This window comes from Phocoena sinus, chromosome 9 (genome assembly GCF_008692025.1).
Source record: "Phocoena sinus isolate mPhoSin1 chromosome 9, mPhoSin1.pri, whole genome shotgun sequence".
Classification (NCBI taxonomy): domain Eukaryota; kingdom Metazoa; phylum Chordata; class Mammalia; order Artiodactyla; family Phocoenidae; genus Phocoena; species Phocoena sinus.
The window spans coordinates 17,661,753-17,864,874 of NC_045771.1; the positions used below are offsets into that span (position 1 = coordinate 17,661,753).

The window sequence follows — 203,122 nt, forward strand, 5'->3', positions numbered from 1 at the left end:
CACACACTCTTTAAGCCCACACATTTCCCTCTTGGTAGATCACTTTCGATGAAGGAAATCTAACTTCCTGCAACTCCCCCTCACCCATCATCTCACATAACAGGCATGCTCTCGCTTGATTGAGGTTTACTCAATCCACAGCAATTGGGTTATTAGCTCCTCTAAAACGGCTCTCAGCATGGTCACCAGTGATCGATTGTCAAATCCCACAAGCACTTTTCCGAATACCTTAGAAATTCTTTTCTCCCTTGACTTATGGGGCACCACCCCTCCTAGTTTTCCTCCTGTCTTTATAGTTCTCCTTTTTAAGTTTCCTATATGGCCTTCTCTTTCTTTTAAATAAATTTATTTATTTTATCTATTTATTTTGGGCTGTGTTGGGTCTTCGTTGCTGCTTGTGGGCTTTCTCTGGTGGGGCTACTCTTCATTGCGGTGCGCGGGCTTCTCATTGCAGTGGCTTTTCTTGTTGTGGAGCACCGGCTCTAGGCGCGTGGGCTTCCGTACTTGCGGTATGCAGGCTCATGTAGTTGTGGCTCACGGGCTCTAGAGCACAGGCTCACTAGTTGTGGTGCACAGGCTTAGTTGCTCTGCAGCATGTGGGATCTTCCCAGACCAGGGATTGAACCCGTGTCCCCTGCATTGGCAAGCCGATTCTTAACAACTGCGCCACCAGGGAAGCACCTTCTCTTTCTCTTCTCATCATTAAATGTTGTTCTTCCCTTTTGGTCATTCCCAGCCTCTATTCTACCTTCTACATGCTTCTGGGATCTATGGCTTCTTACCACCACCTAGTTTGTTAATGAATTTTGTACTTGTATCTTTAATCCAGTCCTCTCTCCTAGGATTCAGATTTGTATATCCAACTTGTCTACCCACAACTTCTATTGACTGTCATACAGGCATCTCAAAATCAATTGATCCAAAGCTTAAATGAGCACTTTTCTCACAAAACTCAGTCCCCTGTATCTACTCAGTTGCCAAAGTTGGAAACTTGGGATTCACTCCATATTTTTCCTTCAATTGCCATATCCTATTCACCTTGCCTCATAAATATTTCTGGAGTCCTTTTTCTTTTCTCTGCTCTCTATGCCACTGTTCCATTGATGCCTCATCTTCTTATACCTGGTATTTTGCAATAGCTTTCTCAAGGGTCTTCCTGATTTCCATCTCACCCCTTCTCATGGTCTCCCAAAGTGATATTCAAATACACAAATCATATCATGTACGTGCCCTAATCAAAATTTTTCTCAGTGACCTAGTTCCTATGGGTAACATTTGAAACTTCTTAGGAAGCACTCATGCCACTTCCTGATCTGGTTCCGCCTCCTTCTTCAACCTCCTCACGCTTATTCTCCTCAAGTGCCCTTTACTCTAATCACTCTGAACTATTTGTTATTCCCCAGGTACAACATGCTTTCTGGTACGTACTTGTACATCTGCTTTCCTATCTGCCTGGAATACCTATCTTTCTTTCTATGTCCCTCTGTCAACCACCCACAAATTTACCACCACCCACGTCCCTGAATTCAAGCCATTATGTAATCATCTGCCACACTGAATCTGGGTGGGCCTTCTGACTTGCTTGGACCAAAACAGTACAGTGGAAGTGGCGTTGGGTGAGTTCCAAGCCTGGCATTTGAGAGGCCTTGCTGCTTCCACTTTTGCTTTTTACTGCCCTGAGATATCATGAAAGGAAACCCCAGCCAGCCTCCCTGAGAATGAAAGACCAGGAGGAGAGAAGCCTAGCCAGCCTCCAGCCGTTCCAGCTGAACCAGCTGAGATGCTAGACATGAGTGAGGCCATCTCGGATGCTCTAGTCCTAGTTGAGTCATCACTTGACTGCAGTGGGTAAGTGAGTCCAGCCCAGAGTTCGGAATTGCGAGCAAGTAAAAGGCTGCTGTTTTAGACCACAGTTTTGTGGTTTGTTATGTTCAATAAACAATTGATTTACTCCCAGAGAGCAACAGCTATGTCTTTTTACATTTGTATTCCCTGCTGCTGCCACATCCCTGGCTTACAGTCACAATTCAGGAAAAAACAAGTAGCACACCTTGGTGCTTGCAAGATCTACGGGCGGAGAGAGAGGCCACTTGTATGCGATTGTGGCTAAGAGCACAGACCCTAAAGCTAGGCTTCCTGTATTCAAATTCTGTGTCCCTTACTTATTAGCTGTGAAACCCTCCTTAGTGGCTCAGTTTTCTCATCTCGAAAGGCGGGTGATAATATTAGTATCTACACTGTAGAGTCATTAAGAGGCTTATTCATAAAGTGCTTAGACTGTGCCTGACATTTAGTGCTCTGTGAGTGCTGTTTAAACAAAAATAAACTTTTTCTAAGGCAAAATAAGTGCTAAGTGGAGGTATACTCAATTAATTAGGAGGAGTTTAACCAAGTTGTGAGAGTGCACTGCAAACATGGAAGTAATAGCAATTAACCAATTTGTGATTTATCTGGGGTGAGGGGTAGAACTGTGCCCTAGTCTAATTGATCCATTGTTTGTAACTTCCTTCATTGCTCCAATTAATTGTTTTAACTGTATACACAAAATTCTTTGAAATCTTAAAATAAGAACAGTTAATTCTTTTTTCTTTCTTGAAAAAAATGAAGTATAATTACATACATTACATTATTTTCAGGTGTACAGCATAATGGCTCAACACTTGTGTGTACTGCAAAATGATCACCGTATAAGTCTAGTTAACATGGTCACCATACACAGTTATAGAATCCTTTTCTTGTGATGAGAGCTTTTAAGATTTACTGTCTTAACTTTCATATGTGCAATACAGTATTATTAACTATAGTCACCATGCTGTAATTCCATCCCAGTGGCTTATTGATTTTATAACTGGGAAGCTTGTATATTTTGACTCCCTTCACCCATTTCACTTATCCCCCAACTTCTGCCTCTGGTAACCACCAATCTGTTCTTTGTATCTATGACGTTTGGTTGATTTTTGTGTGTTTTTTTTGGCTGCACCACATGGCTTGCGGGATCTTAGTTCCTGGACTGGGGATTGAACCCTGGGCTCCCGGCAATGAAAGAGCTGAGTCTTAACCACTGGACCGCTAGGGAATTAATTCCCTGTTTGCTGTTTTTTTTTAAGACTCCACATATAAGTGAGATCATATAGTACTTATCTTTGTCTGTCTGACTTATTTCACTTAGCATAATGCCCTCAAGGTCCATCCATGTTGTTGCAAATGACAAGATGTCATTCTTTTTTTTGGGGGGGCACGTTGTTTCCATATCTTGGCTGTTGTAAATAAGACTGCAATGAACATGGGGATGTAGATATCTTTCCAGGACAGTTAACTCTTATTTGGAGTCCAGGAAATAAAAATTGGAAAATTACATGAAGGAAGTGGCACATGAATGGACAGATGCTAGAATTTTACATGGTCACGAGAGCGTATGGGGGCTGGGAGTGGGGGAACAGATCAGTGAAAAAGTGACAAAGTCCAAGGTTTCACATTTACAGAGCTGCCAGAATTCCTCTGGACAAGGCTTAGAAATTTAGGTGAGTTTCAAGTTCTGTGATTTTCCATATCCTGCTAGTGGAGGACTCCAGGCATGACAGATTCACCGTCATGTTTGCCCCCAGTCAGTGGCCAGCTGTGGGTTTGCAGTGGCAGAACTACTGGCCTTGGAACACTGGCAGTCTCTGGTGGAGTAGGAAACAAATTTTCCCCAGATTTTCCCTGAGAGAGTCGCAACCACAATGCAGCAAATGACTCTGTGTAAAAGCCTCCCTTCGAAGGCAGGATAATTCCAACAGCCCCCTAACTGGTCTTCCTGCCTCCAGTCCCACTCATTTCCAGTTTACCTTCCACAGTGTGACCAGAGGGTCCACTTCATCCTCCCCCTAAAACCCTTCAAGTTCTTGTCACTATCCTGAGGACAAGTCCACACTTCTTACAATGGAATAGAAGGCAGTTCTTGACCTGGTCCCTTCAGACCTCTTCAATTATACTTACACCTACTCCCCTTAGGCGCTTTAGTGATTACTGGGTTACTTAGATACACACTCTGAGCCTCTTCAGCTCCTGGAGCCCTTTACCAGGGCAGCTCCCCTCTTCATGGGGTATTCCCTCTAGCTGCTGGAGCCACACCTTCTTCCCTCCAAATCTTTGTTGGCACTATCTTCTCGTTCAGGAATAACTTTAGCCCCTTCATCTGGTTACTCTTCTCAGGCATCACTTCCGCCCCGCCCCTCCTACCTCAGCCTGGACTACACACCATCCTGTGCTCTCCAATAATGTACTATAATTTCCCAAAAGTTTGTCTGTCCTTCTGGACTGAAAGCTGCACGCAGAAGAGTAGAGGCAGCTAGTAGCCAACAAACGTTTGTTGAATGAATAAAGGTAAGGAAAGGTCAAGCTGCTGCCTTCTACCCATTGCCAGACTATACCGTGGGCTCCTTGAAAACGGCTTCATATACCACCATCTCTCTTGCAAGTGCCTGAAAACTCTTGGAAAAGAAGGCTGGTCCCTCTTTTCCTCATGCATGGATTGCCAATATGGACCTGAAGGGGATAGGGTATTCCATACTTCACTATATGAAAAACACCAGGGCTCCAGCTAAGGAATTAGCTGGTTGAATCCTCTTGAGAGGTTTTCCTATACATACATGTGAGAACTTGTGTCCTGACAGGAGGCATGTGCCACAGAGATGTGTGACATAGAACAGGAAAACGAGCAGGAGCAAAGGAGTGTAAAAGTGCTGGTGCAAAGTCAATTTACCGATCAAAAAAGAGTCTGGGTTGTATTCTGGAATTAGCATGAATACTTGGCTCCAGTCTTGCGGCAGCAGTGTGTGAAGGACAGTGGGAGTTACTGAGGAAAGCAGAGCTCTGTCTGAGTGTTGATGAAAAAGCAGAGCATTTCATCCTATCAGAAGAATACTCAAATGAAACTATGTACAAGGAACAAGAAAGCATTAATTGAAATAAACTACCATACTGTTCAGGACATGATGTAAACTCAGAAGACAAGGAAATAGGAAACATTCCCAAGTGCAAACAAAATGCAAAATAAATAAATTAGAGAAAGAAGATTTTAAGACACCAGATTACCGTGAAGCTGTTGTGTGGGTCATATCTCTGCTTCCATTTGGCTAGGGCCATTCTTCAGGTGATGTGTATTGTGTATCTTCTCTTCCTGCTTCATGGAAGAGCTGAGATTTTAGGAAGGAACTAATCAGCAGTGTAAGGTTTACATGCTGGTGGAGTTGAGGAGAGACTTTTGAGACAGGTTGCCCTGAATCTAAATTTCTACCTTGGCTTCCCTGATGGCGCAGTGGTAAGAATCCTCCTGCCAATGCAAGGGACACAGGTTCGAGCCCTGGTCCGGGAAGATTCCACATGCCGTGGAGCAACTAAGCCCATGCACCACAACTACTGAGTCTGCGCTCTAGAGCCCAGAAGCGACAACTACTGCGCCTCAACTACTGAAGCCCATGCGCCTAGAGCCCGTGCTCTGCAGCAAGAGAAGCCACCTCAATGAGAAGCCCACACACCACAACAAAGAGTAGCCCCCACTTGCTGCAACTAGAGAAAGCCCGTGTGCAGCAACAAAGACCCAATGCAGCCAATAAATAAATAAATTTACTTAAAAAAAATAAATCTTAAATTTCTACCTTGCCAGTGACTCACTGTGTGATAGTAAGCAAGTTTTTCAACCTCTCTGAGTTTCCTCATCCATTAAAATAGAAATAATACTTTCCCTGAATTGCTGTGAGGATTCAGTAAAATAACATATGAATTTAATATAAAACACTTAGAAGATATTCCGCTGTTGTCATAGGACAATCAGTATAAAGAACAATGAGGGTAAAATATGGCGATTAAATAAAGAAAAAAGGAGCCATTGAATGAGTGTCTGATAAAGATACATTGTATTAATTGCAGTCAGCCCTCTGTATCCGTGGGTTCCACAACTAAGGATCTAACCAACAACAGATCAAAAATATTGGGGGAAAAAAAATTACAGAAAGTTCTAAAAAGCAAAACTTGTATTTGCCTTGTGCTGGCAACTATTTGGATAGTATTTACATTGTATTAGGTATTACAAGTAATTTTAGAGATGATTTAAAGTATGGTTGGGGGGAGGACATGTGTAGGTTATATGCAAATTCTATGCCATTTTATATAAGGGACTTGAGCATCCTCAGAATTTAGTATTGGTGGAGGGTCCTGGAACCAATCCCCTGTGAATACCCAGGGGTGACTGTGTTAATAATAGCATAGCATCAATGAACTCTTTTAATGAGGCTCTCATGGCAGCGTTAACTCAGCCATGTTGCATAACCTTATACATTTTAATTTACACATTTCATTTAATAAGCATATAAGTAGTAATCCGGCTAATTTAGATGCTTTTAAATTAGACAGAAAATTAATGTCGCTTCCTAGAACTTAGTTGAGTATATTGTGATTTTAAGATTTTTAAAGTATATTTATTTATTTTATTTTTTGGCTGTGTTGGGTCTCGTTGCTGCGCGCTGGCTTTCTCTAGTTGCACGCGAGCGGGGGCTACTCTTTGTTGCGGTGCGAAGGCTTCTCACTGCAGCGGCTTCTCTTGCTTCAGAGCACGGGCTCTAGGCACATGGGCTTCAGTAGTTGAGGCTCAGTAGTTGTCGCTTGTGGGCTCTAGAGCACAGGCTCAGTAGTTGTGGCTCACGGGCTTAGTTGCTCTGCGGCATGTGGAATCTTCCGCGGAGCAGGGCTCGAACCCATGTCACCTGCATTGGCAGGGGTTTCTTCTAACCACTGCACCAGGGAAGTCCTGATTTAAGATTTTTAATCTCCAGTCATAAGCGTGACAATGCCAAAGCAAGATAATCATTTTTTAAAATGTAGTTTTTTTTAAAAAAGGTACTTCTAGCATTAAAATATTGTGCTTCTTGGTTTCTAAAGTACACCTGCACAGCACCTAGACCAAGTCTGGGTATTCATTATTTTTAATTGTGATAAAATAAACATAACCTAAAATTATGACCATGTTTAGGTGTACAGTTCTGTGGCATTAAGTGCATTCACACTGTTCTCAAAGCATCACCACCATCCATCTCCAGAACTTTTTCATCTTTCCCATCCAAACTTTGTTACCCATTAAACAACTCCCCTATTCTCCCTTCTTCCCAGCCTATGGGCAACCACCATTCTTACTTTCTGATTCTATGAATTTGACTACTCTAGGTACCTCATATAAGACGAATCATACAATACTTGTCCTTTTGTTACTGGTTTATTTCACTTATCATAATGTCAGTGTTTCATCCATGTTGTAGCAGTTATCAGAACTTCCTTCTTTTTTTTTTTTTTTTTTTTATGCGTTACGCGGGCCTCTCACTGCCGTGGCCTCTCCCGTTGCGGAGGACAGGCTCCGGACGCGCAGGCTCAGCGGCCATGGCCCACGGGCCCAGCCGCTCCGCGGCACGTGGGATCCTCCCAGACCGGGGCACGAACCCGCGTCCCCTGCATCGGCAGGCGGACTCCCAACCACTGCGCCACCAGGGAAGCCCCCTTCTTTTTTAAGGTTAAATAATAGCCCCTTGTATGTGTAGACCACATTTTGTTTACCCATTCATCTGTTGGACACCTGGGTTGCTTCCACCTTTTGACTATGGTGAATAATGCTGCTATGAACATGGGTGTACAAATATTTCCAGTTCCTACATTCAATTATTCTGGAATTATACCCAGAAGTGGAATTGTTGGATCATATGGTAATTCTGTGTTTATTTTTTGAGGAATCACCATAACGTTTCCACAGCAGCTGCACCATTTTACATTCCCACCAAACAGTGCACAAGCTTTTCAATTTCCCCACATTCTCATCAATACTTGTTATTTTCATTTTTTTGATAATAGCCATTCTAATGGGTATGAAGTGGTAACTCATTTGGTTTTTATTTGCATTTCCATAGTGATTAATGATGTGAAACATCTTTTCATGTGCTTATTGGCTGTTTATATATTTTCTTTGGAAAAATGTCTATTCAAGTCCTTGGTCCATTTTTTAATTTGATTTTTTGTTGTTGTTGGATTTTTAAAGTTCTTTATATATTGTGGATATGAATCCCTTCTCAGCTATTCATGTTTTGGTTTCATTTTATATGTATTTGATTTTTTACTGCATTATTTTAAAAACTATCATCACTCCACAAGTGACCAGGAAAAGTTGTTAATTATGTTCACAGTTGTTGGAGAGTCTCCTTACTTTGTTCATTTTTCAAACAGTGAAAGTATAAAAGAGAAAGTTTAAATCAGCATAATCCCAGAATTTTTTTTGTTGACAATGTTAGGAAACCTTGGTTATGATTCAATCCTAAAGCTAGCCAATGCTTATGAAAATTCAGTCCATCTTCCTGAGTTCAGACAGAACAAGGCATAAATACGACAGAGAAGAACACATCTCCCAATAAATACCATCTCTCTCAAAAAGATGATTATAAATTTAGGAAATATATGCAGACAGGAGGTTTGAATCTACTGTTTAAGTATAATATAAATAAGAGGCATTAAGTACTTTTTAAATGTAAAAGTCACTGGTATCATTTCATAGTTGTAAATAAGTTCTGTAAAGTCAGAAGGAGATATAGGAAGGAAATAGTATGTCAAGACTTCAAAAGGAAGGTGACCCTTTGATAGGAGTAAATACAGGCCAAATCATAAAATAGTAACTCCTACTAAAATATATGTTCTGTGTGGTCAGGGATACTTATTTTATTCACTCTTGTCTCTGAAGTACCTAGAACAGTACCTAGCACCTCACAGCAGGCAATCAATAAATATTTGTTGAATGAATGAATATACAGTAGAAAAATGTTGGTGCACAAGGCAGAGTGAGATTGAGAGAGAAAAAACTACTGAGAAGGACCCAAGGAGAAAAAAATCACAAGCAAAATTAGAAGATACTTTAAACCGAATGAAAGTTAAGCATGTCTTACTCAATATTTTATAATAACCTACACTATTGGTGGGAATGTAAATTGCTGCAGCCACTATGGAGAGCAGTATGGAGGTTCCTCAAAAGACTGAAAATAGAGTTACCATATGATCCAGCAATCCCACTCTTGGGCATATTTCCCAACAAAACTATAATTCAAAAAGATACATGCACCCCTATGTTCATAGCAGCACTATTTACAATAGCCAAGACGTGGAAACAACCTAAATGTCCATTGACAGACGAATGGATAAAGAAGATGTGTTTTATATATATATATACAATGAATACTACTCAGCCATAAAAAGAATGAAATAATGCCATTTGCAGCAACATGGATGGACCTAGAGATTATATACTAAGTGAAGTAAGTCAGAAAAAGAAAGATGAATATCATATGATACTCTTATATGTGGCATCTAAAAATTGATACAAATGAACTTATATTTACAAAACAGAGAGAGACTCAAAGACATAGAAGACAAACTTATAGTTACTAAAGCAGGTAGTGGGAGGGTGGGGAGATAAATTAGGAGTTTGGGAGTAACATATACACACTTATATATAAAATAGATAAACAACAAGGTCCTACTGTATAGCATGGGGAATTATACTCAATATCTTGTAATAACCTATAATGAAAAAGAATCTGAAAATGAATATATACATGTATAACTGAATCATATTGCTGTACACTTGAAACTAACACATTGTAAATTAACTATACCTCACTAAAAAATAAAGAAAAAGAAAAGAAGAAAGAAAAAAAAGGAAAGGTATAAAATCCTTTCAACAACGAAAACCAGTCCAAGACCTGAACATAGATGTGAGTGGCAGTACTACCTACAATTATGCAGGGCGACATTTCTACTTAGGGCCAACCAAAAGAGATTAGAGTAACAACACCTGCATCTGGGCCTCCCCAGAGGTCACTCCTGCAACAGGCCTTCTTGGCCTTCTTGACCTCTAACTCATCTCAGCATTATCGCCCCTACCCCTAAACTGCTCACTGGTGGGTGACCTAACGGAGCTCTGGGAAGCATTTCCCTTTTTGCTGTTCTGGTAGGAAACTTGGATCAGTAGCAAGCGGAAAAATCTCCAGGGAGAAACCTCAATTGCAGGGGCTGCTGCTGGCCTCCTGGCTCCTGGGTGTTTCAGATCATGACTCTAATTTGCAGAATCCTCATTTCACCCGCAACCCAATCAGTCCTGGACATCTGCTGGAGGTGGAACTGCGTCCTTATAGCTAACCTTAATTTGCTGAATCTGAAATATGGAGCTGAGTAGCACAGTTAAACTTTGGGGCATAGGCTGTTAGCTGCACAGGTGACTCATTCTCTCATTTTGTCCTACCCGGAGTGAGAAAGACCACTGTTGCTCAACAGGGTAAAGGCAAGGTGAGGTTGAGGGCGGAGGCAGTTCAAGCAAGGTGCTACCCATCACCTAGGGCCTGAGCAGAGACCGGGAAAAAACTGCAGCAAGGGAAGGCCCCCAGCAGGGTTTGGAGGATAAAGGGAGACAGAGCCTGGGGCCATTGCCAGGAAATGTGAAAGCCAGGAAGTTGTTGCAGAGGGCAGCTGGCAGCCTAACCCTGAATCTAGAGGTGCTACCGATGCATCATCCCAAACTGGACCATCACAGTGTGATGCCAACTAGCATTAAGATGATTTGACTCTGATTTTGAAATTGCAAGCTGTCACACATTAGTAGATCTTGAAATCAATTTATTGGGCCTATGCCTCAATATTTTTTTACTGAAAAAAGATAGAATGCAACAAAGTATCAGTGTCTCATGAGTAATAAGGGTATGTTCTGATTTGTAAAAATTTTGTTTCAGCTCTATTTTGCGTGGTGTAAACTAGGTCTCCATGTAAAATGTACTTCCGACTAGGGGTCATGCCAGCAAAGTTTGCTAGCAATGGCTAATTCCCCTCGCTCTGATTTTTTGCAATCCCGTCAAATAATCTATTGACTTGAATTTAGCTACCCATGTAAAAAGATGACATTAATCAATAAACACAAGAATTCAGTTGCCTGACTGTTTTATTTTTCATTGTGAATTAATAAATGGCATTTTGATTCTACTATTATCACTCTCTTGTGAATTTTTCTAGCATGAGTCAACTCCTTACTGCCCACATTCCACTGCGTAACTAATAAAACAGATTTCTAAGTCAACCAATGCGAGGACTCTGTATCAGAACGGGGTTATTTCAAAGCAATCACATCCTTACTGATCTTTTCCCTGCCCTCTGACCTGCCTCCCATCTATCTTCCACCCAGCAGCCAGGGTGATTTTTTAAAACATAAATCCAGTCATTGCAGCCCCTGCTTAGAACTTTTAAAGGTGTTTAACTGCATTAAGTTGAACCAAGTGAAATAGAAATCTAGCAGGACTCTGTGGGGCTCCTGGGCTCAGAAGCCTTTCTGTGTCCCCTGTTACTTGTTTATAGGGAATAGAATCCAGCCTCCATGACCTTCCCTGAGTCCCAAAGGGCAGATTGGAAGGGTTGCTAATCAGAGAATGGAGGGGATGCAGAGACACAGCAAGAGCAGCCAGAAACAATAGTGCAGCCTTGGGACAGGGTCCTGGTTCAGCCTCAAGGGATACACGTAACAACATCTTTGAGCTCTTTACAGGACTAAAATCCCCAACAAATAGAAGATGTTATTATTCTTCATTCCAGAAGAAGACCACCTGAGGCCAGATTAAAGGAGTGCAGGCGCTGCATACACCCTAATCTTTATCAGCAATCCCGCCCTTGAACCATTGCTGTAAAACTGCTCACCAAATCTTCCCGGGTTGGGACACACAGTTTTGAGGGGCACGAGCCTGCTGTGTCCCCCTTTGCCTGACAAAGTAATAAAGCTATTCTTTTCTACTTCATCCAAAACTCTGTCTCCAAGATTCAGTAGGCACCGGTGCACAGAGGCTATGTTTTCAGCATCAAAATCACTGGTCAAAAGTGAAAATCAACAATTTTATGTTGATCAATCTAATAAAAATAAAACAGAGGGTTTCCCTCGTGGCGCAGTGGTTGAGAGTCCGCCTGCTGATGCAGGGGACATGGGTTCGTGCCCCGGTCTGGGAAGATCCCTCATGCCGCGGAGCGGCTGGGCCTGTGAGCCATGGCCGCTGAGCCTGCACGTCTGGAGCTTGCGCTCCGCAACGGGAGAGGCCACAATAGTGAGAGGCGCGCGTACCACAAAAAAACCCAAAAAACAGAAACTCCTCGCCTATAAGGACTTGTATGATCTGGATCCAATCTTGTCTCTTTGTTTTACACATGTTCATATCTTCATCATGCGATGGTTTTCCTTTTTTTTTTTTTTTCTTTTGACAACCCACAATAAGAAATACATTTACATCATCATCCAGGATCCACATGTATATAAATAAGAAAATGTAATGTGCTTCTGGCCTTGATTGCAACATTACTTCCTAAGAGAAGTTTTCTTTAACCAACTTATGTAAATGGATCCCACCCCACCCTTGATTCTCTATCATTGCATCCTATTAATTTTGTATAGTACTTAGCATAATCTGAAGTTCCACATTTACCTACTTACTTGTGAGAAAAAGTAGCCCCCTGATATCCAGGAGCTGGTCAGATATAATCACTTAGGCCTTGGTGTTGCTGTGAGTTGGCCCAGTGCTCATAACTAGGTCTTGATGTTTTCCCACTGAACATAAACAATGTCACACAATATCAACAGCAGATAAAGGCACTCTGTGACCATGATGAATCAAGACCAAACTAAGACCACTCTGTAATCACATCTGAATAGGAGAGAAAATGATAACATTTTCCAAGCTATAAAATGCCAAATATCCTCCCTCCAGCTAATGTGAGTGACTGTCACTTCTTTCCCAGCTACAGTTTTAGCCTTACTCCAGTCTGCCCTCCCTATAGATAAGACAGATTGATATGATGAATCATAGAATTATTCCTGCTTCCTGAAAGCACCCAATCCAGACCAAACCTCTGTTTCCTTGAACCCTCCCCCAAATTACCCAAACAAAATCCAAATCTTTTAAGTCCTTTCTAAAACCTTCTTACTGAAACGACCCTCGTTTCCCCATGGTGTTATTAACCCATTTGCAACAATAAGTTAATAAACTCAGCTTGTTCAGCGATACCTGTGTTCCTGGTATATTGTTCACCAATATATTCCCTGGACTTTTCACAGTGCCTGGTACTTATGAGGTGCTTAATAAATATCTTAAGTAAATAAATAAATGAGAATAATTTGTTAGTTTCCACCTTCCTGGGCAGAGGTGGGGGACCTGTCTGGGTGACTGGCTGACCTTCCCAGGACACTGTTCTGCATTGCTGTGTGACTTCATAGCTGTTAGCTTTTCCTAAACTATTGGTGCTCTCTTCTCTGATCCTCTGTCCTACATGACAGAGGGGTTTTCAATTCTTTTAAACATGTTCAAACCAAATTCTTCCATGATCTTGGCTTTCTGAGTTCTCAGTGCTTAAATATTCTCTGGATGGCAACAGGCAAAGCCCAGCTCTCACCTCTGGGTCTGCAGAGTGGTCCACTACAATGCTCTTTCCAAGCAAGAATTTTTTTGACAAACCTCTCCTGACTCCCTCACTCACCCAACCTGGTTTCTAGTATAATAGTTTATCTCTGTGTTGAGGTTCACTGTTATGCATCCATAATTTTAAATTATTTTTTTCTGATTGTAACAATAACACATGCTCATCGCTGAGCATTTAGAAAATACAAACTAGTTCAAGGAATAAAAACTGAAATTAGCTGTAATCCCATCGTTAGAGAGCTTGCTTTAACTCCAGCTGGACATATTGATATTAATATAAATTATTAATACTATGCATTTACATTGTTTCTTATGTGTAGTTTTTTTGAGGGGCTGAGCAGGATCCTAGTTCCCCAACCAGGGATCAAACCCAGGCCCCCTGCAATGGGAGTGTAGAGTCCTTAACCACTGAACTGCCACTGAAGTCCCTCTTATGTTCTTTATCATTAAATATTCTTCGAAATCATCATTTTCAACTTTGTCATTCTGCTCAGAGAACATTTATGTACTAAGAATTCAAAAGCCAGTGTATTAATCCAGTGCATGGATATACAGTCCTAAATTTATGTAGCTGAGCTTCTAATACTGAATATTTAGATTTCTTCTAATTTTTCATTGTTATAAATACTTTGATGAATATCTTTATGTATGAATCTTTGTCCATATTCTTTAGAAAGGTTTCCTAGCAGTAACATTATTAGTTTAACATGCATGAATTCTTTAATGCTCTCAATAGATATTGCAAAATTGTTTTAAAGAATTTACTTTCCGGGCTTCCCTGGTGGCGCAGTGGTTGAGAGTCTGCCTGCCGATGCAGGGGACGCGGGTTCGTGTCCCGGTCTGGGAAGATCCCACATGTCGCAGAGCGGCTGGGCCCGTGAGCCATGGCCGCTGAGCCTGCACGTCCGGAGCCTGTGCTCCACAACGGGAGAGGCCACAACAGTGAGAGGCCCGCGTATCGCAAAAAAAAAAAAAAAAAAAAAAAAGAATTTACTTTCCTTCCATAGAATGAACCTGATTCTCCAACCTTCACCCACACTAAGTATTATAACTTTTAAATGTATGTTATTAGGTAGTTTTTTTTTAAGTGATATCTAATTTTAACTTGCATTTTTTATTGCTGGTCAAGTTCGGTAATTTGTTGAAATATATTTCTTTAGGAATCCAAATAGTCTCCCTACCTTATGTTTAAAAACATAATTAAATAAATCATAATACCTTAAAAATAATGTCAGCTAGTCATTTTCTCACATAAACTATTTATTATAGGACCCCCGTAAATATAAAACAAAAAGGAAACAAGTCTGATACTGAGATAATATTTTAAATCAAAACTGTGGTGGAAAAGTCAGGATATGCAGTTGCCATATTTATATTCCATGTTGAATTCAGAATTATTGGTGGGGGAAGAAATTGCCAGGTCGTAATTTCAAGGGATGAGGATTTAGAAAAAGACTTCTATAAAATTTGCATATTTATTATGTGCTACTGGGTTAAGCTATGACTAAGATTAGAGACATGAGGGAAGAGAAGGAAGTGTATTCCAGACAGAAATACAACTCTGCCAAAGGTTCAAAAATACCCAGACATTTCCCCAGTGGTGTTTTGCAATTCTTCATATTTGCATTTTTCTCATTACAAAGACCCTAGCCTGCAGCAAGAGCTATTTTACCCCCTCAAAATTCTCTGAACAAAACTGCCTGGATCCAGATCTCTATTTTTACCCTCCCATGAAACTCTTTTTGAATAAATCACTTGATCTAAGTGTGTGAAATACGCTCTGAGCTCTGAATAGCTTCAATTATATTACACTCTATTCAGGTAAATTCAATCCAACAAACATTTATTGAGAACCCACCATGAAAAACAAACAAAAAAAGAGATCCGTTGGAATAACAGATATATCGACACATAACTTCAATACACCATGACTCTCTATGTGATACAGATGGAAATAAAGGACCATAGAAATACAGATAAGGGACAGAAAGAAAAACTCCTCTTACCTCTTTTCCTTTTGTCGAATGGGTGGTTCAAAGGTTTTTCAGGAAGTAAAGGAGAGAGAGAAGAAACAGAACAGGGTAAAAAGGAAGAAAACAATTTTAGTTTCTTTCCCATACCCACAAACCTACCCCTCTCACAATTTAAACCCTAGTTAGGCCTCTGAGATTGATCTGGAATTGACGTAAGTAGCCAAAGCTTTGGGGCAGATGGCTGAGGATTTATTGGGCAACATGAATGGGCCACAGGAGTGACCAGCTATGTGGAAAACTAGATCAGATATTCTAAGAGGTATATTCATGTGGTTGTATTTCTAATTTTCTTACCACTTGGTTGAGATATGATTCATATGTAAAAAGCTGTACATATTTAATGTATACAACTTGATGAGTTTGGGTTAAGTATATACCTGTGAAACCACCACCATCAAAGTCATAAATATATCCCACATTTTCCTCCCACCTCCCTCATTAGTATTATTATTGTTATTTGTGTGTGTATGTGTGTATGTGATAAGAACACTTAAGGATTATCCTCTTAGAAAAATATGGAGCTGGAGGAATCAGGCTCCCAGACTTCAGACTATACTACAAAGCTACAGTAATCAAGACAATATGGTACTGGCACAAAAACAGAAATATAGATCAATGAAACAGGATAGAAAGCCCAGAGAGAAACCCATACACCTATGGCCAACTAATCTATGACAAAGGAGACAAGGATATACAATGGAGAAAAGAGAGTTTCTTCAATAAGTGGTGCTGGAAAAACTGGACAGCTACATGTAAAAGAATGAAATTAGAACACTCCCTAACACCATGCACAAAAATAAACTCAAAATGGATAAGAGACCTAAATGTAAGACCAGATACTATAAAACTCTTAGAGGAAAACATAGGAAGAACACTCTTTGACATAAATCACAGCAAGGTCTTTTTTGATCCACCTCCTAGAGTAATGGAAATAAAACCAAAAATAAACAAATGGGACCTAATGAAACTTCAAAGCTTTTGCACAGCAAAGGAAATAATAAACAAGACGAAAAGACAACCTTCAGCATGGGTGAAAATATTTGCAAACAAATCAACGAACAAAGGATTAATCTCCAAAATATATAAACAGCTCATGCAGCTCAATATTAAAAAAAACAAACAACACAATCCAAAAATGGGCAGAAAACCTAAATAGACATTTCTCCAAAGAAGACAGACAGATGGCCAAGGAGCACATGAAAAGCTGCTCAACATCACTAATTATTAGAGAAATGCAAATCAAAACTACAGTGAGGTGCCACTTCACACCAGTTAGAATGAGCATCATCAGAAAATCTACAAACAACAAATGCTGGAGAGGGTGTGGAGAAAAGGGAACCCTCTTGCACTGTTGGTGGGAATGTAAATTGACACAGCCACTATGGAGAACAGTATGGAGGTTCCTTAAAAAACTAAGAATAGAATTACCATATGACCCAGCAATCCCACTACTGGGCATATACCCTGAGAAAACCCTAATTCAAAAAGACACATGCACCCCAATGTTCATTGCAGCACTTTTTACAATAGGCAGGTCATGGAAGCAACCTAAATGCCCATCAACAGACGAATGGATAAAGAAGGTGTGGTACATATATACAACGGAATATTACTCAGCCATAAAAAGGAATGAAATTGGGTCATTTGTAGAGACGTGGATGAATCTAGAGACTGTCATACAGAGTGAAGTAAGTCAGAAAGAGAAAAACAAATATCGTATATTAACGCATATATGTGGAACCTAGAAAAATGGTGCAGATGATCCGGTTTGCAGGGCAGCAATTGAGACACAGATGTAGAGAACAAACGTATGGACACCAAGGGGGGAATGCAGCGGGGCTGGTGGTGGTGATGGGACGAATTGGGAGACTGGGATTGACATATATACACTAATATGTATAAAATAGGTAACTAATAAGAACATGCTGTATAAAAAATAAACAAAACTAAATTTAAAAATTAAAAAAAAAGAATTACCCTCTTAGCAAATTTTAACTAATCAGTAGTTACCTATAGGCACTATTCTGTATAGCAGATCTCCAGAACTTAATTATCTCACATAATTGAAACTTCGTACCCTTCAACCATTACCTCCTCATCCCCCTCTCTCCCCGGCTCCCAGCAATCACTTCTACTCTCTGCTTCTATGAGCTTGACTATTTTAGATTCCACATATAAGGGAGATCAGCTGTATTTCTAATTGAATGGATCTTTACAGGTTACAAAGTCCTCCTTCCTTCCTATGTATTCTCATCTGTCCTCGTAACAACTCGGTAAATGAGGAGTTTTATTTATTTATTTATTTTATTTATTTATTTATTTTTGGCTGTGTTGGGTCTTTGTTGCTGCGCGTGGGCTTTCTCTAGTTGCAGTGAGTGGGGGCTACTCTTCGTTGCAGTGCGCGGGCTTCTCATTGCAGTGGCTTCTCTCGTTGCAGAGCACGGGCTCTAGGCCCGTGGGCTTCAGTAGTTGCTGCATGCGGGCTCAGTAGTTGTGGCACACGGGTTTAGTTGCTCTGCAGCATGTGGGATCTTCCCTGATCAGGGCTCAAACCCGCGTCCCCTGCATTGGCAGGCAGGCAGATTCTCAACCACTGCGCCACCAGGGAAGCCCAAATGAGGAGTTATTATTCTCCAGTTTTACAGGTGAGTAAACTGAAGATCAGACAAATTAGGTGACTTGCCCAAGACCAGAAAGTCTTGCCATCCAGAAAGTGGCACAGCCAGGCATGAAACCTAAGTCTTCTGACTGCAAGTTGAGTGCTCTTTCAAGAAGCGGAAAGCCAAAATACATTAGAAGTCATGCTGGTATTATCCATGCATGCAATGGCTCCAGCTTCTATCATTTTAAAGATCCCTTTTAAAACCTGTACTAAAAGCTGGACTTCGAGAACTTCCCTGGTAGTCCAGTGGTTAAGAGTTTGCTTTCCAATGCAGCAGGTGCGGGTTCGATCCCTGGCTGGGGAGCTGAGATCCCACATGCCTCAGGCAAAAAAAAAAAAAAAAAATGAAACTAACAAACGTAAAACAGAAGTAAAATTGTAACAAATTCAATAAAGACTTTGAAAATGGTCCACATCAAAAAAAAAAAAAAAACTTAAAAAAAAAGCTAGACTTCAAAGGGGAGGAAGTAAGGAGGAAGTTTTTAGTTATACCACGGATTTAGGCAAAAGATGCAGGAAAAACATAACACTCTAAAATGCTCTAAAATTTTCACCTGTCTCATAAAAGGAGAGGTAAAGCTGAAGAAGAGAGCTAGATAAGATCAACTACAACAGAGACTTCCCTGGTGGCACAGTAGTTAAGAATCTGCCTGCCACTGCAGGAGATACAGGTTCGAGCCCTGGTCCAGGAAGATCCCACATGCCACAGAGCAACTAAGCCCATGCTCTGCAACACGAGGAACCACTGCAATGAGAAGCCTGCCTGCAACTAGAGAAAAGAAAGCCCACGCACAGCAAGAAAGACCCAACGCAGCCAAAAATAAAGAAATGTATATTTTTAAAAAAACGATCAACTACGACAGTATTATCATATTATCATCCTACTTTCAATTATTACTTATTATTAAGTAATAATACTAATACTCAAGTAATACTCATTATTAAGGCTCTTAAAATGTACTTACAATATTCCAGGTACTGTTTAAGTAACTTAGATGTGTAAACTCATTGAATCCGCACTACGACTCTAAGAGGCAGGTACAATTATGATTCCCATTTTGTAGATGAGGAACCTGAGGTACAGAGAGGTTAAGTAAGTTGCTCAAGTTCACATAAGCAGTAAGCGACAGAGATCCATGATACAGACCCAGAAAGCTGGGCTTCTCAGGGCCACTTAACCACTATACTGTACTGCCCCTCTGGTGCCTGCAAAGCTCCTCCCAAGAACAGCCAGACTTCCATTTGACATAGGCTAGGGATGTTCCTCCACACTGTGCTCCCATAATGCCCTTATACATTCCTGGTCAAAATACTCCTCACATTTTCTGTTATCACGTGTTTAATTGTGTCTTTCTCCGTCGTCTTAAAGTTAAGGCGGCAGATTCTGTGACTCTCTTATTAACCACTGTAACCCAAGCATCAGGCTCAATGCCTGGACCATAGTAGTTGCTCAATGCATATTTGTTAAACTATTGAGTTAAATTAATCTAACAAGCACTTCTATAATGTTTACTATGGGCCAGGCTCTGTTCAAAGAGCAAATATTAACACCCTATGAAGCACTACGTACTATTTTACAGATAAGGAAACTGAGGCACAGAGAAGTTGAATGATTGGAACAAGGTCACACACTAGTAATAAGTAACAAAGTCAAGATTAAAAGTCAGGCAAAGGCACAGGGATATTAGCTCGGGGCTTTGGGACAGCCTGGAGGGTTGGGAGGGGGAGAGTGGGAGGGAGGGAGACGCAAGAGGGAAGACACATGGGAGCACATGTATATGTATAGCTGATTCACTTTGTTATAAAGCAGAAACTAACACACCATTGTAAAGCAATTATACCCCAATAAAGATGTTAAAAAAAAAAAAAAAAAAAAAGTCAGGCAGTCTGACTCCAGAGTCCACATTACTACTAAACTGAATAAATACATAAATGGATGAATGAAACATCTATCTGTATGCACTATGTAATCTGGGACTGCTGTTCCTTAGGCTTTTGTGGTCAATTAGCTTTCCTAGTGGCTTCTTGATGGCTCACACTTATTTTTCACTGGCTTCCCCCAGTGGAAAGATGATGAACATTACAATTGCAACTTGGCTGAGTAAAGTACCAGATATTTCTGTCTCAGTTACGCTGCTTTTTATTTAGTCTCTACAAATGTCCCAAGGTGGAAATAGTTGTCTAAATTTTTGGAAAAGAACTAAAGAACTGGATTTTCATAGCATTGCTAGATGTCAGTAGAGTGCCAAATGGGAAAAAAAGGCTAAAAGAATGATTTTATTTCCAAACATGCAGCATTATTTTGCTGAAATCCCTCAGGTCCCAAGTAAATTTTGTGATAAAATGTTGAAACAAAATTAAATATACATATTTAAAATATTCAAACAAACTTCTATGACATTTTCTGCAGTTTATTACTTACTTGATTTGTCCTACAAAAGCTTGTGCCATGAAAATAGGATCTGGGTTTCTTAAAAATTATTTAATACTTACTGGAATATTGGGAGGAATAAAAGCCATAGTTTGGAAGTAAATGTGCCTGAACATAAAAAAATTTTTTTTAATTCTTGAGTCTCTTTACTGGTATTTCAAGGACTTAGAATGAGAAAATCACACAGAACTGTGTTCTCAGTGATGGAGCAAGAGTTATTATAGTCAAGTTTATATTTTCTCCCACTTTATTCTCATCAGAATATGAAACCTGTTTGCAGCATATGGGTCACTTCAGTGTGTAGCACTGGCCCTGGTATCCCCACAGGTGTTCAATAAATACTTGTTGAAGAGAGAGTAACATAGAAGGTTAGATATCCAACTCCTGTGTTCTAGAATGGCTCTTCCAAAATGCAGATCAGCTTCTCCAAAGAGATAAAAGTGAAACCCCAAATCCTGTTTTCCCCAAAGTTTTTGTGGCAATCAAACCCAAATGAGAAATCAGAAACCATGAACCCAAAGTCTTTAAATGGAGTTGTTTCTCAAGGTCTTTCAGATGAATCATAAATTATTATGGTTTTTGTCTCTGTGTCTGAATTTCCCCCAAGTAGAAATAATTTATTTTATTTTGGTACCACATTGAGCATGAAATGAAAAGAATCTCTCCCTCTCACCTCTTTCCCCAGGCAACAGATTCCTTCTCCAGAGGGAATTACTATTACTAGTTTTTTATATATCCTTCTGAAGACATTCTTTGCACATACATAAAATGTTTTTTCACAAATGATAATATACCATACACATACTTCTTGTCTCTCTTTTTCACATACCAGGACATGATGGACATGGCTCCACACCAGCATATATGGATCTATATCATTCTTTACATGAACTACACAGAGTTCCACTATATGAATATACTATAATTTCTTTAGCCAGTCTACTATCATTGGACATTTAGAATTTTTATAAGCAATTACCAGCTATTATAAACAATACTGAAAAGAATGTACCTAAACATACAGACCACAGATGTTTCAGAGGGAAAATAATACTAGGTAAACACAGGAAAAAAAGGCTCTTTGAAATCCTTTTAGGGGTACTTATTTTCAAATTTTTAAAAAAAGGAAAAAAATTTAAATCTCTAGTAATTTAGTAGGACATTGAAGTATAATAGAAATTAGAGGTTTGTAACATGCAGAAGAAAACTGGATTTTTTTGGAATGAATGTTCTCTTTATGAATAGGTTGGTTTAAGAGTTAAGTGAAGGGCTTCCCCGGTGGCGCAGTGGTTGAGAGTCCGCCTGCCGATGCAGGGCACACGGGTTTGTGCCCCGGTCTGGGGAGACCCCACACGCCGCAGAGCGGCTGGGCCCGTGAGCCATGGCCGCTGAGCCTGCGCGTCCGGAGCCTGTGCTCTGCAACGGGAGAAGCCACAACAGTGAGAGGGCCGTGTACCGCGAAAAAAAAAAAAAAACAGTTAAGTGAAGTGTTTGGATAGCAGCACAAGACGGTTGAAGTGAAACAACTTTAGCTACATGTGTGCAGATTTTTCCATTGTACAAAAGCCTTAAAGCTGGAAAAGGTATAAAACGTGGGACTACAAGTTTGAAATGATTAAGGCTGGGAGAAGGGTCTTAGTCATGAAAACAAAGTAGAATGAACAGGTTCAAATAGTTTTGCAGAGAAGCATGGCAAAGGGAAAGGCAGAGAACAAGAGCAAAAGAGTTATAATGGAACTAAGGGCAAGTCTTGAGTTGAAAAGAAAGGCTAACTATCCAGAGGATGGCTATACAATGATCAGTCCAAATAGGGTCAGCATGAAATCCATGGAAGGCTCTTTGCCAAAGTGATTTTGCATCTCCATGACCGATCCTGATTCTTTCAACTTGGAGGAGTATCAGCCAGGGGAAGCCAGTGGCAACAAAGCAAAAATACCAATCAATATGCCACCAAGTTTTGCCTGAGTATCTGGACAGCTAAAGACCATGCATGTGACCTAGGGTCTGCAATTAGATGCTCTTTCTAGGACTCTGAGTGATGCAAGGAGGAAGGGTTAGTCAGATTTACTTGTGGCAGTATGCAACAGAGGCAACAGAGCAATGGTGATGGATGCGATGCCCGTGACATTTGTGTTCTTAACCAGACTGCTTCAGCTGCCAGCCCCCTGGTTCCTGCCTGTTTTCTGCATTTCCAAGCCAGCTGAGTGAGTCATCCAATGTTCTTCTAATACATTTATTTTCCACTTTTGTTAGCCAGGACCCATCACTGTTCTTTGTCTTCAAGAACCCCAACTGATACAGTGAACGTGAAATGATTGGGGCCAGCCTCTGAAAGAAATAAGGACAAGGGCAGAGATCCCCAGAAATGGGTCCTAAAAGGGAAAACCTCTGACACTGGGCTATAGACTTGGTCTCAACATGCAAGGCCAGAAAAGTAAAAAGCAGGGCAAAGGTACATAAGGGCTGCACTGGTCTCTGGGGATTAGATAACGCTCCTTCCTTCCGATGAGGTTATTAAGACTATTGGAGGATAAATGTCTGAATGCTCTTCTCTCCAGCAAATGGGAGCTGGTTGCATGCAGGAGAGGGGAAGGGCAGAGAGTGAAGAGGAAATTGATGAAGATATCCAGGGTAAAACTGCAGATTCCAAGTCCAATTGTTCAAGGGGAGCTTGGTGGAAGGCGGCAAAGGATCTCTAACTTGGAAACAGTAAGACGCTAAAAGCAGGCTGAGTGATTCTTTGTGAAACTAGTACAGAGGGAGTTGAGCCCTTGAACTCATTTGCTTTCCTCGCTGCCATATCCTCAGTGGTGCCTGGCACATTGTAGGTCCTCAATAAGTATTTGTTGAATGAATGAAAGAATCTTTAAAATTGGACACCCACCGTTAGTTGGCACTTCATCAGGGCACCTCATGTAGGTAGGATGGGATAATATTTGGGGTTTCAATCTAGACCTGTCTGATTCCAAAGTCCAAATTCTTAATCATTGGTATATATTATTTACTTCTTGGACTCCAGCAGCAGTAATTGCTCAGGGTTTTGCCACCTGCCAAGCCACGTGAAGGCTCCCATCATGGCTACTAGTACTCACCAAGCTGTCACTTGCCGTAGTTGCCATCGCCTCCCTCTCTGAGCATCATCATGGAAGATAGGCTGGATTATTCAAGGTGCCAAAGCTCCTCTGCATTCTGGGCAAATGTGCTTTGGATGTCATGCTTTATGAATGAGTATTAATGACATGATATGCTCGTATATCAATGTCTCACAGAGATTTTAGGGACACTGCTCTTTCAGAGTTGACTCAGCTCACACTTCCTCCTCTCCCTGGTACATACACCTGCACTTGGGTGCCCACATTACTCAGATATGAGTTTATGGAGGGGGCTGAACTGGGACACAAATCTGAGTAACACACATGAGTCAGTATCATCCCCTGTTCCTCCAATGACTAAGGCTCTGTTACAATCCTGTATACCAGGTTCTTCCCTGGAGACTCATGTCTCTCAGGAGATTTTTGGGGATCTTCTACAGGTAGAATTCTGGTGGCCATCCCTCGGTCTCCCAGAGGCATCATACTTGTATGAATCCTAGCAGTAGATACAAATGAGATTCTCCTTGGGGTCCTTCTTGGACAAAATTAGCAGTTTCAATCACATATAATAAATTCTCTTTAAACTTCCATGCAATAAAATCAATAAGATGAAAAAAATTTTAAATCAAGTTTCCATTTTATATGAAAATATGTAAAAAGCAAAATGATAGTTATAGAAAGCAGGTCTGCAGTTGTTTGAGAATTGCATAGGAGGAGAGGATTGACTGCAAAGGGGTAAGAGGAGACTTATTAGGGTGAGGGCACTGTCCTATATCATGATCCTGCTGGGGGTTATATGATTGTATATCTGTTGTATGAGTTTAGAGTCTTCAGAAGCGGACCCAGAGGTAAGAACTTGGGTGAAATTAGTCATGTGGGAGATGGTTCCAGGAAGTGCAGAAGTACAGGAGAAGTATAGAAAGTAAGAGAGGAAAGAGAGAAAAAGTGCACATTAATGATCAGTTTACCGTAGTGGGCAACTGGTGCTCAATCCTGCTTTGTTTTGACTTGAGGTATATTCCGTAATCTCTCAGTGTTTCTTAGACATTTTAATTTAAACATTACCTTTAGGATTAATTTAATTAATGTTAGTTTCCTCCAGAGGATTTTTGTTTTCTTCTACCAAGTACCTGATGGTACTAGAAGTCAAGGGCAAGACTGGGTTACTGAGATGACCCACTGAAGGGTACCTACCCTTTTTACCTACTTTTTGAAGTAGGGCATTTCAGGGCCCCAGCCAAGGGCAGAGAGTCTCCACCCTCAGATGTGTTGAATTCCAACCCCTGTTCCTTAAACCCCAGGTGTCCATGAAGCTACTCCACTTTTCAGCTGTTCCCCTCAGATTAGCAAATGGCACCAGGGTAAAATCAGTAGCTCTTTAGCATATTTAACAAGAGGGGGATCTTTTTTTAAAAATTTATTTAATTAATTTTTTTGGCTGCATCAGGTCTTAGTTACAAGCACGCGGGGTCTTTGCGGAGGCATGTGGGATCTTTCGTTGCGGTGTGTTGTGTGGGTCTTCTCTAGTTGCAGCACATGGGCTCCAGGGCGCATGGGCTCTGTAGTTTGCGGCACGTGGGCTCTCTCATTGAGGCGCATGGGCTCAGTAGTTGTGGCTCGTGGGCTTAGTTGACCGACGGCATGTGGGATCTTAGTTCCCCGACCAGGGATTGAACCCGCATCCCCTGTATTGGAAGGTGGATTCTTTACCCCTGGACCACCAGTTATGTCTTTGATGCTTTTTAGTAAATGCTTCTGGTATTTATCCAACTTTTTTTCAGTTGCCTTTAGTGAAGGGATAAAGGGAATCATATCTAATGAGGCCCCAAAAGCCGGGAAGTAGAGTGAAGAGAGGCAAATCTGGATGGTCCTAGAGGTTCATTCCTGTCCCTCTTGCAGTATTGTGGTAGATTAGATTACTGTTCAGCAAATATTCATTCCACCCAATAAGAGGAGTCTACTTCCCAGCCCTTTTTTGTTTTGTTTTTAGCAGAGCAGCATGTAGGACCTTAGTACCCAGACCAGGGATCCAACTTGCACCCCCTGTATTGGAAGGGTGGAGTCTTAACCACTGGACTGCCAGGAAAGTCCCTTTCCCAGCTCTTTTGATGTTGAACTTGGCTGTGTGACTTGCTTTGACTACCGAGATGTTGCCAAATGTGTTTGCACATTTGGACTTGCCCTCCTGCATCTATCTCCCCAATTGCCATGAGAGCTTTCCTCAGGAAGCTGCTGCCCCTTCAGCCTGGGCCCCAGAATGAACACACATGAAAGCAGTCCTGAGCCCAGCCTACAGAAGAGCCAGCCCCAAGTGGACTTGCAGCTGAAAGCAGAGCCACCCAGATGACCCCGGTTTAGATACATTGACCCCAAGCTGACCTATAGTTGTATGAGAGAAAACAAATGATAAGTCTTTTAAGTCACTGCATTTGTGGGTGGGGTTTGTTACACAGCACTTTTGCTGCAATAGATAATCATACAGGCAGCCTAACACGAAGCTGGCTCAGCAGATGCAAGTTATCGCAACAGATTAAAAAAAAGGCTATTATCGGAATCTGAGCTCCAGAAGCTTTACTTTTCTCACAGGTCATTCCCCAACCAGGAGGTTCTCATTGTTACATAATTGCCTAGATGCCCCCCATTTCCCATTTTGTATAAGTAGTTAAAACATCAGAGGAGTGTGGTCCCTCACCTGGAAAACTCCTTTTCGGGGTATACCCACTCTATTTATGCCAGGCTTAAGCATGCGCCCGTGCGGGATAATGAGGAATAATGCTCGCGCTGCATCTCCAGAATGTTTTCCCCACTAAATCTTATTTTGTATTTATACTACACAGAACTAGGAGTGTGTGTGGGCCTCTGCTCACTTTGCACAATAAGGGGAAAGGTTGGTCAGAATCGTCTTGTATGCTGTTACCAAAAACCAGAAATCCCAATCTCTCTGTTGAAAACCAATCACCCAAATTTAACAAATATCACGGTTTTGTCATGTGCGTTTTTTGCAGTTTCATATTGATATTGTTGATATATAGGAATGCTGCTGATTTTTGTATGTTGATATTGTATTCAACGACCTTGCTGAATCCTCTTTAGTTTTCATTGTTCATATATTCTCTTGAATTTTCTATGCTGACAATCATAATATTTGTATATAATGAGAGGGTTTTTTTTCCTTTTTCTTCCTAGTTCTTGTATCTCTTGTTTCATTTTGACGTCTTTTTGCATTGGCTAGATCCCCCAGTATGATGCTGGATGGTAACTATGATAACAGGACATCCTTGCTGTGTTTTAAAGAAAATGCTTTAAAAATTCCACTATTATGTGTAATGTTTGCCGGAGGTTTCTAGTGGATTAAGGAAGTTCTTTTTTATTCCTGTTTTGCTAAAGTATATATTTTAATAATTGAACATTGCCTTTTATTGAGAGCTTTTTCTGCAACTATTAGAATGATCATATATATTTTCTATTTTAATCTGTCGATGCGGTAAATAATACTGCATTTATCTCCATAAGTGAAGGAGTTGAATAAGAGAGGCATTATCGATTTCTTGAATGATTGGCAAAATAAGCCTGTAAAATTATTCAGACTTGGTGCCTTTCAGCAAGGGAAACCTGATTACTATTCAATTTTTTCATGAGTATGTCCCTGAATAATATAATTGTTTTCACCGTGAAAGAAATCACACAAAGGAGAGTACAAAATGCATTTGCATCTCTTAAAAATAATGGTAACATGAACACCTGTAGGTCTACAAGATAGATTAAGAAATAGCATCAGTTCTTTAGAAGTTCCCTGTGTAACCCTCCAAGGTCATGTCCCTTTTTCTCCGTGTAGGGATAACCATGTCCTGAATTTTGTATAAAATATATTCTTATTTTTCTTTGTAATTTTAACTCTACCTATGTATCCCTGGATAATATTATTTAGTTCTGCCTATTTTTGAACTTCATATAAAATGTATCATACTGTTATATATTCATCTGTGATTTTCTTCCTTTGCCCTATATCTTGTTTCTGAAATTCATTCTTTGAAATTGAAATGTATACCTGTAGTTATTCCTCTTTTTTTTGCTGTATAGTAATACACTGTATTAAATTACTCAATTTATCCATTTTACTATTGATTTACATTTGAGCTATTTCCAGTGTTCTTTAAAAAAATTAATTAATTTTATCTGATTATTTATTTTTGGCTGCTATTTTCAGCAAAGAACTTGCCAGCCAGCTACTTATCTTGGTAAAAAAACTTTTATTGGAACCAGGGCCAGAATTAGTGGGAGGAAAGGGAGGCAGGGTTGTGTAAAACTCAGGGTCAGATTTTGTCTTTATTTTACATTTTAATATTTTGTTCATCATGGATTTGTTTTGCATTAATGTTGATTTTTAAAAAGTGTTCTATCAAAATGTTATTTACCTTGATGACTGCATCTTTGAGTGCTTGCTTAAATTTTGTGCCCAAGGCAAGTGTCTCCCTCACCTCATCCTAGTTCCAGCCCTGCCATAGTCTAAACTACTTATTATCTCCAGGCGGTACTTTTGCAATCGCTTCCTAACTGGTCTCTCCACTTGTATATTTGCCACCCATCTTTGATCCATTCTCCGTGTGGCTGCCCCCCTTGATCTTTTGAAAAGACAAACTGATTATGTCACTTCTCTTTTTCAAACCATTCAGTTGTCTCTCTCTTTTTTTTTAAATTAATTAACTTATTTTTGGCTGCCTTGTCTCTTCGTTGCTGCTTGCGGGCTTTCTCTAGCTGCAGAGACCCGGGGCTACTCTTTGTTGTGGTGCGCGGGCTTCGCATTGCGGTGGCTTCTCTTTGCTGAGGAGCACGGGCTCAGGCGCGCGGGCTTCAGTAGTTGTGGTGCACGGAGTTGTAGTCGCTCCGTGGCATGTGGGATCTTCCTGCACCAGGGGTCGAACCCGTGTCCCCTGCATTGGCAGGCAGATTCTTTAACCCCTGTGCCACCAGGGAAGTCCCCAATTGTCTCTTTTTTTTTTTTTTTTATTAAACATCTTTATTGGGGTATAATTGCTTTACAATGGTGTGTTAGTTTCTGCTTTATAACAAAGTGAATCAGCTATACATATACATATGTTCCCATATGTCTTCCCTCTTGCGTCTCCCTCCCTCCCACTCCAATTGTCTCTTAATCTAGAACAAAATCCAAATTCCATGTAAAACCCTCCTTCGTCTGGATTTTACCTTCTTCCCTAACTTCATCTCCTACCACTCTTTTGCACAGGCTCCGGACGCGCAGGCTCAGCGGCCATGGCTCACAGGCCCAGCCGCGGATGTGGGATCTTCCCAGCCTGGGGCGCGAACCCGCATCCCCTGCATCGGCAGGCAGACTCTCAACCACCGCGCCACCAGAGAAGCCCCTCCTACCACTCTTTGAATGTTACAACTTCACTGGTTAACTTTCCATTCCTGGAATATGCTAAATTCCTTCCTGCATTGGGGTCTTAGCCCAGGCCATTCTTTAAATGGGTGATCCCTTCCAATTTCATATTGTCATCTCTTTAGAGAGGCTGTCTAAAGTAAATTCTTTCCTGATATATCTATTACTCTGTTCTTTTTCCTTCTTAATCCAACAAATAAGTAGAGTTTTACTTGCTTATTATTTAACTTATATTCTGTGTTTTCTCTTAAACCCTAAGATCTTTGAGGGAGCTTAGCGCTTTGCTCACTTACATATACCCAATATTTAGCACTCAAATACTAAATAATTAAAACTAGAAAAGATAAATAATAACAATAAAACTCCAAGCAAATGGATTTTTGGAAAAAAAGCCTCACATATAAAGTGGCATTAATATTCATTAATATTAAAGCAATCTGGTCATAACAAGGATCATAAAACTGATCATTTCCTTTGGCCCAGTAGGTCTACATTTGAGACTATATCCTAAGAATATAACTTGAAATTTTTATTTATTTAAAAATCCATATATTAATAATTTGTGAAGGTTGGAAAAATGGGAAACAACCTCTGTTTTCATTCTCCTTCTCCAGCCTAGATAAGCCAAACTGTAAGTTGTTTCTTTGGCAGAACCCAAGCAGAAAAGCATTATTAGAGAAAAACCACTAAGTTGGGCAAAATACAATCAGCATGAATTTAAGTTCACCAGTCTCAGATGGGCAATCATTATTTCCCTGAAATGCTGTTGTTTTTCTGATGAAGCTGTTCTTCTCTCTACAGATGCTATTTTAATAGTCACCATTCTCCTTGGACCAAAGAAGCCACCATCTACAAGGCCATTTAAGTCAGAAAACATGAGAGCTATTCATGGGAACGCCTCCTCCTTATCTATTACATCACCAAGTCCTATTGTTTCAACCTCACGAAATATCTCTTGAACTCATCACCTCTCTTCTATCTTCACTGCCGCCACAATCAGAACCAAGAATATTCTCTTAATTAGTTGCTCCATTTTCATTCTTGCTTTACTTCTATCCATTCACCACACAGCAGAGTGACCTATTTTTTAAATGTATAAAACTAATTCATACACATAATAGATCAATATAGCAATTCATATAGGCAAAGTTGTATACTCCCTCCACCCCTTTCCAACTGCAGTCCCCCCAAGTAAGCAATCACACACAAAATATTTGATGTGTTCGTATTCTCCCATTCTTTTTTCTGTGCTATACATAAACATTGATTGATTCTTTTTTATTTCTAAAAAAATGGGTAACATTATACACAATATATCATGTTATAATTTACTTATTTATTCTTTACCTAATAACATGTCATGGACATTCTTTCAGGTCAATATATAGTTCTTTCCCTTTCTCTTTTTCATATAGCTATGTATTATTCCAGAGAATGGAAATACAAAAATCAAGTTAATAACTTCCTCAGTGATGAACATTCAGTAGCATGTTCTTCTAAAAATGTAAATGAGATCATGCCTCTTTCTTCAAAGCCTTTCCTTTTCCCATGGAAGAAGATCCACATTTCCTACCATGGCCTGCAAGGCTCTGGAATGATAAGGCCCTTGCCTCTATTTAATCCACCTTACACCCCACCTCCGCTTGCTTGCCATAACTCACACTAACATTCTAGTAAGGTTTTTTCCACCTCATTCATAATCCCTGCATATTTTCTACTCTTAACCTGTAAAGATCTTCCCTGACTAGCCTCCTCTTGCTCACCAATCTAAATTAGGTTCCCCTCAAAATAATTCCATTTGCAGCAACAAGGATGCAACTAGAGATTATCATACTAAGTAAGTCAGAAAGACAGGGACAAATACCATATGATATCACTTATATGTGAATCTAGAACATGGCACAAATGAACCTATCTACAGGGCAGAGATAGACTCACAGACATGGAGATTGGACTTGTGGTTGTTGCAGGGTAGGGAGAGGGATGGACTGGGAGTTTGGAGTTGGGAGAGGCAAACTATAAAAAAAGAAAAAAGAAAACAAATTAGGTTCCCCTCTTAGACAGTCTCATAACATCTTGTAAACACCTTCACAGTACTCATCACCAGTTACAATAATCTATAAGAAATTATATGTATATACTTGTATTTACTTATTTATTTAAAATTTATTTATTTATTTATTTTTGGCTGCATTGGGTCTTCGTTGCTGCATGCAGGCTTCCTCTAGTTGCGGGAGCTACTCTTCGTTGTGGTGCGTGGGCTTCTCACTGTGGTGGCTTCTCCTGTTGTGGAGCTCGGGCTGTAGGTGCACGGGCTTCAGTAGTTATGGCTCGCGGGCTCTAGAGCGCAGGATCAGTAGTTGTGGCACACGGGCTTAGTTGCTCCGCGGCATGTGGGATCTTCCCGGACCAGGGCTTGAACCCACGTCCCCTGCATTGGCAGGCGGATTCTTAACCACTGCGCCACCAGGGAAGGCTCACTTGTATTTATTTAAATGTCTGATGATTTCATCTCTGCCTCCTCCACGAGGCACCCTGCTCTATGAGGACAGAGACAGTGTTTTGCTGTACCACCATCACCTAGCACAATACTCAAAGGTAAAAAACATTTATGGAGTGAATGAATGGTATGTCCTACACCGAGGAATCATTAGGCAGCTAGAATTGCATATTAATTAACCTTTTAAATGATATGTGTTACATGGATGTCTGTATGAAATTACACATACAACATACACACACATATATAGGAAAAATTTGTAAAACAGTGTAAAAGGAGCATTGGCCTGGGAGGATAGTGGCTCTGTCACTAATTAGGTGGTGACCTAGGAAATGTCACTTCCTTACTGTTAGTCTCCAGGAATAAATGACTGTCAGTAGGTATGGGATTGCCCCCTAGTGTTGGATACTCTGAGAGGTACTATTGACCTTTAGAGGGTAGGGGCCAGGTAAGCTAGACTTTCTGCAAAACAGGGGACTGTTCCTTACATGAAAAATTATTTTGTGTCCCTCATGACTTTTAAAGAGGGCTCTTTTTTTAAAATTAAATTAATTTATTTTTGGCTGCGTTGGGTCTTCATTGCTGTGTGCAGGTTTTCTCTAGTTGCGGTGAGTGGGGCTATTCTCTGTTGCGGTGCGCGGGCTTCTCATTGGAGTGGCTTCTCTTGTTACGGAGCACGGGCTCTAGGTGTGGGGGCTTCAGTAGTTGTGGCACGTGGGCTCAGTAGTTGTGGTTCGCGGGCTTAGTTGCTCTGGCATGTGGGATATTCCCGGACCAGGGCTCAAACCCGTGTCCTCTGCATTGGCAGGCAGATTCTTAACCACTGCGCCACCAGGGAAGCCCATCCCTCATGACTTTTAAATGCCCCCAGTGCAGGTGAGAAACCTGTATATATGATCCGTGCCTAAAACCTGACCTATTTTGCATATGAACACAAAGCTGTTTTAAATTATTACAGAACTCTAAAAGTGAGTGTTTTAGGAATGCATCTACACTGGACACTGAGGACAGATTAGTGTTGTCACCAGAGGTGGTCAATCACCATACTTGTGTCAGTTGGTATTTGGAGCTTTCACATTCATGGGGATTTATAAGTGCCAGCAAATGAAGATTTGATTATATTTTCTAGAATTGTCATGTCTGAGCATTTATATATTGAAATACAAAACATTGTATTATAAATTACTTTTATATCATATATAGGACATTATTTTGATTTAAAACAAGATCATGTATGTAGATGAAATTCATAAATTATCCATGAATTTCATTTTAGGCTAATACAAGAGATATTGTAAAGATACTGTTCTTAAAAAAAGGTGTGTAGGATAAGATGATGGATTAGATGATGATTAAGATCCTTTCCAGTCTTAATGTGGTGCTTCTTATCTTTAATAATGGTAAGGATTCTGTTTATTTTGTTCTTTTCGTTACTTGGTTTACATTTCACTGTAAAATTGGTAATATAAAAAACACACATTAAAATAATACATGTCTCCTATACTGAATGTTTAAATAGTTACCTAAAGGTGGTGAATCCAAATGATTTCCCAAGTTTCCTTGCTAGGTAATAATCTCATGATTCTACAATTTCAAATTTTTGGTGAATTGTGAGTTTATTACATATTTTAAGTTTTCACCAAATAATTGACTCTAGGCTTTATAGTAAAGCACAAAGAACTAATGTATTGTTAAAAAATGAAATGAAACTTCTCACTATGAGATTAAGTTCACAGATTTTATACTGAAACCTTCCCCTATTCTCCTTCTGTTTAGAATTTTTCATCAGTTACAATATACTATGCATTTCAATCATATGTTCTATAAATTGCCTCATCTCCCTTTTCTGTCACCCCAACACACACACTAGAATAGACACAGGAATTCCTAGAATAGGAACAGGGAATTTTTTCTATTTTGCTCACCGTCTCCTCCCCATGTATAGAACAGTGCCGGGCACACACGAGGAGCTCAATGAGTATTTGTTGTATGAATGGGTGAAGAATACACACAATAAGCAAAAACGACTGCGTCGAGCGCCACTTCCACCAGAATTCTAGGAGGCATGTGGGAGGGACCAGTAAATTGACTGATTTTTTTGTGTATGTGTGTGACTGATTTTTGAGATTGAGGATTCCTCGGCGCTCGTAGAAATTGCTAACGCGTTCTTATATTTGTTGGGATGTATTGATGTGTGAAGGGTTTGTGAACTCCGCGCGCAGAGCTGTGCGGGCTGGAAATCGAACTAACAATCTGCAAAGTCCGCATACTGTTCTCAAATTTATATCATTAGAAACACATTTTTGTAAACGCGTGGGTATTCCCTTCTCTTGTACTTCTGTAAAGGACAATTTAGGATATCTCTTCACTGGAGATTAATGGTGAGGACTGGATCAAGAGTGGTGACTCCAAAACGCGCAAACAGTGGCAACGAGTTAACACTTTTCTTAAACAAACGCCAATTCAGTATCCAATTCCCACTCTAGATCAAATCCCGCGCTCCTCCTACCTCCAACCTGACTGTACCCCGCCCTCTTTAATACCCATGGTGGGCAGAGCAGAGAACGGTCTCGGTTCCCCCAAAATTGGTTACGCCCGCCCCGAGTTTTGGTCTCCCATATTTGAGCAAACACCGAGGAAACGGAACCACTAACGACGGCCGCCGACCAAATGACAGCGGAGCAGCACACGCGGGTCAAGAAGGTAGCAAAACACGAAGAAAGGCAATAGTGTAACAGGCACGTTAGGTGGATGATGCCATCCGCCCTCGGAGTGAGAACACCAACTCCCGGCTTGCCTCTGGGCTGTTACCCTCCGAGGACTACAACTCCCAGGATGCTGCGGGAGCAGCACCCCCCCCCCGCCGCTCCTCCCGCCCCTCCCCCGCCCCTCCCTGTCGGATCGGCGTGCGCCTGCGCACCGGAGGCCGGAGGAGTCTTACCCTAATGTAAGATGGTGGCCCGTCTGGCTGTGGAACCCACCGAAAGCTGAGAGTCTCTCTCTCAGCCGTAAAGGTCGGACTCGCTGAAGCAATCAGGCCCGTTTCTGAAGAGTTTTTTCCCCGACACTCGTTCAGTGGTCTCTTGTGAGGACGCGGCAACGCGTGGAATCGGATAAGGGAAAAGCGAGGCAAGGCAGGCGGGTGAGTCTGTGTGGGGCTGGGCTTAGGGGAAACCCGGGGCTCACCGGCTACGAGAGAGCGGAGGCTTCGCTGGGACTGTGCAGGCCGCACCCCCCTTTCTCCCCACCCCCCGCCTCATCTTCAGCCGCCTTCTCGGTCTTCCTCCTCCTCCTCCTCTTCCTCCCTCTCCCCTCTACGCCACAGCAGTTACCGCCGGGAAAAGGGAGCGGGGCAGAAGGCTGCGCGGCGGCGAGCCTCGACTGCTTCAAAAATCTCTTCAATTGGGCAGCCGAGGCGGCTGCTCGTCTTCAGTGCTCTCCCCTACGTTTTTGTAGGGGCAGGAATCTTAGGTCTCAGGACTCCCTGTTTTCCCAACCCCCTTGCCCCTCTCTGATGTCCTTCTCCAGTGGCTCCCGTCTCCCAAGACCGAAGCCATCACTTCCACTGTGACCCGTGGTGCTCATTAATCCCACTGCTCGTTGCCCACTCGGTCCTGCCGCTTGTTTTTTGCTCCGCTGCTACCACTGTGGAGTTAGCCTTTGCTCCCCCCTGGTGCTTGCCATTAGTCCCCAGCCTATCTGCTACCCTAGAGCTTCTTCCGATTTGCAGTCTTTCCTTTAACCACATCTGTCATTTTAAAGCTGCCCCTTAAGTATCTAGATTATGCTGCTGCTCGTTCTGACCCACCTGTTTCACAGCGTTCTTGGGTATTGTCCGTTCCTTCCCTCTTTCCTATACAGATTCTTTCAGCATACACTTCCAGAAAAAAAGGGATGCCCCGTGTTGGCCCCTGAAAAGTCAAGGAAGTTGGGAAGTGAATGAAGTGAGGTAGGATACTGTTAAACATTTTGAGTGAAGCTCGTTTATTCAGGCTACTCCGGAGAGGAGCGTCTTCGTTTTGCTTTCAATGATCTATTTGTGGATTATTCGCTCTGTTGGGACGTGTTTTTTTTTTTTTTTCCATTTTGGACCGGTTTCTCCATGCTACCAAGCATTCTTCTGAATTGAGTCTCCCCAGGATACTTAATGTGGGCTCTGATTATACCAACAAATATTAGCCTGGGCATTTAAAAATAAGATAAATCTGGCACACAACCAAATTCATCTGTGAGCTCCACAAGCAAATATAAGTGGTGTTCTGATTATATGCAGGTTATATGTGGGTTACAGATTCCTTCCAAATTGAGAATTGATTATTGACTCAGTTTTATTGATGTTCAGCTTAATTGATGACATTTTATTTATAGTTTGAGTGGAAATTTCCTCTCCAGCTAATATCTGACTGACTTGATATTTTTGGATTTGGGAAGTTCTTTCTTTTAACATATCTAGAATGGTAGGTATCTGAATAAATTGTCTTCTCTTGAAAACCATTAGGTCTATAAGCAAAGGAAAAATCGATTTTTTTTTTCAAAACTAAATCTCATTTTTTCCATAGAAAAGAAGGGGGCTGGGAAAGAAATGACAAAGCTGTGCACATAAATGCATTTGGTAACACTCAGTGTCATTATTATTTACATTAAAAAGCAGAAAACTAGAAGCCAGTGGTGGCTTATGATGTCTGTTTTGTGAAGAAGGAGTTTTTGCTATAATCAGACTACTGTGAAGTAAAGAATTACCAGAAAAACGAACAGGATTACATAGATCAGATACATACATCTCAAATTTAAACGTAAATAAGACATTGTGTTCTTAAGATGTATGTAAAAATATTAAGTCGTAGTAGCAATCTCATGCAGCAGTATACCTCTTATTTGCAAAAGTAATAATACCTCAAGTGTAAATATAAATACATATAGTTGTCCATTAAATCACTTTTGGATATTACTGTATAATTGTGATTTTTTTTTTCATAATTGTGATTTTTTTACAGATTTTATCTGTAATACTTGATGGAATCTTACATTTGACATTATATTCACTTGATTGTGATAAATGGTCTGTTTCATCAAATGTAAACCGAGGTTAGGAAAGCTGTTTATAAAACTTCATTTTTCCTTTCAGCCACTTACTTAAGCCACAATTTGGGGAAACTAAATAAATCCCGACTTTTCTGAGAATTGGAAGCAATTTATATAGCAAACCTTGTCCTAAGTTATGACCTGAGATTTTTTTTAAAAAAGTATTACTTACTTTTAGTTTATCAGTAGGAATATATTTAATACAATTGATCTTCAACTCTAAGCAAAAAATATATTTCATTTTTCTTTGTAATACACTGGTGGAGAAGCTTTCCACTTTGAACAAGCCTAACACACGGGTTTAGAAACCCTTGGCAGTCATACTTGGCTGAATTGTAAGCAGTGTGTTCTAGGAGAGGACTGTTTGTCTGGCAGAAGAGGGTAAATGATTTTAATACATCTTTTCTTTTGTAAAGATATTTTGCTTCAATAAAAGCATTCTCAAGTAATTTTCTCCACTCTATAGTTTTTTTCCTGCCATCATCAAATTCTTAGTTTCAGCACTGTGAAGTCAAAATGAATTTACTTTGGGATCTTTAACAATGTGAAGAAGATATCTAAAGTTCTTTGATATTTTGATAGGAAATACAGAGCTGAGAGTTCAAAGTATTTTTGTATGGTTTAACTTTTTTTTATTTTTATATATTTATTTATCCTTGGCTGTGTTGGGTCTTCGTTGCTGCACGCGGGCTTTCTCTAGTTGCCGTGAGTGGGGGCTACTCTTAGTTGCGGTGCGCGGGCTTCTCATCGCAATGGCTTCTCTTGTTGCCGAGCACGGGGTCTAGGCGTACGGGCTTCAGTAGTTGTGGCTCGCGGGCCCTAGAGCGCAGGCTCAGTAGTTGCAGCGCACGGGCTTTGTTGCTCCGCGGCATGTGGGATCTTCCCGGACCAGGGCTCGAAACATATCCCCTGCATTGGCAGGCGGATTCTTAATCAGTGCGCTACCAGGGAAGCCCGTGTGATTTAACTTCTTAAATGTAACATTTTGAGTATTGTAGCTTCATAATTTCGTGGGGTTCTTTTTTTTGGATAGTTTGGAATACTTTCTGCCGGTTTCAGTAGTTGAATTCTTCAATTGAATAGATTATTTCTACAGAAGCGTTTTTGAACATGAGTTACTTGAGGTTGACTTGTTATGAAATTTGTTTTCATAAAGTTCCATAGACAAATCTTTAATTTTATTAGGATGAGACAGTTATAATCAAATGGCAATATACAGAAAAATTGTTTTGTAATGCCCTTCAACTTCAGTCTGATTGGAGCACTAGTGATAACTTGCAGTTTATTACTTTGTAGAAGAAAGAGGGCATTGCTTAAGGATGAACTCCTTGCATTAGGGGAGTTTTATTTTTAAAATGATGTTATATGTATCAATATAATGAAAACATATCTTCTCAGTTTAAGCAGTATGATTTTAGAAATCTTCCCTCTCTCTCCTTCGCTACTCCTGCTTTAAGGTTAAGCTACACTCTTCATTAGAAAAAAGTTTCTTTTTTTTTGGTGCCTGCAGATAGCACTTGATTGAATCTATTTCAACTCAATGTTATTATTATTTTTAAAAATTTTTTTTAAAGTTATTTATTTATTTGTTTATTTATTTATTTAGGCTGCATTGGGTCTCCGTTGCTGCATGCAGGCTTTCTCTAATTGAGGCAAGCGGGGGCTACTCTTCATTGCGGAGCGCGGGCCTCTCGTTGCCGTGGCTTCTCTTGTCGTGAAGCACGAGCTCCAGGCACGTGGGCTTCAGTAGTTGTGGCTCGCAGGCTCTAGAGCGCAGGCTCAGTAGCTGTGGTGTACAGGCTTTGCTGTTCCCCAGCATATGGGATCTTGCCGGACCAGGGCTCGAACCCGTGTACCCTGCATTGGCAGGCAGATTCTTAACCACTGTGCCACTAGGGAAGCCCAATGTTATTATTTTTATAGACCATTCAAATGAAATAGAAAGTTTTAGTTTATGAAAACTTAAACCTCTGCTGAAAATTCAGTTAGCTTTCTGTCATTAAGTATAGTACTGTCTTGACTTTTTGTGAAGGAAGTTACATTCATCTCAGTTAGTTCTAAAGAAAAACAGTAGGGAAATAGGTTATAGAGATTTTTAGTGCTCTAGAAATAGTGTAACTAGAATGTACTACATACTTTTCTCAAAGGATTTCTTAATCTAAGTGGAACTTGTAAATGGTTTTCATCCCACTGGAATAGCATGTATTGGATAAAACTTGTTAACACATTTTGAGATTTAAAATATTTTGTGTTACCTCAGAGATATTAGGAAAAATCTGCAAATGCCCATTCTTATATAAAATGTGGCAATACCACTGATATTTTAAAGAGAGTAATATTTTTTTCTCAAAAGTTGAGAGTACACAAATTATAAAGATGGCATAATTTACTCACTTACTTAGTGATGCAATGAAAGAAGATAGTGGGACTGTTAATCCTATATTTAGTGGTTTTCTGAAAAACCTTTTTTCAGAATTGTTTTTAATCTGATATTTATGTGGCCTTCTTTATTAGAAAAGATTGTGTAGTAAATGTCAACTTTTTCACGTGTAGTAATATTAATCCAATGGGTTTTGTCACATTTCTTTTTTGTAGCATGATTCTTTTATTTTTTAATCAGAAAGTAGTTTATAGAAGAGAAAATTTCAACACTATTTTGGCCCCTTAGATTAGCCTTACCGTAACTGTTTTTCTTTTACTAGAAGAGAGAAATTACATGCTACTAAAAAGAAGATGATTACTTTCACTTGCTAGGAAAATGAAACTTTAAAGATAGGGCAAGTACAAGGCAATTTGAGTATGAGTTTATTTTTCTCCTAAGGAGTTTATTTGTGAGGATGGTTTCATTCTTTCTAAACTCTGTTTATACAAGAGAGTTGTCCTGTTTTAAACTTTAATTGCATTGGGTGACGGGCAGATGATGTATTGCTATTGGGATAAAGCTTGCTATTTGTATACATCGGATATCTGTTCACAATCAAATATGTTATTTAGTTATGGTATCTAAAACCTCCCCTCTTGAGTATTTAGAGAAAATATGGAGAAGGGGAAATCAGAATAATCAGATTGGTTTGTATATATGCCTAAAACCAGTTTTGGGGAAAAAAAAGTCAAGGCAAAGAAGCAGTGTAATTAGAAGACTAAAATGCCAGCATTTAAAGATAGATGTTTGTATCACTGCTTTTGGAAGGAATTAGTGAACGATGATGTAGGGAAATAATGGTTGAATTTTGAAGAGTAGTTATAGACTGAAATATCAAAGGGGTGGAGCTATATGTTCTCATTAAGCCAAATATCTGGAATTTCTTAAGCATATTTTTCAGTTCTCAGAATAAAGAGGAAGTGCTAATTTTCCTGATTATTTAAGAACCTACTAAATCAATCCCAGTTAAGGGCAATTGGTGTCTTCAGATAGTGAATTTCTTGAAATAACATTGGCTGATTCGGGTTATTGAACATTGATTTTAGCAACTTTTTTTGTTTTTATTTTCTGCCTTTCATATTATGCTTTTTCTTTTTTTTTTTAACAGTGTTTTGTGATTTTCAGCTATTGTTTGGGTGGACCCTTTTGTGAATGCTGTAATTGAATGAAAACTTGAAATATAAGCAGTATTGCTTTTTTTTTTTAGCATCTTTATTGGAGTATAATTGCTTTACAATGGTGTGTTAGTTTCTGCTTTATAACAAAGTGAATCAGTTATACATATACATATGTTCCCGTATCTCTTCCCTCTTGCGTCTCCCTCCCTCCCACCCTCCCTATCCCACCCCTCTAGGTGGTCACAAACCACCTAGCTGATCTCCCTGTGCTATGCGGCTGCTTCCCACTAGCTATCTATTTTACGTTTGGTAGTGTATATATGTCCATGCCATTCTCTCACTTTGTCACAGCTTACCCTTCCCCCTCCCCATATCCTCAAGTTCATGCTCTAGTAGGTCTGTCTTTATTCCTGTCTTACCCCTAGGTACTTCATGACCTTTTTTTTTTTTCTTCCATATATATGTGTTAGCATACGGTATTTGTTTTTCTCTTTCTGACTTTCTTCACTCTGTATGACAGACTCTAGGTCCATCCACCTCACTACAAATAACTCAATTTCGTTTCTTTCTATGGCTGAGTAATATTCCATTGTATATATGTGCCACATCTTCTTTATCCATTCATCTGTTGATGGACACTTAGGTTGCTTCCGTGTCCTGGCTATTGTAAATAGAGCTGCAATGAACATTTTGGTACATGACTCTTTTTGAATTATGGTTTTCTCAGGGTATATGCCCAGTAGTGGGATTGCTGGGTCATCTGGTAGTTCTATTTTTAGTTTTTTAAGGAACCTCCATACTGTTCTCCATAGTGACTGTGTCAATTTACATTCCCACCAGCAGTGCAAGAGTGTTCCCTTTTCTCCACATCCTCTCCAGCATTTATTGTTTCCAGATTTTTTGATGATGGCCATTCAGACTGGTGTGAGGTGATATCTCATTGTAGTTTTGATTTGCATTTCTCCAATGATTAATGATGTTGAGCATTCTTTCATGTGTTTGTTGGCAATCTGTATATCTTCTTTGGAGAAATGTCTGTTTAGGTCTTCTGCCCATTTTTGGATTGGGTTGTTTGTTTTCTTGTTATTGAGCTACATGAGCTGCTTGTAAATTTTGGAGATTAATCCTTTGTCAGTTGCTTCATTTGCAAATATTTTCTCCCATTCTGAGGGTTGTCTTTTGGTCTTGTTTATGGTTTCCTTTGCTGTGCAAAAAGCTTTGAAGTTTCATTAGATCCCATTTGTTTATTTTTGTTTTTATTTCCATTTCTCTAGGAGGTGGGTCAAAAAGGATCTTGCTGTGATATATGTCATAGAGTGTTCTGCCTATGTTTTCCTCTAAGAGTTTGATAGTGTCTGGCCTTACATTTAGGTCTTTAATCCATTTTGAGTTTATTTTTGTCTATGGTGTTAGGGAGTGTTCTAATTTCAGCAGTATTGCTTTTGGTAGTAAGATTAATTTTTCTTTTGATGGAGATCCCCTCCATTTCGATTAGATTTTTTCCTTTAATTTTAAAATTAATTCTTAGTTGAGAATTAGCTCTTACAAGTTCCCTGTCAAATTAGATCTTTCCAGAATTCTTTTTCATACTTTAAATGGGGACTTAGGTATTTGTTGGGTAAAGAAAAGTGTTATGATATGCCTTGGTTTTGTCATTTAAAATGAAGTAAAGACATTATTAGTGTTAAAAAATTGACTTATTAACAAGAAAAATTTTAAACAAAAGTAGACACAAATCTCTATGTGTGTGTCACTTCAAAGATCATCAACTCATAGTCAATCTGGGTTTACCTATGCCCCCACTTAGTTTACCTATGCCCCCACTTAGTTTACTCTTTGACCTGGATTATTTTGAAGCAAATTCTCGTCATCACAATTATTTCATTTGTACTAGAACTCTTTTTGACATATAATATCCTTGATTTTTTAAAAAAATCAGGATTATTCAATCAATTTTTCAAATAGTCTTTAAGTACTTATTATAGACCTACTTCTTGGGAGATGGCCCAGCCTCTTCTAAGAGTTTATTATCTTGTTGGGTATACTTTCATAATAATATAACTAGCACTATCCAAAGCATTATACAACTAACGCTTTGATACATGGGTCTGAGTCCATTATGTTAGTATAGGGTTATCTAGGAGTAGGGCTTCCTTGAGAAAGTGGGACTTGTATAAAGAATATGTACTGTCTGCATAGGCAGATCATCTTCAGAAGGAGAACATTCCATACGTTCCATGTGGGGCTTGGAAGCAGGAGCAAACACTTGGTGGGAACCAGCATGATGTGAGAGAGGTGTAAGGAGTCTGATCTCAGTAGAATAAGGTGTTAATTTCTGAGAATGGTGTCAGAGAAATTAGTATGCTAGAGTAGGGCTAGATTATGAGGTGTATTCAGTGTCAGGTTGAATCTGATCAGCTACGGTAAGGAGCCAGTAGTTGGTTGGGGGCAGGAGATGACATGATGAAAGTACTCTTTAGAAAAAGATTCCTTCTTCAGTAGTGTGCAGCATATTTTGGGGTTGACAGTTGAATGTGAAAAATTAATGAGTAGGCCATGAGTAGAGATGTTGGTGTGGATATTCTACACGATTTGGCACCTAATTGATTCCATCTTCTCTTCAGTCCTTATATCCAGAAACGACAACAAGGTTTTGGAGAATAGAGGACTGAAGAAATGTCTATTTGTCTTTGGTAGTAAACTGCAATTTGTTATCCAAGCCCAGCTTTTGAAAAGGAAGTGATGCATGATTACTCAAATAACAATCTCAAGAAAATTCAGCAGAAAATAGCTAGTAGTGTTTTCAAATAATTTTAGATATGTATTCACTGGGAGTTTGGAAAATAAAGAAAATCTTTATTACATGATAATGAGATGGAACATATTTCATTTGTAAAAGGGAAATTGATGCCTCATCTGCTTCTTATGTGTGTAAGAGTTCAGAAGAAGTATTAGGAAATGTATATTTGAACAGCTTGTAACCAGTATATATTACTGGATAGCTTTAAAGTTTAATAATGACCTGATTAATGCAGAAGGAATGGCATAAAATTCTGATGAATAGGGCACTAATATTGTCAGCCCCAACCTCCTTTAAGGATGGATAAGGATAGGTCAGCAGGCCAAAGAGGAATGTAGGGACATTATTAAGTGAGAGTTTATTCTTTGATTTATTTTGATATACTTTGTTTTGCAAAGGTATTATTAAAAACAGATCTGGTTACACAAAAGCCATATTTATTTTATTTGAAAATGCTTTTTTAAGTTCTCAGACCCTTGAAGTTATTCTTTTCTTTGTTTTGGTTTGTTCACTCTTCATTAAACCAACTTCCTTCATCTATTGTGTATTTCTGGATAGCATGCTTGCTTTGTTTTGTGAAGGATAGTTTCATTTGTTATCTTAAAGCAGCAGGGGAAAAGTAGATTTCTTGTTTCTGGCTTTGTAAATATTAGATGAATAATACTGTATTGCCATTGTTCTCTTCCTGCTTCCCTCATTCCCTTTCTACAATATTTAGCATGTGGATCTCAAGAATTCTTATAGTTGAGTCTGAAAACATATCAAGCTTAGGTGCTTACAGCTTCAAAATTTAATTTACCTTAATTTACCAATCATTTTCTTTCCTATTATTATAAAAGGTATAACCTACAATAATGCCATGGACCTTTCGGGTACTTGGGAAATATTAATAAGGATAAAGATAATGATGCAATATAGTGCATTGTTGGGAAATATGTGTTTTTCATGGATGTTCCCTCCATCCTAAACCTCCTTAATCCTGGTGATGTGACAGAACTATTTTTCACATTTTTTTCCTTTATCTAGCGGGTTATGCGTACTATCTAATATGGTCACTGGAATAGAAAGCTATTGCCTTCTGCTTGGGTATGTTTTAACAGAGCCTTTAATATTTTAATTGTGGATTTAAGATTGAATTGCTGTCGCCTTTGTGCAGGAGAATCTTGAGGAGGATTATGCTTCTTTCTCATTACCACCCAGTGTATGTGGGAAGGAAGTAAATATCAAATATGCAGTATAGGAGAACCTTAGTATTTGAGAATATTTTCAGTGGTAGCTGCTAATCCATTCTTTTCCCCAAGAACTTTTAATTTAATGCCTTGAGTGTGGAGCCGCTTGAAAGTGTCACAGTGGCTCGTGGAGGGGAGAGGAGAAAATGGTTCCATGCTCCAAAAATCTCTCCCAGATTTTAACAACTTGAATTAATCTCAAATTATTAGTATTTTGCATAGTTTTATTCATGAAATTCTTGGGAGGGAGCCCTTTTGTGTGAGTGGCTTTGGGGTGTCTTGGGTAGCTGGGAGGGCAGGTGCATTTCAAACCTAGGAAAAGGGAGGAGAGGCAGAAAATACAGTGAAACACTTCAAATTCTAGTAATGACCACGGTGCATTTTTGCCTAAGGCATTGATGGCACTGGCTCCTTTGCTGCCTTTGGCTACATACTTTAGGTTTTCTTTTCTAAGTTAGGCTTCTAGTTGGGAAGGCTACAGACTTTAGCCTTTTCTAAGTCAGACTAGCATCCTTGTCCAGGCTTGTGCATTTTAACCTCTCTAGCTCAAAACCTGACCATTTTTGTGTCTTTTATCTGCCAGAAGGAAGGGGGAAATGGGAAAGAAAAGAAAATGATATGTGTGATACTCCTCATTTTGCTCATGTATTGGCGTAAGGTTATTCTAAGATTGTTTTATAGAAGAACCTCTTCCTTTCATTTTTAATTTTATGTAATCAGTTATAAAGTAGTTTCATGAATTTACTAAATTAATACTTAGAAATCTTTTAAAATGTCCTTTAGCAATAGAGTTGGTGATAGGTTGAAGAGTACTGATGTTAGATGCTTCGTGGTACTTTCTTGGAATTTCTTGCTTCTACTAAAATCTTTTCTGTTGTCCTGGACCTAGTCCTAGATGTGAACTTTGCTTCTAAAAAGTAAAGCTAGTAGTCTTTTTTAAGGTCGTTACCATCCCTGCACTGTATTCAAATCTGTTTGATCCTAATGAAAACAAGTATGACAGTAAGATACTTTAATATAGCTGTGCTAACAAAAGAACATTTGTTAGTCATGTGTCGCCCTCTATTTTTTTGTCATGCCTAGCAAGTTTTCAGCAGCTTTGGAGAACTCTGAATAATATATGATGTGTTTGTGTTTACAGATTGTGCTTTTTATTATATACTACTAAATTCTGTAGTTTTTAAAACTTGACATTATATTAAAGGAAATATTGCTCTTGGAGTAACGGGCTAACTTAAATGATTTTTTTTATAGTTGAACATAGTTTTCATTGGTCTATAGATTTGCTTGCCAGCCCTTTCAATTCCCCCTATTTTTATTTATGGCTTCTGCTGGGAGCATGCAGTTTAGTATGGAACCAGACTGCCTGAGCCTGAATCTTACTCCTACCACTTCTTGTCAGACCTAGGGCAAGTTACCTTATGCTGTCTGGACCTCAGCTTCCTCATTTGTAGAATGCAGCTATTAAGATTGTTGTGTGGAATAAATGAGTTAATGTATATAAAGTGCATGGAATAGCGTTTGGCATATAGTAAGCCCTGGATACGTGTTTGCTGTTTTTATGTTTGAAAGAATTTTTTAAAAATCTGTTTTTGAAGACTTATCTTTTATTCAGTGTACTTTTTAATGTCTGGGTAGTAGACATATGTTTTTAGTAGTTACTTGACCAGCTAGAAACACAGGTAATGTGTTTTAGGGGGTAATCAAAGGACTGACCTACCTGGAATTCTTTTGAATCAAAGAGTAATGGAAAATGAACCTGGACAGGTATGATAGAAAATAATTATGGAGTATTTTGAACTAAGGCAGAGAAATTTAGATGTGGTTGATAAGAGGGGAATCATTGCAATCACTGCAGGTTTGTTTGTTTTAAGTCAGGAGTGTGATGTGTTTAAAATAGTATTTAGGGGAAGATGGTTTTGAGTGTCCTTGGTAGCATAGAATTATTTGATTTTACGTGGATAAGAGGATTTTTTTTTTTGGTCTATTCTGTTCACTGATATATCCAAAGTGACCCAAATAGTGCCTGGTAGATAGTAGGTGCTCAATAAATACTTATTGGATGAATAAACCTTAAGGGGGACTGAGTTAACAGAGACAAGCACAAAGGAAAGTAAGCTTTTGGATACCTACCTTTAAAGGGGTAGAAGTGAAAAAGTTTGTTCTTTTAAAATATTTGTTTATTTATTTGGCTGCGTCGGGTCTTTGTTGCAGCACGCGGGATCTTCATTGCGGCACGCAGGCTTCTCTCTAGTTGTGGCGCACAGGCTCCAGAGTGTTCAGACTTAGTTGCTCCACGGCATGTGGGATATTAGTTTCCTTACCAGGGATCAAACCCATGTCCCCTGCATTGGAAGGTGGATTCTTAACCACTGAACCACCAGGGAAGTCCCTGAAAAAGGTATTATTAAAGGAACAATTAGAGAGGTAAAAGGAAGATGGAAAAGTTTGTCTCAGAAAACAAAGGAAGAGATTTTCTGGGAGAGAGAAGTCACGGGAATAGGAAGATCTAGGATGATACCACTTCAACTTCAAGAAGAAAAAAGGAATTTACATAGTTCAATGCAACATTCAAGCAAAATGAGAATAGAGAAAGCCCTTTGGCTTGTGTGTGACAATCACTAATCACATGAGAGCGCTTTCAGTAGACTGAGAATGTAAATCAGATTGGCGGGAAGTTAAGAAGGATGTTAAGTAGAGACTGTAGCTAAAGACTATTCAGTAGTAGGTAATGACTATAAAAATGGCAAGAAGACAAATTATAATAGCAGCTTTCACAGTTATTGAATGTGTAATATGAGAGATTCTATTTATTAGAAATGAGAAAACTTGAGGCAGTCTTTGTGCTGAATGTTCTTAAGTTTCACAGTACAGAAGACTTATTACACATGCTGCTTCAGGGCTCTGCTACTTGCTAACTCTGTAATCTTGAAGAAAGTTGCTTAATCTTTTGTGCCTCAGTTTTGTTCCTTGTGAATGATGGAGATCTATTTCATAGATCTGTTATGTTCATAGATCTATGTTATTTCATAGATCTGTTAGATTACTTAATCTTTTTAAAACTCTTAAAACAATGCTTGGTATATAGTAAATATTTGATAAATATTAGCTGTTATTATCATCCACTGCTGAAGTAACGTAGAGAGTAGGATTGGACAATAGAAGAGAAGAAATAGAAAAAAAAATAATAAAATTATTGCCAAGTAGTGGTAAGAACTAAATGGAAAAGCCTTAGAATCTTTGCTCTGACTGTCCCTCTGCCTGGAGAACACTTATCTAATTACTACATAGCTGTCTCAACTCCCTCAGAACTTTGTTCACATGATGTCCTTTTCACTAAGGCTTGCCCTATTTATTTACAGTTAGCATCCAGGCCCCTCTCCCCTAATATTAATATTTGCATTTTAAAGCTTTTTTTTCTATAATACTTATCTCCAAACATATCATATAATCCACTTAACTCATTATATATGCTGTTAGTTGTTGATCTCCATCTACTAGGATGGGGATGTTTGTTCTTTGATGTAGCCCAGGTTCTTGGAATAGTACTTGGTACATAGTAGGTGCTCAGTATATGCTCATTGAATGAGTAAATTATTTTACCATTGAAGTGGGGTGGATGGGGCAATCAGTTTAAGTGGTGGTGGGGATACATTTTTGGAGGAGAGCCAATTTTCTGAGATTGATGGACACTACATAGAAGTTGATCTCAGAGGCTTTGTCTTCTCCAATGGGTTTTCTGAGTCCATTTTGGTACTGGTTTTCCTGGAAATCACTTGGGATACTCATATAGCTGAGGAAAAAAAATGTAAGATGTATCTCTTTTTTTTCCCTATAATAATTATATTTTATATTTGATTAACTAATAAAAGCTTATATTTGTGTGCTTATTAGAATCTAGGAACTGTTCTAACTTCTTTATATTATTAATTTTTAAAAACTCTACAGCCTTACAAGTACATTACAGTTTCCTTGTAAGCTGTCATTAGGGGTGAAGGAAAAGCCCTTTGCACTGAGACAAAGGGCAGTGCTTCCCCAGATTTTTGTGTTCCACTGACAGGGAGCTTCTGATACCTCCCTCTAGTAGTCACAGCCTAGACACTACTGCTTGCCTAAAGTCCATCAGGACTAATCTCATTATATCTTTTATCCCTTTTTATGTCAGTTACTACCATCCTCCCAGGTGACAGTTCATGTCTCACACTTGAATCCTCACAATTTTCTGAATATTTCTTATCTTTTCACTCCTCTCCATCATCAGCAAAATTTCTTGTATCCTTGTTTTTTTTTCCTGAACACTTCCTCTACTTTCTACTTTTCTGAAGACACTGCCTTGTACGTGTTGGCTATAATGTTTTTCATTTTTTTCTTATATACTATCATCAGGGGTCAGTGAGGAGTCCTTGCACTGAGATTTAAGACTGCATTTCCCATTCTGACCTCTTCCATGGAATAGGAGTCAAAAAGTGAGCCTGGTTATATTGTTCAAAAACCCTTATGTTTGCTGGCATTTCTTGCATTCTGAGTTACTCATCTCTTCTTCACTTCTAGATCTTAACTTACTGTCATTCTTGCTAGTAACACTATCCCTTTTTTTTTTTTTTTTTTTTTTTTATGGTAAGCAGGCCTCGCACTGCTGTGGCCTCCCGTTGCGGAGCACAGGCTCCGGACGCGCAGGCTCAGCGGCCATGGCTCACGGGCCCAGCCGCTCTGCGGCATGCGGGATCCTCCCGGACCGGGGCACGAACCCGTGTCCCCTGCATCGGCAGGCGGACTCTCAACCACTGCGCCACCAGGGAAGCCCAACGCTATCCCTTTTTAAATTCTTGGTAATTTCAACATATACCATCTGTGTTGCTTCTATTACTGTGACCTCTTAAGTTCTAAAATTCTTTAATGATCTTGCTCTCCGCCCTATGTCAGTCACCACTCCATGGTCATATCTTTCTTTTTTTGGCCACACCTCATGGCATGTGGGATCCCAGTTGCCCAACCAGGGATCGAACACATGACCCCTGCAATGGTAGCACAGAGTGCTAACCACTGGCCCTCCAGGGAAGTCCCCATGATCATATCTTACACCTTGTTATTACCAATAACATGAACCCCCACCCCACCATGACTTGCAGTTCATGCAGCCCCTCTCTGACCACCATCCGTCTTTTCAGCTCCTTCCACGTACTTCGCAACTCAACAAGCTTACTATCATTAGGACCTCCAGTCCAGTTTCTATTCCCTTTGCACTGTCCTTTGCCACCCTTGATTTCCTTTCTTCCCTTCTTACCTAGTGTATTACATTCATTACCTAGGTATCAATCATTATATTCATTTGCTTTCATTGGCCTCACCTCTCTTGCTCCTTTCTTGCTTCTTCATACTTTCTTGGCGAAACCTTAACCCTAGTTAAATCAGATTCTCTGAGTTCTTCATGTCTGCACCTGTGCAGCCGACAGGGACTAAAGACTGAAAGTTACTGAAAAGCCCTTAATATTGTCTGGAAATTGTAGTCTATTTCCTTAGTCCATTTGGTTTCCCCTCTCCTAGATGACCTAGTTTATACCTTTGCCTTTCTCCTCAAACTTCCAACTGTCCTCATACTCACTCTCAGTTTTTGGACCTGCTTTCTACTTCATTGAGAAAATAGAAGCAGTCAGAAGAATATTTATAGACTCCACCACCTATGTACCTACTGATATGACATTGCCTGCCTTCTATTACTATGGATGAATTGTCTTTGGTTCTGTCTAATCCCAGTTCCTCTGACTAATGCATTAGATCCCATCCCCTTTCATTTACTTTAGACAGTACTCCAGCAATTCTCCTCCCTCTCTGTACATCCTCAGTTCTTCCTTCTCTTCTGGATCATTCCCATCAGTGTACAGGCATACTGTTTTTCTCATCATAAAAATATCTTCTCTTGATCACTATTCCTTGCTCTTTTTTATTTCCATTGCTATGGAACCTCTTAAAGCATTGTCTAAGTGCACTTGTTCTAATTGTTTTCTCATGTTCTTTCTTAAGCCTATTCCAATCAGGCTTTTGCCCCTACCACTATACTAACATTTTTTTGTTCAGGTCTCCCAACAATGACATTATTAAATCTAGTAGTCAGTTCTTTGTCTTATGCAATCAGTCTACATTTGACAAAGTTACTTTCTTCTTCCTCTTTGATACACTTGTTTCACATGCCTTTTAGGATACCACATTCTTTTGGTTTTCTTCAAAACTCATTGGCTGCTCCTTCTTAGTCTTTCTTGTAGATCCCAGGCAGGGCTTACTCCTTGATTATCTTTATCTGCTCTCACTCCCTTGGTGATCTCTGCTAGTTTCATGGCTTTGAATTCTAAATATTGATGAGACTCAAATTTATTTCTCTAGTCCAGACCACTCTCCTGAACTCCAGATTTGTATGCCCAGTTGCCTACTCACTATCTCCGTTTGAATAATTATTAAACATCTCAAACTCAACATGTGCAAAATGGAATTCTTGCTCTTCCCCCCACCAAGTCTGCCCTTTCATACCTGCATCACCCACAAAGCCTTCCTCATCTTAGTTGTTGGCAGCTTCAAGTTGCTCAGGATAGAAACCTTGGTAAAATCATTCTTGATTCTCTTGTTCTCACATCCCACATTCATTTCATCAGGAAGTTGTTGGCTCTACCTTTAAAACATACCCGGAATTCAACCAGTTTTTCCCATCTCCATAGCTGTCATCATCTCTTGCTGGGTAATTGCAACAACCTTTTAACCAACTTCCCTGCTTTTACCCTTTTCTTTATAGTCTGTTAACTAACAGCTGTCAGAATGATCCTTTGAAAACATAAATGAGATGGCAAGATTTGCTCTGAGTTTAAGAAATTTCATGAATTGATAAGATTAGAGATTATTCTAGTCTATCTTATCTTACTAAATCTTGAAGGCACATTTAATGTAGTCTTTGATTATGCCAATTTTTATGGCATAAAATTGGATGGGGAAGTTGTCATTGCTGGATCATGGCCTGCTGCTTTTCTCCTCACTAACCCTCCTCTCCTCTACCCTATACACAGAAAGACTTGACACCTATCTCCCAGAGGAAATTGGAAAGAGAAGCTATGAGTTGGTTGCTATTGCAGAAAGTTGCTTTGAGTAGAAGACTGGACCACCCTTTTAAAATAGAGATCTGTGGGGACTTCCCTGGTGGTCCAGTGGTTAATTCTCCATGCTCCCATTGCAGGGGGCACGGGTTTGATCCCTGGTTGGGGAACTAAGATCCCAGATGCCACGTAGCGTGGCCAAAAAAAAAAAAATAGAGATCTGTTGTTATTTCACTGCTACCTCTAACCTCCTTTAGCAATACTTGCTTTCTCCCCAACCCCTGCCAAATTAAGTGTCCACCCTCTACTCCTGCCCTTTCTGTTTTTCCCTACTTCCAGATGGATATATTGTATTTCTTAAGACTTTTGGCTCTATTTGAATTAGTATTTTATACTCTAAACTCTTTTCAGATATCTTGATAACCCATTCTTAAGTCTCTGATGTGAGTTGGTTTTACTTTTATTCATAAAGGTTCCAGCAGAATGATGCTGAACATGACAGTAAAAGGGAAATTGGTACAAATAGGTGAAGACATCATGTGTAAAATTGTGGGGAAAATGAAAGATATGTTTTTTGGGTACTCTGAATGCACTTGTCATAATGCTAATGATTTCTAGAGGAGTTACACTGTAATGCAACATATAAAGAAGCTTGGAGATTAGTTGAAAAAAGAACTTCACAGTTCATTTCCTTTATGTCTTTACTTCTGTTCTCTGAAGGCAAATGTTCTTTAATTAGTTTTCTTTTGATTTCCTTTCAGAGTGTTCTCTTATACTGGGATCAGCAATGATATTACAAGTTGTGATATTGTGTATACATTACTACTGATATCAGATCTTTTCTTATTATGGTGCATAGTACCATAGATTGGTACCAAGAGATTGGTCTGAAGGTAGATACATGCCTGTTTTCTCAAGCTGTTTCATAGACTTGTGTTGTTCAGTATGGTATTTACAAGCTACATGTTGGCTGTTGAGCACTTGAGATGTAGCTAGTCTGAATTAAGATGTGTACTCAGTGTAAAATAATGATTACATGTTGAGTTCATAATATTTTGGATATATTGGGTTAAATAAAATTAATTACTGATTCTTTTTTCTTAATGTGGCTGGTAGAAAATTTAAAATTCTGTGTATGGTTTACATTATATTTCTCTTTGACAATGCTGTCTTATACTTACCTTTCTTTTTGTCCTAACACTTTGAGTATTTTAACTCAGTTAATAATCTGTTATGTATTCACTAAAAATGATTTTGGTATTATGTATTATAAAGGATTTTTTCCTGAAGTTTAATACTTTTATGTTGCTATCCTTCTTAGTATTCACTTTCTTAAGCTCTGAGTTGTCTTTTTTTTTTTTCAACCTTTTGACTTTTGTCATACCCTTCTCATGGTACTACATAGGCATAAGTGATTCTTTCTGTATATTGCCTGGGAAAATTTTGGAGGAATTTAAAAGTTGATCTTTTATTTACTTCTTAAAATAATATTAGGACTACTAATAGTGTATTTTACAAATCATTCTGTTACTAATGTAAAATTTTAAAATTTAAAGTAAAGGCAGTTTGTATCTGGTAAAAAAGAAAATGGATTGAAAATTTCACATGTGAGGAAAGACTGATTGAACATACAAATAAATTTGTATGATTGAGCAAACAAATAAACAAGCAAAAAATACCTGCACTGACTTAGTCTGTTGTTACAGGTTTTTGTTTTTTTTTTTTTTTTTTTTGGCGGTACGCGGGCCTCTCACTGCTGTGGCCCCTCCCGTCGCGGAGCACAGGCTCTGGATGCGCAGGCTCAGTGGCCATGGCTCACGGGCCCAGCCGCTCCGCGGCATGTGGGATCTTCCCAGACCGGGGCACGAACCCGTGTCCGCTGCGCCGGCAGGCGGACTCTCAACCGCAGCCCCACCAGGGAAGCCCATGTTATAGGTTTTATACACTTTCATAAACTTGGACCTTAGCATCATTACTATTGTTTTTCCCTCCGTGTTATAGTCCTTTAAGGATTTAAGCTTATGATTTTATTACTCTTACCTTTTTTGATCTGTTGAAAAAAAGATTCATACTGGGTTCAGTGAATCCTTTATTTAGGGTTAAGCCTTGAACTGTGTTTAAACCCAAGTGGTGTATAGCTCAGATCTGGGTAGTTTTTAAGTGAAAAACTGATTTGGGTAGCTGTGGATTATTTAAAGGGGGATTTTGATTTCTGAGCTCCAAAATATATTTCAAAGTAATCCATGATATGTTGTTACCATAAAGGTATTAATAAAAATGGGTTTGTTAGGCATTTGAAAATAACTTATTTACTGGAGAGCTATTTTATTAGTTTCACCTACTCAGAGAGTCCACAGCACCTAGGTGTTGAAAATTATGTAAAAGCACATTCAGAAGAAAGTGTATAAGAAACAAGTTTGGGCCAAAGGCTTGAATTTTTTAAAAAATTTAATTTAATTTATGTATGCATCTATTTATTTTTTTGCGATACGTGGGCCTCTCACTGTTGTGGCCTCTCCCGTTGCGGAGCACAGGTTCCGGACGCGCAGGCTCAGTGGCCATGGCTCATGGGCCCAGCCGCTCTGCGGCATGTGGGATCCTCATGGACCGGGGCACGAACCCGTGTCCCCTGCATCAGCAGGCGGACTCTCAACCACCGCGCCACCAGGGAAGCCCCTAATTTTATTTTTTATACAGCAGGTTCTTTTTTTTAATAAATATATTTATTTTATTTATTTTATTTTTGACTGCATTGGGTCTTTGTTGCCGTTTGTGGGCTTTCTCAAGTTGTGGTGAGCGTGGGCTACTCTTCATTGCAGTGTGCAGGCTTCTCATCGTGGTGGCTTCTCTTGTTGCGGAGCACGGGCTCCAGGAGCGCTGGCTTCAGTAGTTGTGGCACGTGAGCTCAGTAGTTGCGGCACGTGAGCTCAGTAGTTGTGGCTCGCAGGCTCTAGGGCGCAGGCTCAGTAGTTGTGGCGCACAGGCTTAGTTGCTCTGCGGCATGTGGGATCTTTCTGCACCAGGGATAGAACCCGTGTCTGCTGCATTTGCAGATTCCTAACTACACTAATATGTATTTTATACATATTAGTGCATATATGTCAATCCCAATCTCCCAATTCATCCCACTACCACAAATCCCGCCCCCCCTTTTCCCCCTTGATGTCCATACGTTTGTTCTCTACATCTGTGTCTCTATTTCTGCCTTGCAAACTGGTTCATCTGTACCATTTTTCTAGATTCCACATATATGCGTTAATATATGATATTTGTTTTTCTCTTTCTGCCTTATTCACTCTGTATGACAGTCTCTAGGTCCTTTTTTTAATGACTGGAATTGATAAAAAGTAGGTTTGAAAATGACAATTAGGGGAGAAAAGATAAAAGATATCTAGGGAGAAAAGATAGAGAAATAGAGATAATAGGGATTGTGGGAAAGAAGAAGAAAAGTGAGCTCACTAAAGTTCACATTCTTAGATGCTCAGTGGAAGGATAATTTTGATAGACTCTTTGATAGAGTGAAACAAAGATTTTGCTACCTGTCAAGTTTCTGTATCTTAGAATACCCTATTAACCTGTTTGGTTCCTCCTAAGTTTTGAGGATAGGCCTGATTTCTGTTGGCTGTGCAGACTTAGATTTGGGTTGATCTATAAGAATAATTTGTGAATCCATCTGTGTTGTTTATATCAAATGTTTGTACTTTTTTATTGCTGAGTAGTATTTCATGGTGTGGATATATCACAGTTTATTCGGGTTTTCAGTGTTTTTGGCTTTTACTAATTGAGTTGTTATGAACGTTTGTGTACAGATTTTTGCGTTAATAGACGTTTCCATTTCTCTGGGATAAATGCCCAAGAGCACACTTATTGGATCATCAGGTAAGTGCATATTTAGTTTTAAAAGAAACTGTAAGACTATTTTCTAGAGTTGCTGTATGATTTTGCATTTCCACAAGCATTGTATTAGTGATTCAGTTTCTCTGCGTTCTAATCAAAGTGGGTGTGTGTTAGTCCTGTTTTTTATTGTAGTCATTCAGATAGATGTGTAATGATATCTCATTGTAGTTTTAATTTGCATTTCCTTACGGTTAAAGATGTAGAACATCTTTTCATGTGCTTATTGGTCATTTGTAATCCTCTTTGGTGAAATGTCTGTTGACGTCTTTTGCCCATTTTCTAATTTGAGGGCTTTTTTGGCCTTGAGTTGTGAGAGTTCTTTATATATTCTAGATACAAGTACTTTGTCAAGTATGTGGTTTGCAAATATTTTTTCTCAGTCTATAGCTTGTCTTTTCATCTTCTTCATAGGGCTGTTCACAGAGCAAAAGTTTTAAATTTTGATGGGGGCCAGTATGTTAGTTCTTTGTTTTATGTATTGTGCTTTTTGTGTCAAGTCTAAGAACTCTTTACCTAGTCCTAAGTCTTGAAGATTTTCTCTTAAGTTTTTTCCTAAAAGTTTTAGAATTTTACATTTTATGTTTAAGTGTATGATCCATTTTGAGCTACTTTATGTATAAGATATGAGGTTTAGGTTGAGGATTTTTTTTTTTTCTTTTTAGTCCATTTGTTGGAAAGGCTGTCTTTCCTCTATTGAATTGCTTGCATACTGTTGTCAACAATTAGTTGGGCATATTTGTGTGGGCCTATTTCTGGGTTTTCTGTTCTGTTCCATCCATCCATATGTCTATCTCTCCATCAGTACCACACTGTTTTGTTTTGTTTTAATTTATTTTTTTATACAGCAGGTTCTTATTAGTTATTTATTTTATACATACTAGGGTTATATGTCAATCCCGATCTCCCAATTCATCCCACCACCGCCCCCCTACCCTGAGTACCACAGTGTTTTGATTACTGTAGCTATATAGTAAGCCTCAATATCAGGAAAAGCGATTCCTCCCACTTAATTCTTATTTTTCAAAATTGCTTTAGGTCTTGTAGGATCTCCTCTCCATACAGATTTTAGAGTAAGCTTATTTATACCTATAAAAAATCTTTCTGTGACTTTGCTAAGAATTACATCTATATCAATTATGGAGTATTGTTCTTTACTATGTTGTGTCTTCTAGTCAGTGAACATGCTAAGTCTCCAGTTCTTTAGGTCTTCTTTGATTTTGTTTATCAGCATTTTGTAATTTTCAGTATACAGACCTTGCACATTTTGTTAGATTCATAGCTAAGTATTTCATTTTCTTTGGAGTGATTTTAAATGGCATTGTATTTGTAATTTAGGTTTTCACATGTTTATTATTAGTATATAGAAATGTGGTTGATTTTTATGTATTAATCTTGTATCCTCTGACCGTGCAGAACTCACTTATTAGTTCTAGGGCATTTTTTGGATAGATTCCTTGGTATTTTCTAGGTGGAAAGTCATGTCATCTGCAAACAGGGACATATTTTTTTCTTCTGTTCCAATCTGTTTGCCTTTCATTTCCTTTTCTTAACCTTATTTGCTAGCTGGAAATTCCATTAACTATGTTGAAAGAGATTGGTGAGAACAGCCATTCTTGCCTTGAACTTGAGCTTATGGGGGAAATACATAGTTTTCACTGTTAAGTTGTGATATTAGCTACGGGGGAAGCATGGAAACTATTAAGTTGTGATGTTAGCTATGGGTTTTTTAATATATATTCTTTACCAAGTTGAGGAAGTTCTCTATTCCTAGTTTACTGAGAATTTTTGTTTTGAATTTGGTTAAATGCTTTTCTCTCAATTGATATGATCATATAATTTTTCTTCTTTAGCCCTTTTATCTCGTGGATTACAGCGATTGATTTTCAAATGTTGAACCAGCCTTGCACCTAGAATAAATCCCAGTAGTCTTTTTATATGTTTCTGGATTTTATTTGCTAACATAGTGTTTAGGATATTTGCATCTAAGTTCATGAGGAATAGTGGTCTGAAGTGTTTATATTTTTTGGTACCGTGTCTGGTTTTGATGCCAGAGTAATATTGGCCTCATAAAATGAGTTGGGAAGTGTTCCTTCACTTTTCTGGAAGATGGTATAAAAATAGAACTAATTCTTTAAATTTTTGGTAAGATTCTCCAGTGAAGCCATCTGGACCAGGGGATTTCTTTTTCCTGAGCTTCTGAGCTATGGATTCAATTTTTTTTTTTTAATGCTTAAAGGATTATTCAGATTATCTGTTTCATCTGTATTGAGTTTTGGTGATGTGTGGTTTTTTAAAAAATTGTTTGTTTTTATCTTTTTTCTTTCCGTTTTATTGAGATATAATTGACATATAGCACTGTGTAAGGTTAAGGTGTACAGCATAATTTCACTTACATCAGAAATGATTATCACAATAAATTTAGTGAACATCCATCATCTCATGTAGGTACAAAATTAAAGAAATTAAAAAAATTTTTTCCCTGTGATGAGAACTCTTAGGATTTACTCTCTTAACAACTTTCATATATAACATACAGCAGTATTTTATTCATCATGTTGTACCTTACAACCCTAGTATTTATTTACCTTAAAACTGGAAATTTGTACCTTTTGACCACCTTCATCCAGTTTACCCTCCCCCCAACCTCCTGCCTCTAGTAACCACAGATCTCATCTCTTTTTTATGAGTTTGTTTGTTTTTGAAGTATAACTGACTTACAATACTACTTTAGTTCCTTTTATACAACGTAACGATTATATATTTCTATACACGTCAAAATAATCACCATGATGTCTAGTTATGATATGTCACCATACAAAGATATTTACATGGTTGTTTATTGTATTCCCCACATGATGTATGGTTTTTTTTTTTTTTTTTTTTTTTTTTTTTTTTTTTTATGCGTTACGCGGGCCTCTCACTGTTGCGGCCTCTCCCGTTGCGGAGGACAGGCTCCGGACGCGCAGGCCCAGCGGCCACGGCCCACGGGCCCAGCCGCTCCGCGGCACGTGGGATCCTCCCAGACCGGGGCACGAACCCGCGTCCCCTGCATCGGCAGGCGGACTCCCAACCACTGCGCCACCAGGGAAGCCCTGATGTATGGTTTTTTAAGAATTTTTCTAAGTTGTTGAATTTATGAGTATGAAGTTGTTCTCAGTATTTCCTTATTGTCCTTTTAGTGGCTGAGAGATCTGTAGTGATCCCCTGTTTCCTTCTGATATGCTTCCAGTCTTTCCTCTTTTTGTTAGTCTTGCTAGAGGTTTATCAGTTTATCTTCTGTTTTCAATCTTACTGATCTCTGCTCTTTATTTTCTTCCTTCTGCTTGCTTTAAGTTTATTTTCCTCTTCTTTTTGTAGTTTATTGCAATAGGAACTAAGATTATCGACTTATGGCCTTTTTTCCCTAGTGTAAACATTTAGCGCTATAAATTTTCCTCTGGGCACTGCTTTAGCTGTGTTTCACACATTTTGATATGTTGTATTTTCATTTTCACTTAGCTCTATGTATTTTTTAAATTTTCTTTGAGTCTTCCTCTTTGGCTCATGGATTATTCAGTAGTATCTTTGTTAAATTTCCAAGTGTATGGAGATTTATTGAATTCCAGTTGGATTCCATTATGGTCAGAGAACATAATCTGTATGATATCAGTTCTTTGAAATTTGTTGAGGTTTTATGGCCCAGGATATTATTTATCTAGATGAATGTTCAATGGGTCCTTGAAAAGAATATATGTTCTCCTACTTTTTTAAAAAAATAATAAATTTATTTAATTATTTATTTTTTGGCTGTGTTGGGTCTTTGTTGTGGCGAGTACGGGCTACTCTTTGTTGTGGTGTGCAGGCTTCTCATTGCAGTGGCTTCTCTTGTTGCGGAGCATGGGCTCTAGGTGCATGGGCTTCAGTAGTTGTGGAGCGCGGGCTTCAGTAGTTGTGGCTCGTGGGATCTAGAGCTCAGGCTCAGTAGTTGTGGCGCACAGGCTTAGTTGCTCTGCGGCATGTGGGATCTTCCTGGACCAGGGATTGAACCTATGTCCCCTGCGTTGGCAGGTGTATTCTTAACCACTGCACCACCAGGAAAGTCCCCTCCTACTTATTTTTGACTCTACATAGTCTTACTGGAATACCACCTACCTCTCCCTATGCAACTCTCTTCTTACTCCCTGCCGCATCCATTCTGTTTGGTTCATGTTCCTTATTATTGGTTTGTATAGCATCATTAACATTTATTCTTATTTTCTCCCTTTATAATTTTTTATTTCTCATAAATTCTTTATTTTTATGTACCATGTCTCATTTGATGTTTTCTGTAGTTTTAAACAAAATTTAATATTCTTTGTTCTAAATAGTCACTAGTTTTTATGTTGGCAATGTAATTTGTGCTTACACTAGTGGCAAATTGACCTTGAAATGTTACTACTTCAAGGTGAAATATGGTGTGTGTTTTTATTTTTCTTTAAAAAGGCAATCACAAAGTATGATTCTGTGGATAAACTTAGACTGAATAGGAATTATGTGCTAGGCATATTGCTCTGCATTAAATGGGAGGAAAATTTGTGTTCTCAAGGCACTTCATGGGGCACAAGATGAACACTTATGCAATGTTTCTAATAGTATAAGACAGCAGACACCAGCTGCTTAATGGAGAAGTACTATAGAAATTCAGAAAAGGAGTAATTAAAGAATGTGGGCAGGATTAATTTGTGTGGTCTTGTGAAAAGAATAATACGATTGACCCTTGAACAATGTGATGGTTAGGGACACCGACCTCCATGCAGTCGAAAATCCACATATAAAGAAAATTAAAAAAAAAGAAAATCGTGTATAATTTACAGTTGGCCCTCAATATATGCAGTTCTTCCATTTCTGAGATTTCTCTTTATCTGAGGTTTTGCGTTTGCGGGTTCAACCAACAGCAGATCATGTAGTACTGTAGCATTTACTGTTGAAAAAATTTGCATGTAAGTGGACCTGTGCAGTTCAAACCCATGTTGTTCAAGGGCCAACTGTATTTCAATGAGTGGTAGATGGAGTGGGAAAGGAAGTTGTAGTGAAACTGGGGAACATTATATAAGGGGACTGCTGAACAAAAATGAGTATGACCTGTGAGAGAGAGTGAGGGGGACGTTTTGTGAGGCAGTGGGTTATTCAGTAGTTGACCATTGAACAACTTGGGGGTTTGTGGTGCCTAACTTTACAGTTGGCCCTTCATATCCCCAGTTCCAAATCCGAGGATTCAACCAACTGCAGATTGTGTACTGTAGTATTTATTGGAAGAAAATCCATGTATAAGTGGATCCCCAGTTCAAACCCATGTTGATCAAGGGTCAGCTCTACTAACAAGTAGGGGGAGGGTTCCAAATACAAGAAAGAGCTTCAATTTGAGCAGGAGGCAATAGCAGATTTAAAGGTTCTCATTCTGAAGAGTGACTTGAAGAATGGAGTATAAAGCGTTGGCATAACTTGAGAGCTTGTTAGAAAAGCAAATTTTAATACCTTACCTCAGACCTACAGAATCAGAATCTACATTTTTAAAAAAAAATATTTATTTTGGCTGCACGGGGTCTTAGTTGCAGCATGCGGGATCCTTAGTTGCGGCATGCGGGATCTAGTTCTCTGAACAGGGATCAAACCCGGGCCCCCTGCATTGGGAGCACAGAGTCCCAACCACTAGACCACCAGGGAAGTCCCAGAATCTACATTTTTAATAAGATATTCAAGTGATTTGTATGCATGATCAAGTTTAATAAGCACTGGTCTGAAGGGAGGTTAATCAGACAGAACTGTGTGTGAATTGGATTCTAGAGGAGAGAGATTTCATGTAGATCCTATATTAGTTATCCAGTTGAAATGGCGACCAAAGGGCATATAAGAGAGTCTTATTAAAGGAATACAATCAGTAGAATTTAATGACCTTTTTAAAGGGTTTAGAGAATGGAGACTGCTAAATTGAAGATTATGATCAAGTTTTGGCACTGGGCAACTGAAAACTGGGTGGGCCATTGACAGGAAATAAAAAGCCTGGGTGGCATAAAAAACTGATTATTCTTTGGTCTCAGGCTACTAGAACTTTTTGTTAATGGAAAATCGGCATAATAAGTAACACTGGAGAAAATCTTGAAGAACGAATGGAAAAAACTTATAATTACAAAATCCTAAAATAAACAGCATTTTCATTATTTTTGCATGTTATCTTGATTTTTTATTAATATGTGAACTTGTTTTTGTATTGTTGTATACTTTATTTATTTATTTGTTTGTTTATTTATTTTAACTTTTGGCTGCGTTGGGTCTCTGTTGCTGCACGGGGCTTTCTCTAGTTGCGGTAAGCAGGGTCTACTCTTTGTTGCAGTGCGTGGGCTTCTCATTGCAGTGGCTTCTCTTGTTGCAGAGCACGGGCTCTAGGGCACGTGGGCTTTAGTAGTTGTGGCGCATGGGCTTAGTTGCTCCGCAGCATGTGGGATCTTCCCGGACCAGGGCTCGAACCTGTGTCCGCTGCATTGGCAGGCGGATTCTTAACCACTGCGCCACCAGGGAAGTCCCTGTTGTATACTTTAAATGTTTATTATATAAATGTTTTATATTTCTTCATAATTTAATTAATTTAAAGTACTTTTCCCATTATAAAATACATACTCTCACCCAAATTTTTAAAAATGCAAATTAAAAATAGCAATGATTCCAGTATTTACATTTTAGATTGGTAAGGATTAAAATGTTTGGTCCTAATAGGCTTTAGTGAGAATATAAATTGGTGCAACTTTTATATATACATACACACACACATTTACTTATTTATTTATTTTTGGCTGCATTGGGTCTTCACTGATGCGGGCAATCTGTCTCTAGTTGCGGCAAGCTGGGGCTACTCTTCGAAGCAGTGCACAGGCTTCTCATTGCGGTGGCTTCTCTTGTTGCGGAGCACAGGCTCTAGGCATAGGGGCTTCCGTAGTTGTGGCACATGGGCTCAGTAGTTATGGCTCGTGGGCTCTAGAGCGCCGGCTCAGTACTTGTGGTGCACAGACTTAGTTGGTCCATGGCATGTGGGATCTTCCCGGACCAAGGCTCGAACCCATCCATGTCCCCTGCATAGGCAGGCAGATTCTTAACCACTGCGCCACCAGGGAAGTACTGGTGCAACTTTTTTTTTTGCGGTACGCGGGGCTCTCACTGTTGTGGCCTCTCCCGTTGTGGAGCACAGGCTCCAGACGCGCAGGCTCAGCAGCCATGGCTCACGGGCCTAGCTGCTGCATGGCATGTGGGATCTTCCCAGACTGGGGCACGAACCCATGTCCCCTGCATCGGCAGGTGGACTCTCAACCACTGCATCACCAGGGAAGCCCCGGTGCAACTTTTTAAAGGGCAATTTGCCAGTGTTCGTCAAAATTAAAAATTGCACATACCATTCTTGATCTAGCAATTTCACGTCTAGGAATGTGTTCTGCAAATATACTGTGTCTAGTTCAGTTAATCTACAAGGCTGATTTGTCACATACACCAATTCTTTGTATCTATGTATTCAGGAAAATATTTTTCTAATGAATATAGACAAAATAGCATTTTTTATTTCATAGGAGAATTTTTCAGTTTACTCTGATTTCTTTCCAGTCCTTTGAAGAGTTATTTTATGTTTCTTTTCTAGCATTTTGATATTTTTAGGATTCTTTTGTCAGTTTCAAAAGGCATTTACCAGGCTTGGGTTTTATGTATTTGACTAAAATTTACAGTTATTTATATTGGATGGAATGATTTTAATAGCTTTCGAAGATTTTTGATGGGATTTGGTTTACAGTTTTTCCCCCATCATTTTAAGGAATATTGGAAGCTAAGGGTCATAGGTTAGTTGATTTTTATGAATACATTTAATATTCAGAAAAACATTTCACAATCGGTAATTATTACTTCACTGTAAATCTTACATGTATTTTTCAGATATCTGAAAAATATCTAGAGCAACCACATCAGTAAGAAATGCTAATATCTTGGTTATTAATCGCTATAAAAATTAAGATTGTCTTCATTGAGGCCTTGGGGAATAATAATAAAATTACCTAAAGACTGGAATAATGAAATATTTCATTCAAACAAGCGTGTGGAAGAACTTGAAAAAGTGGCCTAAATCTTGCCACAAAAGACAGATTAGTAAATTTAATGACTAGAAATACAAAACTAACAAATCTGTTTATTAATAAACATAAGATACTTATAGAAATATTTATAAATAAGTATGAGATATCTATATTTATTATATTAATAAATATACGTATTCTTACATATAGATAACTGTAAGTACAGATATATCTATTAAATTAAAAATAATTTATACATACAGGCTATACTATAAATACATATAACAATGTATTAGTCAACCAATATGGTATATATTAATATAAAATATAATCAGGATCATGTGTCTGATTTGTTCAGATCATTGAGATGAATATATAAATTTGGCAATTTCAGTGAATTTATTATTCAGCAGACTGAATTTTGGAGAATTGGTTGGTTTCTGATATACTAACATACTGGAACATATGTTCAAGGGTGTATATTGCAGTATTGTAATACCAAAAGACTGAAATTAATGTCAGTAGGGCTTGTTAAATTATGTGTGCATCTATATGATGGAATATGTTGTAGCCATGGAAAGGAAAGAAGTAGAGATATATGTATTAAGATAGAAAAATTTCTAGTGTCTGTTAAGTGAAAAGGGAAGGTTCAGAACAATGCACACAGTCCTTTTCATTTTCAGTTTAAAAAGGAGATGCATATGAGTATATGCTTATATATACATTGAATATATCTGGAAGAATACATAAGAATTATTTACAGTGGTTGCCACTAGGGCCCTAAAAGGTGGAAACAAAATTAATAGGTACCCTTATTGTGTTTTAATTTTGATCAGTTTTACTAACTAGTAAAAGTAAAATTAAACATTTACAGCATATATTCACTGTAGAAAATGTGAAAATGACATGTAGAAGTCTCCCAAAGCTGACGCTTGTTAAAAATTTTGTTTTACTGTGTTTCCTTTCAATCTTTTTATTTTCTCTCTATATATTTTTTGTATTAGTTTATTTACTGCAACATTAGTGTTTGTTGTATACACTTTACCATACTTTCTGAAATAAGATGGGGATGTAAAATAAACTTATAAGAGCCAGTATTAAACATAATATTCCATTATGTTTCTGATGGGAAGGCAGTATGGTTGTGTATGTTACCACATTGATTTCCTGGGTTGATGGCTGATCTTGGTGGGTTGGGTGCGTAATGTCTTCCACATGGTTGCATGTATGTCACTCTTAAAGCTCCCTAGTGGGTTGAAGACAGAGCCTCCCGGGGTAGGAAAACTTTCCCCTCATTGGACTTCTGGGTATTTCTGTTTTTGATGTTAGAGTGTACCCTTTTTTTTTTTATACAGAGGTTCTTATTAGTCATCAGTTTTATACACATCAGTGTGTACATGTCAATCCCAATTGCCCAATTCATCAAGAGTGTACCTTTTTAATTGAGTATCATTTTGACCCAGTGGACATACTGATCCTCCAAGGATACTGCAAATGCAAGCGTTTCAATCAGTTACACCAACATGAATGAATTTTAATTAGATTATTTTCTGTGGAAAACTGTATTAAATCATTTAAATTTATTGGCCAGTTTCTTACATAGTGACATTAAAATTTGTTTGACTTTCTTTTTCTAGGTTTTTTTTTTTACTCAAATTATTTTTACTGGGATTTATTCTTTTCCTTTTACACTTTAGAATGAACATACAATTTATTGATTAGATTTTTATTCTTAATTTTGAGGATTATAGCTTTGGTATTTGTTAGTTTTCATTTGAAGTTGCTTCTACCAAATTCACTTTTCCTACATTTTGTACACTGAAATTTAGTCAAGAAGAGTTGACCCATCAGTTTTTAGTAGGATGTTTTACCATGTGCAGTTTTTGTCATGGTCTGCTTAATTTTGTTTATTAACTCTGCCATTAATATTCTTTATGAATTGGGCAAAAAGCTGATGCTGTATTTCCTAGCTAATCAATGAAAAAGTTGTAAGCAACTTCTGTTTGATACTATAGGACTGCTAACTCTGTGATGTTCACTGAGTCTCAGAATTCTTTCAGTTCTTTTGTTATTTCAGCTCTTCTTCACCCTAAAAGCATTGGGCATGATTTTGACCTTTTATTTTGGAGGCTTCCTGTTCCAATGATAAGATTTTAAAATGTAGAATTCTGTCTGCATGTGACTTATTCATATCTTTGATAAAGTTTTGTTCCGTAGTTGCTATTGGTTATTCTACCACATAGATAAAGCCTTCGGAGTAGTGCAAGACAGTTTCGATCTTGGAAATACTGATCTTCACACTGACTGAAATCAGACTTCAGCTGGTTTAAATTGACTGCAAAATTATATTAACTGGACTCTCGAGTGCTAGGCAAGGTCGAAACAACTTATATTTCTTTTAGCTAAATTATTTGCCTAAGCTGTGTTTCCAGACATGAAAATACTGGAGCAGAGGACATCATTATATAAGGCTTTTGCATTGTCTTTGCATTGTATTCAATCCTATTTTCAAAAGGATTGAATCAATTTCTAATGCCATCAGCAGTGTATAAACACCTCAATTTCAATGTATTTTCTTTAGAATTAGTTATCATTATTTGAAAATATTAACTAGGAGTAAAATGGTCTTGTGGAGTTATATTTTCATTTGATTTGTGTAGAAATTCAATAGGAACAACAAATTAGAAGCGGCATGGGAAAATGTTAACTCCTAACTAGAGCATTTGGTTATGCAGCCTTCACTACATTATTGTTTTGAATCAAAACAGCTTTAAAAGTTAAGATTGGTTATTAGCATAATGAAAGAGAGTGTCCCTGGAATGAATGTCATGAAGAGTACTGTTGTACTGTTGGAACAGAGGAGTTCTTTTGTCTTATGTCCCTCTAGGCTCAGAATAGAATAATATGCTTCTTTTATCCAGGAGTTTGACAGTCACTGTGCTTAAATCTGTCTGTGTGTCTGCTTGGTTCAGTCAATTAAAAAATAACTGTTTGTTTCTTTGCCAAGTTAGTAATGCCATAATATAATTTGCAAGGAAGTGAATAAAAAACTATTTTTGTCATGTTTTAATAGCTTTTCTTGTTTATTCTTTTATATTTAACAAGAAAATTAGTGTACCCCCACTTTTATTGTTTTTGAATGTAGTTTTTAAAACTATAAGTAATTTAAGAGAAACTTAGAAATAATCTTTTAAATTCAGCACATCACTACTTCAGTTGTTAGAAGATAAGGAATACTTAAATAGGTTAAGTGAATACTTTTATTTACTTTCCCATTTATGACACTTTTAAGACTTATTCAGCCTCCAAGCCATCCAACAATTTTATTAAAACCTGATTCTAAGGCAGGTTAATCACTTTTTTTAATATTAGCAAGATAAGAAATTATAATTGCATCTTTTAAAAGATTTATTTTTAACTGTTGTTTAAAATTTCTTATAATTTGTGAGGTGGATACTTAAGTTTCTTTTTTTTTTTTTCTCTGTTTAATTTCTTGTGGAGCCAATCATTATCTTTAGAGCTAGTTTGAAAGGGTTGCTTAAGTGCTATTAGATGCTTTCTGCTATCACTTACTTGTAGTGAGGAACCTTTGATATGCTATATAACAAGAGCTCATTTGGCTACTAAGTGTGCCTTCCAGCTCTGTGCTAGGTGTAGGGACACTGCCTTCAAGGCACTGGCATGTAGGCTAGCTGAATTACAAGATTCACAGATATAACGTAAGAAAATTATGAGTAATACAAATCATTGTGTACATAGGAGCTGAATAAAGAGAAGGAAAAGAAAAATCAATAATTTACTTTCACGGCTATTTTCTACCTTTAACTTTGCTTATCCCTTGGTGATTTTGCTTCCCCAAACATAATTTTATCAGATCTCTTTAAAATTAGTCTTAACATGATTTTTTCGTAAGTACTTAACTTATTTACAATTTTAGTACCAGTTGTGAAGGTGCAGCTTCTAGGCCTGTGTCACTACTCTCATAATAATTCATAATTGCAAAGTATTCTATAGTTTAATAATTTTTTTGAGGAATCTCAAGTTTTATAAGATAGGTGTCTTATAAAGTCACTTACAATAGAAAAGTTTCTTTAAAATATCAAGTTTTTCCAGTAGTTTGAGTGGTCTCTGATTGGTCTTGCATGCATAGCGACTTTTTATCAACTAGAATCCCCTATCTCTATTCCAGTCCACAGACCAATGGTACGTGGGCCTCTCACTGTTGTGGCCTCTTCCATTGCGGGGCACAGGCTCCGGACGCGCAGGCTCAGCGGCCATGGCTCACGGGCCTAGCCGCTCCGCGGCATGTGAGATCTTCCCGGACCGGGGCACAAACCCGTGTCCCCTGTATCGGCAGGCGGACTCTCAACCACTGCGCCACCAGGGAAACCCCTAAGTGGAATAATTTCTTGTACTTAGCATAATGCTTCTGAGATTGTGCATGTCGTTATCTATCAGCAGTTCCTTTTTACTGCTGAGTAGTATTGTAGTATTCCATTGAATAAATATACCGCAGTTTGTTTATCCATTCATATATTGGTGGACATTTGGGTTGTTTTCAGTTTGGCAACTGTGAATAAAGCTGTTTATGAACATTCATGTATAAGCTCTTATGGACATGTGTTTTCATTTTTTCTTGGGTAAATATCTAGAATTGGAATTGCTAGGTTATATGGTAAGTGTCTGATTAAAAAATGTTTTCCCAAGGCCAGTGTTTAGAGGGGAATGGAAGTGAGAGACACCTTAAAAGGCCATACCATGGGGCTTCCCTGGTGGCGCAGTGGTTGGGAGTCCGCCTGCCAATGCAGGTGGCGCGGGTTCGTGTCCCGGTCCGGGAGGATCCCGCGTGCCGTGGAGCGGCTGGGCCCGTGAGCCGTGGCCGCTGGGCCTGCGAGTCCGACGCCTGTGCTCCGCAGCGGGAGGGGCTGCAGCGGTGAGAGGCCCGCGTACCGAAAAAAAAGTCTATACCATGAATGACCTTCTAGGTCATATTAAAGAAGATTTATCCCGAGTACAGTATAAAGCCATGGAAGGGTTTAAGAGGAGAGAGTAAAATTATCAAATATATAATTTTACTCTGACCGCTCTTTGAAGAGTGGATTAAAGGTGAGGCTGAAGAAGGAAGATCTTGTGAAGAGGACTCTTTTATTGCAAATGACATAAAACTTGACCCAAACTGGCTTAAACACAAGGAGAATATTTTGGGTCACATAAATGAGAAAGCCCAGGTAGTATCATCAAAACCTTAAATATTAAATATGTATCTGAGTTTAAAATTTATATTTTAATAGCCCTCATATCACTGAACTCTAGATAGGGTTATTCAAGTGACCCCCATGCTTAGGAAAGTGCATTGTGTATATTAGATGCTCAGTAAATATTTTAATGAATGAATAAATGTTCTTGGGCATCGCTGAGAGTCATACTGAGAGTCATTCTTAAAACCTCTTTCTCTTCCTTTCTCTAACATCTAGTCTATCCTCCTGCCAGAATATTTCTCAAACTTGTTCACTTTTCTCAGTCTCTACTGTAACTATGCTCTTTTTTCTCCTGCCTCTCTCTCGAGTATCTTCATGGTCTTTATATACATCCCTTTCTCCACTGCAGTCTCTATAAGGTTGGAATCACTCTGGTCTTGGTCCTGTGGCCTCATTTCTTTCTCTCTGCCCTTCCCTGGGTAAAAGGTAGATTTTTTAAAAAAGGAAGGTTAAAGGTGTGGTATTTGGAGTAAGGCATGGGGTTTTAAGTGATTGTGATATACAGTGAGCTACATACTGATTTGCTTTAAGGAGAAAGTAGAAAATATACCAGTGGTTATTATAAAACTTCAGGGAAGGAATAGATATGTAAAATTTGAAGGAAAATTTCTAGTAGAGTTCTTTCTGGTTTGCTTGAGAATTGGGAAAATATATTATTTCTTTGCTTTCAGTCTACAAATTAAATATCCAAAATATAATCTTAATGTACATATCAAGTAATCTGTAACCATTTTATTTTTCCAAGCCAATAAATGACTTTAAAATCTGTAAAGGAGATGAAGAAAAGAAATGTGTGCGGCCTAAATCAGTTAAAGTACCAGCATTTATACTTTCTTTTTGCTCTTGACTTCATCATTACCACTCCACCCTTTATTTTCCTCAGACATTCAGATTTTCTGGAAAGTTTACATCTTTACATCACAGACTGTTAACTAAAAAGGGTTGACTCATAGTGATGATGGGGAAAATCACAGCAGCATGGAGTAGACAGAATTGCACAGTAGTTTGCACAGCTATGTTTAGAACATAGCTGATTTATTTTTAAATCTGGAAGAACCTGAAATTTGCCTGTGTAAATAGAGTAAAGGTCATTGAGTGTATAATAAATTTATTAGTCATTACTTTTTCTCCCCCAAGCAACAACTTCATTATGATTATCAACATCATCATCATCTTCTTCAGTGCCTAGCACTGTATCTGACACATAGTAGGTACATAGGATTTGCTGCTCTAAAAGTGATGAACTTCAGTTCCCTGGAAAATTCACAGATGGTGAAAGATAAAGTAAACACTGCTAAAAATGCTCAGTCCTAGAAATGGAAATGTATTTTAGGGAGGAGTAAGAATTTGGTCTAAATATCTAGTCTATATAAAGTTCTTTTTTTTAAAATGTGAATTTATTTCTTGTCATTTATCTTTTTTCTAGACATTTAAATATAGCATGTAAACCTGCCCCAACCAGTGATCATTGTATTGTAGTAATACGACGTTTTTCAAGTGTATTTTTCTGAAAAACTTTGTACTTAAAAATTAAAAAATTTACCTTTAGTCACACAAGCTATGAATTTTTAGAAAAATTCAAACTGTGCAAATAAAGCAAAGTCCCTCTTAATTGAACCCCACTGCCCTCTGCCCATCCAGATCACTTAGATAGCTAACTCCTCTGGTCAGTTTGGCATTTATACTTCTGAGATTTTATACATACACACAAATACACACACTTAAAAAAGTGTTTAAAATTATAGTTTCCCTTATGTGAGTTTTAGGAAGCTTTCTGCACTTTCTCATCTGGTTTTATTACATATATGATACAGCACTCTTGGTTTATGTAACCAAGTCCTATCCTTTTATTTAAGATTAATTTACTAAAACTAGACAGCAGCAGCCTAGAAAATAAGCCAGACTTATCTAAGAATCTGCTTTAGTAGCCAAGCTGTCTTCCATATCACCTTTGGTAATTTATGCCATCAATAGCAATCCTAATGTATTAGATACAGTGTGTATACAAAGAAGTACTCTGCTAATTCAGACTCTCCTCCAGTCTAAATTAGGAAAACTGTTTGTATAGGAAAAACTTTTTTTATACAGTAACTTTTTAGATTTTTCTAGCTATTTAACACTAAAATTAAGAGCCATTTATTAACATTAAATGTCAAAACATTGGGCTTTATTAAATAAATCTTACAATTTTCTTGAGAATGGTGACAATTTTGAATTTTAGAATCACAAGATGCTGGATTATCAGTAAATGTTTCCTAAGTAACATTTTATTTTATTCCTATTTTTGGCCATTATATAATCCCCTTAAAATACTTTGTGCTTAATTGTAGGAGGTTTAATCAATTTGCATTTTTAGAATTTTTAGAACCAGGAGAGACCTCAGTGATTTATCTAATACAGTCCCTTTATAATACAGACAAAGAAGCCTTAGGCCCCTAGAAAGTCAATAACTTGATCAGTTTCCCAAAACTAGTTATTGTAAGAATCAGAACTGTAACCTAGATCTCCTGCTATATATACCTTATTTTCTGACCCTTTCTAACTTTGAGTTTAATTGAAATAGAGAATGAGCTCAGTATTTGCATGTTTGTTTCTTTAATTGGTAAGAAAATCTGCCAAAACCTATAACGGCCAAAAGTAGTTTGGGAAAGTGAAATTTCCTGTGAGAAAGAGTCTTAAGTCTTTGTCTTAGTGATATGTGGTTGATAATTATCCAGTCTTTTATTATTCCATCTCTTTTTTACTTCTCTCCCTTCTCCTTTCTCTCTTTGAGTGCAGATAGCAAGACTGTAAGTAGACCTATTATAGGGAGATTGGACCTAGGGAGACAGGGTCAAACTGGAGTAGGTTAATTATGTTTTGTAACTTTCCATACTGGTTCTGATGTTCCAGCCCAGTCACTAGAAACCAAAGGAACCAAAACCAGATTTTTAGAAGCATCCCCGACTTAACCAAAGTTGGCAGTGTTATAAACGTATTGAATTCTCTTTCCATTAGTTTTCCAGCCTACACCTGTAAAGTCTATCTTCTGTGTTTTCTTTTTTAAAAAACTCCTTTTATCCTTCTTCAAACATTGTTTGCTTAGTAATTTTTTTTTTACAAAGGAACATAAAATATAAAGTGAATATACTCATAAGGCAGATATTCTTTTAATTCTTTGAAAGGTCACTGGTAAACAACTTACTTTTTAATATCATCTTTATTGTATTTCTTCCACTTGTTTTTTATAAAGATTTTATAGGTAAAGCGAGGACACGCTATGGAATAAGATGGGTACAATTAGGTGACAATGTTTATTCTTATAGCTGTGAGTCATTATGTAGCCACGGTTGGGAGTACAGTGTTTGTTGGCAGTAGCCTTTCAAAGAGTATCTTCTGAATATTTGGTAAAAGTAGTTGAAGAGTTATGAACATTAGCAAAACCACTGATTCTGATATGCACCTTTAAAATTGTTCATCTGTGAACAAACTGTGGCCTGCAGACCAAATCCTGTCCACGGACTGTTTTTGTAAGGTCCATGAGCTAAGAATGGTTTTTTAACATTTTTTAAAGTTTGTAAAAACAAAACAAAACAAAAAAAGAATATGCAATAAAGATTGTACGTGGCCCTCAATGCCTAAAATATTTACTATCTGGCCTTTGAAGAAAACAGTTGTCGATAGCTGAACAGAATCATAGAGAAGGCTCTAAATGGTCATAAAGAACCATTTTAAGCCATTCAGATTTACAGTAAAAATAATAGAAATGAAGAAAATCGGGGCTTCCCTGGTGGCGCAGTGGTTGGGAGTCCGCCTGCCGATGCAGGGAACATGGGTTCGTACCTGGGTCTGGGAGGATCCCACATGCCGCGGAGCGGCTGGGCCCCGTGAGCCATGACCGCTGAGCCTGCGCATCCGGAGCCTCTGCTCCGCGGTGGGAGAGGCCGCAGCGATGAGAGGCCCGGTACCGCAAAAAAAAAAAAAGAAAGAAAGAAAGAAAGAAAATCAACACAGATGGACTGTTTGTTATAATATTGTTCACAGTAATAAAAAGTTGGAAACAAATTTTTAGTAACGGCACTAATTAAATTACAGGACATCTGTATAGAAAAATATTACACATTGAGTGACATCACCCATGACTTATGCAAGGGAAGATATGAATTGCATTAAGCAGGGGGCTAGATTCCAGAACAGTGTGCAGGATGATCCTCCCCCTTTCAAAACACACAGACATTTATAATATGTACTTCAGGTGTGTGGGTACAGAAAACTTTATATACTAGAATATTGGATTGTGGATGACTTACACATTTTTTTTTGAATTGTTGCAGTTTTGTAACTGCTAATTATTTTATAGTGAAATTAAATAATTGACTTTTTGGTATAGAAAAAAATTAAACTTGAATAGAGTTTTAAGTCACAAAGTTCTAGAAGAGATAATATATTAATATGTAACCTAGTATTAGAAGTATGGATACTCTGATGAAACTTAGAAGTCTTTGGACAAATGAAAGAAAATAGAACTGCTGTCAAAATCCTCTTAATATATTATCCTTGGACAGTCAGTAGGCTGAACATGTAACAATGGCATTTCAATGGGCTATTCAAAGAAAATAATACAATTTTGTATCATAGAGAACACTCCCACAAAAGAGTTGTTGGTGTCCCTAAATTTTGATTTAGACCATGAAATTTAGATTAAAATGGCACTTCTTTCCTTCACCTCCCTTTTCTTCTTTTCCTTTGCAGAGTGCATAATTGAGGGACAGTTCATATAAAAGTAAACATTTGACCTTTTACATATGTGTGCACACTTGTCTCCGACACCCAGATCAAGATATGGAACATTTACAGTCACTTTAGATAGTTCACTTTTGCCTCCTTCCAGTCAGTATCACCGTTCCCACTAAGAAGCAAGCATTCTGACTTTTGATTAGCTTTGCCTATTCTCAGACTTTCTGTAATGAAACCTTGTACCCCTTTGTGCTTGGCTCCTTCCTCTCGACATAATACTTTTGAGATTTATCAAAGTAGTTATTTGTATTAGTAGTATCTTTTCTGTTGAGAAGTAGTATTCCATTGTATGAATATAGCACAGTTTATCCACTCTTCTGTTGATGGACATTTGAATCATTTCCTTTTTTCGTGGGGGAAGGAGGGGAAGCTATTATGAATAATGCTATGAACATTCTTGTACAAATCTTTTTGTAGGCATATGCACTCATTTCACTTGAATATATATCTAGGAGAGGATTTTCTGGGTTATAGGGTAGGTGTGTGTTTAACTTTATTAAAAACTGCTAGTTTCCAGAAATAGTTGTCCCATTTTATGCTCTAATCAAAATATGGCAGTTTTTTTAAAAAATTAATTAATTTAAAAAAATTTTTGGCTGTGTTGGGTCTTTGCTGCACATGGGCTTTTCTCTAGTTGCGGCGAGCAGGGGCTACTCTTCGTTGTGGTGCGCGGGCTTCTCTTGTTGCAGAGCACGGGCTCTAGGCGCGCAAGCTTCAGTAGCTGTGGCACTTGGGCTCAGTAGTTGTGGCTCGCAGGCTCTAGAGCGCAGGCTCAGTAGTTGTGGTGCACGGGCTTAGTTGCTCTGCGGCACGTGGGAATCTTCCCGGACCAGGGCTCGAACCCGTGTCCCCTGCATTGGCAGGCGATTCTTGACCGCTGCGCCACCAGGGAAGCCCAAAATATGGCAGTTATAGTTGCTTCATGTCCTCACTAACACTTGGAATTGATTATAGCTATTCTGGTGATTGTGTAGTGATGTCTCAATGTAGTTTTAATTTGCTTTTCTCTGATGACCAGTGGTGTTGAACATATTAAGTGCTTATTGACCATTTGTGTAAATTGTACTGTCTTTTATTATTAATTTGTAGGAGTTCTTTATGTATTTTGGATATGGATTCTTTGTTAGATGTGTTGTGATTGTTTTCTTGCAATATTAGCTTGCCTTTTCACTTCATTATTGGCATCTTTTGATGTGCAGAAGGCTTTAATTTTGATGAAGTCTGTAATATCAATTAAAAAGTTTATGTTTATTGCCTTTTGTGTGCTGAGAAATCTTTTCCCTGCCCCAAAGTCATGAAGATATTCTCCTAAATATTCCTCTAAAAGCTTTATGTATATTCTCATTTACTTTTTAATTGAATTATTTGTTCCTTTATTTTTTGTAGGGATTTTTCATACAGTTGAGATACGAGTCTTATGTCAACAATATATATCAATAGCTTGGCACTCAAATTTAAATCTGTGATTCACCTGAAATTAATTATGTATATGATGTTAGGTAGAGGTTCACTTTTTCCCACATCGATATTCAGTTTCTTCAATATCATATATGGAAAGCACCTGTCTTTCTCTGAATTTTATTGGTGTCTGTCCAAAAATTAATTATCAAGAATGCCAGCACTGTTTTTACTTACTGTAACTTCACACTGAGTTTTGAAATCTGGTTGTGTAAGTTCTCCAACTTTGTTCTTCTTCAAGATTGCTTGAGTATTTTAATTCCTTTACATTTCCATGTAAATTTTAGAATCAGCTTGCCAATTTCTGTTTTTAAAAAGTCCATTTGGATTTTGATTTGGATTGCATTGAATATATACATTAATTTGAGGACAATTGATATCTTAAAAATATCATGTCTTCCAATTCATAAACATTGTGTATCTCTCCGTTTATTGAGGTCTTCTTTCATTTCTCTCTGTAGTATTTTGTGATTTAATGTAGATGTATTTCACATCTCTCGGTATATTTATTCCTAAGTAATGTTTTATTTAATTCTATTATAAGTGGTGTTGTGGTTTTACTTTATGTCTCTATTGTATGTTACTGGTATTTAGAAATACAATAGATGTTTGTGTATTCCTTTTGTATCCAGAGGTCTTGGTAAATTCACTTAGTAGTTCAAGTAATTTTTCTATTCCTTTGGATCTTCTACGTATGAAGTTACATCATTTGCAAATAAACAATGGTTTTAGTTTAACAATATTTGTTTGTTTACTTTTCTTGTCTTGCTGTACTGGCTAGGACTTCTAGTAAAATGTTTGAATAGGTAAGTTGAAAGCAGACTGTCTTGACTTGTTTTTGACTTCAGGGAAAGTGTTCAGTGTTTCACCATTAGGTATGATGTTAGCTGTAGGCTTTTTATAGATACTCTATCACATTGAGGAAGTTTCCTTTAATTTGCTGAGAATTCTTATCATGAATAGATGTTAAATTTTCTTACTTTTCTACATCTTTTGAGGTGATCATGATTCTTTTTTATTTGGTTAATGTGGTGAATTCCACTGACTTTTTGGTGTGTATGTGAACTCGTAATGTTTATTTCACAAGTATTGTTTGTAGTTTTTAAATACCTTTTTGTCTTATACTTTATAAGACATTTATAATATACATATGGATGAATAAATGAGGATGAATGTAATGGGTCATTAGAGCCCACTGATAATTCAAGGTTTATATCCAAGCAGCTTTATTCTGATTCCGTGTTCATCAAGCAACTTCATCTTCACATGAACTTGCTCACTGAGGCCGTGGGTTGTGCAGGCCAGTCTTCACACCTGGTCTGCTTGACATTATATTCTATTCTTCAGTGTCACTGGCATCCTGGTATACTCTCCTTGGCAGTTTGTACACTTATCCACTGACTAATTTTTGAATGTTAAATTAATTTTGCATCCCTGGGATAATCACAGTCATGATATATTTCCTTTAATATATTTGCTATATTTTATTTGTTAAGTTTTAAAGAAATTTTTTTTTTTGGTCTATGTTCATGAAGATTCTTGTTCAGTAATTTTCTTGTCATGATTTTGTCAGGTTATGATAACAGTGTGCTGCCTCACAAAATGCCTTGGGAAGTGTTTTCCTATTCCACTCTTCTCTAAAAGAGTTTGTCTAAGTTTGGTATTACTTATTTTTAAAATATTTTGAGGATTCACCCATGAAGCCATCTGGGAAGGTTTTAAAATATATATTAAATTACATTAGCCTTTAGAGGACAATCTAGATTTTCTATTTCCTCTTGAGTCCGTTTTATTTATTTATTTATTATTTTTTGGCCATGCCCCGTGGCTTGTGGGATCTTCATTCGCTGACCAGGGATCAAACCTGTGCCCCCTGCAGTGGAAGCGCGGGGTCTTAACCATCGGACTGCCAGGGTCAGTTTTAGAAACTTGCATTTTTACAGAATCTAGGCATTTCCTTTTATGCTTTTACTTCCTCTTATGGTATCTGTAATAATGTTCCCATTTCATTATGTTATTGGTAACACATGTTAGTCTTCTACATTTTGTTTTTAATTGTTCTTTACATATAATAATATTGCTTAATTTTAAATTTTTATATAGCATTGACTACAACTTCTGGAATAATGTTAATAGTAATGATAGCATCCTACCTTATTCCTGATTTTAGTGAGAATCCCTTTAACATTTCATCATTAGAATGTATTGGGGTAGATATCCATTATGACGTTATAGAATAATCTTTTTATTCCTATTAAGAGAGGTCATAAGGACAAGATAGTGAGTTTTATTAAGTGACTTTTTAGTATTTCTTGAGGTGGACAGTTTTTTTGTTTTGACCTTTTGAGGTGATAAATAATTCCCTATTATGAAGTCCTTGCACTGCTGGGAAAACTCTACTTAGTTTAATATTGTTGAATTTGCTAATATTACACTTAGGATTTTTGTATTTATGTTTTCATGAGAATGATCTGTTGTTTTCTTTACTCAGATTTTGATATTAAGCTTATGATATAGTTCCCTCTTGTGTGTTTTATCCTTTTCTCCTTCCCTCCCCATTTTATCGAACTTCATCCTTCTCTACAATTACACCTACAGAGCACTTTATACTTGTTCCTTACTGTAAGACTAATTTGCTTATTAGTTTTTGTTTAGGAGACATAATCTTATAAATCCAATTTTGCTACTTGAGCAATTTTTTTTCACCTAGTAGGTTGTAGTCTAGGTTGCTACTCAGAAGCTTCAAGCTAGTTCTTCTCTGATTCTTAGTTTGATGTAGATTTCTGCTTGGTTAATGTATTCTTATACATTTCTATTGCTTTAAAGCAGAATTTTCTTTTTTAAAAACAATTCTTATTTTGTGCATTAAAGCTTCTAGGAGCATTGTAGGTGTTCCAAACAGTTTACTGTAATTTGCCTCGTCCCACCAAATTGGTGGATAAGTGCTGAAGTTCTAGCCATTATCAAAAGTTAGACCCTTTCACAGGTTATAAGTGTAGTAACAGAGTTTACAGTTATGTACAGCAGTTTATTATGCATGCATATTATTGATATTACCAGCTTGATTCTTAAACTTTCCCCTTAATAGGTATACTGTGATTTTTACAATAATTGGAAGGTAATGGTTGCATACTTCTATATAATGACTACAACTCTGTTGCAAAAATGATTGGAGGTGGATTGTAACTAAATGGTGACTTAATTTTAATGTTCTATTTTGATTATTTTCTTTTTTATTCCCTATTTCTCCTTGCATCCCTCACCACCGTTATTCATATAAACTGTTTTCTCTTTAATAAAACCCAGCTGCTTCCTTTGTGATGCTAAGCTCAGTAGGCTACCTTTGGCTATTCTTCTTTCTTGTTAAAACATAACTTAGACTCTAATAATTTTTTAATCTCACTTCCATACCTTTACTTTCTTTGCTCTTGCATTTTTCGGTGTTCATATTTTATTTTCATTATTACTCCTTTTTGCACCCCCAACAGAATTTCTTCCTTCTATGAAATATGAAACTGTACCCAATTCTAAACTTCTAGATAACTTTCTCACTCTTTGTATTTTTATATACAGATAGTATGAGTTTTTAGAATTTTACTGGGGCCCTCAACATCAGGAACATTTTGTAAACGTTTAGTTAGTGCTGGTTAACATCACTAGGGACAGTTTTACTTAATGCTTCAACATGTATTATTGAGAATGATCTTGGTTTCATTGTAGTTGTCATGTGGTAGGTAAGTATTTCATGTCAGTATTTCTCAGTTACTGTATTTATTTCCTGAATTTTGTCTAATTGGAAAACAAGGCTGTGACCCCGAATTATTTCAAGTTTGTGAAATTTTATAGTTAAGAGTATGAAGATGCAGAAAGAAATGTTTTTTTTTTTGCCGTACGCGGGCCTCTCACTGTTGTGGACTCTCCCGTTGCGGAGCACAGGCTCCGGAAGCGCAGGCTCAGCGGCCATGGCTCACCGGCCCAGCTGCTCCGTGGCATGTGGGATCTTCCCAGACCAGGGCACGAACCCGCGTCCCCTGCATCGACAGGCGGACTCCCAACCACTGTACCACCAGGGAAGCCCCGATCATGAACTTTTAAAGTATGTGTATAGAGTGTACTTATATGTGCAAATTAATTAATTATATTTTATTTTTTGGCCGTGCTGTGCGGCTTGCGAGATCTTAGTTCCCCAACCAGGGATCGTACCCAGGCCCCAGCAGTGAAAGCGTCCTAACCACTGGACCACCAGCGAATTCCCTTATATGTGCAATTTAAAGATTACTAAAACAAGCACATTGGAAACACAGCCTTTGAGTTGGTTGAATGAGTTTCCATTTCTATGCAGATTTGAAGCCACTTTTTTTTACATAATTCTTTTCTTGGGGGGTAATGATGTGTGTTTTACTATTGTATTGGATCTAATGTCGTGTAACAATGGTCCTTTATTGTTTATAAAATGTTTTATTATTTAAAACATTCCAACACACACATTCTCTTTGAGACTTTCTCCAGAAATACAGTTTGCTTAACATTTTCTGTTTGAAGTAGGAATGAACTAGTTGTACATGTACAGAGGATTCTGAACTATGTACTATTTTTACTTGGCTTTATAGTGTAAAACTGTTACCATTCTGGATTTTACTGCGTCACAATAGAAGCAGGACACATGTCGAGATTAGGGAGGAAGAAAACAAATTGAAACATTGATTTTTGTCTTCTTTTTAAAGGAGAATTATTAGCTATTATTTCTATATCTTAGGCTCCTTAAATACCCTTATTATTAATCTTTTAATTTTATCCTGGGTGGGGTGCATGGTAATGTGTCTAGAAGTACATAATACTGACAATTCCGGGAGTATTCATATATAAGCTTGATTCCTGTATTTGTTTAGCATTAATGTTTAAAATTCATTTTTTCCATTTAAAAGGCACTTTTAAACCAGACTATCTCATATCTTTCCTGTCTACTGTACCCTTCTGTGTCTCACCCAGACAAAAAATTGAAAGGATGTACTTCCTTATTAGTCGGTGCATAACATGAAGTGGGAACACCAAAGTGCTGGCAGGATAAAAGAACTTAGGGATGGTTGAATTGGAAATGATCTCATGGTGGAAGAGGAGCATTTGATTGGCACCATGTGATCTGGGATCAGAATTGAGGAGATGGTAGAATCTAGATTTGGGTAAAGAAAAGGTCACACTTAACCATGCTAATAAACATTATTATTTATTTATTTTTTAATTCTGAGAGGATGATCCTGGCCCTTGCACTTCAGTTTAGTATTTCTCCTTGGATTAATTTTTTTCTATCTTATCTGTTACTACTGGTATATTGTAAATTGATATACAGAAGCCTCTCTAAAAGAAGTAATTTAATAGGTCCAGAGTGACTTGGAGGGTTTTAAGTTTTTGGTACCTGGATGCATTTGTTTCAGATAGTCTCTGGGTCAGTTCTTAAAAACTATAAAATAGGCATACACTTCTACTAGGCACCTTCCCCCAAATAGATCTGTTCTTTTTCCTGAATTGAAAATACGTTGATGTAGGCAACTACTTCTGTTAACAACCTGCCCAAGTATGACAGAGAACTAATTGGCACATTAATGAGTCTCTGCTTTGATTTTATACAGATTTGATTTTATCTTATTAATAAGACTTTCATCAGGCCTTTAATTTTTTATACTCCTAGCCTTCTTCTGAGAGAGCATTAAGTTAATAGGAAACACATTAATGCTAATTCTCTAATTATACATTTAAAAGTTTTTTCATCTCATCACTTTGTTTCTTTTTATTTGTCAATTGTACCTAGTTTTTAACTAATTTAAAATAGCTTTTCCCATTGTAAATATAAATGTTTATTTTCTAAAAATTGGGAAATAGAAGAAAATAAAAGGAAGAAAAGAAGCTACTTATAACTGCTCTACTAAGTGATAAAAGTCTGCTACTTTGGTATATTTCTTTTGAGTCACTCTTCCATATCTCCCTCCACCTCTCCCAGTTGTGGGAACCTATTATTTGCTATACATTTGCCCGTGGTACAGTGTTGAACACAATAGACACAATCTTTAAACGGAAAGAATTCAAAGTTTAATGTCCCTAAAGTTATTTTTAAAAATTAATTTGTTGTTATAGAGAAATGCATAAATATAATCTGTCTTTACAAAAATCATAGACAAGGCTCAAGTTTCCAATCCATCCCATTTTCTTCATTGTTTCATAGGTGTAGCCACTATTACCACCTTGTGTTTAATTTTTTTATGTGATTTTGCATATAAAATTATATATTTTCCTTGACTTATTATGGGATTATATTCCAGTAAATTGAATATCTTGTCAGTCAAAAGTGCATTTAGTACACCTAAGATGCTGAACATTATAGCATAGCCTAGCCTACCTTAAATGTGCTCAGAACACTTACATTAGCATACAGTTGGGCCAAAACACCTAACAAAACCTTTTTTATAATAAAGTGTTGAATATCTCATGTAATTTATTGAATACTGTACTGAAAGCGAGAAACAGAATGGTTATCTGGGTACAGAATGGTTTAAGTGTATCGGTTGTTTACCGTTCTGATGGTGTGGCTAACAGGGACATGTGGCTGACTGGGAGTTGCGGCTCACTGCCGCTACCCAGCATCACAGGAGAGTTTTGTACTGCATATCGCTAGCCTGGGATAAGATCAGAATTCAGAATTCGAAGTATGTTTTGTCTTCTCCGAACACACATCGCTTTTGCATAATGATAAAGTTGCAAGTTGAACAATCATAAGTTGAAGACCATCTGTATGTTTGTATATAAAGAAAACATATGGTTTCTTTTTAAATGTAAAAACTGTCATATAGTACCTGCAATTAGCTTTTTTCATTCAGTATGTTTGTATGTACAGATCTACCTTAGTCTTCTAAATTGCTGTAGTATTTCATTTTGTTGATATGCCATAAATTTGCCATTTCCTATTGATGGACTTCTTTTGTGTGTGTGGCCTCACTGTGGCATGCGGGATCTTAGTTCCCTGACAAGGGATCGAACCCATGCCCCATGCAGTGGAAGCGCGGAGTCCTAACCATTGGACCGCCAGGGAATTCCTTGACGGGCATTTAGATTTCCAGTTTTTTTGCTGTTACAAACAGTGCTGGAACTATTTGTACATGGTGCCTCATTAAAACGTGCACTGGTTTCTCTAAAAAAGATAAAAGGAAGTGCAATTAGTAGATCTTAGAGAATATGTGGTTATCCTTGAAATTTTACTATTTGTATTGCTCTCAAAGTTGGATCTTATAGCAGTTTATCTTATATCAGTCCCCTCTCAACTGCCATGTTGTTGTTTAATGTTTTATTTTATCCTTGTTAAATCCAACAAGTTATATTATTTTATACAGAAATAGAATATTCTATAGAAATATGATTCAATTTACATGTATTTTTACTATATTCTTTCCTGACCATCTTCTTTAATCTCTGACTGTTCTTCTGAGATCATTTTCCTTCTTCCTGAAGAGTATCTTCACAAATTCCTTTAATGGATGTCTCTTACTGGTAAACTGTCTCCATTTTTGTTTATTTGTTTTAATTTTAATTTAGCCTTATTTTAAAATCAGTTATTTTTATCATGGAAAATTTTAAGCATATGTGAAAGTAGACCAAATAGTGTGATGAAACCCAATTATTTCCATCCCTCAGTTTCTGTAGTTACAGACTTTGGCTATTCTCATTTCATCGCTTCCCCATTCTGTGCCTCCTTTCCTGCTAAGATATCATACCATGAAGTCTGTAAATACTTTAGAATGTATCTCCTCTAGAAGAGCTTTTTAACAAAATAAACACAATACTACTATCATATTTAACTAATGTCTTCTAATAATCAGTCCATGTGAACAGCTCGATTATCTCAAAAAATGTTGTTTTATCATTTACTTTCATTCTTAAGGGTTATTGTTTTCAAGGACCAGAACTGTAGGTTGACAGTATTTTCTCTCAGAATCTTGAATATTGTCTTTCCCTTCTGGCTTCACTTGTTGCTATTGAGAAATCTGCTGTAAAGTCTAATTATCATTTCATTGGGTGAACGGTTCTTTTTAAATGTTTGCTTTTGAGATTCTTGTTGCCTTTAGTGTTCTGCAGTTTTACTGTCTTGTGTCTGGGTGTGGATTTATTGATCTCACTTGGGTATGTTGCGCTTTCTGGGGCAGGGGGTTGTTTATAACCATTCTGGGAAAATTGCAGCTATTATCTTTTCCTTTTAAGACTTTGAAAAAAGTAAGAACTGTATATTCAGAAACATAAAACATATACATGTAAAACATGTAGACTTTAATTATATAGCAAACATCTTTGTAACCATTTCCCAGGTCTAAAATAGAATATTTCATTGAAGGTGAGTCAAAGAAGGTGAGCAAAGTCAAATCCCATGCTCTTGGATTGAAAGAATTAATATTGTTAAAATGGCCATACTACCCAAAGCAATCTAGAGATTTAATGTGATCCCTATCAAAAATATCCATGATGTTTTCCACAGAACTAGAACAAATAATCCTAAAATTTACATGCAGCCATAAAAGACTCAGAATTCCCCAAAGCAGGAGGCGTTACCCTCCCAGACTTGGGACATTACTACAAAGCTACAGTAATCAAAACAGTGTGGTATTAGCACAAAGACAGACATATGGATCAGTGGAACAGAATAGAGAGCCCAGAATAAACCCACACACCTATGGTCAATTAGTCTTCGACAAAGGAGGCAAGAATATACAATGGAAAAAGACAATCTCTTCAACAAGTTGCGTTGGAAAAGTTGGACAGCCACATGTAAATCAATGAAGTTAGAACACACCCTCACACCATACACAAAAATAAACTCAAAATGACCTAAAGACTTAAATATAAGGCATGACACCATAAAAATCCAAGAAGAAAACATAAGCAAAACATTCTCTGACATAAATCGTACCAATGTTTTCTTAGGTCAGTCTCCCAAGGCAATAGAAACAAAAGCAAAAATAAACAAATGGGACCTAATCAAAGTTACAAGCTTCTGTACAGCAAAAGAAAACATAAACAAAATAAAAAGACAACCTACAGACTGGGAGAAAATGTTTGCAACTGATGCGACTGACAGGGTTTAATTTCCAAAATATAAAAACAGCTCACATGTCTCAAAAACAACAACAACAAAACAACCCAATTGAAAAATGGGCACAAGCCCTAAATAGACATTTTTCCAAAGAAGACATACAGATGACCAACAGGCACATGAAAGGATCCTCAACATCGCTAATTATTAGAGAAACGCAAATCAGAACTACAATGAAGTACCACCTCACACTGGTCAGGATAGCCATCATTAAAAAGTCTACAAACAACAAGTGTTGGAGAGGGTTTAGAGAAAGGGAATCCTCCTACACCGTTGGTAGTAATGTAAGTTGGTGCAGCCACTATGGAAAACAGTATGGAGGTTCCTCAAGAAACGAAAAATAGAGTTGCCATATGGTCCAGCAGTCCCATTCCTGGGCATATATTTGGACAAAATTATAATTCAAAAAGATACACGCACCCCCTATGTTCACAAAAGCACTATTTACAATAGCCAAGACATGGAAACAACCTAAATGTCCATCAACAGATGAATGGATAAAGAAGGTGTGGTACATATATATACACAATGGAATATACTCAGGCATAACAAAGAATGAAATAATGCCATTTGCAGGAACATGGATGCAGCTAGAGGTTGTCATACTAAGTGAAGTAAGTCCGAAAGAGAAAGACAAATACCATATGATATCACTTGTATGTGGAATCTAAAATATGACACAAATGAGCCCATCTACAAAGCAAGTAGACTTGCAGACATAGAGAACAGCCTTGTGGTTGCTGAGGGAGAGGGGAGTGGGGGAGGGATGGATTGGGAGTTTGGGATTAGCAGATGCAAACTATTATATATAGAATGGATAAACAACAAGGTCCTTCTTTATAGCACAGGGAACTATATTCAATATCCTGTGATAAACCATAATGGGAAAGAATATAAAAAAGAATGTATACATATGTATAACTGAATCACTTTGCTGTACAGCAGAAACTAACAACATTGTAAACCAACTATACTTGAATTAAAAAAATAGAATATTTCAAGTACTTCAGAACACACACACCCCGCCCCCCCGCCAAGCATACACACGTCTTCCTGTTCATCTCTTCATAACCCTCTCCCTTTCACCCAGAGGCAATCGCTGTCCTGACTTTTTATCACCTTATGTGCATCTCTAAAAGTTTTCTTTTATCTGTTGAAATTTATATGAGCACAGTTATATTCTACTTCTTGCTTCCTTGTTCAATACTGTACTTCTGGGATTCATCTTTGTTGTGTAGCTATAGTTCTTCATTTTTATACCATTGTTTCTTCAAATATGTTTCTTCTTTTCCTTTTCTCTCCTTCTAGTATTCCCATGATGTGTATGTTGACGTGCTTAATGGTGTTTTACATTTCTCTGAAGCTCTGTTCATTTTTCTTCATTTTCCCCCCTCTGTTCTTTGGATTGCTTAATCTCTATTGATCTATCTTCTCTTTCACCAATTCATTCTTCTGCCAGTCTACATGTACAGGCTTTGAGTGACTTTTAAATTTCAGTCATTGTACTTATAACTCCAGAATTTCCATTAAAAAAAATAGCATCTATCTCTTTATTGAAATTCTCTATTTGATGTGACATTGTCATTATATATTACTTCTTTAATTATGGTTCCCTTTAGTTTTTTGAACATACTTAAAATGGCTCCTTTGAAGTCTTTGTCTGTTAAATCCAACATCTGGTGGCTCTCACAGGCAGTTTCTGTTGCCTGTTTTTTTCCTGGCGTATGGGTTATACTTTCTTGTTTCTTTGCACAGTTGTAATTTCTGGTTGGAAACTGGACATTTTATATAATATTATAGCAACTCTGGGTACTAGTCTCCTCCTACCCTTCCCAGGGTTTGTTATTGTTATTTGCTTCTTTGTTTAGTGCCTGGGTGGATTAATTTAGTGAAGTCTGTTTCCCTCTTGCAGTGTTAAGCATCTGTTGGTGTCCCTGGGGTGTGCAGATTTGGGTATGTCCACATGCATACTGGGATGACAGTGTTTCGGGCAGGACCCTCTTCCACTGTCTCTTTCATTGACCACACCCAGATGTTAAACTCCGCACTGACTGCTCAACAATGCCCTAGGACATAAATTGCTTCTCAGCCTGATTGAAAAAAAAATTGAGCTCACTTGAAGGCATAGTTCTTGAGGTCAGAGCTTGAAATTTGTTCTGACCCCAGAAGGGTTCATCCAGCAGTTAAGAACCTGATTCTCCTTATTCTTTCCTGCAAAGTAGCTGGTTTACAGTTCAGCCTGTGTCTGACTCTCCTCCCAGTTGTCTTTCACTACAGCCTTTGTGGTTTTGAGATTGTGCTTGGGTTTGGACTTCAGACACCATTACAAATGAAGTCAGTTTTTTGGGAAGAGATTCAGAGCTATCTGTTTTAAGACCTGCTTTACCTTCCTGTTAAAATCTGGCTAAGCTCTGGCATTGAGTAGGGGGGGCAGTGGTGCACTTTTTTCTCCGTGTGACACTCCCAGTTTAGTAACTGAGCACTCATTGGAGGGGTATACAGTAACCTCAAGTCTCTTGCGTTTCCTGGTGCAGGACCCCAGCTTTATGAAGTAGCTGGTTGGAGGGCAGTCTGGGGTCATAGTATTTTCAACATGCAGCAGCAACATAGGTCCTCTTTCCCATGAGTGGCAGTTGGGTGGAAGAGGGGAGCCTCCATCTATCGGCTGCACTTAACGTGGAACTTTAGCTTCAGCATCGGGTAGCTTTGGGCAGGATGAGAAATGCTAATATCCTGCCCCTCCTAGGAAGATGGTTCTCTGAGTGGTAACCCTGTGTTCTTGGCAGCGCCAGCCTGGAGTGAAGTTTGAGTCTCACTGAACTGAGATGGGGGAGGGAAGGAGAGAGGGAACAGTTTTTAGTCAGATACCACATAGTATTGTTGTTTTTCCTGAGTTTTAGTAGATTTTCTTGAATAAGCATTTCTTCATTTGCCTTATGCTCTTAGCATCATTTCTGGATAGTTTAAATGGTTGGTTTTAAATAGTTTTCAGCAGTTTTGCTGGGGAATGAGCTCATGGAGCTCCTTACGCTGTCACGTTGGAAGTGGAACCCAGAGAGATCTTTTGAAAATATAAGTCAAATCCATTGCCATTCCTCTTTCTAAAACTCTCGGGTCCTCTTCATGTATTTCGCAAAGAAAGCCAAAGCTATTCCAGTGGCCGATGATGAACCCTTGCCAGTTCCTGGACCTCCACATTGCTCTGACCTTATCTCAAATTGTTCTTCCCTCGCTTATTCTACTGTAACCACTCTGAATTTGCTGTTCTTCAAGCATTTCAGGCAGTTTCCCTTCTTGGGATCTCCCTACTGATTTTTTCCTTGCCTTGTCTGTTCTCAGTGTATGCATGGCTTACTCAGGTTCCTCTGTTAAATATTACCTTTTCAATGAAATCTACTCCAACTGGCCCACTTAAATTGCAGCCTGACTCTGGTACCTTCTCTCACCTTTTATCATACTTAATTTACTGACTTATTATGATTTTTGTTTAGATTTTGAATTAGAACAGGAAACAAAGGTGGAGATATTTGCCTGTTAGGGTCACTAAAGTATCCCAAAGACCTAGACTAGAATTTGAAACAAGGGCTTAATAACTATTTATTGAATCACTGAGTGAATGAAGGTAAAAACAAACTCTTAGATGGCAAAAACCTTCAGTGGCCAGCCATCTAAGTTTTCTAATAAAGTTAAAACTTTTTACCTAGAGAGAATAATAAGTAATGTTATTGGTATACTGGGTACAATTAGAATAATCAGCTTTCTTGATAAGAGAGCCTAAATGTGCTCTTTTTTTTTTTTAAAACTCTCTCCCCCTTTAAAAGACTAATCATTGTTAAGTTCTGTCTACTATGCTTTTCATGGTAGAGATCTTTACCAAATTGGCTTGAATTAGATATTTTTACTTGAACCATTTTAAATGTGTTTGAAAACTTTATTTAAAGGAAAGTTGCCACAAACCTTTTTTCTTTAAAATTGATTTTTCACAAAATGTTCATCTTCAATTTTTTTTTATACATTTATATTTTCATAGTGTTAAGTTTTTGAAAATATATTTGTATGCAGCAGTTGCATTTCTTTATGGCTTTGATTTAAATGGTTTGTCATCTCTGTTGTCTTTGTACAGCTGATAAATCGGTGGATTTTGGTGAACAACTCTCCCAAATCAACATCACATTGCTCTAACTATGCAAATGAATACTACATGCAAATTAGGAATTACTTTTTTTAGTAGTGTTACATCATAAGAAAATAGAAAAACCTTTGCCTTTTCAGTGAGGCATTCACAGAAGTCTGTTACTATGTCTAATGTGTATTTGCTACATGTAGACTTGTAAAGATTAGCACAGTTTTGTTCAGTGACTCTTACAATATGTGCTTGCACATTTATGGATGAATGAATAGGTACTTCCCTTTCCTTCACTCCCTTTCTTCCTCCATCCCTTCTTTCTTGTTTTCCTTCCATTTGACACATATTTGTTAAGTGTTTGCTATCTGCCAAGAACTCTTCTAGGATTTTTGGATACGCTAGCAAGTGAAACAGTCTCTGTCCTCATGGAGGTTGCTTTCTATTGGAAAAACATTTTTTGTCTCCTTCCACCCTTATCTATCTACCCCTTCTCCTGCAAAAGATACTTAGGGGACATGATATATTATGTGAGATGACTTGTATGCTGATTTTTATTTACATCTTAAGAATATAAAGTACAGGGAATTCCCTGGAGGTCCAGCTGTTAGGACTTGGTGCTTTCACTGCCTGGGACCAGGTTCAGTTCCTGGCTGGGGAACTAAGATCCCACAAGCCATGCAGCGGCCAAAAAAAAAAAAAAAGAATATAAAGTACAAATAAGTTAATAAATAAAGAACAAATTGGTGAGGAGGTAGAAAGCAGCCCCACATAATCGATTTTTTTTGTATAACTGCAACTTAACCTTTTATGAGAGAGACTTTAAATTCTTAGGTAGATTTTTTTTCTATGAGAAAATGTCTAAACGAGATGTTTATTTCTATGAGAAAATAAATACGCTTTCCTGCCTTCCTAACTTGGGTATAGGCAGTCTTAAGTTCCGTTGTAAATGTACATTCATGGTATATGTATATTGGTATTTTGGTATTTAATTTAAAAAGGCGAAGAGGTATTGGTGCTGATATTTAGTCAGTTGACTTACCTTGCTCTTTCACTTTCAAACTGTTCATAGCTACTGTTCAATCTGTTTTTGCCTTTGTGTAGTTTATATGAGTAACATGCTTTGTGAAGTATATGCCTAATACAGAAACAGTGAACAACCTGGAGCATTGTTTCCTACTTTTGAAGAGTGTTGTCAGCCAAAACTGACATATAACAAATAATTCTTTCCTCCTTTTATTTATTATTCATTCATCAAATGCGTGAGTGCTTACTATTTACCCCCAGTCATGTTGTAGCTGCCTGGTATACCATCGTAAATGTGATGCACCAGTTAACTTCTCTCCTGGAGCGTCCATTGTATTGAGAATGGACTGATAGTTAAAGAAACAAGAATTTCTAGTTATAAAACATTGGCTAAGTAAAATACAAGCTGTGTGGTATTGTACGTAAATTTATTATAGGTTTTTAAAAAATGTTAGTTTCTAGTTATATGTATATATTGAATTTATGGTTTTTATGGAAACTTAAGATGCTATTCTAGTTACCATTCAAAGTGTGTGTGTGTATATTTCATATCTATAAATAGCTTTTCTCTTATGTGTAATTATAATGTACATATAATTTGAGGTGTATAATGTATTCAGGAATGTAATTTCTATGTAACTATTCAGTGGAATTGCATCATACACACATTTATCACAAATTCACTGCCACATTGGCAGAAAATTAAAGGATTAATTAAATTAAGCAACCAAGTACTTAAGTTTTTACAAAAGTGCTGTTTATTACATATTGCATTTAAGTGTGTATATTTTCATTTAAAATTTTTATTGTAAAATATTTGTAACGTAAAACTTGTCATTTTAAGTTTTTTTTTTTCTTGTGATACGTGGGCCTCTCGCTGTTCTGGTATCTCCCGTTGCGGAGCACAGGCTCCGGACGCGCAGGCTCAGCGGCCATGGCTCACGGGCCCAGCTGCTCCACGGCATGTGGGATCTTCCCGGACCGGGGCACGAACCCGTGTTCCCTGCATCGGCAGGCGGACTTGCAACCACTGCGCCACCAGGGAAGCCCCCATTTTAAGTATTTTTAAGCGTACAATTCAGTGGCATTAAGTACATTCACAATGTTGTGTAACCATCACCACTTTCTATTTCTAAAATCCTTTTATCATCCCAAACAGAAACTCTGTACTTATTAAACAAAAACTTCCCATTCTCCCTCCCCCTCCCAGCCTCTGTTCTGCTTTCTGTGTCAATGAATTGCCTATTCTAGTTACCTCGTATCGGTGGAATCATACAGTTTTTGTTTTTTGTGACTGGCTTATTTTACTTAACATAATGGTTTTTTTTGTTTTTGTTTTTGTTTTTTTTATGGTATGCGGGCCTCTCACTGTTGTGGCCTCTCCCGTTGCGGAGCACAGGCTCCGGATGCGCAGGCTCAGTGGCCATGGCTCACGGGCCTAGCCACTCCGCGGCATGTGGGATCCTCCCGGACCGGGACACGAACCCGTGTCCCCTGCATTGGCAGGCGGACTCTCAACCACTGCGCCACCAGGGAAGCCCCTAACATGATGTTTTTAAGGTTCATCCACACTGTACCATGTATCAGAATTTCATTCTTTTTATGGCTGAATAACATTTCATTGTACGTATACACTGCATTTTGTTTATTCATTCATCTGTTGATGGACACGTAGGTTGTATTGTGAATAATTCTGCTATGAATATTTGTGTACAAGTTCTGTTCAAATCCTTCCTTTCAATTCTTTTGGTATATCCCCCAAAGTGGAATTGCTGGATCAGATGCTAATTCCATGTTTAACTTTTTGAGGAACCACCAAACTGTCTTCCATAGCAGCTGCAGTTCTTGACATTTTATAGTGTTTTTTTCTTTTCTTTTAATTTTTATTGGAGTTTAGTTGATTTACAATGTGTTAGTTTCAGGTGTATAGCAAAGTGAATCTGTTATACCTATACATATATCCATTCTTTTTTAGATGCTTTTCCCATATAGGCCATTACAGAGTAATGAGTAGCGTTTCCTATGCTATACAGTAGTGGCCCTATGTTTTGGTTTTTTTTTTTAACATCTTTATTGGAGTATAATTGCTTTACAATGTTGTGTTACTTTCTGCTGTATAACAAAGTAAATCAGCTATATGTATACATAGATCCCCATATCCCCTCCCTCTTGAGGCTCCCTCCCACCCTCCCTATCCCACTATAGTGTATTTTATACAAATCTTTTGAACAGGGTCCTAAGTACAAAACCATGTATACAGCACTTTATGAGTGATAAGGAACTTTTGAGCATGATTTTGAGTGTATGATTTTTATTTTGTACACTTACTACATGGGAGGTTTTTGGTGATGCAGGAGCATTTTTATGTATGTCAGAATTTGTACTGTGTTGTCTGTTTACAATAGCCAGGACATGGAACCAACCTAAATGTCCATCCACAGATGAATGGATAAAGAAGATGTGGCACATATATACAGTGGAATATTACTCAGCCATAAAAAGAAATGAAATTGAGTTATTTATAGTGAGGTGGATGGACCTAGAGTCTGTCATACAGAGTGAAGTAAGTCAGAAAGAGAAAAATAAATACCGTATGCTGACACATATATATGGAATCTAAAAAAAAAAAAAAATGGTACTGATGAACCTAGTGGCAGGGCAGGAATAAAGACATAGCCGTAGAGAATGCACTTGAGGATCTGGGGTGGGGGGAGGGGAAGCTGGGGCGAAGTGAGAGCACCATCGACATATATACACTACCAAATGTAGAACAGTTAGCTACTGGGAAGCAGCAGCATAGCACAGGGAGATCAGCTCGGTGCTTTGCAATGACCTAGAGGCATGGAATAGGGAGGCTCAAGAGGGAGGGGATATGGGGACATGTGTATGCATGTGGCTGATTCACTTTGTTGTGCAACAGAAACTAACACAGTATTGTGAAGCAATTATACTCCAATAAAGATCTATTAAAAAAAAAAAATGACCGCTTAGAGTTGAGCCCAAGAAAAGTCTGCCCCAACCAACACATGCTTGCTACCCTGTTCTCTGTCTCTGGCTCACTCTTAACCTGAAGTGGAGGACTGCCCTTCCCCCAGCTCAGTGTGGTCCCCCTGCGCGCCACCCCCCTCCATTTCTGGGATTTCTAAGTAATAAATCTTGTAACTTAAAAAAAAAAAAAAGAATTTATACTGTGTTGCGTTATTAGTTGCAGGTGATATAGAGAACAAGAACTTAAATAATGAAGTAGAGATTTCCTGTAGAATTTAAATTTTTGAAAGAGTAATGTCACTTTTACTTTGAGGACATTTGCACTATATACCGAAGAATATGCGACCGAGCCTTCAGTAATCATAACTTCTGTCTTACCATATTGGAAAGGACATGGGCTTTGAAGTTGGCAGTCTTACTTTTGCATTCTTTAACACTCCTCATTTTATTTATTTGTTTGTTTGTTTCTTTTTGAATTTTTATTGGAGTATAGTTGACTTACAGTGTTGTGTTTCTGCTGTACAGCAAAGTGAATCAGTTACTCAGTTATACATATACATATATCCACTCTTTTTTAGATTCTTTTCCCATATAGGTCATTACAGAGTATTGAGTAGAGTTCCCTGTGCTATACAGTAGGTCCTTATTAGTTATCTATTTTATACATAATAGTGTGTATATGTCAATTCCAATCTCCCAATTTATCCCTCTCCCCCTTTCCCCCCCTGGTAACCATAAGATTAAACCCCTCATTTTATATATGAGGAAACTGATAGTGGCAAAACTGTGTCTGCAGACCAGGATTCCTGAATTGTTTATAAATACATATACCATTTTTTTCTTTTTAAGAAGCTTATATTTTGAAATAATTATAGGTTCATAAAAAGATATTTCATTTTATTTTTCTTCTAATTATTAACAAAAGTCAGATTTAATTTTCCTAAAAGAGATGAAAATAATTTCTTTTTTTAAGTTTGGCCATTTGAATTGCAAAAATGTTTGTTGTAGCAATACAGATAATACAGATTTTCAAAATAAAATTAGTACCTCCATTTTGTCTTTTGTGATATGGATAACATTTTGGTGTATAACCTTCAATGTGCTTTATTTTCTTCGAGAAACAAATCAAATATATACGCATAGAGTTTTTATATTTACGTGGAAGTAGTTACATATTTACGTTATTCTCCAATTTACTTTTACAAATTAAAAAATCCTATATAATAGACATCTCCTGATTCAACACACATCAACCTTACGGCTATATCATTATTTACTTAATGATTTGCCAACTGATGGATAGTTAACATTGTTTGCAGTTTTCTACTCTTATGAACAATGCTGCAAAACATATAGCAAAGTACTTGGTGCACATGTGTGAGTATGTAGGATAGAGTCTAAGGTGGTTTAAGGGAGTGGTTAAAAGCACAGATGTGGGGCTAATTCCTGGAATGAATCCAGGCTGCACCACTTAATAGCTGTGCAATTTAAGGCAAGGTACTCTTTGTGCTCCCATTTCCCTTTGTAAAGAGGAACTTAGATCAGTGATAATCTCTGCTTTGCCGGGGGAGACTAACTTTGACAGGCTGGTGGGGGAAAAATGCTACCTCACTGTTTACTAACTAAAGAGGTTGATCATCTTTTCATATGTTGTAATCATTTGTAATTCTTTTGTGAACTACTCATCATACTCTGTTCTCATTTTTTCTTTTGACTTGTTTGCCTTTTAAAAATTGCTTGTAAGATTTCTATATATTCTGGATAGTGACTCTTGTATACAGTGAATATATCCTTTACTCTGTTGCTTGCTTTACTCTGTTGCTTTAATTTGTCTGTTTTTTTCTTTTCACATTGCTAAGTTGATCATATCTATCTTTTATGAATTTCTGTTTCTGCTTAGGAAGACTTTCTGTATCCCAAGATTTTTAAAAATTCTATTTTCTTCTAACTTTAATAGTTTATTTCAGTGTATAGCTCTTTAGACAGATCATACGGGATTTGTTTTGATTGCAGTGTGAGATAGCTATATACTGTTTCTTTCTTAAAATGGATAGACCAGGACCCTGTTACTGCTTTTAAATTGGGTCCATCCTCACCATATTGATTTGTTATGTCCCCCCACACCTTTTTAAAATAAATTCATTTATTTATTTTTGGCTGCGTTGGGTCTTCGTTGCTGTGCATGGGCTTTTTCTAGTTGTGATGAGCAGGGGCTACTCTTCATTGCGGTGCATGGGCTTCTCATTGCGGTGGCTTCACTTGTTGCAGAGCACAGGCTCTAGGCGCATAGGCTTCAGTAGTTGTGGCTCGTGGGCTCATTAGTTGTGGCTCACGGGCTCTAGAGCGCAGGCTCAGTAGCTGTGGCACACGGGCTTGGTTGCGGCATGTGAATCTTCTCAGACCAGGGCTCTAACCCATGTCCCCTGCATTGGCAGGTGGATTCTTAACCACTGCGCCACCAGGGAAGCCCTTGTTATGTCCCTTTTATCAAATATTAAAATCTCATTAGTTCATGGTTCTGTTTATAGATTCTCTATTTAATTTCTTTGATCTTTTGTCTGTTTTTGTACCGATATCAAATTATTTGTTACTGTAGCTTTGTAGTACAGTTCAGTATCTGATAGTGCAGATCCCCACATTTCTTCCACAAAAGTTTCAAAGCATGTCTCATGCATTTACTCTTTCATGTAAACTTTAGAATTAGTTTGTCAAATTATGTAAACAAACAAAATATCTCCGTTATTTTGACATAGCGTTTTAATTTAACAGTGACTTTAGCCTGAAAATTTTCAATTCTCCATAATCTAAAAAGATAAATTATTTAATTTTTAAAAAGACTTTGAGGCATGGATATCTATTTGTTCTCTTCCCCCTTTCTGTAGGCTTTTTGTAGCATTTCTATAATAAAAAGGAATATTTTAATTTTGTTTAATACGTGTGTATTTTCCCAGAAGTGAATTTTTCATTGGCATATTAATACATATTTAATTGTAAACAATTAGGTTCTATGGCATTTTTTTTTCAAGTCTTATGTTTTCTGTGGTAATGGTTTGATATTAACATGTAATTACAGGTAACTGAAACTGCTCTCCTTCATTAGTTTTATTTTGTAAATTAGGACACATTTTAGACTACCATAATACTCTTCTAGTTATGTGGCAGTATTACTACTAGCTTTTAGGTGAAAGATAAGACAGTGTAGAGTATGTTTTAAGGTGAAGATGTTTCTGCATAGTATTTATTCCCCTAAAATATGCTATGATTAGTACTGGTTAGTATTAAATGTTTTAGCTAAAAAAAGGAAGTTCTTTTGTGTTTCTGTTGAATCAAAAAATTTAACAACCTCATGCCTTTTATCTTGACATGAAGAATATACAGAATTCCATCTTCTGAGATAGCAAAAATTGATCTGTTTAATATTTTTCAAATTTTTTATGAAATTTGATTCTTGATCATTGAATATGCCATATTTTTTCAGTAGTAAGCAGTATATTTTGTTTTTTCTTATGCAGGTCTTCGAAGTTCTACAGTTTAGTTCCTAGCGCTGAACCTCCTTCTCCCTTAAATTATTATAAACTTTTGCTGCTGTTTAATAAACGTGAAGATGTCTCGCAGTCCTGATGTGAAGGAAGACCCTGTGGAATGTCCTCTTTGCATGGAGCCCTTGGAGATAGATGATATCAACTTTTTCCCTTGCACCTGTGGCTACCAGATTTGCCGATTTTGTTGGCATCGAATTCGCACTGATGAAAATGGGCTTTGTCCTGCATGCAGAAAGGTAAATACTCCAAAATAACTTTGTGTTTAGTTTTTTTCCCCATGCCTATGAGTAAGTAGATTTAAAAGAATCTACAAACCTCAGATGAGATAATGTGTAGCATTGTATTTTTAAGATTTAATGAAGTGGAAAGAACACTGCCCTGGGAGTCAGAGTCTCGCCTTTATTGTTAACTAAGTATATGACCTTGGTGAAGCCACATAACCTCTCTGGTTGGCCTTAGTTTTCTTATCTGAGGAGATTGACAAGGTTGGTGGTGCTGGCTGTTTAATTGGATTAGGAGTAGAGAGAGGCAGTAGATTTAGGTAGGATGGTGTGAAATTGGAAAAGCACTATCAGGATTACATCTGGGGGGAAATTTGCTTTAGTTTTCTAGTACAAAATAGTAGAGAAGTTTTGATGTTTACTAAAAAAGATCATGAGTTAAAATGAAAAGAGAAATCCTGGTTTAGAAGGTAATACTTAACTTCATTTGTTGGTCCTTATGGCAATCCTAGGCTGATAGTGCTATCCCTATTGTATGCTTAAGGAAACTAGGCCTTTTAAGTAACTTATCGAAGGCATCAACTAATGGGTAGTAGGTTTGGGGGTCAAATGCAAGTCCTTTGAATCCTTTCTAAATCTAAAGTATCTATGATTTTTAAAATAGTATTCTGGGTTTTGTTGTTTTTATAAGCAGATGCAGCAGTTACAGTGTAGTAAGTGACCTATTAGGGTGAGTAGGATTGCTGCATCTCTGTTTTGAAGGACTTTGTTACCACCTTAGGGATTAATGCAAATAGCTATTTTTTGCCTTATCTTTAATGTCTGTTTGTATGATTTAAACTTTCTTTTGTTTACCCATTCAAAGAGCTCTTGGTTCATTATTACCAAATTCTGAGAATTGGAAATGTGCTTTAGATACCTAGGTTATTAAAAAAAATAATATCTCAGAAGGCAATGCATTGTCCAGTATTTTTTTTAATCTAATGGGCAGTTAACGTAGATTATATGAATGAAAAAAGGTGAGCTCTACTTAAATGTTAATTAATGTAGTTTATATATATATATATATATATATATAAGTTATATAACAGGTGTTTATAATGTATATAATATCTTTTTATATAGTTCATATACTTTAAGAATGTGAATGGAAAGGTAAATGAAAACGATAACATTAGCTTTTTAAATTTGTGTTAATGAATTTTAAAACATTCAGTTGTATTTAAAAAATCAGTTTCCCATCATTCCATTAGAGGACAATTGTACTGAACTCTTATGTTGAAAGTGGTAACTTTCAGGATAACCTAAGACTATTTGATGAAATGGCAAAGAAATTCATTTCAGTTTTAAGGGATTACCTAGAATCACCTCAAATCCTTAGAAAGTGGAGCAAAAAATAGAAAAAAATTTAAGATTAAAAACTAAACAGAGTAACTTCAGCAAAGCTGGTTGTTAGTAAAAGGGTTCCTTTCTGGGAGGACTAGTGTGAGGAATCTGGAGGGCAGAAGGCCATTGGGATCAATTTAAAGAAAAAGTGTTAACTCAAAACATATTCAGGAGAAGACTTGAAAAAAGGTAATAATAGTGGTGCTTCAAGATCCTCGGAAAACTGTCAGTGTGGTTGGTTGAGTACAGAGGCATTGGAACAACAGTCCAACTATTATGCCAGGTAGCAGGTACAGATGCCCTCTGGGTGGAACACTGATTATAAATTTAGGTCAGAGCCTTAAAGGGGATAGAAATACCCTGGAGGAACTAGGACCTCCTATGCTCAGAAGATGAACTATTAGCCTACCCCTTTGAGCTGTTTTTCCTCTCTGTGGTCACAAAAAAACATCCTGCAAACAGAAATAGTATTTTATAGACTGGTTGACAGAGTTCTTACATGTGCAACAACCAAGAATCAATAGGTATTTCAGGAAAGCCAACATTATGGAAGAGAAGCACAAAAATCAGTATATAGAAGAATCTAACATAAGTAAGCAAACAGAAAGAAACTTTTTCAAGTGTCATTGGTACCTCTCATAGAGGTAAGAGAGAATGACATATTCATGTAGAAGGAACATTTTTTTTAAAAAAAACAGAGATCTTCAAAATAAACAATCCTATAGATACGTTGAAGAAAAGAATGAACACAGTTCAAGAGCAAATTAGCGAGTTGGAAGATTGTGCTGAGTATTTTTTTGCAGGATATAGTGCAGAAATTTAACAAATAGAAAGCATGAACGAAAAGTTAAAAGAGAGATCTACTGGTTCTAATCTCTGCTAAGAGAAGTTTTAGAAGCAGTGAGCTAAGAATGGATCAGAAGAAATAATGAAAGAACTAATAGAAGAAAATTACTCACTATGAAAAGCAGTTGTCCTCAGATTAGAAGGGTTCTGTAAGTATGAAGCAAGATGACTGAAAAATACCAACATCTGTTTACATAATTGTGAGATTTTAGAATATCTAGAATAAAGACAAAGTTCTGAAAGTCCATGAGAGAAAAATACATAGATCACAAAGGAACAAGAATAAAACTGACGTCAGTGTTTTTGTTTTACAACCATAGAAAAGAGAACACAAACGAAAAATTTGTTTTTCCAAATTTTTGAGTGAAAATAAGTTTTAATGAATTCTCAATTTCATTCAGATTTGAAAGCATAATAAAACATTTTACAGACATACAAAGATTAATCAGGTTTAATATCCACTATACAATACAAGTAGAAGAGTTGAAGATGACTGCAAGAATTTGAACTGAGCAACTAGAAGTAGAGAATGGCCATTAACTGAGATGGGGAAGACTGCTCTTCTAGGAATAGGGTTTTTGAGAAGATCAGGAACTCGGTTTTAAACATGTTAAGTTTGAGATTCCTGTTAGAGACTTAAATGGAGATATTGACTAGACAGGTGAATATTCAAGTTTGGTTTGGGCATGGAGATGTAAATTTGGGAGTTAATCAATATATAGAATATTTTTATAAATTAATGACACTGGATGAAATCACAGAGAGGGTCAGTGGAAAAAATGAGAGATTGTCTAAGGATGAATACCAAGGCTCTCCAACATTTATAGAAAGAAAAGAAAAAAAAATCCAGATTAAAGAAATATGAGACAACCTCCTTTTGAGTCTCCAAGTTAGAATCTTTAGCTGAGGCACTTATTGTTAATAGTCAGACCAGGAGGTTTTTTGTTTTTGTCTTTGTTTTTTAATTTCTTGTTGGCTTAATATCCACTTAATATCCACAACTCTTAGAACCTCTCCTTAGTCTCTTAACTACCAGACTTTGCTCATACCTGTCTCATGGCATGAGTCACGGAAGGCAGACAGTGCAGGACACACAAAGTCTTGGAATCTGGCTTAGCTTTGCTAGAGAGTGCTGAACACACATAATTATGAAGCTGCCCATCTCAGTCAGGGACCAGCAAATCTTTACATCTCTGGAGCCCAGCCTCAGTGGTTGTGTTAACATGGAAGGAAACCACAAGTGTTTCTGGAGAGGACCGTGAAGCTACAATTTAGATACAGCCCAACCCTGCAGGGAGAAGCCTGTAGAAGGCGTTCTGTGAGATGTCAAATTGAGATGATTTAAATAAACTTGGAGATGCAGGTGGCGCTAGTTGAAGCCAGCTCCTGATTTTGGCTCACAAGATGAAACCTGTCTGCAGAAAGGGCCTCTTTTGTTTTAATAGCTTTGAAAAGCAGAGAGAGAGGCAGGTTTTAAAAACATATGAAGTTGAATGTTTCTCTTTGGTCCTAGTTGCTGAGCCTAGTGGAGTCAAAAGGACCTTAGTGCTTCCCTAAACAGGTGCAGGTCATTCCTTAGACTGCCTTTGCATGTCCTTTTAGTGCAGCATGTCTGAGAAGAATATCTGGTGGAAACAGCAGATGTGGGAACATGAGTGGTTTACTGATATAGCACCATACAACATTGGCTCACATGGAAATTAGAGACTGGCCAAGGAAATGAAAACTTCAACAAGGGTATTATTTTCACCTCAGAAATAATAGAAGATATTGAATCCATGAAACAAGAACAGTATGGTATAAAAAATTCAGTGAATAAGAAACAGTTATTGAAAATTAAAATATGGTAGCAGAAATAACTCAGGCAAAGAGTTGGAAGATGAAGTTGAGATGATCTCTTAACAAGTAGTGCAAAAAGGCAAAGGAGAATGTATGAGAGAAGAGATAACTTTTATTTGAGGATCAGTCCAGGAGGTCACATAACAAATAAGTTAGTATTCTAGAAAGAGATCACAATGATACAGAGGAAAATTGTCTTCAATAGTATATGATTGAAGAATATTCCCAGAACCAAAGGACATATTTTCAGATTAAAAAGGCCCCAAAGAATACGAAAACATTAATTCAGAAAGATATATGCACTGTTATGTTCCTTGTGGTATTATTTACAGTAACAAGATATGAAAACAACCTAAGTGTCCATCAATGGATGAATGGATAAAGAAGATGTGTATTCCACACACTGGAATACTACTCAGCCATCAAAAGGTGGAATCTTGCCATTTGTGACAGCATGGATGGACCTTGAAGGGTCCATGCTAAGTGAACTAAGTCAGATGGAGAAAGACAAATACTGTATGATTTCAGTCATATGTGGAATATACAAACAAAACAAAATAAATGAACAAACCAAATAAAAACAAACACATAGATACAGAGAACAGAGTAGTGGTTACCAGAGGGGAAGGGGCGGAGGGGGAGGGTGAAATAGATAAAGGGCATCAACTGTTTGGTGACAGATAGAAACTAAATTTTTGGTGGTGAGCACACTGTAGAGTACATAGAAGTAGAAATATAACGTTGTACACATGAAACTTACAGGTTATAAACCAGTTACCGCAAAAAAAACAAAAACAAAATACAAACCACCAAAAAAGCAAAAATGCCCATCAAGTGCCAGGCACAAACTTTTATTTTTAAGTATCAAAATACCAAAGAGAAAGAAGTCCTACAAATTTCCAAAGAGGAAGAGGTAGGTTGCACATAAAAGATCAGGAATCAGTCATTTCAGACTTTTCTAAATCAAGTCTTAAAGCTAGAAGACACTTCTGAAGGAAATTTATTTTCATTTCAGAACTCTGTATCTGCTTGACTGTTAATTAAGTTTGAGGGAGTTATGAAAAGACATTTTCAGACCTGAAAGTTCTCAAAAATATTTTACCTTCTGTGCATTCTTTCTCAGAAATTTACTAGAGGGTATGCCCCATCAATATAAAGAAATGAAGAAGAGAAAAAAAAATACATGGGATAGAGGAAATAGGTAATTAAACATAGACAAGAAGCAGTGGGATTTCTTGGATGATGGGGAAGGATGAAAGATGTGACCTGTAGAGGGCAGTTAATCCAGAATGTGGCAAATCAGAAAGCTCCAAGGGGAATCTCTACAAAAAGATCAAAATGAAAGAATACTTGGTGTTTTTAAAGAGAAATGTCTTGTGAAACCATTTCAACAAGTGGAGGAAATTTGATGGTTGAATTAGTAATAAACACATAGAGATCTAATCAGACAAAACACAGTTATTAACTCTATGGGAAACAAAAACTTGTACAGAAAAAGTAATCATATTATGCTGCAATGGCTCAGATATGAAGTAGGAGTTGAGATTTATTTTTTTCCATACAGATATCCTGTTGTTACTGCATCTTTTGTAGAAAAGACTGCCCCTTTACTTTTGAATGGTTTTGGACTCTCATGAAAATCAGTTGCTGATAAATGTGTCAGTCTATTTCTAGAGTCTGTATCTCATCCACTGATGATTATGTCTATCTTTTTGTCAATACCATACTGTCTTGACTACTCTAAATCTTCAAATCTGTTATAATAAAAGCTTTCAAATTTGTTATTCTATTTAGAATTTATTCTGTGTATCTGAACCTTAGCCTTTCCACATAAATTTTTTAATTAGCTTGTTATTTTGTACAAAAAGACTACTGGAATTTTGGTTGAGATTGCATTGAATAAGCAGGTCAATTTGAGGAAAAACGACATCTTGAAAATGTTGACTCATATAGGTCATGAATAAGTTTTATCTTTCCATTTTTCTAGGTTTTAAACATTTCAGAAACAATGTTCTGTAGTTTTTATGTACAGAGTACAGCATATTTTGTTATATTTGCCTATAACTTTTTTTAGGGGGGGGGGAATTTTTTTTGTTTTTTGGGCCACACCACGTGGCATGTGGGATCCCAGCTCCCTCACCAGGGATCAAACCTGTGCCCCCTGTAGTGGAAGGGTGGTGTCCTAACCACTGGACCACCAGGGAGGTCCCTGTGATTTTGAGCTTTGGCACATGATACTGTTTTTAAAATTCCATTTTCCAGTTGTTCATTGTCATTATGTAGAATAATTGATTTTTGTTAAATAGATTCATTAGGACTTTCTTAATAGATGATCACATCTTCTGTGGATAAAGACAGTTTTATTTCTTTCCAACCTTTATTTCTTTAAATTGTTTTTCTTGCCTTATTGCAGTGGGTAAGCCCTACACTATAACCTTGGATAAAAGTGGAATGAACACATATCCTTGTTTGTTCCCAATCTTAGTGAGAAGACGTTGAGTATTTCACTATTAAGTATGTCACTGTTTTTTTGTAGGTGGTCCTTATCAGGTTGAGGAAGTTTGCTTTTATTCTTTGCCTACAGAGAGTTTTTATCGTGAGTGGGTGTTGCATTTTATCCAGTGCCTTTTCTGCTTCTATTGAGATGATCGTGTGTTATCTCCTTCGTTCTGTAGAAACAGTGATTTAGGTTGATTTTTTAAATCAACTTTCCCTCCCAAGGGTGAATCTCATTTGATCATGATGTATTATCCTTTTTATTTTCAATTTGCTAATATTTTCAGGAGGAGTTTTGCATCTGTGTCATGAGAGGTATTTATCTGTGGCTTTCTTTTATGTTGTTTTTAGATTTGGTACCAAAGAAATACTGGTTTCAGGGGATGTTTCCTCCTCTATATTCTGAAAGAGTACATGTGACTGGTGTTCTTTTTTATTTCCTCCCTAAATTCATTGTTTACGCTCACTGTATCAGGGTGTCTTCAGGAGGGCTGTTATGAAAACTGGCTACCACAGGATTCCTGTATGTAGATTTCTGGAATTCTTTTTGTACTAGTTCCCCCTGTGTGGTATCTTGCCCCATAAATTTCAGTTGCCTCAACGTCTTCAAATTTTGAACACTGTCCCCCTGTGCTCATTGAGACCGTTGGACCCAGTGCCAATGTCCAGTAAGTGCCAGAAGAGCAGAAAACTGGGACACTTGTGGTTTTCATCTGTCTTCTTTCTTTTCTCTCAGAGGTCATAGACCTGCTGTTCACTGTCTGTCGTTCAGTGTCTGAAAACAGTAATTTCATATATTTTGTCTAGTTTTCTAGTTGTTTATGCTGGTAGCCCTAGTCTGTTACCACCTAATCTGCCATGGCTGGAGGTTGAAGTGTATAAATAATATTTGAACTTCATAATAATGTAATTGTGACCCTTGACCTAACCAAAGGTTGGAAAGTGGGCTTGGAATGTATGGTTAGGCTGGCTGAAAGAAATCTGAGTCTTCAATTTGCATAATGTAATAATATTTAATACTGAAAAATCAGGAAGTAGCAATACAAGCATGTTATTTAATGATGTGATAGTAAATGACAAAAGAATCATCTGAAAGAATAAGCAGATTATTTTTAGGGAGAGGCAACTGTTGAGGGGGAGGAAGGATATGGGGGACTGCTCTTTTTCCTAATAAACCTTGTAGAACTGTTTGACTAGGAACACATATAAGAAAAATATCAGTGAAACTAGGGGAAAAACGATAGAGTGGGCAAATGGAAATCATAGGAAAGAAAATATAATAGTACTGATATTGGTTAGTCATAATCAAATTCAAGATCAAACACATTTTAAAAAGATAAAGAGGATATTTTTCTTACTGATGAAAGTCACAAAACTTTTATTTACTTAACAGAGCTAAGAAGTATATTGAGCTGATGTAAATACCAGGAGAAACTGCACCTACATGCGTAATGGAGAGACTTCTAATTTCTTTATTTTAGAAATATATGAAGTACACAATAAAAAGGAAATGGAAAATTTGATTAACACAATTAGCAAGCATGTGTGTGTTTGTGCATGCACACAACTCTGTACAAATAAATTTGTACAAAACTTTAAAATACAGATATAGTGGGTACAAAAATTGACTGTTAGGCCACAATGGATATATTAATCAGTTCCAGAAAGTAGAACTCACTTGTGTATTTCTATTTATTCTTCTTGGGGTTTGTAGGGCTTCTTGAATCTGTGGATTTGGTGAGTTTCATTAGTTCTGGAAAAAATTAAGCTGTTATCTCTTCAGCTGTTGCATTTATTCTCTCTCCTCTTTTTCTGAGACTCTGATTAAATATTTTCCAGGTCTTTTCACTATCTGCCATGTCTTTTAATCTCTTTTCTGTTTCTTTCTATTTCTTCCTTTCATGCATTAATGGATGATCTCTTCTGATCAATCAGAATTTTTTCTTTTGGGTCTAGTCTACTGAGTTTTTAAATTTTGCCATTGTGTTTTCCATTTCTAGAAGTAACGTTTGTTCTTTTTTGATACTTGATTTTTTAAAAAGCTTTTTATACCATGCAGATATTTTCAAGTTTGTCATATATTTGTTTAAACAGATTAGAATTATTGTTTTAAAATCTGTCCAGTAATTCCAGAAGCTGAAGTCTTGTGAGGGATGTTTCTGTTGGTTGTTGTTCATGTTTTTTTTTATTTCTTTATGTGATTTGTTGTCTGTATCTGCTTCATGGTTGTCATTGAATTATTTGTAAGGTTCTCCAAGGCCCAAGATGAATTTGCCCTCCGATAGAGAGGCTTTGATTTGGCTTCTGCTGGATCCTGTAAACATTGCCATTAGGGATGCCTTAAACGTAAAGGTCTTTTGTTCTCCTGGATGCACATCTTCCCTGGGATTGGTTTCAACTTCTCTAGGATGGTTTTCTTCACACCCTTTTCCTTTTTTCTTATCGTGTACTGACCTCTGTGTAGTTTGTACTTACCCTGAGACAAAATGAGTTCTTTGAGGGTGGGCTGGGTCTCACCTTAATGTGGGAGTGATCTCCCCCAAAATTCTTCACCTTGATTTGGCCTTGGACTTTTAATGCTGTCCCTCTTCCCCCATTTGTTCCTCTCTCCCATTTGTTGTTACTCAGACTTCCACTTATCTCTCTGGGTTTTGACTTTTATCCAAAAATTGTCTTGGGACTTCCCCACTGCAGATCATTATTGTTTTTAAGATGTTGGTTAGGAAAAAGTTTTATACAGTATTTTTCGTTGTCTTTAGCAAGAGGAAGAGATAAAGCTGTAAATGCATTAATTAGAAAATGAAGAACAAAAATAGATGAACTTATTTCCAGGTTAAGAAACCAGAAAAAGAATAAACATTGCGACAGTGGAAAGTAGGGATTAAGTAGAATTTAGTGAAATAGGAAAAAAGCAATATTTCAGTAACGGTTAGAGCTGGTTCTTTGAAACAACGAATAAAATAAAGTCCTGGTAAGTCTGATCAGAAAATAAAACAGAAGACACATGTAAATACACATGTAAATTAGGAATAAAAATGGAAACATAACTACACATATGAAAGGAATTAAATGATTACATTAGAGACTATAAACCATCTTAATTAGTAGTTTGGCAATTTGTTTGCAAATTAACACCATTAGAAATATTTTACACATTAAAAATGCTTCTCCACAGGTGTCCTATTTAACACTAGTTTGTAACATGCAGTAGTACCTTTAAAGAAAAATTTTTTACTTGTAATTTTTATTTGATCATATATTCCTAGAAAATTAGGTTTAACCTATCTGTTTCAGTCAAAAAGTAGACCAGATATATTTTTCTTTATATTCATTTTTAGTACTATTACTAGCTTTGTGGGTCACGGTCTCTTTCTGCAGCTATTCAAATTATGTGTTTTCATATCCCATCTTTAATCTACCTCCGTTCCTCATCTACTATATGAGCTTATTAACTTTCTATTATTGGATTTGTAGAGTAGGTTTTTATGGTGGTGTGTGTGTGGAGGAGGAACCATCATGGAATTCATGGTAAACTAATTTGTTCTCCTGTGTTGGTATCTTTCTGTATTGGTATGTGTAATGTATCACTATGTAGCAGTTATATTCCAATAAAATTGACTTTAAGTTGACTTTGAAGCCTTATGGAAGTATATTTCCAAAGAAAAAACTTGGAATAATATAGAAGAAGATTGGGGTAACCAGTGTTATATACTCAACATGGTGGTGCATCAGTAATATACTTGATAAGAAATGATACTGCAACCCGATTTTTGGTAATTGTCATTCTCCATTTTTGTGTGTGTATGTATTTTAATTTTTTTGGCATTTGTATTACTTTGCGTCATCTTTTATCAGGATTTTACAGTGTCAGAGATTGTTAGCAAAGAAAAAAACCAGAGTGTTTGTCAAATCCTTCATGTTTTCAGAAGAGTTGAAAGTTACATCAGTGTTTTTCAGACTATCTCTGATGCAGAACCAGATTTTTTGTAACCCACCCCCACCCCCAACCACAGTCTGTTGGTGACTGATACAGGGTCCTATTAAGCGTGCCTAGTACCCAGCTTGTGTCATGTGATTTACCACCTAAGTTCGATAACAACCACACCGATAACTATCTTATTCTTCAGAGCCCACTGATGAGGTACTTGAATGTTGTGGCAATGTTCAGTTGCTATAAAAGTTTCCAAATGCTTTTTCTCAATTTTTATACTTCTCTTATCATGGACTGGTAAGATCCAGTGCATGGATTAGACTTTGAAATGGAACTAGGAACAATCTATATGCTTGATCCACTCAGGGAGTAGACTATCACCACTATAGATGTTAATGAAGGGCAACAGCTTTCAAATAAACTTAATGATAAACGCTCGGAAAGGAGCTACCCAGAAATCCTGTGGTAGAAAATAGCTTTTCCATGTGCAAATGAAAATTTTAAATGATCTTCTGGAAAGATATTTTAATTGGTTTGTATGTAGTTCATTTTTATACTTGTGCCCATATAGCTTTGAATAGCTTCATGGGATTAAAATCATCCAGGCAGATAGATTAAGATTTGAAAGGAGATAATACAGGTACAGAAGGGTGAGTGGAGAGAGAGAAAAGATTTAAATTGGGAAAATTACATCATTGATTGAAGAATTGAATTTATTGTAATAGATCCTTAACCATTTGGTTCCTCAAATTAAAATGTAAGAACACTTTGAAATAAGTTTGTTTGTTTTTTTAAAGATGGTAGCCAATCCTTTTTATTTATTTATTTATTTTTGGTTGCGTTGGGTCTTTGTTGCTACTCACGGGCTTTCTCTAGTTGTGGTGAGCGGGGGGCGGGCTACTTTTCGTTGTGGTGCACGGGCTTCTCATTGCGGTGGCTTCTCTTGTTGCGGAGCATGGGCTCTAGGCATGTAGGCTTCAGTAGTTGTGGCACATGGGCTCAGTAGTTGTGGCTCACCGGCTCTAGAGTGCAGGCTCAGCAGTTGTGGGGCATGGGCTTAGTTACTCCACGGCATGTGGGATCTTCCTGGACCAGGGCTCAAACCTGTGTCCCCTGCATTGGCAGGTGGATTCCTAACCACTGCACCACCGTGGAAGCCCAACGTAAGGTTTTTTTTAAAAAAGAAAATTAGTAGTGCTAAATTTCCACTTCTAGAGAGTAGCTTGGTATTAAGGTGGCAAATATTTATTGAACCCCTAAAATGTGTGACATAAACTTTATATTTGATCCTGGAGAAAGCCCTCAGGTCATGCAAAAGTCAGGGAAATTACTGAGTCCTCTGTTTTCTGTGCCTCCCACTCACTAGTAAGTTGGAGTATGCCAAGTAGATTCAAATTTTTTTTTTTTTTTTGCGGTACGCGGGCCTCTCACTGCTGTGGCCTCTCCCATTGCGGAGCACAGGCTCCGGACGCGCAGGCTCAGTGGCCATGGCTCACGGGCCCAGCCGCTCTGCAGCATGTGGGATCTTCCCGGACCGGGGCACGAATCCGTGTTCCCTGCATCGGCAGGCAGACTCTCAACCACTGCGCCACCAGGGAAGCCCTATTTATTTATATTTTATTTTTGGCTGCATTGGGTCTTCGTTGCTGCATGCGGTCTTCCTCTAGTTGCGGCGAGCAGGGGCGACTCTTTGTTGCCGTGCGCAGACTTCTCATTGCGGTGGCTTCTCTTAACTGCGGAGCACGGGCTGTAGGCACACAGGCTTCAGTAGTTGTGGCACGTGGGCTCAGTAGTTATGGCTTGCAGGCTTTAGAGCACAGACTCAGTAGTTGTGGTGCATGGGCTTAGTTGCTCCGCAGCATCTGGGATCTTCCCGGACCAGGGCCAGAACCCCTGTCTCCTGCGTTGGCACACGGATTCTTAACCACTGCGCTACTAGGGAAGTCCCCCACTTTTTGTCTTGACGGCAAGATTTCTGTTAATCCCCACTTCTGATATTCTGATAGGCACAGTTTCCCATTTCTGGGATCTCTTCACATTCAGCTTTTAGATATTATTATTTAGTGTGTTCCATCTTCCATTTATTATTAACTGTTTTTTGTAGTAGTTCAGTTGTCCCTTGGTATCTGCACAGGATCGTTTCCAGGAACACCACACCCCACTCCCGCAGATACAAAAGTCCGTGGATGCTCAGGTCCCTTATATAAAACAGTGTAGTATTTGGGTATAACTTACGCACATCCTCCCATATACTTTATTTGTTTATTTTTTTTTTAAGCTGCTGCAAGTTTTTATTTTTTATTTTTATTTTTTTTACCAGAATCTGAAATTTTTTTTTTTTTAAACATCTTCATTGGGGTACAATTGCTCCACAACGGTGTGCCAGCTTCTGCTCTACAACAAAGTGAATCAGCTACACATGTACATATGTTCCCATATGTCTTCCCTCTTGCATCTCCCTCCCTCCCACTCTCCCCATCCCACCCCTCCAGGTTGTCACAAAGCCCCGAGCTAATACCCCTGTGCCTTGCGGCTGCTTCCCCCTAGCTATCTACCTTACTACGTTTGTTAGTGTGTATATGTCCATGACTCTCTCTCGCCCTGTCAAAACTCACCCTTCCCCCTCCCCATATCCTCAAGTCCGTTCTCCAGTAGGTCTGCGTCTTTATTCCTGTCTTACCCCTAGGTTCTTCTCCCATATACTTTAGATCATCTCTAGGTTACATATAATATCTAATACAATGTAAATGCTATGTAAACAGTTGCTGGGTGCTTGGCAAATTCAAGTTTTGTTTTTTTTGGAACTTTCTGGAATTTTTTACCTCAAAATATTTTCAGTCCATGTTAGTTGAATCTGAGGATGTGGAACCTGCAGATATGGAGGGCTCGCTGTTATAATAACTGACTTATTGAATGCTTCTGTGCAGGACACAATTTTAATTACTTTATAAGTGTGTTGTCTTTCTTAATTCTCACAGAAACCCTCTGAATAAAGTACTCTGATTCCCATTTTACAGAATAGAAGACTGAGGCAGACAGATTACATAACTTTGCCAAGGTCTCTTGGTAAAGAATGATCCAAGATTCAAAGCCAGGCAGTGTGAGCCCACAGCTCTTATTCAGGCCATCAGTAGTCTTGGCATTAGCAATAGGAATGAAAACAAAATTATAATGGTGAGAGAGGAAACCATTGTAAGAGTGTAATTACTAGTATTTATTGAGGGATTACTGTGTGCCAGTTACACATAATAATTGCTTTATGAGTGTTATTTTTACACCAGCCTTTAAGATTATTTTCATTTTACTTATGAGGATATGGAGGCATAGAGTTTAATTGACTTGTCTAAGACCACGTGGATAATAAGTGTTGAAGCTAAGTTCAAACTCCTGGGCCAGAGGATCTATGTATTGCTGTTTATTTGCTCATCTGTGTCCTTAGACTGGGAATGTATTAAGGAATAAGTACTTCATTAATCTCCAAGCACATAGTAAGTTTTCATTAAATATTTGTTGATTGTAATACATAAACCCATATTTAGATGAGAGAACTTATACTCTTTGCCTCTTACACAGTACCTTAGAAGCTTAATTTTCCTGTAAACTGTGTGCTAGGCATTGTAGGGAATACCAATATTGTTGTTTTAAATTTTAGAACCTTTGGTGATGTTTCAAATTTCAGCACAATAAGTGGTTTAAATAGTATTTTAAAACAATTCTATATAACATTTAACTTTTATTAAATAAAAACTGAAAAGATTCATAAAAAGGGAGTTGTAACAAAGGGAGATGTGATGTGCATACACATCATCCAGAATTTGATAATTGTTATTCATACAGTTTTCTGTTTATTTAATGCTAACTTCTATACTTGTTTTATGCCTACAGCCATATCCAGAAGACCCAGCAGTTTATAAACCACTCTCCCAGGAAGAACTGCAAAGGATAAAGAATGAGAAAAAACAGAAGCAAAATGAGAGAAAACAGAAAATATCAGAAAATCGCAAACATTTGGCTAGTGTACGTGTTGTACAAAAAAACCTCGTCTTTGTTGTAGGTCTGTCTCAGCGCCTAGCAGACCCAGAGGTAAGTCTTCTTCTCTTTTCTTTCTCAACTTGGCATTTTTTCTTTTTGTATATTTGGAAATAATAGCTGACTCTGCCCAACTGCAGGATTTACCTGAAAATATTAAAACTTAGGAGAAAATGGGAAATATTTTTTTAATAATCACTAAGAAACCAATGACCAGTTGTGATCTTAGGCAAACGTATTAATCTTCCTGCTCATTTTCTTCAGTTGTAAAACTAAGCAGTTGAACTAGATCTCTAAAGTCCCCTTTAGTGCTAATAACCTGTGAAAGTTGGATAATGGTTCTATTTTGCTCTTAAGGCTAATGTGACATGACTACTCTGTGTGTTTCCTCTTCTCTGTAGCTGTATTAAGGACCAACAGTGGAGATGCAGTTTCATGAACCCACCAAAGATCCATGTTTTTTTTTTTTAAATCGTGCCCAAGTAGTGAACCTCGGTTTTAGAACAGTGATAGAACTGTTGCTATACTGTATCATCATTCTTTACTCATTTATTTTAAGCCAGTTTTGGGGAAAGAGGGAGAATTTGATGAAGGGAAACTGTGGACCAGGTTCTTTGTCATTCGTTTGGAGGCAGGGGACGTCTTAACCCTTTTGTTTATTACTTAACTCTTTTCTCTCCTTCCTCCACCAGCCTTATTAGAATAATGTTGAACTCATAACTTTCCTTGATGCCCATGGATGCACATCTGCTAACTTTTAGTTTCTGATATACCAGGAGGTGCTGACTAGATTGTTGGGAAGGCAGATAGAAACTGATTGGCAACCAGAATGTTGGAGAGAGCCGAATTTGGGGGATCTGTCAAAAGTACTCCTTGAGAAGGGTTTGAAGTAATGCTCATGATGGTCGCAATCAGAGGGAGGATTGTAGTGAATATGATTAGGGAGGTGGGAATCTTTGAACTTGGCTAACCGGGCTAAAGGCCCCAGAAGGAGGAAATTTAAGGTGTCTATACATTGATTTTGTACAAATGAGTTTAGAGACAATAAAAAATATTTATTGCTGATAAGTTTACTGTGTATTGAGGCTGTGAAGGGCTTCATGATCAGTAGAGGAGAAAAATCAGGGTGACCTTACTAAGAAGGCTTTATCATTGGTAATAAATGTGGAGGCAGCTCAAGAATTACTAGGACCTGGGTCCAGAGATGCTGGCATTAGTGGGCTACATGATCTTCCGGAGACGTTCTTTCCAAAGTCAGAGGGTTCATACTGGAGAAGACTTTTTTAATAAGAGATGATAAGGAGAGAGCTCATTTTAGGCCTATGACTTAACCTCAGCAGCCACTTCTTCCTTTTTCCTAAATCTAATACTTAACTCCCCAGACAGGCAGAATCCCACTTCACTCTTGAACACTGCCACAACTTTGTCCCAACGCTTCTGTCTCCCTCTTTCAACACTACTTTTTTTCCAACCAGAGAGCATTTCTTGCCTCTGCAAATTTTTTATTTACCTACCTCTATTTATTCCTACTAATTTTTTTTTTTTTTTTTTTTTTTTTTGCTGCACCATGCAGCTTGTAGGATCTCAGCTCCTTGACCAGGGACTGAACCTGGGCCATGGCAGTGAAAGCGTGGAATCCTAACCACTAGGTGACCAGGGAATTTCCTGCTATTCCAGTAAATTAATGGAACTTTTATTTTGGTTTTATAACTCTTGGATATGGATGTACTTGCTTTTCTTAATACAAAATCCAGTCACCTGTGGTACTGGAGGCATACAGAGCTCCAGTACCATACTGGAGCATACCCAAAGGCTGGATAAAATTAAGCCATAGTCTCAGTCTGATGTTTGGATTATAGGTTTCCTACCTCTTCTTTAGAATCTGTGGTTTGTTTTTACTTATGTACAGAGATTTCTAATTTTCATTTCAAATAACATGATGTTAGTAAGATTAATCTGAAGAACTATTACACAGAAAGAAATTAATCTAGGGGTTGGCTAGTGAGAGAGAACATTTTATGATGAGTCTAAATATACTTAAAAATCACTGTCCTGGTTTTATACTTTTGAAATCATTGTGCTTGGTGAGAGGACAGTGAATTTTCTTTTTTTTTTTTTGCAGTACACGGGCCTCCCACTGTTGTGGCCTCTCCCGTTGCGGAGCACAGGCTCCGGACGCACAGGCTCAGCTGCCATGGCTCACGGGCCCAGCCGCTCCGCGGCGTGTGGGGTCTTCCCTGACCGGGGCACGAACCCGTGTCCCCTGCATCGGCAGGCGGACTCTCAACCACTGCGCCACCAGGGAAGCCCGTGAATTTTCTTAAACATTAGTTTTTCTCTCTTATTTCTCTTGAAAGCCTAGGAAGACCAGAGATTAGTGTTTTAGTTATTAAATCCTACTCCTTCTAAATATTATCTTTAAAATTTTTCTTAATGTAACTGTCTAACCCTTTCAGATTGGAAAAGTTAAAGTCAGCTTCATTAGAAAACTCGAAGTTTCAAATTGTTAGGGTAACTTTTGAGACAAAGAAGATCCCTGTGATTTACTTATTTTTGGATGATGACAGTTTGATATTTGACTGAATTCTGATTAGCAAAACAGGAACATTTAGGAAAATTTAAAGCTTGTTTTGAAAATAATTTTTGTACATCTGAAAACTTCATGCCAAGATTGATAGTCAAATGTATTTATTTATCGCTCAATAGAAAAAAAAAACTATCTTAGAAGATATGGTAATTAGAGGTAATGATTAGAGGTAATCATCTCCTAAATCCTAAAAATTTATATTGTCAGAACCTAATTCATTCATTCTATAAATTAACTCTTGAATACTTACAATCTGTTAGGTACTTTGATGTTGGAGATGAAGTGGTTTAGCAAGCAGACAGTCTCTACCCGTACAAGCTTACAGACAGTGGAGAAGACAGAATTAAGTCCTTGTAAGCATGCTGAGCATTTATAAACGGAAGTACAGGGCTTTTTGAGAACATGTAACAGTGGGGAATTTAGCTAGTACAGAGATCCACAAAAAGCCTCCCTGCGGAAAGGATGATTAAAAATGATTAGGAATTAGCTGGGCAGCGAATAAGGACAAGGATGTTTCAGGTTCGTGACTGCGTGAAAGAGCAGCTTGTTTGAGGAACTGAAAGACTTTAAAGACGCAAACATTTCATTTTACAAAAGGGAAACCGAGGCACAAGGAAGTTGAGTGACTTGCCTAGGATCACTCAGCTATTTCATAGCAGAGCCAGGGCTAGAAACCCACCCCCATCCTCCCCTCCCTGGTCTTAGAGCTCCTATTCCAATGTATTTTACACCAGTGAATGGTCTGTTGTTCCTCCATCTGTCCATTTATCCATCCATCCTTCCATCTGCTTACCACATTTTTTATTTTCTCTGTGGTGTTCATGAACACTTGACTGTGTTCTCAAAGAATATATAGGAAGACATTTTACACATTAGGTATGCCATTGGGAATTTATACTTCTATCATGTGGCCTTTTATATGGTAATGAGTACTAAAGTTAGCTCACTGTGAAGTAAATATAGGACATTAAATATATGGGTAATGTGGCGATATGCAGGGAGTTCTGCCTGCTACCCATACTCTTTACCTTTTTTATTTACTAGAGTATTGTTTTGCTCGTTGACTTATGTTCAGACAGAATCTGTAATGTGCAACTTAATATAGAGCGTCTAAATTATTTAAATTTCCCTTGCCTGGGCAAACCATTTCTTATCAGCCATAGGCCATTTTCTAATACATTAAGGCCCACTAGTGTTTTACATCCATGTTATTCTTTTTTTTTTTTTTAAGATTTAGATCTGTATTTATTTATTTATTTGGCTGTGTTGGGTCTTAGTTGCAGCGTGTGGGCTTAGTTGCCCTGCAGCATGTGGGATCTTAGTTCCCTGACCAGGGATCGAACCCTCATCCCCTGCATTGGAAGGCGGATTCTTAATCACTGGACCACAAGGGAAGTCCCCCATGTTACTCTTTTTGTTCAATACTAAGACAGTTTAATTTTTCAATAAGCATTTATTAAGTACCTACAGTGTGCCAGGCATTGTGTAAGACATTGAACATAAACCAATAAAAAGGTAGCCCCTGTTTATTTATAAAAGCAACAGTACACTATGAGGAGTGCTGTGTGCTGTGGAGGCACAAGAGATGGTACCTGACCTTGGGGGGAAGTTGTGTACTCTCCTGCTATCTCTGGGGTAAAGTGCTTCAGGTACAGGAATTATACAAATGCTTCTGGATGAGAAAGAGCTCAGTCTGCAAATGATTTGTTTGGCTGGAAAATTAGAGTGAAATGGTGAGAGGAGGCTGACAAGGTAAGTGGTAAGGGATAATGAAGGGCTTTTAAAACATGCTAACGAGTTTGCACTTTATCTTAAAGGCAATGGGAAGCTATTCACTATTCTTAAGAACAGAATGACATGGCTAGATTTGTGCTTTGAAAATATTATTCTGGCTGCTCAGTGTAATTATGTACAAATCTTATGTTGTTATGAAGGTGTTACTCAAATACTGGCCAGAATTTATTTCCATAAGCCAGCTTTTAACCTTTTCAGACCCACTTTTTTTTAAACTTATATTTTATAACACCCTTTAAGTTTCATGCAATGACTTCTTGATAATATCTGTCTGTGTAGATACATAATTTGAAAAAAATGAAGGAGAAATTAAAAATTATAAAAAGACTATTTCTGCATGTAAATACTTCGGTAGCTCTGCTCTAGAACCTTGCTACTCAAGGTGTGGCCGCTGGGCTGGTAGCATTAGTATCACCTGGGAGCTTAATTATGCGGACTCTCAGGGTCTGAAATATGTATTTTAACTAGATTCTCAAATGACTTGTATGCATATATAAGTTTGTAAAGTACTTTTTTTCCAGTATGTTATAAAATAGGTGCTTGCATCTGTTTGTAGAATCACTGTGAATATGACAACTACAAAGGCAGATTGTTACAGGTGTATGTATTGGCACCTCAGGTACCATGAAGTGCCAATGATGTGATTTTTCTGAAGCAATGCTTAGTAAAATTTCAAACAAAGCACTTGTGGTAGTCCCTTAATTACACACTATTTGCTTTTAAATTCAACATATGTCAAAACTGTGGGGAACTACTTTATGTTTATAATTTGTTTCTAGGTTCACTTAATTGTAAACAGGCCTCTCAGCTAGATGAATGTCTTGTAGAACATTCAAAAGTGGTGCAGGACAATTCTTTGTGGTACAGGGCTAGCCTGAGTGCTGTAAGCTTTCCCTGGCTCCCATCCACTGAACACGAATAGTGTCTCCCAGTTACTTTGACAACCTCCCCTAATAAAAGCTCCCACAGAGTTCCACAATGCTCCAGCTTCCCTTGATGCTGCCTTTATTGAGAACTACTGCCGTAAACTTGGATATGATATGAGCTGCTGATGCAGCACAACTTGTAACCAGCCTGAATCCTTTGAAGCAGGTATTTTGGCTGAGGCCTTTTGCTGAGTTGGTATGCATCAAGCTGGAATATTGAATACAGTTCTGTACTCCACTGGCCAGAAAGCTTTTCAAGGTATACTCTTCCCTAACCCTCTATTCTAAGACTTTTTTGTGAACAACCCAAGAGTCATTGCCTTTACCACACTTACCGCCATATCCCTTGGGGGATTTGGGTAGAAGAAAGATTGAAAGCCAATGTAGTCACTTCACCTTCTAATCCATTAAAATTGGCTGTAGAAAACATAAGGCCTAAACCCTATACTTATAAAGACCTAAAATAAAATAAGGTAAAAAATTTTAAATAAATCAAGTTGAAAACTGTTAAGAATTAATGACACCCCCAATCACAGACTGTTTCACAAAGCTTTGGTTCTGTCAGATGCAGAACATATTAGCTAAGGTGCAAGTATGTGAGAATATTATCAAGAGTGTAAGAGTATTTGAAAAGGATACTTTGCACACACTTGAACAGATATGTGCATAAAGCTTTCATTGAGTGGGAAGCAGCCTCATAGCACAGGGAGATCAGCTCGGTGCTTTGTGACTGCCTGGAGGGGTGGGATAGGGAGGGTGGGAAGGAGGGAGACGCAAGAGGGAAGAGATATGGGAACATATGTATATGTATAACTGATTCACTTTGTTATAAAGCAGAAACTAACACACCATTGTAAAGCAATTATACCCCAATAAAGATTTTTTAAAAAAATAGCTTTCATTGAGAGAGAGCTTGCTATTTGGAGAGATTGTAGGAACAGTAGGTCTATAGATGAATTCTAGGAAAAGAACAAATTTAATTTTGAGGTAGTTGCAAATCATGAGAGAGGTTTTTGTATCAGGTTAGCCAAGGTTAAGTAAGTTTTAGAAAAGCTAAGTGAATGCATATAGTGATCACATAATAAAGGAGATGACACAAGTATGAGGGAAAATGACCACAAAGAAGTAACCAGGTAGTAGAGAAAATATTGTATAAATTTGTTTCCCCAGTTTTTTTTTTTCATCCATAACCTCACATTTGTTATTTATTAGGAAAAAGAGAGAAAAAAAACAGGAGACAGTTGAGAAATGGTGAAATTGACATAAGGAAAATTTATTGACACACACAGAGTAATAAAGCATAGAAGTTTGAAGAACATTCTGTTACCATATTTGGAATGCATAACTTATAAACAATGCTTTAATATATATAAAATATTATATACAATAGATTTATGAGTAAAGACTGTCTCTACTGGTGTCTGTTCTTGAGTTTCTGTTTCTGTTTAATACATAATCTTGGTCATTGTTCTGAGAATTACTTTCTTATAATGATCATCTATTAATGAAAATGTGGTTAAGATATTTGATCTGTTTTGTGTTTAAGAATACTGTGAAGCTAAAATCCCTTAGATTATTGGTGTAGATATTAGAATGTAATAGATAATACTGAACTTAGTAAGTCTCAGTTTCTATTCAGTGGGTCAATAAAGAATAGCTTTTAGACTTTGTTGATGTTTTCCTGTAGGTTAACCACACAAATTGTAATTAGGAAGTAGTCACATTTACTAGAAAACTTTAAAAATTATTTTATTTTCACTGAAGAGGGATGGTATATGTCCCCATTGTAAGGATAAAGTTGATGAAATGGAGACAGTTTATACCTTATTTCTTCTTCTTTTATAGGTTTTAAAACGACCAGAATATTTTGGGAAGTTTGGTAAAATACATAAAGTTGTCATCAATAATAGCACATCATATGCAGGCTCACAGGTAACTAATTATAAAGGGATTTTTGCCTTTCCTCCCTATGGTCTGGGCTTGACCTGGGCTGCTCAGAAGGAAAACTTGCTTTCTGTGATTAGAAAGCTTAAGGGTCAAAGATTTAAGCAGTGTAGTGACCTCTGTTGGTGGGGTGGGGGAATTTTTGGTGCTTATTTGACCTTTTCAGGACTTAACTGTGAATTGATAGTAATAAGACGGAAATAGTAAAACATAGATCTAGTGGTGGTTTGAAGGGGAGGGGGAATTGAGTCTATTATCAGGCAGTTAAATTATATAATGATTTCTAATTAATAATGTTTTGAGATATTGTGAACTTAATACAGCATCTTTGTTATGCTGGTATTAGCAGATAGAATACGCTTACAGACTGCATTTATTTTGGGGAGAACATAGTTTGACACTGTCTTCAAATCTTATTTTTTTTTAATCTAACTTTCAAAGTATGTTTTATTGTAACCTTGACGAGCCTGTCAGATGACTTTTTAAAAAAATAGATGCCAAGCCAAAGATAATATTTTATTCATATTTATTTTAGTCTACTTAAAATCAGATAAAATTCATTAAGTATGATTATCTTAAGATGAACTAGTATATGGTTTAATCAAAGCTACTACTACTTCTAATCATTGTCATTATTATTAATGAAAGTAGTAGTAAAGGCCTTTAGAATTCCTTAGGCAGGTTGCAAGATAATTTTGTTGTTGTTAAGTTTTTGTTGAATTTGATACTAATAACAGTGGGTTTTCACTTTAGGGTCCAAGCGCCAGTGCTTACGTAACCTATATCCGGTCGGAAGATGCTCTCAGAGCCATACAGTGTGTCAACAATGTGGTGGTAGATGGCAGAACACTTAAGGTAATACGGTCCTCTTGATTTTTTTTTTTTTTTAAGGGGGAAGGGATAACATGTATTAACTAGAGAAGAGCGTAGCTTTTACATATTACATGAAGGGAGTCTAATTTGAAGATTGCTTCTTAGGCATCCATTCCAACCTATGACAGCTAATTTGTTTATAGCTGACCTATGTAGGGTCCTGTTTTACCAGCTAGGAGTAAACACATTCATTATTAAGGGATAATCTTTAAAAATCTCCTTATATTTACACATATTTTGTGAAAATGGATTTATTACTCTCCTTGTCAGAAATAGATAATTGTTCTGATTTGTTGTCCTTAAATATTTGGGCATTGATCAGTTCAGGTTTGCATGAAGGGTCCCCCCAAGCAATGCTTTTAAGTAAGTGGAAGAAGGATGGCATAATTAGAAAAAGGAATTTGCCTTATGTGCCTAACCACTTGAGACATGGAACAGTCTTTCTACTCTTCTGACCTCTAGGGGAATAATCTGGGTGCTCAAGCTCTGGAAACCATAGGCCGAGATTTTTTTTTTAGTTCTTTTAAATGATCATCATCTTTAATAAATCCTGCTAATAATAGTTTAGATCTCTAGTATTCACAGACATACTTTGTTTTGTTGTGCCTGTGCCTCATTTTAGGTGAAATGAAAACACTAAATACGGAAATTTTCATTGTGGTGTCAGTTCACATTTTGGGTCTTTTTCCCTTCCCCCCTCCGCTTTCCTCCTCTTGCTGCAGGCATCTCTAGGTACAACAAAATACTGCAGTTACTTCTTAAAGAATATGCAGTGTCCAAAGCCTGACTGCATGTACCTACATGAATTGGGGGACGAGGCGGCCAGCTTCACAAAAGAGGAAATGCAGGTAGTAAAGTAATGTGAATTATCAACTTTGCAGAAAAGGAAGTATTTTTCTTTATAAGTTAAAATTACAAAAGCAAAAACTAAGAATTTTCTTTTTCTTTAAACTGGTATTACTTTAAAGTAGCATTTTCCAAATACATAGTGTTCCATGGAATATCAGTTCTGCAGGATATTGTTACAATAAAAGTGGTTCTGTGGTCCACTAAGTTTGAAAATGCTTGATTAATGAAGATAAATAGATTCCCCCCACCAACCCCAGCAACACTTCTTAGAGTCTTTAATATGTTAATACATATCCCAGAGGGTTATGTACAACCAGGACTTAATTGACCAAGGAAAGCATTTTGGTAAATGCTACTTTAGGGGAAATGTCAGCAAAATGAAAGCTAAGTGGGATATTGTAATTATGAGGTCCCCCACCCCATCTCTACTCTTCACAGAGTATGCTAGAAAATAATACTCTATTAGATGCTGCTGAAAAGCTAACATTATTTTTATAAAATGATTCTTCCCATGAAAGTATCCAGTGAGTCAGTGTCCTGTAAAGGGTGAATTGAAGGCTTATTTTCCTGTGTTCTTTTTTACATTTCCTGTTCTCCTGTCTCCTTTCAATTTGTAGTATAAACATGCCTTTACAAGTAAAAATGTTGACCATACGGCATATTAAATGAGGATTATGCCAAAGCACAATACTGCACTTCCCTGTTATAGGTGAGGACTTCAGATTGTTGCTGTGGACTTTTGCAGGAATACTTCTCATTTAGAAGGTGGGGGGCATTGATTACTGCCTTTCATTCTCCAAGTCAAACTAGAGACAGTCTAGGAGGGGCTCCTTTCAGAGCAGATTGTTAAATGAAATGAAATATTACCTTTTTTGACTTGGAGTTACTACAGATTAAATCCCATTATAATAAATATATTGGGATTTCTTGACAGTATGTATTGTCTTTATGATCTAAAAACAGTGTTAAAATAAGTTCTCTGTGATATTTAACGGGGATGGATGACTTACTTATTTCTTGCTTATCCAATAAATGCATCTTGATTTTTTTCTTATTTTGGATGAAGTCTAAGGTTGAACCATTTCATGCTGAATTTTGACTAGTGGGAACTGTGCTTTACCTATGGGTACTATTACAATGAAAATCTCTGTCAAGGAATTTCTAAGCCCCAGTTGATCTCACTTAAGTATTATTGAAGAGTAAAAGGACATGGATGGACAGTCCCTTAGAATTTATTTGTAATGGGATTTAACTTGTCTCTATGAACTGCCCCTGTTAAATCATTTGAATACCAATTTGAGCTCTTTGTGGCTAACGAAAGCCATAATATCTCCTGAAGTATTGCTTGCAGAAAGAATTTTCAGGGCTTTTTATGTTTTAAAGATGTAAAATCCGCATCTAAACTGTGTTTTTTCTTAACAATTTAAAATTCATTTCATATTGTTGTCCTGAATTCATCTTGCTCTTCTTTATCTTAGTTCAGAATTACTTTGAAAAGGGGTTTCCTCGTTAAAACACTTTGTCAATGTAGAAAGGAAACTTGAGCAAATTATATCATGGCAAAAACCAGATCTTTCCTTGTTACTGCATAACTCAAAATTTAGTACCATATGAAATATTTATAGACCCAGGTGAACAGGCAAGAGCCCTCTCAGAACAGGGAGCAATGCATTGTGCAATATATATGATACAGTTGTGCTCAATTAGATGATACTGCCCTTGTTTTTATTGTTTTGTTTTTGCTTTGATCTGTTCTGTTCTGGTTTTGGTTTTCCCATAACATCTATTTAGACCACACTTTTAAAATAATTAACAACCCTGCAGGTAAGTAAAAAATGTCATTGCAGTCATAATATACATGCAGGTAGTAAAAAGTTATTCAGAGTAATTTCATTGTATTGTAATTTATTTTTTGTATGTGCCTAGTTTCCACAGTCAGTCTTTCTGATTTATTCCATCACATTTGTGACACTGCCTTCTGATAGACAGCTACCAACTCCAGTAAATACAGAGTTGTCTTTGTTGTGTATAGAGCAGGGATTCACAAACTTTTTATGTAAAGGGCCAGTTAGTGAATATTTTATGTTTTCTGGGAATATGATCTCTGCAGCAACTACTCAACTTTGCTGTTGTAGCACAAAAGAGGTCATAGATAACACATGAATGAATGAGCATGAGTGTTCCAGTAAAACTTTATTTATAAAAACAAAGTGGCTGGCTCTAAATTGCCATCCTCTGGTCTAAAGTTTAAAATATATTAACTTTTATGTAAAAACAAATTAATGTGCTAATTAGTGTTAGTATAATGAAAAATATAGTAAAACTCTTCATCTGTGTGTTACTTACCAATCTTCTAAAAAGAGAGACTAATTTTTCAGTGATTTTCAGAAAATTCTGTAATGACCTGTTAGAAGACTTAATTCTTATGTGAAAGATGGGGAAGTAAGTTTAAAAGGGCCCCTCTAGTTTTTTAAACTAGCAAAAATGTTGTCTGTTAATATTCTTTTCTCCACATAAAGTGGGTGATGAAATGCCTTAGTTAATGGAATATGTCTCCTGTAGTTTTGTTGCAAGAACTTTCATTGGTCTAGAAGTTCTGTGACATTTTCCTCACAGGTTTCTCTGACGCCATGACAAATCCTTATGTGTTTTATTTAGAATAGCTTTAGTAATTCATAAAGTACATCAGCATTTTATACCAGCCACTTTGTGAGTCCCACTGCAGTTTTAATTTCTTCTTCTACTAGGCGGGTAAACACCAAGAATATGAACAGAAGCTACTTCAAGAATTATATAAATTAAACCCCAATTTTCTTCAGCTGTCTACGGGTTCAGTTGATAAGAATAAGAACAAAGTGACACCACTGCAGAGGTATGATACGTAAGTACCGATATTAGTGTAATCAGATACCTTACCTTCACGTCTGTCAATCTTCTCTTTTCATTCTACATCTTTTACAGGCAGGATCCTTCTTGACAGTGTCTGTCATTTGTGCAGAATTGTTGTACTATATAGGAAATGTTGAGTCACAATTTCTGGGTTTGAATATTTGCTGCCTGCTGCTCCCTCGTAATACTGCAGATGAGCCTCTTGATGCTGCCCCTTTGCATTGATTTGCAGACTACCCTGAGCCCTGGGAACACTCTCCTTGATAAAAAGGAAATTAAGAGACGTGGGCTATTTAAAAGGCTCTTGTCACCTAATTGGGGTTTCCCTCCTGATGTAATGAGGGGGAAAACACTGTAAAAGGGACAGTGGGCGTTATCTGAAGCATTTTTTGTTGGGGATAGAAGTATTCATGGTTGTCTAGTCTCAGGAATCACCAAAGTCTTATGTCCTCTGAGTGAGGAGGGTATCCCATATTCAGATCTTATTCATCTTGGAGACAACTTATTTTTGCGTAGACCTATATTCTGTTGATGTTTAAACAAATTTATAATTTTATGTATTGAGTCTTATTCTGATATGGTGATCTTCACATCTTGGATTGTATTTGGTTATGGCCTGTGAGAAAATGGTATGATTAATAAAACGATAATTTGGGGGTTATACTTTATTCTGAATGTACCTTAAGTTTGATGTGTCAGGATCTTTTTTTTTTTTAATAAGTCTGACTTCTGTAAAGTGAATTCATTTAAAGTAAATAGCTGTAATTAATTTAAATAGGTCGATTTTCTTTTTAAAAAAATTTATTCCAAAGTTAAATTCGTTTAAGTGATGTTTTAAATGTCTGGTTATTACATAGTCCCATTGTAGTCCCATGTTTATTTAGCACTAAAATAATGTAAGGGCCATTTTTTAAACATAGCTAATAATAACTACATGAATCGTTATCAGAGTCAGTTTCTTCAAAACTTATTCTTGTATTTAAATTCTTGAAGTCCTTGTTAAGTTTATTCACTTTGATAGTAAAGATTATTTATAAAGGCAATTCAAATTTAAATACTTCCTATTTATTTGCACACACATATGTACATGTGTATATAAATATATGAGGCCATAGAGCAAAACATAAAATTACTATATAGTAAACTATGTGAAACTTGTTTTATCAAAGCTAAGGATAAAAGCTAAGTTTAAAATCTTTTTGGGTTGATAAGCTTTGACCCTTTCCGTTGATCTTTTTGTCCCCACCCTGTATGTTTATTTTATTACGAACCTATGCTATTATTTACCTCATTGGTTGCTAACTCTGTAGTGCATTATATAAGAATGAGGTTATTGTAGTAAAAATTTATTTCAGATGCTTTTAAATACACATCTTTATTCTCATTAAAAGTGTTGTCATTCTAATTAAAGTCATATTCTGGTTTAGAGCCCCTTGAGAATTCAGAGCAGAAACGTAAAATTTAGATGATCTCTTTGCTACATTTGTTATTCCCTGAATATAAAAGTCATGTTTCTATTGAAGGAAATCTGAAAAATATACAAAAGCATAAAGAAGAAAGTAAAAATTGCATGTGAGCTCAATACTCAGACGTTTTCACTGAAAATGATTTGATGTATCTTCCTTGCAGTGTATATTTCCTTGTAGTCCTTTTCCTTCCTGTGAATGTATATATACACAAAACACATTGGTTTGTTACATTTTAAAACTTAATACCCATTATTATGAATATTTTCCCATGTTATGAAAGCAATTTTTATGACTGTGTAGTATTCCATTATATGTGAGTATTTAAAATTTATTAAACCAGTCTCCTGCTGATGTATATTATCTTACTTTCATTTTGGTGCTATTATTTATAATACTGTGATGAACATTTTTTCATGTAAACATTTTGGTTATAGTTTTGATGCTCTTAGAACCTCTGAGTCAATGATTGTGAGTACCTGTTTACTTGAATTGAGTATTTTTTTTTGCACATTTACCAATTCGATAAACAAAAAATCTCATTTTGATTTATAGTTGATTAATATAGTGAACTTATGCATTGTGAATTCGTATCTCTTTGCCATGTTTTATTGGTATTTAAGTGTTTTCTGTGCGGTATATAGACTGGCTTCTCCCATTAGTTGACCAAGTCTGTTTGTTTCAAAATACTTGAATTTATAGATCAATTTTGGGAGAATTTATATTCTACAGTATAACATTGAATCCTCTCAACCATTAATGTGGTATATCTCTCTATTTAAGCCTTTTGTGTCTCTCAGGGAAGATTTTTTTTGGTCTTTTCCCTGCATTTTAAAATCGGATCTCCCACCATCATCTCTGCCTACTTGAGAATCCCTAGGCTAAAAATTAAAGAACAGTGTTAGAAAGTGGTGGTAACAGGCATCCTGTTGCATTACTTTTATAGAGATCTCTCCAGTGTTTTATTCACTCTTAAATATGATTTTAACCATTTATTTGAGATAAATTTTTAATCACAATGGGAAAATATCTTGCTATTTTTAATTTATTGAGCTTTTTTCTTTAGATTGGAAGTGAAAATTGGAATTTACAAATGTCTTTTTAGCGTTTTAACAGTAGTTAGCTTTCTTTATTTTTTGTGTGATCCCTTATTAATAGATTTACTAATATTTTATTGACTTTGCCTTCATATAAAGTGTAGTCAGAGCACATTTGTAACTGTTTCAGTAACAGGAGAGGAGTGTTATAGCAGCCACAAGTTGTAGAGGAAAAAAAGAAGAAAAAGGGGAATTTAAAACAGTATTCCCATTTGATAACTTTGCCCAAAACCAGTGCAACTGAACTTCAGCAGGGACCAGAATAAATTTTGACATAGTTACCTTTGCTTTTCATAAGTACATGATACAGGAAGGTTTTGGGGGGAGGGAGAAGGGTTGTTTTTTGTTTGTTTAATGCAAGTCCCCCAAATTTATTAAGGACAGTTAATGGCCCAGGTTACAGAGAGTTGTGGGTTTGTTGTTTTGGTTTTTTGGCAGCTCCTATAGTTTGTTTTCTTTCCATGCTAACCCCTGTAAGAGAGTAAGTTTGACTGTCAGTATTACTGAAAGTCTGCTTTGGTCTTCATTTCTACGTTGCCACCATACAAGGTACAGTGGTAGGGATGAATTTGTAGATAAGTTTGTATAAAGTTATATAAATTTGTAGATAAGTTTAGTCTGCCAAGTTAGAAAGATGAGCCGTACAACTCTTTCTATGGTCCTACCCTACAGAGAACATTTTTCTTATTCAAGATAAATTGAGAATTAGACTTTCCAGGGACACAAAGAAAAAGAATGGTTCCTTTTCCTCTTTTCTTGGCATTCCTGAGTAGTGAGTAGCAGTTTTAGAAGAATTGCAAGAAAGCAAAACTTGGAACTTTATAGATTGACATTAAACTTAAAATGTACTTTTTTCATTTGTAATTAATCCAGAGTACAAATATTAAAAGTATCATAGCTACTAATCGTCACTGAACCCTGACATGGTCCCATGATGCACATTAATATTAGTAAGTGAAATTTTCTATAATATGTCTTATTCCTGTCTCACTTGAATAATAAATTAGAGGATGTGTGTCATTTGTTCTTCACACACACATCCCCATTATTATGAGTTTGAGAGTGTATTAGTCAGATTGAGTATTGACTGTAGATATGCTGTTTTTCTATATTAGTAAGTTACTTTGAAATGATGACTACAAATGTAAAGAATGGGGAGTAAGGGAGCCATGCAGTAGTGATGCTTGTGGACTGGATATTTTGTTTTTAAGTTTGGGGCTTTGAGATACCTTTATTTACATTGAGGCACTATTTGTGCACCAACTGTGAAGACTGAGACAGGAATAGTAGTAGCTAGATGGCTGCTGTATGCCCAGGACAGTGCATAGGCCTACCTACAAGTATGTGGGGGACAGATTATGGGGTGTGCAGATCACTCAAGGTAAGTGGTTCTGACTTTATGTGGCTCAAAGAAGCCACCGTTGAAGGAATCAAGATGTTCAGCTTTAGATTTAGGTAGAAAGAGGGTTGAACAGAAATTTGGTGTCTTCTGTGTTCATTTAATCTCCTCAGTAGTCCTCTGTGGTAGCCATCATTGGTATTTTACTACTGGCAAGAATACTAAGTCTCAGAGAGTTTAGGTAATTTACCAGTATCCTACACAAATAAGTGATAGACCAGATTCTGACCTAAAGTCTCTGTCACTTTTAAGCCCAAGCTCATTCTCCCACTCTGCCATTTCTTAGTCTAGAATAGGTGAAATTTAAGACTCTAACATGAATTAAAAACTCTGACATGAATCAAACTAAATCAATTAAATGAAACTATGCCATAACTGTATGTAGTTTGACCTTAAAGGTCTCTGGTACTTAAGGCTTAAATATAGTGGATGTACTATAAATTCCAAGGAAGGTTAAGCAAAACCTTCCCTAAACCACAGATTGGTGGCAGTAGAGGATAAGCTAAAGAAAAGATGAATGGAAAACTTCTATAGAAATTTGTCAGTTTTTATCACATTGAAGGAAAATGTACATCTTTAAAAAATATATACAGCTATATTTTTATTGAAAGTCAAATATAAGCTCTGATAGACGGAAACCATAGCCAGAGTGCCTTATTTATTTAGCAGAATGGGGGTAGTCACTGCGTGAATCCTGTTCTTCTGTCCTAACATCATTTGGTAAATCCCTGAGATTTAGAAAGGATATGGTCCAGAAACTTGTACAAAATAGTCTCAGTAGAGCGTGTTAAATCACGCATAGGCTTCTGAGTATCTGTGAACTCTGAAATTTTATGTAAAATGTGTGTGTGTGTGTGTGTGTGTGTGTGTGTGTGTGTGTGTGTGTGTGTCTAAATTTTTCTGGAGGAGGAGCAGTGTAAAGCAGTAATTCTCAAAGTATGGCCAAGTGCCATGAAAGGTAGCCTACATTTTTTTTTGTAAAATGGATCCCCAGAAAGGCATTCCCATTTTTGAAATAGGTAAATGATTTGCATTTCCCTACTTTTATTTTTGTATAAAACTAAGGGCTGCTTACTAGTAAATTAAGTAGATAGTAAAGTTTGCTAAAATTGGATATTTACATTAAAATTCATGAATTATGAGATTTTTCTGAACTTATTTCTCAGTCTTACCTTATTTTTCTTAAATTTTATTCCCATGATGTATTTGGATATATAAAGTTACTGCACATGTACACATACATACTTGGAAAACTAGTAAGTCAACTCTGGTATCTTGCTCCACCTAAGTAGAATATTTTCAAAAAGGATAGAGAGCTACTGGTATTTTTTCCAGAGGGTGGGTGTAATGAGGGAGGGGAAGGGAGGGGAAGGGTTATGTTGGGAGGGATGGGAGGAAACAGTTAGAGATAGAGTTTTTGGTGCCCTTATTTCTTAGAATAGAAGAAAAGGCACATCAAATGAGCAATTGTGTGTTTAAATTCAACTTAGTATCTTTTTAAGATCAAACTTTATTACTGAAATACAAAATTATAATGAATAGATGGAAATTTTTCTGTTGTTTTTGAAAGCTTGCCACAGTCTTATGATACGTTTAGGATGGTGGATGTCCATCCTTCAGTTTTAATATTAATGATAATTAATTTTTTGTGCTTACTAGTAATCAGAACATTTATTTTCATTCATATTTAGTATGTCCTGGAGTTATGAGAAAATTCCAGTTAGAATCATATTTGCCACCTACAGTTAGTCTAGGTTTATTGAGGCATTTTTTTCTTGCCATGTTAATTGTGTCATGTTACTTAAGATGTGGCCATATTTTAGTAGCAAAGTGATATTTTCAATGTTAATGTATATTTGAAGCCCCTGTATCAAAATAAATTCTATAAAAGCAAGCTTCCTGTCTATAACTTAAATTCGTCCTTTGCAGTAGCAAATGTTTATCTCAGTTATTTAAGACTCTGGTGAGCATGAAAAATTAAAATGAATTATTCTCAATAAATATGGGAATATTTAGGAGCGGTGTGAATATGTACTTGGGTATATAGTAACATGACAGAAATTTGGAAATGTCCATTATATTGACATCTGGCTTAAATTTTACCTTATATTCAAATGCAACAAAAATTAGTACAACCATGACTACTATTTTTATCTTGTGAAAGTGAGAAACAAGGGAACTAGACTTCCTCAGTATTTTTCCTATCCCACTCCCAGTTCTTAAAAATGAATTTTTCTTTGATTCTTCTACTATGTGACTACTTGTTTTATGTTGCAAATTTTAGAAAGCAGCCAAGAAGACTATATTTAGGAATTTGGTGCTGTCGCCACCAAGGAAATAAAAGGAAATCAAACTCAAAACTGCCCAAAGGGCCAGTTAGAAGGTAGCAGAGTTGGCTGAGCATCTGAAGATCCAAACAGAGGCACAGCAGTGTCACACTACCTGCTTCAGATAGTTGCGAATTTTGGTTTCTTTATCTGTAAAACAGAGTATTTCAATTTGATATTAATGATTCCTTCTGGCTCTAAAGTCTAATAACTTCAGAGACTTTGAGGAGACTTGATGCCTTTTCACTGTGTTCCTTTTGCACTAGTGCAGTGATCATCAGACACCAGGTATCTCAATTTGGACTAACCGAATCAGAATCTCCAAGGACAGAATCTAGATATATATATATACTCTATACTTTCAATAGATAAATATAAATATTTATATTTTGAAAAGCTCCATAGCACCAGATTCCAACTGTTGGGTTAGTTGGAAAATATTTAATCCTGAGAAATCTGTAATTTCGCCATAGGTTTCAGAACTATTTAGGACTAGAACTTAAAAAAGATTTTTAATGAGACTGTATGAAAACACGTTTACAAATTTTTATCTGCAGGGATTTATACACACAGCATTACCTTCTGGAAATAATATCTTGATTGTTATGAACCCTAACTACCTATTAGAATTTCTCAATCCCACTTGAAGCCATTGCTTTTCAGTCAACTGTGTGGTTCAGGGGTCTCAATTTCTCTATCCCTTCATATTATTACTGGACAGCGATGATTCCAGGGCTAACATGCTATTCTTCCACTTCTTAAACCAACTGAACTATGAGTGTGGATGCAGCCAGGACCTTGCGTGTTTGTTACCACAGCACAACTTGCAAAAATTCTGTTGGGACATTCTGGCCTTTCCTCGGGGCCATACCTAATTGGCTGAGACAATCTTTGATCTCTTTAATTCTGATCCAGGCTCAGAGGGCTCATTCGGAGCAAGGAGAGGCAGACCTCGAAGCACCTGTGGAAAGCCAGCAGCATGAGATTGAATCCTGGACCCTAGAATTAAGGGCTATGATGGAGAAGCTGGTGAAATCCATCAGCCAACTGAAAGACCAGCAGGATGTCTTCTGCTTCCCATGTAAGACCCAGACCCCAGTGAGAATACCCTCTATGGGCGCCCGTCAGACCAGACAGCAGCAGCTTTTGCAGGAAATTCTCAGTGAACTGGACTAAAGGAGAAAGGAGGTGCTGGATGCCTCCAAAGCACTGCTAGGCCAATTAATCACCCTAATTAATGGAAGGTCCAGCAGCAAAACACCTGCATTGGAGCCCCCCTGGACGATGGGTTGAATCAGCTGGAGAAGTATTCACAGCTGGAGCAAAGTTGTTCTTTCACCTGAATCAGCTGCTGAAGGAACTCAGTTGCCTGGTTAGCTATCAGGATGACCTTCTGACTAAAGGGGTGGACCTGTGGAAGGCCCCATACACAGAGTTGCTTTTAGATCTGTTCCTAGCCTTTGTGGTAGAAACCCAGTGCTGTGTTTCCTAAACTCCCCATTGACCCCTCATCCTCAAGATGGGGAGGAAGTTCACTGTCCAGACGAGGCTGCTGATGAGATTCCAGGAAGACAGTGGGTCACTGACTGCAAAAGTCTCCACTGACTGTAAGCTTCATCAATTACAGTCATCCTTCAGTATTCACGGGAATCAGTCCCTTAGGATAACAAAATCCTCGTATGCTCAAGTCCCTTATATAAAATGGTGTAGTATTTGCACATAACCTACACACATCCTCCTGTGTACTTTAAATTATCTCTGGATTACTTATGATACCTAATACAATGTATATGCTAAGTAAATAGTTGCACAAGAGAAATTCAAGTTTGCTTTTTGGAACTTTCCAAAATGTTTTCTCCTCTGAATATTCTTGAATCTGAGGATGTGGAACCCATGGATATTGAGGGCCAACTGTACAAAGTTTCCAGAAGTTCAACATTCTGACTTCAAACCAGAAAACTTTGTACCCCAAGAAGGAGCAGAGTCAGGCTTTAATTTGGTACTCTGGCTGCCTGACTGGTGGAGCCGTGTTCAGGTGGTTCTGGAAAGGGCAACAATAGGGGACTGCTGGGTGCAACAGGAATCACACATTTATCAGCTTCATGGTCGGATACACCTACCAGGATCTGAAGCAGGAGCTGAAGACAGATACCCTCTGTGTGGTGATTATTTCTAACATGAACCTACTCTTGATTGCCTGGTCCTTAGTTCTCTGGTTCAGTCTGGTCAGCTCACATCCCTAGAATTGGCAGTTCTTTTCCAACACCGCCAGGAATGCCAGCTGCTGAAGACCATCTCTGATACCTTTCTGTTGCACTTAAGTGAATCATTGGGAGGGGGTATTACCTGTTCTTGGTTGAACGATGATGAAGTGCAGCCCTGCACCAGGGGGTACTGCAGTCATTCGTGCTAACTGAAGTCCACCACTACCAACCTCTTACTGAGGCGGACTTACCCGAGAACCTGCTGTACTTCCTCTACTCCTGAAGCCCCAGGGATGAGGCTTTTGGGTGCTACTACCAGGAGAGAGTTAATCTTCAGGAACAGAGGAAATAACCTGAAACATAGGCTCATTCTGGTCTCTAACAGACAAGTGGATGAACTAGAACAACCACTAGAGCCAGAACTTGAGTCATTAGAGGTGGAGCCCACACTGGTACAGGGGGCCAGAGCTAAGCCTGGAGTTAGAGCCACTGCTTGAGCAGGGCTGGATCTGGGACCAGCACTGGAGCCCACACTAGGCATGGTATCACAAAGAGTGCCAGAACCAAACCCAGGACCAGTACTAAAGCTGGAGCCTGTTCTAGAGCCATTCCCAGGGAACCCCAGGAAATAGGTTTCTATCTTCATTAGTAAATGTGATATTTATTAAAGTTTGCTTTCCTTTCTTAACCATCTTGGCATGATAATGGGTGGATGGATGTTGAATGTAAAACAACAAATTTGTTAGTATGACAGAGCTTAATGGAATTTGGACACCTGATGCCAGGAGAGTTGTGAGAACTCTGACCTGTTAGTGGTAGCTTTGAGATACGTGTTTTCTGTTCAGCCATCAGAGTGCAAGAAGTTCACATTTATTGCAATTAGACTTCAAAAATACACCTTTTCTTTCTTTTGGGTTTATACATTCATTTGCAGGGAGTCCCCCATCTTTATTTGCCATTTTTGCACTTATAGTTGCACTTACTATGGCAGGTTTAATTTTAATTGACCTTTTACCTAAAAAATAAAACTTTCTAGTTATATCCTTATTTCTAAAGCTCTCATTTATTATTCCTTGAATTTGTTAATTCTTAAAATAAATTGAAGAATATACTAAAACTGAATGGAACTTAAGCTTACTAATATCTTGCCCTGATCCTGATTTTTCAGCAGCTGTCTTTGGATTGATGACAGTGATCTAGAAATTTTGATCTAGAGATCTTTGATAAAACCTTCCCAGGTAAAGCGTTAAGTGTCAATGAATCACTGCTTATGAAACTGCAGGTGGCATGGTGGAAAAGATGATATAAGTTATCCTAATTAGTTGTAGTCCAGAAACAGTCTCAAGATTTAATTCTGAATGTCATAATATTTTCATATATTGCCCTTGACATTAGCAAGATTGACCTCATCTATACTGAAAATTATTATTTAGTGTGTTTTAATGGTGGCGACTGAGGAGGTGAACCAAGATCAAGACACTGAAGTTCTTCCTATGTAATAGCTTGATTTCATCCATCTGTTTCTATGACTACTCCTTCCTCTCAACTTGAAGCCTGTATTCCCTTATTATAAGAATAGTGCAAATTTGGGGAAGGTGGCAGAGTAGATAGCCCCAGGAATCACTCTCCACCTGGACAACAGTTGCACTTGCATAATCTGTCTGATGTAACTATTTTGGAACTCTGAGGTCTTTTGAAGGCTTGCAACTTCCAGGGAAAGACTTGGCAGTTAACTTCAGTCAGTATCAGCCTTAGCACAGTAGCAGCTACCCCTCCCCCACCCCCAGCCACATGGCAGGTGCTATGTACATGTTCCTGGAGCAGCCTGCATATAGCTTGCGGGAGACAGGGTGGAGAAAGAGGACCGTGTTCTCAAATATTGAGGATCTCTGCTCTGAATGCTGATTATTGCTTCCAATCACAGGTGCAGACGAAGAGGCAGGCAGTCATTGTTGCACCTTACCCAAGGTGCAAGTCCCTTCCTCTCTGAAGTGATTTCAGGGGATTTAAAGGACTGACACCCTCCTGCCATACTCCTTTAATTTTTGCTTTTTCCCCTTTTGGGAGCCAGACACTAAGACTTAGGACATTCAAAAACAACCACATATAATGGGGAAAATTAGAAAGTGACTGCATGTCCAGGGAAGGCTCAGAATAGACCTGAGAAGACCTTAAGTTTACACCTAAGACCGATTCTCAGCACAGAGACAGCCTACAACAATCAAAAAAAGAAAAAAACAAACAAAACAACAACCAGTAACAAAAAGAGCAAACACTGGAGAAGGGGAAGAATCTGATTTCCAGAGGTACCACGTTACTAGATAGATTTCAAATGGCCAGTGTTAAACAACAAATCAGACGGCATAAAAAGAAACAGAAAAGAATGGTCCATTCAAAAGAAAATAAAGCAACAGAAACCATCCCTGGAAAAGACCTAATGGCAGATATACTGGACAGAGTCTTTAAAACAACTCTCTTAAAGATTCTTAAAGAATTAAAGGAAAATGTGGAGAAAGTCAAGAAAGTGATGTGTGAACAAAAAAGGAAACATCAATAAAAGGTAGACTTCCCAGGTGGTCCAGTGGTTAAGAATCCACCTTCCAGTGCTGGGGCCATGGGTTTGATCCCTGGTCCGGGAGCTAAGATCCCACATGCCGCAGGGCAACTAAGCCCACATGCTCTAGAGCCTGCGTGCCACAACTAGAGAGCCTGCGTGCCACAACTAAGACCCGATGCAGTCAAATAAATAAATATTTAAAAAAATAAAAGGTAGAAATTTTTAAAAGAAACTAAAAAATTCTGGAGCTGAAAAGTGTAATAATTGAAATGAAAAATATTCTAGAGGAGTCATGCAGATTTGAGCAGGCAGGAGAAAGAATCAGCAAACTTGAAGATAGGGTGATGGAAATTATCTAGTCTGAGGAACACACACACACACACACACACACACACAAAGATTGAGGAAAGGTCAGCAGAGCCTAAGGGACCTGTAGGACTCCAAGTGGACCAGCAGATGCATTACTGGAGTTCCAGGGAGATGAGAGAGAGAAAGATGCAGAGAGAATATTTGAAGAGATAATGACTGAAAACCTCCCCAATTTGCTAAATATAAACATCCAAGAAGCTTAACAAATTCTAATTAAGGTGAATTCAGAGATCCACAGTGAGACACTGAGACATGATAATCAGGACAAAGGAGAGAATCTTGCAAGCAGCAGAAGAAAATCATCACATAGAAGGGGATCTTCAGTAAGATTATCAGCAGATTTCTCATTAGAAACTTTGGAGGCCCGAAGGCAGTGGGCTAATAGACTCAGAGTGCTAAAAGGAAAAAAATACATATATACACCAGCCAAGCATCTTCTGTACAGCAAAACTGTCCTCAAAGAGTGAGGGAGAAATTAAGACATTCCCAAATAAACAAAAGCTGAGGGAGTTCAGGACCTCTAGATCTGCCCTGCAAGAAATGCTCAAGGAGTCTTGCAAGATGAAATGAAAGGACACTGGATGGTAACCCAAAGCTGTATGGAGAAATAAAGATCTCAATAAAAGTAAATAAGTGAGCTGTTATGAAAGCTAGTGTTATTATAACAATGGTTTGTCACTATACTTTTTTCTTTCTTTATGACTTGAGGTTAGTACATTTAAGGTCCAGTACTTTAGTGTAAAAGCTGGTATTACTGAAACTTTGGTTTGTGACTTCAAATCTTGTTTTCTACATAATTTAAGAAATTGCATTTAAAAGAATTATTGGGGGCACACAATGTATGAAGGTGTAATTTTGTGACATCAGTAACCAAAAGGGATAGGGATGAAACTGTAAAAGAGCAGAAATTTTGTATATTATGAAACTTAAGTTAGTATAAATTTAAGGTAGACTGTTGTGACTTCAGAATATTAAATGTATTTCCCATGCTAACCACAAAGAAAGGAGCTCTAGAATATACACAAAAGGAAATGAGTAAGGAATTTAAACATTTCACTACAGAAAAATCAAACATAAAAGAAATGAGTGTGGAGGAAGCTATAAGGCATATAGAAAACAAATAGCATGATGACATAATAACTCCATATCACTAGTTATGTTAAATGTAAATGGGTTCAGTTCTCCAATCAAAAGACAGAGATTGGCAGAATGGATAAAAATACACTATCCAGCTATATGCTGTCTACAAGAGACTCACATTAGACCCCAGAACACAAACAGGTTGAAAGTGAAAGGATGGGAAAAGATAATTCCGTGCAAATAGGAACCAAAAAAGATCAGGGGTGGCTATACTAATATCAGACGTCATGGACTTTAAATAAAACAGGATTATATGAGACAAAGAAGGACATTATACATTAAGAAAAGTTTCATTACAGCAAGAAGATAGGACAGTGATAAACATTTACATACCCAATGACCACCAAAATATATGAAGGAAAAACTGACAGAATTGAAGGGAGAAATTGTTCTGCAGTCATAGCTGGAGACTTCAGTATCCCACTCACAATGATGGATAGAACAACCAGACAAAGCATAAGGAGAGGATTTAAACAATACAAACTAACTAGATCTAACAGACATATACAGAACACTGTACCCAACAACAGAATACACATTCTTCTCAAGCGCACGTGGGACACTTTCCAGGATAGACCATATGTTAGGCCACAAATTAAGATTCAGTAGATTTAAAAAGATAAACATACCAAGTATCTTTTCTGACCACAATAGGATGAAATTAGAAATCATTAACAAAAGGAAATCTAGAAAATTGTGGAAATTAAACAACACTTTTAAACAACTAATGGGTCAAACAAAGAAGAAATGACAAGGAAATTAGAAAATACTTAAATGAATGAAAATGAAAGCACAACATACCAAAACTTCTGGGAAGCAGCAAAAGTGGTGCTAAGGGGGAAATTTATAGCTATAAGTGCTATTATTACATTTAAAAAAATAAGAAAGATCCCAAGTCAACAATCTAACCTCACAATTTAAGGAGCTAGAAAAAGAACAAATAAGCCCAAAGCAAGCAGAAGCAAGGAAATAATAAAGATTCGAGCAGAGATAAATGAAATAGAGAATAGAAAAACAGTAGAGAAAATCAATGAAACCAAAAGTTGGTTCTTCAAAAATATCAACAAAACTGACAAAGCTTTAGCTAGGTGAACTAAGAAAAAAAAAAGAGACAGCTCAAATTACTAATATAAGAAATTAAAGGGGGAACATTACAGATTCTACAAAAAATAAAAAGGATTATAAGAGCGTACTGTGAACAGTTTTATGCCAACAAATTGGATCACCTAGATGAAAGAGACAGATTCCCAGAAACATAAAACCTACCAAGACTATGTTACAAAGAAATAAAATACATGAATAAATGTATAACCAGTTAGGAGATTGAATTAGTAATCAAATATCTCCCAACAAAGAAAGGTCCTGGATCTAATGGCTCCACTGGTGAATTCTACCAAATATTTAAAGGAGAACTAATACCAGTCCTTCTCAAGTTTTTCCCAAAAATTGAAGAGAAGGGAATGATTCCTAACTCATTCTTTGAGGCCAATATTCCCTGATAACGGAAGCCAGACAAAGACACTGTAAGAAAAGCAAACTTTGAACCCCTAATGAACGTTGATGCATATATCTTTAACAGAACATGAGCATACAGAATTCAGCACATTAAAAGGATTATGCACCAAGACCAAGTGTGGTTTATTCCTAGAACGCAAGGATGGTCTAACGTGTGAAACTTGAGCAGTTCAATATGCCACATCAACAGAATGTAGCATAAAAACCACAGGATCCTCTCAATAGATGCAGAAAAAGCATTTGACAAAATTAAACACTCTTTCATGACAAAAACAATTAACTTAGGAACAAAAGGAAGCTACTTCAGCATAGTAAGAGCCATATATGAAAAACCACAGTGGTTTTTCAATGGTGGAAGGACTGAAAGCTTCTCCTCTGAGGTGAGGAACAAGGTAGGGATGCCTGCTTTCACTACTTCTGTTCAACACAGTATTGTATTTTCTAGCCATAGCAATTAGCCAAGAAAAAGAAGAGGCATTTAAATTGGAAAAGAATAAGTAAAATTGGACTTCTCTGGTGGCACAGTGGTTGAGAGTCCACCTGCCGATGCAGGGGACACGGGTTTGTGCCCCGGTCCGGGAAGATCCCACATGCCGCGGAGCGGCTGGGCCCGTGAGCCATGGCCGCTGAGCCTGCGCTCCGCAACGGGAGAGGCCACAACAGTGAGGCCTGCGTACAGTAAAAAAAAAAAAAAAAAAAAAAAAAAGAATAAGTAAAATTATCTCTTTTTGCAGATGGTATGGTTTTATATGTAGAAAATCCTAGAATCATACACACACACACACACACACACACACACACACACACCTGTTAGAACTAATAAGTGAATTCAACAGTGTAGCAAGATACAGAGTCAACACACAAAAATCATTTGCATTTCTATACATGAACAGTGGACAATCTGAAAAGAAATTACAAAAGCAATTTCATTCACAGTAGGATCAAAAGAATAATCAAAATAACCAAGGAAGTGAAAGACTTGTAGAAGAAAACTATGAAACATTGCTGAAAGAAATTTAAAAAGCCACATAAATAAATGAAAACAACATCTCATGTTCATGGATTGGAATACTTAATATTAAAAAGTCAATTCTAGGGCTTCCCTGGTGGCGCAGTGGTTGAGAGTCCGCCTGCCGATGCAGGGGACACGGGTTCGTGCCCCGGTCTGGGAGGATCCCGCATGCCGCGGAGCGGCTGGGCCCGTGAGCCATGGCCGCTGAGCCTGCGCGTCCGGAGCCTGTCCTCCGCAACGGGAGAGGCCACAACAGTGAGAGGCCCGCGTAACGCATAAAAAAAAAAAAAAAAAAAAAAAAAAAAAAAAAAAGTCAATTCTACCCAAAGCAATCTACAGCTTCAATCCCAATCATGTCAGAAATCCCAGTGACATTTTTTGCAGATAAAAAATCCATCCTAAAATTCATATAGAATCTCAGAAGACTCCAAATAGCCAATATAATCTTGAACAAGAAGAATAAAACTGGAGGACCCACACTCCCTGATTTCAAAACTTATACAAAGCTGCAGTAATCAAAATAGTGTGGGATCTACATAAAGATAGACGTATAGACCAGTGAAATAGACAGCCCATAAATATTAACTCACAAATATGGCCAAATGACTTGACAAGGGTACCAAGGCCAGACTACTGGGGAAAGGACAGTCTTTTCAACAGATGATGCTGGGAAAACTGGGTATCTACATGCAGAAGAATGAAATTGGATCCTTACCTAACACTGTATTCGAAAATTAATTCAAAATGGATCAAGCACCTAAATTTAAGACCTAAAACATCCCCCCCCCCAAAAAAAACCTTAAGAGAAAGTATAGGACAAAAGCTTCATGACATTGAATTTGGCAGTGATTTCTTGGATATTACACCAAAGGCACAAAAGAAAAAATAGACAAATTGGACTTCATGAAAACTTAAAAATATTTGTAAGTCGAAAGACACTATCCACAAGCTACAGAATGGGAAAAAATATTTGCAAATTATATGTCTGATAATGATTATTAACCAGGATATGTAGAGAGCGCCTAAAACTCAACAACAAAAAAATCAAATAACCCAGTTCAGAAATGGGCAAAGGACTTGAATAGACATTTCTCCAAAGAAGATATGTAAATGGCCAATAAGCATATGAAAAGATGCACAACATCACTAATCATTAGGGATGTGCAGCTCAAAACTACAATGAGACATCTCCTCATACCCATTCTCCTCCCACCCGTTAGCATAGCCACTATCAAAAAAGCAGAAAACAAGTGTTAGAAAGAATGTGGGGATATTGGAGTCCTTGTGCACTGTTGGTGAGAATGTATAATGGTACAGCTGTAGTGGAAGACAGTATGGCAGTTCCTCAGAAAATTAAAAGTAAAATTACCATATGATCCACCAATTCCACTTCTTTATATACATGTAAAAGAATTGAAAGCAGTATATTAAAGTGATATTTGTACCCTTACATCATAGCCCCATTACTCACAGTAGCTTAAATGTAGAAGCAATCTCAGTGCTCATGGACAGATGAATGGATGGACAAGCAAAATGTGGTACATATATACAATGTAATATTCAGTTTTAAGAAGGAAGGAAATTCTGCAGTATGTTACAACATGGATGAACTTCGAGAACATTATTTATGGAATAAGCTAGTCACAAAAAAGACAAATACTCTGATTCCACTTATATACAAGGCATTTAGAATAGTCAAAGTCATCTAAATAGAAAGTATATGGTAGATGCTGGAAGGAGGGGAAGATGGGGAGTTGTTGTTTAGTGGGTATAGAATTTCATTTTCATAAGATTAAGAGTTATGCGGGTGGATGTTGGTGATAGTTGTACAACAAGGTGTGTGTATTTAATACCACTGAAATGTACACTTAAAAATGGTTAAGATGGTAAATTTTATATTAAGTGTATTTTACCACAGTAAATTTTTTAAAAATATTGCAAGTTTATCTCAGATTATCTGAATTATATTCCAGCCTGTTCTTCATGGTATCACCAAATTAATCTTTCTAAAACACTGCTTTATGTATTACATAACATTTCTGTGCTCAAAAAAATTTCCATTGGCCTCTGGTGTCTTACCTTTCTATCCTTACCTCCCATTGTTAAAATCATCCTATATGTTAGCTAAACTACTTACCTTTCTCTCAACCTTTTCTATGACCTTTTGATTCTTGAAACACTTGCTCTTCCTACCTTTAATGCCGTTTTCCCCCCTTTCCCTTCCTCCTCCCAATGTGCAAATCTTTTTAAGGACCTAGTTAAATTTGAACTTCCCTAGGAGACTTTTCCTAATTGCCCCACTTGGGGTGGCTTATCTTTCTTCTAAAGATTTATGGCATTTAATGTTTAAACAGTTCATTTAATAGTTGACACTGGCTGATATTTGTTGGTGTGTACCTGTTTTGTTTCCCCAACTGCCTCTAAATTAAGTGGGCTCAGTGCTGTATCTTAAAATTATTTATATTACCCACTTGACAATATTATGAATTGATTTATTGATATACTGTGAATAATAAGAAGTAAATATGCTCTTCAAGTAAATTTCAGACTTACCAATCAGATTCAATAGCATCTGGCAGTGTTTCTGCAGAAGATACACTTGGTATTCAGGTTGGGTTCTTGTTAAATTTTTCTAGAACAATTAAATATGGTACCAGTAAGTTGTCTATTTGTAAGGTGACTTTGTATATGTTTCCAGGCAATAAAATAATTTTGAGAAATTTGGAATCTTAAATTTTTTTGCTATAATATTGTATCAGAAATAAGTATTAGTGTATGGGTACTAATACTTATCTTTTGTTCATGTGCTGGGTTAAAGTTAGTTGTAGAAATGACTTGCTAGGTCAGTGTTATTATGTTTATAAAGATTTTTGTTTTTAAGTCAGATGAGTTAAAATGGACTTGAAGTTAGCAAATCTGTGTTACTTTACTGTGATACTGCATTTTCTCTTGTGGAAGTCAAGTTTTACTGTTTTAGTTTGAGGCAATAGTTTGCACAAAAGTTTCTTTCTGTTAGTCTCGTGTGTGTGTGTGTGTACACTTACATATGCCTTCTCTAGGGTTATGATTAGGATATTGAAGTATTAAAGAAAGGTATTGCCTTTAAGAAATGTAGATAGCATTTCAGTAACTTTTACGCCCTCCATTCAGCACCTAGAAAAATAGGTGAGTATTATTTCAAGAATTTTAATGGGGAATGTGTTTATCATGGGCACAAAACTAAATAATGGATTAGTATCCATTTTAAGCAGTACTTTTTTTTTCATAAGCTATTGTTTCACCCGTTGTTTTCTGAGAATCTAATTAGACTGTAAATTGCTCAAGGATAGAGATTTTATCTTATACTTCTTTGTGTCCCCAGCATCTAACCTAATGTCTTACATCAGAGTGCTTCAATAAATGTTAAGATGATAAAATGTCTATTTTTCTGGCTTTGGTTGTGGGGAGTAAATGTACTCTGATTTGATTTTATTTTTTCCAATTTACAGCCCCATTGACAAACCTTCCGATTCTCTCAGCATAGGGAATGGTGATAATTCCCAGCAGGTAAGATTTTGATACTGTATTCCTTCATTTATCTGCCATCTGCTGAAACAAGACATTCTATGCGAGTGAGTTTTCTAGATAGTGAAAAATACTTTAAATATTGAAACAATTTAAAAACACTTTTAGTGGGCATCTTTGTTAAATGTATTAGCCCTCTTTTTCTCCACAGAATAGAGCATAATTTAACCCTTTCTTGATGACTCAGAATTATCATTATGACCATATGTTATTGTACTGTGTGCCAATACATTAGTGTCCTTGGAGTCCCTGATATTCTTGGTCTTTCTGACCCTACGTGAAATGGTCCCAGACTAACATGCCTTCTGCATTCTTGATTTTGAGTTGTTTCTCTGCCCCATGCTCCCCTTGTCCCTTGCTGTCAACTTTAATTTTCTTTTCTTTTTTTTTAAAATTTTATTGAAGTATAGTTGATTTACAATGTTGTATTAATTTCTGCTGTACAGTACAGTGACTCAGTTATAAATACATACATTCTTTTTCATATTATTTTCTACTGTGGTTTATCACAGGATACTGAATATAGTTCCCTGTGCTATACAGTAGGACTTTGTTGTTTATCCATCCTATAGATAATAGTTTGCATCTGCTAATCCCAAACTAACTTTAATTTTCTATTTCTCTCGGTGAACTTGACCCCAAGTTTTACCCCTTCCCTCAAATGACTTTTGGCTTTGAAATGATGAACCAAATAGTTAAGTTCAAAGTTGCATCCACTATGATACAGAATGAGGTCCTGATCTTTAGAGCATGCCTTGTATCATCTTGTCTAGTTGCTAGCTTTTCACTACTTAAGTTTCTGTACACCTCTTCCTTTGGTTTAAAAAAAAAAAAAGTGTAGTTTCTAATCTCTTCCGTAAAGAACAGCCAGTTCCCCACAATGTGAGAAACTTAGAGATCTAAAATACATTGTTTTTCTAAACTTGTTGTTCACAGTTTCCATGAAAGAATTTGAAAATCTTTATATCCCCTTGTATATTTTAAGTTAACATGAAATTTTTTTCATAATAAGTTAAAAATAGCTGCAAAGGATGTAATTTCCAGCTTATTATAAATTTTGGTATTTTTAAATAAACATGCTACATTGGGTTTTAATAAGTATCTGAGAGATTTAAGTATCAGAATGTTTTGTTACTCCCTCATCCATTTACACAAGCTATTCTTTAGCAATCAGAAATTTTACATCATTACTTGAACTCATTTTTTAATTTTCACTGGCATTACAGAATTTTTTCTTAATGCAATATAGTTTATGCTTGGGACTTCCCTGGTGGCTCTGGTTAAGAATCACCTGCCAATGCAGGGGACACGGGTTCGAGCCCTGGTCCAGGAAGATCCCACATGCCACGGAGCAACTAAGCCCGTGAGCCACAACTACTGAGCCTGCGCTCTAGGGTCTGCAAGCCACAACTACTGAGCCTGCGTGCTGCAACTACTGAAGCCCATGTGCCTAGAGCCCGTGCTCCGCAACAAGAGAAGCCACTGCAATGAGAAGCCCGTGCACTGCAACGAAGAGTAGTCCCTGCTCACCGCAACTAGAGAAAGTCCATGCACAGCAACGAAGATACAACACAGCCAAAAATAAATTAAATTAGATTAAAAAATATATATATATATATATATATAGTTTATGCTTGATAGGCATTCTCTCAAATAAAAGTAGACATATAAATTTTGAATTGGAAATAAAAATATTTTGCTGACACAATGCCAAACTTCTTTCTTCTGAATTTATTTGTAGTATTGATTTGATCAAAGCAATATATATATAAGTATAGATTTTGATTAAAATATTAATCATTAAACATAAACACTAAAATTGTATTGGAAATTTACCTCTTAATGAAGTGGATAGGGCATTTTAAAATTAGTTTTTTTGTATGCATGGATGAATATTACCTATTGGTACAAGGAGATGTTTCAGCAGTAATCTAGCCATGTTTTCATTTTTCTAAATACAGGTGCTGAGACATCTTGTTCATATAAATAAGTAGGTGGAAGAAAGAGTTATTATATCAGTATCACTCAAATTTTTGAACTCCTTGTGAATTAAATACCTAAGAATCATATTAAGATTTCTTATAAAAACTATTTTTAATGATGCTTTTGGAAATAGCTTGATTAGATCTTCTTTCCATTTTGTTTAAAACTGAAGTATTGGGAATCATCTAGTTTGCCAAAGAATCTAGTCATTAGAGTCAGTCACTGTGTCATCACTAATCTTAATATTTCTAATAAAGTTTTGTTTGGCTCCCAGAAAGTTTTCACACTTGGGCAAAATACTATAGTTAGATCCCAGAGAGTGAGAAATAGTATTGTCTTTGTAAAGTAAGAGAAATTAGGTTGTAAAAGGAGAGGATACTGGCTGTGTCTTTTCAGGAGGGTCAGTTTTATAAAAGAGTACATATGTAAGTTGATGGAGTTTTTTGAAAATTTATGCTCTCATAAAAAAGTCTTTAAGTACCCCAGTTTTTGAAAATCACTATTCTAATACCTTTCATTGCAAGCCTTTTAAACTATGGCTTATTACATTGTATAAACTTATATTGATTATTCTTTTCTTTTTCCATTTTATTTAGATATCTAACAGTGATACACCTTCACCACCACCTGGTTTATCAAAATCCAATCCAGTCATCCCCATCAGTTCATCCAATCACAGTGCACGGTCTCCTTTTGAAGGGGCAGTAACTGAGTCACAGTCATTATTCTCAGACAATTTTCGCCATCCCAACCCTATCCCAAGTGGGCTTCCTCCTTTCCCCAGTTCCCCACAGGCATCCAGTGACTGGCCTACAGCACCAGAACCACAGAGCCTCTTCACATCAGGTATATAACAATACTATGTGTGTTAGTAATTATACTCAGACTAAAATGAGACCTTTGCTGGATGTGTTTTTATCCCTTTTTTGTCCACTCCCTTTTTCATAAAAATGTAAACTTTTAAATGGCAAGGAATTGGATGGTTAGGTAAGTAGTTCTGTGACCTAGAACTTACCATGTTAACAGACAAACTTCTCCAAAAATCAAGGGTTAGATCATTTTTCCAATAATCGAATGCTTATTCCTCTAGGAAGTATTAAGGGCTTACAATTTTTAATTAGATTTATGTTTGTGTAGTTATATTTTTTAAAATGTTTCCCCAGCTGACAAAGAAGTATGTTAGTTAATTTTTAAAGTTACATTTTGAGACATTTCCAATTTCATTCATTGTAAGTTCTCATTAATGTGAAGGATAACACAAAATCAAGACAATTTTTTAAGACAATTTAAAAATATACAGATTAAATGGATACTTTTTTCATTAAGTTATAGTAGTAGTATGTAAAGCATATATTCAAACTTATACTTCATCTTTGATAAATACATTTCAAAAATAAACTTTACTAATTGAATTCTATTATATTTATTACTTTATTTCATTTAAATGACTTACTTTGGGTTTTGATGATGAATAGTTGAGAGTATAATTTGGGTTTCAAGTAGTACTTTGTTTTCTTTGATCAGCAAAATCAGTCTATATCGTTCAGTTTTTGAAGTTAGTAACTTATGGATGAAATCATTGCTAGAAATATCTGAGGCCTTTTGTAATTTTACAATCGTAATGTTCTAAGAAATTATGTAGATTTTGCATATATTTGCCTTTGTGTTATAGTATGATGTTGCACTAGTGTGGAAGTGAGCTATATATTTTAAATTCATCACTCATTCTTTTTCCCACCAGAAACAATCCCAGTATCGTCTTCTACAGACTGGCAAGCAGCATTTGGCTTTGGTTCTTCTAAACAACCAGAGGATGACTTGGGTTTTGATCCCTTTGATGTCACTCGAAAAGCCTTAGCAGACCTGATTGAAAAGGAACTGTCAGTCCAAGACCAACCTTCCCTTTCGCCCACATCTCTTCAGAACTCCTCTTCACACACTACAACCGCCAAAGGTCTGGGCTCTGGATTCCTGCATCCTGCTGCACCTGCAAATGCCAACTCGAGTCTCAATAGTACCTTTTCAGTCTTGCCACAGAGGTTCCCTCAATTTCAGCAGCACCGAGCGGTTTATAATTCATTCAGTTTTCCAGGCCAGGCAGCCCGCTATCCTTGGATGGCCTTTCCACGCAATAGCATCATGCACTTGAACCACACAGCAAATCCCACCTCAAATAGTAATTTCTTGGACTTGAATCTCCCGCCACAGCACAACACAGGTCTGGGAGGGATCCCTATAGCAGGTAGGTTCATTTATAGCCTTTGAGAATTTGTGAATAACTCATGCCTTTAGGTTGTTGGGTGGGTAGGGAGGGAACTTTTGAATAACAGAAAGTATTTATCATCAGTCTTGGAAATTTCAATGGGAAAAACTATCATAATCTAAAAAAATTTTAATTGGATGGATGCCTTGTAATAGTGAGCTTTATAAGGATGGTGGAGTATTATACCTAGTTATTGCTTGGAAGCATTTTACTTAATAGAATAGTTACCAGACTTTCTTATGGCATATAAATGCAAAAAGACAAAGAAGAAAGAAGGGCTCTGAAATTATGGTGCCATAAAGTCCAACACCATGGTAAAAATTCTGATTATACATTCTAAAAGTAAACTGGTTCAAAAAAATTTTTTAGAGATGGTAATTAGTGAGAGCATGAGGGATAAAGCCACTCTCTTAACTCCTTTTGACAACTTACTTATTTTGACTGATAGACACGTACAAACACACACACACACACACACATCAAAACTGTGCTATATGTTAATAAAGGACTTAATATTTGAGAACTCTCATTATTAGTGTTTCACAGACATATGTGTATAAGTATACTTTCTGTGAAAAAGAAATTGTTCAAGGAGAGATATTTTTCCTTTTGGTCTGTCATGTTTTTATTTCTGGGGTAAATATTAGGTTCCTGTAAGTGATGCCAGAATACTTCTGGTTTTGTACTGCTACCCTTGAAGGTTTCAGAACTTTTGGCTTTTAAGGTCCCATATGATATTTATTAGATCAAGTGACCTCTATATCTAAAGGAATCTTTCTTATTAATAGTTTTTTAAAATTTAATTTGGGCTTTAGATATGACTGGTTAAAGAGTTTGTTCTCTCCTGATTCTCTCAAGTAGAATAGAATAGTCCTTCACTCTGTTACATAACTTATAAAATTTATTTTTATCCCTCTTCATGGCCTTTGTGATATGACATGGCACAGCATTATTGTAATAATGTGCTGTTACCAGCAAAGCGTTCGTTCTCTTGTTTTTAGCAAGGTTGATAGATAAATTTACAGAGATCCATCAAAATTCTTTGGCTCTATTCTCTTTGTGACCAACAACATTTCATTTTCAAGACAAGTAGTTGGGTTAAGAGAGTATGGTTTGTGGCTGTTGATACAGTGAAGTTAATTTACATATAAGCATGATAGCACCTAATGTAGTGGTTTGCACATTGGTGGGACTCATGTTATTTGTTCATCTGTTATGGTAGTTAGTAGGTAATCGAGAGTGACATTTTTCAGTCCTCTTCTACATGATATTCACTTGTGAAACGCTAAGTGTTCAGTTCCTGGTACTCTTTTTTTCATCCATTGTAGACAGCATATTAGAATGTAATTGTGTTTTGTTTTGCTTTGTTTCAACCATTTAGAAATGTGGCATTTAAATTACTAGTAGTGTATCTCATAACATTATAACACTAAAAGTTAAACTTAAGTTCCCCTAAATATTCTAAACATTTAACAATAAAATATTAAACCAATACTATAAATATTTGGGTATCTGTTTGCCCAACAATGAACTGGGCCATGTGGATAATACAGAACAAGTATAAAATATGGCTACTATTTCCAGGTACTGTACAGTATAGTTGACGAGATAAAATAAGACTGTGTATGAAAGTGGTAACCATATGATACTGGAATCCAAAACACATCAATGGAGCCTATAAATTGTTGGGGAGGCTTCATTGAAGAAATAGGAATTGATCTGTATCCTGGATTTGGGTTAGCAGGAGGGAAAGGAAAAAACCTTTTATGTTGATGGAAACTCCTGAATGAAGGCATAGAGGCAGGATTTAGTATGTCATTACATTAAGAAGCATTAGAACTGCCTTCTATACCAGGCGGTCCTTCATATATTTTATACATAGAATGGATGAGAGGACGGAGAGCTCTGATGGTGAGGCAAAACAGTATGGACTTGATCTGATAGGAAGGAGGATGCCTTTGTGGGACTAGTTCTTAGCTGTCTTCATTGTGTACTTTTATTTGACTTATTACATGACCATCTTCAAAAATTATCTGTTCTTCTGATTTCATAGTTATCATATTATCCATTAGTACAAAATGAGCAGTTTTAAACCAGATATTTCAAGCCAGTATATATTCTGGAGATGCCACAGGGGTGATGAGTAATCACTGATTTTTGAGTGTAGTTGTCCTCATGTTAGTCATTTGAAATCTTCATCTAAAGTAGGTGCTTTATGAAAAAAATGTGGCATTAAATTTTGGTCCTATCTTGCTGGGCTTTTCTTTTAGCATATACTCAACCATAGAGCATAAAATACATTTTTTTCCCAGAAATTCTAAGAATGAAGTCACCGACTATAGGTTCTGAATCATTGTTGTATTTTGTGGGAGGTGGGGAGAGTTTGTTATTTCAGATTTTCAGTTTTTGACTATGCATACTAGCTTGGTATTTAAATGGTGACTTATGATTAAGCTTATTGTTAGATTACTTTTAAGGCTCTCACGACTAGAGAAATTTTAGTTTTAATGTACCAAAATATTTTAAATTGTTATCAAGAGTTATAGAATCCTTCCATGGCTTATAAATATTTGGCAAATACCTCAGAAAGCTGAATGTGCTGAGCCTCAAAACAGAATAGTTTTATAATTGTAGCCAGATGATTGAGGATTTTCAGTAACAATTAGAAATGACAAAGTAAAATTATGAAAAACTGTGTACATCTTAACTGTGAATTATTTGAAGCAATTTAATAGGTAGGCAATATCTGCCTCCCACCCCTAGCTGTAAGTCAGTTGTACTTGAGTTGAACTATTGAAAAAGGCCTAACTCTGTATTCTGCAGTGAATATCATGGTATCTTACACAGGTAGCTGTCAAGTGCTTCATAGTGGAGAGTACATACTGTTTTAGTGAGGCCTGCCACTTTAAGATATACTTAGACAGTATTCAATACTAGAAAAGGCATGTATATTTATTCTTTAGATATGTAGAGCAAAATGAGGTTCCTGACCTTTAGGAGTAAATACTCAGAGGTGTCAGTCTTCTGTGTATCATACAGAAACTATGTCTATATTTATTATATATTTGTATTTAAATTTTAAGTTTTGGTTTGTTTCAGTTAATTATTAAAATTTGATACACTGAAACCTGTCATGGGAAGGACAGTTGCCAGAGGTTTGACAGAAACATGGTTTCCATTTCCTCTGCCAAATTGAAATCATTTTTGTGTTTAAAATTAGTTATTTCCTTAATTAAGTGAAATCTTTTTAGCAGCATTTTCTTGGCTGCATATTCAGTTTGCTAAATTTAGAAGGATTTTTGGAATAAATATTCTTGAGGGGAAACTTGGATCAGTGGGCAGTAATAGTGAAGTCCATTCAGACCTTTTTTATTATTGGAACCACGTGCTTTTGTTTTAAAAAGTGACTTTTCTAGTCCTAAAAATTGACCTACCTTGTTCAACTCCTTCATTTTAGGAATGACAAAGCTGTGTTCTGGAAAGGTTAAATAATTTGTTAAAAGTCACACATTCAATTAGTAGTAGAATTAGGATAAGAACCCAGATCTCAGATTTAATAACTAAAATGGTTTTTCATTACAACATTGATGTTCTCTTTCATAAATGAAACTTACTGGCATTTACTTTAACATGGCTTTCTTCCCATAGTAAGTAATTTTTGCTCTCACACAGTTGGGAGGTCCCTTTTTATCAACAGTATCTATTCATGCGACAATTGGCCCATCTCAGGAATATGACCTGTAGTTACAAAATAGAATGAATTTCATTGACTTGATGAAAATTAATCTCTTGCTTAGTTCTTCTAAGTACCACGTTCTCACCAAGAACTCTAGTCTAAAATTTCCTTTACACAGCCTCCTTCCTATGTATTTGGGATTTATAGAATCTTTGCCAATTTACTGAAACACTATGAAATAACCTGTTCTAAAGACTGAAAGTCTTTGTCTTCATGTTATCAGTTAAGCTGTCTTTCCAAGTGTAACTTTGCAGATTTGTTTTTCAAAGGACTCCCTGCCAAGATGTTTTTATTCCATAATGCTAAAAATTATCTGGAAGACAAATAATAGTCTAAGTCTGTAAACATTGTTGTTTCGGAATATACCTAGAAAAATATTTGAAACTGTTTAGGATTAGATTTTTGTTCGTGTTTTTGTTCATTTGAATTTTGCTTAAGAGAGGGCATTAAAAAAAATTCTTAGTTTCTGAATTAACTGTTTTAACAGTGACTTGATTGAATTTTGAGTCACGTGTGAAACAAGTCACTTGTAGTCATTATCAATTATAATTGGGAGAACTGATCTCATTTCATGTACAGTTCTCTGACCTAGAAGTAGTCATCTCACTTTCAGTCAATTGGATCATTGTATTGTTAGCATTTTACTATTTGCTGATTACTTCAAAAGTGCACATTGAATTTTCAGGTGCTGTATGGTAATTTGCCAAATTAATATTTACATCTTTTTATTTCTTTTTTCTAAACATAATTACTGCTTTTAAAACATGGATTTGTCATTTTTCCCTTTTAAAAAATCACATTTTCACTTCTGTGAATTTAGTTTTAATTTTTTCACAAAATACTGCTTACTATTAGGAGTGTCTAAATATATAAGGGGTCCAATTGGCTTGGAAAAGAATGGCTTTCCTGGTCTCTTTTTTTTTTTCTTTTTGTATATTTATAATTCTAAATCTATTATATTTGTTCTTAAATCTGACAGTGTTAAATTTAAGGGTGTGATTGGAGTATAACTATTTTCTAGGTACTTGATAAGTTTATATTTTAAAATTCATGTCTTGTTTCACACCCGCATTCCAGCCATTACGCATGTATTTTATATATGTATCAGTATTCCAAATATTGAAGTCATTTTTAAAGGGACTGTTAACAAATCTAGTCACCCATAACTAGACCATGACTGACTTTTCCACAGGGGAAGAAGAGGTGAAGGTTTCGACCATGCCACTGTCAGCCTCTTCCCATTCATTACAACAAGGACAGCAGCCTACAAGTCTCCACACTACTGTGGCCTGACAACAGAACTGAGAGGAGAGGATTAGACTCTGGGGTGCTTGCATGGGCAACCGGATTTTTGCATGATTCCTTTCTGATTTTGCATTTAATGTATACACCCAAAAGAGCCAATATAAACGTTCCTCATGCCTACAACTAGTGTGTTACCTCATAGTTGCTAAAGTATTTCTTCATTAGGCCTTTAACACAGTTTATTAGCATAATAATTTTGGCATTGTTTCTCATGAGTGATACTATTTTTTAACTCACACAAATAAACTTGTAGTACTATAATTAAGATCCCAGATGAGATTAGCTAGAATTGTTATTTTGGCTCTATTAATTGAAAATATTCAAAGATAATGGTAGTTCCTTGTTTTCTGATTTGTGAAAAAATGGTAATATCCTAATATATTCATGAAAATTTGAAAATTAAGAAGATAATGTCTTGCATTCTTTGAATACTTGAGAAGAAAGAATACATATAAAACAAAATTGGTGGTGTCATTTAATGCTCAGAAGAATGTTGTCAGCAATTGTTTGTAGTTGTATGGATTTATCCTATATTATGCATTACATGTTTAGAAACTGTCTTTGTTCTCTCTGATTTGCACATTTGCACTTTCTTTTTGAATGGTTGTTAATTATATAGAGACGCTTAAGAGATAATTATTATAGACTAAATGCAATATAATCTCTTTTCTAATGCACTGCCTAGTATACCGGGAAATTGCCTCAGAAACAGAATTTCAACTTACAGTTGATTTATCAGAAACTTGAATATGGGGTAAATATTGTATGTGAGAAGCAACCATAGTAGTGTAACATTTTTATTGGAAAAACGGTAGTTCTGTGGGATATTTGTTTGGAAATTTCATTGTTTCACAATTGAAGTGTGATAATAAAACTATATTACAAGTACCTGACCAGAATGAGACTAAGGTGGAAGAGAAGAGATTGGGGATCCTCTAAAATTAGGCCACGTAAGTTGTCATAGGTAATTTTAGTTAATCACAGAGAATAGTGGTGTACTTTATTAGGATATAATGTTGAAGTGATGTTTTTGGATAATAGACAATTTCTTGAAATAGTTCTAAAGCTGATAATGAAAGAAAATAAACTGAATTCAGTTCTAAGCATTAGACAAAAGCTGGTTCAGAAAACATGACTATGTTCTGCCTAAATTAAGCATCTGGGAAAAAAGGGGAAAGTCAGATCTCCTCTTGAGATTTAAAAAAAAAATTGTGATATAAAACATACGCCTTAATTTAAAAAAAATATTAAAAGAGTAGCATGAATACCAAAAAAGGAAGCCTAGAGATTTAAAATAATAATAATAATGAAATACCTTACTAGGAGTGATACTTAATATCATGTTGGAGTTGGAGTTTTCAGGGTTCCCTCTCTATGTAAAGTCTAATAACTTTCTATTAGATATAATACACAAGTTAAATGGGTTTGTCCTGAGGTATAGTGGGTAAACTAAAATCTATTCTTAGATATCCTTCAATTTGGTTAGCTGAGGGTGTAGAAACAACTAATTATCTAGCCATTTTAATTATTTTTGTAAAATTCTGCATAAATGATAATCTCTAACTTCTATCTAGAAGTGACTTTAAGACAGCGTTATGAGAAATTTAGAAAATACAAATAAAATATTGTAGATTTGTTAGCCTTTTAGCATGTGTTGAATATGAAGTCTTTTAGTATGTGTTGATTATGGTTTCATTTTTGCTGTGAGAGGCCAAGACATCCACTTAATGTCTCCTGTGGTGCTGAGGCTCCTTGGCTTTGTGAACAAACTTGGGCTCCCTGTAATAGGGCTTACTAGCGCATAGTTTTCTCCAGCCTTCAGTGCAAGCCTTTCATCACTCAGATCTTCTTACAAAAACATGAGGTGGTTAGCTCCCATTTACTTACTGTTTTGAGAGATATACTTGTTAAACAAGGCTTTTTTCCTGTGGTAGCTTTCTCTATCCTTTCTCATTCCTGGCCATTGCCATAAAACTGTCAGGTAGTTTACCAGACTTGCTAGAGCCCAGGACTGTCTTTCTGCCTGCTTCCCCTTCTGCCCCCACCCCCACTTTCCACATACACACCATAATGGGAAAAATGCTTTCTTGGGTAATTAGGCTTCAACTTAGATATTTTCACATATACTAGCTAAAGATTATCATTTAACTAACTGTAATTCCAAGACTTTGTGAGCCTAAACAAGTAAGCTTCGCTGTTTTGCTTACTTAATATATATATTATGGTTTTAAAAAGTGAAGTCTTAAAATCAGTCAGAATTAATTATACTAAAACACAGAAAAAGTTACACAACATGTGAAAGAAAGTACTGCTTCACTTAGCAAGTAAATTGATGAAACCAAATGACGGTAAAGAATGAGAAATTCTAAAAACTTCAAATTAGTTTTTGATAAATTCCTTCCTGATTGATCTGTCATACACAAGGGAAACTTTATATGCTTTTATATCCTTAACTTTTAAAAAAACATTTCAGGGCAGCAGTTCTTAGTGCCAGTGTGTAGGATATAGACCTGGGTTGAATGATTTTGATCTTATGATGAATGTCAAGTGCCTCTTTTTAATTTCTTAAAGATTCCATTAGAAAATATTTTCTGATTAATAATACTTTCCTTTTCATTCTGCTGTTGCATTTTGTTTTTACAGGTGGTGCTTTTGTATACTCTCCTCTTATTTCAACGAAGCATTAATATTTGAGTGCCTATTCTTTGTAGTGACTTGAGCTAGATCTTGAGGGATACAAGGCTGAATAAAGTATAGATCCTATTATCAAGGATAACAGTCTAGTGACAGTTTTATTTCAATTATTTCTATAGGGTCAGCTCTTGATATATTTTAACCACAGGAACAGCCAGAGCAGTCCAGACTCATTTCATTATTCATTGCTCTGACAGTGGCAACAAAGGGTATTGAATACTGATATTTGAAATTTTAAAATATATGATAATTTGGAGAGAGTGAAAAAAATTTTAACGGGAGAGACATACATTCATTATTCTAATTTAAGTATTTCTCAGTCGTGTGTGTGCTCATGTCTTACTCTTAGTGTTGTGGCGATTAAGTACAGCTTCCTCTATATATGTTCTTTTAAAGAAAACTTTAGGGCTTCCCTGGTGGCGCAGTGGTTGAGAGTCTGCCTGCCGATGCAGGGGACACGGGTTCGTGGCCTGGTCTGGGAAGATCCCACATGCCGCGGAACGGCTAGGCCCGTGCGCCATGGCCGCTGAGCCTGCGCGTCCAGAGCCTGTGCTCCACAACAGTGAGAGGCCCGCGTACAGCAAAAAAAAAAAAAAAAAAAAAAGAAAGAAAACTTTAATGCATTGTGTGCACATTTTTACTGACATGGCTCCTATTTGTACAGTATTCCAAGCACCTTCAAGACTGACAGAGCTCTCCTCTGCTGTGATACAGGTACATAGGGAGCTACTCCCACAGAGGCCTTACCTCAGAAAGCCAAGAGAAAGGAACGAATTACAGGTGCATTGAATGAAATCTTACGAAATGAAGACCACCATGTTATTTATGCATATATAAAAACGGGGGGACATTTTATCCTATATTGAGTTGTAAGGTTTTAGATTCTTTTGTTTATTTGATCATGAAGCTTTCCCATATTTGCTTAAGAGATGTATATCATACAATTGAGAGCACAATAACTTAAAAATGTTTTTTTCTTTTAAAGAGGTAATATCACAAAATGATGATATATATGTCTTTTTCTACAAAATATAACCAAGTCAATTACCTGGTTTCAAGCTAGTCCTTCTGCCATTAGTGCTATCTATGTCTCTTCTCTCAGTCTTTTTATTTGAATATCTACTACATTGTCTCCTTGTGCTGAATAAATGGTAGTAGTATATACAGGTATTCACACATGAAATGTTTAGTGAGCTAATCAGATACTTTGCTGATACAAAAGTAAAAATAGGAGTTAGAGAAGTTACTATGAGCAGATTCAGGGAAAACCTTCATAAAAAGTGTGGGGCCTTTTGCTTTTGAAGGATGGCTTGAAATTAAATGATGGAAGTGGAAAATACAGTAAAGGCAACATATTGAACAAAGAATCGGGAATGGAGATTAGCGTGGTCTGCTAAGGGTCAGGAGGGAAGGATAGTAAGGAGATGGACTCGTCTGAGGTATTACAGGTCATATAGGAAGGTGGGATAAGTGTGCAAAAGCCTTGAAAACTAGGAAGAATAGTTTAGTCTTGATGTGGATGTGGTCAGTGTTAGAGAACTACACGTTCTTTGGCAAAGATGTAACTTGATTGTAGCATTTTAAGAAGATTAATTCTGTAATACATTTGCTTGAAATTAGGACCAGTTAGAAAGCAATTCCAGTATGTCATTGCAAATAAGATGGCCTGGGCTGGAATAGTAATAACTAGTAGGATTGGAGAAGAAATTATGAATTAGAAGTCAGAAAGAATGAGATCTAGGAAACGGGCTTTGGGTTTGGCCAAGTCTCTAATGACCTTTAAAAATGTTACTTTCAGGGGCTTCCCTGGTGGCGCAGTGGTTGAGAGTCCGCCTGCCAATGCAGGGGACACGGGTTCGTGCCCCGGTCTGGGAAGATCCCACATGCCGCGGAGGGGCTAGGCCCGTGAGCCATGGCCGCTGAGCCTGTGCGTCCAGAGCTTGTGCTCCGCAACGGGAGAGGCCACAGCAGTGAGGGGCCCGCGTACCGCAAAAAAAAAAAAAAAAAAAGATGTTACTTTCATAAAAAGATACAGATGGAAAGCAGATTTCTAGGATTCATGAGGAAATGTCAAGGATATGGATACAGCAGTCATTGACTGAAGGCCTTTGGCAACAAAGGGGAAGAGAAAAACAAGATGCTAATTAGATGGGTGGTAGATCTTAGAAGGCATTGCTTTAAGATAAGGGAAATAGCTAAGTATTTAAAGGCAGAGCATATAGAGTCAATTGAGAGGACACCCTAGACAGTGCGGAAGAGAAGATAGGCTAACCAGTAGAGTAACACATTTCTGTAGGTGCTGGGAGGAGATAAACTCCTGAGACGGAGTTAGGTTATGGGTTTGACTTAAAAGAGATGGGATATATCTTCTTTTGCTATTTGTAAAAACAATCAGAAAATCTAGCAGAGAGAATGTGAGATTAGAGAAAATGAGAATAGATGAAGGTGCTCATATCAGTAATTATTGAATGCATATTGTGTGAGAAAATGGGGGTGAAAGAGTGGAGTTGGGAACCTATTAAAAAAAAAGAAAGAAAGAAAGTAAATAAGTCTGTGAGAATAAGCCTAGAAGTGCATCGGAAAGAAACTTAAGAATTGCTGGGACTTCCCTGGTGGTCCAGTGGCTAAGGCTCCGCACTCCTAATGCGGGGGGCCCGGGTTCATTCCCTGGTCAGGGAACTAGATCCCACACGCTGCAACTAAAGATTCCCACATGCTGCAACTAAAGATTCCCACATGCTGCGACTAAGACCCAATGCAGCCAAATAAATAAATAAAATAAATTTAAAAAAAAAGAATTGCTGAGTCAAGATAAGAATCAAATTTAAAATTTTAGTGTCCAGATATATATGGTTTTGTATGTTCCAGCGATTCAACACAAAGCATCAGGAGTGGACAAAGCAAATATGAGAGTTTGGTTAGAGGGTGAAGAAGGAAAGGACACAAAGATATTTAAGAAGACAAAACTGATATAACCTTGTGATCAGGAAGAGTCCAGTAAGGCAGGAAATATCCAGTGGTGTGAGTGTGTTGAAGGGAGTTCACTGATTTTAGGTTTTGATGAGGACAAAGAACAGGCATAGTATTGTTAAGGGAAGGACAAATTAGGAGACTGTGGTCAGTATGATAACCACTCAGTGCTAAATGATGAGTGAGAACCAGAGAAAGGATGGTAGATAGATGTCTAACATTAGGGCTAGAGGTTGGAAAGAAGGCAAGCTTTCGTTACCCCTGTGGTCTTTTCTCTCCCTGCTTTCCCTCCAGTCCTTTTTTGAGAGTAGGAAGTCAGACTGTGTGAGAGAGAATTGCAGAAAGCATGGTATTGCCTGGGGGAACCTGGATCACGTTTCCTGTAAGTTGAAGGTGATTCAAAGGAAAACGTCCCACAGTGGAGTAAACATTGCTTCCTCAAAGCACAGTAGGAGGATGTGAACGCAGAGTGCAAGGGAATGCCTGGGAAAAGCCAGAGATGAGATTGGACAGGTGTACGTATGCCCAGTGAGTGTGTTACTTATGACATGAAAGGTTTAGACAGAGGGGGTAGGTGTGCCATATGATGAGTCTGCTAGCTTGAGGAGCCCATATTACAGGTGTGAACTAGTTTCTCCGAAGCTTAAATGCAAACTGGAAAGAATCAGCTTTCCACCTACATAGGGAAAGCATCTCTTCTTAGTTGGACTAGGTCATTCTGCTTTAATTATATGACAAGTTGGTATTAAAAGCAGTAGATTGGTGAAAGTAGAGAGAACTTAAGAATTTTATTATAACAGGTTATAAAAATATTTTGACAACTTTCCCCAAAAGAGAATGTGCTTTGTAAATAGACACAAACCTACAAGTTATTGAACTCAGAGATGAAGATACAAATATATAATATATATTTTTTCTCATTCAATTAATAGCAAACATGCCTAGTTTGAAAGCATCCTTAATTTCCTGACTAAATTAAAATCCTGCCTGAAGTCCTACTAAAATATTTTTAAACTCACTGGACTTGTTCCGTATATGTCAGCTAAGATATCACCTGTGACATTTAAAAATGATAATGCTTCAAAGTACAAGTTATTGCTTAAGAATGCTAAGTTTGTGGAACCATGTTGATGGATTGAGAAGCCGCTGCTCCTTGGATCTCCTTACTGCCCTGTGATTTATTAGTCTTAGCGACCTTGTATTGCTAGGCATATTAGACCACAGCTTCTTTAACCAGGAGCTTTTTCTAAAAAAATCACTCTTGGGAATTCAAGATTAATTAAGGTGTATCTACTCTGTTCTGGTGCTTTGGGGAGTATACCCTGGGTTTGAGTTATATAAAAATCTAGTTTATACCTATCAGGTACCTAGAATTGAAGGCAAGCTTAAGTAATATAAGCTGCTTGAGAATTGGACAGAAGTACCTAGAAGTTCCATGAACCAGCTGATAATTATTGTACTTGAGAGCCAATCTATTTACTCCAGCTTCCTTCACACCAGCCTTCATAAGGCACTATTGACTTGACTTTGTTCTTAGCCTGCCTCACATTTTATGGTTATTTTTGAGGTTCCTGGAAGCTCCAACCCAACCCCTAAGAACATACTGTGCTTAGAACAGTTTTGTTGTTCCAGCTCCAGTTTGGTCCTAAGACCCACTATTGTGTAACACCCCAAAAGTTTTTTTTCCCCTCCATATAATTTATAAAGCCTTTAAAGCACCCAGTACCTTTTTTTTTTTTTTTTTTTGGTGAAATTCACATAACATACAATTAACTACTTTAAAGTGAACAATTTGGTGGCCCAGTAGGACTGTTCTTTAATTATCTTAATGTTAAAATTGAATAAATAACCCACTGTGGCTGTGAGAATTTTGGCCTGTCCTTGTTGGGGCTGTGTGGTAACAGCTGCATCTAGACTCGGGTAAAAACGTTTAAAGCAACTAACTATCTGAATAGTTCTTAAGTGGTAATAATAGTCCTTCTGTCTTCATGACATTTGATTAGCACATCACCTAAGAGAAAGCTTACTTAGCAAAGGAAATAAATAAGCGTGGCTCTGTGTCTGGGGGTGAGGTTGAGTGTTGTGTGTGTGCATGTACATTCGTTTATATATAGTAATTTTCATTTAAATCCTCCACTTAGTGAATGTGGCAGGTGAAAAAATCTCAGACCATCTCTCTGTGACTTTCTCTAAAGGTTTTTTTTTTAAAAAAGAAATTAAGACCCTGTTTAAATGCAGCAGGGTTACAGTACAGGTGCCCACTTCACCCCTGGTCATGCTTTTATCTGAACAAATATTTTCATAGCTTTTTCTCATCAGTTTTCACTTCCACTACTAAGCATATCCATCCCATGTCTTACTCTTTTGGAAAACCTAAGGAAAGGATAATAAGAAAAAGACGTTTTAGAATCATGAAATTTCAGAGCTATGAGACATACAGTCTTCAACAATCCACTTTTAAAGACCAAATAATAATAACGCTATTAATAAACAAGGCTCAGAAGGATTGTGATTGCCCATAATCACATTCTAACCACAGTTTTATGTTTTCCTAGCCCTCACCATGTGAATATGCTTTTGTATATGTAATTCAAGGAGAAAAAAACTTCAAGATTCAGAATATATCTCTTCTCTAAACTTTGTTGTGTCTTACAGTTTATTTTAGTAGTTCTCACAAGTCAAGGGCTTTCAACTGTGAATATCAGTGCAAGTAATGAATTGAAGACTTTCAGATTGTGTATCTGCTGGCAACTGTTATTACAGATCCTGTAAGTTGTTAAAACAGCCTTGTGTTAAATGTGGCCCAATGATCTTGGAGTAACTTTAGTGGGGGGAAATTGTAACCTTGCAGGTACTCTTAATGTAGACTTAAAGTACAAATGTCAGAACCAAAATAAACAGTAAAACAGGTGGAATTACATTTACCCAGCATTTTTCTGCAGTGCCAAAGAGCATTTAAGGATCAACATGCATGACCACTAGACTGGTGATATCTCTAATGTTACAAAATGAAAAAAATGCTTATAGTAATGGCACCAAGATGTACTACACCCACACTAAAGGGGTGATTTTAGATTCATCTTTGAAGAGCTACTATATGCTACACTATGTAAAATGATAGCATATCTGCTGATTTTTTTTCAATCAAGGAGGTTGTTGTTTTCAGCATAATGAAAAAGAGGGAAAGCTCCACAAGGATTTAAAGATGATAATACCATCATCATCTCCAAGAAGAAATGCAGGAATGCTGACTGCAATCAACTTTTGTAGCCTAGTGATGTTTCCTAATATGGTGAGATCTCTTCCCAAGGACTATACTAGCGTTTATACTCTGTTATCAGTCTTGCGTACTGAAATAATGTGTCTACGGAGCAGAACATAGTGATCTGGAACATTACTGGGATGTTTTTAAACATTGTCGTTTTATATGTTGGCATTTGCAAGAAGACTGACACCCTGAAACCATTCATTTTTTTCCTTTACTACATCTATAAATTGAGTATTCAGCTTAAGGTAAAAGGAGTTCCTGGGTTATGACTTCATCAACAAAGTAGGAAGGTTTATTATTGGCCTTAAGCTGAGTGTTGGGCTACATACCATTGTTGCACTTATGTTTTATTAAAATACATTTTTATAAAGTTTGTGATTATGGATTACTGATATATATATGCCCTATTTCCTCATCCCTCACTTAGGGTATGATTTGCTACCAGGTATGGGTTTTTTTGGTTTGTTTTTACATCTAAACTATTAGCATTCACTAATTAACCTAACAGTGGCCTTCCCCAGTCCCAGAGTCACAAATAAGAGCGACATTTCTTGAGTCTTAGTGTAGTCAATGCTGCAAAACCTCACCTGTATTTTAAATGGTAGGTGATTGGAATGAAGCTTATTACTAAAGTAAGCAAAGATCTTACATAATTTCCAAATAAATACCTACAGCCCTGCAACCTTTGTTTTAGAACATGCTTTCAGGTTTTAATTCCTGACTAGCTGGAGTCTTATTCTGATAGTTTGTACTCACCTCTCTATCCAGTTTCTTTTTCTTTCTTTGGACAAACAAGAAATTGTTTCTATCTCTGTGTAACTTAACCACAATTAGAGGGGGCGGTCTTGACTAGATCTTAATGTGCGCTACCTGTGTGATTACCCTACAGGATCCCTGACAGGCCTGAATTTTCCCATTTCAAAGGAGAAGAAAGTGCTCTGTCAGGCTGCTGTTTACTCAAGAGTTTCTGGTCATTTACCTCCCAATTTCCTTCTCAGTATCTGGTCTTATTTCCAAACTAGCTTTTGATTTTAAATGATCATATTATTTTTTTCTTCTCTCTTTTAAATCAAAACAGCACATTTAAGCAGAAAGCACAGTCTGGGTTTGGAGTAGATTGAGTAACAAGTGTCAAATTGGTAGACTTTTGACATTGTAAGATTGGTGTTATTCACTTTCTCCTACTTCTAAGTTATTCTAGCTCTTTAAAAATACATTCTAGACAATACTACTAAAATTCAGTGCTTCACAAATATGTGTGATTTTTAATAGAACTAATTTTTTTTTCAGTAAAATGTTCTAGTTCAGTATAAACCTGGATATGGTGAAATAGGAATTGTAGTTTCTTATTTATATTTAAGATTGTGTTCATATGATCTTCCTTCCCTCGTTCCTTCCTGCTTTCCTTTCTTCTACACTGATTGAGATTTGGTTCTGTCAAGACCATCTCTGGCATTCTTTTGCAACTGAACTATAATAAATCATAGCGAAGGATGAACACTTAAATAAGTATATTTCAAAAATGATTTTTAAACTAAGGCCCCTTAGTGAACTGATGGTAAGCATATAGCTCTTTAAATTCATCAGCATATAGGCCTTTTGAAATGCTTTCCTCCACAGGAGTATCGTCTTTTGTAGTTCTGGAAAGGATGCAGTCTTACGTTAAGTCTTTCTAAATTGAAGCATAATTTGAAAATTGGAGGCAAAAAGTTTCTGTATTTTCCCCCAGTATAAGAATAAATAGTAAGGAGGAAGAAGAAGCAAAATAGTCTTATTTTTTCTTAAATCATACATTTCACATAGCTAAAAAATAAGTAAATTTCAAATTTGCATTCTTGTTTTGAAAAATCAAATGTTTATTTATAAAACAACCTCAAAACAAACTTTAACAAATATCTCTGGTTTGTGAAAATAGTGAGGGAGAAAGATGTATGCTTGGTCAGTTGGGTTGGAAATGTTTATTACCATGACTATACCCATATCTATGTTATTTAGTTTCAGGATAATGAGGAATTTACTTCATTTCCTAAAAATAATCTTTTTTCTAAAATTAAGAAACAAAGCAAATGATTATTTTAATGCCTAAAAAGATACTTTCTAAAAATAAAGCTCAGAGTTGGGTTATGAAGAATTTGTCCATTAAAATCATGTTTCAGAGCATGGATAATTTTATCTTCTTTTGGGGGGATTTTTATGTCTTTGATATAAACCCTTAAGATAGGAGCCATCTTTCAGAAAAAGATGAGACTGATCTTCACTGTCAAAAGTGAGCTGTGTAATCAAATGGAGTAAAAACTGGCTGTATGTTTTTAAATAACTTTTAGAAAATTTAGAAATCTTTTAGTTTGGAAAATTATGACCATCAGAAACCTTAGGACTTTCAGTAGACATATAACCATATGGGGATTTGCTGCACAGGTAGCAAAATACTTTGGTCTTAGTGCAAGTTCCTCTTCAGCCTGGAGAGGAACTTATACTCGCATAAAAATATTTTATTGGCACTGAACGATCAAAAGCTATCACTGCTTTGTTCCGAATAGCCAAACTCCAGGGATCCGTTGAAGAAATACAAAACAAGCAGAGCAGCAAGACTTCTAGGAAGCTGCTGTAAAACGTTATAGCATCAAGCCCCAGAGAAAATAATAGAGTAGATATTCGATAAATGTTTGTTGAATGAAAACTCATGGTTGAGAGAGTAATGTTAGTGTCTGATTATTATTTCTGGAGGTCTGCAAAGCCTGGATCTAGATCTGCTTTGTGTTAAATCTGGACTTCTGGAGACCTTAATTAGATTCGTTTCCACATGAATTATCTCACCTCTTGGGTGAACTGTGGCCTTCAGTTCAGTGTTAAGATTCCCCTCACCATTCTATGATCAGTCCTTCTCTTCTGTCTTCTTTACCTCTGAACTCTGGAAATTCAGCTCTTGACTGATCCTTATTTTCCCAAGGATCACACACTGCTCCCTCCCTTCACACACACAAACTTTAAAAAATTTCACCTAACCAGTACTTTTCTTACCTCCAATTTCTCATTTGTGATACTCACAAATATATATATATATACACACACACACATATATACACATACATATACATACATATGTATACGCACAATTCAGAAAGTCTTTCTAAATAAATACCTTATTTTCCAGAACTCTCTGTGTGGGTAATGAAGAACTGTTTGGGGAACTTAATACTTTCCTAAGTAGGGAGCTCTCTTTAGGGAACTTACAATTGTTAAAGAATTTTTTCTCTTGGCTAAACCAAAGTCTTTTTCCCATTTACACTTCTTGTCAAATATGTGAAGGCAGTTTCCGCTTGTCTAGTAACTACTAGACCTCAGTGAAACAAACTTAGTCCTTTTAACCTTTTTAACTAGAAACATGGTTTCTAGTTCTCTCTGTAGCCCACTTCTCCTCTACACATATTTTGGCATGACAATGAATGCCTTTTTTAAAAAATTTTATTTATTTTATATGTTTATTTTTGGCTGCATTGGGTCTTCGTGGCTGCACGCGGGCTTCTACTAGTTGTGACCAGGGGCTACTCTTCGTTTAGATGCGCATGCTTCTCATTGCGGTGGCTTCTTGTTGCGGAGCACAGGCTCTAGGTGTGCGGGCTTCAGTAGTTGTGGTGCACGGGCTCAGTAGTTGTGGCACACAGGCTTAGTTGCTCCGCGGCATGTGGGATCTCCCCGGACCAGGGCTCAAACCCGTGTCCCCTGCAATGGCAGGCAGATTCTTAACCACTGCACAACCAGGGAAGTCCCTGAATGCCTTTCTTAAAATATGAAGCTCACACTTTAATAATCCAGACGTGATTAGATAATCTCCTTTTTCATTAACACTGTTCTTATTACTAAAGTTTGTATATTCCTTTAGAGGTTACAGAGTCTTTTTATAAAAATATCCTGTGGGGGGCTTCCCTGGTGGCGCAGTGGTTGAGAGTCCGCCTGCCGATGCAGGGGACACGGGTTCGTGCCCCGGTCTGGGAAGATCCCACATGGCGCAGAGCGGCTGGGCCCGTGAGCCATGGCCGCTGAGCCTGCGCATCCGGAGCCTGTGCTCTGCCGCAATGGGAGAGGCCACAACAGTGAGAGGCCCGCGTACCAAAAAAAAAAAAAAAAAAAAAAATCCTGTGGGGTTATTATCCCTATTTTGTAAATGAGAAAACTGAGGCTCAGAGTGGTTATCATTTGTGATTTGCTCAACGTCATACCATTGCTAATTTAGACACTTTAATGTTACCTATTTAGAAGATCCATTACCCAATTGTTATATCAAATGATATAAGTGAAACCACTAAACCTTTTTTCATAGACATGACTGGTTAGATCTCTTCCATCCTACACTTTGCTAATGAATTTTTAGAAATCTGAATGTATACATGTTAAATTTTATGTGTTTGGATTTGGTGTAGTTGGAGTGTATCCTGTTGTATATCACCATCTTACAAGTTTATCATATGAAAAACTACATGATTATAAAGTGATAGATAAATGTTATTAGTAACAGTAATAACATTTGTGTGAAGATTTTAAGAATTTTAATTTAAGAATAGGTATAATTTTAATTATTGATTCTGTCCTCTCTAGAATTAGTTTTCTGTTTGCATATTTAAATAAACTTTGTAGGTTTTGTTAAATATTATAAAAAGCATGGAGTCAAAGATAAGCCAAGCACTATCTCAGGAACTTTCAGGCTAACACACAGTATCTTAAATTCTGTGACAGTTCATCTAAACACTTCTGTCATCCATGCTGTACTTTACTATCATATACCAAAAGGTTACCACTAGAAAACTTTCCAAAAACTGCTGAATTCAACATCTGTAGTATGACATTGTAGTTATGACAATCCTAGAAAGCCTGTCCAAAGGATAAATTACTTTGATGTGGTTGGTTCTTTATGGAAATGCATTTTGGCTTTCATTGATCACTCTATTCCATTTGTTTTATGGGATTGATGTGTCAGTGGGTTGGAAGTGGAGTTTAGCTGCAAAGTTTTTGAGTTTGGGCAGGCAATAGAAGAAGAAAGGAAATGGACCATAGCATTTAGAAGGAGGACATTTCCAGTAGAAAACGATTGTCAGTAGAAGCTGCCTCCATGACTGCTGTTCCACCTCAAAGTTGAACTTCCTGTGTATTTCATTTGGAAAGGAGCTGAGGTTTTAGCCAAAATGCTACATATTATTTCTCACAAAAAATGCCTGCAAACGTAAGCTGTAGAGCAGTGCTTGCTAAACCTATCATATTCATTTCTAAAGAAATCCAGCTTCTAATCTGTTTCCGAATTTTCCCAAGAACTCATTTTATATTAATTATGTAGCTTCTAGAGTCTGCCTTTTCTTCCTTTCCCGGCACTTCTCTTTCTTTTTTTCTTGGCTGCGTCAGGTCTTCATTGCTGTGCAGGGGCTTTTTCTAGTTGCGGTGAGCAGGCTTCTCATTGTGGTGGCTTCTCTTGTTGCACAGCACAGGATCTAGGCACGCAGGCTCAGTAGTTGTGGCATGTGGGCCCTAGAGCGCTCAGGCTTCAGTAGTTGTGGCACAGGGGCTTAGGTGCTCCGCGGCATGTGGGATCTTCCAGGACCAGGGATCATACCCGTGTCCCCTGCGATGGCAGGTGGATTCTTAACCACTGCACCACCAGGGAAGTCCCGGAACTTCTCTTAACAGTGGTTTTGTGATGACATCTGTGAGGATTAACACCCTGGAATAGAATCCATTTTGCACCTGGAAATTTTAAACCTATTTAAATTGAATAGATGTTCTTTTACTGTCTTTGCATCTCTTCTGACTTACAGTTCTCTCTCCACATTGCTTAATCTGTCCTTTCTGGTTTGAGGATCATGCTGTTTTATAAAGAAGATGGAAGGAAGCAAAATGAAGATGGAACTACATAGTTCTGGCTTTTCTCAGGACTTAGCATTATGACAGGCTGAGCAGTGGCTTTTCCTAATTTTCTCCTTTTCCAAACTTAGCTTTTTTTTGCCTTCAGCATTTTTCACAAGCTTCAGATCATTATGGATTCTGATTTTAATCCTCAAGGATTATGATACTCTTATCTACAGGTAGGTTACATAACTATCCAGCTTTTCTAAGCTTTCTTTTCACATCTTATCCCATGAGATTCTCCCTGCACAAGAACTGGTTTCTTTAGATTTCACCCCAATTTCTTTTCCTTATTAGAATTATTTATTGCATAGTCAGAATGTTCATATTTTAGCATCCTCTGTGGCCTATGAATCACTGTCTCCTGTAACCAGGGGACCATCCTGACCTACCCTTCCTTTTTTTTTTTTTTTTAAACCTTCTTTGGAAAGACGTTTTCTCAAAAAAACCTGGAAGCAAATGTTCAGGGCTGTTCATTTAGGAAACATTAAATACCTCTTGAGGTTCAGGTTCAGTAACTATTCACTATATACATAGAGGATTAAATCAAGGCCCTTTCCTGGAGGAGCTCACAGTCTAGGCAAAAGAACTAATATATAAACCGGTGAATGCAGTACACTCTGGTGATTGCAAAAGTAGCCAGGATGCCAGCCATCCAAGAACTCAATCTAGTTAGTCTCATTCCTTGCTTCTTAAAGTCCTAAAATTACGTCACATACTCTTAGGGCTTCTGTTTTTTAAAAAATAAATTTATTTATTTATTTGGCTGCATTGGGTCTTCACTGCTATGCGCGGGCTTTCTCTAGTTGCGGTGAGCGGGGTCTACTCTTCGTTGTGGCATGTGAGCTCATTGTGGAGCATGGGCTCTAGGCACGTGGGCTTCAGTAGTTGTGGCATGCGGACTCAGCAGCTGTGACTTGCGGGTTCCAGAGTGCAGGCTCAACAGTTGTGGCACATGGGCTTAGTTGCTCTGCAGCATGTGGGATCTTCCCAGACCATGGCTCAAACCCGTGTCCCCTGCATTGGCAGACAGATTCCCAACCACTGTGCCACCAGGGAAGCCCTTAGGGCTTCTATTATTTTCACAATAGCCAGCCTGTTCTTTGTTGGTCAGAAGTCCAGAATAAAATTTTCCCTCCTTGTTTCCAACTTGGGAAAGAAGGGTGGTCAGGAGGTGAATTTTCTCAGGTTTATTTTCTTCTGGTAGATTTAGATCTCAGAGATGTCAGGGTGGTTGACATCCTCCATGTCTCTGCAGTTTTATAATTCAGTGAAATCATATTCTGGTGGATCTGTATATCTTCTCCTGGATGATAAGTTCCTTCAGTCATCCTTGAATGTCCTCATGGGGCTTTTGTTCATAGTTCTCAGTTTTGTGCTCACCTAAATGCTTTCCTCCAAGCTTCCAATTTCAGATTTTATAGATTTCTTATAATGGATTTTTGTCACTCCCCATCATTTAGTTCTGTTTCTTGCTTCCATCTAATCCAGATTATAATGCTTCTAAGAATGTATTTATCGGGGCTTCCCTGGTGGCGCAGTGGTTGAGAGTCCGCCTGCCGATGCAGGGGACACGGGTTCGTGCCCCGGTCCAGGAAGATCCCACATGCCGCGGAGCGGCTGGGCCCGTGAGCCATGGCCGCTGAGCCTGCGCGTCCGGAGCCTGTGCTCCGCAAAGGGAGAGGCCACAACAGTGAGAGGCCCGTGTACCGCAAAAAAAAAAAAAAAAAAAAAAAAAAAGAATGTATTTATCTTCTGCATTAACTTTTAAGTTTACTTTTTCTTCATTCGATGTACAGCTTTATATATAGACTTCTTTCCATAGGTATTTTTTCCTGTTTTTTTTTAAATAGATTTTACTTCCTTAGATCCTTCATAAAGCAAACATCTAGATGTTTTCCTGGTTCTCATTAGATGGTCTGATTCTTCCCCCAAAACAAACATAGATCCTCGTAGGAACATTCTAGAAGAGAAAAGTACACATTGTGTAAAACACATCTACGTATATCGTGCAGTGTTCCTACTGTATTTTGTGATTAGCTGCTTCTCCTGCTCTCTCTGTACGGAATGGCGTTTCCCTTTTCCATATCAGCTTCTCTTCCCTTGAGCTTCTCCAGTCATCATTTATCCTGCATGCAGAATGGCAGAATTGTTCATTTTCTTCTTTGTGCCCCGCAGGACTTTGTTCATACCAGAACAACACTTGGTGTAGTTGTTTAAATGTGTCTGACCTCCCCTTCTCTTGGCCCATGAGTCCTGCCAGGACACGGACTAGTTGGTAGTGTGCTCAGTGGTGAGAACAAACACTTTGGAGTCAGAATGGATATGATTACTGACTTCAGCACTTTTGAACTATATAACCTTTGGCAAATTCTTTAAACTACCAGAGTCTACTTAGTCTCCTCATTTGTAAAATGAAACTACTACTTACTTAGTTCATTGTATTGTTGGTACTAAGGTAATCAAGTACATCAAGTGCATAGTGAGTGAATGAATAGTGTCTAGAGTAGAAAAGTGGATAGAATGTAGCTAATAGGCCTGTTTACTATCCTGTACACATAATATTAGAATATCTTTTTTAAAAAGCATTCCTTATTTATTTTGGTGCATTGGATTTTAAAAATTATATTTGCTTGTGTTTTGGCATCTCAAGCAGTATTGAAAACAGCATTTTAGTGGCCTCTTTTTTCAGAGAGGCCTTTTGGGCCCCCAAATTTAGCTCATTCCTGCCGTCAGAAAGATTTGCATCTTTTTTGAGAGAACAGCTTGATTCGTAGCATTATACAGATGTGAAATAAATAGGCTTTTGGGGGGAAGGTGGTTTTTCAGCTCCTCTCAAGTTGGATCTTTGACTCAGCAGATATCTTGAAACACATCAAGTTTCTAAGACACTGAGCTGCATGCTCAAGTGTCTATAAAATAGCCTATTGCAGGCCTTTCATTAGAGTTGTGAGAGAAGATGTGAGTACACATAAAGGTGTACATACTGGATGTCACAGCGCAGTGTGTGCCACATGAGTGTGGTTCAGACCACAGTGCTGTCATCCAGAATGATCTGAGCGGAAGACTTGGACTTTTGGAAGATTGAGTAAAAATTAGTCAAAGAGATTGGGAAAGCATTCTAGACAAAGAGAAAGGCAGGAAGTAAAGACAGAGTCCAGAAAGCCTAAATCATATTTAGCTAATCCTCAAGGCCTCTCTTTTCCTGTTTATGTCATTTCTACTTCCTTCTGCTAGTGGGAATAAAATTTGTTTTTTGTTAATACATTGTTCAAGTTCTTCTGTTCTCAGAACTCTTTTTCATTGAGTTCTTAGAATTTTTCACATAGTTTAATCTCTACTTTCAGATCTATTAAATCCTTAAGATTTTGTGCCCCAGCAAATCTGCTCTGCAGTAGTGGTCTATCTTGCTTTTTATAATAAAGCATAATCTTAGAAATGTGAGGGTCAGTTCTTTTTAAGTAGAATAACATTTTTTCACAAACTGATTTTATAAATCTGTTTGAAAGAATTCATTCATATTTTAGTTAATAAGTTGAAATGATTTTTGTGACTGTCCTAAAGGACAACATGCCTATGTCATGTAGGGTTTAAGTTCTGATAGGAGAAATTTTGTGTGCTCTTTTAAAGTTTGGTTTTGCATATAGGACAAGCATAATTCATTTATATTTGAGTTGCTTAGAGATATGTTGAAGTTTGAGAAAGTTTAGGCTTTCTTGAAATCATATACTGGTGGAGATGGACTCTGTCCCCAAACTCACAGGAATTAGTATCTAACAGGGCTGGGGGCAGAGTGGGGAGTGTAGTGAGGGGTAGAGTGGCTGAGACAGGCTGTACTGTATGTCCTTCTAAAAATGCATGAATATTTGAGAGTCTAACTGGTAAGAACTAACCATAATGGGAACTAGATTTCTGATGGACCCCTTGTACCAAGAAAGATTTGTTTCACTAAGTAACCTACCTGTTGGAAGTAGCCTCTGGCTTCAAACTGTAAAGGACAGCGGTAAAGAAAAGGAAGATAAATCTTGTGAGAAAAAAAGATCAGATTGAAGACTGAGGCTTTGGTAAGTAGCTATGAGATAAGGATTAAAAACGGATGAACAGAAGAAACTCTTTCAAGAATATTTTGTGACTGGAACGCTCAGTGACTACTTCCCAGTTGGCGGAGACTGCTACCAGAAATATATAATAACTTGAAATAAGAGGTCTCTGGTCCTAGGGACTGCAGTCGGGAATGGAGTAGCCTAAGGATCAGGGCCGAATATGTGAGCCAGTTGTCCCTGCCCAAACATGAAAGTGGACAAATTGGTGGATTTGTGACTGTAGTTACATCTAGCTAGTTTAATTAATAAGGCCTATGTGTTTATAATAAAAAGACCATGTGGAGGAGATACCAAAAAGAAGGTAGAGGCAAAATTCCAAGCGGAGACAGAATCCCGACCTGGTGGTGTAAACTGTATTAGAGGAAGCAAAAACTTGGAATAGCCTTTTGTTTTAGGGTTCCCCCTTAAGTGTGCTTTATTTCACTGTGTTGTCATTATACATAGATCTTCTGTCTTCCCTCTTAGCAGATCTTGTTTTTCAAATGGAATCTTATTGCTACCCTAAAATGGAAATAGATGAAATCAGGAGGTGGGAAGGATGTGTTGTCCTACTACCCTGTCCCCTTCCTCCCCAGTGGCTCCTGAGGTGGTTTTGCAGTCCGTGAAACCAATTTGAAAATTGTTCTTTTAGGTGAAGATTTTATGCAAGCCAGAAAAACTCATTGGCTTGTCAGCAGTGACAATTTATCACAAGGAGCAGATTTTCCACAGTCTTGTTCTCTGTAGCAAAATTTTACATTTTATAACAATATATTGCAGTTAATCTGAGGAAATCCACTTGGCTGCTGTAATGTGTGCTCTTGCCTAAGCCATTCGTCTTTTCCTGCTTTATGATTTTCTGTGAAAGGCCTGATGTCAGACACAGCTTCATTTTATTTTGTAATATAATCATTGCTTATAAAATGTGTATGTATATTTCCTAGTAAGTAGTTAGACTAGTTTAGTGTTATGTAAAAATACCAAAGATAGTTTTAACCTGTCGTGGGGTTTTCAGGCTCAGGGCGTCTACGAATTTTAACTCCATGAACTTAACTCCATGAATGAAAGACTGCAACTCTTGTTCACCCACCAGCACATTTCCACACGTGTGCCTAACTAGCCTCTCTTTTTACTAAACTTTTATAGCCTTTATTAATCATGTACAACCCCGTGACATTTCTTCTGTTGGTTTTTCAGGTTGTGGTTATTGAGTTTTTCCCATATTTGCATTGTCTCACCATCTAGACTTTAAGCTCCTTGAAAACAGGAGTCATGGCTTAAGGGCTTTGTCCTCCTTAGACACTGTAGGCATTCAGTAAATAGTTGCTTTGACTTTTATCTTGGCAGCTTTAACACATACATTTTTTGTTGTTGCCACTGTTGCTAAAATGTAGACTTGTCAGCTGCTTTGTGAGCGATGATTGGCTTGTTACGGACTGGGTGTTAGGCTACCAGCAAACTGGCAGAATTTTAACCATAATTTCTTCTTTAATAAAATGTGTTCTGTGCTAGGTAAACTGAAGGATACTGGTACTTCTTACACAATGAAATATGAGAGTGTGGTATATGGCATCTTGAAAGTACTTTAAATTCTGTCTTTGAGTTCTACTCTGAAAAATAAAACTACTACAAACAACTTCACCTGCTCTCCTGCCCTCAAATTATTTAGAACCGAAAACAGTGGTTTTGTACATATTTGGAAATTATAAATTAAAATTAATTTTTTAACATCATAAAACATTTAAACATATTAGCAATCCTTTAAAAATATACAATCCTTCCCTAATGTATTACACTACTACTAATTAAATACTTTAAAAATAAAATTAGTATCATTTAGTATAAAGTGTGTTCAGTGACTTGATTTTCATTGTAGTTTGCTTATGGAAAGTTTAAAGGGCTTTCTATGTCTTCTTTGTCTTTGTACTGTGTTGGCGGTGAGAAGGCTTGTTAGTTAGATTGACTACACAGTACCTCTGTGAGAATATCGGGTATTATCCCTCCATTGCTAGGAGGAGACTGTTGTGCCCAGAGCTAGTTCCTGGCAAGTGAGAAATCTTCTTAGCTTGGCTTTTTGGAAACTACTATCTATTCAGTATTGAGTATTAGAAAAAAATTGTTGTTAGGCACCTATCAAGTAATAGATGGTCTTCAAATTGCTTTCCCTTCTCTTATTTTATCCTTACGAGAGAAGAAAGCAGATGTTATTCTTACTTATGAAGCATACTAAGAGACTTACTTACATGCTCAAGGTTATATTAATTACAAGACTTACTTACATGCTCCAGGTTATATTAATTACGGTTGCCTTATACAGCCCATCTGCAATTTTCAGCCCAGTGTTTTCTCCATTAAGACCTACGGACTTGTACATAGTGAATCGTATGCCAGTGTGAAGTCCTATATAAATAAAGGGAAATGAAGTTGCATCAGGTTGCATCCAGGTGTCCTGTCCTGGTACTATTTAAAAGGAAATGTGTATTCGAGTGGAATTATTTAGAGCCCTGGAAACAAAGGAATCAGCTTCCTTTGTGTCAGTGGTTATCAGCCAGGGATGATTTTGCGCCCGCCCCCCCAGTAGCCATTTGGCAATGTCGAGACATTTTTCATTGTCAGAACTGGGGGTGGGGGGGTAGTTGTGCGCACACTGCGGGCATCCAGCGGTGCTGCTAAACATCCTACCGTGCACAGAACAGCCCCCTCACGACGAGGACTGAATTACGTAGTCCAAAATGTCAGTAGTGCTGAGGTTAATCAACCCTGCTGTATGTATTGCAAGGAATGGAATTACCAGAAGCCCTCTCAGCCAAAACAAATTTGGGTCAGAGGTGGGGTGGGAGGGTGGGCAGGGAGGTAGAGGAGGTGATTTCAAGTGTGGCTGTTGAAATTTTCATGGGGTTAGGATTTATCTGATTTCCTTTTTCTTGCCCCTTCCTTGTGCCAACACTTGGCATAGCAGTAGTAGAGAAAACAGTGAAGAAAACTTCTTTTCTTCTTGTAAACTACTTAGAATAGTGGTCCCATTCCCAGAGCTAATGCGTCAGTCCAGTTCCTAGTGACACTCACAACTCCACTATAAACCAATCCTCCATGCTATCAGGCTCCCAAGATGTCTAGGCACATGACTTTGTTTTTGGCAAGATTGTGAGAATTATAAGCTAGCTAATTTATTCCCCAGGGTATCTTATAATCATAGTTCACCTGGGAGGATCTAAGTTTCTCACTGTTTCTATATCATGTGCCATCTGTGAATGTCTTTGGCTAACATACTCTTGCTTGATTTCATTAGCCTAAAACCAGAGAAACAAATATCTGTTTTTTAAATAGATGTTATTTTTTTAGAGCAGTGTTAAGTTCACAGCAAAATTGAGTGGAGAGTACAGAGAGTTCCCATATATCCCCTGCCTGTGAACAAATGTCTTTCGATTTTATTGTAATCTTGATTTTCAGATAAACTTTATATAAATGCAAATGTTATTCTGTTAATGCAAAGTTCCTTAGTTCCAGTTCTCACTAACTGTAAAGCAAAAGTAAGGAGAAAATGGGTTTTACTAAGTTACGGGTTTTTTTCTTTTTCCCTGTGCAGTGAAAGAGGGAACCTCAAATCATCCGCATAGGCTTCTTATTGACTTTGGCTACCTAAAGTTCAAGAGCATTAATCTTCCTTAAAATTTTCCCATGTAGTTGTACATCACCTTTTTATATCAGGGAGATTTTATTTCCCTCCTGTGACGTTTTCCTTGTTTAGAGTTCAGTTTTTGGTTAATTGAAAACAAGTTAAGTTATTCAGTCTGACAGTGTGACTACTTTAAAGGTTAGAATGTAGCCACCGAACCTTCCTGTAATTGGGGGTATTCTAGGACTTTATTAATGTCATCTTGTTAATGCCTCATGCAGCTGGAGTGGACTAGGGGGTGGGGGGAATTGATGATTCTCTTGTTGATTAGAATTTTTCTCCCCTGGCTGCAAATTCCAGTTTGTTCCTCTAGCGAAATATTTCTCCTACTAGTCATGGCTGATGGACATACTATAATGTTTCCGTGTTTCTTTTTTGCTTCCTTTTCATCATGGGTCTCACAAGCCCCTGGGATTTGCCTTAAACATTTAACCTATTAAAAAGCCAGTTAATTGTCTATACAAATATAAAGTAAATAGTCTATATAAGAGTGAGAGCTCGGTGTTACTAAAAAAAAAAAACAACTCAGGTTCTGGGTTTCAGGTCCTGATGGTACAAGTCATGTGACATGTGCAAATTATTCTAGAGTCTATTTCTTTATCTGTTAAATGCACACTATTCCCCCTGCTCTGCCTATCTCACAACATGAGGATCAAATGAAATAATAATGGACTATAAGAGTGCTTTGTGAATTGTACAACACAATGCAAAAGTCAGATAGGATGCAAATAGAAGGGTAAGCTTCAGGAAACTACACTGATTGTGAATTGGAATTCGGTTTGAAGAATTTATTTTCTTTTCTATTGACTAGTCTGTAGTATAGATTGTCTTTTCTTCATCTAAGTAAATTCAGAGATGACTTTTGTTGCATTTGGTTGTAGTTTTTTGTCTTTTTATAAATAACATCAATAGGGTCAAAAGCTTCACTTGCTGAAATGTTATAATTTGGCATAGGTTAGTGATTGGTGCAAAGGAAACATTATAAAAAGAAAACTGTGAATTCACCAAATAGCATAGACTGTACCTGATCGAATACCGTTGTCATCATCGTCATCATCATCATCATCATCAGTGGTGATTGCTCATCAATTCTGTAGAACCAGAAATAATTTTCTATGCTCTTCTCAAAAACCACAGTTAGTAGTTTGACCTACTGTCCTATTTTCAATAAAGCAGTTATTCTAAGTAGTAGTTACACTTTACGCTTCCCCTCCCCTCCCCCCAGCCGATTAGTTATATACCATGTGGATTCTGGATGGCAGTAGATCAAGTGAGTTTAGTCACATTTATGAAAGCCTTTTTATCTTGATAGTATTTTATCACATTTGATGCTGTTTGTAAATAGAACCAGAGAACTAACTGTAGTACTCCAGGACTTATGTTTTAAATGATGGGTAGAACTGTAAGAACAGAGTGGGCAGACTGCTGGAAATGATTCCATCTAAAAGGTAGCTTCGCCCTTGTCTCCTTGGCCTTTGTGACTAATGGAAAAATACTCTTTTCAAATTCAAAAGCCTATTCATTACTGCCTTTCTCCTCTGAAATACATGATCAGTTTTATAATCAGAAAGAACGTAATTATTTTTATTTTTCTATTGTCTTATGTTTATTCTTCATAAAATGACTTTTCTTGCACTTAATGGGCTCAGAATACACTCCTGTATTGAACTTTACAGCCTTGCTTTTTTTTATAGCGTAAATCAGCTCAGCTGGCTAAATGCCCCACTAACTGAAACTTTATAATGTAGCTGGAACTAAATTGTGCTCTGGAGCATTGAGTCTTTAAACTGGATTATTGACTTACAAGTGAAAATGGTAAAGAGTCTGTAAGAAGGACAAAGATCCCTCTCCTGATCCTTGAGCAATTTTTTCCTCACTTATCTCAGGGGCTCTGAGCTCATGAGCAAAATCCTAACCAAGTTTATCTTGCTAGGAAAACCCATTTTAAATGCTCAATAAAGAAAGAATAATTCTTCTCCCGCTTAACCACTAAAGAACAACATATGTTTCTAACGTCAGCTTTTTATTTTTTTTTTTTTTATCTTTCATTTTTTTGTTGGTAAATCTCCCAGACAACAGCAGTTCTGTAGAGAGTTTAAATATGAAGGAATGGCAGGACGGGCTAAGGGCACTTCTACCCAACATTAACATCAACTTTGGTGGACTGCCCAATTCTTCTTCCCCCTCCAACGCCAGCCACAGTGCACCAACGTCCAACACTGCCACCACCGACAGCCCGAGTTGGGACAGCCCTGGCAGCTGGACAGACCCAGCCATCATCACAGGTAACTTTCTCACTCCTTCAGCTCCACTGACTGCCATCAGTTTGGTTTTTAGCACAGATTAACTAAAAACAAGAGGTCTCTTCAACGTAATCTTCCCAAAGCCACAAGTGTGTGGTAGCTTGTTTCGTTCTCCGGGGGCACGTAGCCTCAGTTAACTCTGTTGGCCTAGTTGTGTAACAAGGCATTTCGTACCTAGGTTGCTTCTTTTGGTGTAAGTAGGTGCTAACATCTGACAGAATGTGTGTATTTTGTAGGTCTCAAAGTACAAAAGGATCTGACTTATCCTCTCAAAGGAACATACTCCACTTTAAAAAATAAAGCTCTCTATTATAAGGCTATCTTGTTTATGTATCCCTATTAGAGAAGGAGAAGCACAATTGGGAAATAACATCATGCAATCCTGGGGACTCATTTTGGCAACTCTGCCTCTGTGACACTGGGGGATGATGTCTGTATAGTTGAAGAGGAGGCATGGGTTTGTGTGACAATAAATCGTGGTCATTGTGGGTGGGGAATAAAAGGAACATAAGACTGAGACGGTATTATTTGGAAGGAGTTTAAAATTGTAATTCTTTGTTTCTTTTTGGAGAAACTAAGCGCCTTAAAATTTTTTGTTTGATGAAATTCTTATGCTTTCTGCACAAACTCACCATTTTCCTTCTTGTTTTCTTTTCTCTCCTTAGGTATTCCAGCATCTTCAGGAAACAGTTTAGACTCTCTTCAAGATGACAATCCTCCACACTGGCTAAAATCCCTTCAGGCCCTCACAGAGATGGACGGCCCCAATGCTGCTCCATCACAAACCCACCACAGCGCCCCCTTCAGCACACAGATCCCTTTGCACAGAGCCAGTTGGAATCCCTACCCTCCTCCTTCAAATCCTTCCAGCTTTCACTCGCCACCCCCAGGCTTTCAGACAGCCTTCAGACCCCCCAGCAAAACCCCCACAGATTTGTTACAGAGTTCAACACTGGACCGCCATTAGGGAAAGAGGAGAATTCATTAGAAAATGCAGGATTTGTCCCACCCTGTTTTCGCCCTCTCAGCCGACCCACAGCTCCCTTCTCATCTCTTATGTTCTGAAGAATCCAGCTCCTGATCAGTTTTGTTTCTCCCTACCCCCAGATGCAATGCGATCGCAGGGTCATTACCATCTTTTTTTTTATTGTAAAAGTTTCTGTTGATCCAGCATTTGAGTGACACTGTTGAATGTTTTCTAAAAATGCCTTTTTAAGGAGGAAAGAAAAGAAATCAAAGGGCAGTCTCGATACTTAGAAAATTACTGCTTGTCTGTTGCGCATAATAATGACATAATCTGCTTAGCAGAAAATGATGATTAATTTATAGGGAAGGTGAAGTAAATGCATTATCAACTGCAGAAGTTTGAAAACCAGGTTGATTGAAATGAGATGGCTAAATGCATGGGGGAAAGCAGTGATCCTGGCATCCATCTTGTATTCGACTTATCACTATTGCAGGGAAAATGCTTTTAATTTAATTTTTAATTCTTTTGGCAAGTTGATGGAGAGGACTCGATTGTGTTGTTAAGCAAAAGAATTTATCGGAAGTTGATGGAGAGACAAATTGATCTGCGGTAGTAACTGGCCTGTTGCTAAAGAGTTTATAAGGAGGGGAGAAGTGATTTTTTAAAGGAGAAAAAATTTTGGCTTTAGATTTAAAGTAAATTCAAATGTTTTAAAGAAAAGTATTCACAGATTTAATACCTATGCATAATATAAGTGCTGAAATATAAGTGATTTCTTCAATCTTTCTCCTCTGTCAGAATCTTTTTTTCTTTTTACCTTAAATTCACCTGACTAAGGGCACTCTGAGATAGCGTTGCTCTGGGGCCATCTGATCACCATCAGGAGCAAATCTCTGACGACCTCGCCTGCAGCTTTTACTTAACCCTGTGGTTTCTGGACATTTGTGCAGTATTGAAAAGACAGGAGAAAAGAAAACAGAAACCTGGTTATAACCTAATGCTAAAACTAAAAAAAGGAAATGTACCTCTTTCTTCAGAATTAAAACTAAAATCTTAAATAAAACAGAAAACTTGATGATGACCCTTGGGTTGTTCTTGTTTTTGTTTTTCCATTTTATTGCATGTGAATTTGAAACATTTTGTGGTGACAGTCGTCAGGTGTTTCCATTGATTTTGCATCTTCAGCAATAGGGAGGATGGGTTAGAAGAAGAAATCAGAAAAAAAATTCATTTTACTGTCGGTCGTTGCCATCTTTGAAGGTCAGCCCATCTTATCCTCAAGAATTCCTCTTCCGGTGGCTTTCAGTAGAAGATGCTTCTTTGTGCTGTTGTGTTGTGCAGACCAGAGCTTTCCAACTCAGAAGCTTCTCAGCTTCCCAACTGAGAAGCCTCATGGGCCACGAAGGAGCAGATAGGCTGGGTTGTGCTGAGATGTTGGTTGTCTCGGGGAGACCTGGCAGCCCCAGCAGTCAGGGTGCCGTACAATTAGCAACACGTGTGAGTGCCGCGACGGGAAAGAGATCAGGAAATACTGATAGAGGAAACCCACAGAGAATTCTTTCGTGACCAACCATTCATTCTAGGGAGTACCTAATGATGGAGAGATGGTCACACCACTAACCAAAAGAGGGTACAAGGTTGCTAGGAATCTGTATGATTTGGGTTACATTCAGAAGTCCAAAGCTGGAGTTGGCATATTTCCAGCTACATCCATGAAGGGAATCTTTGTAGGATGAACTAAGTAGATCTTTTAAATTTTACATTCTGTGCTTTCAGATTGATTTTCTCCTTCTTACATTTACTCTGTACTTCAATTTGCTACCAAAAACAAATTTTTAACATAGTTTTTGAAAAATGTAAAGCAGATTGTCTCAAATAAATGTCTCTACAGGCTAGGCTTTCTCTGGTCTGTAGGCTTTGCTTCAGTCACCTGAATCTTCACATTGTACTGGAAAGTGGTGGCCCAACACACAAGCAATATCAGGTAGTAGTGAATTGTAATCAAGGCTTTGGGGGATTGTAGGGGGCGGTTTGGATATTCCTGACATCGGTATATCAACAAAAATGTGAAGGGAGGGAAATTCTGTTTTGCATGGCTGTGCTGTGATTGTGTGTATGTTTAATGAATCATACAGAAGACTTTATAAAATACGTAAATATCATTCACAGAATAATAAAACAATAAAAATCAGTGTGCCTACCACCCAAGTTAAAAATAGAACCTATAATATCTTGAAAGACCTCCTATCTGTTCCTTTCCAATTTTATTTCCTTTTCTTTCCTTACCATCCACAAATCACCATTATCTTGATTTCTGTGCCTGATCTTTCTTTAGAGTTTTGCCACTTACATATGTACCCCTGGATAATGCATTGCTTTGTTTTAAAAAGCTAAGTAGCAAATCAAAACTTAGCTGTGTAAGTGAAGGGCAGTATTGTCACTATCAGATCAAGCCTTTTAGGAGAAGATAAATTGAACAGATTCTTTAGGTCATAGTTTGGCTTTAGTTTCTCTGATAATTTATAAAAGCCAATTCTGGGGAAGACAGTGTGCAAGGTCATGAATGAATCCTGGAAAAGAGGGTCCAGTGCAGTCAGGGCATCCAACAGGGCTGTTGTGAGCCCGATCCTGGATGTCTGGCAGAGTGGTCTGCTCTCTGTTTCCTGTGTCTAAGCTCTCCGTGGCTTCCCTCAGCCCTCTGGAGTTGATCAAAGCCCAACCCCTGGGAGTGGGGTGGTTTAAAATAAGCGTCAGCTGATCAGTTCACCAGGGCGTGGAGGGGAGAACAGAAATTTCATTAGGTTTGGTCAAAATCAGATAAGTACAGAAAAGAACCTGGACCAAACTGATTTAGGCAGTCTGCTGGTATTAACAGCAGTGGGAATCTTGGTCCTGACAACCCTCGATGTCTGTCTCGCTCACAGTACTCAGATCTGGTGCACAGCTGACGTTCCCAGTATTTCCTTTCACCTCTCTCCTTTCTTGGGTCTACTTTCCCCTGTATTTCTATATGCCATTTCTTAGTCTTTTTTTTTTCTTCTTCTTCTCTGATTTTGTTGAAGTGCATCCTCCAGTAACTTCTTGAGAAATGCATGTGGGAAATATTTTAGTAATTTGCATATACAAAAAATTCTGTTTCAGTTGATAGTTTGGTGGACAGACGATTCTAAGTTGTAGATATTTTTTCCTTTAGAATTTTGAAGGCATTACTCTATTGTCTTCCTGCTTCCAGTATTGCTGTTAAAAAGAAATCCAAAGCCACGCTGATCCTTTATATGTAATCCTTTTGTCTCCCTCTCTGGAAGCCTGTAGAAATTGTTTTCTGTGTTCCTTGGTGTGGGTCTATTTTAATTCATTGTGCTGAACACAGTGGATGCACACTAGGTTTTTAAAATCTGTTGGCTCCTGTCCTTCAATTCTGGGAAATTTTCTTGACTTTTTTCACCAGTGAATTTCTTGCAATTATTTTCACTGTTCTCCGTTTCTAAAAATCCCATTATTCTGGACTTTCTCCTATTCTTTTATCCAGTTTGCCATCTTTGTCTTTTGCTCTTCTTTCTATGAAGTTTTATCTCAACTTTGTTTATAGTTTTATTCTCCTTGCATTGTTTCTATTTCTTCAAGTTGGTTTTATCTGTTTGTTTTGCTTTGATCTCTATCTTCTATATTAAGAGACTTCTCAGGGGCTTCCCTGGTGGCGCAGTGGTTGAGAGTCCGCCTGCCGATGCAGGGGACAGGGGTTCGTGCCCCGGTCCGGGAAGCTCCCACATGCTGCGGAGCGGCTGGGCCCGTGAGCCATGGCCGCTGAGCCTGCGCGTCCGGAGCCTGTGCTCTGCAACGGGAGAGGCCACAACAGTGAGGGGGCCGCGTACTGCAAAAAAAAAAAAAAAAAAAGAGACTTCTCAGATCCCTGGTAGTCCTTGATACCTGCTCTTGAATAAGACTAAAAAGCTGATAGGAAGTTTTGTAAAACCTGAAGCCATGCCAACTTTGAACTTCACTGTTGGAAGATCTGGATGGGCTCTGTGTTGGGGAAGCCCTAATGTCAACGTCTTTGGGCTTTTTCTCCTGGGCTGGTCAGATTCCGGTCTGACTGCCGGAGCTGTCGCGGTGGTCTCGGTATTCAGTATGAATATATTTACTTCATCCCTGTTTTCAGTCCTTTTCTCTCCAGAGATTGTCTCCAAATATCTGCCCACTTAGAAGTGTGGTTGCACTATGGTGTGGAGTTGGGGAATGAATTTTGGGAACTAACTTCTTAAAACAGCTTTCTCAGTAATCTTTATTTTAGCCCCACCCTGCAGAGTTTATCCTTGGTTCTAGGGATACCTGGCACTGTCAGTTTATGTGCCCTTGAGGATTCTGTGGTGTGAATTGTGTTGCATCTCAGCTTTCCCCGCTGTTAGCTTGAAGCTTCTCAGATCAGCCAAGTGAAGCTCAACCCGCTGCTTTCTCGGTCACCGCATTTTGTTCTGTCGTCTGCTCTCAGGGTTTCCCTACTTTTTTCTTTATTCTAATTTTAAGTTAAGTATGTAGGTTTAAGCTACCACCTTAGTGCAGATTTGTGCTCTGGTTTTATAAGCTAATAGGCATAGTTTGTCGGGCAGTAGAGGGAACTTCTTGCTATTGACCTTGGTTTGAATAGCACCTGCCCACGTGTTTGTTTTGTTGAACTTGAAGTGGTTTCTCTCCTTTTAACATCGTCTTTTCCGATGAAGCTCTTTTGATTTACAATCAACAGTTTGTTTTCCAAAAGCTCATCATACAGGGTATTGTATTAATGGTTAAAATTTTAGTCGAGATGTTGAAGGCAACTTTTACTGCAGTCTTAGGGGAGGTTGCAAGTCAGATGGCTGTGGGTCATTTTCTAGGCGACATTGAGTTAGAGCAATTCCAGAAACTGCAGAGGAGGAAAGAATAGCCTATCCTTAACTCTATATGAATTGTATTTTGTGAACAGGTAATAAGTGTCAACAGTGTGTTTCCACCAGGATTATGCTATGATGACCAAGACAGAGCTGATCTCCACCAATGCTTGCCCAAATTTGAAGACATGGCATATACACTGCACTTGTTATTGGAGTTTTCTATCAAGTTTTTACCAACATCATTTGATTTAAGGTCCTTATTATATTTAGGGTGTGTAAACTTTCAAGAGCTGACAGCTTATGTACCTTAAACATAATCGTGAGACATATCCTTTGTCACATGTGGCTATTTCCGCTCAAGTGTTCTATCCAAGTGAAAGATGACCGAGGACATTAGCATGAATTCTTTAAAAAGCCAAATACTTACTTTGTCACAAAAATCAGTACTTAATTCTTTGTGCTGAACGCATTATTAACATAGTCTAGACATAGCCTTTAGACACACAGGCAATTTCCTACCAGGAAGAGCCGCCTTTGAAAATTCATTTCTAAAATTGTTTCTGAACAAACTGATTTAAAGAAATGAGTACATGATTAGAAAAATATCCCTTTAAAGGGTAAGATAACTGTTTCTATTGGTGGTAACCCAAATAATTTGGGAAAGAACATAAACATTGGCCCAAATGTTCAAGGCACATCTAATAAGAATTGGTCATTTTAAAGAATATATTCTGCATTTGATCCATCTCTGAGGGAAACTGGGTGTGTTAAGCAGCTGTTTGTAAGTGGAGTCCTTGCACTTCCTTCCACAGCTTCCCTTCAGAGTTGATGGAAGTAGGTGTATAAAACCAATAGAGGTTAATAGGCCATATAGAACTTTTTTTGTGTAGGCTGGGTGATTTTAAAACTCTAAGGCTCATAAATAACTCTTAAGAGAATTTAAAGAAACAATGATCTATGGCTTTTTTGTTTTCAGCTTTCGTATTTGCAAAACTGAAATACAATTGATAAAATGCCTAAGGTCCAGAAGATTACATATAGCCCAGAAGATTTTTTTTTTAATGTTGTTTCAGTGGTGTAAATTCCTCAGCTTTTATCAGTCTCCGTAATATGCAAAAAGTAGGTAAACAGGCCCCAAAAAGTTGGGTTTTGTCCTGGGTCACAGATTTAATAGCAGAGCTAAAGCTAGTTGTTAACCATTCTCAGTTACATTTATCCAGAACTTTGGTCATACTCCCTTTCTGTTCCAAAGCTCCAAGTGCTTTGCCACCTCTCTTGTGTACAAGAAATGACTAAGAAATGTTTACAAGAAATGACTAATTGTAAACAATTTCTTGTTTACAAGAAATGACCTAAATGACAGGGTGAGATGATTTGTTTCCCTCTTATTTTAGCTAAGTGGTGGTAGAAGAAAGGGTATGAAGAGATGCTGCTTGCCCCAAATCATAGAGTGTGAGTCGAAGGTTAGTTGGGAAATAGAACCCTTAGGGACTTCTTGACTATCTTGTGCTTATACTGACTGTTGTTGACATTGAATTAGATCACCAAGTTAGCCAGGATCTTCTGGATTTTGTGCAGATAGGGAAAAAGGGACAAGGTAATCGTCTTCAGATATTTGAAGGACAGTTATGTAGGAGAGGAAAAAGCATGAAGGACACAAGTGGGACTAAGATGTGAAAGGGAAATTTGAGTTTAATTTAGTCTAACATTTTTTCCAAACATCTGCTTTGGGCTGGGCATTATGCCAGGTGCTTCAGGAGGTACAAAGATAAGATGATTCCTACTCTCTTACTCTGAAAAAGTTTGGATAATCAACTCTAAAACTAAGACCGGATGTAAATGTCTGAAGTACAAAATGTCAAAGTAGCTCAAAGAAGTGAGAGCTTTGGATAAGCTGAGACTTGGGTGAGGGGACAGCCTGAGCAAAGAAAGCCCTCGTGATGAGCTTGCGTAGGGCGTATTTGGGGGTTGCATCTCAGTTTGGAAGGAACCTGGGTTTGTGCAGGGCACTTTTGAGAGAGAAGGCCTGAGGGTGTACTGGGCACTGCTTTTGTTGAAAATGGGCCACGGACAGTTTCTGTTTCAGGAGAGAGACATGATAGGATTGTGCTTTATAAAGACACAGCACTAGGCAGGAATGGTGAAGATGGGAGAGACACTGAGGTGGGGTTCTTTAGGTTAATGAGAAACCCCAAGAACCTGGAGTTTGGCCTCAAAGGGACTGTTGATGACCCCCTGAAATTTTCTGCAAAATACTGTATGTGCATGTGTGTTTCATCAAAACATAAAAAAGCCCATGATGCAATAAAAGGTCTAGCTAGTAAACTAGAGAAATAGTCCAGGTGAATGTTACTGGTTGATAAGGGGGGTGGGAAAGAGAAGGGGAAATAATTCAAAAGGTATTTCAGAATCTTGAATTTTTGCAAGTTACAGGTAAAGGATTTTTTTTTAAGGTATTTCAGAAATGTGTTTAGGTTTCTTCTAGATCCTCCACTGGACTTTAAGCTCTGAGAGCAGGGAACACATCTACCTGTTAACCATTCTAGTCCCAGCACTTAGCAAAGGGCCTGGCATATTGTAGCATCTCAATAAATGTTTACCTGAATGAGCGTGAAATGTAGTGTGCCTGTGGTTTTCAGCCAGATAACTGGAATAAATAACTGTATTGTGCTTAAAAGAACTGTGGACTCATGAAAAGGAAGTAGTTTAAAAGGAAGGCTATTCCTTTTTTTTTTTTTTTTTTTTTTAAATAAATTTATTTATTTATTATTTTTGGCTGTGTTGTGTCTTCGTTGCTGCATGCTGGTTTTCTCTAGTTGTGGCGAGTGGGGGCTACTCTTTGATGCAGTGTGCGGGCTTCTCGTTGCAGAGCACGGGCTCTAGGCGCGTGGGCTTCAGTAGTTGTGGCACGCAGGCTCAGTAGTTGTGGCTCGCAGGCTCTAGAGCGCAGGCTCAGTAGTTGTGGCCCATGGGCTTAGTTGCTCCATGACATGTGGGATCTTCCCGGACCAGAGATCGAACCCGTGTGCCCTGCATCGGCAGGCGGACTCTCAACCACTGCGCCACCAGGGAAGCCCTAAGGAAGGCGATTCTTATCGAATTTGTTGAGTTAGAGGTTTCAGCAGGTCATCCAGGTGGAGGTGTCCAGGAAATAATTGGAAATTTGGATGTGGAGCTTAGGAGAAAGGCTAAAAGTAAAAAAAAAAAAAAAATATATATATATATATATATAGTTTTGGAGTCATCTTTACAGTGGAGAGAAGTGAGATAGAAATCTTGGGAAAAATAGAGATTAGTGGTCTGACATGAAGGAGAACTGAGTATATGGTGTCGATGTAGGACCATTTCTAGGCAAGACTTATTCAAAATGGCATCCTGTATCAGGGTTTCATCAGGAAATCAGGGATGTTACAACCACTGGAAGGGCTGGGAGAGGAAAGATCAGGAGGACCTCGCTGGCTTTCAGGAGATATGGAAGCGCTGTGGCCCCAGGAAAGCCTTCGCCAAGGAGCTTTCCCTCAGCTGCCTGCAGCGCCAACTTGGTGATTCTCAGGAAGGCTCTGGAAAGTAGCTACCAAAACCCCACGTTTGCCAGTGGCCACCCACCGCCCACAGCTGCCAATTCTAGGAGTTAGACTTCTTCTTTCTCACCTTACAAATTTTACTTTTTTAATTAATTTATTTATTTTTGTTGTGTTGCGTCTTCGTTTCTGTGCGAGGGCTTTCTCTAGTTGTGGCAAGCGGGGGCCACTCTTCATCGCGGTGCGCGGGCCTCTCACTATGGCGGCCTCTCTTGTTGCGGAGCACAAGCTCCAGACGCGCAGGCTCAGCAGTTGTGGCTCACAGGCCTAGTTGCTCCGCGGCATGTGGGATCCTCCCAGACCAGGGCTCGAACCCGTGTCCCCTGCATTAGCAGGCAGATTCTCAACCACTGCGCCACCAGGGCAGCCCACAAATTTCACTTTTGTGCCTCTTATCTGCAGGGTCTAACCTGGGATCCTGTTGGAGGGAACCTGAGAACTGTGTTGTGGAAGGGAGGGTAGCAGGATGTAGGGTTGATGATTAATTGTCAGCAGACAAGCTAGCACCTGCGGTTTAGAGCATCTAAAATGGGTTATGTCACTTCCCTTCAAAACTCTCCAAAACCCCCCACCCCCAATACCTTCATAGTGAAGTTTAAGTTTTGCTAGTGTGGTACCCAGGGCCTTCTCTTGGACAGACAGTGATACTCTCTGTTTCATGTGACTGTCTATCTTTTCCACACATTTCTGTTCTCTCAACCTGGAATGGAGAACACCAGTCTTATCCTCACCCTGGTAATCTCCTTGAAGACGTCTCTCAAATTTAGGTGGTCCTACTCCTGTTGTACCTTTTGTATGAAGAAGGGATGTTTTGTTTCTTTCTGTCCGCGTGTTCCCAGGGCTTAGCATACTGCCTGCCATCCTGTTTGAATAAATGAGGCAAGGAAGGAAACTTTGGGTGGTGGGGTACTAGTAAATTCTACAGGTAGGCGATCAGTAATGATCTTCCAAGAACTGGTTTTAATCCAGAGGAGGTACTGAAAGCCTGTGGCAGTAGGTTGAAGAATGAAGGATGAATAGGAATTAAAGGATTAGAGATAATGTATGGCAAAGATGTTTGATGAAGAGATGGTGACAACACAATCTGAGAGGCAAAAGCAGAGTCAAGGCAGCTTCCTGCCCGCCCCCGCCCCGCCCCGCCCATCCCCAGGAAACCGTAAGCCTGTTAGAAGTCAGAGAAGACAAAACTATTGGGAAAAGTAAATTTGAACAAGAATGCCAAATTGACTCAAGAGCACACATGGAGGTTTACTCTTAGGAAGAGGGATACTTTTTCCTCCAAGATAGTAGCAAATAAGACAGAGCGTTTTGAGGTAAATACAAGAAATCTTAAGGGAATCCATAAACTCAGTATAATGAGGAGGCCAGAGGTAGAATCAGGATTTGGAGCTTAAGAACATACAAAACGTGCAACTAGCACTTTGGAAAATGTAGCAGGAAGGCAGGAGAATGCATAAAAAAAAAAGTGGTAAACAAGTAGCAAGGGCCTAGTTGAGGTTAGCATAGATCTGAAATAGACCCCATCAGAATAATTTGATGCCGCCCCAAAATACTTATCAGTCTTACAGCAAAGACAGGAAAGGAGGTGGTGGAGAGTACCAGGAGTTTTAATAAATAGACGTGGCAAAAAAATCCTGGGTTTGGGGCTTTGGGAGGGGTGAAGGTGTCAAAGTGCCCTCACCACCAGGTTTGGGCCCACAGAAGGCTGACAGTAGGGGGTGCTCTTGAACCATGCTTCAGTCTCCTGGGACAGGGCTTGGTGTTCATGAAGCTGTACACAAACTAAACAGCCTGTTCTCGGGGCAGAGCCGTATGGGGGAATGCCACACCAGCTCAGAAGTTGGACCTCTCTATGATCGCTAAAGGTTCTTCCAAAATTCAAGATCTTATCATTATTTTGGGATGGCTGTAGAAGTTGGCAATGTCCAGAATTCAAAATTAAGTGTGAGGGCTTCCCTGGTGGCGCAGTGGTTGAAAGTCCGCCTGCCGATGCAGGGGTCATGGGTTCGTGCCCCGGTCCGGGAAGATCCCACATGCCGCGGAGCAGCTAAGCCCGTGCACCACAACTGCTGAGCCTGCGCTCTAGAGCCCGTGAGCCACAACTACTGAGCCCGTGCTCCGCAACAAGAGAAGCCACCACAATGAGAAGCCCGCGCACCGCAACAAAGAGCAGCCCCCCCGCTCGCCACAACTAGAGGGAGCCCCGCGCGCAGCAACGAAGACCCAACGCAGCCAAAAATAAATAAATACAATTTTTAAAAAAAGAAGAAGGACCTTTCTTTTGACACAGTGAAGCCTGCTGACACGGGCGGAGCTTGCAGCCAGCGTCTCGGCTGGGGTCCTGTACTTTTCCAGCCATCCTAGAAGAGGTCTGGATTGGGCCCCCCGGGGGATGGAGAAGGCAGGACAGATGGCCGTGAGGGAGCGACAGTTCCCATCTCCGGCCTCACTCATCGCAGAACCCGGAGGAATGCCTCCATCCAAGGCGGCCGGCATCTTGCTGCTGCTCCTTCCGGCTCTCCCGGGGATCCCAGGCTCAGGGGCCCTCGTGGAGGTGTGTCTTCCGAGGTCTGAGCAGCAGGGCGGGCCGCTTGGCCCCTGAAGCAGGTGGCTGCGTGTCGGAGCTGCCGGTAGGGCCCCTGGTGCAGGCTCCATCAGGGGAGACTCTGGCCTGCCTCTTGGCCTGAGGAGACATCCCTGGCCCTGCAGAAAGCAGAAAGGAGAGAGAGAAAGAGACACGAGGGGCCCCAGACAGCATCGGCTGGGTCCTGCGGCAGGGTTGAGTGGGTGGCTCTCTGGCTTTGCGTCCGCCGCTCTCTTGCCCTGTAGACACAGGTGCTGCCTCTGCCCGTGGGGGAGTGTGAGCCTCCTTCCCTAGTCTTTGCTGCTGTAGGGGAGCGGCACTTTCTCCTGTGATGTGTCCCTTCACTGCTTTCTTCCTGCCTTTCCTCATAGATGGTAAAAGCCAACAAGGGCAGAGTCTGCTACCCATTCCAGCCATTTTCCAGTCACACACTCCCCCTCCCCACTACTACCATCACCACGGAGATATTTACCATCTAATGAGAGGCACTGATTGGCTATAGGAGTGAGGTCTGTTCCTGCTGTCTCCCTGGTGGCAAGGTGAGCGAAGTCCATGTAGCCCGTCATTGGGCATGAAGTGGGAGGAAGGGCATTTTCAGGGACAGGCTGTGGAGTGGGGCCTGCTGCTGGGCCCCCGCTCAAGGCCCAGGCGCCCGCTGAGAGCCCGGCTGCACAGGAGGAATCTGCGAGAATCCCGGGCAGGGCAGGAGGTGCTCCAGCAGGTGAACCCCACCTCTGTGGGAGGCTGAGTGTGTACTGGGCCTCTGACGAGGAAAAGCTGGGCTGGAGGACTCTAAGGCACTGGCAGAAATATGGGGGCAAGAAACAAGTTTCTGAGTCCACGGTCTGGACCACATTCAGCACCCTCATCCCGTCACTCCCCAGCCTGAAGCAACAATTCCAAGCTGGTGATGGGGCCTCAGTGTGACCCGGACCGCCCCCTTGGTGGGCTGCTCAGGCCTCCAGGCCCAGAGATCAGGGTGTGGTCCATCTGAGAAAGTACCTCTGAAAACCGCAGTTATCGGGGTGAAAAAGCTATCAGGGTAAAGGGCAGGAAGGTGACTCTGTGTCCCCAGGCCAACCTCGTCCATCAGCCCCACGTGCCTCCTCCCGTGTAGGGCCGCCTTCCTGGGTGGAGAGAAGTGGACTGGTCCTGGGAGAGGCACTTGGAGCCAGGTGTGGCTTCGTGGGCTTCCCTCGAGGCAGCAGAGGTCACATGTCAGGCCCTTCCGGCACCTTCCAGTCAGCTTGCCTTTCCTCCCACCCTGGGATGTCAGCACCACGGACAGGACTCAAGCCCAGTCCTGGGAAGGTGAGATCTGTTCAGGATTCGGGCCAAGCAGAAGGCAGGCCAATTCCCGTCTCCAGGAAGGAGAGAGATGGTGATGATTCCTCCACTGGGTGTCACTGCTCCCCTCGTTCTCTATCACACAGGCTCTGGCAGACTGCAAGGTGATAAAGCGAAGGAGGCCCCAAGTAGGGAACAGGGAAGGAATTGTCTGGGTCAGTCCAGAGAACGCTGGCTGGGAGCGCAGAGGTGGGTTTTAGTCTTCGAGTGCTACTTACCAGCGACCCCACTTGCCCTCAGTGGTAAAACTAGGGTCGGGGACACTCCCTGCTGGCACTCTGCTTGCAGCAGTTCCCTGCAGCCACGATGCCCCCAGCTCTACTGTCTTCCTATCATACCTACCACATCCCCTGCAAAATCTGAACAGGGAGACGGGCATGAACAAGGAGGAGTGTGGGAGACCTTGTTCCCCTGCTTCCTCGGGGCCATCCACCCACAGGGTCAGCACAGGCGAAGACAGCGGAGCCAGCCAGGTGAGCGCCCACGACCGAGGCACTCATTGCCCCGTGGAAGCCATCCTCAGAGGGCTCAGAAGTTCCACGAGAGCTGAGGGTCCTGGTGTGTCCCCCTTGCATGGAGAGAGTTCACAGTGTGCTGGTGTGCTGTGTGCTCACCCTCTGGAACTCCAGACTGCACCACTGTCCCCAGGGACAGGTCAGCACAGTGCAGCCTGTTAGCTGACAACCACCATTCAGCATCAGAGCCCAGAGAGTGGCCTGAGCCTGCCTTGATGATGTCCGGCTGAAAAGGAGAAGGGCAGCGGCCTGGGTCCTAGGAGTCCTTAGAGAGACTCCGAGGAGCTGCCCTGGAATTAAGAGAACTGATGCCAAGAGAGAGCGCCCCCCAGTCCCGCAGAAAACATATTTCGGGGCAGAAACCCCACATGGCATTTCTATCACAGAACATCCCAAATGATCTCCGTGAAGTCACCGACAGTTCCCCCGTCCCCAAGTTGGTATATGGATCTGTTTCATCTTCCGTTGGGCATCCTAGAGTCGAGTGAAGCAATTCCCTTATCTCTATGGCAGGAAGCAATTACGGAAGAAAGTGTGTTATCAAGTGTAAAATCAACCAAAGTGCCATCCACTGGAACCATGACATGGTTTCGCCCCACAGAACCATCCTGTGAATGGCAACGGGGGCCGCTTCAAGGGGATGCGGGGGGCGATGACAGAGAGGGCAGGCGTGTAACCTCTGCGCCTTCAGCACCAGCCCCTCCGGTTCTCCCGCAGCATCCCTCCCAGCCCAGCCTCCTTTACGAAGCCCTCCCTGACCGAACAAGATCCGGCACAAATGCAACCCGCCCCGCAGGACGTTTTTCTTTGTTCCCTCCCAAAACCATTTTGTTGGATTCGAATCATCTCCTTTGTTCTCTAAAGGGCTAAGTGCCCCATCTGGGTTCCCAGAGCGGTCATTGGTCTGGGAACACATTCTAGACTAATTATTGGAGGCATGGTGACAGTTCGGGGGGCCAGGCTGGTCACTTTTCAGTGTTGGGGAGCAGGGTGCTGTGTTGCATTAAAACAACTAACTTTGGGTTCAGGAAATAACGGGGTCAGGGCTTCACTGAGGGGAAGGATACCTTGTGAGGGCTGGTGGTTGCCATTTCTGAGACAGGAGGGAAGGTAAGACCTGAGCGACAGGTCCATCAAGAGGCTCTTATTACAAGGGCTGTCCTGGCCTGGGTCTAGGTTTATTCAAATGCTTCTGTCATGACTTGATCATTTTATGCCAAGACTATTACACTGTACTTCGGATTCGCCAGCTTCTGAGCCTCCACATACACTTATTTTAAGCCTAAAAAAATTTTTTTTCGGCCACACAGCATGTGGGATCTTAGTTTCCCGACCAGGGACTGAACCCACGTCCCCTGCAGTGGAAGCGCAGAGTCCTAACCACTGGACCGCCATGGAAGTCCCTGAGCCTAAAATATAACATGTCTGCCCCAAACAGCCACCGCTGAACCTACCATTACGGTGCCTTTCGATTTCTACCTGCCCTGCTCCACCATTTCAAGTTTATCATTCTTCCCCTGCCCCCATCCTCCAAACACACACCCACAGCACCCACCAGAGCCCTCTCTCTGGTCAATGAGGGTGTCCTGGCCACTGCAGTCACTTTTACAAGACTGCCTTAGAAGAAATATGCTTGACCTGGTGGCCCAGGGCCTCTTAGACCCCTTCTGGGGACTTCTGAGCCTACCCCCCAAATTCTTCTGAGTGTCAGCCCAGCGAGTGGAGGTGCTCAGGAAACTTATTCACATCCCCTGCAGCAACCGGAGCGACTTTTGGACTTTCCCAGGACACAAGACACAGGGCAGATAAAGGTCCAGCCCTTTCATGATCCTGGGAAAGAAAAAACCCCAAACCAAAACCAGACAGTATCAGGAGAAGTGTGTGTAGACTTATACAGGTGTGCGCAAGTTTCCTGCAAAGAAAATTCCGTGAGACACGGAACTGACTAGACCTCTGAGCTCAGCGTTGGGGGACTCACTCCTCAGTCGCCCTGACAGAAGGACCCCCTCCCACCCCCCCCTCCTGTTTATAGTTCTCAGAGCTGTTAACGCAATCCCTTAATATCTTCCTTCTCCACAAATCCAAGTCGCTAAGCCTCATTGTGCTGCTTTTTTTTCTTTTCTTTTTCCTGCAGGATCTTAGTTCCCTGACCTGAGACTGAACCCATGCCCTCGGCAGTAAGAACACCGCCAGGGAATTCCCTGTGCCTCTGCTTTGATAGCAGCTGTATCCGCCCCCCACTTCCCAGTTCTCTACACGCCTTGCTCCAGCCCAGAGCAGATCTGAGGGAGGGAAGGAGACAGACATCAGCAAGGACTGACCTTTGCGACTGTCCAGTTTGATCCCAGACCAAAAGCCAGGTGACTAAGGAGCAGGTGACTCAAGCCGCAGGGACCCTCCCGGGCTCTAAGCCGTCTTGTAGCCAATTTCTTCTGAGCTCTCTGGCACCTCTCTCCTTCTACCTCCACTCCAACATCAGTCTATTTTTTCTCACCAAACTGCAAATCTTGTTTAAAAAGGATGGCAAGGAAATGTTTTATTTAGGACTCACTCCTCTCTCCCAGAAGCCTTCCATGGTCCTTCTCCATGAGCCATTTTCATGGAAGAACAGACTTCTGGGGTCATTATAAAGGGGATGGGAGCAAAGGTAGCACCCCCGAGGAGCTGCTCTGGTGAGCGGTGAGACTGTGAAACACTTAAAACCTCTCCATCTAGTATTGTATTAACTATAGTTTCTTGTTTCCTGGCATTTGGGGCTCACTGGCCAGAGAAAGACTGCCCTTCTCAGGGCTAGCCAATTCTTAGAGATAGCAAATGACTCACCTGTGAGTGTGCCTTTCATATGCTAACCATCCAATCCAGAGCGTACCCTCAGCCACCTCCTTCATCTGGCCAAGCCACCATCCATCCCCCTGCCCTAATCCTCCCAGGGCAAGATACCACACGAGTGGTGACAGCACCTAGGCCCCAGAGCCCCCCAGAATTATTCACACTAACCCATCTTAAGCCTGTTCAGCTACTTACCCTGCCTCACTCATTCCTTCCTGCAAAAAACACAAGACAGGCCTTTGCCCAAGCTTTCCCCTCCCTTGTTCTGCTCCGTGACTGACACAGGTGCTTCTCTGTGTGGCCCTACATGGTGGGCCATGCCCCGCTTCTTGGGACCTGTGAGTAACAAGCTACCTTTTCAACGGCAGTCATCTCCTAATCTGTCAGCCTCATCTTACCTGAATGAAAGTAAAATCCCAGGTACATTTTAAAACCAGCATGGAGGCCAAAGACCTTGGTTAAGCTATGCCCCTTTCTGAGGGACGGGCTGTGTCATCCTCTGAAATGGAGATGAGATTTCTAAAGTTTTAGAGAAAACCCAGCCCAGTTCCTCCCCGCTGTGACAGCAGCATCTCATGCCCTGGGGGGCTCCTCGACCAGTAGTCCATCTCATGGTGTCAATCCTGGGCTCAGGTAGAGAAGACTGGAACCTGTGCTTCCAGGCATCCCCTATGGTTTTGTAGCCAGAACCTGTGGACTGTGGAAGGGGAGGTGTTGGAGTCCGCCTCTTTGTGGACAAGACCTGGCCCAAGAGTTCACAGCCACAAGTTATTGACTGAGACATAGTGAACAGGCCTGGATGATGGGATTCAATCCAACTGCTTTTCATGGAGGACCTACTACTGTGTGTGCCAGACACTCTGACAGGGAGCAATGGGGCTTGGAGGAGCCAATCCTGAAGGACATCATAGGCCAGGCTAAGTGTTCATTTGACTGTATCTGCGGGGCATGAGTGAGTAAGAGAGAGTTTTAAAAAGGAGAATGACACGACTAGACTTATGTTTGAAGAGTTGATGTAATGAAGTTGGCTTAGATGAAATTAATATACTTGCTACCATTGAAGAACTGGACACACATGCGATATATTTATTGTAGAAGATGAATTTGGTAGAACTTGGGAAGACTTGCAAATGGTGAACTGAGCTCTGGCTTGGGTATTGGTGGATGCTGGTGTCATTCACTGAGATGAGGTGTGTGGACCAAGCAGCTTCCCTCCTTCTCTGGACCTTAGTTTCTTCTATAGATCCTTTCAACTTTCGTAATCTAGAATTCTACTTCCCTGAAAGAAAAGAAGTTGGAGGCAAAAAAGGGAGAAGCAATGTTCACACTAGTAGGCCCTGAAATCAGCCTTTGAACTTCTTGCCAGGCTGGCATTCAGTGGAGGACTGAGTTCACGTGGGTCTTGGTCAGAGCTGGGCAGAAACCACCCATGACGGTCACCTTGTGTGCCTCTCAGGAGAAGCATCTTTAATGTGTAGCCCAAGCTCCACTGCTACTCAGACCCCTTAGAAATGATCGATGAGAAGACGGATACCACGCGCAAAAAGTATTTAGGTCAAACTCCTATTGAGAGAAATTGAACGAAGAAAAAAGCCCAGAGGCCAAAGCCACTCTCTCCTTGTAAACCCAATCACAAGGGAATTCCACACATACCAGATTGTCTTACTCTGTTTGGGCTGTAATAATAGAAATACCATAGACCAGGTGGCTTTAACAACAGTTCTGGAGGCTAAGTCCAAAATCAAGGCGATGGCAGTTGCAGTGTCTGGTGAGGACCCACTTCCTGGTTCATAGAAGGCCATCTTCTTGCTGTGTCCTCACATGGCAGAAGGGTCGAGGGAAGTCTCTGGTGTCTCTTTTATAAGGGCATTAATCCCATTTATGAGGGCTCCATCCCTATGACCTAATCACCTCCCAAAGGCCCCACTTCCAAATACCATCACATTGGGCATTAGGATTTAACATATGAATTTGGGGGGAGCACGAACATTCAGCGTATAGCACAGATCTTGGAAGGTCTCCGGCCCTGGGCTCCCACAGCTGCTGCAGCTGGTTCACAAAGAGGAGCCGGTGCCCACACTCGAGTGGGGAAGACATACAGGAGCTGGGTGGGGTCCTCAGACCTGGGCTCCCACCCCCTCTGCTGCCATCAACCCCTGGATAGCAGAGGAACTACGATGGAGCCCAGTGCCAGGACACCACTGTCTCCAGTACAACGCTGGGGATGGTGCAATGGAGGGCCAACCACGATTTGAGCACGGAGGTGGCGTGTGGGGAAGACAAACACTGACCCTGCTTTGCCCGTGGCCCACACAGCCACAGCTGCTACTGCTGGAGAAATGTTCTACTTATGCAGGGGCTCAGCCTTCCTTTCTCCTTACGGTGTCCGTAACAAGTATGAATTTCAATCAGAAAAATGCAGGTGGGCCCAAAGTAGAAAACACTCCTTTTTATTGTGCCCCTCCATTCTACTGGGATGGCAGAGGTTTAACCTTTGGATTGGGGTTTCCCCCTTTCCTGGAGTTCGTGGCTAAATTGGGGAGCACATTGGTAGTGCCAAGGCTTTAGGGAAGGCCCCATTTGGCCCAGGGTCACCTGTGCTCTCAGGTGTCCCCGGAGGTGTCTATTGTCTCTCTGGTCCATGTTCTTCAGTTCACGTAGGTCCCCACAAGAAGGCGCTTGTCATTTCAGGCCCATCAGCCATCATGATCACCTCTGATTCTCTGATTCTCTGGCTCGAGGATCCAGGAATCCTTCAGCTGCTTCAGTGACCTGGGAGGGTGGAGTGTGGGTCCCTGCCACTTGGACCCGTCATGCAGATGGTCCCTTCTGGGTCTTGCTGTCCTCTTGCTGAACTCTCCCTCAGGAAGTAGGGCTCAGCCACCTCTTGAAGGCGCCCCCCCAAGGCTCTGACTGTCTCCATTTCCCCTCATCATTGACCCCCTCAACTACCTGCAGGGGAAATCCTTCCCTTTATAAATAGTGATTTTTTTTTTTTTGTTTTGGCCTGAGGAATCTAGCACTATTATTAGTTCCAAAACATCATTCTTCCACAGCGTCTTCCTATAAGTCTTATGTCCCAACAAGAAGGGGGTAGGGGGAGCAGACACTGGTTCTGCCCTGCACAAACTGTGCCTGGCTCTGTGGGTGAGCCACTCCCCAGGGTCTCTCAGGACAGCTGGCTGAGACTGGATCCTGGGCAAAGAGCTCTCCCCTCTGTCCTGGCACCGTGCCCACCCCTCCTCCTCTCCTTCCCACCCAGGGGCCCAGCAGAACTTGTCTTGAATCTGGATAAGCCTCTGAGTGTCTCACCTGAAGGGGGTGCTTTATTCCCTGGGGTCTCGGCCTCAAAGGCAGCAAGTAAACACGGGCTGCTTCCTGCCCCCAGTCTCCAGCCGCATCTGCTTCTTCCAGTCATTTTCCCTGGGCCTCAGCTGGCTGCCATCACAGGGGTAGGGGGTCAGCTGGGGCTAGGATTGTGTGGGACCCTCATGGCTCCTGCCTCTGGGCCCCTGGTCCTCCTGAGACGTTCCCAAGCACACACCTCACTTCCACACTTTTAGCTGAGAGCTCATGAGTCTATGGGTCAAGTTGCCCTTGAAATGGCAGAAACTCCTGGAAGCACAGAAAAAAAAGGACCCTCACAGGCCCTACATTGTGAAGAGCTGTCTTGGAACTATGCCTTATTTGCTCCAGCTTTGCTGTGGGTTCAGAATCCTCCCCCGTACTCAGTTTCTGCATTGGGTCCGGCCCCTACCATTTGGTGGGCACCGAGGGCCCCTCCAGTAAAGTGCCCCACTTCCCACCTGATGGTCGGTGACACCTGCCTGGTACCAGCCAGTGCCACGTTCTGGTAAACACCCCTCTGCCCTAGAGGCCTCTTGGAATGGCCCCTTCCCTCTGCAGGAAGAGGGTTAGTTCTTTTAGAAATTCCAAGTCTGGCATAGGGGGCTTAAACTTCATCCTCCATGCCCCTCTTTTTCTAGTCTTTTCCTGTGTATCAGGATTGAATCTGGTCCGCAGCCTGTAACAGTCTGCATCACCCCCCTCTTTGTCCTGCCGTTGTCCCTGGATCTGCTCAAGCCATTTAGTGTTCTGGGGACCCTCCCCCTCTTGCAGCCTGGGGAGTCACCCTGGACCCTGTCCTTGAGAGGCTCCACGTTGCTGCGGGTGATTCTATCCGGCTCCCCATGGCCGTGAATGGCGCTCCTTCGGGTCTGTGATCAGTTGCCTCTGTCTGAGGAGCCTCAGCCAGCCGGGGGAGTTCCCACACTGGAGGGCAGGACTCTCAGTCTGGAAAATCAGAGGGTGCAAGAAGTTAACTGTGTTGTTCTAAAACCTCATCAGTTCAGGGTTCCTGCCTGCCTGCCTTAGAGCTGTGTCATCTAGAATAGGTGGAGAGTGGGGAGCGGAAAACATCTGCACAGAAAACACGCATTAATAGTGCAGAACCAGAGTGTACCAGCTTCCGTAAGCTTCTGTTTCTTGAGGTAGTGGGGAGGGCAGCAGATAATCCCCTTCCAGGTGTGTGCTTAGTGGCGGGTAGAGGTGGAAAGCACTTCTGCATGGCAGGAGCATAGAAGCAGGGCCACGCCGCTGTTGTATTGCCTACTGACCACATGGCCGGTTCACTTGCTGCAATAGCCCAGAACATGCGTGGGAAGACTTGCTGGGCTCCCCCACCCAGGATGTTCCCTATCGTGGTCACGGCGCCGAGTGGCCGCCTCCTCCCTGCATCTTCCTCCTGCCTTTCTTCCCTTTCCTTTGGAAAAACTGCCCCTTCCCCATTCTACGCCTCCCAGAGAGCTGCCAGCTGCAGGACCCCACCTCCACCCTAATGCTGTGGGCTGCCTTCAGGGGTGGGCACATAACCCAGGCGGGCCCAATCAGATCCCGTCTCCTTGGAGTCTGATTTCTGAGTGATGGCACAAGGAAGAGACGGTGGATGGGGCTGAGTTACCCGAAGGTAATACCCCGAAAGAGAAAGTCCGTGTTCCTTCTGCTGTGACCCTAGACCCACTACTGCTATCCTTCCCAACTCCTGGTTGGTCAACTCTTCATTCAACTCTTCATTGAGCTACCAGCGCTCTTTAAATAACTGCCCGTTTCTTGCTTAAGTTGGGCAAAGTCAGTTTCTGTTGCTTGCAACTAAGAACGCTAGCTCATAGCCTTTGATTTACACCTACCAGGCATCCTCTGATTTCCCAGATCCTCTAATGGCCAGGCAGTAGCAGGGTGAGTTATGAGTTGCCAAGAAGGGCTCTGGAATATTGCCCTCTGGAATATGTGGGTCACAAGGTGACCCAAGAAGTCTGCAGAATGGTGCTCAGGCCTGGGGAAAAGGTCAGATAGGGCACTTCAAGCTGATGGAGTCTGTAAACCCAGGACCTCCCATGCCAGAGGTGTCTCTGCATGAGAACCTATCTGACTTTCATTGGTCTCTGCCCATCCAGCCCCACCCTCTTCTCCAAGTCTCATTGACCTGGCAGCGGGGGTAGCAGAGGGTGCTGTAGGAAGAGCTGGAATGAAAAAGACACCAAAGCTGGCTGCAGGGCAAGGGGCAGCTTGGAGCAGCCACTAAGTTTTGGCAACCTGTTTTCTAACTTTGGAATCTGCCTGGTTGTATTGGAGTAATGGTTTTCAACCCCACTCTCCAAAAGCTGGTTTCAGGTTTTGGTTTTACAGTCAGCAGCCCCCAGGTCAGTACCATCTCATCCAGGAGTCCAGCCCTGTCTCCTGGGACCCCACCTGGATATTCTTCCCTGGGCCTGGCTTGCCCAACAGAAGGACATGGACACAGAAAGACAGAGACAAGCTGAAGGGTTAGCAGAAGGATTTAGTTACACAAGAACAGAGAAAAAAGAAAAAAGCAGCCCTGGAGTCATACCTGGGCTCTGGAAGAGTGAACTCAAAGGAAAGCTCGTAGTATGTTGAGCTTTGGAAGAGAAATGCAAATACTGATATCAACTGAGGAAGAGAAAATAGGGCAGAGACACACTACTATATATAAAATAAACAGCAAGGACCTACTATGTAGCACAGGGAACTATATTCGATATCTTGTAATAACCTATAATGGAAAAGAATCTGAAAACGATATATAAAAAAAGAAGAGAAAATAGGATTTTTGAAAAAGATTTATTTTTGGCTGCATTGGGTCTCCGTTGCTGCATGCAGGCTTTTCTCTAGTTGCATCGAGCGGGGGCTACTCTTGTTGCAGAGCACGGGCTCTAGGCGCGTGGGCTTCAGTAGCTGTGGCACGCGGGCTCAGTAGTTGTGGCTCGCGGGCTTAGTTGCTCCGCGGCATGTGGAATCTTCCCAGACCAGGGCTCAAACGTGTGTCCCCTGCATTGCCAGGCAGATTCTTAACCACTGTGCCACCAGGGAAGTCCAGAAAATAAGATTTTAAAAAAGTTCTTAGTTATATTTTGTTTAAATTTATTTATTTAAATCATACCTCCATTGTATAATTATAGATGAAAAAGTATACGCTGAAGATGTTTAAAGTGTTTGGACTGGTGTCCTAGAGCAAGAATCCGCAAACTTTTTCTATAAAGGGCCAGTTAATAAATTATTTTAGGCTTTCTGGCTTGTCACAACTATTCAACGCTGCCCTTGTTACACGAAAGCCGCGATAGAGAATATATAAATGAATGGGCGTGGATGTGTTCCAAGAAAACTCTATTTACACAAATGGGCCGTGGGCCAGGTTTGGCCTATGAGTCATAGTTTGCCAATCCCTGCATTATAAACGGGGATTTAATTAAGCATGAGTATGGGAATTATTTAGACCAGGAAGTCATAAATTAAAAGCCACAATCCACTTGAGGCAGCTTTCCCAAGCTGCACATATCAAAATTTGCAGTAAATAAGTTTGCAAATACAAACCTAAAATTCTACACCTTCAATTTCTGTTAAAACAAGTCAGAGCTTGATAAAGATTTAGAAACCCCCAGCCTCCACCACTAATGCTGGTCTCTTGGCCTTTCACATCAAAAGTATAAGATTAACGAATTAGTTTTCATTTGAATGAAGCATCTCAGAGACAAGTAGTCTTTAAATTGTTTCCTCAGTACTCTCTTGGGTTGTTTTTGTCACATTTTAGACAATTGATTCTGTTGTGCAGAAGTATGTTGAGGGCGTCAGCATTGGAATCGATGTTTAAGTTGTTTTTAATCGATGTTTAAGTTATTTTTAACGCCCTTGAAATTTAACAGTCATTGTTGGTGAAGGGTAAATAGTTGGCAAATGTTGTATAAGTTATTCTAGAACCAGTCTACGACTGGAGATAAAAGTATAAGTTGTGGATTGGTTTTTTTGGTTGCAAATGACAGAAAACACAAATCAAATTTGTTTAAGCCAAAAAGAGAACTTTTTAGCAATGGTGTATGGCTTGATGTATAGATTCAAATATCACTGGGACCTAGTCTATGTATCATGAGATGGCTGTCAGCAGCTACAGACCAGCATCCTTTAGGTTCAGGTTTAGTGAGAAAGAGAGAATGCCTCTCTCCCCAGAGGCCCAGCAAAGTTCCATTGCATCTATTGTCTCTGGTTGGTTGCCATGACCATTGCTAATCCAAGGCTGTGGCCAGGAGTTTGCAGTGCTCCAGCTGGCCCCTCAACCTCATGCAGGGCACCACAGGGCAGAGTAAACCCTGCCTGAAGCCCACGGACTGGTTGCTGTGGGTCAGGATGGTTCCCAAGAGGAAAATGAGGGGAGGCTAAATGGATTCTCAATGGCAAAACCAAGGGGTGCACCCTGAGTTTAGCTTGACCTTCTGAGAAACGCTGCTGGCCTCCTTCATTCTTGCTGTCAGGTGTGACTTGCCCTATAGCTATCTCTTGGCAGATTCCCTCCTATGACAGCCAACAGCCAATTTAGCTGCCCTCAATGGTGAAAAGGTCCAGGTCAAGCCTCCCTGTGTAGCTTACTCCACACAAAGATGGTGCTTTCGGTGGGGCCATTATGCATTACATATGGAGGGGTCCAGTGCCTTTCTCCTCCCAAAGTGGCTGGGGCCTGAGGAACTGCCTCAAATTTGGGATTAGAAGTTTATGTGTGCAAATGTAATGGAAGAGTTTTAACTCTTTCATGTGTTTGAGGAAAGATCATGGGTTCCCAGAGAGACTCCATGTTCTTAAAACCAATTTCTCTCATTGCGAGAGCTAATTATTAGAACTAGATTTCCGTAACTTGAAACACAGCGTCATAAATAATGATCACATGTGAATGTGTTGGGTGTGTGTGGCGAACCTCAGGCTGGTGTGTGTATGGGGTAGCAGGATCATTCCAGCTGGGGCAGCTGAGACCGTGGGAGAGTTGCGGGTACCACCGTGGCTTAGGGGTGAGAAATGGTAGCAGAAGCTGAAACCGCACAAATCAGATGGGACTTGAACCCAGCCAAAACCCAGATTGGGACTTGAACCCACTGTCTTTTAATTAAAATCACACACCTGGTCTCAGGACCTGCTGAAGTTCAGGTTCTTTTTATTTATTTATTTATTTATTTTTCGGTATGCGGGCCTTTCACTGTTGTGGCCTCTCCTGTTGCGGAGCACAGGCTCCGGACGCGCAGGCTCAGCAGCCATGGCTCACGGGCCCAGCCGCTCCGCAGCATGTGGGATCTTCCCGGACCGGGGCACGAACCCGCGTCCCGTGTATTGGCAAGCGGACTCTCAACCACTGCGCCACCAGGGAAGCCCGCTTCGGGTTCTTTATGTCTCAGTGCAGAGAGAATTCAGTGAGAGACAAAGCGATAGGTAAGAATTTATTTAGAGAGATACACATTCCATAGAATGCGGACAGTCTCAAAAGGCAAGAGTGGCCCCAGGGCATGGGGTCATCTCGGAAAGTGAGAGCAGCCATGGGAGAAACACACTCCACGGACAGAGCGTGGGCCATCTCAGAAGGCGAGAGGCCCCGAAATATGGGGTGGTTAGTGTTTATGGGCTGGGTAATTTCATAGGCTAATGAGGAGGAGGATTATTTCAACTATCTTGGAGAAGGGGCGGGGATTTCCAGGAAATGAACCACCGCCCACTTTTTGGCCTTTTATGGTCGGCCTCAGAACTGCCATGGCGCCTGTGGGTGTGTCATTAGCATGTTAATATATTATAATGAGCGTATAGCGAGGCTCAAGGGCTACTGGGAGTCGAATCTTCAGCCATCTTGGACCTAGTAGGTTCTAGCAATTTTATGTCATATCCTTAAGGGCTATGTCATTTGTTTAAAGGCTGTGCCCTGCTCCTTTCTCTCCTGTTTCAAAGCCGGGCCTGGCTAGTGATGAGTCGAGGGACTAGTCTGTGGAAGTGACTTTTTTTTTTTTGGCCGAGGCGCGCGGCTTGCGGGATCTTGTAGTTCCCTGACCAGGGACGAAACCCGGGCCCTCGGCAGTGAAATTGCCGAGTCCTAACCCCTGGACCGCTAGGGAATTCCCTGGAAGTGACTTCTAAGGCGTGGAAGGTGGAGGAAGAGGAAAGGGACTGGCTCGGCTCCGCCTCCGAGCTGCTGAGCAAGGTGGGGACAGCGGCAGTGACCGCAAGCCAAAGGGTGAACGCTGGGAGGACCTGTACAAAGAACCGTGTGGGACAGAGTGTCAGGCTCAGAAGAGAGAACCCGAGGATAAAGAGGGAGGATGGCTCTGAACACACTGTACAGGCAACCAAACGAAGTGGTGACAGGAGACCATCTTTCTGCTTTGCCTCAGTTGTGTAGCTAACCCTGCACCATTTTGTCTCAGGTTACAGCGGAGTTTAATTGTACACCCCAGCCAACGGCAGGGAGAGGAAAGGGCAAAGTGGAGTGAGGAAGGACCTTCAGTGTGGGGAGGGCAGAGGCTGAGAAGCCCCCCACTTCCGTGCCGTCCCAGAAGGTGACGGGGAAAAGAGATGACCAGCGTGACCTCAACTTTGCCTGTGCCCACAGGTCTGTGAGGGTAGGGGGGCTGGGGGTAGTGCAGGCAGCCCCCGCTCGGACCCCCGCACCCCCCAGCCTGGCCTTCCTGGAGCAACAGCCGAAGCTCATGGTCTTCACTGTCCATTGAATGTTGGCACCAGGTCTCTCTCCTTACCTCCTGCCTCACCCGCCCTGGGAACTGCACACTTAGCGTGCCCAGGGGACCCCGACAGCTGCAGGACCCATGCCTCCTGGAGCCGAGCAGCCTCACCTTCCCTTCTCAGGTGAACTTGGAGCCCCTGGTGCCTTTTGTAGAGGATCTGTGTTTCCTTTCCAGGTAGCATGGGGAAGCCCCTCCGGCCACACTCCCTGGACCATCTCCTCCGAGCCCCACCTTGTGCATCTTCAGACCCAGGGCGCTTGCCTGTCTCTGTTGGGCATCTCCTTGAGCCCCGTGGGCTGTGGAACAAGACTGTCTGGGTTTGAATCTCGGCTCCTGTATTTGCTATGAATCTTGGGCAAATAGCTTAACCCATCGACACCCAAATTTCTTAATCTTAAAAAAACCTGAATTTACAGGATTTTTAATTCTGTAAAATAAGGATGTGAATGCTAGTTTGTTATGCACATTAAGATTAAAAAAAAAAAGGGGGGGGACCTCCCTGGTGGCGCAGTGGTTGAGGGTCCGCCTGCTGATGCAGGGGACACGGGTTCGTGCCCCGGTCCGGGAAGATCCCACATGCCGCGGAGCGGCTGGGCCCGTGAGCTATGGCCGCTGAGCCTGCGCGTCCGGAGCCTGTGCTCCACAACGGGAGAGGCCACAACAGTGAGAGGCCCGCATACCGCAAAAAAAAAAAAAAAAAAAAGGTGTAGTGCAGTGCAAAGTTAAGTATTCAGTAATTACTGACCTTTGACTGTCTTCCTCTAACCTTGGTTTTTCTGTTACAGTCTACGTCAGCTCTGTCCCCTCCCTTGTCAGACTTCTCATTGTGTTTTTCAGGGCTTCCTCTTGGACCGACTCCCATCAACGTCTACGTGTGTCCCACTGTGTGTTTACCAAAACTTGAGACCCAGTGCTACCCATTCCAGAACATTCCATCATTATGAATAGCAGGTATTTGCTTGCACTGGACTTCATAGAGTGGGGTTTATTGAGAGTTTTGGAGGAGCGTTTTAGTGCCCTGTGTAGAATAAGAGCAAGACTATACCTTCCTGGACTTGTCTCTCTGAAAGGGGGGTTATTAGAAGTTTCTGGGTATTAGGGAGACAAGCACCCAAGGATTAGAAGCATTTTTTTCCTCCGTCTCTCACATGAGGCCTTTGCTCCCGCCATGAGCCTTAGTGGCCTCTCCCAGGTCAGCAGTAATACCTTTCCGTTTCTAATGACTGCATTAGTACATCTCAGGGGCCATGCTACTTGCGCTACTTTTGCAATGCTTTCATTCCGGCTCAGCCGGTTGCTAGAAATCAGCTTTAGAACACAGAA

The 203,122-nt window shown here is 38.8% G+C and overlaps 1 protein-coding gene across 7 annotated transcripts; it reads left to right on the plus strand.

Moving 5' to 3' along the window:
* Window positions 1-34,528: 34,528 nt before the first annotated feature.
* Window positions 34,529-177,114, plus strand: CNOT4 (CCR4-NOT transcription complex subunit 4). Of its 7 annotated transcripts, none has more exons than XM_032642619.1 (12): window positions 34,529-34,766; window positions 95,586-95,851; window positions 110,220-110,417; window positions 117,516-117,602; window positions 118,368-118,469; window positions 119,210-119,335; window positions 122,084-122,217; window positions 140,800-140,857; window positions 143,455-143,704; window positions 144,600-145,100; window positions 174,817-175,029; window positions 175,713-177,114. In XM_032642619.1, exons 2-12 carry the CDS (start codon window positions 95,678-95,680, stop codon window positions 176,012-176,014), a joined length of 2,145 nt encoding a protein of 714 aa, XP_032498510.1. In that variant the 5' UTR covers window positions 34,529-34,766; window positions 95,586-95,677; the 3' UTR covers window positions 176,015-177,114. The 7 variants fall into 7 exon arrangements, with proteins under 7 accessions (XP_032498510.1, XP_032498517.1, XP_032498516.1 ...); XM_032642621.1 differs by having other exon boundaries at window positions 34,553-34,766; window positions 122,084-122,208; XM_032642620.1 differs by having other exon boundaries at window positions 34,560-35,573.
* The last annotated feature ends 26,008 nt before the right edge of the window (window positions 177,115-203,122 follow it).

Coding starts and splice junctions, on each gene's coding strand:
- CNOT4 (XM_032642619.1), top strand. CDS start 95,678: ATGTCTCGCAGTCCTGATGTGAAGGAAGACCCTGTGGAATGTCCTCTT. Junction 110,418..117,515: donor AGCGCCTAGCAGACCCAGAG/GTAAGTCTTCTT, acceptor CTTCTTTTATAG/GTTTTAAAACGACCAGAATA. Junction 119,336..122,083: donor TCACAAAAGAGGAAATGCAG/GTAGTAAAGTAA, acceptor TTCTTCTACTAG/GCGGGTAAACACCAAGAATA.